Source organism: Telopea speciosissima, chromosome 2, assembly GCF_018873765.1.
Source record: "Telopea speciosissima isolate NSW1024214 ecotype Mountain lineage chromosome 2, Tspe_v1, whole genome shotgun sequence".
Taxonomy (NCBI): Eukaryota; Viridiplantae; Streptophyta; class Magnoliopsida; order Proteales; family Proteaceae; genus Telopea; species Telopea speciosissima.
In genome coordinates this window covers 163333-385773 of record NC_057917.1, presented here as the reverse complement: position 1 = coordinate 385773, position 222441 = coordinate 163333, and the positions used below count along the sequence as shown (strand labels likewise).

General features: G+C 40.7%; 4 protein-coding genes, 1 long non-coding RNA gene and 2 other non-coding genes across 7 annotated transcripts; 4 read left to right on the top strand and 3 right to left on the bottom strand.

The window, feature by feature from the left end:
- Positions 1 to 1306: 1306 nt before the first annotated feature.
- LOC122652348 (leucine-rich repeat receptor protein kinase HPCA1-like) lies at positions 1307 to 17265 on the bottom strand. The gene is made up of 7 exons (XM_043846058.1): positions 16945 to 17265; positions 2662 to 2785; positions 2314 to 2388; positions 2112 to 2186; positions 1823 to 1894; positions 1563 to 1724; positions 1307 to 1395 (listed from the first exon to the last, which is right to left on the bottom strand). The coding sequence occupies exons 1-7, from the start codon at positions 17024 to 17026 to the stop codon at positions 1317 to 1319; spliced, it is 669 nt and encodes a 222-aa protein (XP_043701993.1). The 5' UTR covers positions 17027 to 17265; the 3' UTR covers positions 1307 to 1316.
- LOC122653317 lies at positions 13346 to 13433 on the top strand. The gene has a single exon (XR_006331752.1). It is a non-coding gene; the product is annotated as a small nucleolar RNA Z101 (small nucleolar RNA).
- On the top strand, positions 13562 to 13651 carry LOC122653318. The gene has a single exon (XR_006331753.1). It is a non-coding gene; the product is annotated as a small nucleolar RNA Z102/R77 (small nucleolar RNA).
- Positions 17266 to 27521: 10256 nt separating the features above from the next.
- LOC122651912 lies at positions 27522 to 29059 on the top strand. Its single transcript, XR_006331531.1, has 3 exons — positions 27522 to 27619; positions 27897 to 27901; positions 29049 to 29059. It is a non-coding gene; the product is annotated as an uncharacterized LOC122651912 (long non-coding RNA).
- Positions 29060 to 37007: 7948 nt separating this feature from the next.
- Positions 37008 to 138074, bottom strand: LOC122651911 (ethanolamine-phosphate cytidylyltransferase). Its single transcript, XM_043845482.1, has 9 exons — positions 137480 to 138074; positions 103274 to 103509; positions 102759 to 102937; positions 79092 to 79163; positions 46780 to 46847; positions 42450 to 42570; positions 38409 to 38474; positions 37968 to 38090; positions 37008 to 37443 (listed from the first exon to the last, which is right to left on the bottom strand). Exons 1-9 carry the CDS (start codon positions 137794 to 137796, stop codon positions 37372 to 37374), a joined length of 1254 nt encoding a protein of 417 aa, XP_043701417.1. The 5' UTR covers positions 137797 to 138074; the 3' UTR covers positions 37008 to 37371.
- A 56932-nt stretch (positions 138075 to 195006) lies between these two features.
- LOC122652990 lies at positions 195007 to 196473 on the bottom strand. Its single transcript, XM_043846892.1, has 2 exons — positions 195545 to 196473; positions 195007 to 195454 (listed from the first exon to the last, which is right to left on the bottom strand). The coding sequence occupies exons 1-2, from the start codon at positions 196471 to 196473 to the stop codon at positions 195007 to 195009; spliced, it is 1377 nt and encodes a 458-aa protein (XP_043702827.1).
- A 16215-nt stretch (positions 196474 to 212688) lies between these two features.
- LOC122649563 (protein SCARECROW-like) lies at positions 212689 to 215788 on the top strand. The gene is made up of 2 exons (XM_043842761.1): positions 212689 to 214866; positions 215278 to 215788. Exons 1-2 carry the CDS (start codon positions 212846 to 212848, stop codon positions 215747 to 215749), a joined length of 2493 nt encoding a protein of 830 aa, XP_043698696.1. The 5' UTR covers positions 212689 to 212845; the 3' UTR covers positions 215750 to 215788.
- Positions 215789 to 222441: the final 6653 nt, after the last annotated feature.

Genomic DNA, 222441 nt, shown 5'->3' with positions numbered 1-222441 from the left:
CTTGACTTTTATTTTACAAAACATCCATGTGAAGTAGTTCACCAACAGTCCAACACTACTAAACTACAAACATCACATAAAGTATTTAGAATGCAAGATAGAACAAAAAATACCAGTGCTGGCGGTACTGGCAGTCCACATAGAGATGAGTTGTGCTCCAACAACTCACACCTTCAATGACCAAGACCATGGGGGATTAGAGGGGACCCTTGGGCGATCCAAATGGGCCCTACCCCAACACCAACAGACCTCGGATGTGAGAGAGAGAGAGAGAAACCCAAATAGAAACCTGGCGGTAATCTTAAACTCCACTACCCTTGTCGATTGGTGCTCCAAATCGTCACAACACATGGAATCTCCTTTTGGTGCTCTTATAGTCTTCATCCAAGGCCTATCTTATGATTTCTTCAAACTTCTCACATGGTAGCCTCTTACTTGGAACCCCTTTGTACCCTAGGGTTCCAAAGAGAGGAAATAGGAAGAAGAAGCTTGTAATACGACTCTCAAACAGAAAACGTAAACTCTGATACCAAGTTAGAAACCAAGATTTTAAAAGAATAAGAAGAGAAGTGAGAAGATGAGAGTAGTAGGAAGAAGTAAAGGAGGAGGAGGGAAGAGGGAGTTGGTGGTAGGCAAGTTGTGGGAGAGTAATGGTTTACTCTCCTTTATATTGATTCACTTAGACAAAAATGAAGAAAAATTACATACCTACCCCTCATACTAATGTAAGATAGTTAAGAGAGAGAGAAAGGTAAAAAAAAAAAAAAGTAAAAGAACAGTACACATAATATGTCCCAATATCTAAAATACCCTTATTACATGAACTCTAACATAATATATATACAATGACTTTAAGCAAGCCTCGTTGAAAAAATTAAACCTGATAATAGGAAAAAATAATAGATAAAAACAAGGCATTTTCTCTCTTCAGTCTTCACTCCTTGCTATCCTATTTTTCAGTTCAAAAATGGAAAAATAAAAATGAGCATAGGACAGTAGTGGTGGGGGTCATGAAGAAAATATTGCATGTGTATTTTCCTGTGGAGAAGACTCGGACAGATTGGCATTGTAGTAATTTTGAAGTTCCGTCCTCTCTTCTCTATCTTCCATATCCACAAGTAATTAAAAAAATATGATATTCATTTTCATACAGCAAATTTGGATTACATAATAATTAGTTTAGGGGCAGGGATAGACACAGTAGATAATAGAAAGTATAGCATGAAACATGAGATCATGTTGGATCCTAAAAATGGTATTAGTTATTAGTAATTAATCACAGTACGCTAATAGTAATTTCATGGATGGATGTAAACTTACACATGAATCAAAACCATCTTCGAGTTGAAAAGTTTGAGCGGAATGGGACCAGATAATTGGTTCTTGTTGAAATGGCTGCAACCAGAATTATTCATTTAACATAGAGAAATGATTTGCATAATATTAGCTCGTAGAATCCCTACAATTGCTAAGGACTAACGATTTGCATATAATTAGCAAGGTAAGGGTGTTCTTATAGTCTCTCTGGGGGTGGGGCATATAAAGAGAAATCAAAAACTTACAAGTGCTTTGCCTTAAAGAGGAGATCCAAGCCAGGGTTGGTAGAGTTCGAAACAGGAAGAGATCCCGTCAGTTGATTTTCTGCCAGGTCCAGCCAGTAAAGTTTGGAAAGATTGCCTAAAGATGGAGGTATACCACCGCTGAAGTTGTTTGAGTTTAGAGCCCTTTGGAAAGTATTCAACATGGTAAATTAGAACTTGGTTGCATTGCCAATTATATTACAAAAGACAAAGAAACATTTATTTCTCTGAGTAGGTCTCACAAGAAAGATAACTTGACCATATTGCCTAATTCTTTTGGGATAGTGCCAGTGAAGCTGCAGCCAGCTAGGATCCTGAGAGAAGAAAAAAAAAGTTGCCTGATAATATTATTATATTATTAAGGAAAAGAAAGCTGCCAGGCTAGTGATAGATTATAAAAAAATAAAAAAGAAACGAAGGACGAAGATAGTGATAGCTTATAAAAAATAAAGGACGGTCAATTTCTTTGATGAGACAGGAACAGATGAGCCTTGTATATATATCACCCACAACCAGCGCATGTGTTCTTACAGAATGTTTAACTTTTGGAGATTTCCTAATTGTGGGGAGAGAGTCCCGGTGAGGCCTCGATTGAATGAAAGATCCCTGTAATGCATAAAACTTCAGCGAGGAGCATGCTTGTTGAGAACTGAAAAAAACAGTAGCCAAACCAATTGAGATTGAATATGCAGTGAAATTTGCTGCCACTTCAATGTTCCCATAATGAACTCACAGGGATATCAATTCAGTGAGTTGCCCGATGTCGCCACTACTTAGTGTACCTTTGAGGCCCATGGTCGATAATCCCCTGAGAAGCATCAAATATAAATGGGAAATACGGCACTAGAGTGGGATAGGGAAGTGCTGCAATTTCGAGTAAATGAAACATACAAACTATGAATTCTGGAAGTATGAATCTTTTATGGTCATACCCAGAAGGCGGGGGGGGGAAGATAAGCCCCGCATGATGATGATGGTTAATATAATGATCGGAGTTAGGATTATAATGAGTTAAGTACAATCATAAACAATATGACGACGATGAAATGATAAATGTATAGAATGGAAGCAGTAGACTCACAATGCGGTCACCCTGGAATTTATGCAGGTAACTCCTTCCCACTGTCCTCCACAAGGATCGTTCGACTTCTCCCAGCTTGGTGGTGTATTTTTCCATTGTTGTTTTAGAGCTTGCAGCACCGAGGCTGCATCAGAACCGATTTCTTAGAAATTACTCCTCTAGTTTTCTAAATAATATTAATGAAATTAATACAATCAATATATTAATATAACAATAATAGATTCGATGATATAATATTTCAATTTTAAATCTATATTTTATTTATTTAATTTATATTTGTTAAATTAATAGTTAGAGTTATATATTCTAATAATTCTATTTTGATCTATTTATATATTTTACTATTTATCTCAAAACTTTGTGGTGTGTTTTTGGGTGTTTTGTCATCGTTCTTTTAGAGCTGGTAAAATTAGATTTTAGAAATTACATCTCTCTCTCTCTCACATAGGAAAGGGAACACTACATCACTGCACTAGACAGTGTTTTACGTTTGGGAAAAAGTTTCTGGCATGCTCTGTTTTTTGCCACATGGAAAGGTAATTAGAAGGGTGATCTAGATATTCTGCCCATTGAATGTTTAGTCAATGATGTGGATTTTCCATATAGGAGAAAGTTTTCCTTCACCCACAGTGAAGAGTTCACCCACAAATCTATGTCATAATTGCTTCCCCCTACTTGTTGGTGGTCTGAAATGCCCTTCATTGTTCCTGACACCCATTCAAGTGCAATTATGGCCATTGGTGAAGGAATTCCTCCTGCATTGTGGACTAAGGAAAACTTAGTCCTTCCATATATCAAATTTTAGATGAGATCCAATGTACAGTTGTCAAGGCGGTGGAGAGGTGCCTAAGTGCTTAGGCGACCAAGGCGCCCAAGTGATATTTTTTATTCCCCTCTTTTCTAACATTATTTAGTAAGTTACAAATTTAAAATATATACCTTATATCATCAAATATCAACATTAAGCCGCATCAAATCATCAAAAATCAATACTAAGCCACATCAAGTCATCAAAAAACAACATAGAACAAGAAGACAGCAGAACTGAAGAAGCAAGCTTTTGGAAGTTTGAAACTGTGGAATTCCATGAATACTGGCTTGATCAATGTGATCATAGCCCAGCCTTTATTTATAATCTTGAAATCATATGACAAAAATAATTAAGCAATGTGGGACTAAAACCCACATACCCCACGGACAGATTTACCCTTGGACCCATATTACAACACTCCCCCTCAAGTTGATGCATACTTATCAAACATGCCCAACTTGCTAACAATAGGAAAGAACAATTTTGTACTAATTCCTTTGGTAAGGATATCAGCCAACTATTCACTAGACTGAATAAATGGAATACAAATAATTCCTTGTTCCAGCTTCTCTTTGATGAAGTGCCGGTCAATCTCAACATGTTTGGTCCGATTATGTTAGACTGGGTTGTGAGCAATGTTGATTGCTGACTTGCTGTCACAGTCATAGTTGTCATGGCGTCGCCATGGCGACGCCATGGCGTCATGGCGCTGGAGAGGGTTGCATGGCGACCTACGCCATGGCGTCCCTCTTTGATTTCTTCTTCCTGTCTCTCTTTCCCTCTTCGATTTCTTCTTCCTGTCTTCGATTTCTTCTTCCCTCTTCGATTTCTTCTTTCCCTCTTCAATTTCTTTCGATTTCTTCTTTCCCTCTTCAATCTCTTCTTCGATTTCTTCTTCCTGTCTTCTTTCCCTCTTCGATTTCTTTCGATTTCTTCTTTCCCTCTTTGATTTCTTCTTCGATTTCTGAATTTTCTTCTTAAAACTTGAGAAACAATAGAGAAAAAATAAAACATGGCTTGAGTATACATCTATTAACACATTAAAAATAGAGAAAATAAAAAATATTTCTCTCTCTCACTCTCTCTCCTATTGTGTGTGTGTGTGTGTACATCCAAGAAAGACACTAATGTTTTACATTCCATTTTGTCGATTCCTTTTCAAAGTTTGTTCCAAACTAAGCACAACTTTGTAGAACCCGAAGGGGCTCAGTTGGAGAGAGCACTACTACTTGTGGAAGCCAAGAGCTGTTTTATCTTAGAGACTAATTGACACTTTTCCCGGTTGCACCATATGGAGCATCTATGGTCTTTAGGACGGTGTCAAGTGACATGACTCAGCCCACATTCACCGTTGACTAGAGTAATAGTTGCAGTACCATCAATTTCGTTGGCAAATTCTCCGAGTAAGGCATTGGATCGGTTATTTGACTAGCATTACAGATAAGTTTTGGATCACTCTATATGTCATTATCATTATTATACAACTTCCTTTGGTTTGAACCCAAATCCCTATGAAGTTCAATGAGTTAGAAGTTTTGGTGGAGGCCAAAATCAATAGTAGTAGCAACAATGGAGGTGGAGTAACTCTTGATTTGGGGAACTGAAATGGCTTCTGGATCAGTTGATTGGCTTGGGTGCTCCTTGTTCTGCACAGATACTACAACAATTTGTATCAGAAATAGGGAGGGCTGCAATTGTAGAGATGGCCAAACTATTGGCTAGATTCAATTGCGGTTGTGGTTTATGTAAAACGGAACTGGGTTGTCTTCTCTGTGGGATTCCATCTGTTCCTAAGGATTTGTGGTGTGGAGTTCTTCTTCGTAAAGAAACCTGACAAGATATTTGAAGATCGTGAACGAGATCGTTCGAGTTCGTGAAGCTTGCAACCAAACCCGTATGAGATCCTCTTCCGCTGCGTTCTTATCTCCATTTAGGTAACACCTTAACGTGTGGTGATTTATTTACAGTTTAATTGGAAAAATGACTTGCATGAACTATATGAAGTGCCAGGCGTTTATACTTCCATGGAGAATGATTGTGATCTACAGGATATTACAATTACAGCGAGAATCCAGCTTTCCATGACCGATGAGTCCACTGTTAAGCCATCCATCTCTACTCCAAGTCCCACTACTCACCCCATCACCACTCTCCCTCCTTCTTGTTAGATTTCCATCTCGAAAGACTGGTTTGTTAAGTGGAGGTACTACAAGGTATAGGAACAGAGTGGGGATCCCACTCATAACCAATGTGCAATCTAACATCTCTAGGTCTCCAACTCTGTGGGAGTTTGTACCAACAGTGAACCCTCTGGAACCAGCGGCCGTTGAGAGAGAGAATGAGTAGTAATTGGAGCTTCCACCACTGCCACTATTGCCGGTAAAGGCAAAAAATGCATTGCTGGGAGAGACAAGTTGAAGGTAAAAATGTAAAAGAATGTATGTAGTGAAGGGTTTCAATAAAACCCACCTGAGACAAGAAACTACTATTATGAAGAACCAATTTGGTTTTATGCCAGGAAGATCCATGACAGAAGCTATTTACTTAGGAGACTCATGGAAAGATTTAGAGATTGCAAGAAGGATCTCCATATAGTCTTTATTGACCTAGATAAAGCTTATGACAGAGTTCCTAGAGAGTTAATTTGGCAAGTACTAGAGAAGAGAAGTGTTTTAAGTAAATATGTCGACATAATTAAAGATATGTATGATGATGCAATGACAAGTGTAAGAACTGTGGGGGGGTCAAGGTAGTGAATTCCCAATTACAATTGGGATGCAAATAAATCACCACCCGTTAGGGTGTTACCTAAATGGAGATGCGAACGCAGCAGAACAATCTCGTACGGATTTGGTTACAAGCTTTACGAACTCGAACGATCTTCTTCAATCTCTAGATATCTTGAAAGGCTTCTCCACAAAGAACTCCACACCACATATCCTTGGGAACAAATGGAATTCCACAAAGAACACACTAGTAACTAGGTATACAAGATTGAGAGTAAGAGACAGATCTCAATGGTGCAAGAATGCAATTAAATTTTGGAATGACTTGATTATGTCCTTATATAAGCAGTCTCCACCCCCTCACAATGTCCCATTCTAAATAGGAAACATAGAGAGGGAAGAGACCCAAAGGGGGAAGGCCACCTTCTTAAGTGGCCAACTCAACTGGTCCAATCGGCTGCCCCATGGGTGAACGTCAAACTCAAATCGGGTTTGCCCAGTTTCGGTTAATAGGTTACATCAAGGATCAGCTTTAAACCCTCATTTGTTTACGCTTATCATTGATGATTTAACCAGAGACATTCAAGATGAGGTTCCTCAGCGTATGCTTTTTGTTGATGATATTATTTTGGTGGATGAGACAAAAGCATGGAGTAATGCCAAGTTAGAGTTATGGAGATTAACCTTGGAATCAAAAGGTTTTAATATAAGTACAATGAAGACAGAGTATATGGTGTGTAACTTTGATTACACTGATGGATAATGAGGTGGTGAAAATTGATGAAGGAAGACTCCGTAAAGTAATTATTTTAGCTATCTGGGCTCAAATAAATAAAGTGATATAGAGGATGATGTTTCACAAAGAATTAAAATAGGATGGATGACGTGGAGAAGTGCGTCCGGTGTATTATGTGATCAGCATATTCCTTTAAAATTTAAAAGGAAAAATTATAGTACAGTTATACGACCGCTATGATGTATGGTGCGGAATGTTGGGCAGTTAAGAAGCATCATATAGATACAGTCAGTGTAGTGGAAATGAGGATGTTGAGATGGATGAGTGGAAAAACTAGGAAGGATAAAGTAAGGAATGATCATATTAGAGCTGATTTGGAAGTAGCTCCAATACATGATAAGCTACGAGAAAGTTGTTTAGGTGGCATAGCCGTGTTCAACGGAGGCCATTGGATGCCCCAGTATAGAAGAGTGATTTGATTCAAATTAAAAGATCTAAAAGAACTAGGGTCAGACCTAAAATGACCTTAGGAGAAGTGGTGAGGAAAAACATGCATAGCTTATGCCTTTTATCAAGTATAATCTCAAATAGAGCTGATTGGAGGGCAAGAATCCATGTAGCTGACCCCATTTAGTTGGGATAAGGCAGAGTTGTTGTTGTATGTAGTGAAGGATTGACACTACTTTGGGTGGTTTTATGATACTTCTGTTGAAGTAAAGATTGAGCGGGTAACTTAAGGTTGCGTTTGGTTGCGTAAATCAACAGAACGCAACTCTGTCGGATCGCAATTATAAATTAATAAAACAGTTTGGTTGCCTAATTCCAATGGATTACAAGAATTACATGATTCCGATTTTTACACTAAACATGACCCATATCTGAGTTCACCGAAAGCGGTGAACTCATATATGAATTACAAATTATAGGCTTAGTATAAATAGTGTCATCCAACTTTAAATCATAAGCTTCTTGCCCGAAATCGAAAAATGATCTGAAAATCGCGACCAAGCTTCTACTAGGGAAAAACGATCGTCAGTCTTCCATGGCCTGAACCTGCGTTCTCTCTCTCTCTCTCTCTCTCGCAGTCATAGTTATCAAGGCGGGAAAGCAACCATGGCATTTTAGAGGGGCAAAATTCAAGGCGACACCGCCATGGCGCCCAAGGCATCCAAGGCGACACCTTGGCGACGCCTTGATAACTATGCTCGCACTCAATCACTCCCTATCTTCATCACTGTTGCACTCACTCCCTATCTTCATCACTCTCGCTCTGCTCTCTTTCATACCCATCTTTCATCTCTGCTCTCTCTTTCTCGCTCGCTCTCTGTCCTAGTCTATTACATATGATGTCCTTTGTTTAGGGTTTTAGTTCTAATTTAGGGTTTTGTTGTTTCAGGTTGAAATTGAAGATTTCCGACTAGGGTTCCTGTTCAAGTGAGGTTCTTCTTATCTTCTTTCCCTATCCCAAATCTGATAATGGTAAAAAATTTCTGATAGGAAGGGATGATTTTGAGTATGGTATGTGTACACTGTTTATTCTTAAGTGTGTTGGTAGAGATCTTTTAGCACAATTTTGCTGCATGATGGGAAATGTGCTTAGTTTTGTTTTGGGATGTATTGAAGAAATTGGGTAATCTTCTGTGTCCTTTGTCTCTTTCCCCTTGTTTTATTTTTATTTTTTTCAGATTAATCAACCACTGCTTAAGGTGTTCTAGAATCATAAACAATAATAGTACGGTTTACAATCGATTAACCATTGTCCTCCTGCTTCCTTGGCCCTGTCGCAGTCCCTGCAGAACAGGTACAGCATCCTGGAGTGTGATGATGTTGCAGAAGACTCTGCACCCTCTGATCCCTGCGAATGCCCCGAGAAGCCCCAGTTTTACACTATTCCTCGTAGCCGTTCTCGAATGTCAAAGACCACCTTAGCAGATCATTCCATTCTTAGCTCCCCTGGCAAGGATCACTCTGCCTCTGTGTCGCTACCGTTGGACTCTCTGATTCAGCCCTCGAATGGTATAGCGTTTTCTGCTGATGAGGTTTGCCTGATCGCTTCCCCTCTTATGTCTGCGAGAAGGAACTCCCCCCCATGTGTGGGCCCCAACTCCCCTTTTGTCCCATTAGGCCCTGTCAGCTCACCCACCGTGGTCCCCTTGGCTGACCCTTTGACGACCCCGTTTGAACCTGCATCTTCTGGGCCTGGCCCTTTTAAAGCCAACCTTCCCTTTAACTTTTCTCCTTCGGGTACCCGGGATGCTTTTAACCTTGATCCACAAAGCTTTCTTAACCCGAACCATCCCTCCCCTTCTTCTTCTTTATCTTTGCCAAGCTTTGTCTCGACGGTTACCTGCAACTCCCCTTCTTCTCAGGCTCCTCTCAATCACTCCTACAAGGCTTTCCCAGTTTTGGACCACTCTTACCGTCAGCGTCATCGCAGTGCCTCTCTGGAACGCTCTGTCCTCTCCCGGCTCGATAAGCCTTTGCTGCCTCTCCTCCCTCTTTCCAAATGATCCAAGGTTTGGTGTGGAACACTGGGGGTCTTAATTCCCCTGCAAAGCAAGCTTCGGTTCGCTCTCGCTTGCACTCCTCCAAAGCTTCTTTCTGCTGTCTTTTAGAAACTCACGTCAAAGAGCATAATTCGACCAAAATTTTAAATTCCCTTCCCTCTGGCTGGAAGCTGCTTTTAAACTACTCTTCCCATCTCAATGGTCGAATCTGGGTTTTATGGGATCCAAACAAAATTTCCATATCCCTCTTATCCACCTCTTCTCAATTCATGTACCTCAGCTTTTCGGACTGCCAAGGCCACTTCTCCTTCTTCTTCACTGTGGTCTATGCTCTCAACTCCCCCTCTCATAGGACCCCTCTTTGGTCTAACCTGCGATCCATTGCTGGTCAAGTTGGCAACCTCCCTTGGGGCTTGGGAGGAGATTTCAATGTTATAAGATTTGGCTCTGAAAAACAAGGTGGTGAGCACTTGGATATAGAAGCCATGGACTCTTTTAATGGCTGTATTGAAGACATCGGAGTGAATGATCTTAGGTGGACCGGTTTCCCATTCACTTGGAGCAACAAAAGGGCTGGTAACCTTCGCATTGCTTGTAAGCTTGACAGAGTCTTGGTTAATGAAGTCTGGTTATCAACCTTCCCTTCCTCCCTTGCCTCTTTTGGCAACCCCGACATATCATATCTCTCCCCCATTTCTTTAGCTATTCAGCCCTCCACTTCCTTTGGCCCAAAGCCTTTCAAGTACTTCGACATGTGGTCCTCCCACCCTACCTTTTTACACACGGTTCAGGAAGCTTGGAATAAACCTATTTTTGATCCCTCTACCCCCCCTCATTGCTTTCACCAAGAAGCTCCGCAATGTCAAGGCTGCCCTCAAAGATTGGAATACTAACATTTTTAGCAACATTTCACAGCAGGTTTTGGACTGCAAAGACAAGTTATCTTCTATCCAGCTCCAGCTTCAATCTGATAACCTAATGGTCCGTTGGTCAAGAAGAAAAAGAGCTCTCTCTCGACCTATCCTCCTTGCTCTCTAGGGAAGAAAGTTTTCTCAAGCAAAAATCAAGAATTAAATGGTTGGAATTGGGTGATTCAAATACAGGCTATTTTCATCAGTCAATGAAAGCTAGAATAAATGCCAACTCCATTCTTCAACTTGCTTCTGTTGATGGTACTATTGTCACTACAGTCAAAGAGATAAAGGATCTGGCAATAAATCACTTCAAAAATATCTATAGTGGTCCCCTTCAAGATCAAGGCCTTTCCCTCCATCCTTGATTAACAAATTCCTACCAAGTGAGTTCTTTGATATCCTGAGTTCCATCCATAAGGAAGATGAAATTGTGGCTGCTATTCGCTCTCTCAAGGTGAAAGGAGCTCCTGGTCCTGATGGTTTTAGTATGGGTTTTTTCCATGCTTGCTGGGATATTGTCACGATGGATCTTATACGGGCTATAGAGAGCTTCTTCTACAATCCTAGCCAGGTCAAAGGAGCAAATCACACCTTTCTTTGCCTTATCCCTAAGAAAGAAGGTGCCTCAGCTCTGACTGATTTCAAGCTCATAGCTCTCTGCAATCTGCTCTACAAATTTATTGCCAAAATTCTGGCTTGAAGCCTCAAGAGTGTTGTGGACCTTCTTGTCAGTGAAAACCAGTCAGCTTTCATCCCTGGAAGAAGTATTTCTGATAATATCCTCCTGTGTAATGAAATTGTTAGAGGCTTTGACAGGAAAAATCATTCTCCGGCTATTCTTTTGAAGATTGACATCCACAAGGCTTTTGATTCCCTCAGATGGGATTTTATTGTTCAAGTGTTGACCTTGATGGGGTTCCCTTCAGTTTTTGTCAACTGGATTCACCACTGCATCCCCTCTCCTATGTTCTCAGTCCTGGTCAATGGCAGCCCAGCAGGTTACTTTGGAGCTTCGGTGGGAATCAGGCAAGGATGCCCTCTATCTCCATACCTTTTCACTCTGGCTTTCGAAGTTCTATCTAGAAAAATCAAAATCAGCACTGACCTTCAGCATATCTCCCCTTTGCCCAAGTGTAAGGCTATCAAGCTAACTCAATTGGCTTTTGTTGATGACCTGAAGATCTTCTCAAAGGCCTCCATTGCCTCCCTTGAGTCAGCTTTGATTTGTCTGCAGCAATTCCATGTGCTTTCAGGCCTCCGCACAAACCCGTCTAAGTCATTTCTGTTCTTTGCTGGAGTTTCTGAGCAAGACAAAGCTGGTTTTTTAAAAAAATCAGGTTTACAAGAGGGGCAGCTTCCAGTCAAGTACTTGGGACTTCCTATGATTCCTGCTAGGCTCTCAGCTCATCACTTCACCCCCATGTTGCATCTTATTAGGAAAAGGCTTCAGTTGTGGAAAGGAAAACTGTTCTTTTATGCTGGCAAGTTGGTTCTCATCAGATCAGTTTTGGAGTCTTCCTACATTTATTGGTCAGGCATATATGGTCTTCCTCAAGCCACCATCAAATCTGTGGAATCTCTATTGGCAGCCTTTCTTTTGAAGGGCTCCAAACCTTCAAGATTTATGCATCCTCTTCGTTGGCCTGTTGTTTGTCTCCCAATGAAGGAAGATGGTTTGGGTATTAGAAGAATCAAGAAAGTGAACTTGGTCGGCATCATCAAGCTAATTTGGAAAATTGCTACAAAACAGAAAAGCATCTGGGTCGATTGGATTTACTCGGGTCCCCTCCGTCAGGACTCCATTTGGACTGCATTGCCCTCTTCTGATGCTTTTTGGGTTTGGCGAAAGATCCTAGCTTCTCGCCACCTGGTGCATCAGGTCATCCGTTCTCAGATTGGGGATGGTCTCTCTTCTTATCTTTGGCTAGACCACTGGCATCCAAGGGGGGTTCTCTTGCACTCTGTCCCCCCTAGACTCATCTATACTTCGGGTCTCCATCAGCTCTCTATGGTGGCTAACATTTTGGATCAAGCAGGATGGGCTCCCCCCCCCCCCTCTATGGCTCCTTTGCTTATCAGTATCTGGAATGACTTACACTCCATCACTAGAAGACCTTTAGGAAGGGAGGACTGTATTGTTTGGTCGACTAACACATCATCCTCCTCCTCTAAAGCAGCGTGGGACCTTATTCGTCAGAAAGGTCATTTGGTCATTTGGAGGAAGCTTCTTTGGTTGAAACATCACATTCCCCGCCATTGCTTCATGGTCTGGAGGGTCTTCGCCAACTGCCTTCCAACCCAGGCTTTCCTGCGCCATCGCCAGATCTCAGTCTCTCCCTTATGCTGCCTCTGCTGGAACAATGTGGAAGACTCTGATCATCTCTTCTTTGGCTGTCCTACCTCGGCTGCCATTTGGAAAGGCATTTTATCCAAATGCTGGCCAACCCCTAGAAGAATTCTCCCCTTCTCTCGTGAGTGGATTTGGATTGATATGACTTTTGCTGGCTCCTCCATCTGTGACACGGTTGGAAAAATGGTGTTTTGTGCTACGATCAATCATATTTGGATGGAGCGGAATATCAGAAAATGGACCTCCAACTCTCGGACTTATCAGCAGATTTGGGATTCCATTTCTTTTGAAATTAAAGCGAAATTGTCGTCTGCCCCTCCATCTTCTTGTCTTGATACCCCAAGGAACAGACTCATTGGTTTATCCTCGGGTCTCCCTTATGTTTCTTTTGTTGGCCCAGGCCCCTATTAGCTGTGGGCTTGTTTTTTGTGCTGGCTGTTTTGTTAGGGGCTCTTGTAATTGTGCTCTCCTTTAGTAATTTAATTATTTTATTCACCCAAAAAAAAAAGAAGAAACCCCCATTTGACTGGAACTTGCCATTGTTTCTTTTTAGTCCTTGGTCATTGTTCTCTCTTTCTTTCTTTCTTTTTGTCTACCCTTAGTTTCATGATTTATTTCAGTGTTTGATTTGATTACATGACTTGGACAAATGAGGAATCAATGTTTAATGGGTAATTTGCATCTGAATATTTCATTGATGCTAACATCTTGGAGATCTGATGCCTCTCTTTGCTGCCTATGTCCTTCACTTTAGGCGTTGCGGATGCCTTTTCCCCCTTAAACCTTAAACCCTAAACCCGAAAAGAGTTAAACTAATTCTTATTATTATTGGTATGGTCTTTAGGAGAAAAGAGAAGAATGAGAAGCTGATTTATTCATTTTCCCTATTGGTTTGATTGCAGAAATGATAGCAGCAAAAGTATTAATTACCTCTAGTTGATCATTTTCTTTCTCCCATCGTGTTACCTTTATGTACCTATTTCTTGATAAATTTGACAAATTTGGTTGATTTTTGTTGGATTTTAAGGTGTTTAGAAAGGGTCTTCGCTAGGGTTTTCTTGTTTCTTAACCTTTTCACTGTTCCCATGCTTTTATCTAACTTGAACTAAATTCAAATAGCAGTCCTTGGCTAGGGTCTATGGCTTTAAATATGGAACTTTCAATTTCAACAAGTGCATCAACGTGTAAGAGAATGTGAAAGTTGTATCACACTGTAGACCTGCAAGCCCAAAGTAGAAACTGAGTTGTAAACTTAATTAAGATACAATTAATGGATTGTAGTGTGAGGATTTCTATGATTTGAAAGTTCAACTGTGACTTAAGAGTAGTAGTTTCAGAAATTGAGTTGGTTTTGTGCTCATGTGATGCCAAAACACTTTAACAGGAGCAAGTAGCATGTGTTTTGCTGTCATTGCTTTTTACTGCAACTTCTCTCTCTTTCTCTCTCTCTCTCTCTCTCTCTCTCTCGGAACTGCACTTCTTTCAGCCTCTCCTCTCTGCTTTGTCCTTCCTCACCCAGCCTTGACAAGAGAATACTGAACTGACTACAGCTGAATTGATAGACGATATGAACCCACCAGACCAAAAGCAAAGAAAAAATAAAAAGAAGGCAAAAAGCTCCTCCTCTCTTCAGTGAGTCAGTCTTCACTCTTCTTGCTAACCTCTCCCAATCCCAACTGACACTGTTCATCAGTAATAAAGCAGGACAACCTTTTCCAATGTTCCATTTCCATCCATATATAGTCTATATTTAACTCCAGCTTCCTAACTTTTTTAAGTAATTTTAGGTTCCTACACACCTTCAAGCCTACTTCAACTTTAAACCTATTCTAGCTACAAAAGTTAAGAGCAAAAAGAAACCAACCCTAAACCCTAGGGTTTTATTAGAAAGCAAGAGAAACCCATTACCCATCTGAGTGCCAAGTTTGAAAACTCATTTCTCAGTTTAGCTTATTTCCTCTCATGGATACCTTTACCATATCCTCCATTTCTACTACTAGCAATGTGATTACTACTACTTCTACATCATCATCAGCTTCTTTTTCTATTACTTGGATGGATAGCAAGATATGGATTGAGAAAGCTCCCTCAAAGACTACTTGATAGAATCATTGCCTTTCTCCCTAATCCAGCTTTCTTTAGAGCTCGATGTGTCTGCAAGAGATGGTATGGTCTTCTCTTCTCCACCACCTTTATCTAACTTAAGCTAAATTAACCTTACACTTTTTCCTTTTCCTATTTGTATTTGGAGATCCACCCTGTAGGTCCTACTCTATAAAATCCTAATTGTAGCGTTTGAGAGTTAAGATTCACACTATCTCTTATTTTTCAATTGAAGTGTTAGTAGTAGTCCTTGAGCATGTAGGAGTTTCAATTGGATTCCAAAGCTGTTAAATAATTAGTTTAAACTTTGAATTCTAGTTGAAATTTCTGCCCCCTTTCTTTGACCATGCTTCTTTTTATTAAATCCATCAGTTTCTTTATTAATTGTTTCAATTTCTTATCCTTTCTATTACACATGCGATTTTTGGTTTTCCTATACTGCTTCCCACCCAATTCTACCTATTGACCTCATCTTGTACCTTGTAAAATCTCCTTTGAAAATATTAATAACATGTGGGTGCAATGATTCACCCAAAAAAAAAACATGTGGGTGCAATGACATGAAATTGAAGGGAGAAACAATGCTTACATGAGACCAATAATGATTCTTTCTATATATATGTTGAATGACTCAAGAAGTGGTTTGATCTAATGCTCACATTGCAAATCAATGCTTAGGTAGATAGGTTAATTGTTGCTATGAGCATGTTGATGGGTTATTGATCTATTGTTCTTATTATACTCTTCATATCAAAGTAAGATGAAAAGCCACTCTTAAGCCCCACCAGGCCAGCCCTGTAAGTTGTCACTTTGGCATAAAAGTGAAATTATATTTCACTGAGTGCATTCAGGAAGAGGCTTTGGATGCCTGTCTCTGTCCAAACAGTAGTCATAAGTCATGTGGTTCTTCTTTACAGCTTGATATGCCCTTTGATGGTTAGGGCCTAGGCTCAAATATTGCTCTCTATTCCACCAATACTTACTAGTCCCATAGCCATCACCATGGGTTCTTCTTCTTCACTGCTAGAACCAACAACAACCATTTTCTGCTCCTTGTTCAGTTGCTATATGTTTTTGTGACATGGTTTATAATTTATATAGGTATGTGAGTCTTTAGCTCAAAAGGAAGAGCACCTGGGTTTGTTCCCAAGAGATGATGGTTCAACTCCATCACGACTCTGATGTAGCAGTAGCTTCTTATTTAATTTCTTATCTTGAAGTGAACTGATTTTTACCCATCAGAATAGAGTGAGGCTTGGGGGAATCTGAACTTTTGTTTTACTGTTATTGGAAGTGTTGTGTTTCAGCCTATGTTCAACTTCAAATTTTGGTTAATTGAAAATCTCTTGTTTCTGAGTTTCAAGTTTCAGATGTGGAAGACATTGAGGAAGATTCATGAACTGTAGTATCATATCTTCCCTGCTCAGATGGGGTATCTTTGCACACACTCACACATAGCAATGGTATATTAGTAATTTTAGGTTATATAAGGTTAGATGGTAATTGGATCTAATTAATTATTTGGGAACATTAATATGGTAATCGTCTTATTTTTTTAATTTTTGGTTAATGTGTCTTGTACTTTTAAATGAAAAGTTTAGTAACTGACAGACTAAGGGTAACCAAACAGTTATTCAGATAGATTCAAGATAAATCCAACTGACAGACACAGGGTAACCAAATAGTTTTTCAGGAAGATTCATGTCACAGAATCATGATAACCAAACAGTTTATTTTTTGGAATAACGATTCCACAGATGGTAACTCAAGTGGATGACCATCCAGAATCAGACCATATCCAACAGATTTACACAACCAAACACAACCTATTAAATTGAACCCATTTTGTGCTATAAGAGTATTTATGTTATGATAAGTATTATTATGGAGACCTCACCTTCAGAAACATGTTTCTCCCCATCACACGCATGTACACACACTCGCACGGAGTCATGGGGCAAGCGCACAGAGCGTGAGACAGAAACAGGGAATTTTCCGTCTGTGAGAGTGTGTGCACTCGTGTGCGTCTATTTCATTTTCTAACGGGGGTGGGCAAATGTGCACAAAAAGAGAATGAAATATAGTTGATTGGCAGACGCATAACCGTAACAGAGGAAATTGGGACCGGAATCTTACCGTCACTGGAATCGGTCAGGGCAGAGGCCGCGCAAAGTCCTGCACAACATGCCAGAAACAGCAGCAATAGAATCACTGCCATGGGGAGATTTCAACTGTTGTCGTTACTCGTTGCCTTGTCCCTCCCCTGACACTATGCGACTTGGCCCCAAATATAAAGAAGGAAGGTGTCAAATGACCTGATCACTGCCTCTATTCATGAGTTATGACGGTAGATCAACTTCGATCTAGTCGGCAAGCTTTACCACCACCGCTACTCCCGTTCCGGCAGTCTAAATGAATTCGTCAGATGTATAGATAGGTAGGCATGTGGTTCAGCAACAGAAAAAAACCCTCTTCGGCCTTTCCTGCACTTCAATCCTCCCCTCCCCTGCATGTTTGGTGGGATATTGGCTCTTATGTCGGTGAAGTTGATAATTTGTTTTTTTTTTTGGGTAGTTAAAATGAAGTTGATAATGACTAATTACCAAAGCGATAGTCTATCGGCTGTTGTGGAGATAAAGCTTTCATTCACCACTCACCAGTGTGGGAAAAATTTCTTCACCACTCACCACTTACCACTGGTGATGTGACTATACGATGGTTCGCGAAGGAAAATTCAATCCCATTCATTATGTTCATTTAACCTCTCTTAGAAGTCATATTAGTCGTTACCAACAAAAACACCTCTCTTAGAAGTCAATCTAATTGTGCTACTGCCTGCTGTGGAAGGACAATAGTGTTCTCCTCAGTATGTCGCCCTTAAATTTCGGCCACTGGATGAACAGTTGCAAGATTTATAAAGTTGAAAAATTTTGTACTATGGAATGAGAACACATCATCCAGTTCATCATAAACGAAACTTCCGAATACCATCCTTGGTTTGTTTTGGTGAAAGATTGCGACGTTTTTACAGATCTATTAAAGTGTGACCCATATAGATTTGTGGTTCTTCTAAACTTTAGAAATGTTTTTCTTTTAGGGTTACCATACAGCATTTTAGGACTTAGAAATGTTCAAAAAACACAGAAACACATAAAAATGTGTCGAACTCAAAAACACTAAAAAAAACAGAAACGTTACCATACATTGCCTCATCGTCCCATTTTCAACTCTGAAAACCCTAGATTGCATTTTCCTACCGAACTTGAGCTTTCTCTTCTTCCTCCTTCGAACCCACCCCAATCGTCTTCCTCCTCTGGCTCCTTTGTGACCAAAATTGTCTCTCTTACCTCCTCTAGTCTGGCGAAGGTCGAAGGTGGGAACAAGAATCACAAATATGGGACTATAAGGTCTCTCTCTTTGTTCTCTCTCTCTCTCTCTCTCTCTCTCTCTCTCTCTCTCTCACACACACACACACACAAACTCAATCTGCCCTGGGTTTATCGCCCAATAAACAGGGCAATGTAAGAACTCGGTTTCAATGTATTGATAGAACTGGATTTGGGAGCTTTTTCCTCTCTACCATTGTGCGGAAAATACGGAAAGGGCATGAAACGGGACTGTACTCTGTATCTCTCTGTCTAAGCTATATGCTTTTCTCTATTTCTGTCTTATAGAATGTAGTTGCAGAGTTGGATCGGTTTCAATGTATTAATAGAATGCTTGCTGGTCTTGTGAGGTTAACATTTTCCATCTCCAAGTTCATGGCTTGCTTGGGTCTTCAAAGTAGGCTTGGCATGCCTTGTTTGTGACCTGCAACACGTAATGGCCCATTATATTCGATTCTTCCTTTTCTTGATGTAAATCAAAAATTGTCTGTGACCGAACAAAGGAATCATTTGCAATAGATTCTTCTAATAAGAGATGGGGCTCATAAGCTCATGCAGAGGGTGTTTCATCGTCTCTGTTTCCGGTTTTGAGATATGTACTTAGTCTGTAGTCTTATACTCTTATGTTTCTATGATATTTTATTAATTTTAACATATCGGGTGTTATTCATTGGGCATCTGAGGAGGTTGTATTTCATTGTTGTAGGTAATTTGTTAAGTTTAGATCCTTAACCATCCATCATATTGTGGGAACTTTACCTTTTGATTCTCCGAATTCCTCTTCAATAGCTCAGCAATAAATCTGAATATGTGATCCTATAAAAGTCATTTGGGCATCAAATAATTGGGGGACAATCAGAATCTAGTGGCATTTATAAAATATTCTTGTTACTTGCAAATTCACCTATGAACATTACCTTACTTGTTCTTAGCTGAAATTTAACCAGTAATATGGATGTAGAATCTTCTACCACTTGCACCAATTATAGTTCTATTTTCAAGTCATGTTGGATAGAAAACATCATGAATAGTAATCATAATCAGTCCAATAAGGAAAGGGGAATTTATCAATCCCTTTATTTACCTAATAAACTCCCCTCCAGAAACTGATTTCTCACATAAAACAAACTTTCACTTATTCTTTTCCCCACTTTTTAAAATATTTAGACTACCCCTTAATTTGATTCCTCTTGTTGTATATCTGAGCATTTTCTTTATCCCTTAATTTGATTCCTCTTGGTGTATATCTGAGCATTTTCGTTATATATTCATTCCAAGATGCAGATTCCATTACATGTGTTTATGTAAAATTCTCTCTCTCTCTCACCATGTTATTTGTGTTGTAGCCTATTGATTTTCTCTGAATTTTCATAGGGGTTAGATTTCAATTTGTTAAGCTATGATATCTCCCCTACACTAGATCGAACCCCATTAGGCACATAACAATGAAAAACATGGAATCAGAAATACAAGATGTCTGAATCCAAGGAGTGGATATAGGTCAGTCCATCCTACAGGTAAAGGATATAGCCTTTTGAGTTAGAGAATTTGCTACTAAGTTGCTTTATTTGGGAATGTATCTGAAGGAACATTGTTGGAAGTAGGAGGCTAGATGGAGAATGTCATTGAGTACTGGGAGAACCAAGAGCAGTGCGTTGAGATGTTGCCCTGATACGTTGGATATAACCTCCTTGTTATCAGATTCAACAATAACCATTTCCCTACAATCTGTGATGAATTGGAGCATACCATTTTTTATGGACTTCGCTTCACCAACCAGGATGGAAGGAAAGGATGCATGTTCCGATATGGCACAAAGCGGTTGCCCCAAGTAGTTTCTAATGATGTAGCTTCAGCTGTACTGTGCCATAGTTCAGTTTGAACCAACCCATATCAGGGGGTTGCCAATGTTCAGGGGCAATATGATTTGGAGGGCTGGTTTGACATCGGGGAAACCTCATCCCACACTGGACATGATCTATCCAATGTCAGCAATATGAAAACCAAATACAAGTTTAGTTCGGAGAAAAAGGAAATTTCATACACCTTAAGGTATTACCTCATCATGCTATGCCACAACCCGGTCTAGTGCATAAGCATGTGTGAAAATAAACCCCAAAACCCCCCGAAGATTAGAGAGCACAAGGAGCCTTTCTTCTAAAGAATCCTACCTCTGTTGTTCCTGTAATACTAAATGAACTATATTATACTCTCTTCCATAAAAAATGTGGAATTAAACAATTTTCACTCCTACTTTACAAGAAGCAACATTGGGGAGATCAATGGTTCAAACCTTGTGGGAGACAAAATCAAGGAAATAAAAAGAGGTATTTTGAAACCTGTTTCATTTGTAAATTCATTAAGACAAAAGTTTCTATGCACAATTGTGTATGTGCAGTATACGATTAGCATTAAGTATCGTCAAATGGACATAAATGCCCATCCGAAATGATTATAACACCCCGTCCCCTATTTGACAAATCGATGCACGGAATCTCTTGTGCATAAATCCCTTCCCCTTCATTTAATATAATAAAGACTCACTAGACGGGTAATCATTCTGATCCAGAGAAAGATGGAATTTTTATCTCCTACAATTCTGACACCCTACAATCCCTCACATGAGAGCTGAAATGACCACTTACCCACTGTCTGGACACACTTCCTAAGGAAGTGGGTAAGTGGTCATTTCACTCCCATGCGAGAATGATGGCAACACCAATCTGAACTCTCAAGTGAGGGAAGCCCAATGAGTCACTGAAAAAGATGTCAGGAGGACCTTTGGAATTTTTATCTCCTACAATTCTGACACCCTCCAATTCCCCTACAATCCCTCACATGGGAGCTGAAATGACCACTTACCCACTGTCTGGACACACTTCCCAAGGTAATGGGTAAGTGGTCATTTCACTCCCATGTGAGGGATTGTAGAGAATTGGAGAGTGTCAGAATTGTAGGTGATAATGATCCAAGACCTCTGATCTATCAATAGAGGGGGCACAAAAAGGGCTTTGCTCCTCTACATTTTTAGTGTTGGCCTCCGTCGATCAATTAGTTGCATAACATAACAAAAATGCGCTCCTTGTAATGAATACATTTGCTCATAGTAATTATGGCCTCTTAGGAGACTCAATGATTGCATCTTTATGAACCGCTCTAGTTGCACTGCTAGTACTACTACATCGTGAATCCTTATTTGTGAACCTTCTAAAGATGCATCATTTAACGACTCATTGCATCGATGGCATAAGGTTTGGCCTATTTCTTATGTGAGCAGTGTTTGGCAGGTCTAGAGATAAGGGGTCGAGATGGAGCACCTTTGTCACCCCTACGTTTACCCAAAAAACAAAAAAAACAAAAAACAAAATAAAATTGTCACCTCTACGTTTACCCAAAAAAAAAATAATTTTGTCACCTCTTCCTTACCAAGAGGTCTTCGAAGCTTTGAATTCCTTCCGGTCCAGAATTAGAACCCAATCCCCCTTCTAGACCATTAATTTCTACGACCAAGGGGGATACAATCATACAAAGCTAACCCCCCACCCCCAACATTTGAGGTCGGTTGACCTTTGCCCCAAGCACCCAACCTTCCTTTTTGTTCTTCCTTCAGTTTGGCTCCACGATTGCATCATCCCAAGTCCAGCTTACTATACCTACTTCTTTGATCATTCTTTTTTAGGAAAATTACAAGATTACATAATATTGAGTTTCCTTTTACCAAACTACCCAATACAATGTTCCATATACATTTTTTTTATGGTTTTACCCTTCACTTCCCTCCACCTCTCCTTCTCCAATCACCATGTCCAACCCTATTGCCGCCACTATAACACATGTGCAACACCACCACCACTGCTCACCAACCCCCTTCTGCGAACTCTCCATCCCACACCTGCTGCTAACACTTGTGTGATAGACCCATTTTTTCCCCTATTCTCCCTCCTCCCCTACCCCGCCCCACCTCTACGCAGCCCGACGTACCTGCCCCATCACCCCACCCCACCCCATCCCCCTGCTTGCCCATATAGCCGCACCCTACCCTTACCCATCGTCTCGCCCCACCCCACCCCACCTTATCTCCTGCTATCCACCCACCCCCTATCACTTTTGTTGATGCTCTTAGTAGATCCTCCAAATCGAAGTTGTAGATCCCACCATCAAAGAATACCAACCATTTCCTCTCCGATTCGGCTGACCAACTTGGGACATCAATGTTATTGAATTCAAACTACTCGATTCTGCCTCAAATCCACCTTCGCCGTCTGAGGGCGATGATTTTCTTCGGATTGAGCTTGATGGATGGGATAATGACGATGAAGATAAGCTCAAATTCGGTAACTGTAACGCCCCCAAATCCGTCTAGGAGTTTAGATTGTTAACATTCCACAAGATCGATAGTCTTAGCGAAAAGGAACCGAAGTGTGAAAAAAAAAAAAACATCATAGCTTCAAATTTTAATAGCAGTGTAACTAATCATAACCATTCACATAAACACAGCGGAAGTCTTTAAATAATCCAACGACATCTACCTTGTTACACTCATCTTTAAAATCTTAACTAACACCTTAATACACTCATTCCATAAAGTCTCAAATTAAATCATTAAGTCCAGAAATTTCTAAACTAATAAAATCCTTAATATTCTCTAATCAGCAATTATAGCAGGGTCTGTCATTATCTCCACGTGGCTCCTCCTCTTTGTCCGCCCATTCACCATAAGCAAGTTCAGGTTCTATGGATCCATTATCTAGAATTTGTAAGGGGGTAAGCTTTTAGAAAAAAGCTTAGCAAGTAGGCGCACCATAATAACTCGAGTATTCCAAAATTAGAGACACAAATTGAGAGATAACAGTAGTCAAGATTAGTTGAAAATCATGGTAATAACGGAATAAAAGATCATAAACAACGATGAGGTAATGCTGTGCTCATGCTATAAAATAGTTTTCTCTCGAACATTTTCAATTAATTCTTGGTGAACATGAAATATGGCCCCGTAACGTAATATGGCCTGTAACGTGATACAACTTTTACACCGCGTTTGGTTGCCTAATTCTTTAGGATGTAATTTTCTAAATACAAGAATTTGATTTTAAAAAACCGTTTGGTTGAAAAAGTGAATTACCTTCCAAAAATTTACAAAATCTAAAGATCCATCGTTTTAGGGTAAAAACTGAAATCTTGAGATTTCACCTCATGAGGTGAAATCTATATTGAAACAAAAATTTTGAGCTAGGATATAAAAGGGCATGAATCTTGAGAAACAAAAAAAAATCATGGAAAATTGAAACCTAGAAGAGCTGCCGTTCGAAGAGACATGGAAGAGCTCCATCGAAGAGACATGGAAGAGCTCCGTACGAAGAGCGTTTGCAGGTATTTCCTTCCTCTTTCTCACTCTCAATCTCTCTATCTTTCTATGACCATCTCTCTCTGCTCTCTCTCTATCTCTCTCTATATCTCTTATGATATTTAGTTTTTCAAATATGTGCATTTTGCAGGATCTTCTTCCTGCAAGTAGCGTTTCCTCCCCAAGAAGAGAAGCAAGGCTCCAATCTCCATCATCTTCTACCGCTTTCTACCTTTGTTAACGAAGGGAAAAGCGATCTGCATCTCCATTGTCTTCCAAGCCTAACATTACAATCTGCTAGGCATCTGTGCCTCCTTCAACTCATCTTCGACATTTGAGGTCTGCATCTCTTTCATCTCTTTCTTATTATTCTGAAATAATGCATTCATACAGCCTTAGTGACCTAGGGTTTAAAACCCCCTCTCTGATTCCTGCTTCTCTGTAATTGAGATTATGAGAAGCAGAGGCTAATCTACAAAACAGAAATTAAAATCATCTTGGGAGTATTTCCACCACTAATCACCACCACGTAAGTGGGTTTCACTTTAGTTTCTCATATATGATCTTTGGTTTGGGAAAGTGGGAACAACCAAATGGACTCTTTTTTTTTTTTTTTACTATTATATTTAATATTTGGATGGATATGCATTTATTTGGAGTAGTCTTAGAAAGAATTAAATTTAATTCATATTTTATTGTATTTTTATTTTATTTTTAAACCCTCAACACCCATATATATATAAAGCAAGGGTTCTATGATATGAAAACAGAAATAATTTAGCTAAGCAAATTAAAAACCTGAATTGTAAACCTAATGAGAAATAAGAAACTATAATTAACACTTACAGTCCACCCATGATGAAGGAAATCCCAGCAGCATAAATCCTTCCTCCACTCTCTCCTTTATACATCACCAATTGGCTTCCATACCAAGCAAGAAAAGTCCATATAGCAAACGAAAGACCAGTGCTCCCCACTGCAATTCCTTTGGCAATTCCTTGCTTAATCCCCAATTTCATTGTTCTATCAAGTATGGCTGAATACCTCTCTAGAATTCTCTTCTCAGCAGTGAATGAATGAATAGATGGTCTTAATAGAGCTTACGGCCTGTTCCACCATAGTATTTGTTTTGGTGTATTCTTTATGGGTCTTCTTGGAAAGGTAGAGAAGGTACTTTCCATAAACCATCCCAAGAATTATAAGTAAAATAATTAAGGGAAAGGCTACCAAAGAAAGTCTCCATGAAAAGTAAGTTGAGAATGCAAGTCCTGAGATGAATACAGATGCTTGCATCATAAATATAGGCACCTTCTCACTGAGAACCTCCTCTATGAGTGAAGAATCATTGGATATACTGTTTATAATCTCTACAGTGGTTGCTTCTTGTGAATAAAAAAACCCAACTTCTTGTCTAAGAACAGCTTCTAAATACTTGTATCTAATCCTTTGCAACTGCCTTTCACTGGTTCTGCTTTAGCAATAACCTTCCATAAAAGTCACAACCAATACTTCTAAACCCAAGTATACAAAGTACAAACTGCACTCTGGGTTCTGCTTTTTTGGAATAAGCACCAAGTTCGCCGATGTGTAACCCCTTGGTAGCAAACCCCCAGTGAAGAAAAAGGCCAATGTATAATCTCCTGCAATGGAGTAATAAGCCATGTTCTTCACCCCAATCCAGCTGCATTACTAGTTCTTTCTTCGATCTCTTGTCCTGCAATCAATTTTTTTTTTTTCGTCTTGAAAAAAAAAAACAGGGCAAAATTGGGAAAGAAATAGAAAAAAATAGGGGTTTTAGTTTGATAACAAGTTGAATGGTGTTTGATAAACTATCTTCAGGCATTAAAAATTACATATGGAATTTGATGTTCCTGAATCTGATGTGATTTATTTTTGTCTTTTTAAGATACTTATGTCTTGTATATTTATATGTATATGCATCAAATGGACCGCAACATAGATACCTTTCTATTTAGGGTTTGGTGTGTTGAGTTTTGTCCTAATTTAAAAAAGGTGTTATTGTAGATATACATTTACATGGATATCGTTCACGCGAATGATGAGGCCTACCAGAAGCGGCAGCGAAAGCGCAAGAAAATTATTATCTTAGCTGCTGTTGCTGCTGTTTTAGGAGTGGAATATTATTGGAGGAAGTATCTCCGAAGGTACCCTTACCGTGATGAGAGTCGTCGTGGCTATATTGAGACACAAAGAATTATAAGGGTATCCGACAGCACATGTAATACCATCACAAGAATGACCAGACGTGCATTTTTTAGTTTAAGTCATTTGATGAGAGAGAGGGGTCTTCTTTATGATAGCAAAGCATTGCTAGTGGAGGAGCAGCTGGTCATTTTTCTAAAAACAATTGGCCACAATGTTAAGAATCGTATCAATGCGCATGATTTTGGCCATTCTGGTGAGACCATAAGTCGGTACTTTAACATTGTGTTGGCTGCAATACTTCAATTGTACCCAATATTAATGAAGCCTCCAAGTACCACAACACATGATCGAATATCAGGTAACCGTCGAAGATTCTACCCATGGTTCAAGGACAGCATTGGAGCCATGGATGGTTCACATATCCCAGCATGGGTTTCGGTAGACCAACACAAGAGGTTTCATGATAGAAAGGGAAATATATCTCAGAATATCCTAGCTGCTTGTGATTTCGATATGAAGTTTACTTACCTACTCGCTGGCTGGGAAGGATCAGCATCAGATTCTAGGATATTAGATATTGCCCTTCACAAGGAAGGAGAAGCAAAGCTAGTGGTACCAAGAGGTAAATACTATCTTGTTGAAGCTGGATTTGCCAACAAGGAGGGGTTCTTGAGGCCATACCGTAATGTTCGGTATCATCTGAAAGAGTGGAGAAACTCTAACATGCGTCCAGTTGATAAAAAGGAATTGTTTAACTTGAGACATTCGTCGTTGTGCAATATAATTGAACGTGCTTTTGGACTATTGAAGTCACGATTCAAGATCTTGAAAAATCAGGCAGAATATCCTTATAAGACACAAGTCAATATTGTGCATACATGTGTTCTTATACACAATCATATCCTTTTTAAAAATAGTGTTGAAGATGAGGAGGAATTTTTTGCGCAAGAGAGTGAAGATGAAGATTTTAGTTCTGATGATGAAACTGATGATGAAGATTCTAGTTCCATTGATCAAATTGATGATGAAGATGTTGATGTTCACAGTGATGCTGAAGATGCTGATGTTCATGCTGTTGCTGAAGATGCTAATGTTGACTGGGAACAATTCGGAGAGGATATGGTTGAAAACATGTTTGGTGTTTGGAATGTAGGAGATGATGATGATGACGATACGACTGATGAAGTTGAAAGTGATGAAGATTGAACTATATAATTATCTGTTTGGTTAATGTAACATGTCTTTGAATTATCTTTTAGTTGTGCTGGATATTTTGAACTACATTTGGGTATGTTTTATATTTGTAAGAGATGTTTTAGTTGAAAGTGACTTCGATTGAACTATATAACTATCTATTTGGTTAATGTGATATTAATTTGAGTTATCTTTTAGTTGTTTCCTATTTAGTTAATGTGATATGAATTTGAGTTATCTTTTAGTTGTTTCCATCATTTTTATATAAATGTGGGTATGTTTTATATTTGGCTTGATTGTATTTACTTTTATGATAAAATGATTGTTATACTACATCTCTAAATTTTAATCTTGTATGATATTTAGTTATTTCCATCACACAAGATTTCAATAGATGGATGCAGAATTGGGTTCCCAGTCAAGAGCACAAGCTAACTGGCCTACTACTGTATCTCATATATTGCTTGAGTGTCTTATTGATCAACATAAAAGTGGAAAGTCTGGAGACAATGGACTGAAGAAAGAATAGTGACGGCAAATTTCAGCCAAAATAAAAGATCGCTGTCAATTGACATATGATTGGGAGCAATGTAGAAATCATTACAGAATCTGGAAATCAAGGATCAAAGCATTTTGTGACCTACAAAAACAGAGTGGATTAGGTTGGAATTCAGTGGAGATGAGATTTGATGCACCCCAACATGTTTGGGCTAAATTCAAGGTTATAACAATTTCTATAGTATTTGAATCAATTTCTGCTTTAATATATTTGGATGTTGCAATTTCTATAGTGTCTATAACAATTGTCTTTTGGCAGAAAAAGGAGCAAAAATTCTAGAGAGAGCATATGGTGCTTCCAATACATCTAAATGTTGCAGTTTGGATGGAAAATGAGATTGCAACTGGACAAGATGCTTCCCACCCATCAGAGGCAGCAACTAACATTAATTTTGATGGGTCTGTGCCGACTAATATTGACCTAGATATTGATTCTCAAGAGGATGTTGGTGGTGGAACACATCTTGATCGAACTCCTGTGGAAAGTAGCAATCGCAGTCGTGGTAGGCCACATTCAGAAGCCACAAGTAGTAAATCCCAGAAAAAGAAAAAGAAAGGGGGTGTTGACAAGATCGCAAGTCCATTAAAGGCAATAGCTAACGTGATCAATGTAATGGTTAAGCAAGATACCGATGATGATATTGGCAAACGACTAGTTGCTTGCATTGATGCAATTCCAGGTATAGAGAACTCTAACAGAAATCTCTAATAAATATTAATCTTGTATGATTGTCCCACTACATCTATAAGTATTAATTATGTATTGTGCAATTCCAGGTGTAGATTTCACCAAGAGATGCTGTGCGAAAAAATATTTTCTGGAAAAGAGGTCCTTAGTCCCAATGTTATTGGAAGCAAAGGAGGAAGACATGGCAGATTTGATGGAATATTATATGGCAGAGTAGGAAGAAGCAGCTGGTCATTTTGTTTCTATGACCTTGAGATCTGAACATGTATTTAAGTATTTAGAATGGTTTATGGTAATTTGGATGTTAGATATCTGAACTATGGGTTTCTTGTAGGTTGAACTTTGGATTGTGTTTTGATGAAAAGTGGTTGAACTAGTTTACGGATTTATTTATATAATATGAAGACTAGATCCAAAAGACTTCTTGGATTGACTTGAAGACTAGATCCACTTTTTTGAGTGGTTAAAAGAAAAATACCATAAATACCATATTGAAGTATGGAGGTTGATAAGGGTTGTTTACAGATATACATTCTCATTGAACCAACAAATATTGCATGAGGATGACTACTTACTTATAAATGAAAACCATAATTACGATGTTGATGTTTGAGTTAAAATAATACCGCAAGCGTACGGGTCAATCGTAGCTACGGGTCGAACACGAGGAGATATACGCCACTCTATTTAACTAACTTAAAAGTAATGCAAAGTGAACCAAATTAAAGTGTTAAATTAAACTAATTAAATTAATAAAAATTAATGCATCCTAACTCATAAGCATCTAACAAAATTAAGGGATTAAATTGGCGTCTAACACATGAGCATCTAACCTATCGGACTAACGCAAATTGAAAGGAATAAAAAAACAGCCACACATAATAACCATATAAAAAGGAATAAGGGAATAAAAGTGCATCCACAAACCACAACCATTTAAAAAAATAAAAGAAATAGAGGGAGAAGAAGAAGAAGATAGAGAGAGATAGAGGAAAGGGAGAATGAGATTAAGGGTTTAGAGAATGAGATACCTTGATGTGTTTGAATACTTGAATAAACTCACCATGGCTTCCTCTTCTAAATCTCCATGTCTTGTCATCAACATAGGACTTAGACTGGAAGCTTTAGACTATAACTATTACAACCATTAAACTAGACTTATGAAATCAAAACTAAGAACTTGAAATCAAAACTACGAACTTAAGCCAAAAATAGGAAAAGAAGAGAAAATTTCACTAAGTGAATGAAATAAAAATTACACTAAAAAATTGAATTAAAATTGAACTAGAAACTAACTAAAAACTGAACTAAAAACTAACTTCTACAACCCAAAGGGCAAGGGGTATTTATAGGGGAAGAGAAGAGAAGGGAGAAGAGGGAAGTGTAGGAGAAATATTCCCTAAGAAAATAGAATATTCTCTTCTCCTTCCTCTTTACAATGCCTTGAATCCTAAGAAAAAGAAAAAAATAGAAAGAAGAAGAAGAGAAGATTGTTTACATAGGCCTTCATTTCTGAAAAGTAAACTTCTAATTCTAACAGTGTTTCCTTTTCTTTGTAGATATCTTCTCCAAGCAATAAAATCAAAGCATCTTTGATTTTTCAACTTTCCATAGGTGAGAATGTCTTTCAAAATAAGTCTATCCCAAGTAGAATTCCGAAGTGCCCTTGAGAAGTTGGAGGAGAGAGAGAGTAAGGGTGATGACTAGGATTCCTTCAAGAATAAATAAAATATCCATTCTGTCCTTCAGAAAACGTGGAGCATAGGGTGCTTATATAGGCCTCACCATTGTGTTCCTTGCGAAAAATCACCCAAAATAGACCCAAATTTCGTCCATTTGGAGTTCGGGAGCCCAAGATATCTCAAGTTGAAGTTGGACTGTCCAGAGCCCTCCAAATGGAATCTTTCGGGTACAAGAAATGTAACTTCTAATAATTCTGTTAAGGTCCCTGCAATCTGAAATTTCGCTTCACTTTGTCCCCAGCCGACTGTCAATAATTACAAATAAACCCCTATAGACCATTTTCGTGTTTCGTTACCGAAACGGCCATAACTTCTTCGTTTCAACTCAGAATCATGTGCCGTTTAAACCGTTGCGAAGCTGACTCGATGGGCTACGCATCCAAGCCATTAACACCTTTAAACACCTTAAAAACATTTCCTTAGCATCATCTCCTCCATTTTCACAAGAATTCACCTAAAACCTGAAAAGCACAAGAAAGCACCGAGTAACTCTGTCCAATATGGTAAAATGTATGTTTTATGCCCTAAGATTTCACACATAAATGTGCTCATCAGTTGATAAGGGTTGTTTACAGATATACATGATAGGAAGACCATATCCCCTTCACAAAGATGGTAACGACCAAACCCAAATTTAAATAATGGGAACCGTATATAAAAGGATTTGCTTGAATGCTAGGTTAATTTTGCCATATAAAGGCCTTCATTGTTCAGAAGGTCCCTCGCTGACCACACTCTTTTCTGCATTTCTCCTCTCCATATGAATATTGGAATGGTGGGGAATTCTATTGTCAACTAGTGATGTTGCTTTTTTAGCGGTGATTATTTTTGCCAGCCTCTTAAAGGGCCAGGTCACAACAGCAAGAGAGGTCTACAAAATTGTAAGCCATTACAGATGACTAGAGCTTTTCCTGCTTTTCAAAACAGTGCATGAGATCTGTACATGTTCCTTCATCAACCATACTTCAATATGGTAAAAATACAACCAAGCTCTAGTTGGTGGAAAGCTCCTCCTAATGTTGATTATTTCTTTGTAAATTATTCATTGTGATTGTCACTGTTGATTCCAGGACCCCTTCCCTTATTTTTTCCTCTACTTTGCTATATATATATATATATATATATATGGAAAAAGATCCATGTTTAGTGGCACCTTCTACGCCGTCTCGTAGGGCACCATAAAATGACACCCTTACCCCCTAGGTAGATACTTAGACATGCTCTCTCAATGGCTCTGACGCTGATGTAGAGACCATGCCTCTTCTTCTCTTCATTCTTATTAAATCTCATTTCTCTTTCTCTTTTTTTCTTGTTTCAATTGTTTTTAACTTGTTTACAAGGAAAAAATGATGGTTGTGGATTCTTCAAATTTATAAATGAGGGCGAATATTCCTCTTAAAACTAGCAACAAGGGAATAATATCAAAGATCTACCAGCCATCATACCAACACCACGTCCATCCACAGGTTATTTGGAGGGATACCTCACAGCAAAAATTAGAGATTCCGAACATCAAACAAGGTTATGTGAGAAGCATACAAAGACGTTGGAGGAGGTGCTCGCTGCTGTAAAAACACTTAATCTTAACAAGTGAATATTAGTGTGGGAGGAGGGAAAGAGATGGTGTAGGACAAAAATTTGTGGCTGCTTAACTTATATTGTATTCTGCACACAAAAACAATTACTATGGATTTTTAACCATGTATATCATTTTGTTATTATTATATGTATTTTAATTATGTCGATGTGTCTAATATCATGCTCCATTCAACTTATTTTTAACATCAACCATTGTATGGATTGACTTTTTTGTAAATTAAATTTCTAACAAATTGTGTCAAATTAATATTTTTGGTTAATAATGGCATATTCATAAATTTATGTTATATTAGATTGAGTAGTAATTGAATATGATTAATTATTCAAGGGTACATTAATTGAGTAATGACATTATTTTTAATTATTGTTTAAAATGCCTTGTACTTTTAAATTTAAGATTTAGCAACTAATAAAATCAGGGTAACCAAACAGTTTTTCAGATAGATTCAGGATGAATCTACCTGACAGACTCAGGGTAACCAAACAATTTTTTAGGAAGAATCACGTCATAGAATCAAGGTAACCAAACAGTTTGCAGCAAGATTCACGTCACAGAATCAGGGTAACCAAACAGTTTATTTTTCGAAAATACGAATCTACAAAACTTCTATCTAGAAATTCCCATTCAAAATCAATACATACTCCCACAAATTTACGCAACCAAACGCGGTAACCATTTTCAGGATCCACCAATGCCAAATTCTTATAATTATTCATATATCCTTCAGGACCATGACATAGTGCCTCGTAACGTGATACGGCCTGTAACGTAATACAACCTTAAACATTATATCATCACCATTAGGTAAAATCAATAAATTCTTTATTTCAACCCAAATGTAGGAGAACATAATCTCCAACTCACGTATTAACTTACAATATACTTTTATAAGATTTCTCTCTTTAAACATAAGCACGACAATAAAACACAATACTATTATCACTATAGAAAATAAAAAATCGGTACATGCTATAATCATCACATAAAATTTCTATGGTAATTAAACCATAAGATAGATTCGCTGAAACAAACAAATCGAAATCTGAAATTAATCATACTTTGGTTCAAAATGGATTCACATAAATCAGCATTCTAATAGAAATAGATCATTTAAAGATAAAATCGAGAAGACGTAGATCATTAGAGATAAGAGTGAATAGAGCATCGAATCATCGGAGATTATATCGAATAGGCATAGATCATCAAAGATAGAAATCGAAATAAACATAGATCATTAGAAATACAATCGAATAGGTATAGGTCATTAAGGAGAGAAATCAAATAGACATGATTTCATTAGAAATAAAATCGGATAGGCATAAATCATTAAGGATAACATCAAATAGAGCACCGAGTCTTTGAAGATCAAGAATGCAAGCATGAAAATTAGGAAGTGTACTTATTGCTTGAAGGAATCAAAAAATGAAATCCTAACCCCTTTAGATTAAAGGTCTTCCACACCTAAATCCTACTCTCTTTGAATCACCCAGCCTAGGCTTGAAAGAGGATCCAATTTACAAAATCCGGTGGGAGAGGTATGCTTCTTCCCCCTCCTCTTCTCTCTCTCTCTCTCTCTCTCTCTCTCTCTCTCTCTCTCTCTCTCTCTTTTTCTCTAAAAAAAATATCATCCAAGGGTGAGAGCTCCCTCCCACGATTTTGGGCTGCCCCAAAATAGGCTAGCTCACCTCAAATCTTGATTCCCAAAATTTAACTCTAAATTAGGTAAAATCTTAAATTGAAACCCCCAAAAATAGCCTCCAAATATTCCTAGAAATCTCCCTTCCCTAACAAAGTTTAAGATTCAAAATTCTTACCATTACACTAGCCTATCTCATAACCTACTAAATTCGATTAAACCCAATAATATACATACCTTATACTATTAATATTTCAGGCACAACAATCATAGAAACTCAAATCAGAATCAGATCCTCTAAATATTTATTTAAAAGAATTTAATTAAAAGACAATAAAACTGTAGCATTGAATCTTTGACTTTGACAAGTCCAACGTTGACTCTTGGCCGCCACATCATCTCCTAAAATTTAGGCTATGACCAAACTATCCTTAAATACCAGGGTTATTACCGTAACATTGATGCTGGTCGATCTGACGATGAGATTGGGGAGGAAGAAGATGACCACAAACAGGAGGACAATGAAGGGGATCAATTCATCCCTGCCATTGCGGGGTGGGGTTCGGTTGCAATAGGGCTGGGGCCAAGTGGTGTTGCGGGAAGAAGAAGAGGAAGAAGAGGAAGTGGTGAGTGGGGTTGCAATAAGAAGAAGAGTGGCAGGTGGGAAGGGACGAGTGAGGGTTCGGTTGCAATAGGGTTTGGGGGAGCTAGGGTGGTTGAGTCGCAACAGGGGCTGCAGCAGCAGGTGGGGTGGTACAGCAGAGGTGGCTCGCACTCAGATTTTGCAACTGATGCTGGTCAAGGTAGGGGTGAGGCGATTGGATCAGATTGAGCTTGATGGCAGGGGCAACACCAATATTGAGACGGTTGCTGCCACAGCTCCGATACAGTTGGCTAAGGTGCATGGTTTTAGTGCACGGTATCGTATCAGCAACCCACAAACCGATACGGTATCATCTTGGATTGACTGTATCAGACAAAATTACCTTTGAATTTCCTTAAAACATGAGTTTTTTTACCATTTTACCCTTGTCCGTACCGTGCTACCGATACGGTGACTAGCACGATCGGCGATACGATACCGATACTTAGAACCATGCTGAGGTTAGGTTTCAGCAATGGCTTATTGGAGAGAAATAGCCAAGAAGTCCCTTCACCAGGGAATTGAATGGAGAGAAAGGCAGAGAACAAGAAGACTTGAGCAAGAGGGGCTGCAGGGGGTGGGGTGGAAGGAAGAAGACGAACTCCGATTTCATTGTCCTCAAGGGTAAAACTATCCAAAAATGTACATGGTTGAGGGGGGAACAATGTATTGGGTAGTTTGGTAAAAGGGAACTAAACTTTCTTTATTGCAATGGAAGTCTTGAAGGGTTGCTCCCCCTCTCATCCCCATCCCCCCAAAAAAGACAATTTCTAGTAGAATTTATGGTGTAAAAAACAACGATGATTAGATGCATACATTAACAATATTAATAAGCCTGGATATAGCCATATTTTAACTGTGCTGATTATAATCCTTGTTTGGATTGCATGGCTTGGATTTTTGTGGATTTATTAATGAAATTAAAGTGGCAAGCCTGAGTTACTCTTGGATCATCTTAGTTCCACATTTTCACAAATCAAACTGGATAAAAATTGTACAAGAATGTTTTGCAGCAACACACAAATCAAACTGTTGCATAGTGAATATATACCCATATTTTTTCTCCCAGATTTTTACAGAGCAACCGTATTAAACACATTAAACACATGTCGTATCATTACCGTACTTTTTTATTATGTCAGATTTTTTGAAAAGTATTATTGTCGTGCAATCCATTTGACCGTCGTACGTATCCATTCCCATATTATTCCCATATTATTGTCGTTTTCGAACTTACTAATTATGGGACATACAACCTCATGAGATCCAATGCAATTGCTCCCAGTGAAATAAATAAAAACCCACAGGAAAACATCCTTACAATAAAATCATTCCCAAAACCACCTTTCTTTCCATAAAAGGATCAAGTATGATTAGAAAAAAATTTGAAGGTAGAAACGAACCAACTGATCCGCTTCACCATCTCTCCTAGGATGGAGATCTATTTGCCGACAGATCCAAGGGTGGAAGCCAGCTGAGTCCATATAAAGAAAGCCCCTCTTTGTTGTATCAGTGGAATCAGCCCACACATGACTCAGGAAAGATGGACTATATAGCCTCAATATCAATGGAATTAAAATTTTTGGGAGAATGAACCGAAAGCATGGGTAGCAAACAAGATTAGATATGACCAGCACAGATAATCACTGGTAAACTATGAACTCCGTCCGTTTCCCTAACAAAGAAGTCATTCTTGACAATTTCGCATTCCTTTCCTTCCATGCCATCATTCTTGACCATTCAAAGCACTTCAAAGTACTTAAGTACTTTGAAGATGGTCCTGCTTGTTGACCAATGATTGTAGTTTCCCTACAAGAATAGCTGCTAGGCCTAAAAAAAATATGATTTCATTATGATGACGTTTTCTATGAAAGTTTTCTTTACATTCAAAGTTTAAAATTTTTTTTTTTACGTATCTTAAAGCAGGAATTCGAGTATCTTAATGCAGGAATTCCAGTTAAGGCTATTATTTCAAAATGGACTCCGATCGACCCCCACTGTGTCTTGTGTGGTTCTAATTTTAAATCCAGTTCTACTTTTGAATCCATTTGACATATTTTCCTATCATACAATTGGACTAAGCATGTCTGGGCAACAAGTCCTTTGGGCTCAAGAATTGAATTTCTCACTTCTCCCTCCTTGGAGCAGCAGGTTTGCATCTCCATTATCACTAATCAACAGTTTAATAAACCGCTTCTCAAGTGGTTTTTTTTTTGTGTTTATTAAAAAGAACGTACCCAGTGCACGAAATTCACACCATTGCGAGGTCTAGGGAAAGTCATAATCTACGCAACCTTACCCCTGTTTTAAAAAGAGGCTGTTTCCAGACTTGAACCTATGACCACTTGATCACAATGAAACAACCTTTACTGTTATTTTATTTACCACCTTCAGAACAAGGTAGTTTACAAGTGACCCAACTTGGGTTCTAAATAATGGCTCTCGATGGTTGAATGATCTTAAAATTTAATTTATCCCCCGTCACCTTTGGTGCCCAGTGATGCAACTAATCAAGATAGTTTTCATAAACTTCCTTCTTCAATTAGGCAGCCTTTACCTATGTTAAGTCATCCTACTTTGATTTGCATAAGACCCTCCAACTCGGTAGTAGGGTGGGCATCCTACATTCTATTAGGACAAGTTGTTTTGGTTGCTACAGGTTTTTTGGACACTGCCAAGAATTTAGAACCAGAGGTTCTGAGTCTGCAGAAAGGTTTGGATCATGCAGCTCGATTACATTTGGCAATCGGCGAAATTTGGTGTTGTAGGAAGTGCTCGATTTTTTGCCCACTCCCAAAGTGGCTTGGCCGTGGCATTTAGTCCCTCATATTTTTAATCTTTCAAATAGGACCTCTAATATCCCTTTTTGCCTGTCATCCCTCACCCAAATTTGATTCTACTCTAGCTTCTTCTCCCACTTTGCCTCCTGTAACAGACATGCTTTTGTATATCATCAGGACGCTGTTAACCCGTAAACTTAAGTGTATTTCTTTTTATTATTACAAAAAAAATAAAAAACTCCAAGTCAACTTACTTACATAGAATGCAAGGCAAGTTTTCACCGAGCTGGTCACTTTTGAGTCTTCTACTTTGATCCAGAAAGGATGGACGTGGATGCTAGAAAAGCCTACCACCCACTCTTCCATGTCATTCCACATTAAGACTCCCCAGGGCCAATGAGTGCGCTTAATTATTGTCATCTAACCCAATTCTATTCATAAATCCCATTGATCATGCAAAAATAAGAAAATGAAAATGGATGGATATTCGTACACCAAAAGTGATCAACAAATAGCAAATACAAGCAACATTTTATCGGGGAAAAATAGCCCATAACATACTAAAAAGTAGATGGGGATTTTTTTTAAAGGGGGGGGGGGGGGGATGGTGGGATGGGGAATGGGTGGAAGAAAAACCCGCCTCCTTGAAACATCGACAACAATTGACCTTGTAATGAGACAATCTATCCTGGTTGCAAATATCATCTCAATTGGATTGGTTGGTAATCCAGCCACCACTATAAATAGACCTCCGCTAGGAAAAAAAAAGAGATCGCAGACTATAGGCACAAAGGCTAGTGAGATCTGTTTTGGAACCATTTTTAAGTCAATCACCTGAGACGTATGTCTTTCCCTCATAGTATCTCCGCTCACTTTCAGCTTTCTTCTCATTGCGCTTCTGAAGAGGAAAGAAAAGGTTAAAAAAAAAACAACAAAAAAAAAAAAAAGAGGAAGAGGCTTTGCAGTCACATAAACCATGTATGCAAAAATAAAAAAATGTCCAAATGTCTCGAGCATTTTTAATTCAGATATTTTTTTTTCTTTATTTCAATTGTTCAAATAACGCATACGCAGACCACTGATAATTGAAAGATATCAACGACAGTTCATAAATCTGTAAAAAATTAACATTGATGCTTTCTCTTAACCTCAATTAAAACACAGGCTTTCCTCACCTATATTATTGCTAAAACACTTGTCTACCCCTTTTCCCCCACAGAAAAGAACACTGTCTAGCACACTTATCCCCTTACCAAATTATTCAACACTCTTCTCTTCTATATTTATCATATTATAAATTTACATATCATTGAAATCATATTTCACAATCAATGCATATCTATGTCTCAACTTCAAGCAAACACATTAGGTTTTGAATCACCAGAAGTATCATCAAAACAACTACTGAGAAGAGTAAAGAACCTGATATGCCTCGTGATTTGACACGATCCTTTTTATTATGGTGGTGGTTGTGATATCCAATGGGCTATCTAACACTTGAAAGATTCCCATACTCATCGGAACAGCATATGGGTTGCATTTCCCCTGGAACATGATCATATTTAGAGTTAGTAATCAAAGAAACCATTCCATCTCTCAATAAGAGACAACATTCCATCTCCAAACCCAATGGTCGCACCAAGCATCAGGCACAAAAGGCTCTTAAGAAGGTACTCTTGTAATGAGTCTAATGACCCTGGGGATTTATCAGAATGATGTCTGAAGTGAATTAAAAAAACATAACAATAAAAAAGAAAGAAACTAAAGAAATCCGAGGAAAAAGAAAACTAGTAAAATAGGTACAGATTCTTCAGCAACAGACAAACAATTATATGAACATCAGAATAATACAACTAACTTCACCTTCTGGAAATCATTATTTTCTGCCACCGTTCCATGGACAACCAATGAGACATTAAAGGTCGTAATCTGCAGTCATCACAGTTTGAGATGAGTGAAAACAGCCTAATCCATGCACTCTGTGAATCAAGAAGATAACAATATAATATACTTAAATAGTGGAAATTGCAAATTAACAACAGACCCTTTGAAAGGGAATGCAAGGGGGACGATTGAGAAGGAAAAGGTATGGCATACAAATAAGGATCATTACAGGAGTAGCATTTATATTTACCCATAACATTTATTTTAAGTTTTGGGTGTTTCTGGATGTAACCAAGCATGGTTACAATTAACCAGTAAACTTTAATTTTTCCCCTTCATCATGTGCATTCCATTCTCCACAGCGAAGGCAGAAGTAGTAATTTTGCTAACCTTGCCAGAAACAGAGAAAGGTCATTGGATAACTGATGCAGTTGCAGGATTGGACTGACTTGATCCAGTCTAGGGACCCAGACTGCAAAGAGCCAGAACCAAAGGGACAGTTATGAAAATTTACATTTTGTATGGGGTTATTTTTGTCAATTTATATTTATTCTTTTATTCTTGTTTAGCAGTTGTAGGAGTCCAAGTTAGTTTGAATTCAATCTTCAGTTCAGTTTCAGATTATTATTAGGGGTCAGTTTTAAGCTCAATTTATATATAAGCATGTATCAATTGACTTGTGGAGATGAATGAATTGAATACTGGTATCTAGTTTTTCCCAAAGGTTGCAGAGTGCTGTTCTGCGTGATTGAAGTGGTTGACTGTTTCAATCTCCCTCTCCATCTGATTTCTTCAAACTGTCTTTTCTCATCTCAGGTGCTATCCCACTTACCTCCTCTTCGTATTCTTTCTTTCTTCCTTTCTTCTTGTTTTTTCGCTTTACTGTTTTGTTCCTGCAACTAGCAGTACTTGCAGCCCCTTAAAGTTGGATTGATCTCTATCGAATATCGATACAATACCTTCACTCTGGTAATCTCTATTTTCAAATCCCATTTTGTTAATTCTATGTAGTGGAATCATGTATGCCTAGAAGGTGTTTGCTGTTATGGGGGTTTGAATCTTATTCTTCAAATATTATATTTCCTATTAAGTAGAAGCTTAGTAGAAGGGGGTTGCAGCCCTAGATTGTGTAGATGCAGAGTTAGAAACAGGGGTAGAAGCTCCTGGAGTGTTGCAGCAGTTAAAATCATGACGGGTATTGGGTAAAATACGAAGCCTAGGTTTGGGCATTACCCCATGAAAGTAGGCACGCTGCCAAACCACCTAACTTCTGTGTTGTGGGAGTTTATTTTTGTGCTTGTTGAATTAGAGTGTTGTTTTATTGCAGGATGGGTGTGCACAGTCCGGTAAAACTGGCCACTACGTGGTTGCAGGGTGGACGTGCACACGACCACAGTATTAAATCTCGTCATGGAAGGCCAATTCTGCCAGACTGAAGTTTCCGAGATACCGAAATTTCATACAAAATTTTTGTAATTTATGGAAATTCTTTTAATATTATTCAGATGACACCACTGATGGAAACCAGACCTGGTATCAAATCTTCAAATCTTTTGAACTAGTACAGTCCAATCTTTACAGGTCAAATGGAAAGATATCCAAAAAAAACAACACAGCCTTATCCCAACTAAATGGGGTCGGCTACATGGATCCTTTCAAAAACAATGTAGAGAAGACTGAGAACCTCAAAAAGGGAGAGGAAAGTAGAGAAACTTACAAGAAATGGGATAAGAAAGGTGTGTAATGGAAAATGAAAGATAAAAGTAAGAGGAAAGAGGATAGCCCAGGAAATTAAGAAAATCTCAGCTGCATGGTGTCAATAACGTGGATCCTTATTCAACTTTGGAAAGGCAGACTTCTTTCCTACGCGGGTAGGCTCGAATGCATTAGATCGGTTCTCCAATCTTCTTACATTTAATGGTGTGGCAACTTTGGCCTACCCAAAGCCACCATCAAAGCAATGGAAACCCTTTTTTGTGCTTTTCTCTGGAAAGGGACAGAAACCTCCAAATTCCTCCATCCAATCAGCTGGAAATCCATTTGCCTTCCCAAATCTGGAAGAGGCCTTGGCATTCGCCGTATCCGTGACTCCAATACTGCGGGAATTCTGAAGCTTATTTGGAAAATATCCTCTAAGCATGACTCCATTTGGGTTCATTGGGTTTACTCCCATCTTCTAAAAAATGACTCCATTTGGACCGTCTCCATCCCTTAGGATTCCTCCTGGGTCTGGTGCAAGATCCTCCTCCTTCGCCCGTTGGCGCTTAGAGCCACCTCCTCTACTATTGCTGATGGGTCCTCCATCTCCCTCTGGCCTGACCCCTGGCACCCCAATTGAGTCCTCTATAACTTCTTTGGGGGTAGAGCAATTTACTCCTCCGGCATTCCCCAGTCAGCCCCCCTTTCCTCCATCATCTCTCATGGATCCCCCCATCCCCTCATCTCCTTACCCTCTCCTTGATCTGGAATTCCCTTCCCCGCTTCCCCTATCCCCCCCCCCCAACTCATGCGGACAAGGTTATTTGGCTCCCCTCCACAAACAGCCTTTTTAGCTTTAGATCTGCCTGGAACCTAGTTAGGACCCAAGCCCCTACTATCCTATGGCACAAGCTAGTCTGGTTCAAAGGTCACATCCTTCACCATAGCTTCCTAGCCTGGAGAACCCTTAACCTTTGCCTTCAAACCCAAGCCTTCCTCCTTCACCGAAGAATCCCTGTACCCCCTTCTTGTATCTTCTGTTGGAGCGGTTCCGAAGACATTGACCACCTTTTCTTTGCTTGCCCATTCACCTCTACCATCTGGAAAGAAGTCCTTTCGTTTATTTGGCCTCACAGCAAGAGACCCCTACCTTTCACTCGAGAGTAGCTCTGGATGGTCATGACTTACCCTGGCTGCTCTAATCTGCGACACTATTGGCAAGCTTGTGTTTGGTGCAACCCTTTCCTTCTCGCCCCCCTCGGGCTTTGGTAATATATTTTTTGTTCAACCAAAAAAAAAACGTGGATCCTTACCCTCCAATAGGTTCTATCTGAGGTCATACTTGGTACAAGACCCAAACTAAGCATGTCATTCTTCACAACCTCACCTATGGTCATTTTAGGCCTGCCCCTAGCTCTTTTAGCTACTTAAATCGGCATCAGGTCACTTCTCCCTACTGGGGCATCCCTAGGCCTCCGTTGTAAATGGCCAAACCACCTCAAGCAACATTCTCAGAGCTTGTCGCTGATCGGTGAGACTCCCACATCCACTCTAATACGCTCGCTCCAAAAAAAAATAAAACATTAAACACCAAAAGTTTGATGCAACCCAATTTGCAAGAAAGGCATGGAATTTGGCCCAATAAGATGCCAGTTCCAACTGACTACCCAAATTTAACTGACAGAGTATATTTGATCTTTAAACTATGGATGAGAATAACTAAAGCCATCCATATATTTTCGCAAATGCACTCCTCTTGGCACTTGGCAGTGCACTCAAGGGCCTTTGGTGCATATGCCCAAACCAACTCAAACCACTCTCATTCAACTTTCCAATTCTTAGTTTTTCTTTTCAAGTTTGGCACTTTGGCCACCTGTCTCAGCAATATGATTTTGTTTTATGTGCTGTATTTGTCACCAAAATTCAGCTCCATAAAATAAATTCAATATCCCCCCTCCAAAAAAAAAAACACAAAAAAATGTAACATTTGAAGATTAATCAAAACAAATGAATTTAGCACAGATTAAGGAACCAATTAAAACAAGAAAAAGCAAATAAGGAAGCTTAAACATAACTCAATGTTTAATTAATTTCACATGCCTTTAAGATATTACTGCACTCCTCATTGTAAGTGTTCATGAAGCACACCAACAATTAACATTTGATTTATCACCTCTACACATTGACAAGTCAAGCGAAAAATGATAGTACTAGAAACCAACCAAAAAATGATAGTAAAAGAAACCAACCGGAAATTAAAACAAAAAAAAAAAAACCAGGAGTATAGGATAACCCCAAAAAGAAAAAAGAAGAAAAACTAACCATGTCTCTTGAAACTTCCCAAGGAGCTCCAATTATCACCTCGTCTACATATCGACAAGCCAAAACGCTCAAACTTCTCTCATGAAGATTCATGATAGGGCGATGTACCCCTATATTAGCACTGCAGGAAGAATCCATATAAAATAATAAAATATTATATCATCATTTTTTTTTATAAAAAGAAATGAATGTCATTTAAAATGAATATACTGAAACACTAAACTCTAGTTGTAAATCTCTATCAATGCCCAAGCAACTTCTAGGAAACCGGAAGTCCCAAATTGGTCCGAAATCTCGCGAGATCTCGGCCCAACTCGGTTTTGGGCTGGGCCGAGATGGCTCCGAGACCTGAGTTTTCGACCCAAAGTTTCCTTTTGGAATTTGATTTTTTAACTATTTTTATTGGATTCAAATAGGGGGGTATTTGCTTATTTATGAATAATATCTTAAGTAAATGAAATACAAATACAAAAGCATTTACTTTAATGATATTAGGCATAAATAAGACTGTTTGTCCTGTGTCTGTCCTGCTTTCCCACTAACTGAAACTCCTATTTGGACAAAGTTTTTACAAAATCTGATAATGCCATTGTGTTTAAATGGCCTAAAATAGGCTGTATACCGATTTTCAGACCCAATAGAGGTCTAAAACCCACCGAGATGGGCTTCCGAGTCGGAAAAAAAAAAAGTGCACAAACTCGCCGAGATCTCGGCCCAACTCGGTTTTGGGCTGGGCCGAGATGGCTCCGAGACCCGAGTTTTCGAACCTTGGTCCCAATCAAAATTTACAATGTATAGCCCTTGAAGCCATGAATCACCCTTATCGAAATGAGCCAGTTCAACAAAGCTGGAGAATCTTTCTGATAACATATCTTGAGGTGCAAAGAGCTTGAGATCCACCACCCAGCTATCTCTTGAAAAAGCTCTCAAAAATGCCTTTCTGTTCCTGGCATAATCATCACCATAATAGAAAACGAATGCAAATACTTGCTAATATCCACATTTACTGCCTATCCAACATCAGTTGTAAGCATAGTTCAAAACCTCACCGAAATTTCGGCCAGGCCGAAACGAGATGCTCTGTCGAAATGAAAATATGCAATATTTTGAAAATTTCACCAAATTTTGGAAATTTCGGACATCTCGTTTCGTAAATTCCGGTCTAAAAAATGCACCGTTTCATTGAAATTTTGATTATTTTGTTTTGGTATTTCGGCATTTTACACCACGAAATGGCCAAGCAAAATTCATTGAAAAGTACAATATTTTGGAAAATTTTGGGCGAAATTTCGGTCTGGCCGAAATGGCCCTTTCGAGACGAGGTTTAATACTATGGTTGTAAGATTCTTCTCAAACTGGTCTAAAGCATCTATCTAAGTAAAGTCCGCTCGCCTGTCACACAACGAGAGATAATATTCTATGAGTTGAGCCTTGGAACCATAGAACAAGAACTCGCGAGATCTTGACGAAAATCTTGCTTTGTTGTGAGCTTGAGACGAGATATTAGGCGATACCATATATTACCCCATCTCCGCGAGATCTCGGGTCAACCCGACCCAAATATCAACCCAAAATCAAGCATATTAGTTCTAGAATCTGATTTATATTGAAGGAGTTATGTTTCGGTCAAACCTTACTTGGTATGCGCAAATGTTGTTTAAAATCACTCTGAATGAAAATATTTTTTTAGACATCAAAATAAATGAATATTTTACCACCTTTGGTTTTTAGTAATGTTTTACCAAATTAAGATTTATGGAATTTTTAGATTTGAGAAAAACCCTAGTATTTAAAAGTTGAAAATTGCACCTACTGCCGAAAATCCAATTTTTGTTCTTGAACTGGGGGGTTGACTTTTTATCCTTTTGGAATTTTATTTTTTAACTACTTTTATTGGATTCAAATAGGGGGGTATTTGCTAAAGTAAATGAAATACCAAATATAAAAACATTTATTTAAAAATGATACTAGGCATAAATAAGTGCCTGTCTTGGCAACTACGATTCTAAGTACACGCATGTGTACACTAGTAAACTTGGGTAAAAAACCAAAACTACCATTTTGAGTGTCTTTTTTTTGGGTGAAAATAGTTCATGCATTGTGTTTAGAATGTAAAAAATAGACTGTACACAAAAAATCAGATAAAAAAAAGCATTTCTGAGCCTCGAAACCACCAGCTCGAGTTAACAAGGAAAAATCACAGGTTTCGACCAATTTGGACCATACCTTGGTTTCTGGCTGGTTGAAACCTGGTCGAAACCTGAGTTTTAGAATCTTGCTTCAGCCATCCTACTTTAATTCTTTGTGAGACATCCGCTTCTATATTGCCTTCCTTACTGATGATAGATCCTAGATACCTAAAATGACCACTTTGCAGAATCGCCATCTCATAAACTTTCACCCTCTCATTATCCGTCTTAGAGTTACTAAAGTTACACAATATATATTCCGTCTTCATTGTACTAATATTAAAACCTTTTGATTCCAAGGTTGATCTCCATAACTCCAGTTTGGTGTTAATTCCACCTGTTGTCACATCCACCAAAACAATGTCATTAGCAAAAAACATGCACCAAGGAACCTCATCTTGGATGTCTCTAGTTAACTCATCCATGATAAGCGCAAACACATAAGGGCTTAAAGTTGAACCTTGATGTAACCCAATGTAATAGGGAATTCACTACCATGACCCCCCCCACAGTTCTTACACTCATCACCACACCATCATACATATCTTTAATTATGTCCACATATTTACTTGAAACACTTCTCTTCCCTAGCAGACGCCAGATTAAATCTCTAGGAACTCTAGCATAAGCTTTTCTAGGTCAATAAAGACCATATGGAGATCCTTCTTACTCTTTTTAATCCTTTCCATGAGTCTCCTAAGTAGGTAGACAGCTTTTGTTGTGGATCTTCCTGGCATAAAATCAAATTGGTTCTCTAAAATAGTGGTTTCCTTTCTCAAGTGTCTCAGTAACCCTCTCCCATAATTTCATACTATGACTCATTAATTTTATGCCTCTATAGTTGTTACAACTTTGGACATCGACTTTACTTTGGTAAATAGGACCCCCAATGCTTCTCCTCCATTCATCTGGCATTCTTCCAGCGCACACAATCTTATTAAACAACTTGGTTAGCAAAGATAAGCTATAGATACATAGGCTCATTCACACTTCTATTGGGACCCCAACTGGGCCTGGATTCTTGGCTATTTTCATCTTTCTTAGTGCTTCTTTTACTTCAGAAACCCTACTTTTATGTATATACCTCTGACAGGCATCTAGATGGGTAATGCCTTTGTCCGGTCCAACATAACTCGAAATGGTTTCATTAAGTAGGCTGTAGAAAAAACCATTCCATCTCTCCTCGATGTCCTCATCCCTTACTAAGACTCTACCATAATCACTTTTAATGCATCTACCATGGTCGAAATCTCTACTCATTCTTTCCCTCATTCTAGCTATCTTATAGATAGCTTTTTTCCCTTCCTTGGTGTAGAGATTTTTATAGAGATCTTCACATTTCTTTGCCCTTACATTCCCCAGTCTTCTTAGCTTCATTTTTGGCAGATATATACCTTTTTAGATCTTCTACTTCTTTGGTCCTTTGCCAAGTCCTGAAACTAGCTTTCTTAGTCTTAATGGCTGCTTTGACCTCATCATCCCACCACCAAGTCTTCCTAGGAGAATAACGTTTTCTTTTTGATTCCCCTAGGACCTTTTTAGCTACCTTTTTAATACATGTATGCATCTCGTTCCACATCAAATTAGTGTCTCCCTCCACGTCCCAGTTTCCTTGTTTGACCACTTTGTCAGTAAATGACTTCAAGGAGTCTCCTTTCAAGTTCCACCACCTTATCTTATCTTAGTAAACTGCAAGAAGGAAAAAAAAATTTTGAAGGTATCTCACAATCAGAATTTTCCTGGCTTACTACAAATCCATCCACTTTCAGATCATTAAGGGATGAGAAATTTTCTTGTTCCTACTACTGCAAGTTTCCTTTTTAAGATTCATGACCAACTCCTTTGTACTTTTTTACTGGATATATCGACCAGCTCTCTTATTGTTGTTACATGTTAACACCATTGAACTTCTTCTCAGGAACAAAATAACAAGGGAAAAAAAGAATAGGATAGTAAATCCCATCTACATACTAGATGGTAAAGCCAAATAATTTTGTAAGTCAACAAATACCCACAATGCTAAAACAACAAATTTTCAAGAGATCAATCCCCTTCAAGAAAACACTACTGGAAGAATGTCAGCTAAAACTGAAAAGTCATACAACATCTCATAATTTAACAACAAAGAAGAAGTTTATGACCTGACTGTTTGATCAGCGTGAATCCCAACAAGAAGAAAGTCTCCAAGCCCTCGAGCAAGTTTCAGTATCTATACATGAGGTGATAACAAACGATCAACGAATATAACTTGTTTTTTCTTGCTGGGATAGAGGTTGAGAAGGGAATAAAACGATTTGCACATAATATATAGAGAGTTAACAACAGCACCAACAACATAATGGCAACCGTTATAATAAGAGGACAAACAAATATAAGTGAAATGTTTGTGTTGATTTTCTGGGTGTGCCAAGTATATTTTGATGAATCCCACTAGGGGACCTTGATACATGTTATGCCCCATTCTGAAAATATTTTAATATTGTATTCACCAAGTTGAACTCATCCACATAAAAAATTGCCAGAATTGAATTACAAGATCATATTAATATTCAGTAATACTGGCCCAAATATTTATTGAAACATGGGGTAAATAAAGAAACTAAGCACTATAATCAAAATCCTGAGATAATGTCAGCCGAAATTTAGCATTCCGAGACAACTGAAAGTCCAAACATTACATTGGTTTCAAAATAATGAATTTCAACAGAAGCCACATTTTGACAGTGACAGCACAATTCCCATGTGAAATTGCCAAAAGCCTTACTCTGGCCGATCTTTTCCACTTTCCAGAACAAATTTAGTTAAAATGGTCCTCGTAAAATTTCACAGAATTATTTGCAACAAAACAAAGACTCAAGGGGATATTCCACATTCAAGTCTATAGCATCAAAGTCCAGAAACCCACTCTACCCAAGGAATGTCTCTATTCTTTAGTCATTTGATTGTGGAAATTATGGAAATACGAGTAGGGGTGTCAACGGGCCAGGTTGGGCCGGGCTTGCCCTAAACCCTAACCCAACCCTAGGAGCCTTAAACTAAACCCAAGCCCAGCCCGGCCCTGCCAGGGTCAAACATACCCTCAACCCATCCCGACCCTGGTAGGGTTTTTCCAAGCCCGGCCCTGATTGACCCTGAATATCAGGCCCATTGAGTTTTGAAAATAAAAATGCCCAATCACAGCCCACTTAATAAAGCCCAGACTATAAAAAATAGAGGTGAAATTAAGCAAAGTAAATGTCAAGACTTGAACCTATGACCACTTGGTCATAGTAACAACCTTAACCATTGCAGCAAAGGCCACGATTAGTATATTAAATAAATATAAACTATATAATACAGGGTCGGGCTGGCCCTGCTAGGGTCAAGGCCCCAACCCAGGCCCGGCCCGGCCCTGCCAGGGCTAGGAAAACAGTAAACCCAGCCCGACCCTATATAAACACAGGCCTGGCCCAGCCCTATCCAGGCTCAGGACGGGTTAGGGAGGGTTTCGGCTGGCCGGGTTTTTTTGACACCCCTAAATACCAAGGTTCAAAATCTCGCAAAATTTCGGTGATATTTTGCCAAATTTCGTATATCTCGAGTTGTCTAAGATACGATACCAATCCGAAATGGAAAAATAGCATATTTCGACGATATCTCGTGAGATATCGACGAAATATCGTGGACTCACGATATATCGCGAGATATTGAAAAAGTCACTAAAAGTGTCACGTGAAATATTTCGAATATTTCGAAAATTTCGGTCATCTCGTTTCGGAAATTTCGGAAATCTCGGTATTTTTGGCATTTTACACCCACAGAAAAATACCATATTTCGACGAAATTTCGTCCAAATTTCGGTATGTCGGAAATTTCGGTCAAACCGAAACACCGAAACGAAACGAGATTTAGTACCATGCTAAATATGAGGCAAATGCATGAATACTAGTTAATATTTCCATAGACAAGATAGAAAAGTTCTGATATGTTACTCCATTAATGAGAGGGGATTTTGGGTGAAAAGATGGCCTTTTGTATATATAAATTGATGATATATATTGAAGCACATGTTGTTAATGTGCAGCTGAGCTATAGAGCCATAAGATATGATTACATGAAAGTAATAGTTTAATTTAGTTTGTACAACTCTTGTATTGGACCTAGAAGGTTCCATTTATATATTATGAATTTTGGATATGAAAACCATTGTATGATGTGTGTTTGGGTGTGTACTGATATGTGTGTTAATGTGATAAGTATTTGATGTAACCCAAGCTGCTGAAGATGTACAGTTGAAAAAGAATAAGGCATATTGATTGAATGAAGAACTGTTGAAGACCGTCTTCCATGTCTTGAAAGATCAAGGAGCTAAAAGCTACATCAAGTTAAAGAATTCTTTCAAAGGACCATTAGGATTGGACTATATTTGGAATATCTTTGTAATCCTAAATGTAATTGATCAACAAGATGTAAAAAACCCAAAGAATGACACAAAAAAGGACCTATATGGAATAACCAAAAAAACTGGGTGGTTTGACCTAGAAAAATGTCTAATATTGTTGTCCTTGGTCTTCTGTGAACATGGACGATTGAGCTTAATTGGCAGATCAAAATATTCTAATTCTGAACTCACGGACAACTGAGGACTTAAAGGTTTATGTCTGCAAACGACCATCGTGGTCTTCTGTGGATGTCCAAGAGTTATGAGATTAAGTCTTTTGAGATAGACGATGTTCCGGTCTTCCGTGTATGTCCGAGAGTGACTATCTCGAGTCCCTGCAGCCACAGTCTTCTGTGAGTGCCGTGCGGTCTTCCCTGCAATAGTGTTTAAAGCTCTGTGGTTAAGAAGCTGAAATGTCTTTGACTCGTTATTAATAACCACTTGGACTCTAACCACTTGAGTGGAACTCTTAAACATCTTCACTGATGTTGAGGCGCTCCAAAAACTAGTTTTTCTTGGAAATCATATGTTGAACATTGGAAACTAAAATGGATTAATGCTTCCATTTATTTTAAAGATTGAAAGTAATTCTTCAACATCTAGTTTCTCTTGGGAATGAAAGTGGAATTCATACGTTCAAAGGAGAAGCTTAGCTCAACTCTAACAACTAATTCGTTTTGCCTATAAAAAGGTGGAGTCATTTGATATCATGAGATAAATCAAGAATCAATACAACATAGAGAACAAATAGTGAGTGTGCAAAGTAATTCGTAATCATCTAGAAGAGCTGTGTTCGAGCTTCATTATCCACATCTTCTTAAAGTTGTTGTTGCGTGTACTGTGCTTAAGAGCTGCATCGTCTTGATAAAGGGATGAAAAACAAAATGCTTCAATATGTAAAGCGCAAAAGCAAAAGCATTTTGTATTGATAAAAAATGTGCCTAAAAGGTTTACAGTTATCAGGCTTGAAAGAAGAAGCCATCTTTGCTATAAAAGTAAGCATGTATGGCTTGAAGGAAATCCTTGGCTTGTGTGGCCTTGGTGGAAATCCTTGACCAGAGTGGTTTGGGTACTCAGTCTAAGAAAGTGATTGAGTTTGTGTGAGGGCTTGATTCTTGCCTAGAAAAAGAATCGGATAGTGGAGAAATCCTTGGTCCGTGATCAAGGTAGTAGATGTAGGACAGTTGGGTTTGAACCACTCAAAATCATTGTGTGTGCTTGATTGTCTCTTGCTCTCTCTTGCAAATTGTCTACATCAAGCATCTGCTAATTTCCTTCATGATACTCCCTATGTTTGTTGAGTATTTTTTTTCTATTATGTGCCATTGTGAGATGTTGATAGGATTAGTTTTGTGCTTATGTTTTATTTGTTATATTTTGTTTGTTTTGGACACAACCCAATTCACCCGCCCTCTTGGATTGCACTCGATCCTACAAATTGAATAATTCAACAGCAAAAATACAAGATAAAAAAAAAATAATAAAAAAGAAGATAAAAGCATGTAAATCATGTAAACCATAACATTCGGTACAGAACTTAACACATACAGCCTATGACCTAGCCAACCTTTCATTATTGCCTGTGTCGGGCATAGTGTTCCCAAAATAGGATAGAGAATGCTGCCAGCTTCATTGGACTAGCAGATATTAGTGACAGACTAGTAAGTGATCACATAACCAACATCTTGTAAGCCATTGGGACACATTATAAGGTGCTACTGTGCTAGGGGTTCCAAAACCCTTAAATTGGGTCGCTATGGGCCCATTCAAGTGTTAAACAATTCACATCAAAGATTCGGTGGCAAATCTGTAAATTATTGCATGCTAAACAAAAGGTAGAACTTTGTAAATAAGCAGAATCTTAAAGCCTACTTGGGGGAGACAATGGGACAGGGATGAGAAAGGAATTTAAATTAATGATTGAAGACAAACTTGGAATGAAACTACTTAATGGGTAGTGTCAGAGTTAGAAACAAAGATGAAGCATTCTTGGAAATACAGATTTTAGAAGTAAAATAAAATTCAATATATGAGGTTGTCATCAACCTCACGATGAGGTTCCTTACAGTAGACCAGACCTGGTTCGAATGGGACATATCAACATGAAATTCAGGCAAGACTTCGTAACACTCAGATCTCTTTATATCATCCAAACACATACCCAAACTCTAAATGTTACTTTACTAAGATGATGCTGAAACAGAACTGCACGGTGATAGGGAAACCAGATCTGGTTTCTGGTTTCAATCTCATACCAGAGGACTTGTAGAGGACAAAATCTTAAAGACTACGTCGCCTATGGGAGAGGATCCTTCGCCCAAAGTTTAAGAACAACTGGATGGGTGTGTGAGGAGTATTACTGCATGAAGCCCAACTCAGATCTACCGCCAGAAAACAGAATATGATAAGTAACTCATGAAGAACTAAATAGGAAGGAAAGGAATAACAGAAAATAGGAAAAGAATAAGAAGAAACAGAGTAAATGCTAACTCCATCCTTCAGCTTACATCCCCTAATGGTTCTCCTGTCACTATAGTCAAGGATATAAAAGATTTGAATGTGAATCATTTCAAGGTTATTTTCAGTGGATCCCATGAAGATCAGGGTCCTATCCCCAGCAACTTGATCAACAAGTTCATTCCCAGTGAGTATCTAGACTACCTGCGCTCCATTCCTAAGGAAGATGAAATAGTGGCTGCTATCCACTCGCTCAAGGTGAATGGTGCTCCTAGTCTGGATGGTTTTAGTATGGGTTTCTTTGTTGCTACTTGGGATATCATAAAGAAGGACCTTATTTTGGCTATTGAGAGTAGCTTCTTCAACCCTAGCCAGATCAAGGGAGTCAACCACACCTTTCTTTGCCTCATCCCCAAGAAGGAAGGTGCTTCTGCCTTGTCCGACTTCAGGCCCATTGCTCTTTGCAACTTGCTCTACAAGTTCATTGCCAAAATCCTTGCTCGAAGACTCAAAAGTGTAGTGGATCTCCTAGTCAGCAACAACCAATCGGCCTTCATCCTTGGCAGAAACATCTCTGTCAATATCCTACTGTGCAACGAAATTGTTAGAGGTATTGACAGGAAAAATCACTCTCCAACAGTCCTTCTGAAGATTGACATCCACAAGGCTTTTGATTTCTTAAGATGGGATTTTATAGTTCAAGTGATGACCAAGATGGGATTTCCTTTGGTATTTGTCAACTAGATTCGCTCTTGCATCTCCTCCCCCAAAGTTCTCAGTTTTGGTTAATGATAGCCCGGCGGGCTACTTTGGTGCTTCGGTGGGGATTCAAAAAGGGTGCCCTCCCCGTATTTATTCACTTTGGCTTTGGAAGTTCTCTCTAGGGAAATCCAAATCAGCATTGATCAGCAGCTCATCTCTCCTTTGCTCAAGTGTAAGCTCTCAAGCTAACTCACTTGGCTTTTGCAGATAACCTGATGATATTTTCTAAGGCTTCCATTGCCTTGCTCGAGTCCACTTTGCTTTGTCTTCAGCACTTCCATGAGCTTTCAGGTCTCCTCATCAACCCATCTAAGTCTCTTTTATTCTTCGCTGGGGTCTCAGAGCTGGACAAAGTTGCTTTCTTAGAGAAATCAGGTTTCCAAGAGGGGTAGCTGCCAGTTAAATACTTGGGGCTTCCTTTGATTCCTGGTAGACTCTCAGCTCACCATTGCACCCGATGTTGGATCTTATTCGGAAAAGACTTCAATTGTGGAAAGGCAAGCTCCTCTCTGAAGCAGGCAGGCTGGTTTTTATCAAATCAGTTTTGGAGTAATCTTATATCTATTGGTCTGGCATTTATGGTCTCCCCCAAACCTTTATCAAGTCCTTGGAATCCCTCTTGGCTTCCTTTCTTTGGAAGAGTACCGAATCTTCAAGATTTCTTCACCCTCTAAGTTGGGCTGTTGTGTGTCTCCTTAAGAAGGAAGGTGATTTGGGTATTAGAAGAATCAAAGAAGTGAACTCTGCTGACATCATCAAGCTAATCTGGAAGATTGTTAAAAAAAAAAAAGAAAAGCACCGGGTTGATTGGATTTACTCGGGCCTCCTTCGTTAGGACTCCATTTGGACTGCCTCAGCCTTGTCAGATGCTTCTTGGGTTTGGAGTAAGAACCTTGCTACCCGCCACTTGGTGCTTCAGGTCATTTGCTCTCAGATTGGTGATAGTCTCTCTTCTTTCCTTTGGCTAGATTACTGGCACCCAGTGGGGATCCTCCTCCACTCGGTCACCCCTGGAATCATTTCTGCTTCCGGCCTCCATAGGCTCTCTCTTTGGTGGCTGACATCATGGATCAGGCTGGGCTCCCCCCCCCCCTTCTACTACCCCTGTGCTTAACCTTATTTGGAATGATCTCCATTCCATGTCTAGAAGACTTGTGGGCAGAGGCGATTGTGTTTCTTGGTCGTCAAACAATTCAAGCTCCTTCTCCTCTAAAGTAGCCTTGGATTTCATTCGTCAAAAAAGCCCGTTGGTTACTTAGAGGAAACTTCTTTGGTTCAAGCATCACATTCCTCGCCACTGCTTTACGGCCTGGAGGGTCTTCACCAACTGTCTTCTAACGCAGACCTTCCTTCGCAATCACCAGATCTCAATCTCCCCCACGTGCTGCCTCTGCTAGAACAATGTGGAAGACTCTGATCACCTATTCTTTGGCTGCCATTTGGAAAGGCATTTTGATCAAATGCTAGCCTGGCCCTAAAAGAATTCTTCCTTTCCCTAGAGAGTGGATTTGGATTGATATGACTTTTGCTAGCTCCTCTATTTGGGATACGGTCGGAAAGATGGCTTTTTGTGCAACTCTCAACCATACTTGGATAGAGCGTAATATCAGGAAATGGACCTCCAACTCTCGGTCTTATCAGCAGATTTGGGATTCTATTTCTTTCGAAATTAAAGCAAAGTTGTAGTCAACTCCTCCCTCTTCTTGTTCTGCCACCCCAAGGAACAAGCTCATTGTTGTTTCCAGGGGTCTCTCTTCGGTCTCTTTTTTTGGTCCAACCCCTCTTAGATGAGGCTTGGCTTGCTGATTTTTGTTTTATTGTTCCCTCCTCGGGGGTTCTTGTTATTCTTTTCTCCCTTTGGTAATGAATTATTTTATTCACCCAAAACAAAAAAAAGAAGAAACAGGTTATAGGAGAGAGAAGATGAGAGATGGTACCTGAGACGAGAGAAAAAATCAGAGAGGAGAGACCTGTGCACAAAGCTCTTAGCAACAAGGTAAACCTTTTTCATTCAATCCAAAAATCCAACTCAAATCGTTGGCTTACATGCTATTTTAAGAACAATCAAAGAAATCCTAATCCTATCCTAAAACTGAAACAAAATTTGACTCGAACTCCAACTCTACCTATGGCTCTATCACAGGATAAACTAATAAAAAAAAATTACAAAATTAACTCAAAAGATAAGTCCTAATTCTTATGCATAACTGCATCAGCTCTCTCGGTCTTAAAAGAACTCAACTCCGTCGAGTTAGGTCGCAGAACCCAAGATGTCCTAATTATCTCGACGCTAGGGTAGCAAGTATCTCGAGAAAGATGGTCAAATTGCAACTTCATGAGTGGGGAGAGAGAGCGATCCATAACCAGAGGAAACTATCGCCGACTAGGTACGTCTGATTACGTTTGTAGCGACATCAAGTATGTATGGCCTCACTGTTTTGCCTTGATGGTATTCCGTGCACCATTGTAGCGAATACCAACAATGTCATTGCCAAAGTTGCCCTAGAATAATGTCACAATGCACCAATGGGGTGACTAAGCAATGCACATGGTACTGTAATGGCCCAAACTGTAAGTGTACATGAACTACTACGGTGGCCCCTCCTCGAGTTGTAGGTCCAAAACCTCGGAACATTAATCTTCTTGAAGAGTTACATCTGTGGAAGGTTTTGTGCTTGAACAAAATCAGCAGAGATAAAGTTGGCTTCTATGCCGGTGTCAACAACTGCACGAACATTTGTGAACCAGCACCATGTAGTAGACTACCCTTCTGTTTAAAGAGGGGAGATTTATCAACTACTCTGCTTGAGAATGTAGTAAGACTAGTAGAGTGAGCTTCAACTTCGTCATCATCAGGACCTTCATTTTCTAAAGAATAAAGGTATAAATCTGGATCATCATTGTCATCCTTATCTACCGGTTGCATCTCTACTACATTCACGGGACGAGACTTCTTGGGACATTTGTTACTGAAGTGTCCCTTCTCGCCACAATTATGGCACCCGATGTTCTTCAACCAATCATTGCCTTTGATAACCTCTGGCTTCGTTCTTCCACTCCGCGGGATTCAAGATTCTTTTCTTCAATCTGTGGCAGAGGTCTTTAAACTGAAAAAGTTTTAGGCATATTCTTCAAATAACTGTACTTCTCTTGAGGTGTCTTGACATAAGTTACAGCCACATCAACGGACCTGAAATCAGTGTTGACAACTCTAGTCGAATCTCAATACTTAAGCCGCTGATATATATCTCAGAACCCTGCTGGTCTTTCTCTTGAAGTCGGCACCTCAAAAATAATTTGTGGAATTCTATCCTTTAGGAATCCACATCTTCGTCGTCTTGCTGAAAATTGAGCAATTTGTGAAATAGTACCTTCTTGTAATTAGGAGGAATGAATTTTTCGATCAGAATTTGCTTCATGACCTCCCAATTTTTAACAGTCCCAGATGTCTGACAGGCCTCAAATGAAGCACATCATCCCACCATCAACATGCATTCATAACTAGTGAATTTAGTAAGGTTGAGCTTGCATTTCTTTTCATCTGGGAAGGACTTGTAAGCGAAAATCCTCTCGACTTTCGTAAGCTTGTCAAGAAAATCTCCAGCTCCCTTCCTGCTGCCAAACTTTGGAACCTTTACCTTGATGCCATAGTCCATGTTTGTTATGTAACACCATGTGGTACAGCTGGATTAGCTTGCTGTCTCTGAGGTGTATCTTCGATCTATAAAGCACCAAACTAAAAAAACTGAGGATCTGGCGTAAATGGTCGCCTTTTTGTTTGTCAGTCCTTCTCATGAAAGCACCAATTCCTGAGGTGTATTTCTTCCATGAACACATCAATCTTGGGGTCAGTCTTCTGCTGATTCTCAGCCAATTCCTGATATAACTTGTGCTACTCGGGATTTGTAGTGTGAGATTGCCCTGTCATGGTTAGTAACTGCCAAAACATTCGGCTCTGATACCAATTGATGCGGACCCGGGTTTTGAAACCCTTAAATTGAGTCACTATGGGCCCAACTCGAGTGTCAAACAATTCAAATCAAAGATTTGGTGGCAAATCTATATATTATCACATGCTAAACAAAGGGTGGCAAGGTACTATTCTATCAGTTGGCTTGTTGGCAACAAACCTATCTTCCTCCGCCAATAGGACCCATACCCGTAACTCCACAAGGTCGACCTCAGCTCTATTCCCTTGTGGGTTGCTCTACCTGACCTTCCCCTTCACTATTGGAGCCCTAATTGTTTTAGTATCATCTGCACAGTCATGGGATTTCCTCTCTACACTGATGTGCGTACCAAAAAGATGGACCGCCTCACCTTTGCAAGGATTTGTATAGACATCTCCGCTGATCCCCCCCCTCTTCGTCCATTAGTATTGTTGAAGATGATGGGTTTAGCTTTGAACAACCCATTAGGTACGACTGGCTTCCTCTACACTCCATCCACTGCAAGATCTTCGGTCACCACTCCATATCATGCTCTGGTACAGCTTCCTTAGCTTTTACGTCGAAGGATGTCCCCGCTGCCCCTACTGCTACTCAGTCTGATGTCACCTCTGGTTCTCCACCTGTTCCACACACCACTCCATCATTGTCCCTTGCTACTGTTGTCACAGTCGAAGGATGTTAGGGTTCGTGCTCATGTACCTCTCATCACATTCCAACAATAGCCCTCTACCTGGCGACCCCTATCCCCCACTCCCCCTGGATCCTCCTGGGATGCCATGGTCGGAAGAAGTCTCACCGCTGTCCCAGAGAACAACCAACATCCGGCTTACCTCCTGGTCGATCTCAGCCCACTTTCGCAGCTACCGAGGTGGGCTCGCTGCTTCGATTCCTCGTCCGATTAAACCATCGGTCCTTGGTGCTCCTCATGGACCATTGGTTAGTCTCTCACAAGTCCCAACACTGTCGCTGCAGGAGTCTCCATCTCTGATGCAATCAACACCCCAGATGCAGTCGCTATTGCAGTTGTCCTCCCTGATCCGCCCTCCAGACAACTTGTTGATGGTTTCTTCCTCAATTCCTCCGGTCTCTACTGTTGGATCCGCTGGTCCTCCAAGCAACCTTGACCCTCTGCCTCCTGCTTCTTGGGTATTGTAGTCCATACACCGCCCTAGCCGAAGAAGCCACTCCCTCGAAGGTTCCACACCTGCTACCTGCTCTGCATCCTGGCACCATCAACCGTCATCCATCCTTTCCCTAGTAACCTACTCCATCACCCCTTCGATGACCTCACGCCACCCCCCTTCTCCCCCTCCTTCCTACCCCTGCTCGAGCTTTCTTTCACACTACCAACCCCAAACCCCATCTTAACCCTTGTATCCCCCCTAACCCAGGCTCTAAACCCATGCGGCCTCCTTTGTCTGAGTCAGCCCTTGACCCTCCCCACCCCCCCTCTCCGAACCCTTTCTACCCCTAACCCAACCCTTGCCCTAACTAACCCGTGCCCAACCCACGCCCTTCCTAACCCTCACCCAACCTTGACCCTCTCTACCATAAGCCCCCAAAGCCCCATATACCCTTCGCCCATTCCATAACCTCCCTACCTCGGGCTCATCCCCAACCTCATAGTTTTCCTTCCCTGGTTGGCCCAATCCTTATCCCTAAACCCGCCTTCGAGCCTGAACCACCCTAACCACCCCTTAACCTCCCGCCCCCTTTCTGTGTTGGCGGTTCCAAACCTCTGTCCGAAGAGATTCTCCTACTATCGCCCAGTCCTATGGGACCCCTCCCTCCCCCATCTACGACTCTTCTTCCCCCCTTCATATTGTTTCTCTATTCTCCCGGGGGCCTAGCCTGGCCCCCCTTTGGCTCGACCCCTTTGGACTTGACCACCCTCTCTAAGGCCCCCTCCCATTGGCCAATGATTGCCTACTCCCGTAGGGGATACAAAAGCCTCCCTCCTAGGAGATCGATGCCCCCAGCAGTTTCCCATGTCTTCTTGATTCCTTTTGAATGTCTAGGGTCTTAATTCCTTGGCTAAGCATGCCGATATTCAGGCTCATGTCAAATCCACCCACTCTTCCTTCTGCACCCTTCTCAAAACCCGTGTCCTCCAGGAGAATGCCCCTACATTGCCTCCTCAATTGCCACCTCTTGGTCCTTTCTTTTCAACTACGACCATTCCCCAACTGGCAATATTTGGATATTATGGGACCCTCCAAAATCAACGTCTCTATCTCCTTCTCCTTCCCCCCAACTTCTCCACCGTCAACTCTCTCTCCCCAACTCGACTTCTCTCTTCCTCTCAGTTGTGTACGCTTTTAACCAAGCTATTGACCGGATCCTTCTTTGGTCAAATTTGTCCTTCCTTAAATCCAGTATTGGCTTACTCCTTTGGGCTGTGGCAGGAGATTTCAATGTCGTTATGTTTAGCCATGAAAAAATTGGAGGTCGTCCCCTAGACCTCTCTGTCAATGCTTTCAATGATTGTGTAGAAGATCTGGGTATCGAGGACTTGAGATGGTTGGGCTCCCCCCTTACTTGGCATGGATCAGATTGCCTGCAAAATTGACTGTGTCCACATTAATGAGGCCTAGCTCTCTCTCTTCCTCAATTCCCTTGCCAATTTCCTCCTTCCATGTATGTGTCCGACCATAGCCCTTGCCATCTCCTTATTCAACCCTACTCCTCCTTTGGGCTTAAATCTTTAAATTTTTTTAATATGTGGTCATCCCATTCTAACTTCCTCCCCACTGATTGAGAAGCTTGGACCAAACCCATTTACTGCTTCTCCCTTCCCCTCCTCGCTTTAAAAAAAAAAGCTTTAGAACACCAAAGAAGCTCTTAAAGCATGGAAATCGTCTACGTTCGGTAATCTCTCTTCCAGGGTGGCCTTTTGTTGTACCAGCCTCTCTCTTGTCCAATCCCAACTCCAATCTGACATGCTCAACCATTTGCTGGCCGAGAAGGAAAAACGCCTCTCTGGAGCTCTCCTTCCTCTCTGCCCAAGAAGAGAGTTTCCTCCACCAAAAATCCTATATTAGATGGCTTGAACTTAGTGACTCTAATTCAGCCTACTTCCACTGATCCATGAAAGCCCGTACCAACTCCAATTCTATCCCCATGCTTTGATGCTCCTCGCTCGGGATGGCTCCCCACTCACGGCTGTCCATAACATCAAGAAGGAAGCCATGTCCTATTTGTCCTCCCTCTTCTGTACCCCCTCCCCCCTGCACTTATCAATAAATTTATCTCCCCCTCTCCCTTCTCGACTCTCTTCAATCTATTCCCTTTGAGGAAGAAATCCTCAAAGAGGTCCTTTCCCATAAATCCAATAAGGCACCTGGCCCCGATGGATTTAGTAAGGGGTTCTTCTCGTCCAGCTGGGACATCATTAAAGATGACCTTTTCATAGCTATTCGTAGTTTTTTCTTCAATCCGAGCCAACTCCCTAAAATAAACCTAACTTTCCTTTGCCTCACCCCTAAAAAAGAGGGAGCCTCTTATCTGACTTTAGACATATCTCCCTCTGCAACCTCCTCTACAAATTCATCCCCAAAATCTTGGCAAATTGGCTTCAACCTGTAGTCCCCTCTCTTGTCAGTCCCAATCAATCGGCTTTCATTTCCAGCAAAAGCATTGCTGCTAATATCCTCCTTTGCTCAGAAATTGTCAGGGGTTTCGATCGTAAATTGCATTCCCTTGCCGCCTCATGAAAATTGACATTCATAAGGCTTTCGACTCCTTGCATTAGGATTTCATTTGTGATGTCTTGTCCTAGATGTCTTTCCCGCTTGTTTTTGTCTACTAGATCCATTATTGCATCTCCTCCGCTTTCTTCTCAATCATGGTCAATGACACCCATGCCAGTTTCTTCCCTTCCAAAGTTGGAATCCGCCAAGGTTGTTCCTTCTCTCATTTTCTCTTCTCCCTTGCTCTTGAGGTCCTCTCTAAAAGCATTCAGGAAAAAACCGATCAACACCTCATCTCCCCCATTCCCAAGTGCAAAAGCCTCAACCTTACCCATCTCGCCTTTGCTGATGATCTTCTCCAAGGCTTTCTCCTTGTCTATCTCCGCCATTATGACCTCCTTGCAGCTCTTAGAGAGACTCTCTGGTCTCCGAATTAATTGCCTGAAGTCCAATATTTTCCTCTCTGGTGTCTCAAACACAGACAAGGATACCCTCTTCAGCTAAACAGGATTTTCTCCTGGATCCCTTCTAGTGAAATATCTTGGCCTTCCTTTGATCCCTGCAACTCTGCAAGGCTAACCAGTCATCAGTGCACCCCTAAGCTGGACCTTATCCGTAAAGGCTCCAGCTTTGGAAGGGCAAACTCCTTTCCTTTGCAAGTAGGATTGAGTTGATCAGATCAGTCCTTCAATCCTCCTACATTTACTGGTGTGGTATTTATGGGCTTCCAAAATCTACCATCATAGTCATAGAATCCCTCTTCTGCTCCTTCCTTTGGAAAGAAAAGGAATTCCAAATTTCTTGACCCGATTAGTTGGGCCGCCACCTGTCGCGCAAAATCTAGAGGCCTTGGTAATGTAGTCCTAGATAGGTAGGAGACCTACTAGGAGCCAGATAACTAGGACCTGTAGAACTGCTGGTTCGATGGGGCAAAATTGAGGTTTTTAGGTCAAATTTAGGGTTAGGGTTAGGGTACTGAAGGTGAATCTTATATGGTAAAGCTAGGCAGGTTTAGGGGAGTCTAATGAACTAGGATTTGTAAGTTTTGGAAGGTTAAAATAAGTTAGATGGATTTGGGCAGCAACTAGGGTTAGGGTTTTGAAAGGTAGAAGATGATGGAATCTTGGGTAGGAAATCAGGTGGTTGAATGGGCTTAATATTTAGGTCAAGTGTGGGTAGGGTAGAGGAGAATATATGCTGAAAGTTACAGCTAAATCAGATGGTTAAATTTGGAGTTATGGAGGTTTCCTAGTAGAGATAGGAGAGAGGGGTAAAAGTGTAATTCCAGACAATCGGCTGGGTGGATGGTTCTGAAATTTGGATCAAGTCTCTGTTAGGGTTAGAGGAAGATTCGATCAAAATTTTAGCAAGTTCTAACGGTTAGATTTGGCTGGGCAGAATTCTCGCGAAAATCACCTTGCATGTGACCTTCAAGAAGGGAAGAAGAATAATTGCAGGTTTTAGGTTTTTAATGGATCTAGGGTTTTAGTTTGAATGAAATTGGATGGTGGAATTATGCTGGACAGATTGTAGAAGGTCTAGGGTTTAATGGATCGATGGGTTTTAATGGTGGATAACAAGGGGAATCGATGGGGATAGATAGGGCTTAGGTTGGAGGATAAGAAGAAGGTTGAATGCCGTAACAGTAAACTACTTGCTAGAAAACTGATCTTCAATGGTAGCAGTAGCTTTGAAGATGGATAAGAGAGCCTCCCAATCTTAACAGATGCAAGGAGTCGATTGGAGATCCACCAATCCCTTATACTAGATCCTCCCGGTACTATCAGACGCAAAGAGTTAACTGGAGATCCACCAGTCCCTTCACCTTGATATGACTCACAAGGCAACACTCAACAGAGCAAAGCAGCAGCTATGGCAACAAATAAAAGCTTTTCATTAATCAAATTCGTGTTCTATACTTGGCCCCCGTACAACCTTATATAAAAGACTCAAAATTAGACTCCTACACTAAAAAGGAAAAGCCTAACCCATTCCTTAACCTACTAGGTAACTTAAACTGACTAGGAAACTGAAATAGACTCAAAACAAAGTCCTAATCCAACCCAACTAAACAATTAAAAGATAAACTACTAAAATTAGTTAAATTGAACCACTGGTTCAAACCTGTTAAGAATAGTTGTATCAGGGGTATATATGTACACAACCTCTACTTATGTACTCTATGTTTCATTTGTATTAGGCCAAGGGCCTCAGTGTAATTATACATTCTTTTCAATATAAGCTTGTTAGTCTCTAGTTTTGAGACATAACAGATTTACCCCAAAAATCATGTTTGAACTCTTGGCTCTCTTGGAGCTTTTTCCTTTCTTCTCCATCTACTCTAAAACCTAACATGGTATCAAAGCAGTTTGTTCCTGGAGTTTGAAGGTGTTTGAAGGTTGCTTGGAAGGCTAGGGCTAGCCTTCATCTCCTGGTTTCTGCTGGTACTCGAAGGGAACCTTATGGTATCTTCACAAAGTTGTTTCTTGTTTGTTTGACATCCAAATGGAGAGCAACCAGAGGCTGTAGCTTCGTTTGGAAGTCCTTGTTCTTCTCTTTGGATCATCTCAAGCCTATTTGAAGCATCAAAGGTAGAAGCTGAAGTTCGGCCAGACCTGTTCTGCAACTTTTTCCGCCAGCTAGGGTTCTTGAAGTAGCAAAGCTCATCAGTAGAGCTTTGTTGGTTGTTTTTTCTGCGCTACTTGGCATCGTTTTTTGCTGAAGAAGATTTGTCTTTGTCATTCCGCCGCAGTTTGATGATTTTTTGAAGTTTTACAGGCCTTTTTTCAGTTCTTGCCTCTGTTTTTCCTCTGCTTTTTTGACTGCTGTGTTTGAGGAGAAGCTGTTGTACTTGAAGTACTGTTGTTTGGACCCTTCAACTGTTTGATTTGGGGTCAATATGGGTGACAAAAATGTTGAAACAGACCTGCCTTTATCTGCAGACCCTACGGCTGCATCCTCCCCAGTCCTTTCATATGAGAACCCCAATGTGCAGCTTCCCATTGTCAAGTTGGACAATACCAATTACCTTGATTGGTCCCGATCCATGAAATTGATTCTTCGTTGTAGGGGGAAGATGGGGTACATAAATGGCAGCATCAAAGTTCCCCTTCCTACCGAGCAAGGGTATCCCAAATGGGACACTGAGAATTCTCTTGTGATGGCTTGGCTTCTTTTCTCCATGAAGCCTGAGATTGCCAGGAGGTTTATGGGCAAAGAGACTACCAAGGCCATTTGGGATAGTGTGGCTCGTATCTTTGATAGAGTTGGGGACTCAATAAAGGTGTACCAACTTCTCCAACAGATTGTCAACCTGCGTCAGGGTGATAGAAGCATTTTTGATTGCTATAGTCTTGTCCTGGGCCTGTGGGAGGAGTATGATCATTATAGAGATCTTCAATTATGTCCTGAGGATGAGGTCAAGGTGCACCAGTTGTTTGAGAAAGAGAGGGTCTTATTTCTTCTTGGCGGCTTTAACTCTGAATTTGAACCTTTTAGGGTACAAATCCTTGGCCGACCAAGTCTTCCCTCCCTGGAGGAGGTTTGTGGCTATCTACAGAGTGAGGACACCCGTAGGGGTACCATGGGGACTACTCCTAACTCCACTGTTGAGCGTTCTGCTCTTATTTCTTCCACCCCTCAGGACTCCATTAAGGGAGTTGATAAGGGGGCTGCTAAGGGCTCTTCGAAGGGCCGATTCCTCTGTGACCATTGTGGCAAATCTGGGCATACAAAGGATTTTTGCTGGGATCTTCATGGGAAGCCTTCTCCTGGTTCCACAGGGGGATTAAAGGGACAGCGGAAGAAGGGGCCTAAGGCTCATGTTGGGGTCACTGAAGCTGATTCATCATCCCTATCCAAAGAAGACATTGCTGCCTTTCGTCGAATTGTAGCTCACCTGGATGGGTACTCTGCTACTCCTACTTCCACGGCACTGCAGGCCTCTTCCTTCTCCGGCACAATACCTTGGGTCATTGACTCGGGTGCCACAGATCATATGATTGGTAGGTCTCAGCTGTATAATTCCTATTATGTCTGTTCCGGGAAAGATAAGTTAAAAATTGCTGATGGTTCCTTCTCCTCTATCTCTGGTAAGGGAGATATCCGGGTTACACCTTGTTTACCCTTGAAGTCAGTCTTTCATGTTCCCAACTTTGCTACTAACCTTCTTTCAGTTAGCCAATTGACTAAATCCTTGAACTGCTTTGTCACCTTCTTCCCTACTCATTGTCTCTTCAAGATTTGGTGACGAGGAGGGTGATTGGCAGTGGTCGTGAAACTAATGACTTATATGTTTTGGAGACTGGTGCTTCCCCTGTTGTGCAAGCTCAATTCTATGTTTGTGGGCAAGGAGGTGGATGTACTCAGGAGGATATTTTGCTGTGGCATCGTCGTTTGGGCCGCCCTTCTTTTTCTGTTATGAGGAAACTGTTGCCTCACTTATTTTCTTCTTTTCCTGTCACTCATGTTTTTCATTGTGAACCTTGTCTATTTGCCAAAAGTTGTAAAACAGCTTATGCATCTAATGGTAATAGATCTGCTTCACCTTTTCATCTTATCCATACTGATGTTTGGGGACCTTCCCCTGTTACTTCTTTACATGGCTTCCGCTACTTTGTTTCTTTTATTGATGACTATTCTCGAGTTACTTGGGTTTACTAGTTGAAACACAAGAGTGATGTCTATGTTGCATTTAAAAATTTTTATGAGTTAGTGTATACCCAATTTCAAACTCGGATCCAAGTTGTCCGTTCTGACAAAGGTGGGGAGTATATGTATAGTGGTTTGGAAACCTTCTTTTCTGACCATGGCATTATTCATCAGGTGACCTGTGTCGATACCCCACAACAAAATGGGGTGGCTGAATGCAAAAATCGCCATCTTCTTGAAGTGGCTAGATCTCTTTGGTTTACTATGCATGTTCCCAAAACTTTTTGGTCAGACGCCATATTAACTGCTGTCTTTCTTATTAACCATATGCCATCCAGTGTCTTGAACTTCAAAGTTCCCCTTGATATCTTACCTCCCTGTTCTTCTTCCTTCTCCCTTCCACCAAGGGTGTTTGGGTGTATTTGCTATGTCCATATTAGCAAATCTACCCGCACTAAATTGGATCCTAAGGCTCTTAAATGTATCTTTCTGGGGTATTCTTCCACCGCCAAAGGCTATAAGTGCTATCATCCCCCTACTCGTCGGTGGCTTCTCTCCAAAGATGTCCAGTTCTTTGAAACCATCCCATATTTTCAGTCACCTCTTCAGGAGGAGTGTTCATCTCTTGGTGGTGTTGAGGGTGAAGAGGTTCCAGAGTTTGTTTCTGTTCCCCTCTCCTTCCCTGTTCCTATTTCTCCTTTTTAGATTAACATGGGAAAGAAAAGTTTTGTGGATAATATGGTTGAGGGGGAGCCTCCTAGTGCACAGGTGAACAGAAAACAGGGGGAGCTACTAGTGTATACGAAGGACAGGAGAACTCCGGCTACATGGCTTCCTATAAAGAAGACTGGCCAAAACCCTTCTTCGTCTCCTCATCCTGAACCTCCATCCATCCAGACAGGTATACCTTCTTCTACTTCTCTATCCTCAGACTTAGATCTTCCTATTGCCGACCGCAAGGGAACTCGGGCATGTACTAATCCCATTGCAAAGTTTGTTTCCTATGATTTTATCTCCCTTACAGGTATAGCCTTTTCTGTGGCTATCTCCTCCATATCTATTCCCAAGAATGTAGCAGAGGCTATGGCAGATCCAAAATGCAGAGAAGCGATGAACACAGAGATGTTGGCTCTTGAGAAGAATCACACTTGGGACCTTGTTGAGCTCCCTACAGGGAGAATCCCTGTTGGATGCAGATGGGTTTTCACGGTCAAGTTCAAGTCTGATGGTACTGTGGAGAGGTATAAGGCGAGACTTGTCGCCAAGGGTTATACACAGGTGTATGGCATTGACTATCAGGAGACCTTTGCTCCAGTGGCCAAGCACAACTCCATCTGTGTACTTCTCTCAGTGGCTACAAATCTTGATTGGCCATTGTACCAGCTCGATGTGAAGAATGCATTCTTACATGGTGACCTAGAAGAAGAGGTATATATGCATCATCCTCCTAGGTTCAAGCATACTGGTGACAATGGGAAAGTTTGTCGTCTTAGGAAGGCTCTTTATGGACTCAAACAGTCTCCTAAGGCTTGGTTTGAGAGGTTTAGACAATCCCTCCTACAAAATGGGTATACTCAAAGTCAAGCTGATCACACATTGTTTATACAAAGGAAGGGCAGCACCACTACAACTCTCATTGTTTATGTTGATGACATTGTGGTCACGGGAAACAGTGAAGTTGAAATCTCAAAACTTAAGCTTTATTTGGCTCAGCAGTTTGAGATCAAAGATCTCGGTCCATTGAAGTATTTTTTGGGGATTGAAGTCTCAAGATCCAAACAAGGGATCAATATTTGCCAAAGGAAGTTTGTTCTTGATCTACTTACAGAGACAGGCTACTTAGGATGCAAACCAATCTCCTCCCCTATTGAGCAGAACCACAAACTAGGGGAAGATTGTGGTGAACCTCTTGTGGATGCTGAAAAATATCAGAGATTAGTAGGCAAGCTAATCTACCTCTCCCTCACCAGACCTGACATAACCTATGCTGTTGGAGTGGTGAGTCAGTTTATACATGCACCCAAGATGGGACTTCTTGATGCAGTTTATAGGATCCTCAGGTATTTGAAGTCATGTCCTGGAAAGGGTCTTCTCTTCTCTAGGAATGATCACTTAAGAATCGAAGTTTATACAGATGTTGATTGGGCCGGATCTATTTCGGATAGAAGGTCCACTTTTGGATACTGTACTTTTGTTGGGGGAAACTTAGTCACCTAGAGAAGTAAGAAGCAGTCAGTGGTAGCAAGGTCAAGTGCTGAACCAGAGTTTAGAGCCATGGCTCATGGTGTGTGTGAGATCTTGTGGTTGAAGAAACTTGTTCAAGAATTGGGGTTTGAGACAATTGAGCCTATGAGTCTATACTGCGATAACAAGGCAGCCATCAGTATTGCTCACAATCCGGTTCAACATGATCGGACAAATCATGTTGAGGTTGACAGATACTTTATCAAGGAGAAGATAGAATCTAAGACTATTTGTACTCCTTTTGTGAAGACAAATGAACAAGTGGCAGACATCTTCACCAAAGGTCTTAGTTCTCATCACTTCAGTTTTATGTTAGACAAACTGGGTATGTATGACATATACCACCCAACTTGAGGGGGAGTGTTAAGAATAGTTGTATCAGGGGTATATATGTACATAACCCCTACTTATGTACTCTATGTTTCATTTGTATTAGGCCAAGGGCCTCAGTGTAATTATACATTCTTTTCAATATAAGCTTGTTAGTCTCTAGTTTTGAGACATAACAGATTTACCCCAAGAATCGCGTTTGAACTCTTGGCTCTCTTGGAGCTTTTTCCTTTCTTCCCCATCTACTCTAAAACCTAACAAAACCAGCTTTGGACAGGTTCAATTTAAAACATTAAAAACATGAAAATAAAACTAAGTATAGAACTAAAACATCTAATCCCGTTTGCAACCTAATTACCCATATTTTAGGCCCATAAAAGTAGCCTACTATATAGAAAAACTATAGGATCAAGGCCCAACATGTATATAACCCAACCTGACTTATTCTTAATAAAAGAAGCCCAATTTGGTAATAAATCTGCATCACTTGGCATCTGTAGGATATGTGACTATAATATTGCTGGCATTCTCAAGCTAATCTGGAAAGTCTCCACCAAGCATGATTCTATCTGGGTTAATTGGGTTTACTCCTATCACCTTATGTAATGTCCCAAACCCAGACAGGGATCTAGGCACTACTCTCACAAGTGCCGACCCAAAAGTTTAAAATGTTGCATTAATAGTAATAAATAAATCCCAGTCTCGCTGATGCAGGGAGAAATTGGCTCAAAAGGTTCTCTTCCAGAAGCTGGTCCAAAGGCCAGCACCAGCCCAAGCCGCAGGCAGGTCCTTGCTGTCCCAACCTGGCCCTGCTGAGTTTATTTTATGTAGTTCATTTTGGGTCCATTTGGGTCTATTATTTTGGAACAGCTGCTGGAGAAGATTATTAGTATTCTTAGTGTCTTTTAGATTTCCAAGAGTTGATTAATTTTCTTAGTGTTTTCTAGAATTCCAATAGTTAGTTAATTTTCTGGGTTTATGTTTCCTATGTATTAGGGATGGGGTTCAATGTTTTGGGTTTAGTTTTCTATGTCTTGGGGGCAGATATCTATGTTTAAGATTTGTTATCTATGTCTGGTGAATTCCAAAAGGGTTTTGGAATTCTAAGGGTCTCTTTAATGTTATTTTGCTGTATTCAAGGTTTTTAATTCTACATAATGCAAGTCCGGCTGCTCTCAAAGGCAAACATGAATTGAAAACAAATTACTCTCTTTGAGAATTTTTTGCTTGTGAGACTCAAGTGGGATCAAGGTGGGACTCCTTCGATTGTGACCTCGGTGGGATTCCAACGGTTGGGCAACTAGTGGGACTCAAGGCTGCCACCTATATATCTTCAACTATCATCATCTCCATCATCCATTCCCTGCAGCCACCCTCCATCAACCTCCATCATACCTACCCATAACCCACTCAAACCAGATTCAGATCAGAACCCTCTTCCAGATTCGATCTTGGCTTGCTTACCCTCTTGGGTTTGCATCATTTGGCTAAGCTTCACCTGGCCCCATATTCTCACTGTCTAATTTTTACGCAAACTAATTTTAAGTTCAAGAAATTGTTTCCTGGACGGCCCACAAAGGAAAACTTCCCTCTACAGAACCCGTCTCTGACATGTAGCAAGTCAAATTGGACCCAAATTTTGTGGATAGGTAGGAATCAAGGTCTCTGCTAACATGTCATTATCATAGTTATCAAGGCGGGAAAGTGACCATGACGTTTTAGAGGGGCAAAATTCAAGGCAACACCGCCATGGCGGCAAGGCGCCCACCATGGCGCCCAAGGTGTCCAAGGCGACGCCTTGATAACTATGGTCATTATGCAATTAAACGCACGATATAGGGATTTATTTCTTTTAGTTATTTTGTAATTTCTTTTACTAGAGTAAGTTATTAGCGATTGGGAGATTGAGAGGAGTCAATTTCTGTTTTAGTTTTGGATAAGGATTAGGATTCTTTCAAGTCTTTAAATGCATGCTGTAACGAAGGATTCATAGATTGGAACTGAATGACGTCCTTAGAGTTTCATACGCTGTTGTGACCTGCGATTGGGTTCCTTCTTCCTTCCTGTTCGATCTGGATTGTCAGTTCCTCTTCCTTACATCAGAACTCTTCCCCTCCTCCTCTCTTGGTTTCTTCTGATTTTTTTCTTCCTCCGTTTTCTCCTTTATTTTAGCTTCTTAAACCTTATACTGTGTGCTCTATTTCTGGGTAACCTAACAGTCCTCACATCAGTTGATCGATCTCCTTGGTAAGCAAGCAGTTCATCCTGAGATTTTGGGTGAAGGAAACTCTTCCATTGGCGACCCAAAACCCTATATATTCTGGGATTAACAATTACTCTTTTATTTTAATAGTTTAAGTAGGAGATAGGCACTAGGATTGCTAAAATCTTATTTACTTAAATGATATTAGGCATAAATAAGTGTGTTTGTCCTGTGTCTGTCCTGGTTTCTAGCATAAGTAAGTGTCTGTCCTGCTTTCCCACTAAGTGAAACTCCTATTTGGTCCATTTGGACTTTGTTTTTGCAAAATCTGATAGTGCCGTTATGTTTAAATGGCCTAAAATAGGCTGAATACCAAGTTTCAGACCCAAACTAGGTCTAAAACCCACCGAGATGAGGCTTCGAGTCTAGAAAAAAAAAAGTGCACCAACTCCTCGACTCGACTCGGTTTTTTAAGGGTCCGAGTTGGCACCGAGACCAGAGTTTTCAAACCTTGCCAGATACTCCTTTCATTATATTTTATTGTGTATATATATATTTATATTGGTGCATCAGATCGGAAGCCGACGCCTTAATATATTCAGCCAATCACCTTTTGCATGGATCCTATTTTATGAGTACTTCTATTATTTTAGTATCTTAACCTACCGACGTTTTGCTAGGGCGTTCGCTGAAAGTAATGCACCGCATTGATGCCCGGATGCAGTGACAAGTAGGCAAGGGTTCTCGTACAGTAGACAAGAGCGAGTAAAAAAAGTGTAGGAGTCTAGAGTTGATAGATGTTATGAGGAAAAGGACTAATAGAAGTAGAGTTTAAGAGACTAGATGGAAGGGTAAGAAAGCTAAGGTGTTGGACGACTTTAAACATTGGTATACGGCAAATCAAAGTAATAGAAGTGGAATGGGCATAGTAGTGGACAAAGGGTCTAAAGAATTATGCGATGGATGTTAAAAGATTTGGAGATAGAATTATATCCATCAAGCTTGTGTTGGAGAAATAAGTCGTCAATATAATTAGCGCTTACGCACCCCAAGTAGGATTGGATGAAAGTAGTAAGTTACAATTTTGGGAACACATGGATGGATTAGTGCAAAATTTTAGTCAAGGAGAAAAGATTATTATAGGGGGTGATCTGAATGGACATATTGGGAGAGATCGTAGAGGATATGAACGCGTAAATGGAGGCTATGGATTTGGAGAGAGGAATGAGGAGGTGATCTCAATTTTAGACTTTGTGGTAGCTTATGATTTATCCATTGTGAATACTTTATTTGAAAGGAGAGGAGCATTTAGTTACCTTCAAAAGTGGTCATCATATCAGCCAAACAGATTTCTTCCTAACAAGAAAGTCCGACAGATTGTTTTGTAAAGACTGTAAGGTTATACTTGCGGAGAGCCTAACCACTCAACATAGATTGGTTGGTCTTGTATATGTGCCTCATTACACAAAATCGTAAGATAATGGAGCCTATTTGCCCTAAGATAAGGTGGGGGAGCTTAAAAGGAGATTCTTTGAATTCATTACTGATAAAGTGGGCAAACAGGAAAGTGGGACTTCGTGGGGGACACTAACACTATGTGGAACGAGATGACGACTTGTATTAAGAATGTTGCTAACGAGGTGCTAGGGGAATCAGAAGCTATACGTCATGCCCCTAGGGAGACTTGGTGGTGGGATGATCAGGTCCAAGTAGCCATTAAGACTAAGAAAGCTAGTTTTAAGACATGTCAAAGGACTAAAGAGGTAGAGGATAAAAGGTATAAATCTGCCAAAAACAAAGCTAAGAAGATTGTGTGGAAAGAGTAGAGATTCAACCATGTTTTCCTTTTTTTTTTTTTTATCGGTGGGTGAATAAAAAATTCAACACCAAAAGAGAAGAAAAAAAAAAACAAAACAGCAGCCCCAAAGAGGGGAAAGAAGGACAAAATTCAAAAGGCTAAACCCTCAACGTAAAGAGAGGGTTTCCTAGAGCAAGGAGAGGGGAAGGCCCCAAGAGACAACAATATGTCTATTCCTTGGGAATCAATACAAGTAGAGGAAACAAAGGGAAGCTAGGCTTTAATGTCAAAGGAAAAGGAGACCTAAATCTTCCGAAGAGGCCGAGAGTTGGAGGTCCATTTCCTAAGAATCCGCTCCATCCAAATTTGGTTGATGGCTGCATTAAAGGCAGGCTTACCCACGATGCCATAAATAGAAGAACCAGCAAATCTCTCTCTCCTCTCTTCTATTCTTCTTCCCTTTCTCTTCTTTATTTCTGTTTATTTATTCCAATGCTGTTACTCTGTTCTGGGCGACCTAACAATCCCCACATAAGTTGATAGATTCCCACCTGTGAGCAACAGCCGTTTCAACTGAAAATTTGAACGAAGGAAGCTTTTATCTGGGCGACTCAAACCCCCTAAATCTTGGCGTCCGAAGTCCTTTCCATCATGAGATTGCATCTCCGTTTCAGGTCTCAAACTAGCCTTACCGCCAGACCCAGTTTCAGTCATTAAATTATATTATTTTGCTTGATCTTTGGGATTCTGGTTGAATCGATTCCATAGCACACCAGGTTAGGTATCCCTGGCTGAAATTTCGAGTGGATTGGATAACTATTAGCAAAGATTCCTCATTTGAATCCAGTTTGGGTTCTCCGCTGGTTTTGCACGATACTAGGAAGAAGATGACTTAATGTTTCCACTTCCCTCTCCCACGATTCTTTTTATAATCTCAATTTCCAGTAGTACCCCCACCCTTGCATTGTATTCCCATTTAATTTCTATTTCTTTATTCTTCCAAAAGTACCCTTTCCTCATCAAACGTGCTATCCCACTTGCTGGTTTACTTTCTTTATTAAATTGGCTTCCATTAATTACAATACTGCCATCCCTTTAAAACCTTTCATTATTTACAGTTTTGCCAATGTCCTTATGAATCCTCAAGTTATTTACTATTAACTTGGATTTGAGTGTTTCCTTGCTTGGGTGGGCCCGTAAGCAACCCAATAAGGGTTATTCCAAACCGGGTTTGCATCACCAATAGAAATGCAAAACTACATAGAAATTTGTGGTCTATCTTGGCTAACCAAGCTGTTTAACAAGATTATGATCACAAAGAAAATGATAGATGAATGGAGGAGAATCATTGTGGTCCTGATTTACAAAAACAAAGGTGATATTCAGAGCTGCAATAACTATAGAGGTATAAAACTAATGAGTCATATGATGACGTTATGGGAGAGGATTATTGAAACCCACCTATGAAAAAAAACTACTATTTCGGAGAACCAATTTGGTATTATGGCAGGAAGATCTATGATGGAAGCTATTTTCTTACTTAGGAGACATATGGTCTTTATTGACCTAGAAAAAGCCTACGATAAGCGTCACAAGCATGGTATAAAATCTCGCGAAATATCGGCGATATATTGCCATATTTCGTGAATCTCGACATGTCCGAGATACGAAACACTTCCGAAACATAAAAATACAATATCTCGTCGATATATCGTGATATATCAACGATATATCGCGAGATCTCACGATATATCGCGAGATATTGTAAAAGTGACAAATAGTGTCACACTAAGGGCCTTATAATTCCATATTTCGCAGCTCTTGGTCGATATTTCAACCGAGAGCTGCTGAAAATCAAATTTTCTCTCTTCTCCCTCATTTTTTGCTTTTCTTCCTCCCTTCCAAGCCTCATCCAAGCATTGTTGAAGCTCCTTGTCGCCGGGAAGACGTCGGAGGGTCATCTAAGCTCATCATCCAAGCCTATTTTCATTATTTAAGGTAAATTATATTTCTCTAAAACTATTTTTTTAAAAAAAACTTTGTACAAATGTTGTTGGATGTTGATGATATTAATATATGTTAGACACCGGAGGCCGATCTACAGCCTCACGGTGTCGAAATTTTTTTCCCATATGTATTTATTTTATTTTTTTTCTGGTTTTAAAAATTCATTTTCCTACAACTAAAATAGGAAATAATTAGGGGTAATATGACTTACATGGTAATGAATTAAATATATGTTAGACACCAATGGCCGATCTACGGCTTCACAGTCGGATTTATTTTTCTGCTCTTAAATAATTCTTTTAATTTTCGAAAATTAAGAAAAATATATAAAAAATTAAAAAAACAGAAATAAATAAGGAAAAATATGAGTTTTAAGTTTAAAAAATAATGAAAAAATATGAACGTTATTTCTTTATGTTTTGAGATGCATTACATGTATATTATGTTTACTAATTTTTGGTTTTGTTGTGTTAGGTCAATACTTATATTAACATTATATATAACAAATTGGTTTTAATTATGTGAAAAATATAAGGGTTAGGGGAAAAATATTAAATAACTATACAAGTGTATTAGTAATCTAAAAGTGTCAATTGAAGTGCATCTACATTAAGTTTTTTAATTATTTGTGTTACTTACATTGCAGTAAACAAGTATCATTATGGCGGATCGTGATAGACAACGTGCGAAGGGCAAGCAAAAGGTGGGGCAAAGTAATCAACAAAGGGGGCGGAGGGAACAAAGAGAACAGAGGGAACAAGAGAGACCAGCCAGCCAGCATAGGGGTGACATTGCATGGTTACATGGTACTCCCATTGATGGGGATAAGAGAAAATCTATATGCAACTATTGTCACATGCAATTTATGGGAGGTGGGTCCAGTAGACTTAAACAACATCTGACTGGAGGATCTAAAGATGTTGTAGGTTGTCATATGGTCCCTACTGAAGTAGCCAGGGAGATTGGTGATAGTTTGAGGGGAAGAAAGAAGAGGAAGGCTAACAAGCAAAGGATAAGAAAACAACTTGAGGATACAGTGAGGAGTTCGATGGGAGGAGGAAGATGATACAATGATGATGATGATGATGATGATGATGATGATGATGATGATGATGATGATGATGACATTGCAGTACCTGATGACATACAAACAGCAGAGGAGGCTAGGGATTTTAGGCGGACTGTTTCAAGGAGTAGAGGAAGTTTTCAAGATGATCAGCAGAGACAAAGAGTAGGGGGTAGTGGAGGAGCGGCGCTTCGGAGGTCCTAGAACTTTGAATCCTTTTAAAAGATCACAAAGTGTGAGGGCAACCCCAACACCTCTACCAAGATCAGACCACCATCAACATCCGATCCTAAATTGCATAAGAAGAAAGGAAGCGATCAACCTAGAATCAAAGGAGCATGGAAGGGGATGAAGGGATTGGTTAAAGAATCAATAGCTAAGTGGATGCTATACCATACCATCCCAAAGAAACACCGTATAAGGCCCCCATTATGATACCATGATAGATACCATTGCAGAGGCTGGCCCAGGATTCAAGGGCCCCACCCCATATGAGGTAATGAATGTTTATCTACCTCAACAAAAGAGTGAGATTGATGAGTACATTAGTGAGATGAGGAATATGTGGGAGACATATGGGGTGACTATAATGGCGCCTACAAGAAAGTCCATCATCAATTTCATGGTTTATTGTGATGGGAGGACAGTGTTCCTCAACTGTGGATGCATCCAAAGAGATAAAGGATGCAAAACATATTTACTGATTGTTAAAGGAAGTAGTGAAAAAGATGTGGGTATTGAGAATGTTGTCCAGTTTGAACGACAATGGAAGTAACTTCAAGCTACGGTGAGAAGATGATGAACAATAGTAAGTACGCTCTTCTGACTCCTTGTCAGCCCATTGCATTGACTTAATACTAAAAGATATGGGAAAGTTAAAGTTGGTGAAGACTATGGTTGAAAGTGCAAGACAAATCACCAACTTTGTATACAACCACTCCTATCACTCAATCTATTGAGGAAAATGTGGGTGACTTGGTTAGGCTGGCATCACAAGATTTGCCACCAACTACATTGCTCTCAAAAGCATTGAGACAAAGAAGGCGGGAGAAGCATGTTTGCTTCGAGGAGTGGTTTGAATGGAAGGGTTCCAAGACGCAAATGGGAGAGAAGCCAAACAACGATGTCATCCGAGGACTTCTGACCAAACTAAGCAAAGTGGTGAAAGTTTTAGAGCCGAGTTAAAGTTCTACATGTGCGACTCGCTCAAGGGCCCAACCATGCCATCCTATATCATAGACTGATGAAAGATAGTGTCATAGTGTGGCTCCTCGCATCAAACACTTCTTAGATATCATAAATGCTCATGGAGAATCAACTTATGCATCCACCGAAAGGTGGTGAGTAAATTTGTTTTATGTTTACTAATTCATAGTATTATTATTTACTAATTACCTATGCATTTGACAATACCTCTATTCTATATGTCATATTTCAGCATACTACTTGAACCCTAAGTATCAATATAACAATAGGCTTGGGTTGGAAACTCAACTTATTGATGCTGTGAAACAAGTAGTGAAGAAGTTGGAGCCAGATGGTGCACTACAAGCAATTTGCAACAATGAAGTGAGTTCATTTGGAAACTCAACTTATTAATGCTTTCAAATAAGTAGTGAAGAAGTACTTACTAATTTTCCACATGGGTGTAGATCAAGGTATTTAGGGATGCATTGGGAAGTTTTGGAACTGAGGCTGCGATACAAGGCAGAGCACGTGGTGATGCTGGTAATTCTTTTAAGTTTTAAATTACATATGTATTGAAATTTGAAAGTTGAAAGTTGAAACAACATTTATGACACATGTCTTTTTTGTTGTAAACTTGTAATGCAGCTGAATTGTGGGTGTTGTATGGGGAATCGGCTGAAAACTTAAGAAGAATAGCAATTAAAGTCCTTGCCCAAACATGTTCTGCATCTGATTGTGAGAGGAACTGGAGTACCTTTGCACTCATCCACTCCAAGAGGCGCAATAAATTGGGGTCTCAACGTTTATCTGACATGGTGTATGTGCACTACAACTTGAGGCTGAAACTGCAACACATACGCATGGGACATGAGGGACAGAGGGGCACCATTGATCTAGCTGACATCTTTCAAGTTGACTCAGATGATGAGGACCCTATTGTGGATTGGGTGAGGGATAGAGGTGAGCCAGTGTTGGATGAGGAGGGAGGTAGGCCCGACCCATGATAGCCGAGATTGGTGCGATGTGGATGAGTATATGGGCGACGAGGGTCGGATACATGCGAGGAAGCCTCACCATACCATTCCACCACGTGGCAATGTTGCGATGATGAAGACTGGTCTAAGTCCTCAAATGATGATGATGGTGATGATGGTGATCTTGGTAGTGGTGATGGTGATCTTGGTGGTGGTAATCTTGGTGGTAGTGATGTTGGTGGTGGTGATGCTGGTGAAGAATTTGACGGCATGCGAGAGCGTTATGTGGTAGGCCAGGAGGCCCAGGATACGACACCTGTAGAGCCACCCGATTCACCGGAGAGACACAGTTTGATCATGCCACACAAGATACGGACCACGGAGCACGTGCCCCGCACCCCACCCTCGAGAGGCCCCTACATACATACAACAGAAGCGTAGGGGTCGACAAACACAGCTGCAACCTCGATCACATGGACATTGATAAGCTATCTAGCTGTTGGTGGTTTGAGTATGGGTGATAGGGAGGGAGGACCGACCGACATTGGCGTGCCCCATCTTTTGACACACATGCCACTCCATTGGCATCGGATTATGGTGCATCACAACCTTACGGTGGATATGGATATGGATCATCATCATATGGGCGGACTTTAGTGGGTAGGGACTATGACTACACCCCAGTCCAGGGACATATGGATCATCTTTTGTAGATAACATCTTTGCATACCCTAGCGGACCTAGCTACCAACCTCACCAACCATACATGCGGCCAATGCCATCGCCTCTGCGCCGGCGCCAACATCATATCACAATGGATCATCTTCTTCACGATCGGATCGATTGGTAACCCTAGTTTATATCCTAGGATAGATTACCACAATGTTGATGATTCCATTTACGTGACACTTTGGATGACTACACTCGTTTCTTCTCCGATTCTATACCGTGGTCCACATATGTCCTTCAAACAGAGAATGGACGTCAACTCCAGAGGCATGAGTGGGATTGATCCAGGGAGGCACAAGAACTACTATTAGCGATTTAGCACTTGTTAATTTGTAACTTAAGTTGTGATTTCATTAATCTATGTGTATTTAACTATTTATACATTAGGTCGGCGACCAGTATGTCAATCAAGGGTGCAAGCCCAAAACACCAATTTGAATTCACATTTTTACAATTTTATGGTTTAAATGTGTTTATTAAGCTTAAATAAGGCTGTCCATGAAGTTTCAGGCCTAGATATGGCCAAATACCCCCCGAGATGGACCCCCGAAATATTGCAGAAAAAATGCAATATTTCGGGCATATTTCGCGATATCTCGGATATTTCGGATATCTCGGTAGGCCCGAGATACCGATATATCGCGAGATATAGTACTATGATCACAAGAGAGTTAATCTAGCATATACTAGAGAAGAGAAGGGTGTCATGTAAATATGTGGACATAATTAAAGATATGTATGATGATGTAGTGACTAGCGTAAGAACTGGGGGGGGTTAAGGAAGTGAATTCCAAATTACAATTTTGGTTACATCTAGCCTTAAGCCATTATTTGTTTGCACTTATCATGGATGACTTAACCAGAGGCATACAAGATGAAGTTCCTCGGTGTATGCATTTTGGTGATGATATTGTCTTGGTGGATGAGACAAAAGCAGGGATTGACGCCAAATTGGAGTTAAGAAGATCAAACTTGGAATCAAAAGGCCTTAAGATAAGTAGAGCAAGGACGGAATATATGGTGTGTAACTTTAGCCACACTAAGACGGTTAATGAGGTGGTGAATATTGATGAGAGGGAGATTCCACAAAGTGATTATTTTAGATATCTGGGCTCAATCTTAAATAAAGAAGGTGATATAGAGGATGATGTTGCATAGAGGATTAAAATATGATGGATGAAGTGGAGAGGTGCATCCGGAGTGCTGTGTGATCGGCGTATTCCTTTAAAGCTTAAAAGAAAATTTTATAGGACTGTCATATGACCGACTATGATGTATGGTGCGGAATGTTGGGTAGTTATGAAGTGTCATATAGATAAAATAGGTGTAGCAGAGATGAGGATGTTGAGATGGATGTGTGGCAAAAATAGGAAGGATATAGTAAAGAATGACCATATTAGAGCTGAGTTGGAAGTAGCTCCGATTCATGATAAGATACGACTACGGAAGAGTCGTTTGAGGTGGCATGGCCATGTTCAACGGAGACCTTGGGATGCTCCAGCATGGAGGAATGATTTGATTCAGATTAAAGGAACTAAAAGAGCCAAGGGCAGGTCTAAATAACCATAGGAGATGCAGTAAGGAAAGACGTCATATCATATATGACTTCGAATAGAGCTAATTGGAGAGTAAGGATCCATGTGGCCGACCCTATTTTGTTGGCACTTGGGAGTTGGGACAAGGCTATGTTGTTGTTAAAATTCAAGTATTTGAATTCTGTCACAGATCAAGACTGCAAAGTTGAGTAACTCCAGTTTATTATGCAGCTAGCTCTGCCATATGGTCAACTTTTCATTGGTTCTTTAACCAAGGACAACATCGTTGGGAATGATTTAATGTAAGTACTTTTCAAATAAATAACTTCTCTTCATTCACTAAAAGTAAAAGCAGAGAATAATTGACAATGACAACAAATTACTATTACTAAGTAATAAAGATTGCATGAATACCCACAGTTTTTCAATGGAAATTGGGGGAAGAATATACCTCTACATGCCCGGCATGAAAAAGATCAAAAGCTCCATCTATGTAAATTATACGAGCATCAGGTCCTGGTCCCTGCAACAGTAAACACGAAACATATGGTAACAACTAAAAAGATAAATTGTTGGGAACATTGTTGTCAGATTCTGACATCAAAATGTTGATGCTCCGTAATTTTATAACTCAAGAACAGTGTTATATTAATATAACAAGAGAAGCTTCGAGTAACCACAAGGGGAACATAATATCAACCTGCAAATTTGACACATGTAATTATGTAGCTCTCATTATCAACATAAAAGGGCAGGGAGTAGAAAGAAGATAGACTTCTCTCTTTTCTGGGATCAGCAACAGTAAAAGATGGTACATTCACTCTTCAAGGACATAATTAAATCTGGAACACCAAAGAACTCCCAAAAACCTATACTAATGGGGTATTCTAATCACCTAAGGGATTAGGGTTAGAAAACCTCATGTGATCCAGGATCGTCAGAAATTGAAACCGAAATTCAGCAACTTCCCAAATAACATCCTTGGTTTAGAAACAAATAAAATAGCAAGTTATCAAACTTAGTAACTATCAAAATAGCAGCTAACAAATTTCATAGGTAGAAAATATAAACTGAAATTAAAATTAGAAGCAAGGTACAGAATTAGAAAGGAGCTGAAATATTAAGTCCAGCTTTAGTAACTATTGAAAAATAGCAAGTACGTAACAAGAAATAGCAAATCAAACTAAAAATAGAAACATTGAATAGATTTACTAACTGAGGAAATTAATGGTAAGTAAATCAGATTTAGAAACTAGTAGAAAAATAGAAAATAACGGTAGAAGTGGTGCTGTAACAGCATAAAGGGATAAGTAATGAACCGCTAATACACCTTATAGTTGATGGGAGAAGAAGATGGCAATATCAACACTAGAACCTGATCTAAAAACTTGATTGAATGAAGGAAAAGATAGAAGAAGAAGAAGGATATGAACAAAGAACAGAAACTGAGCACAGAGATGGCAGTATTGATTGAAAGAAACCAATGGATTAAAACCCAGTCATTGCTATTATTCAATAAATAGAAACAGTGAAATAACTCTTACCAACAATGGATTTGAAATTAGAGAACAGACCTGTAATAGTTGAAGAAGAAAAGAGTCACAGAAGTTGAATGAAGGATTTGTTAGGGCGCTCACCTAACTACGTAGAAGTTCTCTCACCAACTCGAACCTTGGTATCCCACCAAGGTTTCCCTACTGCATCCCACAGTAGAGCAGTTTTGAATCCCATAAAACATTGCTCCATCCCGCACAGAACTCAAAAACTCAAGACCAAATTATTTCTCAAATCAATAGTAGTGGATATGATCCCCAACTTTTTATTTATGGTAAAGTACACGTACCCCCCTGTAATGCACCCAATATTCCTCGTACCCCCCTAAGCGGCTCAATATTCCACGTACCACCCCTGCTTTACACCCCAAATGCCATTTAAGTCCACACCAAGTCTTAAATGCTCAAAAATGACCAAACTACCCTTTCTTCTATCTTTTCTAAAATTTGAAAAGACCTAATTGCCCTGACCTATTTGCTAAAATTTGAAAAGACTAAAATGCCCTCATCTTCCCCAAATCATCATCTTCTTTTACATACCCACCACCACCACCACCCACCACCCACCACCCACCACCACCACCACCACCACAAAGCAACCTAAACTAGGGTTTTGAAACCCGGCGCTACACCAAACGTTATTTGAAGACTTTCCCTCCAAATTTCTTACTCTAAAGATAGATAGAGAGATACCCAACTCGAATTGGAATCTGTGGCTCATCAGAAGTTTTCAAGTTCTTGAATCCCTTCGTTCTTTTCATCATCAAGTTTGATTCACTAATTCAATTCTCTTCTCTCTATAGAATTGAAGGTGAGGATCATGGCACCAAGGAAGACAAAAACTATGAAGATAGAAAAGTTCACATCTCTGAGACAGAAGAAAAAGAGCAAAACAGAGCATCGTTCTTGGTCTGATCTTCCAACTGAGATTCTAGAATATATAATCTCAGTTCTATATTTAAGTGATATAACAACTTTCCATTCAATCTACAAGAGATGGAGAACCATAGAATTTCCCCTAACTCAACAATTGAATTACAGAATCGCCTTAAGACAATTCCAAAATCCGGTTTTGTTTTCCGGTTTGGATTTGACCTCTGTAGGACGTCGGCCACTTGGACACCGGCAGTTTTTGCTCCTGTTGGACCTAACTCTCCCAATACACGACACTTTAGGTGACGAAGGTTTCATCACTGTGATGGATTTTCCGCTCCGTGATGGTTTTTTGGGGAAGAACCGGGGTCGAGGTGGCCGACCGTGCCGCCGGGACTTGCTATTGAGGTAACGGGATTTCTGTGGCTTTGGTCCGATGATTGACGTATTGGAGGTGAAATTCAAGGAGAATCTCTGAGACGTTGAGTTGGGATTGTGATTGGAGATGGAGTTAGGGTTAGAGTTTCCCTTCTGGGAGTCTTTGCGCTCGTTAAAGTAAAACGCGTTCCGATCAAACCATTCGAGTTCATCTTCTTCTCGTAGTTGAAATGATTCCACCAGAAAATCAGATGGAGCCTCCGGAGGATCTAGTTTATCCGGCTGCGGTTGTTGTAGATCTCCGATTAAGCTTTTGCAATCGATTTTTCGGTCACAGCCGCAAACTAACGTTTCGAGATCGACTTGCGGCATCAGACACAGATAGACAGAGAGAGCGAGAGAGAGAGAGAGAGGAGGTATTGAGAATTGAGACAAGAGGAAGAAGAGAAGAAGATATTTGAAATGATTGAGAGAATCCTAGGTTGCCCATCCATAGTGACCTGAATTAGAGTTTTGGAATCCTAGGTTGCACCAATTGGTGTAACGCCGGGTTTCAAAACCCTAGTTTAGGTTGCTTTGGTTGGTGGTGGTGGTGGTGGTGATGGTGGTGGTGGTGGTGGGTATGTAAAAGAAGATGATGATTTGGGGAAGATGAGGGCATTTTAGTCTTTTCAAATTTTAGCAAATAGGTCAGGGCAATTAGGTCTTTTCAAATTTTAGAAAAGATAGAAGAAAGGGTAGTTTGGTCATTTTATAGCATTTAATACTTGGAATGGACTTAAATGGCATTTGGGGTGTAAAGCAGGGGTGGTACGTGGAATATTGAGGGGTGGTACTTGGAATATTGAGCCGTTTAGGGGGGTACGAGGAATATTGGGTGCATTATAAGGGGGTACGTGTACTTTACCCTTTTATTTATAACTTCATGGAAACAAGCAAAATAGGAAACCCCTAAACAAAAATAGAAACTAAATTTAACTAAAAGGAAACAAAGGGCTGAAATAGAAACTTAAGAAAATAGAGACTTCTAAATAAAAGCTAAGCCTACTTTCTGATTCTGAAATTAGAAACTAGTACTAACTTGCTAAAATTGAATTTAGAAACTATCTAATCTCCTATTACAACCAAACTGGAATATAGAAACAAGGTAAACTAACATACCTAAACAAAAATAGGAACAAAGCTGTCCATATGCCTCCAAATCACTGTTCACATGAACAGTAACTCGGGTACTGTTAATGTAGTCCTAGATAGACAAAGGGTCTAGTAGGAGCCAAGTAACCAGGACCTTCCAAACTGCTGGTTGATTGGGCAGGTTTGAGATTTTTAGGTCAAAACTAGGGTTAGGTCTAGAGTAATGAGGGTAAGGTTTATATAGTAATGCTAGGCAGGTTTTTAGAAGTCTAATGAACTAGTTTAGTGAAGTTTGAATGAAAAATTTAAAATCAGAAATTAGGGTTTCGGGTTTTGGGTTTTGAGAAAGAAGGGGGTGATCGAATTTAGGGTTTGGATGTGGATTTAGGACTAAGGCTTTAGGTCGAGTGTAAGGAATAATGAGTGGGGGCTGTGATCCAATTTTGGTTGGATTCTGATGAGGGAATAAGGCCGGACAGGAAGTTTAGGGTTTAAGGGTTTAATGGGAATCGATGGGTTTTAATGAAGGGGTGACATTTAGGATCAATTGGCTTAGGATAAGGATTAGAAGAAGAATGTTGAATGCTGAAACAGTAAACCACTTACTTGTAATTGAATATCTTCAATGGCAGCAGCTTTGAAGATAGAAGATAGCTTCTCCCAATCTACAAGAAGCAGATGAGTAGAAGATCCTCCCGGTCTACAAGACGCAAGGAGTCAACGGACAACGGGAGATCCACCAGTCCCTTCACCTTGATATTACTCACAAGGCACACTCACAATGAGCAAAGGCAGCAGCAACAATGGCAGCAAGCAGAAAACGATTTTTTTAAAGTCTGAATTGTGGGAGCCTCCCACGATTTATTTATTTATAATATGGCCATAGACCCAAATCCTATTACAAATATAAATCACCCTCTCTACATAATTCGTGTAGGGGTGGGACAACTTAAATTAAAAGCTAAAATCTTAAAAGATTCCCTAACTACCAATAGGAAATAAGCACCTAACAACCAATAAGAATTAGTCACTTAAATTGGACCATGGTCTGAAACGGTTCAGTTTAAGTTTACAATTAACTAAAAAAACTATGGAAAATAACTAAGACTGAAATAAACTAAGGCTCCAAACACTAGGCCCTAATCTTAGGGCTTCTTCTTCTTCTTGCGGAAGCTTGGATCTGCATCAACTGTTCATGTGAACAGTAACTTCTTTTTTTGTTTTTTCTTAGTGTCTTATCTTTTTCATGCTTCTCTCTGGGCTGGTGCTGCCTTAGGTGATGCTCCATTGAACCAACAAAACTTGCCACATCGTCAGACCAGGCTGCCTCTCACAGCAGTCGAATCCCACAACCTTGCTAAGCTGGTTTTGGGGCTTGTTCATGCGGGTACATATGGACTTGTGATCTACATCAGCGCTCCCCATCTTGGAAAAAACTCGTCCACAAGTTTGGTAAAGTTGTCAAATCAGATTTGTACAATCAACCTTCAATAGGAAGTAGAATTCAGCAACAATCAACTCCATCTGCCATCCTTTGATGGCTCTGATACCAAATAATGCAAAAGTCGACCTCAAACCAGGGAAACCAGTGGGAGATCAATTGCAGCCAGAATCAGCACAATAAGGATGAACAAATTGAATAACTGAAACTTTTATTGCTTTTTTTTTCTGTTTACATTTTTTCTGTTTACATATGAAAGAAGAACATAAAAAAAAAGAAGACAAAAGGGATATAGATAGATGAAGGGGGGATAGGGATAGGAGGGGGTAGGCTATCTCAGCCTTGGGTCTCTCACCCACAGCTATCTCAGCTGTTGAACACAAGATTTCTCAGACCAAACACTTGCAAGCAAGAAATAGAAATTCCATTAATCAAGTCTGAATTCAAGTACAACTGATGGGACTTATTTATAGTTTGGCCTAAGCTTCACAAAATAGAAAGTCTAAAAAATAGAAACCTAAGGAAAATAGAAACTTGTTGAGTTATGTAACCCGCTAAGGGTATTTTTGGTTTTTTTTCTTTTTTATTTCCCTCGTATTATCATAGTCGACTGTACAGGGATATTCTTGTAATTCTGCCTTACTATTAAAAGATATAAATGAAGGGGCTGGGTGAACAAACAACTCACTTAAGCCATTCTCCTATTTCCTGTTTAGCTAACATGGTATCAGAGGTAAACCATAAAGCTCTATTCTGACCCAAGTCCAAAAACCCCCTTCTTCCTTCCATCGTTTCCTCTTCTTCCCTCCTTCCTTCGATCTTCTTTCTCCTCTTCTTCTTGGTTCTTCTCCTTCACTTTAGGACAGCACTAATGAGGTGATCTTACAATCTAGTTGCTGCCCTCAAACCCACCTCATCTTCTCCATGCCATAAAACCTATTTCTGGCTGATAGTTGCTGCTATTCCTTTTTGCGATTTTGAAGCTCTCCAAGTTTTGAAGATTCAGCCTCGATTCCTTTGTAGGTTGATCTTCCACAGATTGGGGCTTCCTCTGCAACCTAACCAGCAACTATCCCCTTTTTTCATTCCTCCTTTGCAGTCCCTAACTTCCAATCGATCTTATTTCTCAGTTTTTTATCTAAAACCCCAACTCCAATCGATTTCTTTGGGTAAGGACTGCTGGGCTACCTGTTGTAGCTGCTTCTTTGGAGCTGTCTATTACCATTGAGAGGTTCCTTCAACCTCAGTTTCAGCTCCTATTTCTGCAACTTTTTTGGAGTTCCAATTTTCTCCTGTCTTGAGATCGATTTCCTTTCATATCGATCTCAAGGTTGCTGGTTCTGCTTGGCTGGTTACATCGGGCCATTACTTGTTCCCTTCATTGTTTGGCGGCACCAATGACAGGCTCAGACTCCTCTTCTGCAACCTCGGGCTTGATGGACAGTCCCGGATAGAATTCCTTCCCCTTGCTGCTCCTATCAAGCTCGATGGTACCAATTACCTCAAGTGGTCTCGGACTACCTACTTGACCATTGCTGGTTGTGGCCTTACTGGCCATATCCTTGGGACTAACCCCATGCCGGCTGAAATTGGTTCTCTGCAAGAGAAGCGGATGTCACATGATGCTATGGTGATGTCTTATTTGATCCACTCTATGCAACCAGATCTGTCCAACAATATCTTACTTCTGGAGACAGCTCATCAAATCTGGAGTGCCGCCAAGGAGACTTATGGATGCATTGGGAATGATGCTCAGGTGTATGAGATTCGCAAGAAGGCTCATGCCACTACTCGGAAGGAGCCGTCTGTTTCGGCGTACTATGCTGCCCTCAAAAGCTGTGGCAGCAATTGGATCATTACTCCGACTATCAGCCCTCTACACCTGCTAATATTGCTGCCTACCATAAACATATCGACAAGATCCATGTCTACGACTTCTTGGCAGGTCTGAATATGGAGTATGAACCTATTCGAGTGCAAGCGCTGAGTCGCTTTCCTTTCCCTACACTAGAGCAGTCATTTGCTTTGGTTCATACAGAGGAGACTCGTCGGGCTGCGATGTTACATGCTCATACTTTTGATAGGATGTTACATGCTCATACTTTTGATAGGTCTTCCCTACAGACCACCTCCAGCCCCACTTCCATTACCATTACTGATGGTGGTAATGCTGCCTCCAAGGAGCCTGTCAAGTGTGAACACTGCAACAAGCCTTATCACACCAAGGCTCAATGCTGGAAGTTACATGGGAAGCCTGCTGATTTTGAAGCCAAACGGGGTCGTGTGAAGTCCAAACCCAAGGCAAATCTTACAGAGTCTTCTGCTGTTGCTGCTGCCCCTTCTACTGACATTAGGCTTACTCAGGATGAACTCCTGGCTTTCCGTCGCATGCCACAGGCCTCTTCCGCTGCACCTACCACGGCATCTGCACCTGTTGCCCCTTCTGGTTCTCACATTGCTTCAGGTATTCCAGTCAGTAGTCATTGTGCATTGTCTGTCTCAGTTCCTTGGATTATAGACTCCGGTGCCACTGACCACATGACTGGTTCTTCCCATGTGTTTCACCAGTATTCTCCCTGTTTTGGCAAAGATAATGTTCGAGTGGAAAATGGTTCTCTTTCCCCCATTAATGGAAAGGGTTCCATTCGCTGCTCTCCTACCCTTACATTAAATTATGATTTGCATGTTCATTCATTTTCTACCAATCTTCTTTCCATTAGTAGTCTAACCAAAGATTTGAACTGCAAAATAACTTTCTTTCCCTCTCATTGTGTTATACATGATCTGGTGAAAGGAACACAATTGGGGGTGGTAAGGTACATGGTGGTCTCTACATACTTGACACGGGTAAGATTTGTCCACCATCAGCTTCATCTCAGCCTCATCAGTTATATTCAACCGCTACTTCGGATCTCCATCTATGGCATTGTCAGCTTGGTCACCCTCCTCTTCGAACTTTAGCTTTTTTGTTTCCTCAGTTAGTTAAAGATTGTAAAAAGGATGAGTTTTTATGTGAAGCCTATGTTTTGGCTAAACAGACTCATTCCACTTACTCTCCATTAAATAAAAGAAGTACTTGTCCCTTTGCTTTAGTTCATACTGATGTGTGGGGCCCTGCCCATTGTGTTTCTATTTCTAGCCATAGATGGTTTGTTTCTTTTATTGACTGCTTTACTAAGACCACTTGGGCGTATATGATGCAGCACAAGAGTGAAGTTTTTCGATGTTTTTAGCTATTTCATCGTATGGGTCAGACCCAATTCAATGCCACATTAAAAATTTTGCGGAGTGATAATGGCAGGGAATACATGGAAGGCCAGTTCCAAAATTATTTGGCTGAAAATGTCATCCTTCATTAGACCAGTTGTATAGACACACCGGCCCAAAATGGAGTGGCTGAAAGAAAAATATCGGCCCCTTCTGGAAGTGGCTCGGGCAATTATGTTTGCACAGCAAGTTCCTTCTCCATATTGGAGTGATGCCATCCTCACTGTTGCCTACCTCATTAACCGCATACATACCCCTGTTCTTGATGGTCGTGCCCCTGTTGACCTTCTCCAAGGTTCTTCTTCTTTTGTGGTTTCCCCGAAAATATTTGGTTGTGTTTGCTATGCTCGCAACCATCATCTTCATGGCAAGCTCGATCCTAAGAGTATTAGGTGTATCTTTTTAGGCTACTCCGCTACCCAAAAAGGATACAAGTGTTACCACCCTCCATCTCGGTGTACATTTGTTACCATGGACATTGTCTTCCATGAATCCCTGGCATATTATTCCCAGCCACCTCTTTAGGGGAAGCATGATCCAGTGTTTGAAGATGTGTCTGCTCTTCTACCGGCTCCTATTCAGGGGGAGCCTGAGCCTTCTTCTTCAAAACCTCCAATGTCAGCCTCCATTCCCATTCAGGGGGAGCGTAGACCTGTGAGTCAGATTCCTGTTGATAAAGTCTATACCAGGAAGCATAACGAGCAAGTTGAGACTACCACTACTGTACCACTTCTCCAACAGTCAAAACTTGATCCAGATCCAGACACTGCTACATTACCTGGTAAGGATCCCTCTCTTGGTTTACCTATTGCTACCCGTAAAGGCATTAGATCTTGCACCCAACATCCCATCTCCAATTTTGTTTCCTATGATGGTTTGTTTCCTTCCTATCGTGCATTTGTCCTCTCTTTCCTCTGTTTCTATTCCTAAAAAATGGCAGGAGGCAATTGCATATCCAAAGTAGAAAGCAGACATGATGGAAGAGATGACGGCCTTATCTAAAAATGAGACATGGGAGCTGGTAGTTCTTCCTTCGGAAAAGAAACCAACGGGTTGTAAATGGGTGTTTGTTGTCAAGCAGAAGCCGGATGGAACAGTGGACAGATATAAGGCTAGACTTGTGGCCAAGGGCTTTACTCAGACCTATGGGATTGACTATCAGGACACGTTTGCCACAGTTGCAAAGTTGAATACTTTTCGGGTTTTACTGTCATATGCTGTCAATCTAGGGTGGGATTTGCAGCAATTGGATGTGAAAAATGCATTCCTTTATGGAGAACTGGAGGAGGTTGTTTATATGGAGGTTCCTCCAGATTTTTCTTGTGACAAGATTCATGAGAAGGTTTACAGGCTGAAGAGGGCATTATATGGGCTGAAACAATTTCCTAGAGCTTGGTTTGGTAGGTTCCACAAGGCAATGATCTCTGTCGGATACAAACAGAGTAATGCTGATCACACCTTGTTCATCGAGCAAAATGGGGATGGTCACTCTTCTTATAGTCTATGTCGATGACATAGTTGTAACTGATAATGATTCAGATGAAATTTCCCACCTGAAGACCTTCTTAGGACGAGAATTTGAAATAAAAGATCTAGGACAGCTTAAGTACTTCCTTGGGATTGAAGTTGCCCGTTCTCCCAAAGGAAGTATGTTCTAGACCTACTCTCAGAGACTGGTTTGATAGGGTGTCATCCATATGACACTCCTTTGGAAGCTCCTACTAGTCTGCAAGATAAGGATTGTGATCCGGTTGATAAGGTACGATATCAATGGTTGGTGGGAAAATTAATTTACCTCTCCCATACTAGACCGGACATTGCATTTGCAATAAGCTTGGTAAGTCAGTTCATGCATGATCCCTACTCCACTCCTATGGCTGTTGTTCTTCATATTCTCCATTACTTGAAGTCAGCTCCAGGAAAAGGGATTCTTTTGTCTCCGCATGATCATCTTCGCATTGAGGCTTACACAGATGTTGACTGGGGTGATAACCCTAGCAGGAAATCCACCTCAGGTTATTGTAGTTTTATAGGAGGTAACCTTGTCACTTGGCAAAGTAAAAAAGCAAAATGTGGTGGCAAGGTCCAATGCTGAAGCTGAATTCTGTGCCATGGCCCAGAGCATATGTGAGTTATTGTGGCTTCAAAGTTTACTCCAGGATATTAGAGGCTCTGTTCATCGTCCAATGATGTTGTACTGTGACAACAAAGTAGCAATCAGTATTACCCACAATCCAGTGCAACATGATCACACCAAACATGTGGAGATCAACAGACACTTCATCAAGGAGAAGTTAGAAAGTGGGTAGATTTGTATACCTTTTATGAAGTTTGATGATCAACTTGTTGATGTCTTCACTAAAGGGTTAAGTGGAAGTTATTTCATCCTAGTCTAGTCAAGTTGGGCATGTGTGATATCTATGCCCCAACTTGAGGGGGAGTGTTAAGTTATGTAACCCGATAAGGGTTTTTTTTTTTTTTTTTTTTCTTGTTATTTCCCTGGTATTAGCATAGTCGGCTGTATAGGGATATTCTTGTAATTTTGTCTTATTATTGAAAGATATAAATGAAGGGGATGAGTGAACAAACAACTCACTTAAGCCATTCTCCTATTTCCTATTTAGCTAACAAAACTAAATCTAACTAAAAGGAAATAAAGGACTGAAATAGAAACTTAGGAAAATAGAAACTTCTAAATAAAAGCTAAGCCTACTTTCTAAATCTGAAATTAGAAACTAGTTCTAACTTGCTAAAACTGAATTGGGTAAATTACATGACACCCCCTGAAAATCGAACGATACTCAACTCACCCTCTCTTATTTGAAAATACTCACCCCGTCCCTGATGCAAATTCATCAGCAAAATATGCTTATTTTATTAGGAATAACTCTAGGGTTGGGTTCTATACACGTTGGGCCTTTGATCCCATGGTTTTCTATGTACTAGGCCACTTTTATGGGCCTAAACTTGGGGTACGTGAGTTGCATACGGGATTAGCCCTATACTTAGTTTATTTTCATGTTTTTATGTTTTAAATTGAACCCGTCCAAAGCTGGTATGAACCAGTGGTTCAATTTAAGTGATTTTATTAGCTTTTCTTTTAATTGTTTAGTTGGGCTGGATTAGGACTCTATTTTGAATCTATTTTGACCATTTCAGCTGAGCTCACTTCCTTGCTCTCCCGTGAAGAAAGCTTCCTCAAGCAAAAGTCTATGATCAAATGGCTAGATTTGGGGGATTCAAATTCTGCTTTCTTCCATCGATCAGTCAAGGCCATAAAGGATTTGGCTGTTCAGCATTTTAAGGGCATCTTCAATACTCCTTTGTTGGGAGCTGCTCCTCTGCAAAGCCACTTGCTCAACAAGTTCCTTCCTGCCAGCCATATAGATGTCTTGAGCTCTATCCCCAAAGAAGAGGAGATTTTGGAAGCTATTCATTCTCTTAAAGTGTTGGGGGCTCCAGGCCCTAATGGTTTCAGCATGGGGTTCTTTCTTGCTACTTGGGACATTATCAAAGTGGATCTCATTGCAGCCATTGAAAGTTTCTTCTTCAATCCTAGCCAGATCAAAGGAGTCAACCACACTTTTCTCTGTCTCATCCCCAAAAAGGATGGTGCTTCAGCTATGAATGACTTCAGGCCCATAGCCTTATGCAATATCCTCTACAAATTTATTGCTAAGATCTTAGCCAGAAGACTCAAGTCTGTTGTGGATTTGTTGGTCAGTGATAACCAATCTGCTTTCATTCCTAGAAGGAACATCTCTGACAATATTCTGCTCTGCAATGATATAGTTAGAGGCTTTGACAGGAAAAATCATGGCCCGGCCATCCTTCTAAAGATCGACATTCACAAGGTCTTTGATTCTTTAAGGAGGGATTACATCTCTCAAGTCATGCTCAAGATGGGTTTCCCAATGCCTTTTGTTCACTGGATCAGCTGTTGTATCTCCTCCCCAAAGTTCTCGGTTCTTATCAATAGCAGTCCTGCGGGGTTCTTTGGTGCGTCTGTGGGGATTAGGCAAGGCTGCCCTCTTTCCCCTTACCTGTTCACCTTGGCTCTGGAAGTTCTTTCTAGGCAAATTCAGACCTGTACTGACCGGCACCTCATTTCTCCTATGCCGAAGTGCAAAGCTTTAAAGCTTACCCACCTTGCTTTTGCTGATGACTTGATGATCTTCTCAAAGGCCTCCATTGCCTCCCTTGAGTGCATTATGCTTTGCCTGCAGCAATTTCATGAACTTTTGAGTCTTCGCATCAACCCCTCCAAGTCCCTTATCTTCTTTGCGGGTCTTTCTGAGCTTCACAAAGTGGATTTCCTTCTTGTTGAAGTACTGCTCATGTGACACTGTTCATGTGTATCTTCTATTTTCCTAGTCCTAGTTGGAGTCCTAGTTTCTAATTATGTCAAGTCCTAATTCTACTGTGAGTTGTTAGTTCTAGTTCTTTTCCTATTGTAACTTGGAATCCTATCATGATTAGGAATTCCTAATCTGATTAGGAGTTCCCCTTTCTATTGTAATTTCCCCTCTATAAATAGAGGGGCTTACCTATCAATTGAATAATTCAAGCATTACAATCAATTCTTCTTCCATCTTCTCTTCTCTCTCAAGTTATTGGTTATAAGTCCTAGGTTTTCTACATGGTATCGAGCAGTAAGCAAGTACCTGTTTCTCTCTGTATTGCCGTTTTGAGAGTCGTTTTTGGGTTTCTAGTTGGAAGAAGAAACCCTAGTTTATAGACGAAGAAGAACTAGGGTTTCATATACCGTTGAAGATTTGTATGAAAATTCGTACCTGTTCTGCTGAAGATTGAAGCCTAAGTTTGTTCCTACTGCTGGCCGTTCCGCTGGTTGTATAACTATTGATATCTGGTCACAATTTCTGGTTTCGATTCACTGGTTGTTGTTGATTGAAATTTATTCCTGATTCTTCGACTGGGTTTGCTAGTCATGATTTGCTGAATCCAAACAAACCGACGCCTCTGCTGCAATAATCTCTGGTTTTCTTATTTACATTGCTGATTCTATTTTCTGCTAATCGATATCCTGCTACTAACGTCAGCTGGGTTTTCCGCCTCTGATTGCTAGTTACAGAACCAGCTACTTTTGATGGTCGGAGAACTGATTGTGGTTTCTGTTTTCAAATATTCCTCAATTTATTTTCTTCTAATGGTGTTTATTGTTCTCACCTCTGCTGATGGAGTCTCTCGAGTCTTGTTATCTTTTGCTTTTGGACCTTGGTAGTGAGGTTGAAGACAATCACTGTCGTGGTATCTTTCCCTTTGGCTACAGCCAGCAAGATATTTGGTTACTTTCTTTTAATTGACCATAATGCATTCAATCCCAATGACATAGTTATTTATTATATTCCTTATTTTATCTTTTTCCTAATTTACCCTTGCCTTTATGCCTAATTCAGCTTCTATTTATCACTTACATTTGCTTCCAAGATTGCCCCTACTTCATAACTAGTAATTCCTATTGCATCCCAAGGCTTCTTTGTTTACCAAAAGCCCTTGAAATATTCTGGTCATTTAAATTACAATTCTGCCATTCTCCTATTTGACTACCCAATTGACCCTTAAAATTCTGATTTATTACCAGTTTGCCCTTTGGCTTGGATTGTATTTAAAAGTGGATTTTTACCAAATTACAACCATGGCATCCTTTTTTTCCAACACCGTTCCTTTCAATAATTCTAATTCCCTTCATATCCCATACCTTTGGCATATACCCATAACCGCTTTGGAAGTTAATGGTATTCTCCAATTTTGCCATTCCTTCCTTTTTAATTACCCTTAGCACCGCTTGGAAAATTCTGGTATATTATGTTTTTGCCCTATCTCTTACATCATCTCTTTTATGTCCACGTGTACTACACGTGAGGGGGATTATGTACAATACACCAGAGACATTGCGTAACGCAGAACTTACAGGGAACATTGGTGCAAAACATAGAAGATCAGTTTTCTCCACTATTGCCATTGGGTATCCTTCGTTATTGGGTTGAGTTTGCATGTAAGGGGGAGATTGAAGTATTGAAATATTGAAGATATTTGGTTGTTGCCTATTTGAGGACTTTCGATTGGGTTGATACAGTTTTTTCCGCTACTGATTCAGTTTGTTTTCGCTACTTGCTGCTCTAGTTATTTCACTTCAAGATTCTATGTCACTATGACAATTTGAGATTCATTACGGGATAGCTATTGAAGATCGTTGAAAGCTGCCTTTTTTGGAAGACATTCCAGATCCGGTTTGCTGATCATGTATGTCCAAGTTTTGAAAATCTATTTTTTCAAGTTCTTGAAGGTTTATTTGGGAGCTGCATTCATATATCAAGCTGGATTTTGCTGCACCTTAGTTTTTTCCCATTTTGTTCAAGTTGGGCATTAGTACCTTTTATGCGCCAACTTGAGGGGAGTGTTAGCATTATTATGGAATTCTTTTTTTCCTTTTAGTTCAAGCTGGATCTTCTTTCTTTACTTATTTGTATAATCCAGCTTGAGGGGGAGTGTTGAAGTACTGCTCATGTGACACTGTTCATGTGTATCTTCTATTTTCCTAGTCCTAGTTGGAGTCCTAGTTTCTAATTATGTCAAGTCCTAATTCTACTGTGAGTTGTTAGTTCTAGTTCTTTTCCTATTGTAACTTGGAATCCTATCATGATTAGGAATTCCTAATCGATTAGGAGTTCCCCTTTCTATTGTAATTTCCCTCTATAAATAGAGGGGCTTACCTATCAATTGAATAATTCAAGCATTACAATCAATTCTTCTTCCATCTTCTCTTCTCTCTCAAGTTATTGGTTATAAGTCCTAGGTTTTCTACACTTCTCAAATCAGGCTTCCAAGAGGGGCACCTCCCTGTCAAGTATCTTGGCCTTCCTTTGATCCCGGCTAGGCTCATTGCTCACCATTGTACTCCCATGTTGGATCTCATTAGGAAAAGACTGCAGTTGTGGAAAGGCAAGCTTCTATCCTATGCGAGGTAGGCTGGTTCTTATCGAGATCTGTCTTGGAGGCTTCTTATATCTACTGTCCAGTATCTACGGGCTCCCGCAAGCTACTATCAAGTCCTTGGAATCTTTACTTGCTTCTTTTCTTTGGAAAGGAGCTAAAGCCACCAGATTCCTCCATCCCACTTCTTGGGCTTCCGTGTGCCTCCCAAAAAAGGAAGGAGGGTTGGGCATTAGAAGAATCAAAGAAGTCAACAAGGCTGGTATTATCAAGCTGATCTGGAAGATCTTCAAAGCAGAAGAGCATTTGGGTTGACTGGATTTATTCGGGTCTTCTTCGACAAGACTCCATCTGGACTGCTTTTGCCTCTTCTGATGCTTCCTGGGTTTGGTGCAAGATCCTGGAGTACCGTCAGTTAGTCCTTCCTTTCATCCAATCCCATATTGGAGATGGCCTCTCCACCTCCCTTTGGTTGGACCACTGGCACCCTAGAGGGATTCTTTTGCATCCGTCACGGCTAGGATGATTTATGCTTCATGTCTTCATAGGATGGCGCTTGTTGCGGACATTATTCATCACACAATGACGGGCCCCTCCCACAACCTCTTCTCAGCCTCTCTCTCTTCTTTGGGATAATCTTCGACCATCCAAAGAAGGCCCCCTTCCAGGGGTGATTGTGTCTCTGGACAGCAGATGGATCTCTCGAACTTCTCTTCTAAGGCTGCTTGGAACCTTATCCGCTTCAAAGGCTCGATGGCTGGTTGGAGGAAGCTCCTTTGGTTCAAGCATCACATTCTCGCCACTCGCTTCACCGCTTGGAGAGTCTTCAACAACTGTCTTCCTATTCAAGCTTTCCTTTGCAGGCGTCACATCCAAGTTCCAACCGCTTGCGCTTTGCTGGAACAACTTTGAAGACTCGATCACTGTTCTTTGAGTGCCCTACCTCCGAGCCATCCGAAAGGTATTCTGTCCAAGTGCTGGCCTGCTCAAAGAAGAATTCTTACTTTCCCTAGAGAATGGATTTGGGTTGACATGACCTTCGGAGGGTCCACTATTTGCGACACTGTTGGGAAGATGGCTTTCTGTGCTGCTCCAAACCACATATGGATGGAGCGAAATATCAGGAAATGGACCTCCAATTCTCGTTCTTATCAACAGATTTGGGATTCCATTTCCTTTGAAATCTCCTCCAAATTATTGTCAGCCTCCTATTCTTTTTGTAATGACACCCCAAGGAACAGACTTATTGTTGTCTCCTGGGGTGTCCCTAATGTTTCTTTTTGTAATGACACCCCAAGGAACAGACTTATTGTTGTCTCCTGGGGTGTCCCTAATGTTTCTTTCTCTTCTTCAACTGCCTCTAGCGGAAGTTTGGTTTAGCCGTGGGCTTTTGTAACCCCCTTTGGGGGCCCCTGTTTTCTTTCTTTCCTTGGTAATGAATTCTTTATTCACCCAAAAAAAAAAAAAAAAAAGGTTACCTAATAGGTTAAGGATAGGATTAGGCCTTTCATTTTTTAGTGCCCAAGTATTTTTGAGTCTTCTATATAAGTTTGTAAGGGAGGCCAGCATAGGATACGAATTTGATTAATAAAAACTCAGCTTTATGCTTGCTGCCTTTGTTCCATCGAGAGCATGGTTCAAAATTTCGCGATACATCGCCACCGAGACGAGATGGGCTTCCGAAATGAAAAAAGTTCAAATTTCGTAGAAATTTCGGTATATTTCGGTAAATTTCATAGAAATACAATGTATTGAGTACCATATTTTGGTAGATTTCGATATATTTCGGTAAATTTCGTAGAAGTGTATTGAGTATTGAACTATTGACTATTAAGGAGCTTATGAGTTATGACTTATGCACTTCTGACTTTATGAGTTTAAACTAAAGGCTACATTTGACTTTATTTTTGTTTCATTACTTTGTTTAAATTTCTTTTTATGTCTTTTAGTACTTAAACAATGTGTATTTAACTACTTATACATCAGGGTCGGCGACCGTATACTGTCGATCAAGAGTGCATACCCAAAACACCACTTTGAGTTCATTTTTTTGCAATATGAAGGTTTAAATGTGTTTATTTGGCTTAAATAAGGGTGTACATGAAGTATCATGCCTTAATATGGCCAAAAACCCACCGAGATGGACTGCCGAAATATGGCAGAAAAAACACCATATTTCGGATATTTCGGTATATTTCGGCCATCTCGACAAGCCCGAGATACCGATATATCGCGAGATCTTAAACTATGATCGTGAGGTTGCCTTTTGAGTAATATCAAGATGAAGGGATGGTGGATCTTCAATAGACTCCTTTCATCGTGAAGATCAGGAGGGCTGCTACTTATCTCCTTGCATCTTGTAGATTGGGAGACCCCATTGTTCATCTTCAAAGCTGCTGCAATTGAAGATCAGTGTTCAAGTAACTACTTTATAGTTTCAGCAATCACCCTTCTCCTAATCCTCTAAACCCGGCCCCATCAATCCCCATTGTCAATACCAATCATTACTACTTTCCTCACCACCATTAATACCATAGATCCATTAGAACCCTAAAACCTGCAACTATTCTTCTTCCCTTCTAGAAGGTCACATGCAAGGTGATTTTCGTGAGAATTCTGCCCAGCCAAATCTATCCGTTAGAACCTACTAAAAATTTGAATGAATCTTCCTCAAACCCTAAGAGAGACTCGATTCAAATTTCAGCACCATCCACCCAGCCGATTGTCTGAAATTACAGTTTTACCCCTCTCTCCTACTTCTACTAGGAAACCTCCATAACTCCAGATTTATCCATCTGGTTTAACTGTAACTTTCAGCATATATTCCCCTCCACCCTACCCACACTCGACCTAAAGCCCTTGCCCTAACTCCACCTCTAAACCCTAGATTCCATCACTTCCCTATTTCCCAAAACCCTAACCCTAGTTGCTGCCCAATTAAATCTAAACTACTACTCATCCAAAACCAATAAAACCTAGTTCATTAGACTCCCCTAAAACTGCCTAGCTTTACCATATAAGACTCATCCCCATTACCCTAACCCTAACCCTAAATTTGACCTAAAACCTCAATGCTGCCTCCATCGAACCAGCAATTCTATAGGTCCTAGTTGTCTGGCTCCTAGTAGGTCTCCTACCAATCTAGGACTAAATTAGTCCCTCTCTAGAGAACGGTGTTAACTTAAAACAATCCAAAAACTGAAAAGACAATTTTAACCTCAACCAAAATAAGATAAACAATGACAATTGAGATACCCAACGTTTGTAGAAAATGCACTTTAGATACCCAAATCTCTCTACTCTCTCACCCTCTCTGTCTTTGTCTGCAACTGACTCTAGACCCCCTTTTCACACGACCAGTCTCAAGCAATCAAGTTCATCAATAGGGCTAAATCAACTCAGCCCTTCACAGGTTCAGCAGATTCAAGCCTAGATCCAACTCCAACATCAACAGCAACACATGGCTGCCATGAGATCTTCCAGATTTAAGCCGTCTGATCCGAGATCTTCCAGAAACCTTGAGACAGTCCGATGCCTGAGATCTCTAGCATCGACGGCAGATCCCATGGCCTTCTGGGACGCCGTGAAAAGGCAGTTTCCGTCGGCTTCAACGTCTCCTCCATGCGGTAGGCGGAAAATGATGGATCTTTCAGGGGAAGAATCTGTCTCTAGTTGTTTCCAAAGAACTCCCTTGGCAGGAAGCCTTTGCAAGTAGCGCTTTTACTGATCATCTAAACCACTGACGGTGTCCCAGGTGTTTGTCTCCAAGAGATCGGAATCTTTGGAGGTATCAAAAGAAGCTGTTGAGGTCGGATCTTTCCAAGGGAGGAACGATGGTGAAGCTTGGAAAGTCTCGGCAATCGTCGTCGTATCGCAAAGAAGCTTCCCCATTATACTTTCTGATCTCTTCCTCTTCGATGGATTGGACTCGTAGACTTGAAGGGGAAGAGAGAGAGAGACAGAGAGTCTCAGAGAACGAGAGAGAGAGAGGGAGAGAGGATTTCCATTGAAGTTAGGGTTAATGGATAGTTCAACGATGCCCGTAGCCCAATTGGCAATTGCGCATCTGATAAAACTAAAAACCCCATTTATGGTTTGGACTTTCAATAGTTTGTCCGCATGTTGACTATTTGGCATTCGGCGCCCACTCTCCGACGACTCTTCTACTTGAGATTGAGTAGCCGGTCATGTGAAGAAGAGGATGGATTTTGGGGTTTTTAGATCCGAGGGTAAAAAATTAACTCTACACTGGTCAAGGGTAGTTTAGGGATTTAAATATATTTAACTTGCTGACTTTATAAGTTAACCGCATAAAACTAACGGTGGGGACTAAGTTGTAATATACATAGTTGTCACGGCGTCACGTCGATCCAAGTCGGTGGAGGGGTGTCACGTCAATATATCGAATGCCATGTCGACCATGTTTTATTTTTTATTTTCTCTATTTTTAATGTCATTTAGTATGCTATAATATATATCCTATAACATCAAAAAATCAACATGAAAGTGTACTACTAATATACTATGGTTTAATTCATGAAAGTGTAATAACTATTAAATCAGTGAATAGTGAATAGTGATGGATTACTGGCTGTAATAACTATTAAATCCCTCCCCCTTGTCTCTCGACTCTCTCCCGTCTCTGTGTGTGTGTAAGTGTAACGTGTATGTGTGGGCCGTGGCTGTGTGCCTGTGTGCAAGGTAAGAAGAAGAAAAATAAAAAACAAACACCTTCTCTCATGGATCGTGCAACCCCGCAATCGCAAGGCAAGAAGAAGGAAAAAAAAAAAAAGAGAGATAGTTCGGCTGTAATAAATCCCTCCCCCTTTCTGTCTCTCGACTCTCTCCCTGTCTCTATGTGTGACACTGTGTGTATGTGTGCACTGTGCAGGGCAAGAAGAACAAACAAAAAAATACATTCTCTCTCTATGTGGAAGCCTGCAACTGCAAGGCAAGAAGTCCCAAGGTCTGCGACTGTAAGCAAGCTAGTTGCAAGGCAAGAAGAAGAAAAAAGAAAAAAACCAAGAGGACTATGGTTACAGCACTAACTGGAATAAATCCCTCCCCCCTCTGTCTCTCGACTCTCTCCCTGTCTTTGTGTGTGTAAATGTGGCTGTGCAAGGCAAGAGAAAAAAAAAAAAAACAATACTACTGGCTGTAATCACTACCGGAGGCTGGGAGGAGAAGAACTGAAGAAGAAGAAGTTAAGAAGAAGAAGAAGAGGTCTGCCTGGGAGGAGGAAGATGAACCAAATTAAAAAAAAAAATAAAAATTTACTTACTTGAAGAGTTGGAGTCCTGGAGGTTGCTGGAGAAATTTGAACTTCGAAGGCTGCCGAGACTCGAGAGTTGCAGGAAGCGAGGAAGTTACCGTTGTCGGAGTCACGATCCCTCTCCTCTCGATTTACTCTCCTCTCAATTTTCCCTTTGGCGATTTCTATTTCCCCCCATTAGGGTATAAGTTATTATGTTTAATATTTTTAAGTTTTATGATAATGTGTATTGCAAGTGTAACTTGAAAAGTTACACCTCCAATACACATTAACGAAAAAGTATCTAAGTTATTAAATTGTTTTTAAAAAATATATATATATAAACCTGACTTTAATACATTAAATGTTCAAATATCGGTCGACATACCCATATATCGTGGTATGGCGTCTATGGCAACGCGATGGAAGCCATATCGCTCGATATTTATACATATATCATGGCGGACCTCGATATGCCCTTTCCCCCAGCACCAGGACGCCATGGCGACGCCATGACAACTATGGTAATATAGTGCTCTAATACAGGGGGGCGGGAGAGTATTTTCAAATAAGAGGGGGTGAATTTAGTATCGTTCGATTTTCAAGGGGTGTCATGTAATTTACCCAACTGAATTTAGAAACTATCTAATCTCCTATTACAACCAAACTGGAAAATAGAAACAAGGTAAACTAACATAGCTAAACAAAAATAGGAACAAAATTGTCCATATGTACCATAGTTGTCATGGCGTCGATATGCGGCACCATGGCGTCATATCGCTGGAGAAGTGGGCATATTGACCACCGATATGGATGATGTAAGAATATCGACCGATATGGCCTCCATGTCGTCGCCATGGCGCTGCCATGGACGCCATACCACGACATATGGCTGTATCGGGCGACAAGGTTGTTTCAAATTATAAAACTTAATTTTTTAACAATAATTTCTTTAACCATTTTTTATTTTAATGCTTTTTCCTTAACATAAAAAAAATTAAAAAAGCATCAAACAAAAATCACTAATACACTATTGACTAATACGCAATCACATATTCACATCAGCAATTTGTTTTTTATCTAGATGGGTTGTTTGTTAGCTTTATTCACACAATATAAATTACGTTCTTGTAATTGTTTTTTTATTTTGTTACTTTTGAGTCACTTTCATATGAATCATATCTCAACTCTCATGATTTTTCAACTTTATTGTCAGTAAGACTATTGCTATCAATTATTTGATAATCCATGATTTCATATACACTAATGGATATTACACTTTCATGAATTAAACCATAGTAGACTAGTAGTACACTTTCATGTTAATGTTTGATGTTATAGGGTATATACTATAGCATACTAAATGACATTAAAAATAGAGAAAATAAAAAATAAAACATGGTCGATATGATCGCCATGGCGGGCGAGATGTCGATATGTCGACATGACACCCCTCCACCGACTTGGATCACCGTGACGACGTGACAACTATGATATGTACCCCCAAATCACTATTCACGTGAACAGTAACTCTGGTACTGTTTGTGTGAACAATAACTTCTTTTTTTCTGCCTTGGTCTCTTATCTTCTTCATGCTTCTCTCTAGGCTGGGGCAGCCTTAGGTGATGCTCCATCGAACCAGCAAAACTTGCCACATCATCAGACCAGGCTGACTCTCACAACAGTCAAATCCCACAACCTTCTTGGGCTGGATTTGGGCTTGTTCCTGCGGGTACATATGGACTTGTGATTTACATCAGTGCGTCAAAATTCAAAATTCAAAATTCAAAATTCAAAATTCAAAATTCAAAATTCAAAATTCAAAAATTGCACTAAAATTCAAAATTCAAAATAGGCGCCAAATCTTTGAAGTCCCGGGCAGCCTTGAAAACAAAGGGTTTTTCGAGCGGATACCTTGGCTGAACTGGGCTATGCCCTATTCACTTGTAGATCTCTATAACCCATTTACGAGAAGATATTTCCTCTGCATCACTTCTCTCCCCTGCAACTCTGATATTCTTCACCTCCTAACTAGTCCTCCACCATTGAGGTCCTTGTATTTCGGGAAAGGGGAATTGAGGAGATGATCCGGAGTGGACTGGATGTTGCGGGAGAGGACCTCTAGGGCCAGGGAAAAGATGAGGGGGAGAGGAGACTGCCTTGCCTGATATCCATAGAGGAAGAGAAGTAACCGGTGGGGCTACCATTGACCAAGACTGAGAAGCCGGGGGAAAAGATGCAAGAATGAATCCAATGGACAAAGAGTGGGGGAAAAACATCTTGAGCAAGATATTGGAAATGAAGTCCGATCTGAGGGAGTCAAAGGCTTTGTGGATGTCTATTTTCATGAGGACAGCCGGAAAATGGGATTTTCTATCAAAACCATGGACTATTTCAATGCAAAGAAGGATGTTGTCAGAAATATTTCTTCCAATAATAAAGGCAGAAGGTTCACATATGTTTATTTAGCCTAAAAAAGGTTCCCACGAAGTATCGGATCTTACTATTGCCGTTTGTCCACCGAAACGACCAATTGAAACATCTTGAGAAAATTTACACCATTTCGACGAGATTTTGGCAAAATTTCGATATTTGGGTCATCTCGGTATGATTGAAATGGCGAAATGAAATGAGTTATAGAACTATACTTGTCACTAGAAAGAGGTCGTAACATGGAAGATTTGGATGGATATGAACTAGATGTAAAAGTATGCAAGAAGTATCACAGAAGCTTTAAACCCACCGAGACAATCATCATGCATGAATGTCAAGATTTGATGCAGACAACTTTTACTCAACGCAAAATCTTCATAGAAAAGATACGATAATAGATACGGGAAAAGCATGAAGAGTGAGGAGAAGCTATCGTCTATCTGTAGATAAATGAAAGATACTTTCTTCACAAAAACTGTTTATTGGAGAAAAATGTAGTGTCCTAGACCACACAAAGCTCTGGTGTGTAATTATATTTGAAAATGTTTCAATTTAACATTCAAATATGTATTAGATATTACTAAACTCAATGCACTCATTTGGATCATGTAATCTTTTCGTCTTTCATTTTTCATATTTTGGCCGGGGAAGGGGGGGGGGGGGAAGGCGAGCATTTTTAGTATTTCAGTTTCAGTTTCCATTTATCAGGAAAAACATCAAAGGGAAAGAAACCAGGGAACAATTTTCTCTTAACTATGGATATCAGCATGATTACCAAAAATTTCTTTTACCTTGACTTCTAGGAATCAGATCACATTGAACATATGTGAGTACCTTTCCATTCGAGAACTGAACAATCCTACGAGAAGTTGGTAAGAAATGAGATATTTGAGTCCCACCAGATCCACCATCTTCAAATTTTTGGCTGTGTCCATGGCTGAATTGCCTTTGCAAGGAAGAATGATTATGGCTGTCATTAACTGACCTTTCTCTCACACAGAGAAGCATACGACCTGTTCACATTGAAGTTTACAAAATTACAACTTAGTACCAAGGAGCAAGACTCACAAACTTCAAATCTGACTCCCATGGTTAAGGCAAGCCTCATCAAATTTGAAGTCTCTAAAAAGTTTGCTGAACTTTCCTTCAGAAATGCCAAATCACGAAAAAGGGGATGATATTAGATGATATCTTTAAGCTTAGCAGCGTATTTGTTATAAATATTTTCTTCAAATAATATTATCAGTCCTAGTACCTCAAAACCAGCATCTTAGAAAACCTCAATCTAATATTCCTCACTAAACCCTGAACAAAAACGATTTTGCAAGCAAGCAAGACAGGATTGATACCAACAATGTCAGTGCTTGACACTCCTTCAGTTCGCTTAATCTGCTTATAGCGACCAGCCTTCTTGGCAAGAGCATAAGCATCGGTACCATCAGGAAGAAGGCAAGGGTCATCTCCATGAATAATGTAATCTATGTTGTACTCGTTAAAAAGCTTGTTCATGAAATCCTCAGTGATGGCGTAAGGTGCATCAGGAATGACATCATCCACCCATTTTACAGCACTTACCATAATCATCCTATGAAGAAAGCCAAGTAAAAAGTAATGAATGAAACTTGTTTTAGAAAATTAGAAAGGTTACATTAAAAAGAACATCTAAAGAAGCACATCCACAATCTCCAGAGCCAGCTTTTGCAAACTGTTTTAACCTACACTATATACTAATTCAAGTCTTATATTGCTTAACAAGTTCCTCTTCTAGGCTTCTAGCAATTAATTGCATAATTCTGAAACAATTTTTTTACCTGCCTGACATTTAACTAACACAATAGAAGAGATGTTTTATATATAAATATTTAATTATATATGCTGCTAAATAAAAAGGGAAATTCTATCCTTCATGAGCAGTCAAAAAAGCCTTTCCCACAAGGTAGCATATCAGCACAAGAGGGTGGGGCCATCCTGACCAGGGTAGATGAGCTACCCATTAGAATAAGCGACGTATCAAATTCCATGGCCCAGTATGTATTGGACTTCTCTGTTCTGCTGGCAAAATGTTTCTCAAGGTTCTTTTCTTTTTCAAACTTTTTGAAAGCTTTATTCCACCACATGGCAACAGGAAATTGGATGAAAGTTACCAGATGAGTCAAGTGTGGAGTGGGAAAGCTAATGAAACCTAACTGCATGACCATGGGTGGCCAGATATAGATGACCATGTAGGATCAGTTCCCGTAACAGCTCACTTGGCTGCCACCACAGGAGTCCACAAATAAAAGCAAATGAAAGTCCCTAATATGGCTAAACTCCATCAATGTCATTGCAAGCTATTTGTCTACATTTAAATAAACATACCACAAATTTGCTAAAATTAAAAAATAATAATAATAGAAGAATGGAAATACATCATTAGTGTTTCATAATTAAGCCAATTATGATGCAGAAGAAACCTACAAAGTCATAAATTTCCATGGGCTGCAGTGTTTTGAACCAAAATCCATATCAAATAGCGTCACATCATCACTATTCTTGATATCACAATTTTTCAGGCCAATTAATTTCACAATGCCTTCATTTTGGTCCCTTGGGAAGCTAATCTAATTAACCATTCAACAAACTGGGTTTTTTTTATGAATAAAAAAGTTCATTACCAAAGGAGAAAGAAAGGGGGGGGGGGGGGGGGAGAACAAACAAGCACAACCAATTACGAGACCCAGGCTTTACACCAGGGAAGGCAAGGGCCTGCTGAAAAGAATGGGAAGAGCCCCAACTAGAACACATTAAGAGGGAAAAAGCCGGACCACAACTAGATAACAAGCTGGATTTAATACATTTTTTTCCTCTTTTCTCTCGCTCATCACTTATCTGCCTGCTCTCTTATACCTGGTGGTGTTATAAGCTAATGCTTCATCTTTCTGAACCTGAACCTGTTAATTCCATGGAATTTTCTTTTCTTCAGTTATTACTTGTTAGGAGTATCTCAACCTGTTCCCAAATTCTAATTGCAACCGTCAACAATAGTTCTCTAATTATAGCCGACAAACTGAACTCTTTTCTCTATAACTGAAAATTAACCCTTCACAACCCTTAAAAGTCTGGCCATACTTCAATCACCTACCCCAATGTAGGATCTGACTAGCTTCTCTTTACTCCTCCTTAGCCGTCTTGTTAATTCCTTATATGCTTTAAGTTACATACCAAGATGCCTATTTCAATCATTACAATTCTGAAACTGTACTTCTCTCCATCCAACAACTATTTAAACTCTTCAACCCGAGCAACTATTTTCAAATTAGGATACCTGACGAACCCTAGTTTCAGTTTATATTCACCATCAAAACCCTAATCCTTCAACTAAACTTTAAGTGCTTAAATCCTCTAATTATTTATGTTCTTTCTAGAAAATATCTCCAACAATTTCCTTACCTATAGAAGCTCATCCACATGTAGGTTCACATATTCTAATTCATCCATCATCGCAAGAATCCCCCAACAGCCCTCCAATAACAACAACCACCAAAGATGGATTCAACAATGGGAAAACAAAAAGAAATACAAGAGAAGGAATAATCAGTGAGGTGAAATGATGCAGTAACGCTCTCTTGGACCGCCATGGACTCGTTTGGAGGCCCAGATCGAGACGAACATGGTACAAATCTGGTTTTGCTCGAGTAGGATATTTAGGCATTAATTTGGGTTAAATTTGTAATCTTTTATTTTATTTTATTCCATTTTATTTTGGGTTAGATACGTAGCAGATTGGATTGAGGTTTAGTTTCCTTGTTTGAGTCAACTTCAGAGCTTCATTCTTGGGTGTCATTTCTTTTTATATATATGCTTGTAACCCAATGACTTAGTCAGTAGAATAATGGAATGCAAATTTGAGCTGGGTTTACTTCCCGGTCGTGAAGTTGCATGACCAGGTTGGTCGAGTGCTTCCTTTTTCTTCTTCCTTCTATTCATGCTTAAATCTCTCTTTTCCATTCCTTCAGGTACAGTTTTCTTCGGTGAACCTCCTTCCTTCACTCTTCTGTTCCTTCCTCTTTCTTTATTCTTCTTCTCGTGTTCCTTTTATTTCCTGTTTCGACTATGTTCTGACGTAACCTGCAGTCCCTTAAGTTGGATCAATCTACCTTGATACAACCCCTTTAAACCTAAGGTTCTGGATTTAGGTTGCCTATCTGATGCAGATTTATCACCAAACTGGGCTTCTTTGCTTAGGAATAAGTCTAGAGTTGGGTTGTATACATGTTGGGCCTTTGATCCCCATGGGTTTTCAATGCGATAGGCCACTTTTATGGCCCTAAAATATGGGTAATAAGGTTGCATACGGGATTAGTTAGTTTATTTCTTTACTTAGTTTATTTTTAAGTTGTTTTGGATTAGTTCAATTGAACCGGTTCTACGTGGTTCAATTTAAGTTGGAGTCGGGATCCTCTTCAATGAGTTGGAGAGCCCAATGGGCCATCCAATGGCTGGGCTGACGTGCAGGCACATATCCAGGTGCATGCCCAGGTAGTCCAGGCGTTGGATGCTCATTGGGCACTCATTGGATACGTACCTCATTAGAGAGGATCCGAATTCATTTAAGTTGCAAGTAAGTGTTTTAGGGGGGCTGGATTTGTATTCTGTAAGTCCAGTCCTGTATTAAGTCTGTCTCCTTTGTTATTTCACCTTCCCAGTCAATTTAAGTTACCTCATTAGTTAAGGATTGGGTTAGGCCTTTCTTTTTCAGTGTAGGAGTCTATTTTTTAATCTTTTATATAAGGTTGCAAGGGCGAGCAAGCATTGGACACGACTTTTGATTAATGAAAAGCTTTTTGCTGCTCTTCTTCTCCATTGAAGATTTTAATCTTGTGTTTGATCATGGCCGAAGGAATCGGTGTTTGATCCGATTGACACCTTACGGTGGGAAGCCCGGGTGGATCGTTTGGTTACTTTATTGCATCCTCTATTGTTGTTCTTCAAGTTTGAAGGTTTTATTTCAGTTTACTGCCATTAACAAGTACAAACCTCCCAAACCTGCAACTTGGATCTCCCTAATGTAGTCCTAGGTAGGAGTAATCTCACTAGGAGCCAGGGTAATGGGGTCACACACAAGGGCTGGCCGATTGGGTTAGGGTTTACTAATTTAGGGCAAAACTAGGGTTAGGGTTGGATATTGAGAAAGGGGTTTATAGGGTATTAACGGGCAGGTCTAGAGGGCTATTATGGTATAAAAAGGTTAGGATTTGGATGAGTTTTGAAATTTTGCAAGTTTGAGCAGAATTGAATTTTAGGTCAAAATTAGGGTTAAGTTAGATTTAGGTTAGGGTTGTCTTATATGGTAAAGATAGGCAGGTGTAGGGAAGTCTAATGGTATAGGTTTTATGATGTTTGAGTGAATGGAAGTAGGTTAGATGAGTTGGACAGCAAGATAAGGTTATTGGAGACAATTCCTAATGAAGGTAGGAGTAGGGGATTCTAGGGTTTAGGGTGGTGGGGGTTTGATGAAACTTGGATCGAGTGTCAATAATGATGCAAGGGATGTATGCTGAAAGTTTGGTTTGAAACTAATGGACAGATTTGAAGTTACGGAGGAATCCTAGTTAGGGTAGGAGTGAGAAGAAGGTTTAAACAAAGTTCAGATTCAACTTACTGGATTTGAAGAGATCTTCAATGGCAGCAGCTTTGAAGATGAACAATGGGGTCTCCCGATCTACAAGATGCAAGGAGATAAGTAGCAGCCCTCCCGATCTTCACGATGCAAGGAGTTGATTGGAGATCCACCAATCCCTTCACCTTGATATTACTCACAAGGCAACCTTGATATTACTCACAAGGCACACTCACGATAGAGCAAAGGCAGCAACAAAGGCAGCAAACATAAAGCTGAGTTTTTATTAATCAAAATTCGTGTTCAGTACTTGGCCCCCTTACAACCTTCTATAAAATACTCAAAATTAGACTTCTATACTAAAAAGGAAAGGCCTAACCCAATCCTTACCCTATTAGGTAACTTAAACTAACTAGGAAACTAAAATACTAAAAGAAATAGACTAAAAACATGGCTGGACTTATAGAGTCCTAATCCAGCCCAACTTACATCACATGACCACTTAAGTTGTCACATGACCACTTAAGTTGTCACATGACCACCTAACCAAGTCACATGATCACTTAAATTGAACCAATTGGATGCAACCAATTTGAACCGATTCAATTAAAAAAGAATAAAAATAAACTAAGTATTGGGCTAATCCCGTATGCAACCTATGTACCCCTAGTTTAGGCTCATTAAAGTGACCTAATACATAGAAAATCCTTGGGAACAAGGCCCAACATGTATATAACCCAACCCTAAGCCTATTTCTAAAGAAATAAGCCAATTTCTATGATGAACCTGCATCAACTCTCCCCAACTTGAAAAAATCCGTCCTCGAATTTTGCAGTGATGGGGGGGAATCAACATCTGATCAGCAACTTTGACCATCCCCAAACAAAATTCCGATGAGCAGGAAAATTGGGGATAAAGTCTTCAATGAGTGGAGCTTGCTCTTCGAAGAACCATGGTTGCATAACAAACTCTATGTGTTCTTTCTTTGAATCAACAGCAACTGTCAATGTCTCGTCCATAGAGCCTTCAGTGTTAGCAACCTTCTCATATAATGCATGAGACACAAGCTCCACCTCTTCAAGAACAGCAACTTGAAGATCATTGTTTTCCTTTGGAATGCTCCCAATCAACTTTTCATCTTCTACTGTTTCAGCTTTGTCTACTTTGTTCACTTCAATGTATACCTCTTCAATAGAATCTTCTACAATTGTCTTTTGGACATCCACATCAATTTCATGGCCGAGCTTCTCAATTATGATCTAAACTACTGGTGCAGCTTGGTCTACTTGAATTTCTTTAGCTATCGATTCTTGAATCTCTTCAACACAAACTGCCTCAGTAGACTCTTCTGTTGGTACATCTGCCATTGGTGAAACTTCAAACGCAGTCGATGCCACTTGCGTTTGAATTGACATGTTCGGCAGTCCCTGTGGCTGTACAGTCGATGTGGTCACCTTTGGTTGTAACCCTTTTAGAGTAAACAAATGGTATAGACGGTGTCGATCAGGTAGGACACACGAGTTATTTTTAGGGTCAATCCAACTTTGTCGCTCATCCAACCAATTACAACCTACTACAATAACGCTCCTTAGAGATGGTACCGGCTTACACCAAGAACCGTCAGAGTATTAGGAACACTCAAATTCAACAAAGACTCGACCTGTAGGCATGATGCAAATCTCTCTTGACTGGGATAACATATCCACCACGGATTGTGAAATAATGTTGTTACGTCGCCTCTCATCAATAATTAATATGGTTGTGCTCCCATTGGGTAAACGAACTCGGGTCTTAAAAACGAATGGAGGTGGGTCTTTGGAGGCTTGGTTGGAGATTCCCTCCGCCATAGCTCTGATACCAATTTAATGTAGTCCTAGGTAGGAGTAATCCCAGTAGGAGCCAGGGTAATGGGGTCACACACAAGGGCTGGCCGATTGGATTAGGGTTTACTAATTTAGGGCAAAACTAGGGTTAGGGTTGGATATTGAGAAAGGGGTTTATAGGGTATTACTGGGCAGGTCTAGAGGGCTATTATGGTATAAAAAGGTTAGGGTTTGGATGAGTTTTGAAATTCTGCAATTTTGGGCAGAATTGAATTTTAGGTCAAAATTAAGGTTAAGTTAGGTTTAGGTTAGGGTTGTCTTATATGGTAATGATAGGCGGGTGTAGGGAAGTCTAATGGTATAGGTTTTATGATGTTTGAGTGAATGGAAGTAGGTTAGAAGAGTTGGACAGCAAGATAAGGTTATTGGAGACAATTCCTAATGGAGGTAGGAGTAGGGGATTCTAAGGTTTAGGGTGGTGGGGGTTTGATGAAACTTGGATTGAGTGTCAATAATGATGTAAGGGATGTATGCTGAAAGTTTGGTTTGAAACTAATGGACAGATTTGAAGTTATGGAGGAATCCTAGTTAGGGTAAGAGTGAGAAGAAGAAGGTTTAAACAAAGTTCAGATTCAAACTTACTAGATTTGAAGAGATCTTCAACGGCAGCAGCTTTGAAGATGAACAATGGGGTCTTCCGATCTACAAGATGCAAAGAGATAAGTAGCAGCCCTCCCGATCTTCACGATGCAAGGAGTCGATTGGAGATCCACCAATCCCTTCACCTTGATATTACTCACAAGGCACACTCAAGATGGAGCAAAGGCAGCAAGCATAAAGCTGAGTTTTTATTAATCAAAATTCGTGTTCAATACTTGGCCCCCTTAAAACCTTATATAAAAGACTCAAAATTAGACTTCTATACTAAAAGGAAAGGCCTAACCCAATCCTTAACCTATTAGGTAACTTAAACTAACTAGGAAACTAAAATACTAAAAGAAATAGACTAAAAACATGGTTGGACTTATAGAGTCCTAATCCAGCCCAACTTACATCACATGAACACTTAACCAAATCACATGATCACTCAAATTGAACCAATTGGATGCAACCAATTTGAACCGGTTCAATTAAAAAAACATAAAAATAAATTAAGTATTGGGCTAATCCCGTATGCAACCTATGTACCCCTAATTTAGGCTCATTAAAGTGGCCTAATATATAGAAAACCCTTGGGAACAAAGGCCCAACATGTATAAAACCCAACACTAGGCCTATTTCTAAAGAAATAAGCCTATTTCTACGATGAACCTGCATCACTCCCCTTCTAGAAGATCATATGCAAGGTGATTTTCCCTAATTTGGGAAGTGATTCAAATTTAACCTAATTCATATGGCCTGATTTGAATATATTCCAATATTCCCCACTACCCTACCCCATTAAAACAAGGTCGAGATCTGGAGAATTTCAAATATCTCGACCTGTCCGAAACGAAACAGTGGTTCGAATAAAAAAAATACAAAAACTCGATCGAAATATCAACCATCTCGCGATATCTCGAGACAAAAGTAAAATCTCACTAGATATCGAGAGTCTTTGCAAAAGTGCTTTATATAAAAGGTAGAAACTCTTTCGACCGAGACTAACAAGCTCTGCTCTATTGTGTTGTTTGCTCCTTTGTTCTTCATCCTTCCACTTCTCTTTGCTGATTTTTGTACCGGACTTCGAATCATCGCCGCATCTACGCCAGAAGCACTTGGAGAACACAACATTCAACCTTCTTAGCATATTTGTGAAGCTTTTCCACCATTTCAGGTAAAACCATTTTCTCCAAAAATGTTTTTTTGAAAGAAGCATAATCAATACTTGTTTGTTTGTGATGTAATTAATATATGTTAGATACCGGAAGCCGATCTACAACCTCACGATGTCGGAATTTTTTTTTTGTATATATATTATTTTTTTATTTTTCTGCTTCAAAATTTTGATTTTTCTACAACAAAAATCTAAAAATAATAGGGGTTATGTACATTGTATGGTGATCAATTAAATATATATTAGACATCATCAGCCAATCTACGGCCTCACAGTGTCGAAAATATTTTTCTGCAAATAATTAATTATTTTAATTTTCAGAAATTATGAAAATTAATTAGAAATTTAAAAAAAAGGAAAAAATAAGGGAAAATATGAGGTTTTTGTTTTAAAATTAATGAAAAATATAAAAGTAAATTCTACATGTTTTTTAATTGCTGCCCATTGCATATCATTTCGGTTTTGTTGTGCTAGGCCAATATTTATTTGAAAAATATTTTAAAATTTTGTTTTTAAATATGAGAAAAATATGAGGGTTAGGGGAAAAATACTAAATAGCTATATACTCGTTTTAGTGCTCTCAAACTAGAAGAATTGATGTGCTTCAGTGACTAATGAATTGTCTTTTATTCATGCAACAGTAAACAAGTCCAATTATGGCGGACCGTGATAGACGTCAGAGCCAGAGGCAGGGGGAGCAGAGACCACCCAGGCGCACTACGGGTGACATTGCATGGTTGCACGGCACTCCAATTAATAGGGATAAAAGAAAAACACTGCAATTACTGTCATCAGAAGTTTTTGGGAGGTGGGGCCACTAGACTCAAACAAAATCTGGCTAGGAATTCTCCTTAAGTGGTCTCATGTCATATGGTCCCTGTTGAGGTATCTAGGGCCATCAGTGAGTACATGAAGGGAGGGAATAAGAGGAAGACTCAGAGGGAGAAGCCAAGGGCAGATCTTGAGGATGCAGTGAGGAGTACAGCGGGAGGATACGATGATGTTGCTTATGATGATGATGATGGTGATAGTGATGATCCTATCTATGTTCCTGATGATATAGAGACTGAGCAAGAAGCTAGGGATTGGAGATGGGCAACAGGGTTGCGTAGAGACACTTATTACGAGGAGTAAGAGAGACAGAGAGTAGGTGGTAGTGGAGGAGCTGGTACCTCTAGAGCAGGTGCTAGTAGTAGTGGAGGAGCAAGTACATCTAGAGCAGGTGGTAGGCAGCTTGGGTTGCCTAATCCCTTAAGGAGATCACAGAGTATGAGGGCAGCTCCGCCTCCACCACCACTAGTTGACCCCGCATTCCAACAAGCACCTGGTGTTTATAGAAATAAAGGCAACAAGCAACCAAAAATCAAGGGAGCATGGAAAAATCTGAAAGGGATGGTGAAGGAATCTATAGCTAAGTGGATGTTATACAACACCATCCCAGCAAACACTACACAAGGCCCCTTTATCAGACTATGATAGATTCCATTGCTGAGGCTGGCCCAAGGTATAAGGGGCCCACCCCACATGAGATCATGAATGTGTATTTGTCCCATCAGAAGAGAGAGCTTCAAGAATATATCAATGAAATGAGGGGGATGTGGGAGAGCTATGGGGTGCCTATAATGTGTGATGGGTGGACTGGTCTTACAAGAAAGTCCACCATCAACTTCTGGTGTATTGTGATGGGAAGACAGTCTTTCTCAAGTTTGTGGATGCATCCAAGGAGAAAAAGGATGCAAAGTATATCTACAAACTGTTGAAGGACGTGGTAGATGATGTAGGAGTGGGGAACGTTGTCCAGATTGTAACGGACAACGGAAGCAACTACAAGAAGGCCAATGAGAAGTTGATGCATAACAGTAAGCATTGGTTGTTTTGGACTCCTTGTGCTACCCATTGTATAGACCTCATGTTGAAAGATATGGGAAAGATCAAATTGGTGCAACATGTTGTGGAAAATCAAGACAAATGACCAACTTTGTCTACAACCATGGGTTTGCATTAAACCTCTTGAGGGAGAAGTGTGGGGGTGACTTAGTGAGGCCGGGCATAACTAGATTCACCACCAACTACATTGCACTCAAGAGTATTAAGACTAAGAAGTCCGGACTTAGATCTATGTTTGCTTCTGAAGACTGATTTGACTAGAATGGGTCCAATACCCAAGGTGGTAGGAAAGCACAAGCTACTATTGCATCAGATGACATTTGGTCAAAGTTGCATAAAGTGGTACAACTTTTGGACCCAATGGTCAATGTTTTGCATATAGTTGATTCTGCTCTCAAGGGACCAACCATGCTACATCTATATGCTGTCATAGACTTGATGAATGAAGGTGTTTACAATGCGAATCCACGAGGTAACAAATACTTTCTCAAAATTATCAAGGAGCGCTGGGAAAATCAACTTATGCATCCACTGCATAAGGCTGATGAGTATATTTTTTTTATGCAATTACATCTTTTAAAGTTAATTTGAAAAATATATTACTAAATATTAAGGCATTGACAATATGTAATGTCAATTTTCAACATACTATTTGAACCCCAAGTACCAATACAATCATAGGCTTAGGTTGAATAGTAGTCTTATTAAAGCAGTAAAGCAAGTAGTTGCCAAGTTGGAGCCGAATAGTAAAGTACAAGCTATATGCAACAATGAGATGAGTCTTATAATTCATTTGGAATTACCTCAGTAAATACAATATAGTAATGAGTCATTACGAATTTTAAATATTTTCCTAATGATTATAGTTGAAGACTTTTAAGGATGCATTGAGGAGTTTTGGAATCGATGTTGCAAAGCAAGGCTAGACACGCGGTGATGCCGGTACTCATTAGTCATTACTCAATTCAATATCTTATTCTTTAAATTATGTATGTATTGAAACTTTTGAAATGAATATAACATGTCTCTTTTGTTGTAATGCAGCTGAATGGTGGGTGTTGTATGGGGGTTCGGCAGAGAATTTAAGAAAAATAGCAATCAAAGTCCTCTCCCATACATGTTCCGCATCTGACTACGAACGGAATTGGAGTACGTTTTCTCTTATCCACTCCAAGCGAAGAAATAGATTGGGTTCCGAACATCTATCTGACTTGGTGTATGTGCATTACAATTTGAGGTTGAAGATGCAACACATACGTATGGGACAAGAGGGTATCAAGGAAAATATCGATCTCGCTAACATTTTCTAGATGGAGTCAGATGATGAAGATCCTATTGTGGATTGGGTGAGGGATAGAGGAGAGCCAGTGTTAGATTGGCCTGGAGGTAGGCCTGACCGCATGATAGCCGAACATATAGAAGCTGATGTGGATGAGTTCATGGCTGAAGAGGGTGAGGTACACACACGGGACGCGTCACCCATACCGTTCCAGCCTACTGGTAGCGATGTTGATGAGGAAGAAGATTGGTACGTGTCCTTCGGTGGCGGTGGTGGGACTCAAACTCAGACTTGTAGAGATGATGGTAGTGGTGAGGCATATGATGGAATTCGAGAGCGATATGCGGTAGAAGAGCAGCAAGAGCCGGTCTGATTCACCGAAGAAACACAGTTTGATCATGCCACACAAGATACAGACCACGATGCATGTGCCCCCATACCGGCCACCTCGACCTACTCGAGACAACGTCGTGGCCAGTCCCGTCCTCCTGGTACTAGTAGGCAGGCTGATCTTATGGACATTGATACCTTATCTGGCTCTGTTGGTGGATTGAGTATTGGCGATAGGGACAGTAGATCGAGTGGGCATTTCTGTGCCCATCTTTTCAGATAGAGAGCAGTCCATCTCCAGCACAATCAGAGTACAATTCATCTCATTCACATCCATATGGCCAAGGGCAGTTGACTTGGGGGGGAGCATATATCTTCTCCATCCATTCCCAGTTTTGAGTACGACTCACACTCACAAGGACGTAGTGGATCGTCTTTTGTGGATGACATCTTCTCCTACCCAACCCACTAGCCATACCCGTACATGCTCCCAGAGGCGCCATATCATAGTGGATCAGTGGGTAGTACTTCTTCACAGTTTGGTGACCCATATCCTAGGATAAGTTACCTTCAGCATGTTGATGATGCAATTTACATGACCACTGTGGATGACTACACTCGTTTCTTCTCCCAGACTATGACGTCGCATTCATTTGTCGTACAATCGAAGAACAAGGCACGTCGGCTCCATCGGACTATGAGTGGGGTCGATCCTGGACGGCGGAGTAATTATTATTAGAATATTTATAAGCATTTGAGTCACTTGATGATTACTTGACTTGTATTGGATTATTGGGAATTTGGGATATTATCATATTGATATAATCTTGTTAAGTTGTTATTGTCTTATTGTACTTAATATTATGACTTAAGTTATGAGTCATTTACTTTATGTTTCCTACTTCCAAGTGAATTTACTTGTTTAAATTGCTTATTAATTATTAAACTATTATGTCCTCTAGTACTGAAAGTCTTAAACAATGTGTACATGTAATTAACTAAGTTATACATTAGGATTCGACCGTATATTGCCAATCAATGGTGCAAATCCAAAATGCCACTTTGGGTGACTATTTTTGCAATTTGAACATTTATATGTATTTATATAACCTAAAATAGGGTTTCCATGAAGTTTCAGGCCTTAACTTAGCCTAAAACCCACCGAAATGACCTACCGAAATCATGCAAAAAAAATGCAATATTTCGATCAGCCCGAAATACCGAAACGAAACGAGTTTTCAAACATTGATTCTGATATCATGCTCAGAATAAGTAGCTGATTTCAGGATATATCAATTCTGAAATTAGTAACCTAATCATATCTCTTAACCATAGTTCCAGTACCCTATTTACCATAATACCCTCACTCCTACCCCAACTAGGATTCCTCCATAACTTCAGATTTAGACATCAGATTGAACTGTAACTTTCAGCACCTCTTCTCTCATATATAATCCACACTCGACCTAAGTTTTAAGCCCATTCAACCACCTGATTTCCTATTATCAAGATTTTCCCTAATCTGAACTATCCTTTGATCAAAAGATTCTGTTTTGGTTCCTGGTGTCAACATTCAAATCCAAGACTACATTACTATCTATAGGCGACTCAAACCCTAGAGCTGCAGCTCCTAAGACCCTTTTGGTTATGAGAGTCAAAAGTGCAACCAAGCTGTTCCCAAGAGCTACCGATAGTTATAATTTCAGTACTAAAATATTCAATTCTCAGCTGCTATTTCGGGTGGGTTTAGTATGAACTGGATTCGAGAGAGTAGTGTGTTGGGAATTGGGATTCATGCTCTGAAATTTCACTTTGATCGGACTCCTGTGGAGAGAGTTCTCTCCTCTCAATCGAGGCAAATCTGGTTTACCATGTGCTGCTGGAATCACAAGAAGAAGAAAGTAATTCTTCTATTTTGTAAGACCTGATTCTTTGTAAATTACACAAAGCCCCTCCTTTCCTAACTTTTATGAATTTTTTTTCCATTCTTATTGAATTCCAGAAAAAGGCCTCCCCCCCCCCCTAGATTTAATAATCATTGAGTCCCTTATTCTGTTATTCAGCCCAGAATGGCTCCAAATCTTCCACATAATTACAGAATTGCCATTAGCTTTTGTTTTTGAGTCATTGATCACTTGGGTGGGCCCATAGCAACCCAGATATCGATCACTGGGTTGCATCAAGAGAACTCCCCTTTGGCACCTAAATCAACCACACCCCTGCTAACCATGGACCCTCAACACTCTCTAACCTTTGGCAGGAATTCATCTCAATTCACTGAAAGTCATATCAGGAAGTTATTAAATTTTTAGCGCCTTCAAGTTGTAAGAACAGCAGTAAAAATCTGGTTAAATCTGGTGCAAGTTGGATAATCTAGCATGTCTCTAGCTATATGTCCAAACCAGACCTGGTCTAAACCCAGGTTGAGGGCAAAGACATACGTCCAGGTGCAAATCAGTTCGATCCAGGTTGTCTGTATCTGACCCAGTTTGTCTGAAGTATCGGATCAAATGGATATTATTCCAACAAAGTATAATTGTTAAGCATACTTAAGAGCAAAACCAGTTCATTCTAACAAACCGGGCCAACTCCAAATTGCACCAACCCAACCTAAGCCAGTTTTCAACATGGACAATATTCTAGCCTATAACCCAGATTCTGGACAATATTTTGTCTAGACCCAGTCATAGCCAGGACAGACAGAATCAGTTAACAGCCAGTCAAATTTTCTCTGAAACACTGATCTCTATATGCACCCTTATTCTCTCACTGAAGCAATTTAAATGTAATTTATTGAGAGCTACGTGAAGGGTCAGACGATCAGTCATTAGAGTTTGAGCCCCCCCCCCCCCAAAAAAAAAAATTTATAATAATAATAACTTAAAAAGTAACATGAGGTATGTGGGATCATGTTCAATTTAGATTCTGGTAGGTAAGAGTTATATACTAAGAATCCTTCAACAGCATATCTTACTTTCACAAGATTTTAAATTTTGGTAGGGTAAGGTTAAACTAACAATCCCTCAAAATATCAAAGCAGAAGTAAAAAACAGCATTGGGGATGAGATCATAAAACAGACACCACGGAATTTTTCCACACATATTCTGGATCAATCTTAAAATACAAATCAGAACCACAGAAAGAGTACTGCAGATTCATGCTTTCCCAGAGCTTTGAAGCTTCCCTTACTGATCTCGGTAAAGAGGAAGGAGATTTAAAGCACTTACTGCTTACTAGGGCTTCCATAATTTAATAGGGATCGAATCAAATCCTAAGTAGCCTTAAATTTTGATGGTAGGAAGAGAAATAAACTTGCTGTTTTAGAGCTATAGAAAATGTAAACAGCAATGGAACTTAGGGTTTAGGGTGAAATTAGAGCTGGGTTTTGATGGCTAATGAAAGGATAAAGGTGTGAGTTGATATATGGCCAGTACAGTGTTTTGGTGAGAGTTTGGGGTGAAGGAGTTGTGAAAAGAAACTGTTACAGAGCCTAAAGAACTAGTTTAACAAAAATAGAAAATAGCAAGTGAAAGAGAAAAGAGAAGAAATAACTCACCTAAGGTTGAAGGAATCCACCATCAAAGAGAATTTTCATCATTCAAAAGTAAAGCATAGTTGTCAAGGCGGCAAAGCGACCCAAGGCGCTGGAGGGGTATCCAAGCGCTTAGGCGACAAGGCGCCCCCAAGTGTTATTTTTTATTTCCCCTTTTTCTAACATTATTTAGTATCCTACAAGCCTACAATACATACCTTATATCATCAAAAATCAACATTAAGCCTTCTCAAGTCATCAAAAATCAAACAACAAAAAAAACAAAAAAAAAAAGTCATCAAAAATCAAAATGAAGCCACATTAAATCATCAAAAATCAACATAGAACTAGAAGACAACAGAACTGAAGAAGCAAGCTAATGGAACTTTGAAACAATCAAACGTACATTTGGTTTATACTAGTCTCACATTTGGTTTATATTGTTCTTAGAAAATATGATCTTATCTATAAGTAATTAAATTGTTCTCGATTTAGAGAAATGTTCTTCTCTAAGAAGTTTGACTAGTTAGATGATTTTATTTTTACATGAGACTTTTAGTATTAGGTAGAGCACAAAACCGGCTTTCCAACAAATCCAAAATTGCTTAAATCTGATTTATATTGAAGAAGTTATGTTCTGGTCAAACCTTATTTGGTATGTGCGAATACTGTCAAAATCGCTCTGAATGAAAATATTTTTTTAAATATCGAAACAAATGAATATTTTACCGCACTTTTGGTTTTTAGCAATGTTTTCCAATATTAAGATTTATAGAATTTTTAGATTTGAGAAAAACTCCAACATTAAAAAGTTGAAAATTTTACCTACCATCGAAAATCCAGTTTTTGTTCCTGAACTAGGGGGTTGACTTTTATCCTTTTGGAATTTGATTTTTTAACTATTTATATTGGATTCAAATAGGGGGGTATTTGCTTATTTATGAATAATATTTTAAGAAAATGAAATACCAAATATAAAACATTTACTTAAATGATATTTGGCATACATAAAGGCCAATACCGGGTTCAATACCAATAAAAACCTGTGCAAGGCATCTTGCAATAAGGCGGAGGTCGCCTAGGCCCCAACAAAACCGCCTAGACGCCTAGGCGACGCCTTGACAACTATGAAGTAAAGCATTGCATACATACTACTTATAGTTCAATAACTAGCTACTTGTCTAAATAAATAATTCGTTAATTATGTCTTAAATAATTTGATACTTATCTATTAAGAAACACATCATTCACCTCAAAATGACAATAAATCCCTCAACTAGAACATTAATTACAAATGTACCCCAAATTACAACTTTGACTGACAATAAATTATAACATTTTAATCCCATAATGAAACCCATATAACCACTTATCTCCTTAGGAAACCCTACTTCAATAGACACCAAAAGCAACTCAAGTGGCGCCATAAATAGAAACATCTAAATGGGGCCTGCAACATTGTTTCACTTCCCATCAAAAAAGGTCCCCAACAAATGTCAATTAAGAGACCAAAAATAATGATGAAACCAGGGAGTAAGAATGTGTCTCATTAAGAATTAGGAAGTTAAGATTTATATGACATCATGACTAATTGATAGATACCTACTCTATTAGAGGAGGGGGAGGGGGAGGGAAGGTGAGGACCAGGAGGCTTGAACCCAAGACCTCTTGGTAGGATGGGGCTTTACTACACCGCACACTACCAACTGTGCTAGCTAATTGTCCTCGACTAATGGAAATTTATTGCCAGTTTGTTGCTTTTGATTGGTAATTTCACATAAAAAATGTAACTCAATAAGAATACGGGAGTTAAAAAAAGTATATGAGGATTGGGCATCCAACGCTAGCATGGTACAAGATCTCGGTGAGATCTCGCTATTTTCTCGGTTTTGGCAGCTCTCGAGACCAGACCAGAGTCGATACCAAAAATATACAATATCTCAGCCGAGATCTCTTGAGTTATCTTGGTTTCAGTTCGACACGGTCGAACCAGACCACTTTAACTTAAATACTAGCTCTCATCGAGATTTCGACTCTCTCAACTCTGTGAAGGGAAAACACCTATTTTGTCCACTTTTTTGACAAATCTCAACTCCAAGTTGGGCTTAAAGCTTGAAGAATCAACATTAAAGCTTCAACATCTCTCTTAGTAGTTGCATAGCATCTCAAGATCATTGTTAGGTAACAATTCATCTCAAAAACAATTTTTTTCATAGAAACATGATCTAACCTTGTTTGTTGACTATGAAATTATTATGTGATATAATGTCCACCGATCTATGGATTGATGGAGGCGAAATTTTTTCTCTGTTTTTAAATTATTTATTTATTTTTCTGTAAAATAAAATGATTTTCTTGAAAAAAAATATATGATTTATACTAATTGTTTGGAACTCAATTAAATATATGTTGGACACCATTGGCCGATCTACGGCCTCACAGTGTCGGGTTTTTTTTTCAGTCAGTAAATTATTTATTTTACTTTCTGAAATTTAAAATATATTATAGAAATTACAGAAAAATCCCAAAAATAGTGAAAAAAATCAGTTTTGAGTTGAAAAGTATTTAAAATTAATGAAAGCATTTTTAATGCATTTTAATATGGAAAGTGAAGATTCTTGTTTCATCCATTAAAATTTTGTATTACTTATGATATGATTATTTATGAAAAAAATTATAGAAAATTATTTTTAATTAAGAAAAAATACAAGAGGTAAAGGGAAAATAGGAAATAGCTATATGATCAATTTAGGACTTTGAAATGATGTTTAATACATCAATAATGCATGCATTTGTTGATGTAACAATGTGCCAAGGTTTAAAACTATTGCACAATGGCTGAAGGTGGAGGTAGAGATATAGAATGGTTGCATGGAGAGCCAATGTCAAATGACAAGAAAAGTCAAGATGTAACTACTGCATAAAAATTCTAAATTCTGCAGGGGCCTACTAAATTGAAGCAGCATTTGGCTAGTGGGTACAAGGATGTGGCCAAGCACACAAGTCCCTTATGCGATGCAACAGAGCATGTCTAAACACTTAAAGGGGGGGAAGATTAGAGAAGGCAGAAAAACAAAGGGCAGATGAAAGTTTCATGAGGCAGTCTTAGACAGACACCCACAGCCACAAGTTGATGAGTATGTACCCCGGCGGGAGGATTTTACACAGACAGAGTGGAGACAATACCAGCGAATCTTCGCTGATAGCCGAATGACAGCTGAGATGGAAAGGGTTAGGGCTACAGAGATGTGCAGAGGAGCAGGTAGCTCTAGTTCTAGACCAGCTGTTTCAGATGCGCGACCGGTAGGGGAGAGGAGGAAGAAGCAAAGACAAGGGGACTTGCCTTTTAGGAGAACCTAGAGTATGAGGGGAGTTGCATACCCATCTCCACCCTCACCCTTCAATCTTGATGATCCCATTGAGATTCTTTCACACGTTTTTTCTTACATACATTATACAGTCAGCAGGACACCAAACAAAGAACTATAAAACAATCATGGGGTGGTTGGAAAGCGAAAGTTGGTGATGCAATATCCAAGTTCTTCTTCTAACATAGCATCCCAACTAATGGTAATCAGGAGACATATTACTAGGCTATGATTGACACAATTAGACTGGCTAGCGCAAGAGTGAAGGGGCTCACTCTATGGGAATTGATGAATGTTTATTTGCCAAAGCAAAAGCAGGAGCTTGATATTTACATCAACTCATTAAAGCCGAAATGAGAGCAGTAAGGAGTTACTATTATGTGTGATGGTTAGACTGGACCCACAAGACAATCCATCATCAACTTCATGATCTATTGTGATGGCAAGACCATCTTCTTAAAGTCAATGGATGCATCCAAAGAGAAAAAGGATGCAATGTACATATGCAAGTTGTTGAAAGAAGGTGTGGAAGAAATAGGGCCAGCAAACGTTGTCCAAGTAGTGACGGACAACGGGAGTAATTTTAAGAATGCGAAGGGGAATTGGTGAGGCCTGACATTACTCGATTTGCCACCAACTTCATTGCATTGCAAAGCTTTCAGGATAAGATAGTTGGCCTGAGATCTATGTTTGCCAGTGAGGAGTGGTTTGGTTGGAGAGAGTCAGGTTTTCCAAGGGTTAGGGCAGCACAGACTACCATCTCTAGTGACCAATTCTGGTTTGATTTGAAGAGGGTCCTTCTTATATTGGATCCAATGGTAAGGGTCCTGAGGATGGTAGACATAGAGAAGAAGCCGACCTAGTCACATGTGTATGCTGCCATGGAACTAATGAAAGAAAGAGTAAGAGCAACAATACCTAGAGGTGGGAAGGGGTATATCAAAATCATTAAGGACCAATGGGAGACGCACTTGTCCCATCCACTACATAAAGCTGGTGAGTTTTATTTTTATACTTTTATATGTTTACTTATTCATAAACACTGACAAATTATTTATGGAATTTTCTGCATACTATCTCAATCCAAGGTATCAGTACAAGTATAACCTTGGGTTGGATGATATACTGGTAGAAGCAGTGGAGTTAGTGATAGCAAAGTTAGTCCCTAATGCTAAGGAGTAGTCAAAATGCAACAATGAGGTAAGAGTTGGTATTTGGTACTTATTAATAGTAATTTACAGTCATATTGTGTACAAATCCAAGGCATGTTTGAAATGAACAAAGACAAAGACCTTTAGGGATGTAATTGTTAGCTTCAGTCATGAAGCTACAGTGAATAGTAGACAAACCGCAGACATTGGTAGGTCCAATGCATTATTTGTCATGATGTCATCTTATCTCCATTTAAATCATGTACCTATAAATAATCCTAATATTCTAAATTTCTAATACAGGCGAATGGTGGATACTTCATGGGAAAGATGCACCTCACTTAAGAATAGTAGCAATCAAGGTGCTCTCTCAAACTTGTTCTGCCTTAGGATGGGAGCGCAATTAGAGTACATTCTCACTCAACCACAACAAGAGGTGGAACCGACTGGGTCACAAACGATTGGAGCAATTGGTGTTTGTGCATTACAACATGAGATTGAAGATGCAACACATACGTCAAGCCATAGAAGGTGATAATGTACCAATCTAACTTGCCAACGTTTTCCAGATCGACTTACATGATGAGGATCCCTCTACCAGTGGGTAAAGGATCGAGGAGAGCCAGTTATGGATCAGGTTGGGGGTAGGCCCAACCCAGAAATAGCTACTCATATGGGTACTGACATGGATGAATATATGTCGTCTCGCGAGGGCCGTATGCATTCACAGTCACCCTGACCTTTCGAGTCTCAAGCTCGTGGGGTTAATGAAGATGGTGGTGATGCTAGTGATGATGGGGATGATGGGGGTATGTGCAAGAGGTATCACTACCAGGAGCCCGAGCAGGAGTGTGAACCTGAGCCAGTGCGCTTCACAGGAGAGATCAGTACACTCATGCCACACAAGATGATGACCATGGTGGACTTGCCTACAAGAGAGGCTCATATCGCCGATTCGCACCATCAACTGAGGAGCAGCAAGATAGCATGGATGACACAATCAGGAGTTTGACTGACAGTATTGGAGGCATGAATACGGAGAGTGGTATTCATCATGGGGAGCAGTAGCATACACCATCATCCATATACGGCACAAGGAGCACCGGTTCTGAGTATGGTCACTATACAGGGTATGGTTAGTTTGGGGCCTTTGGATAGGCTGGCTCTTCATCATCATTACCCTTTTGCCTATGAGTATGAGGGTCAATCACACACTAAGTCAGGTTTTGTGGAAAGCATCTTTGAGGTCCCGACCCCCCAGCTATACATGTCGGTGCCGGTCCTGGTTCCACGGGAACCATCTAGTAGCGGTGGCTCTCGATCAAGTTCCTTACATTTCGGAGATATATACCCTAGGTTAGGGTACCACCAGTATGCTGATGATTCGGTTTATAAGGTTGTTGTGCACGAATTTGAGTGTTACTTCCAGCATACTATATCATGGCTAGCCTTTGTGATTCAAATATAGCAAAGCTTGATTTGACAACAACATGGTCATTATTATGATCCAGCTTGACACTCGTTTCAGTCTAGCTTGTATTTGTTTAATCTATGTCTCTGTCCAAGTTTCTAACAATTAGTCAATTATTAGCAAATCGTCGAACCATCACATGTATGATAATGAAATATGAATATGATGGCTAATGCTTAAATGGTTTATGGTTTGATGTATTTTAATTCCTAATGTTTATCTAAGTTGTTTTACACCTCTACTTTAATTATATGAGTTCTAAATATTGTGTGGCTTAGCCTAGAGTAGACCTCACATACGTCGTAAACTATCAACCTAGGGTCCGAAGTCAAAGTACCATTTTGGGTTTGAATTTGTAAAACTAAGGATTCCACTGTGTTTCAAAGGCCTAAAATAAGGTGGATGTCAAGTTTTAAGACCTATTTTGGCCATACGAACACCGAAACCAACCATCGAGTTGAGCCAGAAAAAAAAAATGCAAAATATTGCCGAGATCTCTGTACACCTCGGTTTTGTGGCCTGGCAAAACCGAGACCCAAAACCTTGATCGCTCATTTATAACTTGAATGTAAGCCCAAACAATAAGAAACTTAGTGGCGTGCATTAACCATCCATTTAACATTTTTTTTCTTTTGGGATCATCTTCCCCAAGTAATAATTTTCAATTTCTTTTGGTTTTTAGGGATAGGCGCATGAGATTTGCAACTCATTAGGTTCAATTTATTACTAGTAGGCAGTAGCATGTTACTAAATGTAACATTAGATCGATTGTTTACGGTGTGTATGTGTCTGATTTCTTGGTACATAAATTTTCGGAATGAAAAAACACACAATTCCAAGAGGTAGTTGTTTCTAAATTTTGAACTTTTGTTTTTTCTTACTAAAATCCTAACCATTTCTTTTCCAATTGCAATCAAGGTTCAAGATTTCGGTTTCGACCTTGGTTGAAAACGAAATATTAGACTCTAAAACTGAAACTGAAATAACTTCCTATTTCTATCTCTTACGTATCCTAACAAAATTAAAACTTCTCCTTACATAATTATCCCAATAAAATAAATAAAAATTCTAAATATCTACTAGATTAAAACCCATATTTGGACCCGGCTCTCGGTCTGGGTTCCCAAACGGGTTTGGGTCAGTTCAAGACTCCAAGGCATAGTTCAAAATCTCGCGAAATCTCGATCGAGATTTCGAGAATTTCGACCCCCTCGAAACAAAATGACCCCTCAAATAAAAAAAATACTAAATTTCGATCGAAATTCTCGAGATTTCGAGATATTTCGAGATTTTTTCAAAATCTCGAGAAAATGCTTTATATAAAATACCATGTTTCGATAGTCTCGGTCGAAATTTCGACCGAGACTGAGAAACAGAGCATTTTTCCTCTTTTGCTTGGTTTTTGAAGGTTTTTGCTCATGTCTTCTTCAATCTTCCACTTCCCACTTGAATCCTTGCCACATCTACGCCGGAATCACTTGGAGAACAAACTTCTTAGCACATCTGTGAAACCTTTCCACTATTTCAAGTAAAACCATATTCTCAAAATTGATTTTTTTTAGGGAAATGCTTGATCAACATGTTTGTTTGTGATGAAATAAATATATGTTAGACACCGGAAGCCGATCTACGACTTCACGGTGTCGAAATTTTTTTTCGTATATATATTATTTATTTATTTTTCTACTTCAAAAATTGGATTTATTTACAACAAAAATCAAAAAATAATAAGGGTTATGTATATTGTATGGTGATGAATTAAATATATGTTAGACACCATTGGCCGATCTATGGCCTCATGGTGTCAAAAATATTTTTCTGCCAATAATTAATTATTTTAATTTTTGAAAATTATAAAAAATATTTAAAAAATTCAAAAAAATAGCAAAAAATAAGAAATAATGAGGTTTTTGTTTTGAAATTACTGAAAAATATAAAAATAAATTGTACATACTTCTTATTTACTGCCCATTTACATATCTTTTCGATTTTGTTGTGCTAGGCCAATATTTATTTGAAAAATATTTTTAAAAATTGTTTTTAAATATGAGAAAAATATGACGGTTAGGGGAAAAATACTAAATAGTTATATACTAATATACTTGTGTTAATGCTCTTAAATCTTAATTCTTAAACATTTAAAATTTTAAACTAAAAGAATTGATGTGCTTCAGTGATTAATGAATTGTCTTCTATTAATGCAACAGTAAACTAGTTTGATTATGACGAACCGTGGTAAACGACAGAGCCAAAGGCAAGAGGGGCAGAGGCAGCCGGCCCAGACCCAGGAGGAGGGGAGCACACCCAGGTGCACTAGGGGTGACATTGCATGGTTGCATGGCACTCCAATTGATGGGGATAAAAGAAAATCCCAATGCAACTATTGTCACATGCAGTTTTTGGGAGGTGGTGCCACTAGACTCAAACAACATCTAGCTGGGAATTCTCCTGAAGTGGTCGCATGTCATATGGTCCCTGTGGAGGTATCTAGGGTTGTCATTGATTACATGAAGGGAGGGAGTAAGAGGAAGGCTCAGAGGGAGAAGGCAAAAGTAGATCTTGAGGAAGCAGTGACGTGTACAGCGGGAGGCCAATCAAGCCATCGTGATGATGATGATGATGTCTATGTTCCTGATGATATAGAGACTGAGCAAGAGGCTAGGGATTGGAGACGAGCACAAATGATGAGCAGAGCCAGTTATCATGAGGATCAGGAGAGAGTCGAGAGACAGAGAGTAGGTGGTAGTGGAGGAGCTAGTACCTCTGAGAGTCAGTGCTAGTGGTAGTGGAGGAGCATGTACAAGTGGAGGAGGTGGGTTGCCTAATCCCTTTAGGAGATCACAGAGTACGAGGGCAGCTCCCCCTCCGCCACCACCACCACAAGATGACCCAGCACTTCACCAAGCACCTAGTGTTTATAGAAAGAAAGGCAACAAACAACCAAAAATCAAGGGAGCATGGAAAAATCTAAAGGGGATGGTGAAGGAATCTATAGCTAAGTGGATGTTATACCATACCATCCCAGCAAACACAGCACAAGGCCCCTTTTATCAGACTATGATAGATTCCATTGTTGAGGCTGGCCCAGGGTATACGGGACCCACCCCATATGAGATTATGAATGTGTATTTGCCCCAACAGAAGAGAGTGCTTGAAGACTACAACAATGAAATGAGGGGGCTGTGGGAGAACTATGGGGTGACCATAATGTGTGATGGTTGGATTGGTCCTACAAGAAAGTCCATCATCAACTTTATGGTGTATTGTGATGGGAGGACAGTCTTTCTGAAGTCTGTTGATACATCCAAGGAGAAAAAGGATGCAAAGTATATCTACAAATTGCTGAAGGAAGTGGTAGAAGATGTAGGAGTGGGGAACGTTATCCAAATTGTAACGGACAACGGAAGCAACTACAAGAGTGCCAGTGAGAGGTTGATGCAAAACAATAAGTACCGGTTGTTTTGGACTCCATGTGCTGCCCATTGTATAGACCTCATGTTGAAGGACATGGGAAAGATCAAATTGGTACAACATGTCGTGGAAAAGGCAAGGCAAATGACCAACTTTGTCTACAACCATGGGTTTGCACTAAACCTCTTGAGGGAGAAGTGTGGGGGTGACTTAGTGAGGCCAGGCATAACTAGATTCGCCACCAACTACATTGCACTCAAGAGTATAGAAACCAAGAAGTCTGGACTGAGATCAATGTTTGCTTCTGAAGACTGGTTCAACTGGAATGGGTCCAATACCCATGGTGGTAGGGAAGCACAAGCTACAATTTCATGATATGACTTTTGGTCTAAGTTGCATAAAGTGGTACAACTTCTGGACCCAGTGGTCAAGGTTTTGCATATAGTTGATTCTGCTATTAAGGGACCAACCATGCCACATCTATATGCTGCCATAGACTTGATGAATGAAGCTGTTTACAATGCAAATCCACGAGGTAGCAAACACTTTCTCAAAATTATCAAGGAGCGCTGGAAAAATCAACTTATGCATCCACTGCATAAGGTTGGTGAGTGTACACTCTTTGTTTTTTATGCAATTATACCTTTTAAAGTTAATTTGAAGGATATATTACTAACTAATCAATATGTAATGTCAATTTCAGCATATTATTTGAACCCCAAGTACCAATACAGTCATAGGCTTGGGTTGAATAATAGTCTTATTGACGCAGTCAAAGAAGTAGTTGCCAAATTGGAGCCGAATAGTAAATTACAGGCGATATGCAACAATGAGGTGAGTCTTATAAGTTATAATTCATTTGGAATTACTTAATTCAATACTAAATAGTAACGAGTCATTACTAATTTTAAATATTTTCCAAATGATTATAGTTGAAGACTTTTAGGGATGCATTGGGAAGTTTTGGAACCGAAGTCGCACAGTAGGCCGGACACGCGGTGATGCCGGTACTCATTAGTCATTACTTCATTAGTCATTACTCAATTCAATATCTTATTCTTTTGAAATGAAGGTGACATGTTTCTTTTGTTGTAATGCAGCTAAATGGTGGGTGTTGTATGGGGGTTCGGCAAACAATTTAAGAAAAATAGCAATCAAGGTTCTCTCCCAGACATGTTCAGCATCTAGCTGTGAACGGAATTGGAGTACATTTTCTCTCATCCACTCCAAGAGGAGAAATAGATTGGGTTCTGAACGTTTCTCTGACTTAGTGAATGTGCATTATAATTTGAGGTTGAAGATGCAACACATACGCATTGGACAAGAGGGTATCAGGGAAAATATCAATCTCGCCGACATTTTCCAGGTGGAGTCAGATGATGAAGATCCTATTGTTGATTGGGTGAGGGATAGAGGTGAGCCAGTGTTAGATCAGCCTGGAGGTAGACCTGACCCCATGATAGCTGAACACATAGAAGGCGATGTGGATGACTTCATGGCCAGCAGAGGGTGAGGTACATGCACGGACGCGCGTCACCCATACCATTCCAGTCTTGGTGGTGTTGATGAGGAGGATGAAGATTGGTCTATGTCATCTGGTGGAGATGGTGGTGGTGGAGATGGTGATGGTGGAGATGGTGGTGGTGGTCCTGGTGGAAATGGTGATGATGGAGGTAATGATGGAGGTAATGATGGACGCGATGATGATGGTGATGGTGGTCAAGCATATGAGGGAACTCGAGTCCCGTTTGTGGTACAAGAAGCGATGAAGAGGCAATCCGTGCCCCCACGCCCCACACCTGCCCACACGGCCCACATCATCCACCTCGACCTACTCGAGAAGCGTGGCGATCCCGTTCGGTGGTCGTGGTAGTGGTACTAGTAGGCGTGAGCTTATGGACATTGATGCCCTATCCGGCTCTATTGGTGGACGAGTATTGGCGATAGAGACAGAGATCGAGCGGGCATTTCCGTGCCCCATCTTTTCATGTAGACAAGATCCATCTCCAAGACAATCGTGAGCATGGTTCATCTCATTCACATCCATGTGGCGAAGGGCATTCTGGCGTACCTGGGGCGGACCTATATCTTCTCCATCCATTCCCGATTTGAGTATGACTCCCACTCACAAGGATATAGTGGATCGTCTTTTGTGCATGACTTCTTTTCCTACACTGGCTACCCAACCCACCAGCCGCAGCCGTACAACCCGTACATGCTCCCAGAGCCGTCATATGACTCATATGATTCATATCATAGTGGATCAGTGGGTAGTACTTCTTCACAGTTTGGTGACCTATATCCTAGGATAGGTTACCTTCAGCATGTTGATGATGCAGTTTACATGGCCACTGTGGATGACTACACTCGCTTCTTCTCCCAGACTATGACTTGGCATGCATTTGTCCTACAGTCGGAGAGCAATACACGTCGGCTCCAGCGGACCATGAGTGGGGCTGATCCTGGACGGCGGAGTAGTTATTATTAGCAAATTTGTAAACATTTGAGATGAATGATGACTAGTTGACTACTTGACTTGTAGCCTTGTAGGGGACAATTGGGGATATTGACATATTGTGATTTGGAATGTTTGATATCATCTTCTTAAATCTTAACTCTTAAGTTGTTATTTGTTAACTTGTTATTGACTTGATGTCTTATGTACTTAATATTATGATTTATGACTTAACTTATGAATCATTATGTTTCCAACTTAGTTCCAAGTCAATTTACTTGTTTAATGTACAATGTGTATGTGTAAATGTGTAATTAACTAAGTTATACACTTATACATTAGGGTTCAACCGTACGTTCCAGTCTTGTGAAGCAAATCAAGACTGTATTTCTTTTGAGTAAGGTGAATATCAATATGAATTGTGGTGGCTTCAATGCCCAAGAAATAATGCAGGTCCCCAAGGTCACTCATAGCAAAGGCAGTACTGAGTTGCTGAATAAACTTATGAAGATGAGAGGAGTTGGCACCTGTGAGTATGATGTCATCAACGTATAGGAGAAGAACAAGGAGAGCAAGATCAGAATGATGAACAAACATAGAGCTGTCAGCCGAGCTTTGTACAAAACCAAAGTGTAGTAGAAAGAAGCTAAATTCATGAAACCAAGCTCTGAGTGCTTGCCGTAGACCATAGATGGCCTTGTTTAGCTTGCAAACATGAGTGGGGAAGTTGGAATCAGCAAAACCAGGGGCTTGGTCCATGTAAACCTCTTCATGAAGAGTACCATGGAGAAAAGCATTTTTGACATCAAGTTGCTTGATGGGCCATTTGTTGGTGATTGCAAGAGTGAGAACTGTCCTTATAGTTGCTGCCTTTACTACTGGGCTGAAAGTATCAGTGAAGTCCACCCCAGGTTGTTGAAGGTATCCTTTTGCAACTAGGCATGCTTTGAAACACTGTATGGAGCCATCACTGTTGGTCTTGACACGATAGACCCAGTTGCAGCCTACAATGTTGGAAGCACAAGAAGCAGGGACTAAAGATCAAGTATTATTAGAGAGAAGGGCCTGAAACTCATCCTCCAAAGCAGAGACTCATCGTGAGTCAGTCTTTGGCAGCCTGTTTGTATGTGGTTGGTTCAGAAATAGATGGGGTAATGGAGGTGAGAAGGGCATGAGGGATAGGGTGCTTGGTGGTAAGAAGGGAAACAGGGGTTTTTGCTATTCGAGTGCCATCTTGACTCCTTATTATCATGGGATGTCTCGGTAGTGGTGGTGGAGTTGGAGGTGCGAAGGAGGAAGAGGAAGAGGGAAGTTGTTGTTGATGAGGTGGTGGGGAGGGAGATGGGGATGGTGGTGGTTGTTGTGGTGGTGGTTCAGTTGCAGTCCGTGGGGGGATGGAAGATGGTAAGGAAATAAGAGGAAAAGAAACAGTGCTGGATGGTTGTGAAGTAGAGAAAGAGGAGGTGAGTGGTGTGGCAAAAGGAAAATGGGTCTCATTGAACACAACATGCCTAGAGATGTAAACTTGGCCACTCTTAGGATCAAGACACCTATAGCCACTGTGGACAGCACTATACCCCAAAAGAACACAGGCTTTTGACTTGGGAGACAGTTTGTCTTGCCTGTAGGGTCTTAGACAAGGAAAGCATTGGCATCCAAACACCCTGAGGTGAGAGTAGGTAGGAGGGTTGTGAAACAGAAGCTCATAGGGTGACTTTCCTTGTAGGACAGGGGTAGGCAGCCTGTTTATGAGATACACTATTAAATGCCTCTAACCAGTAGGTCTTAGGCATGTGGGCTTGAAATAGTAAGGTTAAGACCCATGTCAGTGATGTGTCTATGTTTTCTTCCGGAAATCCCATTTTGTTCAGGTGTGTGGGGGCAGGAAATACGAGAGACAATACCACATTCATCCAAAAAAGCTTTGAACTGACCCCTTGTTAACTCCAGAGCACCATCACTTCGAAAACCCTTTATTTTAGTGGAAAACTGATTTTCTGCCATAGCTTTAAAGTGCTGAAAACAGTGAAGTGCATTGGATTTGAAGTTAATAGGATAAACCCAAGTGTATCTGCTGAATTGATCCATAAAAATGATATAAGAATGAAATCCACTAATTGAAACAGTTTGAGTGGGGCCCCAAAGATCACAGTGAATGATTTCCAATGGGTGAGTGGTGCCCCTTACAAGAGATTGAAATGGTAATTTCTGATGTTTACCAAGCAAACATGGCTCACAAACAAGGTTTACAGAATGACCAAGGTTAAGAGACCTATCACTCTTCAGACGCTGAAGAACCTTGGATGATGGATGGCCTAATCGTTGATGCCAGAGAAGGTGGGAGGTACTGGTACTGACAAGTGCCTTAAGGGTGGGAGGAAGAGCATGCCTAGTAGTTGGGAAGCGATACAAGTCATCTTTAAGCATTCCCTTGAGAAGAGTTTGACCTGTGGTGAGATCCTTAACACAAAAACCCCAAGAATAAAACACAACACAGCAATGATTATCATGAGTAAGTTTAGAAATGGAAAGAAGATTTCAGGAAAGTTGGGGAACAACAAGAACATTGTTCAATGGGAAGGTAGAAGGAGGAGTAGATAAACAAGATGAACCAGTTTTAGTGATGTTTAAGGGCTTACCATCCCCAACAATAACCTGTTCAGATCCATTGTAGTCAGCAGACTGCTGAAGCAGAGATGGATCAAAAGTCATGTGTGCAGTGGATCCTAAATCAGCTATCCAATCGGAGTCCTCACGTGGTGAAGGAAAAGGGACAGAGTGACCAGATTGTCCAGCAGTATAGTTGTGGAAACCTACAAATGGAGGAGCCTGAGAGCTATTACGACTGGCAGCATACCTAAAGTAGCACCTGCTAGCTGGATGACCAACTTTTGCACAGATCTGGCATTTGAGAGTCCGCTGGGTAAAAGGATTAGGTGGGGTAGGAGAGGACATAGGCCGTTGGGTGAAAGGGACAGCAGGATTGGGATTGGATCTCTGAGAACCAGGATTGGGATTGGTCCTTTGAGAAGGACGAAAGCGAGGCTGTGATGGTGATCTGGGCTTGAAAAAAGGCAGAGAGGTCTGTTTGCCTCTGAAATGACGAGAGTAGTTGGAATCAATGGAAAGCAAGGCTGTCTGAGAGTGCAGGTCTGGTAGAACTGAAGCAGAGGTCTGCCCATAACCTCGTTGCAGACGTTGTTCATGGGTTAAAAGCTTAGCACGCAGCTCAGAAAAGGTAATAGGTAGAGAGGCATTCTCAATAGCTATGACGAAGGGGAGGTACTCTGGACCTAGGCCATTGAGAGTGTAGCTGACCAGATCAGTGTCTCTGACCTTATCTTCAATGGCAGCGAGGGAGTCCGCAAGAGTTTTGAGCCTGGTGAGGTATTCAGTTGTAGTAGATGTGCCTTTGACAATGGTAAGTAGGTCATTGCGCAGCAGATTGCATCAAGCAGTAGATTGCTGAAGAAACAGGGTGGCTAGAGAATCCCACACGTCTTTGGCAGTTTGTAAGCCAAGAATATGGGAAGAGAGGGATTCATGGAGAGTAGCATTGATGCAGGCTTGAATAAGGTGATCAGTTTTACGCCAGGTCTGATATTCAGGGTTGGGTTTTGAAGTGGTGACTACAGAACCAGAGGCTTCTATTGTGGAAGAGGTTATTGTTGCAGGTGGAGCAAAGAGGGAGCCATTGATGTGATCCAGAAGGTCATAGCTGATATATATGGATTCAATCTGTTCCTTCCATAGTAGGTAATTAGGGCCTTCAAGCTTAACAGAGATCAGGTTGCTAAGGCCAATGATAGGGAAGGGAGACAAGGAGGAAGCCATTAATGAAGAAGAGAGGTTTTAGAAGTTTCTGTGCTCTGTTACCATAAAGAGAATAGGATAAAGAGGTGTTGCAAAATGGTAATAAATCAGTGATTGATTCGTTACCAGTGCCTTGTATTTATGTATCCCTTTTACAGAGTTTGTTATACAGCTGTACATAAGGACAGATAGTAACAATAAAAGAGAATCTCAGATTGAGGAATAATATCTGAGAGTGACATGGCATTTATGTTAAAATGTTCAGCCTTGTAGGAGAGATAGTATGCTGACTCTGCTGTGATGTGGCATAGCTGTGTTTATCAGTATGAAGCCTGGGTGGTTCGTTGGTGAGATTGGTGTCTGATCCATTTGACACCCTGTGGTGTGAAGCCTAAGTGGTTCCTCTCAAGTTCTACATTCAAGTTTCTGTCCAAGATCCAATTTTTATTCAAGCTACTGCCAGTACAAGTTGTTGCCAATTATTCTCTGCTACAGCAAGTAAGTTTGGAAGCATCCCCAACCCCATACTTCTCCTAACTCCACAGCCCAACCCTAACGTCCCCCCTTTTGTTTTTAACTTTCTCCTCACTCTTAGTTCTGTCCAGACCTATTCCTCCATCAGAAATACACCAAACTTAAACCACAACACCTCCAGCATAGCCCCTACACTCGATCCACACTTCTTCCCCCCCTTTCATTCAACCAAACCCTAGATCCTCCATCACCATACTAAAACCCAAAACCCTAATTTTCCCACAGACCAAACCAGCCAACCATTCTGCCCCAATTTTGGATCGAATAACCCTCTGCCCTTGAGGAAAACTCGACCCAAAGGATTTCCCGATACACCCACTCTAAACCCTAGATCCCTTCACTTTACACTTTCTAAAAACCCGAAAACCTAACCTGCTGCCATTGTAGTTTACACACTTCCGCTTATCAAACCATCTCAGGACCTTCACTGATAGACTCCCCTACACCTGCTTAGCATAACCAACACCTCAAACCCTAACCCTAATTACACCAAAAGCCCTATTTTGACCTAGCCGATTCACCTGTTCATAATAGATCCTAGTTTACTATCTAGGACTATATTACCAAGCTTAGTTTCTAATTTTCAGTTTAGTAGTATCTATTTCTTTGTTACTTGAGGTGCAACCATGGCCCTCTATCTATTGTAAAGGCTTTTAGAAGTCTCCCCACGATTTGAATAGTTGAATGAAATTTGCTTTGAAGCATGAAGATTATGTTATCCCTTGTGTGGATGAAGGGCTGAAAGAGCCGAATCCCCTTATCTCCCTTTACCTTCTATTTTCTTATTCCCTTCTTCTCACTGTCTTCTACACCCAATTGAGCCATACTTCTGTGTTCTGTGACTTCTATTGTGAGCAAACCACTGCTGCTGAAGACCAGAAGTGATCCTCCAATCAACCTCTTGACTGCTTCTGCTAATCATCCCCAGAAGAAGAATTGAGGCTCACCTCTGCAGATCTGTTTCTGCCCTACTGCCTGCAGCATTCGAACCAGTTTCTCTCCAATGTCTGAGCCTTGTTCCAGCAGAGCTTTGGGAGACTGAATCACACCAACAAGGAGCCCATTTGATCCCCATTCTAGCCTGTTCTATTGTCTGGATTGCTCCCAAGTCTTATCCTTCTATTTTCATTTCTCCTCCACAACTTCACTTCAACCCATCAGAATTTCACCAAACTTGCAGTAGAACCTTCTCTCCATAAACAATACACTCAATCCAAGTTAGAGCCCAAACTGGTGGCTGATTTGGTCTGCAGAGAATTAGTTTCTATATTGGGTGTTGATGTCAAATCTTCCAGCTCAACCATCAGAATCAATTGAAACTTTCAGCAGTGTTTCTACCCTAGACAAGCATCATTCGATCCAAAGCTGGGAGAATTCCTTTGGCTGGTTTGGCTGATTTCATAAACTTTCTAATTCTGCCTCTTTGTTTCTATTTTGGATTTGTGGGTTTACTTGGGACTAAATTACCTTAATTTAGTCTTACATTACAGAGTCCTAATCCAGCCCCACTATACGCTTAAAAGAAAACTACTAAAATCACTTAAATTGTACTGGTTCAATTTATGAACAAAAACACACACACACACAAACAAAAACAAAAACAAAAAACAAAATATGAAACTAAAACAACAAATCCCGTATGTAATACCCATACTTTAGGTCCATAAAAGTGACCTATTAAATTGGTAACCCATGGGATCAAAGGCCCAACATGTATAGAACCCAACCCTAGACTTATTCCTAATAAAACAAGCCTATTTCGGTGATGAATCTGCATCACCATTAAGTAGGGATGAAGCTGAGTTTGTTGTTGTTGAAGTGTAACAGCAACTAGAAGATAGAATAGCAAGAGAAACCAAAATAGAAAGCGAGTGAATGGAGTTAGTAACTAAATAACCAACATGGAAAGTGAATATAGAAAATAGAAACTACCAAAACAGAATTAAAAACTGCAGAACAGTAGTAAATAACTCACTGATTAGCAACTAGTAACAACTAATAGGAACCTTCCCATTGCGGAGAGAGAAGTTCCTTTTTATATAAGCAGCTATAGAAATAGAAAGTTCCTAACCTGAAAAGAAACTAATCCCTATTTTTGTGTAGACCCCAAAGTCCCTCCTATTTGGTCTTAGAGAATTGGTCCATTACAATAGTAAATCCAAAAAACACTAAGCTCTTGGGCCCATATCATTGGGCACTCAAAATTAAGCCTATTGATCCATTCTTGGTCCAATCTGATCCAAGTGGTAGCCTGGTTTGTTGTTGGCCTTCTTGTTCTTCTAAACTGCATCACTATACTTTGGGAATTCGGAAGACTTCCTTGCTATCCTATATAATAATCATGCTCATTCACATCTCCCGACTTCATAGCCACTATAGGACTAGCGAACCAACCCTGACTGTAGTGTACCTTGCTTCATTGACCAGTTTTTGTAACTTGCCTGCATCAAAAAGGAAGAAACAGTTTGTCCACAGCCTAGCTGAAGCATCTCTTGCACAAACGAGCAAAGAGGTGCAACTTCACTAGTTTTACTTATATCCTTTTCCTCCCATTTAATTTAGTCGTCTGCAAGTAATTGAAACGGAGATGAAAATCCTCCATAGAGAAAGAGAAACAGTACATAAACCCTTTAAAGCTTCTATAAGGAACCCTCTAGGTGAATACTACCCAAAATATCAGGGTAGTTAATACAGGAAAAAAAATTATATTATTTTGAATTATTTACCCGTGGAAACCCAAAATGTAAAAGATGATAAGTTATTTGCTCTTCATGCCAGGCCACCAACTATGCCGCCATTGTTATTGAATCCTCCACTATAAATTGCATTGTAGGCCTAATATGCTGGCACAACTCCCATACAGTACCAGTACACCTCATCCCTAGTATTTGGGCTTAGGGTCTATTCCTTTATTCACTTCTTTTAATATTCTTCCCCTGTTAATAAAACTTTGTCTTTGCCGATCAAAAACCAACCGAGACAGAGAGAGGGGGGGGGGGTTGCAGAGATAGTAAAACTGCTGCCACAAATTCACGTTACCATAAATTACTTGAAATAAAACCAATTGCCTTTAAGGAAGACCGACCTCTCGTGAAGGGGGGTGACCGGAGGGCCTTTGTTGGCGGTAATCTCGGCGTCACTAACAACTCCTACGACCAATTCGTCGCCTAGGGCGCGCGCTTGCCGTAGAGCATTGCAATGGCCGTAGTGCATCATGTCGAAGCAACCATCCATGTAAACGCGGATCGGTTTCTTCTTCCTCCTCTTGAATCCAAGATGGGGCAAAGGAAACCTCAAGTAGAAGCCCAAAACGGATGCCCCAAGAAAGAGTCCGCCTATCAAGCAGGTCGCCACAAATCTGGAGCTGCATACATTTTCTGGACGGCCAACATCAAAACCCATATTCCAATGCAATACCCAACCAGAAAATATGAACTAAAATAACGAAAACAGTACTAACAACAATAACCCATATTTTTCTTTTCCACCCAGTTTTTCCACTTAACGTTTTAGTGTATCTCTAGGGTTTAACTCGCTGGTGTAAGGCAAAGTTGGTCGCGATGTGAAATGGCGATTATAGGACAAATACAAAACGGGATCAGAAAAGGAGAAGATGCATCGGAAAAAAAAAAAGGGAGAGAGAGCCTGCTTGCAAAAGTTTGGCAGAGAAAAATGGAGGCAAACGGTTGAGACGATGAGAGGAAAATATACCACGAAGGCACAAAGTGTGGAGTGTGGACGGAAGGGCTTGGGACACAGGCACTTGACAAACGGTTGTACTATTAAAATGGGGAAATTAACCTAAAATCGGTTTCCTTTCTCTTTTCTATGGGTTCCCCCCCCCCCCCCCTTCAAATGTCACATTTACAATTTTAAAATTTACATGTGCCTCTTACTTTTAAAACATTGTAATGGAATACGTTCTCCAATACGTCAGTCTGAGACATTAGTTTCAAGAAATCTAATGATCAAAATGCCCTTATAATAAAAGCTCATCAAAATTAAAAAGTGCAGTGATCAAATTGCCCTTGTTTTCTCCAAATCATTTAGGGTTTGAAACTGAAAATCAAATCTTAAACCATTTGGAGAAGATAAACCCTAAAATCAATTGATTTTTCACTCTTTTCTTGCAACAACTCTTCCGTTCTATCTTGATATTCTCTCTACCTACTGCAACAAAGAATCTCAGAATTTAATCTCAATCAAACACTTCTCTAATCTCTATCTCTTGACTCAATGATGCTTGAGATTGCGCTACAAGGGGAGTATTTATAGATGGGTTTGTGGATGTTGGATGGCTAAACGTCTTCATCTCCATTACTGCGTCCCATGCTTCTGCGAACCCAATGAGCACTTACTCTAAATTTACAAAACGGATTCACTTTTTGAGGATAAAAATCTTGATTTCTTCACTGAGCACTGGTGGTTGGTTTGGTTCCCCAATTCCTCGGTTGATCCAGTAATTACACTTCAATGTGGATGATTTTCTAGGTTTTAGGGTCACACAATTTTACACCACACGAAGTCCAAAGACTGTTCCGTAACTCTTTCATGTAGCGATTTGTCCAACAAATCTTTGGAAGTAGAGAGAGTAACCGTTGGCTCTGATTAGCCAATTTAATGTAACAGATTCCATAGGGGCAGATAAATTTGTCAAGTAGATGGGAATGGGTTACCAACTAGCAATATCCAGTAGATCTCCAAGCATCACTTTGAATTCCAAAGGATTAACGGATTGTGTATCAAATTAAACCAATTTTATTTGGTGCCAACATGATCTTAAGAACTGCTATTTGGTGTAATATGTTGTCTTTCAAACGTACTGATTCATTGATTTTAGGGTTCATCTTCCCCAAATGGGTTAGGGTTTGATTTTCAGTTTCAAACCCTAAACGATTTGGGGAAGATAAGGATAATTTGGTCACTTACTCTTTAATTTTGGTGGGTTTTCGTCACAAGGGCATTTTGGTCATTAGATTCCCTGAAACTAACATATAACGTCCTGGACTAACAGACTGGACTAAAGTGTTACAATGCTTTGAAAGTAGGAGGAACATGTAAATTGTAAAGTTGTAAGAGTGCATTTGGACAAATGGGCATTTTGAGGGGGGCATTTGACAAAAACCCTTTCTTTATTATGGGAAAAGGCTCACACAAGTTTTTTTTTTTTTTCGGTTCTTTTGGGGTAAATAGATAATGGGAGAAAGAATACCACTCGGTCGTGCTTCTAGACATGTACCTGTGCCCAGACACAATCCGACGTGAAATGGTAGCACCGCCCCCATGTACCTACCCAAGTACACGCCCAAACGCACAACCGGGTGGTGTTCCTTTTCCCAAAAATAAATAATTTATTGATGAAAGGAGCATGAGCCACCTGGCACTTCTCCCACCCATAAGAGAAGGAGTCAGGTCAAACAATCAGACATGCAACTCACAGAGCCTTCCTGACCAAGGTATCAGTTATGGAGTTGATATGCCTCTGAACACATAAAAAAGAGCATTCATCAAAAGAGAGACAAAGAGTCTTAACATCTTCAATGATTGGCACCACAAGCAAGGGAGTCAAACAAGTAGTTTCCTATAGGCACTTAGTTTCCTATAGGCACTTATTTTAGCCTACAGATAAAGCATGAGTTAGCCCTGTACGGATGTTGATAGCTTCTCCGAGGAAAGGAGAAGCGAAGGAAACACTATTGGATCCAGCCAATAATGGAATACCACACTCATCTCTTAATATAAAACCAATCCCAACCTTAGTCCAAGAGAGGCATCAGTATTAAGTTTAACCAGACTTGGTGGAGGTGGGCACCATGATTGTTCCATTGGAACAGCCGGTGTGTGAGAGGATGATTGGGTCGGAACCAATGGAGGGGTTATCGAGAGGAACTCGTTACACTGCCTCTTTTCCACATCAATAACTTCAGTTGAAGACCACACCTTGAGATTAAAAATAAGATCATTGTGGGCTTTCCAAATATGCCAGCAAATAAAAGCTGCTTAAGATCGCGAATCATGTGCAAGCTTCTTATCCCTTTGGAATATACTATCGAGAGGATGATTGGGTCGGAACCATTGGAGGGGTTATCAAGAGGAACTCGTTACACTACCTCTTTGCCACATCAATAATTTCGGTTGGAGACCACACCTTGCGATTAAAAATCAAATCATTGCGGGCTTTCCAAATATGCCAACAAATAAAAGCCACCAAAGATAGTGAATCATGTGCAAGCTCCTTATCCCTCTGGAATATATTATCCCACCTGTTGTGTCAGGAAACCTTCGATCTGATCCACCTGAGATGAACCTGCAAAAAATTTAGTGAGTAAAGGAGAGCTGGTGTGGCTTCAGTCGAGGACTCTTCGATGCCTAAGTCAGGTCTCCAATCTAGCAGCAGTTCTATTTCACAAAAAGTGAGATGAGTGTTTAGGCTTCATGCCCAGGAATTTATAGAGTGATGGAAGGGCGACGGAGAAGAGTCCTCGTAAGGTAAAAGTCGTATCTTTAGTACGAGTCTGTTAGGCGGAATCATATTCGGAAGGGGACTCTTTACTTGGTAAGAGTCCTTATTTGAGTATGATACGATCCCGTTGTTGGATAACATCCTAATTCAGCTAACTTAACATATCTTGTGATCGTCATGATGTGCTGACATGGTTCCGTGATTCAGGTGGGTTACGGTCATCGCCTCATGGGAGGACCTAGTGATCAATGGCCGATACTGGAGTGGTCGGCTCGATTGTCGACTGAGATGAGGGGGTTGACGACCCTGAGAGGTCGGCCAGGCGGATGACCCTAAGAGTTCGCCCAGGTGGATGACCTTGAGAGGTCGGCCAAACGGATGACCTTGAGTGGTAGCCCGAGTGGATGACCCTGAGTGGTTGGCCGAGTGGATGACCCTGAGCGGTCAACCGAGCAGATGACCCTGAGTGGTCAGCCGAGCGGATGAACCTGAGAGGTCGACCTAGTGCATGATCCTGAGAGGTTGGCCGAGTGGATGACCCTGAGAGGTCGGCCAAGTGGATGACCTTGAGAGGTCGGCCAGACGGATGACCTTGAGTGGTCGGCCGAGTGGATGACCCTGAGTAGTCGGCCGAGCTGATGACCCTGAGAGGTCGGCCAAGTGGATGACCCTGAGAGGTTGGCTGAGTGGATGACCCTGAGAGCTTGGCCGAGTGGATGACCCTGAGTGGTTGGCCGAGTGGATGACCCTGAGAGGTCGACCAAGTGGATGACCTTGAGTAGTCGGCTCTAACACGACCAGATTCTTCCACTCGGTGCTGAACCGAACACACGTCAACTTCTTATTGGAGGCTATTTATATGACTCATCACTACCCTTGTAGCCATTGACTGAATATAGGGTCCTGATTTGTTGGAGGCGACTATAAAAGGAAACTCCCAAACCAAATTGTATGGGAAAATGAACAATCTAAAAGTACATGATCAATAGTTTCCTTATCATAGCCACATCGTTGGCTAGAAGGATCAATCGGGACCTGACGACGATGCAGCCCATCACTCAATGCCACACCTTGAGCATAACATTAACATAGAAAAATCTTGATTTTTGGAAGAACATGCACACCCCATAGTCTTTTCCAAATATAATATGGAACTCGATGAGGCACTGTTGAACTAGAGGTAAAAGCTGAAATCAGCTCTACTACTTGCTGTTGATTTGCAAGCAAATAGTATACTGATTTGACCGAGAATACCCCATTAGGAGATCCACCCCAAAATTGGACATCTGGCATGGGAAATAGAATCAATGGGAACTGAGAAATACCAATTTTATCCGATGGGTGGAAGAATTCATCAATTAAATCACTTCCTATTAACATGATCGATAATATCACAAATGAATACAAGAGGGCAATCTATAGGTCAGTCCTCTCGAACACGGAAATTTGGGGAAGAGGGCAACCAATTGTCCTCACAAATTTTTACAACATCATCCCTGCCAACACACCAAAGCAACCCTGCTATGTTGGGTTTTCATGGTTTCTCAACATTTGAACTCTTTAGGAACCTTCTGTCTTTTATAGTGCATTTTCTTTTCATCTATTCTCATTATTTTTTAGGTTGTTTTCCTTTTAAGCTTGATATATCTTTTCACCAATTTTTCTTTCTCCTTATTTTGTTCTTTTAATTAAGGTTTCGGGTTCCCCCTCCCCCACCCCCCCCATCTCATATGCTTACTACAATATCTTTGTGCATTTGTGTATTTTTGGTATTCGCTTTTGGTTGTAGTCTTTTACTTGATTGGATGAGATGAAATGCCAATGCTCTTCATTAATTTTAGATGGAGAGCGGTAGATTTTTTCTGTTAAAGACTTAAAGTGTGAAGTTTTGGATTTCCTTCTTTAATTTAAAATATTTTAGAAGTTTTTAGTTGATGTCTTTTTAAGTCTTATCATACTTTATCCTCTTTTTTTTGTTGAGGATCATCAAAGAATATATTAAGAATGAAAAAAAAAAAAACATAATTTAACGTCCAGTCCCAAACGGATACACAACAAAAAATAAGGCAAAGGCCTTAACCAAACCAAGGACAAGGGAGTCACCCACACGCTAGTCAAACCTGAATCTATGGCGACCCAAGGCATCATCTAATAAAAACCCATTTACAGAGAAAGGGAGATCAGAGTTCCAGACACGAGAGGAGCCGCTCTTAGCAGCAAACTTAGCTAGAAAATCAGCCATCGAATTAGCTTCCTTGTAGCAATGAGTAATCTTCCAAGTTGCATCGTTCAAGAAAGGTTGAAGATGCAGCCAGGCCTGCCTAGCGAACCAAGGAAAAGAGCCAGAACGGAAAACACTCACCGCAGCAGCAGAATCACATTCAATCCAAAACCGTTGAACGCCAAGCTCTTTAGCCGCTAATGTCACTCCCCCATCCCGATGAAGATATTTTACATTAAATAGGGGTGATTGGGATAACTAGGGTCATCCCAATACCTACCAGGATCACAAATACAGTGTCCCGAGCCACAGTCCACCCTATCATCCATCGTCATAATAGTAAGGAACGTACCAAATGGAATAAATCGTTCCAATCACAGAGTTAGCAGAAGCAAAATTAAATTAAATCATGTGAAATTATTGAGCATCGGTTCTCTAATGATAACACATAGTACAATCTCAATATTTGTAACCATTCATTTCTCTCCTTATAATTAAACATAAAGTTTATACATGATTGTGGATGAATACAGAAATTAAATAATAAATCACGTCACTAGGGCACCATTCTTGGGTGTACACCGACATCCAAGTCACAGCCACCGGCTCCATTTGATTCGCATCTAACAGAGCTCATCAAGAGATTATCGGCATATCAACTAAAAGGAGTTACATAACGGGGTTAGCTACACTAGCTAGTGAGGGAGCAGAGGGGAATGCACATACATACACGCAAACAATTTCAAACAGAATGATGCATGCTAATGTTAGATTCATTTTCCACCTAGCACACAAATTCTATGAGTCAAGTATATGCTACTGTGATAACTCGGGAGACACTGAGGGTCACTTAACTTATAGCCCCAGGGAAACCTCAATTATCACACGGGAGCCTGCGCTGGTAGGAACCATCAGGTCACCCAGTGGTAGACCCCGATAGCCATCACTACCCCTGACCTGGCCTCTCCCACCTCCACAGGCAACAGGTGCTTAGACTATCCAACACATAAACCCCTGTTGGCAAGGGTCGTAGAATAAGGGAGCAGGCATCCTAGCCACAGATATACTACATGCAAGTTCTATCGTCCCGAGAGGTATTCTGGGTGCATCAACGTCCCATTCCATCTAGTACCCGGGTACTAGCACGGCACGGCACATACAGATCAGGATGAAATATAACAGTTTTCATAATTAAATAAATTGGGGTTCCGGTACCGGCACACCCGGTACCGTCACCCGTTATAATGGTGAGAATAATATCACATTCATAGCAGTCACAATTGAGATAAATAATGTAATGCGCACAATGGTTATATTTTATATAATAGCATGATCTAGATTGCTTAATATATATATTCAAACCCAACAAAGTCACCCAAAACTCACTCACTGAACTCGGGTGTCACCCGGCGTGGTTGACATGAATCTCACCTGTGCACCAGCTATCCATCAAGTTGGGTAACCTAAAAATACAAAAGCAATCATTAAAAGGTGTATAGAGGGGTTCTATGTTATGCCCCCAAAGTTAAAACTTAGTTTTAACCAACACAACACGAGCGGCCTCACGGACGGAAGCAATAGGGTGAGTCCATCCTTGACTCCGTTCAAGCCAAAAGGTCAAAACACAAGGAGCGGATCCGCGAATGGAACATCTTGATTGGATTCGTTCGTGCATCCGTTCGATTTCTGAGACACACCCGAGAGCGAGCAGATCCACGGACGGATGCGCCATCTGAATCCGCCCTTGCATCCGTTCGATCCCTGAGACATACCCAAGAGGGAACAGACCCACAGGCGGAGGCAACAGAATGAATCCGTTCCTTCATCCATTCAAGTCAAGTCACTGGGATTATACTAGACGGACTGGCGGACGGTACCACAATTGGTGGATCCAGTCGTGCGTCCGCCGAAAATCTTTTTCGAGATTTCAAAGGGCTTTCCTTCCAGCTTAAAGCTTGGAGTACCCCTTGCTCTCAGGGTCATGGAGGGGTGTCTTAGGTCTCCCTAGGGTCATTAGAACCTAGGCTCACCTCATGGATTCACGATCTCATAAGGGTTTGGTCTTATTTGGTCCAAGGGTAGGGTTTCATGGCTTAGAACCAAAGGTTCAGCAGCAATGGCTGCAAAGCAGCTCATAGGAGCTTGAACCATGGTTTGGTCAGCACCATTAGAGCTCCCAATAAGGGCCGAGCTTCACCTTGAGTCCCAAATGGAACCCTAGGTTAGCTCAAGCTCAAAAAGCAAAACCCTAAGCTAATAAATAGAGAAATGGAGGAGGAGAGATGGCTTACCTTCAATAGAGGCAGCAAGGACAAGGCTAGATGAGCCTTCTTTACTCTTTCCTTCTCCCTCTTCCTTCTTCTCTTCCTTTCCTTCCTTTCCTTCTTCTCCTTCTTCCACGATTTCAGTAATTTGAAGAAATGGGAATGAGCTAAAGAGCTCATACCCAAATATAATTACAATGGGCCTTAGGGCCTGTTTGCCTAAGTGTCTCTAAGACACAAGATAGTCTTTTGGATTTAAATAGGCGTTAGGGCTTGTTTGGCCTAGGTCATAACCCATTAAGTCTATTTAGTTAGGACATGTTTAGGTTAGCCCTAAGTCCCATAGGACCTATTGGTCCTCTAATGTCTGTTTGGTTTAAGTTAGGGTATAAAACCCATTAGTTGTTTAAGTTAAGTCTTATGGACCCACTTTCATGATCCAATTAACCAATTAATGGTAAAGGTGGGGGTCCATCTGGTCCAAGGGTCTAATTATGGTGTTCGGGACACGGGGATGTGGGTCCCACAGAAAAATAAACCAAAAGGGCAAGTAACAACACGGGCGGATCCGCGAGCGGAACCAATTAAGTGAGTCTGTTTGTGACTCCGTTGCTGCTGTCAGGGCCCAAACTTCAAGGAAAGTTGCGGGGCTTTGACCCGCACTTCCAGGACTTCGAGGGGATACTTATAAAAAAATATTAGGTTCAAGGTCATAAGTGTTAACCATAGCCACCATGACATTACCCTTTGGTAAGGTTTAATTTGCCCTGGGGTATTAGGGTATATTTCGGGTACGGGTGTAACATCCCCCCAACCTTATTATAAATCTCGTCCCTGAAATTTGACGCATCTATGGTCTCAATGGGTGAGGACTGTTAAATAACAACACCTTCAATCACCCACTACATGGACTAAGTCAAGGGTTCAATCAAGGTGGGACAGCGCCTACATGGCACGATAAGTCAGGTTTTACAATCTCCTCCTCATAGGGTCACACTACCACAGGAGGTATGGTTCACAGTAACTCTGGGCTCCATTGGGTTATGAGCCAATGATTACAATATCCCAAGGGAAACAGGGCCTTAATTAGCAATTTAGCCATAAGGAGCCGAAGGTTCCTTAGATCATCCAGATTAGGTGATACCACTCTGGTCATCCTTGAGTTATAGGACTAAACTTATATAGTCCCCAATCATAGGGTTCATATTTGAATGCTTTCACTTCGGGTTATCTCATTACCCAACCCAACTTTAGAATGATTTGGAATATTGATGGAATCTCCTATTGTTCACTCCTAGTACGGAGAGAACGCATTTGGTGACCCATTACCCCATTCATATCTGTTGTTGGAGAAAGTCTTGTTACATCCTTTAGTTTCAACTCTCACAACCTTATAACCTACTATTCAGTCAACCCATAGGGAAAGTCCATATTGGTCCACTTTCAAGATCCACACAACCTTTAAATAGTTTTGGTCTAAGTCATCTCTTTTAAGTAGGTTCTAATAATTAACTTACCCAGTCATTGTTGAATTCATTACCTATTAACCCACGATTTACTTGACTAAGGTAGGGACTCAACTAACCAACATAGTTAGGTAAGATCACATTTGTAGCATTGGAGAATTTAGTCTAACCACACATTAGGGTTTAAGGGATATATTTATTTGATTCTCAAATCACACATATACATAAGTATAAGTACAATAATTACATTCATATCCCTAGGAATATATCTGTCACCTAGGTCCATTCACAAGGGTAGGCTAGTCTTAGGTATGGTATACTAGGTCATTTCGAAAGGTCTAGATACGGCTTGAGACTCTATCTATGAGTCTAACAAAATTTGGATGGACTAAGCAAAATTTCAACAAGGTTGTTACTAGTCTGTGAGGTGTCATAAATGACCTTCACTTCTACAAGGTCTCTATTGATCACATAGCTAAGCTATGTAAAACCGGCCTATTTATTCTCTTTCTTATTACCTATCTACGAGTTTAGATTCTATACACCCCATTAAGGGTTCCTACCCGCACAGGTTTAGGCTTCCTATCCATAGGTTTTGGTTCATTAAATTCACAGGGTTTAAGAATTTTTTTATTCTCAAAGGTAACTCTCCTCCTCTCACATAGGAGGGGAGCCACAACGTATACAAATGCATGCCATTTCTTATTGGCTTGGCCCGGCTAAGGTAGGCCCTAAACCTTTCAAGTTCAAGGCATTAAACTAGATTTGAGTGGTCTCCATGAATGGGCCAAACAACAGGGTATTAAATCTAAGGTATAGGCACAAAATCATCACATATAGGTGTGGTCAAAAGGTCTAAAAAATATGGGCTCAAAATCCTAAAAGAAATCGGACGGACTCACAGGCGGAATCAGTGCTATGAGTCCGTTCGTGGCTCCTCCGCAAGATAGGCAGAGCGGACTAACGGGCGGATGTGGAACGTGAATCCATTCGTTAGTCCGTTCTCATAAGACTAAATTTTGTAAAAATACAGAGGCAATCGAATCTTCGGACGGACTCATGGAAGTGGATCCGTTCGTTATTCCGCGTAGTTTTAAGAATGAAATTTTATAATTTTGTGCGGAGCGGATTCACAAGCAGAATCACGATAAGTGGATCTGTTCGTGCGTCCATTCCCAGAATTTTAATAAAATAGAGCCACAAGTTTCAAAACTCATTTTGGCTCCAAAGAGAGGGACACACCCATAGGGGAAAAACTACCACAAGGAACTTCCGTCCAAGCAACCTTGCCCCATTTTTGGGTGAATTTTGGCAATCTCAAGCCCTAGGATCGATCTCTCATTTCTCAAGGTAAGGTTTTTCTTCCCATTTCTCCTTTCATTTTCTCTTCCTTTCCATTTGTAGGGTTTTGCATGTGTCTCTTCATCTTCCTTTCCCTTTTTCTTGAATTTGGTATAAACCTCTCAAGTTTGTGATTATGCCTTGATTTTGGTTGTATTTTCATGGCCATGTACCACCAAGATCATGCCAAAATCGATTGAGACTAGGGTTTTTGGGGTTGAATCAAGCCCTAATCGATCAATGGCACCATGTTAGTGGATCCTTGTATGAACATTGTGTCTTTTATTGAATTTAAAAGTCCTTACAAGAATTTTAGAGATTGTTTGTCATGTTTGCCATGCCTAATTGGATCTCTTAAATTATTTCTAGGTTTTAGTTGGGGTAAAATCCTTAAATTCTCAATGCTTTGGGCAAAACTCTTAAAGTGCATGTTTAATTCATTATATGCCCTAAAATTTCATAAAAATCCTTCCCTTAACATATCCTCAAACATATTCTCTTATTCATATGGTTATTGGTACAATCCTTACAATTTATCCTCTTTTTCCTCAAATAATTAATTCCTTGTCTCTTGTTGGGGTCTTTCATTCAATCACTTGTTTGTTTGAAATCGATTGGGGTGTAAAGTAGCCAAAAGCATATATCATTCACATTGATCTCATCCCTTCACATCCACACACTAGGGATCTCATATGGATTTTATATATGTATTGATCTTATCTCATTTCCTTCACTTCAGTCATATCTCCAATGGTATCTATATTATATTTTCTCATTGTGTACTCCTTTCATACTACAATCTCCATATCTTGTAGGCATTTGACTTCTACAATTTTATTTGCCAAACAATTCTCATTATTCCAATTTGGCTTACATTTGTTGTCTTCTTGGGTGGTGCTTTGTGTGTAGGAAAATAGCCATGGCTCCCAAAAGAAAGAGGGATCTAGCCATAGTGCCAGCGATTCCCACAGCATACAATGTGGGGAGGTTTATCTTGGCAAAGACCGAGGGAATATTCTGGGAACACCTCTATGACAGGAAAATCTTAGTGGAGAGAGATGTAGTGGTGGAAGAGCTTCTGGCCTACAAGGTGGGCGCCAGATTCGACAGGCTGAAATGGAGTAGCATGCTGACTCAGCCAGAACTCCACTATCCCACATTGGTCAGGGAATTCTATTCCAATCTGGTGTTGGTCAAAGAGGATGATGATGGCTTCGAGTTGACTTCCTTTGTGAAGGGGGTCACCATCGATTTTAATGCAGTGGAGTTGGAGATTCTCCTTGATGTATCTGCAGAGGGTGACAAGGTTTATCATCCCCCAGGCAGTGATCCCAACAAGTGTATGTCTCCAGCAGAAAATCAAAAATTGTTCAAGACTCTCACCAACAACAAGTTAGATGAAAATGAAGATCTTTCCAAGTTTCCTTCTTCGCAGTGGGTTCTCACATTTATAGCCAGGACCAATTTGGCTCCTTCCAAGGCACATAGCACCCAGCCTCCTTTGATGTCAGTAGTCCTAGCATACTCCCTGTACACTGGCCAACATATTTGTCTGCCACATGTGATCGTCCAGCATATGAGTCGCACGGTGTTAAATCCTGCTCGTAAAAATACTTTGCCATATGGTAGACTACTTACCTGGGTCTTTCTGTATTTTGGGATTGATCTTGACCATGAGCCCAAAGAAACAAGGACTGAGGGGCCTTTTGGGTTCAATGCCATATAAAGGATGGGGTTGTACTATGATTATGACAGTTTTGGGGAGCCGATCAAGTATTGGGAGGGTGGAGGACCCAAAGATATTGATGATGATAGTGATGATGACATCGAGTTCATGGGCTCCGGGACATTTGCTGCAGGGACTTCTGATGCACCAGGGGGAGGTGGAAGTGATATTCTCATGGCTATCAGATGACTGAACTTGAGGATGTTGGAGGCTTCGATGATGTCAAGAAGCAATTCTCCAATCATGCTCGGCATCTCGAGGGCATAGAGAGAGGAGTGGATGACATCAACACCTTCTTTGGTCACAGTGGTGGCAATGGCGAGGATGACTAGCCCAGTTCTTTCTCCAAGCAATTTGAAGTTGTTTTAAATCAGACTTTTGGTTTCTTGTCTTTTGATGGATAGTTGTGGAACTATTTCCTTTTTGACTTTCCTTTATTTTCTTGCTTTTCTTTTCTCTTTTTCTTTTGATCAGTTAATTTGGGAATTTTTGAGTATGGTGGACTTGTATCCTTTGATTTGGGATGGACAGAATCACATATTTTGAGTTGGATTTGTTGGGATCTTGTGTTTTGAATTTGGGATAGATGAAATCATGTATTTTGGAGTTGGGAGAATCACAGTCACTCCCAAGCAGGAATTTGGAACAATGGTGGTTAGATTTGTGTATCTTGTCCTTTGATTGGGCAGGACAGAATCACAGTTTAAAGTTTGAGATAGATGAAATCACGGATGTTTAGTTGAGAAGGACATGACTGTCTTCAAGGAAAATTGGAACAATCTGGAAGTTGTTTTTAGTTCTATATATATATTTATATGTTTACTTATTTCCTCTTGTTTGAATCATTGTTCATAATTGTGGGTTGGTTATATTTGGTTTATCATTGTTTATTATGAATCATTACATATAATTGCCCATCTATTAATTACTTAGAACCCAACAAAATACCAATATGGTTATTATTTGACAGCCTATGTTTCAAGTCCTAGTTCCATGTTCACCTATTATCTTCTAGGTTCTCATTTCATCACAATCAGTCTTCTCTTATGTTTGCACACAATTATTTATGCTTTTGAGATTTTTAATGTAGATCCTAATTGTCGAGAGTAAATCAAGAGGTTACGCCAGACTGTGGTCGGTGCAGAGCATCATTGCTCTGATACCACTCTGTCATGCCCCCATCCTGATAAAGATATTTTACATTAAATAAGGGGTGACTGGGACAACCAGTGTCATCCCAATACCTATCAGGACCATAGATACAGTGTCCCGAGCCACAGTCCACCCTGTCATCCGTCGTGATAACAGCAAAGAACGTACCAAATGGAATAAATCGTTCCAATCACAGAGTTTGCGAAAACGAAATTAAATCAAATCATGTGAAATTATTGAGCATTGGTTCTCTAATGATAACACATAGTATAATCTCATTTTTTGTAACCATTCATTTCTCTCCTTATAATTAAACATAAAGTTTATACATGATTGTGGATGAATACATAAATTAAATAATAAATCACGCTACTAGGGCACCATTCTTGGGTGTACACCGACATCCAAGTCACAACCACCAGCTTCACTTGATTCGCATCTAACGGTGCTCATCAAGAGATTACCTGTATATCAACTAAAAGGGGTTGCACAATGGGGTTAGCTACACTAGCTAGTGAAGGAGCAGAGGGGAATGCACATACATACACACAAACAATTTCAAGCAGAATAATGCATGCTAATGTTAGATTCATTTTCCACCTAGCACACAAATTCTATGAGTCAAGTATATGCTACTGTGATAACTCGGGAGACACTGAGGGTCACTTAACTTATCGCCCCAGGGAAACCTCAATTATCACAAAGGAGCATATGCTGGTAGAAACCATCAGGTCACCCAGTGACAGACCCCGATAGTCATCACTACCCCTGACCTGGCCTCTCTCACCTCCATAGGCAACATGTGCTCAGACTATCCAACACATAAACCCCTGTTGGCAAGGGTCGTAGTGTTACACCCGCACCCCAAATATACCCCTACACCCCGGGACAGTTTAGACTTTTACCAAGACAATGCCACGGTGGCACTAGCCAACACCTGTAGCCTCAGATTTAAAATATTATTATAAGAGACCCCTCGAAGTCCAGGAAGTGTGGGTCAAAGCCCCGCAACTTTCCTTGAATTTTAGGCCCTGACAGCAGCATTGGAGTCACGAACGGACTCACTAGAACTGAATCTGCTCGAGGATCCGCCCATGCTATTACTTGCCCTTTTGGTAATTTTTCCCGTGGGACCCACACCCTGTGTCCCGGACACCCTAATTGAACCTTTGGACCATGTGGACCCTTGCCCTTACCATCAATTGATTATATGGGCCATGAAAGTGGGCCCATAAGACCCAACTTACAGAATTAATGGATTTTATATACCCTAACCTAAACCAAACAAGCCTTAGTGGACAATTAAGTTCTATGGACTTAGGGTGCAACCCAAACTAGACCTAACTAACTAGATGGACCTAAGGGTCTAAGACTTGGACCAAACATGGCCTAAGACCTAACCCAAAAACCCATTTAAAGCCTAACGGTTAACTACATTCTAAGGACCCCTAACCAAACACAACCTAAGGCCCCTTCTACCCCTTAAAGGATAAGAAAATCCCCTCATTCCCTTATCTCTTCCCCTCCCAAGCAAATCATGGAGGAGAAGAGACAAGAAAAGGAGGAGAAGGAGGAAGGAAGAAGAAGAAGTAGAAGTAGGAGAAGAATAGGAGGGAAAGGAAAGAAGATGGGAGCTATGCCAAAATGGTTGGCTGCCCCACATCTCCTCCTCTTGCTGACCGAACTAAGGGAGAAGAAGAAGGTGAAGGAGAAGAGATGGAGAGGATGGTTGGAAGGAGAATCTCACCAAGGTAAGACCCCAAGCTTGGTTCTTCTCCATTTCCTTTTTGGTTTTGGTAGATTCCTTAAGCTTGAGCTAACCTAGGGTTCCATTTGGGACCCAAGGTGATGCTTGGACTTTGATTGGAGCTCTAATGGTGCTGACCTAGCTCTAGAAATGGCCCTAAGTACTGCATTTGCAGCCATGGTTGTTGAACCTTTGGTTTGAACCTTGAAACCCAACCCTTGGACCAAATTGAGACCAAACCTTGTAGGATCTTGGATCCATGAGATGAGCCTAGGTTCTAGTGACCCTAGGGAGGCTTAGACACCCCTTACTCAACCCTGAGAGCTAAGGGAGCTCCAAGCTTCAAGCTGGAGAAGAAACCCTTTGAAATCTCAGAGGAGACTGTCGACGGGCGCACGATCGGATCCACCAATGGTGGCTCCATCCGCGAGTCTGCCCAGTATAACCCATGTGAAATGACCTGAACGGATGAAGGAACGAACTCAAGTTTGTTGCATCCGCCCTGGGGCAATTCACTCTCTGGCATGTCTCAGGGATCGATCGGATGCAGGGGCGGACTAAGGAAGCACATTCGTCTATGGATCCGCTCGCTCTTGGGTGTGTCTCAGAAGTTGAATGGATGCACGATCGGATCCAAGTAAGATGTTTCGTCCGTGGGTCCGCTCGCTCTATTTTTACCTTTTGGCCTGAACGGAGTCAGGAACGAACTCACCTCTGCTGAAGCCGTCCGTGAATCCGCTCGTGCTGTCTTGGTTGAAACTTGATTTTAACATTGGAGGCCTAGCATGGGACCCTTCTATACCTGCCTTAATGATTTCTTTGTATGTCTAGGCGGGTGCACCAGTGAGATTCATGTCAACCACGCTGGATGACACCCGGTGTTCGGTGAGATTCATGCCAATCACGCCGGGCTACACCCAAGTTTGGTGAGTGGATTCTGGGTGACTTTATTGGGTTTGAATATATATATTTGACAATCTTAAGCATACTATTATATAAATATAAGCATTGTGCGCATTGCATTATTTATCTCCATTGTGAACTGTTATGAATGTGAAATTATTCTCACCAATGTATCGGGCTACGGTGCTGGGTGTGCCGATATCGAAACCCCAATTTACTTAATTATGAAAATTATTATATGCCATCCTGATCTGTATGTGTCGTGTCGTGCTGGTACCCGGGTGCTAGATGGAATGGGATGTTGATGCACCCGGAATACCTCTCGGGACGATAGGACCTGCATATAGTATATCTGTGACTAGGATGCTTGCTCCCTTATGCTACGACCCTTGCCAACAGGGGTTTATGTGTTGGATAGTCTGAGCATCTAATGTCTGTGGAGGCGGGAGAGGCCAGGTCATGGGTAGTGATGGCTATCAGGGTCTGCCACTGGATGGTCATGATGGCTTCTACTAGTGTAGGTCCCTTCGTGATAATTGAGGTTTCATTGGGGCGATAGGATAAGTAACCCTCAGTGTCTCCCGAGTTATCACAGTAGCATACACGTACTTGACCAATAGAATTTGTGTGCTAGGTGGAAAATGAATCTAACATTAGCATGCATCATTTTGATATTGAACTACTTATGTGTATGCTTGTGCATTCCCCTTTGCTCCCTCACTAGCTAGTGTAGCTAACCCCGTTGCGCAACTCCTTTTTAGTTTAAATGCAGAAGGTACTACTTTTGACGAGCACCTTCGGGTGCGAATCAAGTGGAGCCAGTGAATGTGACTTGGATGTAGATGTACACCCAAGAATGGGGCCCTTGGGGCAATTAATTAAATATTTAATTTATGTATTCATTCCACAATCATATATAAACTGTATGCTTAATTATAGGAGAGATTGAATGGTTACAAACATTTATATTATACTATGTGTTATCATTAGAGAACCGATGCTCTATAATTTCACAAGTTTTAAATTGAATATTGCTCCCGCCAACTTTGTGATTGGAACGATTTATTCCATTTTTGGTATGTTCCTTTTTGTTATCATGATGTGATGATAGGGTGGATTGTGGCTCGGAACACTGTATCTATGATCCTGGTAGGTATTGGGATGATGTGTGTTGTCCCAGTCACCCTCTATGTGGTAAAATATCTTACATCGAGATGGGGGGTGACACGTAGCATAAGGGAGCAGGCATCCTAGCCACAGATATACTACATGCAAGTCCTATAGTCCTGAGAGATATTTCGAGAGCATCAACGTCCCATTTCATCTAGTACCCGGGTACCAACATGACACGGCACATATAGATCAAGATGACATATAACGGTTTTCATAATTAAATAAATTAGGGTTCCAGTACCGGCACACCCGACACCGTCACCCATTATAATGGTGAGAATAATATCACATTCATAGCAGTCACAATTGAAATAAATAATACAATGCGCACAATGGTTATATTTTATATAATAGCATGATCTAGATTGCTTAATATATATATTCAAACCCAATAAAGTCACCCAAAACCCACTCACCGAACTCGGGTGTCACCCGGCGTGTTTGACATAAATCTCACCGGTGCACCAGCTATCCATTGAGTTGGGTAGCCTAAAAATACAAAAGCAATCATTAAAAGGTGTATAGAGGGGTCTCATGTTATACCTCCAAAGTTAAAACTAAGTTTCAACCAAGACAGCACGAGCGGACTCACGGAAGGAAGCAACAGGGTGAGTCTGTCCCTGACTCCATTCAGGCCAAAAGGTCAAAACACAAGGAGCAGATCCACAGATGGAACATCTTGCTTGGATCCGTTCGTGCATCCGTTCGATTTCTGAGACACACCCGAGAGTAAGCGGATCCACGGACGGATGCGCCATCTTAATCCGCCCTTGCATCCGTTCGATCCCTGAGACATACCTGAGAGGGAACAGACCCACGGGCGAAGGCAACAGAATGAATCTGTTCCTTCATTCGTTCAGGTCAAGTCACTGGGATTATACTAGACGGACTGGCGGACGGTACCATGATTCCTGGATCCAGTCGTGCATCCTCCGGAAATCTTTTTTGAGATTTCAAAGGGCTTTCCTTTCAGCTTAAAGCTTGGAATATCCCTTGCACTCAGGGTCATAGAGGGGTGTCTTAGGTCTCCCTAGGGTCATTAGAACCTAGGCTCACCTCATGGATTCAAGATCTCATAAGGGTTTGGTCTCATTTGGTCCAAGGGTAGGGTTTCATGGCTTAGAACCAAAGGTTCAGCAGTAATGGTTGCAAAGCAGCTCATAGGAGCTTGAACCATGGTTTAGTCAGCACCATTAGAGCTCCCAATAAGGGCCGAGCTTCACCTTCAGTCCCAAATGGAACCCTAGGTTAGCTCAAGCTCAAAAAGCAAAACCTTAAGCTAATAAATAGAGAAATGGAGGAGGAGAGATGGCTTACCTTCAATAGAGGCAACAAGGACAAGGCTAAGTGAGCCTTCTTTACTCTTTCCTTCTCCCTCTTCCTTCTTCTCTTCCTTTCCTTCCTTTCCTTCTTCTCCTTCTTCCATGATTTCAGTAATTTGGAGAAATGGGAATGAGCTAAAGAGCTCATACCCAAATATAACTACAATGGGCCTTAAGGCCTGTTTGCCTAAGTGTCTCTAAGACACAAGATAGTTTTTTAGGTTTAAATGGGCCTTAGGGCTTGTTTGGCCTAGGTCATAACCCATTAAGTCTATTTAGTTAGGACATGTTTGGGCTAGCCCTTAGTCCCATAGGACCTATTTGTCCTCTAAGGTCTGTTTGGTTTAAGTTAGGGTATAAAACCCATTAGTTGTTTAAGTTAAGTATTGGGGACCCACTTTCATGGCCCAATTAACCAATTAATGGTGAGGGTGGGGGTCCATCTGGTCCAAGGGTCTAATTATGGTGTCCGGGACACAAGGATGTGGGTCCCACAGAAAAGTAAACCAAAAGGACAAGTAACAGCACGGGCGGATCCGCGAGCGAAACCAGTCAAGTGAGTCCGTTCGTGACTCTGTTGCTGCTGTCAAGGCCCAAACTTTGAGGAAAGTTACGGGGCTTTGACCCATACTTCCAGAACTTCGAGGGGATACTTATAATAAAATGTAAGGTCTAATTTGCCCGGGGGTATTAAGGTATATTTCGGGTGCGGGTTTAACAGCTAACATCCCATGCATCACTGCCATAATTTCTGCCACAAAGTTAGAAGCAACACCGAAGAATAAGCTCAATACCGTAAGAGGGACAGCCTATTATTGCGAATCACCACTCCAGCCCCTGCCTGACCCGGATTCCCCATGGAACACCCATTCGAATTAATTTTAACCCAACCTTCTGGAGGTCTACACCACCACACTTCACGGACAACCCGCTAAGGCTTGGGAAGGACTAGAATCTTCAACCTTCTAGCACAACACAAATCCTGGAGACAGCCCACGGGGTTAGAAAATGAACCTGACAACTCTCTAAGAGAATTAAGAAGCACCTTAAGAACATCACTCCCCGATCTAACTTTCCCCCCAAAAAACTTGCAGATTCGCTCCACCTAAATTATATAAGGCACCAACACCACCCCTGTCATCCACGCATCAAGCATCGACACCACCTTGGACTTCCTTTTCCACCAAGACATCAAATCAGAATAAGAAGCGCACCCAGGCCAAGGGATCCCAAAAAAAACCATGAAATCTGACCAAAGGGAACAAGAAAAGCTACATTAAAAAAATAGATGGCCCACAGACTCCGATGCACCATGACACAAAGGACACTGAGACACACCAAAAATGCCCTTACTCAGTAGGGCGTCCTCTGTAGGGAGTTTCCCTAACACCAGTCTCCAAGCAAAGCAAGAGAGGCGAGGCAACAACATTTTATTCCAAATCATGGCGGCCAAGGGACCTTTGGGTTCTTTAGATGAATGACTTCCCAGGCTGAATGAACAGAAAAAATCCTAGAGGCAGTGAGGCCCCAAAAACACAAGTCCATTAAGGGGGGAGAAGGCAAAAGCACACATTTGATAGCAGCAAAAATTTCCTAGAATGTCCTTGAAGACACACTAGGAAGAGACCAGGCCGAGTTGGCAACAAAATCATACTTAATCCATTTCAGCAGTAATGTGGCAATTTTTGGATTTATTTTTCAAGCTCCCCCCCCCCCCCAGATTTTATGAGCTATTGCTAGATTCAGCTTGTAGAAGTTGTGATTATTATGCATTTCAATAAGCCTTATCATTTTCTTTTCTTTATCCGTTCAAATCTTAAATGATTGAATTTTTATACTTCCATTTTATTCACTCTCACGATTTCTGTTCCATAAGATATCTTGTAGAATTTCTCATTACTATGGCAATTCTAGTCCAAAGAAAATTGGTAAGGAAAGATGGCAAGAGTTTTTATGCATTCAATGGGTCTTTCATTTCTGTGTTGTTGGGCAGCCGTGGCTAAGGCTGAATATTTGAAGTATAAGGACCCTAAATAGCCGTCGAATATGGATATTTGTTCTCCTTTGATCTAATATCTGCTTTCATTCCTTTTATTTTTTTTGATCGATTGGGTTTTCAATAGGAGGTTTAGGGAATATTCAATTTCATTCCTTTGTTTGCATTGATTGGGTTTTGATTAGGGTTTTACTAACTCTAACGACCTCTACTATAGGAGAACCAGGGGGAGTCACCTTGATCCACACAGTCATCTTCTTGGCATTGACGATTCACTTTTCCTGATTTTCAGCCTCATGGTGGTGACAGCAGCTATCGATATCGGGACACCGGTATTTGGCTTCTTATTTTCGGTGCTTTTGGGCTCACTCAAAAATCTCAGCAGAAACCAGGTATGGCAATAACCTTGAAGTAGGAATTGGAATTTCGGCCGTGTGCCAAATTCTTACCTATATACATTGGAAAGGACCTTTGGACTTTTCCTAATCCCATACATTCTTAAGGTTTTATTACATCTCCAATTGGGTATAAATCAATTGTTATATTGATTCTTTCTGCTACTATAGCTAGCCGTGAATACATATGTATTTATTGGTGGGTGAGGCGGCGCTACTGGATCCGCAGGGGGGGAAAGCCACCGAAAAGTGGTAAACAATTGAGAATTCTTGACTTCTTTAAGCCTATGACTAAAGAGGCGGCCGGGCTTCAGCAGGAGAAGGAGACACCTTGTGGTGAGGGAGGTGGTGCCCCTGTCAGACCCCCTCTGGTGAAATCTTTTGCGCGAGCAGTGAGAGGTCCTCTACCTATAATGGCTGATCTGTCGGACCCGATAAAAGCAAAAAACTGTACCAAGGTTGTCATTCCCCAAGAGGCTTATGAGGAAGAGTTAAAGGGTTTTGAGAAAGCGCTTATCGGAAGAACAAACTTCCGGTTTATTACGCTGGATGATATAAGAACTGCTGCAAGATCTTCTTGGCAGTTGGAAGGTAGGGTGACCCTCTCGCCGTTGGGCAAAGGGTTCTTCCTGGCCCGGTTTGAATTGGAAGGAGATATGGTAAAACTGTGGAGAAGGGGATCGTTGAGGTTGGGTTCGCAGGCAATCTCTTTCCAACGATGGAGGCCTCGTTACAACCTTCTGGACAAGGCAGCGATGATGAAACTGGTCTGGATCAGATTTCCAGACCTCTCTCTAGAGTACTGGCATGAAAAAATTCTTTTCTCTATGGCCAAGGCGGCAGGGAGACCAGTGGCGATAGATAGAAGAACCCAACGTCTGATGTTTGGTAACTATGCCAGGGTCCTGGTAGAGGTTGATAGAGAGAGTGAGAGAGTTGGAGATATTCAAGTTGAGCACCTTCAACCTGGCTCGAGTGATCCCTTCTGGTTTCAGCAAACTATCGTGTTTAAAGATGAGTTGGAGTGGTGTGGGCTATATAAGAAAGTGGGGCATTCCTTGGAGAAATGTCATGCTAAAGGCGAGGTAAAGATTCAAGTGGATGATTTGGGAGATGGCTGTAGTAACAGGGATACCGGTGAGGGGGAGGGTGACAAGGGTTGCCAACAACGAAGGAGAAAGGAGCGTGGTCATGCCAGCTCACCTCAAGAGAATCGTGATGATTTAGGAAACCACAATCAAGGAGTTGGTGGAGACCCTCAGTTTCCTATTTTAAAGGATTGTAATGGAATGTGGAGTTCTTTAGGGGAAGGCAAAATTCTAATAGTACTCTGGGCAAGCCTAGTAACGCACAGTTGGTTAACCACGTGGCGGTTGAGGAGGTTAGTAATTTGGGTGTGGGTGGGGGCACGTTAGAAGTGGTGCTGCACCCTGACCTTGGCCCTCAGGCTGGGTCTCTGGTTGTTGGTGGGTCGGACACAAACTCTGGATCAGAATCCGAGCCCGAGTTTGATTCGGTTGATGGCAGCGAACACACAGATAGGTGTGAAGAGGTGGAGGGTGGAAGGGACACTGGTGATCAATGCTTTACTCCTAATTCGTAAGAGAATGTCATTACGTCTATTGGCCCTATGCAAGTGAGGGCTGGGGAGGTTGTGATTCACCACGAAAGTGTCGAGGCAATTGACAATGCTGTCATGGCTTTAGAAAAGGTTAATGCTGTGCTGTTGAGTAAAGCAAAGGCGAAACATAAAGAGGAGCATGCTACCAGGAAGTTGGCTCGGGTGGGTAAAAAAATACGTTATTAATGCGTGCTTTTTACTGGAACATTAGATGGATTAAGAGGGCAGCTGCTAGGACTGCCTTCAGAAGCTTTATTGAAGAAAAAAACACAGATATTGTTTGTATTGCTGAGCCGATGGTGGATGCATCTAGTTTCCCTTTGCTATTCTTTAATAAGCTGGGCTTTGAGGCGGGCTTTTTTTGTCAACAAGCGCCTCAACAAAGTCCCTAACCTTTGGGTGGTGTGGAAGTGAGGTCTCTCGAAGCCCTCGGTGGTGATGGATTTGGAACAATAGTTAATAGTGACAGTTGATTGGGTTTATAGGAAAGTTCAATTGAGTTTTATTCATGCGAAATGCTTGAGAGTGCAGAGAAGAGACTTGTGGATGGAACTGGGTGCGATGGCTCTACTGGATTCATTTCCTTGGCTTGTCGTTGGGGACTTCAATGTAACTCTTGAATCGTATGAAAAAAAAGGTCCGGGGGCTTTTAGTTTGGGGTGTCCTGCGGAGTTCGGAGCAATGGTGGATGCGTGTTCGCTCATGCCTGTCCCCTCCCAGGGGCGTAAGTACACTTGGACGAATAACAGAAGGCGTGGTCATGTTTCTGCATTCTTAGATAGGAGCTTTTGTAATGACTCGTGGCTTGCGGCTTTTGGGGATTGTTCGTAGCTGGTGCTCACTGGGACTATTTCTGATCATGCTCCGTTGCTTGTGGTGTCTGAATCAATTGCAAGGCCTGCTAACTCCTTCTTTCGATTTCAGAGATTTTGGTTGGAGCATCAGTCCTTCATGGGCGTGGTGGAAGCTTCCTAGAAGGAGTGGATCAGTGGCTCTTCTCTGTTTGTGCTGGCTCAGAAATTGAAAAGACTTAAGCCTCCTCTAAAGGCGTGGGCTAGAGAAAATTTTCCTAACTTTGAGGTTCAGATGCTAACAACTAAGACTGCGTTGGAGTCGGTGCAGGCTGAGACTGATAGAGTAGGGATGACCGACTAGCTGTTTGCTTGTGAGACATATGCAAAAATGCCTACTCTAGGGCAATGGAGGGATATGAGAAGCTTCGAGCTGAGAAATCCAGGGTAAAAAGGAGGACTTTGGGTGATAGATGTAGTAAGTTCTTCCATCTCAGTACGAAATTGAGGCATGATAGAAATACCATTCGTACTTTGAAGAAGGATGATGGTGAGGTGCTCGTCGATCAGGATCTGATCAAACACCATGTGGTGGATTTTTCGAGAATTTTCATAAGGCGGTGGAGGTGACAGAGCATGCGGAACTTCTGGATTGTGTGCCCCGGGTGTTGGAGGAAGCAGATATTTTTCGTATGGACTCGGTCCTGTGTGAGTTAGAGATTCGAGCGACTGTGTGGGATTTGGATGCGGACAGTGCTCCAGGGCCTTATGGCTTCCCAGGTGCCTTCTTTAGAGCTTGTTGGGAGTTGGTTGGTTCGGATGTGTGTAAAGCAGTGTGCTTCTTTTTTTCCTCTAGCCACATCCCTGCTGGGATTAACAACTGCCTTCTGGCCTTGATCCCCAAGGTTGATGGTGCTGCTTCTCTGGATAAGTTCAGACCGTTATGCATGGGGAATTTCTTCTGTAAAATTCTATCCAAAATTATGACGCGCCGGTTGGAAGGAGTCCTCCCTAGGCTGATCTCGGAGGAATAAGGTGCATTTCAGAAAGGGAAGGTTATCCATGAAAACATCGCCTTAGCGTCTGAGCTTACTAATTTGATGCCTGCGGCTATCAGAGGAGGGGGTTTGGGGTTGAAGATCGATATCCAAAAGGCCTATGACACGATTTCGTGGGACTTTATATTCAAAGTGCTGCGAAAATTTGGTTTTTCAGAAAGATGGATTAATTGGTTGAGGATTCTGCTCTCCTCCACAAGAATTTTGGTTCTTGTAAATGGAGGTCCGGTGGGCTTCTTCGGTGTTGAACGGGGGTTACGTCAGGGGGATCCTATCTCTCCCATGATTTTCATTATTGCGGAGGAGGTTCTTTGTAGGGGGTTATCTGCCTTGTTGGGAAAAAAAAAGTATTAAATCTCTTCATGGTCCTAAGGGTGTGCGCATGCCAGGACATTGCCTTTTCGCAGATGATATTTTTATTTTCACTAATGCTTCTATCAGGTATGTAAGGAACCTTTGTAAATTCACCTAGAGGGGGGTGAATAGGTGAAGCTAGTGAAAATAGTGCAAAAATAAAATAATTGATAAAATAAAGCAAATAAATTGCAAAAGTAACACAATCATTTTATAGTGGTTCGCCAATTATGCCAACGTCCACTCCTCTCACCTTAGAGAGAATTCCATTAAAAAGAATCTTGAGAATGAGCAAGAGAACTCGTACAAATCTTGATTAAGAGCAAGAGAACTCAACTAATCTTGATTGAGAGCAAGAGGACTCAACTACTTTTGATTGAGAGCAAGAGGACTCACACAACCAACTACTCTTGATTCCGAGCATGAGGACTCAAACTACCATTTAAAATAAAGGGTACTAAAGATTAGAGTTACCTCAACTTTAGTAGTGTTTGCTACCTTTCAACTTGAAGCTTAATGCCAAGTGTGATGAAGGAGCTTGTGAGGGAATGTGCTTGAATGTTTGATGAAGAATGCACACTTCAATGCTTTGGATGATCAAGTAGTAATGCCTTTTGATGCCTTTGATTAGCTTTTATTAATTGTATTTAACTTTCATCAATTGTGTTTAGCTTAATTAAGCTTACCTATTTATAGGTAAAGGTGCTTAAAGCATCCAAGAATCATTGCTAATTTTGGATACAAATCTATCCTGATCCGGTATGCTGGATCAAGGAATCTATCCGTTGACCAACGGCTAATTCCTAATGGTCAAAATCCAATTCGGTATGTTGGATCATGATTCGGTATGCTGGATTATGATTCGGTATGCCGGATCATGATTCAGAGCATTCTGTTTGCTCTCTGTGAGCAAAACCCTGAGATTGTGTTTTGCAGGAAGAATGGAATTCAGCATGCTGGATCTGGATTCGGTATGCCGAATCAGCTGTTTTGCTGAACAAGTGTAACTCCTTGGTTGGACTGACTTGGGTCGATTCCATTGGACAAGTCCGGGCCAATTTCTTTGGTTTTAGTCCATGTGGGAAGAGTCTAAAACAACCTCCTAGAGTCACACTACATGTATGTATGCGTGAGTGTGTGCGATACATTGATTGTGACTTTAACACATGATTTAACAGCATAGCACAATTCTAAGTCTTCAATCTTCATGAAGTCTTGAACTTCACTTCTTTACATGAATGTCTTCAAAGTGAGTTCCTCTAACTTGTCTTGATCTTTGTCTTTAAAACTTGTTCTTCATTCTTCATGATTCTTTGATGTCTTGAAAGATTGGACAAGGTTCAATTTGCTTTGAAAATCAATCTCTTGAATTGAGTGCTCCCCCTCACTTGGTGCTATGCTCTTATCTAAACATCTTAAACAAGAGTTAGTACAATTCGATTTATTTGTTATCATCAAAACATATATATCATCATGATAGATGATTGGAGATTATGTATGAGGACTTTTCCTTAACAACCTTAAGGATTTTCTTTGCAGATACCAAGAGTTTTCTGGGCAGCGCATTAATCTGGAAAAGAGAAAACTTTTCTTGGGTTCCATCCCTCCTCAGAGACGCCAGGCGATCATGGAGGTGCTTCAGATGCCGATCTATAACTTCCCTACTAGATACCTCGGGGTGAAAATCTCGAAGGGTCGTGTCAGGAAAAATATGCTGCTGCCTGTGCTTAACAGAGTGCGCAATAGACTTGCAGGGTGGAAAGGTAAACTCCTCTCGATGGAGGGGCGTGTTGAGCTAGTGAAGTCAATGGTGTCGAGCATGCCTATTCATAGCTTCTCAGTGTACTGGTGGCCTTCGTCTATGATTGTTACTTTGGAACGTTGGATGAGGAATTTTATCTGGCTAGTGATGCGGAGACTACTAAGGCCATTACTGTAGGGTGGGATAAAATTTGCAGACCTAAGGACAAAGCGGTTCTTGGGATCAGGTGCCTCAGGGATGTCAATAAGGCCATGCTTAGTAAACTAACCTGGAAAATCAGAAATGAGGGCTCTATTTCCTGCACTTTTTTGCGCCACCGCTTCGTTAATAAGTGGGGTAATATTTGGCCAGGGTATAGGGCCTCTTCAATATGGCCAGGTGTTAGAAGGATGTGGAGCTTTGTATCGGCTAACGAACGCTGGAACTTGGGGAATGGCAAGAAGATAAAATTTTGGTCGGATAAATGGTTGGGGCCAAATTCTATTAAAGAAGTTACTAGGCTCAATGATGCTTTCTTCAGGAACGAGGGGACCAGAGTGGGTGATTTTATTGAGGCCGGTGGTTGGAGGCTTCCTACGGTTAGATCAACTGCCTTGATCGAGATGTTCAAAGTGATTAAAAGCACTGATATTCCTTGTTATGATGTGGAGGATTCGATGAGTTGGGGCCCTTCGAAATAGGGTGATTTCACTATGGCGTCGGCTTGGGAAGAGTTAAGATTGAAGGGTCCTAAAGCTCCTTGGGTTCAACTTGTTTGGCATAAAAACCTACAACCTCGCCATTCTATGTTTGGGTGGAGATTAGCGCATGAGAAGCTCTCCACAAAGGAGGAATACCAGAGACGGGGTGTTAGTTTAGCATCCAGATGCATGCTGTGTAAGAAGCAGTGCGATTCAGCCCTTCATTTGATCCTTAATTGTGAGTTTAGTAATGCTGTGTGGGGGGAATTTTGCTCTTGGTTTGGCATTGGTTGGAATCAGCCAGCTTCCATTGTTGTTTTTGGGATTGGTGGAAAAGAAAGCATCGATGCACGAATGTGAAGGATCCTTAGGCTGTAGGGGCTGTTGTCACCTGTACTACCTTATGGGAGGAGAGGAACAGAAGGTGTTACGAGAACTGTTTTCGCAGCCAAAGGCAGATTCTTGAGGTTATTAAAGGAGAGATAAGGGAATGTAAGATGGTGATTAAGGGAGTCAAGACAGTTCAAGACCTGAGCTGTGTCAGATCTCTAGGTCTGGCTACCTCAACCTCATCTTCAAACGACATCTCTGAGGTGTTCTGGTGTAAGCCTCTGCCTACTTAGATCAAAATAAATATTGATGGTAGCTCTCTTGGGAACCCTGGAAGGGCAGGCGCGGGTGGTGTTTTTCGTAATCACCAAGCGCAAGTGGTGTTTTCCTTTAGCTAGTTCTTGGGGATCTCTAGCAGCTATGCGACGGAGTATGAGGCCCTTCTGGGTGGTCTCTCCAGTGCCAAGGAGATGGGGTTTAGAGAGCTGTGGATTGAATCCGACTCGACTTCAGTGGTTTCGTCTATCCAGTCCTTGAACATCCCGGGGTTTGCTCGGCAGAGATGGATGGTTCTCAAGCCATATCTGGACTCTTGCAACTGGAAAATAACTCATTGCTTCAGGGAGGCCAATCCCATATCGAACTTCTTGGCCAAACAGGCAGCAATATCGGGTTCTTCAGTGACCAACTGTGCTCTTCCTAGACACATTATGGATCAATTGGTTCATGATGCCATGGGTCTGCCGAGATATCGGTTTTGGTAATTGAGGGATGTCCCTCCTTTGTTTGGGGTTGTTGTTTTAGTTTGCTTGTGTTTGGGCTTTGTGCCTATTGTTTTTCTTTTCCTCTTTAATCCAATGATCCTTTAGCAAAAAAAATATTACATCTCCAATTGTTCTCTTCCATCTCATTTTCCCAATTGCCCTATTTAATATTGCTTGTGGTATTTCCTTAATCAACAGTTGAGCTTCATGAGTGATTCCTTATGCTAACTAATATCTCAGAGGCATGTTCAATGCCAAATGTTGATTATATCGAACAGATAAGGAGGTGGAGTCGGATCACTCTCCACCATGTTCTTTCTTTTTCACAAACTTTCTCAGTCCATGGAACAAGGGTAAACTGAGTTGCCAACTTTTCAGTCTAGTTTCTTACCTCATGGAGGAGACTTTCCCTTTTTGTAAATTATATACATGAGAATAGACGTCTTTGCATCGTGGACATTCAAGAGTAAGGTCCAAGATTTTAAGGTGCATCAAAGGGCATTTTCCAAGTTGATTCCATAATTAGGATGCCATCCTTCCACTGATGAGTGAGTCATGCCAAGATTTCCAGTGGTAGTTGGCTGATTGCACATGTCCGGCACCAGGCCTTTTGAAAGAACCATTTCAGATTGTTGAGGAATTAACCATGGGTTGAAGTAAATAATCAAGCCATGAAGGTAGAGCACAAGCATCAAAGTTAGTCTTTGTAGTCTTTCGGATATCTCATTGTCCCTCTAAGATTTTAGGTTTATTGTGGATGAGGAATTAACCATGGGTTGAAGTAAACAATCAAGTGAAAAAACTAGAGATATATATGGTGGAAAATCTTATACAATTATTACTTTGGGTATATATATAAATATATGTATATCTACACACACACACACTTTGCACAAGCAAGTTCTATTTTTTTCAGGTACAGAAAGAATACTTTGGTTGTCCATCTTTTAATTGCAGGTTCAAATTTTCTATGTCCAGTTTTACATTTGATCTTTTTTACTTTTATTTCATTTAGCCTTGAAATTTTTACTGTTTTTGGACTTCAGAAGATGTAGGTTCAAATTCTTGAACTCTATTCGATTAGGTGTAGCGGCATGGATACTAGCAAAATAAGCAAGTAGCTAGGGGTTTCTATTGGCAAATTAATCTTGCTGGTTAATAGAATTATTTTTTATTTATTTATTTCACAAGCATTAAATATGGGTCTGTAGCTCAATTGGCAGAGTATTTGGGGTGTGAGAATGAAATGACTCCATAGTACTTCAAGAGGATAGTGGTACGAATCCACCAAGTCTCTTATCTATATTTTCATTTGAATTTCAATAGTAATGTCATGGGAACTAGTATTTCATGAGGTAGAGAATCCAGTAGCTTACAGAATTGTGTCTTTATCTTATTGCATATTTTTCTTTAGGATGCCTTTGTTATATACTGGTTGTGTTATCCCCCATAAACTTAGAACTCTCTCTCTCTCTCTCTCTCTCTCTCTCTCTCTCTCACACACACACACACACACATCATTAATGCCAATTAGAAGTATAGAAGATTCAGTTCCTAATTGGGTCAAACATTATTGGACCTTATTTGGTTCAAATGTTGTGAAATTGTGGATTGTTAAAATATTTAGAAAGAATTGGAGAAATGTAACGTATTAAAACAATAAATATCCCAATTCATAAACAATTCAAAAGGAAATAGTGAAGGTTCTAATTATACTTTATTTTAGAGCATTTATAAGTCTTAAAATATAAAATTTTCTCTTTCAACCCAAAGTTTTCATTTCTTTAAAAATTTTAATTTAGCTAATTTCTCTTCTGCTGAAATATATGGGCCCATTTTAAGAATGCAATCCTCAATGGATACAAAATCTTGAAGATCTTTTAAATACTTTACTTGTGTTAATTCAATCGTCATTTTTGTCTCCCAAGTAAGCAAAATCAATTGCTCCAAACTACAAAGCTATCTATCACTGCTCTTTTAGTGTGTATTTATTAGTATTTGTTTCAACTATATTGTCTCTGGTTTTTCTATACCATAATGTTTTATGTTATGCATCAATATTTTTTGAAAAAAGTCAAGTACTTGATACTATTTCTCACATTGAGAAAGTCTCATTAACTTATAAAACCAAAAGAATTTGCTCTCCAACACTTAACAAATGCTTACACGTGCATATTTACTAGTATATATATATATATATATGTGTGTGTGTGTGTGTGTTGTGGTGTGTACTTGTGCCCAGACACAGTCAGGCACGAAATGACCATTTCGGCCCCATGAAAAGGCAAGGTTGTGTCGGTCATTTCAAATCCGGCTGTGTCTGGGCACAGGTACATGCCACAACACACACGATCGGGTGGCGTTCCTTTTCTTCTCTCTCTCTCTCTCTCTCTCTATATATATATATATATATATATATATATATATTATATATATATATATATATATATATATATATATATATATATATATATATATATATATATTTCTCTTAATTCAAATTTTAGTGTCCTTTCTCTTCTTGGAAGTTGCTGCAGTTGATTTTGTTTTTTTATTTGGAAAAAGGAAATCATTTATTGAAGAAACGTGAGAGCTCATGGCTGTGTATTACATAACTCAAGAAGTCATGGATTGGAACTAGGTCCTACTATTGTACACGTTACCGATAGGGCCTTCCTTGCCAGGGAGTCAGCCATAGTGTTGTACTCCCTTGGAATTAAAGTGAGGTTACAAAATTCAAAATAAGAAGTATTTTTTTTTTTTTTTGCTAAAGGTCAGCAATGTTTGTATTAATAGAATGAATAAAGAATCATAATACAAGAGTGACTAATGGGAGAACCATAACCAACAAACTGGGACGCAGCCTGAGGATCCAAAAGCCCTCGGCCTAGTCACCAGCAAGAAAAAAAAAGCCCCTAAGGGCCAAGGAGTAGAGTTAAGGAAATCTGTAGTATGGGCGGCCTAAAGCTTCCCAATTGACTGCTTGATTAATGAACCCCGGGGACGTGCTCCAGTAGTTTGTTGTTCTCTCCTTTGTTGCATAGTTAGCCAGCTTGTCTGTAGCCACATTCGCTTCTCGGTAACAGTGGGTGCGACGCCATTGAATAGAGTCCAGGAAGGGAGACATCGACCACCAAGTTTGCAACAAGCACCAAGGGATGTTGTGTAACAGAATGGAGGTTGCCACTGCGATCGAATCGCTCTCAATCCAAATCCTGTCAATGTTTAGCTCTTGGGCTTGTTTAATCCCAACAAAAAAGGCTCCCATTTGCGCCATATAGTTAGTTCCCACTCCCTTGTAGACCGCGAAGCACTTGATAGCAGTACCCTTATGGTCGCGAAAAATTCCTCCCGCACCTGAGCAACCTAGATTCCCCAGCAAAGAACCATCTATGTTTAACTTCCACCAACCCGTGGGGGGAGGTTTCCAGTGAACTTCGATAATTCTCCTCTCTGGTGATCTTGAGATAGCAATATGTAGGTTTTTCGCCATAACCAGCTCTTGAATTGAATTGACATGCACCCCATGAATACGGCTACCATTCGTAATCTCTCTAAAGCAAAGTTGTAGAACTTGCTTAGGCGTTCTTCTTAAGTTTTCATACCTTCTCCTATTGCGCTCCAGCCACGTTTGATGGCAGGTAATTACCAGCAAGATTTCCCAAATCTTTGGGAGTTGGACCACTTTAGCCTTCCCCTTCCACCAAGAAAATAGAAGCTCGATGGAGGGGAGCCCACCCCGGTGTTCATTGAAGAAGAACAGACATTCCCTCCAGACTTGGCTCGTGAAGTTACAGTCCAAAAATAGGTGATTTCCAGATTCACAGGAAGCCAAGCATAGTTCGCATCTTGATGCTAGAGGCACTGCCCTGCGACAAACCTTGTAGTCTGTGGGTAGAGCATCGTGTGCTAGGTGCCAACCGAACAGCGATGTATGAGGGAGAAGGTTTCTATGCCATATCGCCCAACCCCAATTAGGGGCATTTGACTTCAGCCTTAACATGTTCCACGCTGATTTAACAGTGAACAAGCCTGATCTTGTGTGAGCCCAAACCTTTTGTCCAACCGATCAGAGATGGTAACCTCCAAGCCTTGAATCAAAGAGAAGATATTCTGTAGAGCTGGGCTCCTAACCACTGGAAACACCCATGGATTCTCATCCCAAAAATCAGAAACCATTGCAGTTAGATCGAGTGGGATCCGAGCAGGGCATAGCATGTCATCAATGCTCTGGTCCCCAACCCATTTATCATACCAGAACCTAACGGTGTTACCATTGCCGATCACCCATTGCTCCGCCTCCTGGACAAAATCCCAAATCTTGCAAAGGCCTGAGAGGACTGTAGAGGTTCCAATGAACCTTTTGAGAGAGATATCCGCCAAAATAAGAAGTAAGATAAACAACATCCTCTAGGATAGATCTCAAATGAAGAGGGGAATTCGTGATTCCTTTTTGTAGATAGGAAATCACACTCTTGTTGTCCGACTCAATAAGCATACGCTCATACCCTTCCGAAATTGCTTCCAACATGGAGGAACGAAAAGCTAAGGCTTCTCCAGTTGCAGCATCATTAAACTTCATAGGAATGGAAACAACATGTAGCGGATTGCCATTGCAATCCCAACAAATAAGACCAAGTCCCCCATCATTTGAGTTGGAAGGTAAGCTTGCATCACAATTTATTTTCACCATACCTAGAGATGGGGCTGTCCAACCAGTGACATTTGAACATGAGGAAATCTTAGAAACTTGTTCGATGGAGGTAGCAGATTGTGCATCTTGATATTCCATAAAGGTTGCAATTGACACTTGTATCACCTCCTCCGGTGTCCAAAGACACCGACCAAAGACACTATTGTTTCTTAGCTTCCAAAGCATCCAACAAATCAAAATACAATGGCTAATTATCAACCGACGAGTCACCTTATCATGTGCTGAAATATGATCCCAGTCTTGGATCCATTGAGAAAGTGAAGGATCTTCTCCCGGTTGCATAAACAACCCTAGGTTACTTCCAAACCAGACCGCTCTTGCAAAGGATCAACCCAATAAAATATGAGAGATTGTTTCCTTACAACCACATCTGTTATGTACAACAACCATCCACCTGTATATTTCGTTGTAGAAGGGCATCTCCAGTAGAAAATCCTGACGCACAAGATCTGTATAGAAAACGTTGAATCTTTGGTAAGGTTTTTGAGTACCAAATCTTCTTCCATACATCATCTAGTGCATGACATGACCAAGAATGGGACTGAGGTGACGATGCTACCAAGCTTCTATCACCCATTAAATCTGATTTAAGCAAATGTTAAGCACTTTTTACCGAAAAAACTCCATTCCTTGAACCCTTCCATTCAAGCTTTTCGGACAAAAGGAAAGAGCGGAAGTTGTACCTTCAAAATATTTTCCACATTAGAAAATGAGAAACGAGAGTGCAACAAATTAGTGTCCTGATCTATTAAATCAGCCACCAAATGAATATTGCAAGAGTCCGGGCGTTGTGTAGAGATCTCAAATAAATTAGTTGATTTTGTTTGAAGGCTTCAGTTTACACAAAGGGATCTTTATTCATCCTATTCCAATTTGTTATAACTCGTTAGGTTCTACATGAGTGCTTTATCTATAATTTTATATTATATATAGGTCATTCTATTTTCAAGCAAAATGAAAGAGGTACATATATGTGATCTTATATGTATGATATATCCCAGACACAGGCAGTGTGAAAATGACCATTGCACCTCTAGGGGTTTGTCGTTAACATGCGCGATTGATTGGCCTCTTTCCACTCCATGGTTGCATGGGTTGTATTTCTCACTGCCGCCATGAGATTTGCATGTCTTATTCTAAATAAAGACTTGTTTACGAAAAAAAAAATAAAAATGAAGGTGTGATAGTCATTTCATGTAACCTTGTGTCTAGACACGCAATACGCAATCGGGTAGGAGGATTCTCTTTCCCTCAAATGTATATAAGATTTTAGAGAGGGCGACGTACTGGATCATGAGAGAAATTTCCATGGAACGACGCGGACTAGGCGCTAGCGATGAGCGAAGACGCCTCTTATCCTCTGGCATCACATGAGGTTGTCTACTCTTTTTTACAATGGATCGTGGAGAATATATAAGCCTGTCAAGTCAAATTAATACGTCAACGATGTACTTCTTCATGCAGAAACGATAAATAGGCATTGATAGGAAAAAGACAGGAATGTAATGCTCTCATATCATGTGTCAGAAACTTGGAGCATATACAAACCAACAACAGTGTAAAACTAAATTAAGGAACAGAGAAAGTGAATGCAGGTGAGAACAAGGTTCCAATATTTGGTAATCTGCCTGCTGCTTGCTTCCTTGCTTGCCTCTACTATATCATCATCGATCCACTTTTTCGGGCTGGTCGACGTACGCATATGCATAATTCAGCAATCATTTCTTTTCTTTGATGTCGTCTTATACCCAAATACATGCATCCCATCCCATCCATCCCTTTATCTTCGGACTTCGTCAATATTCCCCAATGCTTTTGCATATGTGATCGTTTGTTAATTTAACGAGTATTTTTACCCCCCCCCCCACCAAAAAAAAAAAAAAAAAACAGTTTTGAAAAGGCCTTCTCTAATTAAGAATCTATCTTCTTTGTTTCAATAAATTTTGGTTGAACTAAAAGTCCTTTTGATGTGGGAAAAAAGAACAGAAATCCAACTTAAAAAAGGCGACCAAAGGCCGAGCATACCAAATTACCCAGCTTTGAACTTTCTGGGGAGCGCGTCAGCTCATATTATAATATAGATTTGTATACAGACAGGAAGACACGACGGCGAAGAGACGATCTGTTAGAAAAGTCAAAATAAATTTACCCAATATTATTAATAAAAGAGAAAAAGGCTCAATACATTTTGAAAGCAAAATGTCAAACACAACGTCGCATTTTGGGAAACTGGGTTTGACAGGTCCTCTGGACCTCCACTCACCGCATCAGAGAAACAACAACCACGACACCGCCTCTTCTGGTCCCGGAGAGACATAGGGAAGAAAAAGAAAACAGCATGAATGAGAGAGAGAGAAGCGATGAGTTTTAGATTGAATTAAATAAAAGGATTGTCTAAATAAAACTTTTGAACTAATCGATCATGAAAGATTTTCTTTTTTTATGATCTGGACTTAATCCAAACACTTTAAAGTAGGAGTGGCACTTCAAGTCTTCAACTAAGCCAGCCAGCCCTTCTAAAGAAGTAGCTATGTATTTCTCCAATGGCATAAATATGGATTGACCAACCTTCCTTTTATTTACCTTTTTTTCCAAGATGAAGAGGTGTCACCTTGACTTGGTGGCAAGGCTTTATTGTTTTGTTTTTTTAATGGTGGCAACGACTTTCGATTCCCGCTTCGTGAGAAGAAGAGGGGTAGGTTAATTATGGCCTTATGGGAGGGGGAATTATGTTTCTATACCACAGTTGGAAAATTGGGTTTTGATTAGGTCAAGTAATCGAGTTGACTCAAAATTTTGGAAAATCTGGTCAAGAGTCTTGTAATAGGTTAAGAAAAATAATGATGAAACTCTCAAAATAAATCAAATCGTTGGAGTCAAAAAAGGCTCGATATTTTTATCCAAGTCATGACAAACTTGGTGAGTTCGATTGTGTTTTTTTTAAACTATAAAGTCGATTTACTTAGAAACTGAGTGGAGTAAAATAGTAAATCCTTATTTTAAAATAGTAAGGAACCCTCAACTCTCGGACTCCCTTCTCTTATTAAATGCATTGATATGAGACTCTGATTTTTTTTCTTCTAGTTTTTTGATGTTTTTCTGATTCTTTTACTAATTTGTACATATTTATTCCATTATAAAAAAAATGTGACTTTTCTTGACTGGCTGAATCCCTAGGTTTTTCTGAAAGACGAGTCGAGTCAAAAAACCTGATTTTCCAACTGTGCTCTAAACTACCCTCCCCTTAATAATAATAATAATAATAATAATAATAATAACCTATATGGATAAGGGAGAGCGTCTCAGCATAATTTTGCACTAATATAGAAGAGATCAACTTTTTTTTTTTGGTATGAAGAAGAACTTTGTTAAGCAAAACATGTTACAACACAAAGTTGGAGAGCGGACATAGCTCATGCAACCAAGGAGTGGAAACTGACCAAACTATCGAGCATGTAAACGACAAGACCATTCGGGCCAGGGAGTCAACCATAGTATTGATCTCCCTTGGAACAAAAGAAAAAATACAAGAAGTGAACAAAGATAATAAATGAGAAATATCATCCACAATAGTCCGAATTAGTAATGGTGAAGGTATGCTTCTAGCCAATAGAAGTCTATTAAGAGTTAGATTATCAGACTCTAAAATAATTCTCATATGGCTAGAGGATTGTAGGTTCAATAAACATAGACGTGCAACCAACGCCTCTCCCATCAAAATATCTGCGAACACCAATGGAGAAGACACTGCATGAAGAGGCAAACCCAGAATCCCTCCATACATCTCCAACACCACTCGACCTTGAGTCCATCAACAAACTTGCATCGCAGTTACATTTGATGTAACCTGCTTCTGGTGGCAGCCATTGTTGTTGGTCTACAGTATGAACAACGGAAACATCATATGCACCAGACTTTGTCGCCATAAATTCCTTGAAATTTGAATGTGCTGCTAGGATCATTTCATCAGATTTCCATAATCGATGATAAAAAACACAGTCATTGCGTGAAACCCATATGAACCAGCAAAGAAAACTCATATGAATGATCTTGGAACGCGATTCCTTCTTCCCCAAATGGCTGAGTAAACGCCAACTAGAAACCCAGTCACTGATAGTAAAATGTGGGGATATAGAGAAATTGCAGCCAATGTTACTACCAAACCATCAACCCTTGAGAAAGTACAACCAAAAAGAATATGCACCGGTGTTTCTTGATCACCATACCGAACACAAAAAGGATCCAAACAAATAGTACGCCATTGAAATGCATCTCCAGTGGCAAGACCTGCAGCACATAGAAATCGTTGGAACTTAGGTGTTGTTTGACTGTTCCAAATGGCTTTTCAATGAACCATCTAATACAAGCATTATTGAGGAGAGAAGGTGTAGGATCTATCATCTATGGTTGAAATGTGAAAGGGTGTGCACAAGAGTTTGTGCATGGCGGTGGTGTGCACTTCCTTTACCCGGGTAAATAGGAATAAAAAGACTTAGGGGAAATATCATCCCCCTCCCCTCTAAGTATCCATAATATCAATCCCATCCCCAAGTTTTGAAAAATGATAACGCCCCCCTTACTTTTGGAAGATTCTATCATCCATACGGCTAACAGTGTTAAAATAGCAATTCAACAAATGATATTACCCTCGTCTCTAACCTCACTTCTTTCTTCTTCCGTAGCCACGGTCTCCACCACAGCTGTATCCACCACCACCGCCGCCGCCACTATGGTTGATCCAAGCTGACTGATCAGTTTTTTTAGCTCTGCTTCGACTGAACTGTTTTGCTCTGCAGTCAATTTCTTGTCTATCTTCTTAAGAGGATTTTCTATGAGAGGAGCAGTAACAGGTAGTCCTAGAAAAGAGATTCCACCTAGAATCATCATATCCTCTAATGTCATTGTGGCTTCTCCCCATGGAAATACAAAGGTGTTGGTGCCTGAACACCAAAATTCTGAGAGCCCAAGAAGTAGTTCCCGATCTATTTGGATAGAATATGCGGAACTTAGAATTGATTGGTAAATAACTGCTTTCTCCTCTAATGTTGTTGCTCTTTTCTTTTGGCTTTTGTTGTGGTTTTTTCTCCTTCCTGTATCGCGATCTTCAGGATTTTTTTAGGATCGCTTCGTATCTGATTCGAGAACGAGCGGAGGAAATGCTTAGAAAGGGTGAAATCCTCTGTTTCTAAACATTGTAGGGATCGTTTCTTTGGTTTTCTTGTGTTCAAGTCCTGGAGCTTAGAATATAGTTTAGATTCTACTAGCTTTGCTTCTCTTTTTTGACCGGTAGTTACTTCTCGTTCTTGCACGGTGTTGTTGAAAAGAAAGAGAGAAAGTCGATGCTATGTGTAAAAACAGCTCCCTTCGCCAGAGCAGGAGCTCCTGAGACGGCAGAGATAAACGTGCCCAAGGTCGCCACTTCCAATACGACGAACAAGCTTGAAATCTCTGTAGTTCAAGCTGTCTTTTCGGCTAGAAGATGCTAAGCACATGGCTTCCCAGGCAGAATCCGATGACCTGTGGGGCTTCAATTTGAGATTCTCCGAAGACTGAGAAGACGTCTTGACAGGGATTTCAAGAGCATCAAACGAAAGACTGCTCATCGAGCTCTGACTAGAATTAAGAGTTTCGGAACCGTTCTCACAGTCTGACTCTGGACAAACTCGAACATTTTAGGAACGAAGACTAAGAACAGACTTTTCTCTGAAAGCTTACTGGTTTTTAGAGAAATTGAAGAATCTCGACACCCCAGAAACCGAAACTCCCCGGAAAACCGTTTTCCGGCATCGATTGAGACACCAGAAACAGAGGAGCAAAAGGGTTGTTGAAACCAAATAAACTAGAGGAAGCGAAAACAAAAGCTGGCTATTTTGTTCTGTCACAACTGGTTTCGAAGACACAGTGAGAGAGCGAAGCAGAGAGACTAAGAACCCTAATTATCTGTTTTGTTGCAGAGGAAAAGCTGGGATTCCTTGTGAGAATGAGCTAGACTATACGAAGACATTTAGGTGATGTTCGTGGAATTTAAGTCGGTGTTGTAATGGAGAAAGCGTCCTAGTTTCTGAGTCTTTTGATGGTTCGTTTTCTGTAGAAACGGATCTTGATTGTGTTTCATTGGAGGAGATGAGAATTTCACTTCGGAGTAACGATTCCTTGTTAATGTTGTAGAATCGTTGCTTTGTTTTTTTTGGCTTTTGTTGTGGTTTTTTTCTTTTTCCAAGTAGAGGGGCAATGTCGCAAGGGTGGGGGCCGTGGGGCGTGCCAGGAAGATGAAGAAATGAAAAAGGGGGTTATAGGAGAAAAGGATGAAAAAAAGGTTTTAGAGTTAAAGAGGATAAAATTGAAATAAAATTATATTAAGGGTTACCTAAGATTTTAGAAAAATTGAAAATGCCCACATCATCACTGAATGACATTTTTTAACGATTGAGGTACGGTTGATAGAATCTTAGGATAGTAGGAGAGGGCTTTTGGGGTGGGATTGATATTATGGATACTTAAAGGGGAGGGAGATGATATTTCCCGAAGACTAATGAGATGGGAAATTATGCCTCTAAGTCTCTCACCACCTTAAGGGGGTCAATCAATTCTGTTTAATTTTTAAGTTTGATTGCAATTCAAGATATTACATTGTTACATGTGGAAACCAAATCCAAACCCCCAAAACCAAATAGCAGCCTATTTTCTAAATCAGCATCAAACCAGCTCAGTTCGATGTCTGTTGTGCGGTTATTCGGTGCCTTATTTGATCCATATTCTATTCACTTTTGGTTTTGATCCTGTTTGACCCTTATTTTAGGTGTTTGGGCAAAATAAAAAAACAACCTTGTTTGGTTGGGTTATAATCCACCAATTTTTTTTCTAAACATTAAAAAAAGAATAGGATATATTAGGGGAATTATCATCCCCCTCCCCTCTAAGTTTCCTTAATATCAATCCAATACCTAAGTTTTGAAAAAATGATAATGCCCTCCCCTATTTTTTTTTTAAAGATTCTATCAACTAACCCTAAGTGACTAAATCTGTTAAAATAAAGTATGAAAAGATAATATTACCCGTGTCTCTAACCTTAATTCTTCTTTCTTCTAGTAGCCACGGTCACCACCAAGGTTGTATCCACCACCACCGCCGCCATCTCCGAAAGCTTACTGTTTTTTAGAGAAATCGAAGAATCTCGACAGCCCAGAAGCCGAAACTCCCCGAAAAACTGTATTCCGGCATCGATTGAGACACCAGAAATAGAGGAGCAAAAGGGTTGTTGAAACCAAAGAAACTAGAGAAAACGAAAACGAAAGGTGCCTATTTTGTTCTCTCGCAATTGATTTCGAAAACGAAGTGAGAGAGCGAAGCAAAGAGACCTCATCTTTCTGCTTTTACAAGAAATTTTTTATTTTTCTTGGGTTTCTGTTTGTTTGATTCTTGTTCTGTTTAACTTTGGGGTTTCTTCTTCTTTTCTTTGTCGTGTTCTTTGAATTAAAAGGTGGTGGAGTTGCTATTCTTGAAGGAGCTCACAGATGCTTTTTTTTTCTCTCTCTCTCTCTCTCTCTCTCCTCCTTGATTGAAGGTTTGAACCCAACCTAACCGAACCGATAAATATCATAGCTGGTGAAACAAACGATGAGCAACCAATGAATTAAAAAGCAACAAAGAAAGAATTCAATTCAGCCGGATCCATGATTACTCCTCTTGTGTTGCTTCCGTTCCTCTTCATCGTCCTGTTATGGCCAGTGGTGGCAAAGCCCAATTGCACTTCTGAATGTGGTGGTGTCCAAATTCCCTACCCCTTTGGCTTCGGAGCTGTTGATAATGAAGACTGTTACAGAAAGGAATTTAAGCTAATCTGCAACGACAGCTACAACCCTCCAAAACTGATGTTCAATGGAAGTGACTTGGAAGTTATCGATATTTCATTTAACGACCAATTGACTGTAGCTTGTCCTGTAAATTACGATTGCTACAATGAGTGGGGTGAACGGAGGACAAGTGATTCGAACAGAATTTCTGCGAAATTGGAGAACCACAACCTATTCACCATCTCCGAAACAGAGAACAAATTCACGGCTCTGGGTTGCGACATGATCTCTAACATCACCGGTTCCAATAATGGTCAGGGATTCTAGAGTGGGTGTTCCATTTATTGCTACAACAAACCTGATGTGATCAATGGTTCTTGCATGGGCATAGATATAAATGAAGAAGAGGGCAGAGAAGGACTCATCCAACGAACAGAGGTAGTGGTGGTGGGTCAGAATCTGAGGAATGGAAGAAGTACAGAGCGGAGGGAGTAGATGGAGGAGTCTGAGAGAACGGATGGGATTTAAGGGAATGGGATGTTGTGGGGCCATGTGGAGCTTCAAGGCGTGGGATATGACAGTGAGAGAGAGCGACGACGAAGAGGTGGAGGAAGTGTTGGACAAGTGTGTGTCCATCAAACCCGGTTCGATCCGGTTCAACTCGGTTCATCTTTGTATTGAACATTTATACATTTTAGTTTAATATTGTCACATGCGATATAAACTTTTTGAGCATTATGTGTCCGTAAGTTATACTTAAAATGGTAGTCACGACTAGGGTTTGGGCGGGCACCCTTATCATATGGTCGTCGCATTGGGTATGCCTAGACATGTGATGTCGTGGATACGAATGCGAGTGCTCACATGTTTGATGTGTGCATTGGCGAAGAATCTACTTTGTCGATTCCCTCATGTATTACTGCCAGATGTAGGAAGGGATAGACATGTGTCACCGTCACCCTGTACCTGAGGGAACCCTGTCATTGCAAAGTGTGATCGCATTCTTTGGTTCATCAATGACTGAGACTCAAGCGAGTCAAAGCCGGTGTTCTGGGAATGCGTGAACACTTTGTGAGTAAAGGAGTTATCCAACACGGTCACCACTGCCCGATTGGGGAACACCAAGATAGAGACTGTCTGTGCATGGTCGGATCAGAATCTGGATCCAGTACCGTTTTGGAAATGGTTTTGCAAAATTTATTTTACATAAAATGATACATTATTTATAGTTATTTCAAATAAAGTGTTTTATCAAGTTTTGCGGGACCCGATCGGATGCACGACGCTCTTATATGGACATGTACTATGGATTGGGGTTTGGCGATACATGTGTACATGCCCTAGATTCCATAATGATGGTGTTGATTAGTGGGGGTTGTATATGATAAATTGTTATCATATAGGGAGTTATTTGGAATTTGCTAATTTAATTGGCTCTTTATTTAATTAATGGATTTGGTGCTAATTGTAATTATCCATTAATAATTAAATAAAGAATCTAATTAATACTTTCCTATTAGATTCGCTTCTTCTTGTGTGTAGCACTTTGAGTTTAAAGAATCGCTAAATCGAGAGAGAGAGAGTCGACTCTCACTAGGGCTCTATTAAATCTATCTAGGATTTAATTAAACCCTATTATTATAAATAGGGGACCAAAAATACGCAGAAGAGGAGCTCTCCACATTTTTGGAGCAGACACTCTCTCTCCTACATTTTTGGTTTCTCTCTCTCCGTCTTGTGATCTCTCTTCTTCTTCTTGCTTCTCTCACCTGTGTTTGAGAGTTAGGGTTTGTGAAACCTTAGATCTGTGCTGAGGAGTTTGAGGGCATCTGGGATTGGCGTGTAGAACCTTGGTAGCATCATTGGAGGTTCAGATCTATTTGCTTGGAGCGCTCATTGGAGGAAGAACCACTGTCTATTGGAGGAGCAACACTTGAGGCTCACCAGGTTAGCAGTTCTTTATTAATTCCTTCTATTCATTGATTATTAATATTTATGGGATGCAAAAGAAACTCGAATCGATTATTTTCCGCTGCGCATTCGGGTATGGGATGGATCCCTCTTGCCATGTGATGGACTAGAGACGAGTTTCTCCGTCCCTATTGTGATAATTAATTTTATGGAATGCAATAGGGAAGGAGAAACCCTAATAGGGATGCACCAGGGTTCCCATGGGCGACCATGGGAAACCCTAAAATTAAAATGGGGCACCCATGGGACACCATGAGCTAACCCAGGGCGTGCAAAACCCTAAAGATAAATATCTTGGTCTCCCTAGGGAACCATGGTTTGATCCCTGGACCGTTGTTTAGCCAACAGGAAGAAGGGGAGGACCAAGACGGAGCGCAGGAGATGGAAATGGTGGAGTAACGATTCCTTGTTTATGTTGGAGAATCATTGCTCTTTTCTTTTGGCTTTTGTTGTGGTTTTTGCTCTTTGGTGAAAAAAACCCTAAAAACGTAGCGGGGGGATACTGCAAGGGTGGGGCGTGTGAGGAAGAAGAAGAAGAAGAAAATGCAGAAACGAAAAAGGGGTTTTTGGGGAAAAAAAAGAGATGAAAAAGGGTTTTGAGATTGAAGAAGGTAAAATTGGAATTAAATTATATCAAGGGTAATCTGGGGTTTTAAAAAAATTGGACATACGTCATCACTTAATGACGTTTTCTACCTGTTAGGGTACGGTTGATAGAATCTTTAAAAAGTAAGGGAGAGTATTATCATTTTTCAAAATTTAGGTATTGAATTGATATTAAGAAAACTTAGAGGGGAGGGGATGATATTTTCCCTATATATTATGCATTAATTAAGTAAAACATTAAAAAGGAATATTAGAATATATTCGGTTACTTATTTAGTTGTTTGAACCGACACCGACAATACCTTGAAACGGAAACCGAACTGAATAAAAAAATCCAGATTTTGAAACCAAACTAATAAACAGATTTGTTTTGGTTTGGTTTTAAACAACTGATCTTTGATTTTAGTACGTTCTACTTATATCATATTTGGAAAACTAGGTTTTTCGACTCAGACTTATCCTTTTTAGAACTGGATGACATTGGCAAGTCATATCTAGATAGGATGAGTCATGTTTTTTTCTTAGTTTTTAGTATCTTTCTTCTTCTTCTTTTCCGAGTGAGGCTATGGTTGCTTCACATATTAAAAGACAAAATTGAGAAAATAATGAAGACACTCGAACCATATTCTATGGTTTTGTTAAGTCGTAGATCAAACTTAATTATAGTCTATGAATAGTATATGGTCCAATAAATAAAAAACAAACTTGTTGAGTTTCACATTACTTGAGAAAAAACATCTAGTCAATGAAAACTAACTCGGACCTGATTTGCAAGGTTTAAAAACTTGTCTTGATTAGGTTGAGACCAACGAGATCTCGACGAGATCTCAGCGAGTTTGTACTTTTTTTTCCCGGTATGATGTTTCAACGGGCAAGACCACAATTGGCTCTGAAACTTTTAAGGGAAACCTGTTTTAGGCTTAATAAACATATTTAAATCTTCAAATTGTAAAAGAAAAAAAAACTCAATTTGGTTTTTTGGATTTGCATCCTCTTTTTTTTTTTTAACTGAATATTCTTTGGGACCCGGGCCAACCCCTAAGCTTTTATTGATAGAAACTCAAATAATAGATGAATACAAAGGGGGGGGGGGGGGGACGAACCCGCCTTACCCCAGCCCAAGAACAAAACAATTACTCCACCGCTCAAAGAGAAAAATCTCGCACCTAGAACCCCCAAAAAAACTCTAACTTATTTTGGATTTGCATCCTTGGTTGACAATAAACGTTGAACAAAGCATGGGTATTTGTCATTTTTTTTTTTCAAAAAATAGTTTTTGTGAATAGTAATTTTACGTGAAATAGTTGAATGTAGCCAAATCTTCCATAATAAGCAGCAATCGATCTCTTCGTAGTGATGTGGCAACTCTAGTAGTGTATCCCAGCAATATTGAATGATCATGTGGCCAAAACGTTAAGAACCAAGGTTTCTCATTCTCTGTCGAGTTACTTCGAAATTTCAAAGTCTGTCTCGAGTTAGTGCCTTTTTATAGTGTGCAATGTACCATTTTCTAAAATATTCGAGTTATTGTAGTTTTTATGTCTAGGTTATATACCCGTCTCAAGGAGCTCGAGTTTCTCGAATTTTTTGAAATCTCGTCGAGATTTAGAAGTATGCTAATTAATTCATTTCTTAAATCTAGGCGAGTTTGTTTTTTGGGTGTGCCAAGTCCATGACTCCTTTCAAGGTTTCATATATTTTTTACTTGAAACGGTAACTCAGCACCAGTTATAATTGGTTTTCCAACTATGCTTTAATTAGGCCCCGTTTGTTTAGAGGGGAATGTGGGGTGGGATTGTTGGGAAGACAGGGTCTAGATGTTGGTGGGGTTTTATTGGGGGTGGAAATGTTAAGGGTGTCAATCAGTAAGGTATCGATACAATACCGAAGCCAAACACCCCATACCAATATCGTACAGTACCGAGTACGGTACCATTTTCCCATACCGATATTGCACCGTACGGTATTGATCCGATATTAAGGGTGTTAAATGGTCCTGTTTTGGTTAAACGGTTTGGTTCGGTTCGGTTTTGACTGCTTGAGGGTAGAAGCCGTAACCAAACCGTTTAACTAAACGGTCTCATAATCAAAACCTGGACCGTTTGGTAAACAGTTTCGGTTAAACGGTTTTGGTTAAATGGTTTTTAAACGGTTTTACATGGTTTCGATTAGACGGTTACTAGATAGTTTCATAAATCATTTACTAAGTCTAATTTACACTAGTTACCTACTGCATTTTTTAATAGAAAATGAGGGCCTTTGACAATGTACATAACCATTAAGAAAGACACATAAAAATTAAGAATGAAATAGGAACAACGGAAGCCATGGTTAGAGCTTCAAATGGCAGAGACCCAGAAGCACATAACAGTACGAATCAATAGCTCCCCTGAAACTGAGGTTTTTAAACGGTTAGACGGTTTGGTTATAATCAATTTAATTGGATTACATGGTTTGAAACTGTTGGACTAATCGGTCTAAACCGAACCGAATCGATTAAATAAACGGTGTCATTTTTAAAATCATAATCGGACCATTTAACTAAACGACCTACCGGTTTTGGTTTAAACGGTTCGGTTCGATTTCTGTAAATGGTTTCAGTTTTGTTTTGACACCCTTATCCGATATACGGTATTTGTTATACGGTTTCTTAAATTACATATATATAAATTAGTATATATAGTATAAAGTATATTATATTTAGCATGTTATATTCTTATATATATAAATTATTATATATAATTAATACAATATATACTTATATATTAATTATTATATATAAAGTTCAACAAAAAAAAAAATTTATTATATATAAATCAGTATATATTAGTAACCAATTTGGATAGACGAGGGGTGAGATTTTGAAGTGACACATCAGTAGGCAAAGCAATTAATGATGTTCTCTTAGCTTTTGTAAGTTCACCACCCATGATAACCAAACAAGGTTGGAGCGCAATTTTGAAGTGCCACATTAGTAATTTTCCACCCCACCTTAGTCCCCTCTAAACAAACAGGACCTTATAGGACTGAGTTTCCCTCCACCCACGGTGAATAGGATCCCATTCACCTTGGGGTAGGAGAGGGTGGGAAAAGGCATCACTGGGGTCTGGTTGAAAAATACTAAAACCCCATTAGGATTTGTGAACCCTAGGATGGTGGGTGAACCGTCCTCGGAGATTTTTATCCTCTCAAGTTCCCAATTTACAAGTTCGTTAACAATTCCCCTAAATGCTTGACACGTGGATCAAAAAGATCCCACGGTAAAAATTTGAAACGTCATTTTACCATGAGTCTCAACCGCGGTAACCCATTAGTCAAGGATGCTAACCTGGGTAACTTGCTATCCTCACCCCTAACCCTGGTTACAAGCATCTGTTATTCTGTTCATTTTGTCTCCTCCACCGAGGTTCTGGTCACTTCGTCAACTTGAGTTGTTTCCTTCTGAAACCGACGAGATCGCTGTGTTTTCCACTGATTTCGATGGGAGGTCAATTTTGAAGGCATCGGTTTGCTGCGAAGATTGATCCGATCTCTTACCTGAATCGATCCATACATTGAAGACGCTTCACTTGAAGACTTTGAGAGCAGAAATGGCGACTTTAGGTGGAAGAATCCAAAACGTTTTTCTCATCCTAGGAGAAGGAGATCCGTGTTGTGGCGATGATTCAATCGGTTACTTACGCGACACTTTGAAATCTCTCGTCGAACAATCGAGCTCCGGCGATCGTTCTATCGTTGAGATTGTGAAGCATAATAGCAAGCCCAAGTGCACAACAGAGCTTCCGCTAACAAAATAGAGAAAAAGATTAGAACAAAAAAAAAAAAAAAAAAAAAAAAAGAGGAACCTCTGCCCTTGCACAGTTGCTCTACTTCCTTTTTAGAATCCAAAGCTAAACAATCAGAGTTCATGAAAAATGAAAAAATAATATCGAAATCACTAAATTTCAGAAAATTTTGAAGCTTTGTTTTTTTTTGTTTTGGATTAAGAGCTTGTATAATGGGGGGTGGGGGGGTTGGGAATTAGGGGACGGGGATAGGCCCCAAGGTGGTTTGAACTCTTGACCTCTTATTGGAATTTTAAAAGCGAACCCAGAAAAACATGGGGTAAAACAGAAAGAAAATAATTACAGATCGGTAGGGGTGAAAGAGGTCCGGGTTGGGCCGGGTTTTTAAAACCCTAGACCAACCCTGAGTCCTCTTAGCTCAACTCAAGCCCAACCTGGCTCTAGGACCGGCTAAGATATCTCAGCCAGGCCCAACCCTGCTGGGCTCAACCTAGCCTGTAAGTACCGTGGTCCTCGCGGCGACAAGGTTTCCGCAGCCTCGTTGGCGACATATGATGGTATGGATAATATTGCCAATGTCCAAGAATGGTGTCAGGGGATTGGGATCATACAAAAATAATGTGAAGTTGTCACCTAGGGTGAGGGCCTAGGACCCACTGAGTATAGCCCTGTCCGTTTGAGAACGAAGTCGGGCTATGTGACTCCATATGGTCTGACCAGAGGTTCTAGGTAAGGGGTCAGATTACAAATGTGGGAAAGTGTTAGGCACCCACCTCGCCCAGCCGAAAACCGGTCTCTCTGTAACAGATGCTACTAATTGACAAATATTCTCTCTCTTTTATTACAGGAAAAACAATATAAACTACATTACGACATTATGAACTACTTTATATACAGAAAATGTACATTAAAACGATAAGACAAAGAAGGATTACATTGAGTCGATAAAAATGCAGTAATTATACCTGTAGAGACGTGTTCCCTTGGCTTAGGGGAGACGGACAAACGGATCGATGCTATTCCTTGGACAGAGTAACAATTCTTATGGATGGCTTGTTTATGAACAATTTGACAGAATAACGGCTGCATTAAAAGGGTTTTGTTTGTTATTCGTACACTGACGGGATAACAAGCATGAAGGGAACAGGATCGCCTTTGTTTAGGAGGGTAATCGAAGGTTCTACCCTCGCATGGAAACCCCACTTAAACACACACTTACGGCGGGAAATCGGGGCAAAAGAAGAAGAAAGGGGCTGAAAATCACCTCTAGAGGGTCTCCCTACTTGAAAACTCCATTTTTTGGGGGAGGGGGGCCCTCCTATTTATAGGGGGGATGACCCCCAGTCTGGGCCAGGGACCACAACCATAGCACCGTGGACGACGTCATCAGGCTGACGTCGAAAGTTGTCTCGACGGCATGGTTTTGTACTGTATTGCCGTGGGCACTGTCCAGGGTGTCGTGGGCACTGTCCACGCTGCCGTGGATAGTGTTACCCTCTTTGTTTTTCATTTTTGGGCTAAAATGGGCTTTGTTTGGTGTTAAGGTGTGTCTAGGCCCATGGGCCTGGTGTTTCAAGGCTTAGGAAAGAGGAAAATGCGTTGCTCGATGTCCATGTCCCGTTGTCATCCTCGCCAAGGGTGGTGACAAAAATTGGTGTCTACAGTTTGCCCCTCTTTGGCCGAGGTCTGTGCCAACAGACGAAGGGTAAAAACAAAAGACCAACGAATTTTGTCACCAAGAGCATGTACTGCTAACGCTTTGCTCAAAGGCGACAGAGTTGCCAAAACAGATGGTTAATCACGATGAAATCCTTCGATAAACCTCAAAAGAAAAACTCGGGAAAAACCAAATCTTTATTATGTGAGGGTAATATGGTACCACTCAGCCGGAGTTGCCAAACAGGCGGTTAACAGTGATGAAATCTTTTAATAACCCTTAAGAGAAAAAAATTCGGTAATAACCAAATCTTTATGACAATACCGATCATTCGGCAACTCAAAGTAATTTCATTCCGTACTCTTTTATCGGGTGACCCATCCGGTCACACATCTAAGAGTAACGGTCTTCATTCTGTCATTCCGCACTTTATTATCGGGTGACCCATCCAATCACTCGTCTAAGAGTGACGGTCTTCATTTTGTCATTCCGCACTCTATTATCGGATGACCCATCCAGTCACACGTCTGCAGCTGAAGCATCTTGAGAAAGAGAAGACTTGATGAGAGAGAGATACCCCTACCTCTTCGATCTCCCAGGTACATCAATTTCGAGGACAAAATTCTAATAAGGGGGGTGGAGTGTGAAATCCGCAATAAATTTAAACTTTTTGGAACTTGTGTGATTTCAGGTTCCAGCTCTGTGTCCTTGATTGCTTCGATGATTTGGACTGTATCGGTCAAGGATACAGATGAATCTCTCGACACTCCTATAGAGGATTCCAGGGATTCTTCCCAACTTGCCCTTTTGGAGTCAGAGGACCCCTGTGAAATCCCGCACCGGAGTTACCTGTGTCGGATTTGCTGCCTAGAGGCTATGCAGAAGCTCTCCCTTAATTAAAACTCATTGTAAGTATAGTTTAAATGTAATTATATAGTGTTTTGTACGACCAAATAGAATTTGAGGGGTATTTTAGTCAAATTGCCTCTATGGGACCCACGTCCCCAGTGGGGAATCCTGTTCCTAACATTTACCCGTATTTGGATTTTCCCTGATGTCACATGGCATCATTCTATGGTTAGATTAATGTAATAAATACAAAATTCTGGTTAAAAACAATTTTAGAAATTAGTTTTAAAACTGATTTTTACATTAAAAGACCAAACAGCCCTTAGTGCTTAAATCACTATATAAGCTAACAAATCTCACTATTCACTACTCTAAAAACATAAGAACCGATCCAGCCTTAGAGAAATAGAAAAGAGAAGAGAAGAAAGGAGAAAGAGGAGAAGAAGGACTTACCTTGGGGAATTCGATCCTGGCTTGGTTTTGAAGCCGGAAATTCTCCATTAGAGACTTTGGAGTAGAAATTCGAGGCTGCCTCTTCCATCTCTGCTGCTGCATATATAGGTAGGCCTCAATCCTTGCTGCTCCCATCTATTCCTTCCCCAATTTCTTCTCTAATTTCACTCTAGTTGTAGCCTAAGCTATGGCTGCCTTTAAAACTTACAAATTAAACTCTAATTATAAGAATTCTACTTATGTGGTCCTGTTTTGAGCTAAATTGGGGTTCAATTACAGCAGAAATTCATGGTAGTCCCTCTAATTGTATTCAATTCTGATTCTATGAACCAGACTGTGGAACCCTAACTTCTCAATTTGAGGTTAATTAACCAAAATCCCCAAAATTGAGGCCTAATAAATTAATTGGACCCTCAATTAAATGGACCCACCTTAGAATTAGGTGAAAACATGAAATTGACCATATGCATGTCAAGATCCATGCACTACAAGAAAAACCCGCAAATCTGTCCTTTGAATCGGATGCAGAACCAGGGTTTGAACCGGTCGACGGGTTCAGCCTGGGTCTGAATCCGATTCACCCCTTTTATGCCCATTTTGCCCTCCAATGATTGGGTGCTGACCTAGACGTGTTCCAGGCCCTAATTCTTATTATTTCCTACTGTTTTAGGACTACTTTTGCTGTTTTTCTCCTGTTGTGGTCTGACCTGCTGGGATCTTGTTGCCTAGGCTAGCCTAACACTGCAAGTAAGGAAATTTGAATTAATTTCTACGTGTTTGTTATATTAATTGCTACTTGTTAAGTGTGCCATATCATGCATCATCAATACTATACTGATTCATGTAGTTTATTAGCTTTATTTTCTTTGCATTAGACTCCATGTGAAGTAGGCTGCATTGGCATCTTGCATTGCATGATATTTACTATTATTGTAAATTTATTGATGGTGAAGTACGGTACTTTTTATAATTCACTTATCCATACATGTGTTATCATGAATAGATTGCACTAGGCTAGGTTGTATATCATTACCCGGTACTACATCCCTTACCAACAGGGGAAGAGGTGTTGGACAACCCGTGGTACAGCTGAAGGGTATGTCGGGGTACCATTCACTGTCCCATGTTAGCGTGTGTACTCCGCTGTGGGAATAAATAGTAGGGTTGGTCTTTAGGGGTCTAGCTGGTTGGACTGCCTGATGACATGCCGAACTGGTGGGTCCTCACCATGGTAGAATGGTTTCACTTGGGTGACCGATGTATGTGTTTTCGGGACTGAGGTTAGCATCTATCACAGTAGTACTTATACCTCATAAGACTTAGTATCCATGTTAGGAGCATGTTAGACTAGAACATGCATCATGAATTGTTGTGTTGTGTTTTGCATGCATTTCCTTATTGGGCTCAGTTGAGAGCTCACCCCCGTGGATATCCTTATTTTTCTTACAAATGAAGCTACTCTCGTTGCTGCTAGTGTTTCTATGGGGATTTCTCCTTCTCAGGACTCTCCTGCTGCTCATGGAGCTGATACTCCTCTCCTGGTTGAACACAATGCTTCGTGTTCCTGTGATGCCTGTGCATTGTCCTGATCCTCCAAAATGATCAGGCTCTTTTTTCCCTTTTTGATATAACACTTTTGTAGTAGCTATAGTTTGTAGTCTTTTGGGGCCTTTGAGTTACTCTTTTGTGAATCACCAATGTAACTCACTTGTATATAAATGTTTATATAAATATAACTATTATCACTAGTTCTTCTTTAATATTGTCTTATTGTCTTATTTAATTGCTTCCGCTGCATTTAAATTTTGATTATTGTGAATTAAATTGCGAATAGAGTACACTTGAGATCCTGGTGGGTTGGTTGGATGTCTGACATCCAGTCACACTTGGCCCTTATAAATCGGGCCAGGGTGTGACACATCCGGTCACACTTCTAAGAATAACGGTCTTCATTTTGTCATTCCGCACTCTATTATTGGGTGACCCATCCGGTCACACGTCTAAGAGTAACGGTCTTCATTTTGTCATTCTACACTCTATTATCGGGTGACCCATCCAGTCACACGTCTAAGAGTAACGGTCTTCATTCTATACCGACAAGTGACTGTTCGATCTTTTACCTGAGAGTAACAGTCGACCCGAATGGTCAGAAATCAAAGACTCAAACGGTCAGGAATCTTTTGCTAAATTTTAAAGAATCATCCGTTAAATCTTGAAGAAGATTCAAACGGGTTAGAATCATTCGCTAAATCTAGAAAAAGATTTAGATGAGCTAGAAGTTAATGAGGAAATGACTCCACTTAACCGATAGAGAATGCATGAGGGTGATATGGCACTGCTTGACCAAAAATTAAGTTTTGAGGATAATGCGGCACCGCTCAACTAAGAATCAAGTTTTGAGGGTGATAAAACACTGCTCGCTCGAGAATTAAGTTTTGAGGGTGATACGACACCGCTAGACCGAGAATCAAGTTTTGAGGGTGATACGGTACCGCTCGATCGAGAATCAACTTTTGAGGGTGATACGGCACCGCTCAATCAAGAATCAAGTTTTGAGGGTGATACAGCACCGCTCGACCGGGAATTAACTTTTGAGGGTGATACGGCACCGCTCAACCCAGAATTAAGTTTTGAGGGTGATACGGCACCGCTCGACCAAGAATTATTTGTGTGTTGGGGGTGCACGACTGATTATTTCACTAGGATATGGATAAATGGCTGCCCCATAGGGGAATGAAAATCATATTAGATGCATGGGGGTAATTTGGTGCTACTCAATGCCTTTCGGCTGATCACCTATACCCTTTGGTTGATTACCAAGTAACTTAGGAATGATACGACACCCTTCGACTGATCATAAAGAATGATATGGTTTCGTCCGATTTGGACGACTGTTGAAATGACACTCTTCTGCCGATGATGAGGCATGGAAAGTTACTCTTTGGTCAATCCAAGACAATGGTACATGGAAAGACACCCCAAGACATGGACACGGTGTATTTATAGCCAATTTGGCTGATCTGTGGACCGACACACTCTAGTCGTTCTGAGGGAAAGATATAGTCTGGTCTCATCTGAAAGGCTTACTGGGGATGAGCCGTTCATGAGTTTTGGCAATGGTTGGATGAAAAAATTAAACGCGAGTGCAAAAGTGATCAGAAGATTCAATGGTTAACTTGTACACAAGTGCAAGGAAGATCGGGTAATGGATCATTCCTATACATGAGTACAATGAGGATCAAATGGGTCAATCTGTACACGAGTACAAGGAGGATCACATGATGGGTCAATTTATACATGAGTGCAATGGAGACCGAAAGATTCATGGGATGATCAAACTTCACACGAGTATGGTGAGGATCAGAAATGTAATGATTAACTCGTACATGAGCACAAGGAGGATTAGATGATAGGTCAATCGGAGACCGATAGATTCATGCAGTAATTGAACTATACATGAGTATAATGGGATCGAAAGAATTAGTGAATGATCAAGCTATACACAAGCATAGCTGGGTTCAATAGGGTCAAAAGTTCAATCAATTTATACGCGAGTACAACTGGACCAGAAGATTCAAATAGTAATCGAACTATACACGAGTATAGTCGCAACCAAAAGAATCAATGGGAAATTAAGCTATACACGAGTATAGCAGGGATCAAAAGGATCAAATTGCACGAGAGTGCGGAACCATACGTGAATCTGGTATAACCGAAAGATCAAACTGACAGTGATCCAAAAAACCCAATGAGCAGAGATTGAGTTGTACATGAATTTCAATAGTGATTGGGTAGTCCAATTGCACGTGAGTACAGGAATGACTAAAGGTTTGGTCAAACCGTACGGGGGTTCGATGGAACCAAATGATCAGAGACCAGACTATATATGGGTTCTACCATGATCGAATAGTAGGTTGCACATGAGAACAACAGAGATAAGAATTCAGATGGTATATGACCAAGGCATTGGTCAGGGAAAAGCAATCCTATGCTTGTGTAGCCATGATGAAAATGGAAAAGCAATCCAACATGTATACCATTAGATGTAAGTAGTACATGGGCACTAGGATGACGAAAATCAGATGGTACATGAGTGTTGTCATAATCAGAGTACTGGAGTGCTTAAAGGAAAATGCAACCCTATGCACATGGATCTATGATGACAATGGAAAAGAAGACTACCATTAAAACTTAAGTAGTTCGTGAGCATTAGGATCCAAAATGCAACAAAAACAATCTCATGCAAGTAATTTTTTTTATATTTAATATTTTTGTTTATTTTTTATTTATTTTTAAAAGAACTTGGACTAACCAATTCTCATTTTTTTTTTCAGTATCCCGTTCGCCCTATCATTCCTGGGAGCTTCGGGCGAGGACAGTCTTCTCGTGCCTCGAGGGTGGCTGGGGCAGATCCTGAGGCGGAGACCTCTGGTGGTGTGCCACAGATACGGTTGGCAGGGATGGATCACCACATCCCTGGCTACCGTGGCTGGTTCGTCAGACCTGACGACCTATGGATGTCCGAGGTTATACTGCCGCCTCCCATAGCGTCGGACCAGGCCTTAGGCCTCCCTATTTCCTATGATGGGGTGAGTCCAAATACTTATCGTGTATCCTCCTTGATCCTCTTATTGCACTGAATAAACCCCTATCCTTTTATTTTTTGTAGGTGTCTGCGGACCGGTATGCCGATATGCGGTGTATGATGTCTAGCCTTGACGAGATCATCATTTCCCGAGGAGAGACGGTCGGCCACTTAGTGAGTTTTTGTTTTTGTTTTTTTTTTTCTCTCTTTTTTTTTTTGTTTATTTATAGTTGAATCCTATCTTTCAGAGAGAGTGGGAGAGGTTTCTTCAAGCTAAGGTAGACAGGCGGCAGATCGAGATGGACAGATACAAGAGGGAGCTATCCCAGGCCCAGTTTGAGAATGACTCTCTCAGAGGTGCGCCCAGTGGCGCAGGGATGAGTTTTTCCGTAGATGAGCTGGACTCGAAGGAATGACAGCTGATTCCTCCCTCTTCATGATTTGTGACTTTATGTATATTTCCAAGACAGGTTTCCCTTTCTTTTTTTGTTTTTTTTTTTTTTGCTTTTGTTTTGTTTTCTCTTTTTGTTGGAGAAATGAACTTTGTACATACTAATCTATGCAACATAACAAAAAAAACTTTTCCTTCTCTTCTCATAGAAGCACAAATTTCATTGATGATAATCTTTGATTATAGAGAGAATATGTGTAAACTGGCCATCACTTGCTTACAGCATTTTCCTTTTCCAATTTTTTGAAAGTATGATTACCACTTCTGGGGTCAGGATCTCTTGTGCCCAAACATCCCTCAGCTTAGGTAATTCTTGCCCGAGGGTTGTTAATGTAGGGAGGTTGAAGCTAGTGTGAGTTAGGCCCATGAGTCTCACATAGTTGCCTGCTGCTGTTTTTGCTTTGATCTTCATCCAAGGACAATCCCATTGTATCTCTTGAACAGTCTTCTTATCGAGGTATCCCTTCCAGTCTCAAACTTCGCAAAACTCCTGCGTCTCTCTTTTCATCTGATAATGCATTGGCTGGAGCTGAGGGCATGAAATCGGGCTTACTAATCTCAATTTTTCCATCAGCCACATTTGGAAGATTGCAGGGGATTCGTAGAAGAAATCTGTTCCAAACCTTTGAGATTGGCTCATGAGGTCTAACCCTTTAAAAGTTTCTGCCAGAACCGTGGGGACGATGTCACAACCCTCTCCTATCTGATTGACAACTTCTGCAATCATTGGAGACATCCCTTTCCCTGGAATTGTTAGAACGTACTTCCCAATCATATAGAACAAGTATTCTCGCTTTCTGCATCAGACTCGTGCTTCTTCTTCGGCTCGGTTGGTACCAAAGATTCTGACTACTTTCAATGCATCGACCTTGTCATAGTTAAAGATTTGCTTCAATCCCTTTCTGTCCACGATGAAGAAATCTTCCAATGTTCGAAATAGTTGTTCTTTCTTCATGATTGGGAGGAACAGTCTTCCTTGGTGAGGCATTATCATACAGGCTCAGAATTCTTCAATGGTTGGGGTTATCTTGATTTCCCCAAAATGAAAGGCGTGTAATTGAGGATCCCAGCACCTTGTAACTTCCCTGAGTAACTCATGATGTATCTTGAAACATCTGATCCTTCCTAGTACCGTCAGGTGGAGATCTTCTAGAAGCGTAGGACCATCCATATGCATATGAAGGGTCCATTGGTGCAGCTGTTCCTCTAACCCTTCTTTCTTTGGCCCTCGCATGCTACCTGCATCAAGGATCCTATTAGTACTTTGGACATGGAATGAATAAGTCTTTCATTAATAGCCATGTTCTGAGCAACCCTATACCTAATATAAGTCCAAGAACTGAAGGCCAAATGGCGAGATTTACCCATATTTGCAGGGGATGCCGGATGGTAGGATGACAAAAGGGAACTGACAGGGTGCCCCTTTCTTTTTCTTTTTGCTTTTATTATTATTATTATTATTTTTTGAGACCGCACTTGAATATATCGAGTTGCCTACGTATCCCGTGGGAGGAATCAGGTCGAAAGTAGTTCAAGTTACTTCAAGAGACTCAGACGGAATATTTCTTTAATTGATCCATATTGACTAATCCTAAAAGATCTTCTCCGTCAAGATCAGCGAGTTGAACCGCCTTGCCTGGCAATATGGTTTTGACCCTGTAAGGACCGCTCCAATTAGGCCAAAACTTTTCTCTTGAATCATGAATCGGGGCCCTTTGTTCCCTCAAGACCAGATCCCCTTCTTCAATGTTTCGAGGGCGTACACCTTTATTGAATGCCCTAGCCATTCTTTGTTGGTATTTCTTGAGATTATCCATAGCTTTCAACCTTCTTTCATCCAAGAGGTTGAGCTCTTCATATCTAACCCTCACCCATTCTCCCTCTGGCAATTAAGAGTCGAGCAAAACTCGAAGGGATGGGACTTGAATTTCTACAGGCAGTACCGCCTCTACTCCATACACAAGAGAGTACGGGGTTACCCCAGTAGAAGTTCGGATTGATGTCCGATGTGCCCACAAGGCCAATGGGAACTTCTCTGCCCAATCATTATGTGTGTCAGCCATCTTTTGCAATATGACCATTACATTTTTATTGGCTGCTTCAACCGCTCTGTTAGTTTTGGGTCGGTAGGTAGTGGACTTATGCCTTTTAATGCCAAATTTATCACAAAGTTCCCCCACTTTTCCCCGAAAATGCGAGCCTTGGTCCGAAATCAACTACTAGGGCACACCATATCTGCAAATGATGTTTTCTTTTATGAACTTTGCCACTTTGGTAGTAGTTAGAACTGCGTACGATTGAGCCTCTACCCACTTCGTGAAATGGTCAATGGCGACTAGAACAAATTCATGCCCGTTAGAGGCTTTGGGGGTTATCTTACCGATCACATCAATTCCCCAAGTAGAGAATGGCCAAGGGGCATTCAACGAATGCAACTTTGTTGGAGGAATATGGATAATATTGGTAAATATCTGGCATTGATGGCACCGTCTTACAAAGGCGGCACATTCAGCTTCCATTATTGCCCAATAATACCCCATTTTGAGGATCTTCTTGGCAAGCATCCTTGCGTTCATATGAGGTCCACATATTCCTAGGTGAATTTCCTTCATAATGGTTTGAGCTTGCTCCTCATCTACGCATAATAGCTGGATGCCATCATAAGATCTCTTATACAACAAATTTCCTTAGAGGATGAACTGAGTAGCGTATTTTCGCAGATGCCTCTTCTCTCTTTCTGAAAAGTGTTCGGGGTACCTCCTTTCCTTGATGTAATCAATTATCGGGGCGTACCAAGGTCTTCCATCTTCAGTGAGCATATTGACCGGCTCTCCATAAGCCGGGCTAGTCCTTCTTTCTATTAGAAAAGGTTGGATCCTATCCCTAGGATCGCATTCCACCATGGATGCCAAAGTGGGCAAGGCATCGACAAACTGATTGTTATCTCTGGGCAGATATTCAAAAGAGACTTCTTTGAAGCATTGGGTCAATTGCTCCAGATAAGCTTGGTAGGGCTTCAACTTTTTATCCTTGGTCCTCCACTTCCCTTGAGTTTGGCAGATCACGACAGAAGAATTTCTGAAGACTTTGATCCTTTCCACTCCCACAGACAGGGCCATTTCCAACCCGATGACATAAGCTTCATATTTCGATATGTTGTTTGTGCAACTGAACTCCAAACAAAATGCCATGGGTAAGTAAAAATCCTCCGGAGTTATGAGTAATAGTCCTGCTCCAAACCCTTTTTGGTTCGTGGTGCTGTCAAAATATAATTGCCACTCTCCCTTTTGACTGCTTTCCATAAAATGCCAATCTTCATCGGGGAAGGAATCCTCTGTGGGTTGTGAATCGGCCTTTGCGGGAAACGCAGCCAAATGGTCCGAGATAGCACGCCCTTTTACCAATTTTTTATTGACATAAGTTATGTCAAATTCTGACAGCAATAACAACCACCTAGCCATCCTTCTGGTCAATGTTGGCTTCTCGAAGAGATATTTGATTGAATCCATCCTCAAAACCAGCTTAACTGGATGTGATACCATGTAATGCCTCAGCCTTTTAGTCACCCAAACCAAGGAAGTGCACGTTTTCTCCACCGAAGTATAGCGAGTTTCATACTCGAGTAATTTCCTACTTAAGTAATAAACTGCATGCTCTTCTCCATCCCTTTTATCAATTTGTGCCATCATCAACCCAATCGATGCTTCCCCCACCGACAGGTATAGGAGTAAAGGCTCCCCCAACATGGGAGGGACAAGTATAGGGGGACAAAGCAGGTACTCTTTGATTTTCATGAAGGCGTCCTGACATTCATCATTTCATTCTTTTGACTCCTTCTTCCTTAGAAGCTTGAAGATGGGTTCACACGTTGCGATTAAGCGGGATATGAACCTGCTGATATATTGGATGTGACCCAACAATCCTCGCACTTCTTTCTCCATCTTGGGCAGTGGCATTTCTGTGATAGCCTTTATCTTGTCAGGATCTACCTCTATCCCCCTTTCACTAACAAGGAAGCCGAGCAGCTTTCCTACCCTTGCCCCAAACACACACTTCTGAGGGTTCAATCTTAACTTGTATTCTTTTATCCTTTCAAAGAACTTTCTTAGATCTGCAAAATGACCTTGTCGATCAATGGATTTAACTATCATATCATCGACATACACCTATACTTCTTTGTGTATCATATCGTGCAGTATAGCCGTGACTACTCTTTGGTATGTTGCCCCAGCATTCTTCAATCCAAAGGGCATCACTTTGTAGCAAAGGTCCCCCATGGTGTGGTGAATGTTGTCTTTCCTCTATCCTTCGGACATATGCTAATTTGATTATAGCCTGATAAACCGTTCGTGAAGGATAGTAAGGCATGACCCGCAGTATTGTCGACTAGGCTGTCGATGTGCGGTAATGGAAAGTCATCCTTAGGGCTGACCTTGTTCAGGTCCCAGAAATCAACTCACATCCGGACTTTTCCATCTTTGTTGGGAACCGGAACAATATTGGACAACCACTGAGGATATTGGGTCACTTGGAGAAATCCTATATTCCATTGTTTGATGACCTCCTCTCTGATCTTTTCACTCCATTCTGGCCGCATCCTTCTTGGTTTTTGCTTGATCGGACGGGCATCTGGGTACGTAGGTAGCCTGTGTTGCACGATCTTAGGGTCAATACTAGGCATATCCTTATAGGACCAAGCGAAAACTTCCTCGAATTCCCTGAGGAGAGAGACCATTTGGAATTTTTCATCATTATTAAGAGAAGAGCCAATTTTGATCATTCGAGGGCATTGGTCAATTCCCAGATTTATGAGATTTGTGTCCTCTAGGACGGGCTGAGCCTTCTTTGCTCCAATTGTTCTAACAGGTTATGATGTTCAAGAATGTTATCATCCTCAAAGGAATAAGAAGAAGAAGATGAATCATACTCGGAATCAGCAATTTCAATCATGATAATGGGAGGAGTACAGACAGACTCAATAGATTGGAGGTTTCTAATTTCTTTTGGGAACACAGATACAGACTCAGATAGGACTAAGCTAGAACTGGCTATAACTTCAGACTCATCAATATGGAAATTCTCCATCATCCTTTCCCAATTTGCTATGGATCCTTGAAGAGGTTGTATGAGGAACTGTGGTGTAGGCCCTTCTTCTTCGATGATGATGATGACTGCCACTTCGAATAGTCCGTCAATCCCTTGATCTCCTTGGGTACCATCCTTGCTTGCTTGATCCAGTTCCATGGCCATCCAGTTTACTTTTTCTACAAAGAATATTTTAAATCCCGACTGAAGCTGGCCTTTCTCTTGATCGAACCATGGCTCACTGTTCCCACAATGTGGAAAGTCTTCTCCTTCCTTCACAAAATATCCGTTCAGAGTCTTGAAGTAAGGAACACTCCCTGCTGCATTGCTTCTCTGTCCCCAGGCTTCCTTCTTTATGTTCCTTCTCGGATTGAAACCTAGACCGTGACGGTTGGCATTGGCTTATATTTCTAGAAATGTCAGGATTCCTTGCTGATCGCCTAACCCTAGCCCTGGAAAATACTTCATATTCTTCATGATTTTCAAAGAAGCCTTACTCCAAGTTGTCTGAAGCTTTGTTGAGAATAAATCTTCTTCGCTTACAAAAGTAATGCAGATGTTGCCGATTTTAATCCTCCCAATTGCACCTCTGGTAAGGGCGGGCGTCCCACCTCTATGTTGGCCAAAGTATGCACAATTTCTAGGTCTCCGAAGATAGTAATCACTTTCTCGTCATGTATGAACTTCAGCTTCTGATGGAGACTTGATGCTAGGGCTCCTGTGGAGTGCAACCATGGCCTTCCAAGCAGCATATTGAAGGATGCCTGAATATCGATGACTTAAAAATCTATGGTAAAACAGGCAGGCCCTACCTTGATGTTGGCGGTGAGAATCCCGATCACCTCCCTCCTGGAGTTATCGTATGCCCTGATGGTCTGGCTGGACGACTTCATTTTTTCAAGGGGTAAACCCATGCATCTTGCACCTCTTAGAGGCATCACATTGAGAGCGGATCCATTGTCAATCAGAACTTTAGGGACTTGATTTTTGTTACACTCTACAGTGATGTAAAGTGTCCTGTTATGATTCCTCCCTCTTGGGGGTAAGTCTTCCTTCAAGAAAAAGAGTAACTGGATGGCTTAAGTGGCCCCCACTATGTGAGATAATTCCTCTGGCCCCATTTCTATAGGTACTTGCACCTTGGTGAGAGCCTTCAAAACAGCTTCTCGGTGGGTTGGTGAGGCCATCAATAATCCCCAGATTGAGATGTTGGCCTGAGCCTTCTTCAGTTGGTCCAATACTCGGTTTTTTGGTTCAATACACGGCCTTAGCTGGCTAGACTGGTATTTTTCCACCGTTAAACCCTTATTTTTTAAATTCTTGCCACTTCTGGTTTCTGCAACTTCAGAGACCCTTCCTTTGATGATTACTTCAAATGGGCACAAGTCGTCATCTTCCATATCACTGTCAATGATGATAATAGGAGCTTCGAGGTGATTTGGCCTTTTTGATCCTTGACTATCCCCTTCCTTATTTATCAAGGCTACAATAGATTTCTGAGCTTGGCCTAGGATCCCGGACAAAGTTTCTTACTTTTTGGTAATCTATTGGATCATATGATGATGATCAAAACTCATTGAATCTTCAGGGACGAGTTGGCTTATGGCCTGGAATGCTTCTAAGGCAGCTCGGTACATTTTCTTTGCTTCTGCCAAGGATTTGTTGAAATGGCGGTTCTTCTCTTCCTCTTGTGAATCAAAACTTTTCGAGCTTTCTTCGAGACTTGAAATAACCAGGTGGATGTTCCTTGTTGGATCTAGGGCCGCCTTTTCTTCATTGACATGACAGAGAAGGAATTCATCGTGCACCTTTATCCATGCATAATGTTCCTTGCTTCCATGGTTGGGAGAAGGTGGGGGAGTTCCGCACAAATCTTGAGCCAAGGCCAGAGTTAATTTTACAAAGTTCTCCAAGTGATGGATTGCTTGAGGGAGTGATCAATGCTCCTTGACGGGTTCCAACTGTTGGAGTTCCTCTTGGTATTTATCATCTACGACCACTACCCTTATAAGCATTTCCTAAATTTTATCCACATTCCGGTGGATTTTGTTCATCTGAAATGGTAAGGCCCATGGCGCTGGCCCATAAATGATCTCATATTTTTTGAGACGCGTCCTTGGTTGCCAAGGCTCTTCATCTTCGATTTCTTCTTCCCGCTCAAGATCTTCATCGTCTAACTCTCTCGACCCAAACTCTTGCTCACTCTCATCTTCCTCAGACTTCCCTTGTCCTACTGAATCCTCCCCGTTGTCGACGTCCATAGGATAGATGTTATCGGTTGGGTCGATGTAGGACTCTCCAAGGTTGCTGTCATTGACCCATGCTTCCCATGTTTCACTTCTCCTGGGTGGTTTAGGGTAAGAAAAGGTATCTGAATATAAGAGAAGATCTTCTGGAGGGGTCCCGAATAGATCACGGGCCAGAGCATTGGCCAACCAGTTCATATTTTTCAACTCATAGAGGGTCTGAGCGAGCACATCATTCTCATTTGGCATCACCAGCCTTTCACATCGTGCCGCGAAATTGCTACACACCAGATCTGGAAATAAAGAAGTAGCCTTGTAGAGAATCTCTTGAGTATTGGTGGAGATGTCTAGTATATCTGCTACTTAGTAGAAGACGCTCATACTTCAGTGCTCGAAATCCTCTCTAGACACAGTCCAGTCCCCCCTTGGGGCTTCCGGAGATGATATCTCCTCATCATCCCTACTTTCGTCATCACTCGACCGAATGGGGTGGATGAGATTGGTTGGATCATTATTATCATTATTCTCGATGTTGTTTACCCAATCCATTGTACAGAATCCTTCTCCAACTACCGCAAAATCTTGCTTTCCTTCAGCGTATTCCATCCATTCTTCATGGACTTCCAGATCATTCGCCTTGTCTGCACTATCATCAGTGTTTTCCCCTATATGGATAAGAAAGATTTCTTCTAATAGAGTTTGACCTATGGCCAATGCTGACACTGCCTTGAGAAGCTTGGGCGTGACACCGGTGAACTCACTCACTTCTTCTTCTTCAGGGATTAGATGACTGATTTCAACTTGTGAAAAGCCATATTTGCGCAGAGGTGCCCCTGTATCGAGGCCCTTCAACCCAAATTCCAAAAAATCCAATTTTTGAAGTTGATTGTTAGAAGCCATGCCCCGGACATGGTCACACAATTGTCCACCTGTCCGGATGTTTCCATAACAATTCGTCCTTGCACAATGAGTGCAGACTTGCATCTTCTCGGCCCTTGCACGGTGTGCCTGCTCATCTTTCTCTAGATACCAAAGGATAGGCTGGATTAGTGTTGTCGGATCCACGACCGGTGTATCATCTTGTAGCATGTTCATCGATCCAGTGGAGGACTCTGGAGAGTAAGTTCCTTCCAAGAGTGGCTGTGGTGCTTTCCATGCCAGTATTGGATACTCTATCCAAGTAGTGCCAGGTGACCTTGGATGATAGAAAGGGGGATCTGGACGATCCACTTCCTAAGAAGCTTCCTTTTGAATTGGACACCTCTGCTCTCCTTTGAGGCTTTTGGCCAAGATTGCCCTATAAACGTGTGCCTTCATCAATTTCTTTCTTTTTTTGATTGGTTGGATCATCAAGGTGGGATCCACATGTTTAGCATCTTCCTGTGTTTACCCCATGAGCAGGTAGGGGATTTGCAGTAACATTTGGCTGCTGCTTCACCTGGAGTTCTATTTTGCCTTAGTCAATCAGATCTTGGATCACATGTTTGAGAAATATGCACCTATCCATGTGATGGCCCTTTTGGTCATGGTAGTGACAATAGAGATTGGACTTGTACCACGCAGGTGGGTTATTGAGGTCCACAGGCCTTGGGGGGACCGACTTGATCGTCCTTTCCTTCTTCAGCTTGGTGAATAGCAGCGTAGGTGCTATCCCTCTGAAGTTAAAGGTCCTTTTAGGAGGTTCAGGTTCGGCTTGGATTACGAGAGGTGTGGTCTCAGTGGACACCACTTGTACTTCGGCTACTTGGTGACTGGCTCCTGTCATGTTTCCTCCTTTTGACCTTGGACTCTTCCTTGCAGAGTAACTTTCGACGGCCTCCGGGCCACGCCTTGGTTTTGCCTTTCTTTGAAGATCTTGTCTTCAATTTTCTTGCCAGTAGTCATGAGGGCATCAAACGTCTTGATGTGCTGGTAATACATCTTTTCATGGTATTCTTCATACAGATTTTCCAGCAGTATCTCGACTTGTTCCTCCTCTGTGGGATGATTCCACATTTTTGCGGCTTTTTCTCTGAACTTCTTGATGTAATTCGAGAATTCCTCATTGGATTCTTGCCTTAGAGTTTCCAACTCTCTCCGGGTGATATCCATCTCAGTATTGTACGAATACTGCTTAGTGAAGGCTTTGACCACGGAGGCCCAAGATTGGGTTTGAGTATGGTCCAACTGGGTCAACCATCTTAGTGCAGATCCAGCCAAGGAATACAAGAATGCTTATCCCATTTGGTTCTCAGAGAGCCCCCACGATCTAGCAATGGTGGCAAAAATCTTAAGATGAGCCCTAGGGTCCCCTGACCCATCAAACTTCTCCAACTTCCACTTGAAATCTTCAGGAATTTTTCCTTCAGGAAAGAACACCAAATCTTCTTCATCTTTCTCTTTAACCTTGCCTTTGACAGCCACCTCTAGCTTGGCTACCTTTTCTCTCATTTTCTTCTCCCTTTCAGTTTCCAAAGGATCCAAAGGATGACTATCATCCCCCTCTTCTACCAGTATGGTGATCAGAGACTTGGGGGTTGTAGGGATGGTCCTTCTGACTTCATGCTCAGTCGGCCCAGATGTGGATCCTCCCTTAGAAATCTCATTGATTGATTGCACCAGTTGTGCCATAAGCTGTCCCATTTCAGCCATGTCTATCTGCAACCTATCCACTCGGTGCTCGACGTGACTTTCAGATAAGTGGTCATCTGTTGGATCCATGTTGTCCTCAAGTGATACCTCAGTTGAAGAATGAGAAGAAGACGGAGTGCTTGGGAAGGGTGAAGAACTGGCTCGAATCAGTCTTCCTTCTTGTCGGATCCAGATAGGCAGGAATGATCTTTTTGGGTGTGGAATTGTGCTTCTAAAAAAGAGAAGAAGACCTAGTTTAGATCCTAAGAATAAAGAAAGCTTATTCAAATAAATTTTTTTGTGTATTTTATTCTTTTTTTATTTTTATTTTATCACTTTTTATTTATTTTTTTCCTTTTTATCAATTTTTTTGTACTTTATCAACCTTTATTATTTTTTTTTATTTACATTTTTTTTTGTTTCATTATTATTATTATTATTTTGCTCATTTGGTTTGGCTCAAGTAATCAAAGCTGTCATCAGAGTTTCCAGTATTGTAGAAGTTCTCTAAGACCATACATTCGAATGCCGTCATTGCCAAAACATTTCTTAAAAAGAAAAAAAAACAAACAAAGAAGAAAGCCCAGTTTCAGGGTCCTGATAATTATATCTTGAATAAATACGAGATGCTTTTCTTTTTGAGGGACATATAGAATTCCATCATATGCGAGCAGGCTCCCATCTTTCTTTGAGGGACTATCGCGGGACTATGGAATTCCCTATTTCGGGCAGCATTTCGTATTAAAGCTAGATTAGTCATCAAATGACCTTGAACTCGATCCTTCTTACAGCTAACAAAGGTTAGTTTGTGTCGTTCCCTAATCATATATGGTCTATTTTCCTACGTGATGCATGTATTGGGTGGGCTTGTTAGGACAGAAAAAGGTCACCCTTGACAGAACCAATATAACTATCGGTCGTGATTGCGAATCGCGGGTACGTAGTTCTTTTAATATACCTGGAGAATAGGTAACACAATCTCAGAGTCCGTACTAGTGCCTTTTTTGAGTGGCTGAAGCACCCCACAACACACTAGTGAGTACCATCGCTGGTGATCCTAAACTCATACAGTAAATATCAAGGGCTGTAGTTTCACCATGAATTACCCATGATTACTCATGGGGTCCAACGACTAGCTACGGGGGTAAAAGTGTTCCCATGCAGTGTGTGTGTGTGTGCAAGAAAGTGGTACAGGAAGCGGCTATCATCCGATCTCAGAGTACTTAGTGTGACATTCCTCACCTCCCCGGGGGTAAAGGCATGACAGGGAGTACCCTCGCTGTTTGATTTCACTTCGAATACTATGCATGATGCATTTAGTACACACAAGGGTTAGCCACACAGTCTTCTTTTTTTATTTATTTTTATACAAAATTCGGAGAGAATATTCTAGCATTTATTGGTAGCATCTATTTTAGAAAGCTTGACCTTGAGTGGACGTTTATCCACTCATTCCCTAGTGGAGTCGCCATTGTAAGTACCGTGGTCTTCGCGGCGACGAGGTTTTCGTAGCCTCGTTGGCAACATATGATGGTATGGATAATATTGCCAATGTCCAAGAATGGTGTAAGGGGATTGGGATCATACAAAAATAATGTGAAGTCGTCACCTAGGGTAAGGGCCTAGGACCCACTGAGTGTAGCCCTATCCATTTGAGAACGAAGTCGGGCTATGTGACTCCATATGGTCTAACCAGAGGTTCTAGGTAAGGGGTCAGGTTACGAATGTTGGAAGATGTTAGACACCCACCTCGCCCGGTCGAAACCGGTCTCTCTGTAATAGATGCTACTAATTGACAAATATTCTCTCTCTTTTATTATGGGGAAAACAATATAAACTACATTACGACATTATGAACTACATTATATACATAAAATGTACATTAAAACGATAAGACACAGAAGGATTACATTGAGTCGATAAAAATGCAATAATTATACCTGTAGAGACGTGTTCCCTTGGCTTAGGGGAGACGGACAAACAGAGCGATGCTATTCCTTGGACAGAGTAACAACTCTTATGGATGGCTTGTTAATGAACAATCTGACAGAATAACGGCTGCACTAAAAGGGTTTTGTTTGTTATCCGTACACTGACAAGATAACAAGCATGAAGGGAACGGGATCGCCTTTGTTTAGGAGGGTAATCGAAGGATCTACCCACGCATGGAAACCCCACTTAGACATACACTTACAGCGGGAAATCGGGGCGAAAGAAGAAGAAAGGGGGTAAAAATCACCTCTAGAGGGTCTCCCTACCCGAAAACTCCTTGTTTTGGGGGAGGGGGACCCTCGTATTTATAGGGGGGTGACCCCTAGCCTGGGCCAGGGACCACAACCACGGCACCGTGGAGATGTCCACGGCACTATGGAGGGCTTCTCCATGGCGCCATGGATTACGTCATCAGGATGACGTCGAAAGTGGTTCCGGTGGCGTGGTTTTGTACTGTATTGCCGTGGGAGGCCTCCACGGTGCCATGGGCACTGTCCACGGTGCCGTGGATAGTGTTAACCTCTTTTTTTTTTTTCATTTTTGGGCTAAAATGGGCTTTGTTTGGTGTTAGGGTGTGTCTAGGCCCATGGGCCTGGTGTTTCAAGGCTTAGGAAAGAGGAAAATGCGTTACTCGATGTCCGTGTCTCGTTGTCATCCTCACCAAGGGTGGTGACAAAAATTGGTGTCTACATAGCCCAACCCAGCTCAACCCTGATTGAACCTGATCGAGCAGGGCTGGCCAGGTTAGCCCTAATTGATCCTGATTGGGTGTTGGTGTGTTTCATATTCAATTGACTATTAGACTTTTCTATGGGTTAAAAAACTTAGCCCAATCTTAAAATTGTAAATATTTTCATTCAATAGATAATTAGCCTTTTTTTAGTAAACCAATAGATAATTAGATACTAAACAAAAATTGCAAAATGTAAACAATAAATTGTAAAAGATAACCTAACACAGGGCCAGGCCGGGTTGGGCTTAGCCCGAGGCCTCAACCCTGGCCTAGCCCACCCTAACTTGCCCTCGAGGTTGAAAATCCAGCCCATGCCCTGCTTAGGCACAGGGCGGGCCAGGGCCGGCTCAGGTTGATAGGGCCGAACTTACACCCCTATAGAACGGATTCTTGAGATCGAGAAAGAAAACCCTCAATAGTTTGGTAACAATAAAAATGATACATTTGAGCTTAATTCTTTTCCTGCATTCATTCGATTCCTCTTAATTTTTCATCTTCATATCCCGATGGATCAATGACACTTATCTCCTACAAATCTAGGGTTTCTTCTTTTCCTTTCTTCCCAGAAACAAACAAGAACAACAGGTGGTACGATTGGGATGTCGTCAAAGAACAAATATAGACGTGATGGTCATATTCCTCAGCCATGCCCTCACCTAAATGTTGCGTTAAACCAGAGCTCTAGTTTCCATCATCTTGAGTCATCCAAGGAGATGAATAGACACGATGAGATAACCAGGGTTTTTTTTTTTTTTTTTTTTGTCGTGAAGAGGTTACCAGGGTTAGGGGTGAGGTTTTGACTCTCACCCAGGTTAGAGTCTTTGGGTTCAGTAACTCAGGTTACTTCCCAATGTTAAATGGGCCTTCAAATGATGATGATCATAGGAAAATGCTAATCCCTGGGTCAATCGTCTAGGGTGGTGTAAGGTACAACACACGCCAATTGGTCTCCACCCTTTGCAAGGTGGGGTCTGCTGGTCTCATCAGAGGTTGATAGCCCGTTTAGCGATTCAATGTAGAGGGAGGAATGTGCGCGATGCATGATTTCACAAAGAATGTAAAATAAATAAGAAAGGGAGTCGCCACCTAGGTTGTGAAATGACTAGAACCTGAAAGGGTGGCCCAAAGGAGAGGGCTACGGTTGATTCCATATGATTTGGCCAGAGTATGGGTAAGAGGTTAGGTTACAAAGATGAGAAGGTTTTACGCACCCCACTCTACCCAGATGAGCCAATTTTTGTGCTAGATTCTTGGGGTTCAAAGATTCTCTCAAAATAATGTACGACGTAACAAACATGCAAGGTTGATCTATGACCAGAATATCATGCATCACAAAGAACACACTCTGTGGAAAACACATTGAAACTGATTACTTTAACAACCTAAACTGATAGGGGTCAAAGTAACATCATAAAGCCATATTTGAACATCACCATTGATTAAATATGATTAAACATGTTAAAAAGTACATATAAAATATTTCAAATTTCTAAAATACAAACAGGCATGAAATGACAATAATTACCAAAATGCCCCTAGAAGGCAAAAGGGTAGAAATGCCAATAAAGTCATATTTGAACATCATCATTGATTAAAAAATGATTAAATACATTAATATGTATGTGATATATTTCAAATATCTAAAAATACGCGCAAGCATGAAATGACAAAATTACCAAAATGCCCTTGGAGAGCATAATTGCAGAAAATGCATGGAAATGATATCGTATGCCTCAATACATGTTTATTAATGTCAAATCATGTGTTACAATTAGTAGGAGTCCTACTAGGGTCCTAAACAATGTTTTGTCACAAAATGCCCCCTAAGGGCATATTGGTAAAAAGTGTCAAAAAAGACACTCAGGGGTGTTGCAAGGATCAAAAGTGAAGTTGATCAACTTAAGATGACCATATATACCAAATAGTAATACCGGAATGAGATTTTGGACTTGTACTTGATAAATTATCAAAATGTCCCTAAAGGACCAAAATGCAATGAATTAAAAACATGATCAGATGCATTAACTATATGCGTGAAATGAAGTTCTGGGCTTGACAAAGGGGATTAAACATAGTTTTAGAAAATGGATACCGTGACGATACAGAGATCGATAGAGTTTTAGGAAAACATAACGACGTAAGGGCCGAAAAGCTGAAATTCTGGAATGATCAGAATGTGTAAAATAAGGCAGTAAGATTCTAACAATGTCAGAGTTATTTATTCTACAAAACAATAATGATTAAAGGTGGGCACAACCTCACGTCTATCAATTAGAACATTAGTAAAATTAAGGCACACACACACCACTAAAACCTCAGAAAACAATAATGACTGAAGATAGGCTTAACCTTACATGTAGGAAAAGTCATGGGTTCATCTCTTGGGTTCACAAGTATTGGAAAATCTGGGTCACCCCATGGTTGCCCATGGGAAACCTATTGTATCCCAATTAGGGTTTGGTATAAAAAAATTTGTCAAAATCCTCTCTTTTCTTGTCCCATAAAATTTATGGGATCAACAAGAATGGATTTCTTTTCCATCCCATGGAAAGAGGGATCCATCCCATACCCGAATGCGTAGCAAAAAATAAATCGATTCGGGTTTCTTTCACATCCCTTGATTATCAAATAATTAATCAAACTCAATCCATAAAATAAACATCAAGATCTATTAACTTGAAGAGCCTCAAGTGTTGCTCCTCCTCTAGATAATGATTCTTCTTCTAACGAGCACTTCAAGAAAGCCCCAACTTGAATCTTCTTGATGTAGTAGAAGATCCCCAAGCCAAACCAGAATTTCTTCTCAAAAAAACAATATGATCCAATCCAAAAACCTAGGGTTTCCAAAAAATCCTAACAAGTCTCACAACTCAAGAGAGCAAGGGAAAAGAGAGAGGCATGGGTGAATTTTCCAGAGTGGGGAGGGGGGTAGAAAATTCGTCCAGGCTTTAGTGTTCTGCGCCCCTTGGTGGTGTGTTCAAATAGATCACACTCCCAGTGAGAGTTTGCCACTCTCTCTCCTATTTGACTTAAAATCTTGATGGACTTTAAATTAGTGAAGAAGCAGAATCTAAAAGAAAAAATAAAATAATTAAAGTTTTAATCTATAATGGGTCTTTAATTAAATATTGTATCAAGCCCATTTAAGATTAAACAAATTAATTATTAATTAGCAAATCTGAGTGTAGACACTGAATTTTGTCACCCCCCGGCGATGATGACAACAAGACATGGACAGACATCGGTATCTCTCTCAAGAAGGACTCTTGTCCCTACATCTAAACCAAATCACCCTAACATCCCTAAAATGACTTATAAGACCCTTTTACCAAATGCTGAAGGAGGTACTGCTCACCCTCCCCCATGGCGCCGTGGACCCTTTTACCAAACAAGCCCTGAAGAGTCAGAAGGGAGCCAAAAACCCAAAAAATAAGGAAAAATGGCACTAGGCCCCCACGGCGCCTTGGGCTCCTTCCACGGTGCCGTAGGCTCCTTCCCACGACACCGTGGGGATGTGTACATCAGCTTGCTGACATCACCCACAGCGTCGTGGAGGACTTATCTGGCTAGGAGAGAGAGGGGACCCCTCCCTATAAATAGGAGGGTCCCCCTACCCCAAAGAACAAGCTTTTCTCGGGTAAGGAGACCCTCCAAGGCTTGTTTTGGCCCCTTTTCACCTTCTTTTCCTCCGTCTTTCCCTCGTGAGTATGGGAGTGAGTGGAGTTCTTCGACGTGGGTAGATCCTTCGGTTACCCATCTAAGCATAGAGCGATTCTGCTCTTGGGTATTGTTATCCCGTCAGTGTACGGATAACGAAAAACCCCCTTCATAGCCGTTATTCTGTCTGTATATAGATAATGAGAATCTCTTATATAGCTGTTACTCTGCCCGAAGTTTGAGTGACAAAACTCATCTCGTATAACCTCATTCTGTCCGACAAGAGAGAGACAAGTCGATCGTTCGTCTCCACCTGAGCCGTGGGACATCACATATTTCGCCCTCGATGCGCTTGCATTTATTTCTTGCATTTCTAGATAGGTATCTGTCTCTTTTCCTCTCATTATTTTTGGCATAATGTAGACAATTAAAGCAACTCGTTTAGTGTACATAATAAATGATTTTCTCTTTCTTTGTCAAGATTAGTGTATCATAACTTAGCCTTACATGTTAGTATAAGATATATTATCAAAGAAGAATATTCAAAAATCAGCATCTAGTAGATAAACCGGTTTATCCGGGCGAGGTGGGTGCCTAACACCTTCCCACCCTCGTAACTTGACTACTTACCCTGAATCTCTGACCAGACCATATGGAATCACGTAGCCCTTTCCTCTAACCCCGGATGGGGCTGCACCCATTGGGTCCTAGGCCCTAACCCTAGGTGGAGACTCCATTTCTTTATAGAGCATGATCCCAATCCCCATGATGATATATCGGAACGATACACCGTTATTCATTGAACCCAATCCTTGTCGCCAAGAGGCTGAGGAACCCTCGTCCCGAGGACCACGGTACTTACACTGAGAAATACCCCTACATAACAATTAATATGCACTAATCCTCTACTAAACATCTCCATCTGGGATAGGACATGTACACTCATACTGCCAAACCCCATTCCATGGTACATGTCCGTATTGGAGCGTCTATGTATGTGATTGGAATCCACAAAACACGATTAAACAATTTAATAAAAAGCATAACTATAATTTATCATTTTATGTGAAAATATGTTTTACAAAACCATTTACAAAAATGGTACAGGATCTTGATTCTTATCCGATCATCCACAAACTAACTCCCCTTGATGTTCCTCAATCGAGCAGCGGAGACCATGTTGAGTAACTCTTTCACTCACATAATATTTTTACATTCCTATAACACCGACTTTAGTTATTTTGAACCGCAGTCATTGGTGAACCAAAGAATACGTTCACATCACACAGTGACAAGGCCTTCTCAGGTACAGGATTTTGGTGACACATGTCTATCTCAAACCTACATCTATCAGTAATACATGAGGGAATCGATAAAATAAGATTCTTCGCCAATACACACCCATGTGCATACTCGCATTTGTACTTTGACATCAACATGCATAGGCATACCTAATGCGACAATCGTATGATAAGGGTTGCCCAATCCAAACCCTAGTCGTGACTACCAATTTAAAGTTTAACTTACATTATGCCAGACTTGAAATGAAGTAAGGAGATGAAAATACCTGGATATGAACTTCAACAAGTGTTAAAAAGGGAGAACTGTAGCGCAGAGATTTCGGCAAAGCTTCTGCTCTATCAGACAAGGTTCGTTGATAAAATCCAAGGAAAACCCTGGTTTATTGAACGAATTTTTATTGACGAAATTTGGGTAAAACCTCAGCGTATCAGTAAAACTTTGTTGACGATTTGGCAAAACCTTGGCTTTATTGGGTACACCTTTTTTATGACAATCGGACAAAACCTTAGCTCAGGTGGAGGGGGAAGAACTATTCCTCTCTCTCTCTTAAAGGACTATACTTCCTAAAGGTAGGGTTTAGAAGTGGAATACTCAACCACTTCGATCAAATCCTTAATCTGGAAAAAATCCTATTTTCTGCAGATTCGGGACTTCAAAGGACTTATTGAGGGACTTTCCGTAGAATAACAGGATATCGGGGTATTGAATCCATATCGACAGAAGTTAAAACCACTAAGGGGTAAAGGTTTTCAAAGAAACTCATTATTTTTTATAAGGAGTCCACCCTTTGGAGAAGGAGGAAACTTTGATTTTCCAAAAAGGAGCCATCCTTTAAAGGTGAAGTGGGGGTATTTATAGGGTAGATTCTTTAGGAATTTTGAGGTTTTTTTAAAAGATTTTTTGGTGATAAATGCAAGGTTCGATGATGGTTCCATGGGTTTGTGGAAGTTCCACGGATCCGTGGAACCACCAAGAGAGCCATGGGTTCCGGATCCTCCAATTCGGCTTGGAAGTGTCGATTTTGACTGTTTTGGATGCTATTTTGTGTCTGAGTATCGGATTTTGACTTGTAATATGTCGTTGGAATCGTCTTTTCGAGCACTAGTCAATGGTATAAGTATTGGTAAAAAAATATTTCAATTTTTCAAAACAAAGATTAACCCCTAATTCGGTGTCGGGAGAATCTCGACACCCTTTTTAATCACTGTTGTTGTACCCTTGGCTATCATTGAATATCTTACACTTAAAAATACTTGTCTGAATCTTATCGGGGTCATGGTGTGTAGATTAGGTGGTCAAGTCCTTCTTGAGAGAGATACTTTGTCAATTCATGTCTGATTGTCATCATCGCAGGGCTGACAAAATTCAAAGTTTATAGGTGTTGGGAAATTGCATATTGGGAACTTGTTTATCCTCTCTATGGGTGAAGGAAAATTTTGTCCTTAATTATAAGTGCAAGTATAAATGAAAAATATATGTGAGTAGAAATGAAAAGACTATAATACCCCTAGGATTCGTAATAAGTAGACCCAAGTCACCCAACCTTTCCGCGAACAAGTCAAACAAGCGACGACGAAACAAACCTAAACCGCACAGGCTGACAAAGAGAAAGTGAAAGAGAAGGGAAAAACCAAAAAGAAGGTAGAAGAGGAGAGAAGAAAAGAGGGCAGACAACAACAACAGGAACAGAAGCAATCAGCCTTCCATCTTTCTCTCCAAAGTCCAGGCTGCCCAACTGTTACTAGTTAGTATTTATTACCACGACCATGACGCCTACCTGTATTCTGCATATCCATCTACCCAAATATTATTTCCCCTTTGCTCCAGCAACGAAGTCCAATCAGCCTGCACCCCCACTAAGATAATCGGAATCATTTGTTTACATACATAGAGCTAGGCTGACACAGTTACTCCATCAAGCATTCTCATATCACTACCTGAGCCACGAATCAACAACCATCTCCGTCGCTACAGCTGCCACAAACCCCTGCACTGGCAGCAGTCTCACCACTAGCTACTACTACCACCCAGCACCACCACCACCACCACCACCACCAGAGCCAGAGGTGACCGCTCGATTCTTTCTCGATTTTTGGACGGGGCATTGAAAAAAGAAAAAAAAAAAAAAAAAAAACAATTGGAAAAGGGGGAAGAAAAACAGAAAGGCGTCGGATAGAAGGTCGAGGAAAATTAAATAGTAAACTAAATCCTGGAGGTTAGTGACTTTAGTGTTGGTCTGGCAGAGAGGTAGTGAGATTAGTTGGTGATAACCGATCGCTCGTGTCCCAGTCCCCCTACCCTTTTCTGCTTGGATGGCCCGGCCTGGACTCAAAAATCTGTGCCTCTACTATTACGCCTATTACTTAACAACAACAACAGCAACCACGCCCTCACCATCATCCATCGTCGTTGTTGCCGTCCCCTTATCTCTATATGGCTACTTGCGTTCTGCTCGGCAGTGGCAGTAGTAGCAGTAATAGTAGTGGCAGCAACGGTGGATTAGGTAGCGCTACCGGCTTCGACCATAGAAACATCACTTGGAGTTCCCCACCCCATCCCCAACAACTGCAACACCACGACGACGACCGCCAACACCACACCGACCCAAAGATGGTGAGGAAGAGAACCGCGTCTGAATTGGATCTCCAAACGGGCGATTGTCCAAGGTTCTCTCGACCGTCTCCCAACCCCTTCGCCGACATAGACATCGAACGTAGTTCTCCCTTGGCTTTCCAGCACCCTAGAATTATTGCCTCCGTGGACAGCAATAGCAACTCCACCCCTAACTCAAATCCAGTTTTCTTCACCAACAACAACACCAACCACTCCGCTATGTTACCTTCCCCCACTAATTCCATTCTCACATCAGGCGTTTCTGGTTTTCCTTCCAACCTCACTTATTTTCTCGACGCCATCCACTCCATCCCGTCTTCCGCAGCGGCTGTATGCGGCTTCTCTGGTCTGCCCTTGTTTCCATCGGAACGAAATCGAAGCAACGCCACCGTCACCTCCACTGCCACCAGCACAGCCAGTATTCTATCCCCGGCCGGCGGAGGAGCTGGGCTTCTACTCCCTGCTCCTTCCGGCTCTTCTCCTCCCATGGAGGGCGACCCCACGACCACCAATGCAACAGCGACAGCGTGGATCGATAGCGTCGTAAAGGATCTAATCCACAGCTCCACCGGTGTCTCTAATATTCCTCAGCTTATCCAGAACGTGAGAGAGATCATCTATCCTTGCAACCCGAACCTCGCTTCCCTCCTTGAGTTCAGGCTTCGCTCGTTGACCGAGCCAGAGGTTGCCGATCATCAGCAGCTTGAGAAGAGAAGGAAGGATGCGGTGTTTTGGCAGCGGCAGCAACAACAGATTCAAACACAGGTGCAAGGCTCTTCTGGGCATAGGCTCTATCCTGAAAACGTCTCCTCCTGTCCCATCCAAGCTCAGCAGGCGATGGGAGCAAACCACTTCTTCAACTGGGGGGTAGACCTATCGTCGTCGTCATCGTTCCAGCTGCAGGGAAACGAAGGGTTTCATCACCAGTTGACCTCGGTTGCATCTCCTCCACTCCTGACGCTGAATCAATCTTTGCCGCTACAGCAACAGGGTTCGCATCGTGCTTTAGCAGCAGCAACAACAAAAACAACGACAACAACAACAACAACACCAGCATCATCAACGGGGGCAGAAGCAGAAGCAGCAGCAGCTGTAGTGGCCTGCAGCAGCAAAGAGAAGAAAGAGGAGATCCGAAGACAGCAGCAGCAGCAAAAGCGAGACGAAGAAGGGCTCAACCTCCTCACCTTACTCCTGCAATGCGCTGAGGCTGTATCCGCCGATGACTTCGAGCGGGCAAACAAGATGCTGCTGGAGATATCTGAGCTGTCATCGCCATTTGGGACGTCGGCACAGCGGGTGGCAGCCTACTTCTCGGACGCGATGTCGGCTAGGCTGGTGAACTCTTGCCTGGGGATATACGCGCCGTTGCCATTGGTTAGTGCACCGGTTGCTCTTGGCCAAAAGATAGTGTCGGCCTTCCAAGTGTTCAACGGTATCAGTCCCTTGGTGAAATTCTCGCATTTCACGGCGAACCAGGCCATACAAGAAGCGTTTGAAAGGGAGGAGAGGGTGCACATCATCGACCTGGACATCATGCAAGGCCTCCAGTGGCCTGGCCTCTTCCACATCTTGGCATCCAGGCCCGGGGGTCCCCCCTTTGTACGCCTTACAGGACTCGGAACCTCGCTGGAGGCTCTGGAGGCCACGGGGAAGCGATTGTCAGACTTTGCCGAAACACTGGGGCTTCCCTTTGAGTTCTTTCCTGTGGCGGAGAAGGCTGGGAATTTGGACCCGGAGAGGTTGAACATAAGCAAGAGGGAGACCGTTGCGGTACACTGCTTGCACCACTCCCTGTACGACGTTACTGGCTCCGACACCAATACGCTTTTGCTCCTGCAGAGGTATATTATAATAATTTTAATAATAGGTTTTGATGAGCTAGGGTTTTCGGCCTGTTTTCTTACTAACATTAATTAATTTGATCAGTAGTACTAGTTGAAAATGTTGGATTTCATAGCTAGTGGTATTAATTAGACCAAACAAAGGATCCAGATCCTCTACTGGATCCGAGTGGGAATAAGGTAATCATTGTGCGCCTCTTCGTGACTGGGCAGCTCGATCCTACCGAATAGCTCGGCGGTAAAGGATCCAAATGGCCAAACCAACTAGTATTTAGAGAGAGAGTAATTATAGATCTATTTTATTTTATAACCCTTCGATTTAATTAATGTGACTCACCACATGCATGCTCGTCAATCCAACTCAAATGTATGATGTATGATGTATATATGATGTATCACAAACCCACACAGGTTGGCGCCCAAGGTAGTGACAATGGTGGAGCAAGACCTGAGCCACGAAGGAGCGTTCCTGGGGAGGTTCGTAGAGGCGATACATTACTACTCAGCGTTGTTCGACTCACTCGGTGCGAGCTATGGGGAGGACAGCGAGGAGAGGCACATTGTGGAGCAGCAACTGCTGTCGAGGGAAATACGGAACGTGTTGGCGGTTGGTGGACCGGCTCGGAGCGGGGAGGTGAAATTTCACAACTGGAGGGAGAAGCTGAAGCAGTCCGGGTTCAGGGAGGTGTCCTTGGCGGGGAATGCGGCCACCCAAGCCACACTGCTTCTGGGGATGTTCCCCTGCGATGGCTATGCGCTGGTCGAGGACAATGGTACTCTCAAGCTCGGCTGGAAGGACCTCTGCTTGCTCACCGCTTCTGCCTGGAGACCTATTATTCATCATCACCCTGCAGCTTACACTCTACTCACACACCACCGCTAGCTAGCTAGTCGCAAATACTATTACTGGGTGAATACTATTCCTTTTGTTTTGGTTTTGTGAGCTAGCTAGAGTTATGGTTTCGTAAGTGGAGTACCCCCCCCCCTTTATTGATCATGCTCGATCGTACTTGTTATAGTTTAATTAATTGTAGCTAGCTAATAACTGCGGGTTTGCTTGATGTTACTATGTCAGTGCCGGTAGTTTAGAGTTAATAATAGTCTTCAATCCATCGGACTTGGCCAGAATACCAAGTCCTGTAGATTGTGGAAGGAAGGATGATTGGACGAATGAAGCAAAGCTCCTTTATTTAATCCATTTCCCAGTATATGTCCCTGCTCTGATGTGGAACCTGAGAGGAGTAAGATTCTCAGCTGATCTGCTCGCTTTCTAATCTCTTCGCCATTTCCCCTTCCTAGCTAGTTAACCAAAATTGGAAAATCAGTTTTTTTTTTTTTACTCAGACTCGTCTTCTGCAAAACCTAGTGATTATGGTAAGTCAAGGAGAATCATGTTTTTTTCCCATTATTTATTAATATCTTCCTTCTTCTCCTCTTTCGAGTGGAGGGAGTGAGAGATTATGGTTGTTTCACTAGTGAGAAGGGAATCAAAAAAAAGGGGCAGGGGAAGGGGAAGGGGAAGCGAAGGGGGGGGGGGGGGGTTTGTTATGGTCTATGAATCCTTGGGTATGTCAAAGAGAATCCTTGTTAGTGCCGGAAGTTTAGAGTAAGTCAAGGAAATCCTTGTTTTTTTCTCAATATAGCTGTTACTGCGTGATTTTGAAGGTGACCGATACTGATATCCGGTCGATATTGTATCAGTGAAACAGTACGGACAAGGGGTAAAATAGTAAAAAAAAACAATTTTTTTTAAGGAAAACTAGGGGTAAACTTATCTGATACGATCGATCCGTGCCGATACCTTATTGGTATCATATTGGTTTTGAAAGCGTGCGATACCCGATCAGATATTGTGCACTACAACCATGGTTTGAATCCAACTGATCCTACATCCACTATCCGGGTCACACAGACCAAGGATTTCTTCACTATAAATGATCCCTTTCCAAATGACAGAGATCAAATCTTACCTCAATCACAATCCCTTGGATTGAGTACCCCTAAACACTTCCCTCGGTTCAAGGATTTCCACCTGAAACTTCTACCTAGATTCATGGATTTCTTTCACAATAGTGGGACATATCCACAAACAAGTACACAAGGTACAATCGAGGTACACAAGCTCACAAAATAAAATGGCTTCTTACTCAAGCTTGTAATTGTACCAATTTGGCTCACTATGATTCTCACAAGATAACTTAGATAGCCTTTCAAAATGATATTTTCGAACAATTGCTTATATTTTCTAAATGAAAACTCAACATGTATATAGGCAACAAAACTAGTTGTAGGAGTTACGCATGGTATTTCTCAAAGATTTAAAATATTAAAATCATTTTTTTTTTCAAAAAATAAACTTTTTTCCCAAGATAAACTAATTGTTGGAGCTCTTCAACATCAGTAAAGATGTTAGAGTTCCTACACAGTTGGTTAGATTCCTAATGGTGCAATGAATGAGTTGAAAATATTCAAATAGCACTACTACGAAACATTAAATGCTCCCCGCACAGAAGTCTATGCGACCTCCATGGAAGTCTGTGGAACAGAGACTTCAAGTCTGTGGAACAGAGACTTCAAAATCATCAGTCTCGGTTGACACAAAAGATAGTTCACGAACGCCCATAGGACCGTTTGCGAACAGTTAAAGAGCAGTTGTCCGTCTGAGAAGATTTAGTCTAATTTCGTTTTTCTTTCTAAACACTGATGCTCGTCACTACTCATAAAAGTCCATGAACAATAATCTCAAACATTTTTCTAAACCATAGCACATAGTTTCCTGGTTCTGTTCGTTTAGGTATTTAGGTGACTTTTGCTTGGCTTTTCATCTTGTGGATATCTTATTAGGATTACAAGAATATAGAAATAAAATCAATTTCTAATCTTGAAAGATTTTTTAACTTGATCCTTCTTTGAAGTTCATCAATCTTTCTTTACACGGAAGTCCACAGCTTCGTCACGAATTTCCATTAAGAGTAGTTCTTTTCCAATTAACATGTCATTTCTTCTATGAATGGTTCCACCTCAAGGATTTGGGTTTCATCATTCTCTTATCACGTAAATAGATATGTTAAAACACCCAAACACACATCACATAGAAATTTTATATTTAGGGATACCTCACGTTTCATATATATTATGTTTGTGATAATTCACATTTCATAAATTTTACGTTTGAGGTTCCTTATTTTTTTATAATTTCAATTTTACCCATTTCTTCATCTTCATTGATATGATGCTCTTTCTCCCTTTCTCCATTTTCGACTTACCCACTATAGTATATGTTGGACTATGGTTGATGTTGTTTTCATTGTTGTCAACACACTCACTCAGTGACAAAGCAGCTATATAAATCAGTCTATGACATGGTAGTATGTTGCAGGGCTCTATGAGGGTCTAGATGGCATAGTGAGCTGGCAGAGGCCGTAGAGATGATGCGGAAGTTTTAGACATGGTGTAAAAAGTATACAGAGGTATAACAGAGATATGCTTTGGACTAGGCAACAGTAGCACAGCTTGTGAGAAGGTCTAGTAGTGTATAGTAGAGATCTGGTATGCATAATGACAGGGCAGGTATGTCTGGTCCGGTATTGTAAATTAAGATTTGAAAAAAGTGTTGGGGATGAACTGAGATGTCAAAGATGTCTTCGGATGTGTTTTGTATATGTGTAACATCTACAGGATGTGTTGTGATGTGTTGGACATGTGTACGGATGTCAATTGATAGGTACATTTTACAATATGTGGTTAGATGTCAGATGATGTGTACAATGTGTTTCAGATGTGTGCGACATGTGTTCGCATGTGCATGACATGTACAATATGTTGGAAGTGTGTGTCCATTAAATCCAGTTTATTAAATTAATGAATTTAATTTTGCACGATTTTATTTAATTTGGGCTTATAAGCACGTTCCACAGGTCTTAACCTTAAATAGGTCTCTAGTGGGGACGAGACTGGACATCCCGTTTATATGGTCATCATATCGCATGTCACGAGAAATGGTGATTTTGGTGCAAGGATGTGGATACACATCGAGAACGTGTATAGATATACATCTGGTACATATATCATATGTAGTGCTGCGAGTTGTATGAGAATGATATACATACCTGCCACTCGTTGATCCTTTGACCTGAGAGATTCCATTTGTTATAGTGTAGCATCACGGATTTTGGTAAGCCAATGGTTGATGTTCGTTAGGACTATAAACTGGTACACTGGTTTCGTAATCCCACATTGTAAATAAAATGGATGCTCAACATGGAATCCACTACCCATTTATGGGAAGGATTCAGATCCTCTACTTCCAAATTCTTGGCAGCCATCGAGCTGCCATGCTCCCATGGTGTGCCACGTGTATATATGCACATCTAACGGTTCTTTTTTTGAAAATTTCAAAACTTAAAATCTTTACATGGTTATCTCCACAACCAACCCCAACCGGTCCGGTTGATCAAATCAAACCAAGTCAAATGGGTTACAAAAAACAACCGTGAAGAGAGAAACCATTTTCAAACCCTCGTCTTCTTCCTTCCTCACCCTGCGCGATTGCCGCCACTCATCTGCCTCTGCGGTTCCTCTCCTGCTTTTGACTTCTAATTTCTGTTTGAATCCCTGCGTTTTCAAGAAAGTTTCTCTTCTTTATCTCTTCCTTCCCCCGAGTCTTTCCAATTCTGAAAACAGTCTCACAATCATTGATCACCGTCTCACCTATTTAATTATCCCCTCCAACTTGCACACAGAGAGATTCGAAGTAGCAGCTATAAGGAGAATAGTCCCTGGTGAGCAACTTGGATTATCTCAATGACTTCAACCCTTGCCAAAATCTTGAAATTCTCATCAAACAGTCTCCTTTGCCCACTCTCATCACTGTGCAACTAATGTATTGAATGGTTCTCCTATTAGTTCTTTGTCTCTGCAAGTTTCCAATTTCGTCTGTTTTTTTTTTTTTTTTTTTTTTTTTTTTTTTGATTTATATACTATTTCTTGAATCATAAACATTGGAAGTATTTTGGAATGGACAAGTTAGAATGCCTTTTGCCATGACAAAGTTTTAGGTTGCATTTAAGTAGTGCGGTCCTTTATATTCACTAGAGAGTGTTTCCAAAATTTGGATTCAAAAACTATTTTCCTAAAGAATTACAAGGCATGCGACCCGCTGACATGTTGATAACTAATCAGTTGGGCCACAATGAGTTGATGAATTAACACGCCGTATTGAATTTTATTTTCGTGGTTTGAACTCCCTTGCTTCTGTACTTGCATTTGGTTTTTGAGGTCCTAGTCTGAATTTGAAAACTACGTGAATTCCTTAATCAGTTTTGTGAGGCAATATGGCAAAACGTATTGGATCGATGGCTTTATTTTAAACCTCAAAGTGAAGGGTTTTAATTGCTGATAAATGAGCCCCGCAGAGGCAGGTCAGTGGCGGCGATCGCGCACGATGAGGAGAGGAAGAAGACGAGGGTCTCAAAACAGTTTTTCTCTTCACGGTTCCTCTCCATTTTTTGGAACCCATTTGATTTGGTTTGGTTTGATCAATGAACCGATTGAAATTGGTTGTGGAGATAACCAAGTAAAGATTTAAAATTTTGAAATTTTCTAAAAAATAACCGTTAGATGTGCATATATATACACGTGGCACACCATGTGAGCATGGCAGCTCGATGGCTGCCAAGAATTTGGAAGTAGAGGATCTGAATATCTAGGAGAGAGAAAGACGATGATTGGTTGGACAGGAATCTAGATCCAATGTCTACTTAAAATGTTTTGTAAATTTATTTTCAATATAAAATTAATATGTGTATTACATTGAATTTTGATTTCGAAGTTTTAGAGCCATTCGATCGAAATCACATGTTCTCTTGATCTACGTGATAATGAATTGAGGATTGATAGCATTAAAGTTCATACCCTATAATTCATTATGAGATATTGATAAAATGGAGGGACTTGTGTGTAATTAAAAGAGTTTATTGGACACTTGACATTTTATGAGAAAAATATAATTATGGTTAATTATCTTTTTTACTATGGCTAGAGATATTAATTAGAAAAGTATTCCATGGGCCATACTTAAAGAGATTGGATCCCTTTCAGATTCTATGCCTTCTCTTTTTAACAGCAAATTGGAGTTGCAATAAGAAACAAGCCATAATCTTACCAAAATACAATATTGGTCAAAGAGACCAAATTAGAAGGAAATATGGAAACCCAATTGGGTTTCTAAAATATAAAAAGAGAGGAGGGGAGAAGGAGCCCACGATTTTGGCTGCTCCTCTCTCTCCTCCCACTACTTCTCTTCTCTCTCTCTCTCTCTCTTTGTGTGGTTTGAGCAAGAGTGTTTTTGAGTTTTTGAAACCCAAAGTTTTTTTTGACTTGGCTTCTTCCCTTCATTGCAAGAATTGGAAGCGAGGTTCAAGAGTTGAACGAGATCAATTTCCAATTTTGCTCAAGTATAAAAGACCTATTATCTATATGAGGAGTTACACGTGCGACTCTAAGGTAACCATGTTTTTTCCATATGAAATTATTTCCACTTCTCTTTGATCTGAATGAAAAATGAGTTACTCGATACAAATCCGCTGTGCAAACTGGTAATTTCCAACACAAGATGCATAGTGATGCACATGAATGATGTTGTGATGAATGGCATGCATGCATGCATGATGATAGCAGCATGAATGGTGATGACGGTGTCAGGTGGTTTGCATGGATAATGCATTATGTGCGAGTATGTTATATGCATGGTGTCTACACGAGGACAATATGATTTTGAGATGTATGGTACATGGAAATGATGATTGTTTACAATGTTATGAGATGCCATTGATGATGTTTGAAATGACCATGGTGTCATGGCATGCCACATGGCAAGGTCTACCACATGGCAGCCACGCATGCATAAAGTTCAAGTGAACATGCTACTCAGAATTGGACCAGCCCAGTTGGTCATGCACAAAGGCCAACACAGGCTCACATGGCCTAGCCACATGGTCGAGTAGCATAGGCACATGGGCCACGGTAGCCATACACCATGGCACCAGGCAAACACACACACACACAAGTGCCACAGAGCCATGCCATGGCGCTGACTAGCATGGCACTCAAGGCATCCCATAGTAGGCTGGCAAAAGGGGCATGGACCCCATGGTGGGCGACATGCTTGCAGAGGCCCCCACGCGGTGGCTGCCATGCCAGGCCAAGCCATTCAAGACTCAAGTCGCACAAGCATATTTTATCTTGGACCTTTTTATCAAGCAGGTGTGCCAGATTATGATACTTATGCCATATTTTTGGCTTGAACAATCGAGGCTCTCGGGGGCCAAGATCCTATTATGCATTTTTGGTTAATGTGTTTTCATTCCAGAGAGTAAAGGCCATTGGATGAGTATCAATTATATTAGATTACAATCTAGGCGCACGCGTGAGCCTTGACATCGACGATTCCAGCTCATTTTGATTGATGGAGTACAAGGTATTTGCATATGCGACAAGTCATTGAGAAATAGCTTGCGAACTAGGTTCCATCGCGCACGAAATGAATGGCTGAACAGGGAACCATCCATGTGCAGC

Excerpts from the sequence above, each read along its gene's own strand:
- LOC122652348 (XM_043846058.1), bottom strand. The coding sequence starts at position 17,026 with ATGGCAGTGATTCTATTGCTGCTGTTTCTGGCATGTTGTGCAGGACTT. Across the intron at positions 2,786-16,944 it reads CCTGACCGATTCCAGTGACG|CCTCGGTGCTGCAAGCTCTA; the intron begins GTAAGATTCCGG and ends GTTCTGATGCAG. Across the intron at positions 1,725-1,822 it reads ATGGTCAAGTTATCTTTCTT|GGCTCTAAACTCAAACAACT; the intron begins GTGAGACCTACT and ends TACTTTCCAAAG.
- LOC122651911 (XM_043845482.1), bottom strand. The coding sequence starts at position 137,796 with ATGGGTTTTGATGTTGGCCGTCCAGAAAATGTATGCAGCTCCAGATTT. Across the intron at positions 38,475-42,449 it reads GGGAAGTTTCAAGAGACATG|ATTACGACCTTTAATGTCTC; the intron begins GTTAGTTTTTCT and ends TGATGACTGCAG. Across the intron at positions 37,444-37,967 it reads CAAATCACGAGGCATATCAG|AAGCGCAATGAGAAGAAAGC; the intron begins GTTCTTTACTCT and ends TTTCCTCTTCAG.
- LOC122652990 (XM_043846892.1), bottom strand. The coding sequence starts at position 196,473 with ATGGCACAAATTGATAAAAGGGATGGAGAAGAGCATGCAGTTTATTAC. Across the intron at positions 195,455-195,544 it reads GATTACATCAAGGAAAGGAG|ATCTTATGATGGCATCCAGC; the intron begins GTACCCCGAACA and ends GTTGTATAAGAG.
- LOC122649563 (XM_043842761.1), top strand. The coding sequence starts at position 212,846 with ATGGCTACTTGCGTTCTGCTCGGCAGTGGCAGTAGTAGCAGTAATAGT. Across the intron at positions 214,867-215,277 it reads ACGCTTTTGCTCCTGCAGAG|GTTGGCGCCCAAGGTAGTGA; the intron begins GTATATTATAAT and ends AAACCCACACAG.